This window comes from Cloeon dipterum, chromosome 2 (assembly GCF_949628265.1).
Source record: "Cloeon dipterum chromosome 2, ieCloDipt1.1, whole genome shotgun sequence".
Taxonomy (NCBI): Eukaryota; Metazoa; Arthropoda; class Insecta; order Ephemeroptera; family Baetidae; genus Cloeon; species Cloeon dipterum.
The window spans coordinates 23,622,706-23,894,241 of NC_088787.1; the positions used below are offsets into that span (position 1 = coordinate 23,622,706).

The window sequence follows — 271,536 nt, forward strand, 5'->3', positions numbered from 1 at the left end:
TGGGAACGATAAAAATGCGTGTTTTTCGTCAATGGATTCGCTTAAAACGAGAGATAAAGTGTCAATGGCAGCGATGGCTACTCGCCCGCGCGTGGTTTGTAATTGTATGCACAAAAGCAAAAGGTCGCGCCGAGTGCTGGCGTTTTGTTTGCTTTGTGAGCTCGCGGCGGTCGGTGGCGCGCGAGTGCTTGATATTTTATTAGGCCCATAATATTCGGAATGTGGCGGCGGCGAGCGTTAAACAGCGCTCGTTAAAAACGTATATCGTTGTTGCAACGCGCTTTACGACGACTTCCTTCTCCGCGACACTCGCACACATTATTCTTATTACACTCTCACTCACTCTCCACTTACGCCCATTGACGACACTTATTATTTGCGCACCAGATAGTATTATACTCGTTAACGGCAGGCAATTTTGCGCCTGAGGAGTTGCGAATTGAGCGCCGCGCCGAGTGTTAAGTGGATGGCGGCTAATAACAACTTCAGATTCATTGTCAGTTCGAATTTCCATGCTCAGGATGGCCCTATCAATGCGTGGAGATTTTTGCAATGTACGCAGGTGGAAGATGCTCTCAGGAATCTCCTGTGTGCAGTATGCGCGTGAGCTGTTGTTAATTAATTAATATTTTTAATAAATAAATATCTATCAATAGTATTCAAAAATTTCATTTGATTAGTTTTACTAAGTATATTAAACAGGTTGAACAATATTTTTCATTGTGAACATCATGAGACATTTCTTTTTCTATGAAATAAATTCAAGCACAGATCAAACTGATGAACTTAATAGCTTAATAAGTCAACTGGCCTCTGCTGGGCAGTCTCTAGCTGCCTTCCACTAATCGAATACCATCATGCCGGTATGGATTTGACAAGACAAGGATCCCTTCTTTGTAGAGGTCGTTAAGCATATATGTGGTACTTTCATCAAAATGTTAGTTTGAATAACCTAATACTTGCTCAAAATGGCAATGAAACAGGTCTTGCAATAAGACAAAGACAGTCCAAAAACGTGCTGGACTGATTGGCCACATATGAAAGTTGAATTTGTGAACCCCAATCGTTTCTCGTGAACATGAGTCATACAGTATGCATAACAAAGCAATTTCCTTTCAATTTTGTTTAATCATTGTAGGATTTTCAAAAAATATAAAATAAAATATTAACTTCCATATTTAGCTGGTTGACTAAATTTCCAGGAATATGTGTTTAAATTTTTCAAATAGCTTATTTAAATCTAGCAAAAATTCCTTTAGTTATTAAATTCAAAAATTATTTAATGAAACTTAAAGCCATGGAATAGATGTCCCTTGAAATCGATTTTCTTATGTGGTGTGGAAGATAGTGTGTTCAACGCAAGAATCCTCGAAAAACACACATATAGTGGGATGAAGAAATATTTCTGCTCGTCGTATCTTGCAGCATTTTTTTTACAAGCGGGCCGCGAGTCACGCGACCAAAATAAAGTGATAGCTCCGTATTACAAGGCTTATACTCGTCGTTGAATATGATTATGGAACGTGCGGCGTGTGTGTGCATACGAGGATTTGAAGCCACACACTCGCGCGCTGCCCTGGCCGCGGCCAGCATGTTTGAATAAAAAGAAGTTTTCTCCCTCCCTGCGCTGTTATCACCGGGCGAGAGCGATTTTGGAAACGGCCTTGCCACCCTCTCCGAAACATATAGCGTGCCGCGCCGAAATATAAACACGAAATTCATTCCGCGCACTAGACACAACAGCTTCCGATTCTTGTCCGACTAAAACGTTTCCGCCCGCGTATTTCTGGAGGATAATCACAGACGCGCGCACTTTTTCATCTTTTTTTTACAATCGTAAAGAGGTAGTGGAAAATTCTTTGCTGAAAATTGCGGTGGTGCGGTTCTTGTCCTTGTTTGACATTCAGCGGTTCTCTTATTCAAACACGCCTATGACCTCGGAAAATTTCACTACAAAACCACTGCTTTTTATGAATTGAATCCTATACATAAAAGTGCAATAAATCAATACTTTCTACTGTATATTTTATGGCCATTGTTTTTGAGAAGGACAAAATATTGCTGAATCAGCATTTAAAAATTTGCAACAGTATTTTATTTAAAAAAAAGTGTAATTATAAATGCTGTCGTGGCAGTTGATCAAATTTCCCAAAATTTTGAAAAATTCATATTTGTAAAAATTTTCGTCAAAATGAAATAGCCGAAGAGGAAAATTTTCAAAAAGGTTTAAACTATCAGGAAAACAACACGATTAGCTAACATTGAACTATATTGAAGAAAAAAAATATGATGGACTGCACACTTGTAAGCCGTATAAAAATATAAAGAAACATGTGACATAAAACTCTATGATGTAACTTATAAAAATTCGCAACCCTGAATTTCAACCATATTCGAAGCCATTTTCATTCAGATAAATTTTTCAAATTTATTCATGAAGTAGAAGAAAATTTGTATATGCATACCTAGATGAAGCCATTAACTGCTGCCCTATCAAATAAAGTTTTCATGGCAAATAGTGCACTGTAATAATTATATATAATAAAGTTTCATAGGGATCGGAAGTGATGGGTCGCAGTTTTGCCCCTTAAATGCGTATCCTAGGTCCACAGTGATTCGGGGTCGTTTGGTCGGAGACACGGACATCACCTTTAAGGTCGGCCAAGCGGCTGCAGAGCAGGTTATGAGCACTTTGCATCGCAAATCAGGTGACACCCATTTCCTATGCTGTGCGGCCTAATGGCGGCCGACCGGTGCGGGGGACTTTGAGCCGGAAATCATGGAAATCATTCGGCGCCATCTGAATACAATCAGGCTTGCTGCAGGTAGATAGGTTGGAGAGCTGGAGAGAGATAGCGCGTTAAATATTCATCGGAGATTATACCTGGCTGCCCTGCCGAAACCGATTGTTATTTGTTGGGCGATCAAAGCGCTTCCTTTGTTTGTATTTGGAGCGAGTGGATGCAGGCAACAACTCACATTATGGAAAATTGATCGCTCGCTCCGTGCAGCTCTGCTCACGTCAGAAAGCAAGAGCAATTTGCAATTACCGAGTATTGCGATTAAAGTCGAGGATTTCTCGCCAACGAGCAGCGCAGGTATCTCGCTCTCCGCTTTAATTAGTGCAATGGTAATCACAAACAATATTGAATGGCTCTCTCTCTCTCTCTCTCTCTCTCTCTCTCTCTCTCTCTCTCTCTCTCTCTCTCTCTCTCCCTCGCTGTGTGTTTGTGCCATTTGTAGCCAGCGCGGCCAACATGAAAAGCATTGCTGCCGTAATATTACATTAGTTCCGCGGCAATAGTCAGAAGCTGAACAAACAGACCGACAAGAGCTGCTCCATCATGTAATAACTGTATTTCGGGGGAGGGGGGGCAATGTTTACAAATAGCAGAGTGCCTTTGCTTTTTCCGTGTGTATATTCGTTTTTACCCACTCACTCGCTCTCCAAAGGATGCATCAATCAAAACAAAGCAAGAGACAAATTGCTTTTAGTATCAATACTGTCGTGAGAATAAGGGGAGAGTCGCCCAAAATCAATTGTGAAAAGACTTATTCATTCAGAACTGAAGAGGAATTTTTCATCAATCGAAAATATGAGGGGGTTCTAATTTATCAGAAATCATTGACAACTTATGATTAAGGTCACTGTTTTTTATTATAATTTTTTACTTCTGTCTCCTGTAGAGGATATTTACCTTCCTTAAAATTGTTGATTATTAGCGAGTTTCTATCTATCTTTTTGCTACCTAGTTTGCTTACAAACTTGATACATGAAATATATTTGCTGTAAAAATTATTTTCAATTGTTATTTTTCACAACAATTCACCATTGACTAACAATGTACGAAGAAAAGATTCTGTTTATGTCCACGCACTGCATATTTATACTGGTCCGACGGCTATGTCCACTTATCCTCCCAGGACTCCACCTGCAGAGCAGTACGTGCAGGGTTTAATCCATTTTGTCCCTGAGGTGAGCAGAGGAGGATATGCCGCCGCTCATTACTATCAGCCAGGGTGGCCTGTTAAAAGCCCAAGAAACGAATCTCCACCTTCAGGTTATTTTAACAACCGCTTTAATCGGAAGGAAAATTAGATGCGGTTTGTCGCAGGCATGGAAAGGAGTTTCTCAGACAAGACAGTGCGTCGTCGCTTCATGGTCAAGGTGTACTCGATGCTCAGCCTGCAGCTGATCGTACTGTTTGGCAGCTGCCTGGCCGTCAGGACGGTGCCGCACGTCGAGGAGTTCGTCAGAGCACACCCTGAGCTGATTTTGATCGGCTTTGTCTTACAGTTCACCCTGCTGCTGCTGATGTGCTGCAACCCAAACATGCTCCGCTCTCATCCTTTGAACCTTTTCATCCTGACCATTTTCACACTGAGTAACACGCTTTCCATCAGCGCAGTGTGCGTCATATTCAGGTTAATCAGACGAATTGAGTGCCAAAAAATATCCAAAATTTACCGAGAAGAATATCACATGAGTAACATTCATATAAGGTAAATATTTTCTTTATCGTATATCATACCAAGGATTCAATCTTACTCAAACTACAGATTTAACAAAGGGTCAAAGAAATAACGCCAAAAGGGATAAATAATTTATTTTTGCCTTCTTAGGGATTCCAACTGAAACAAAATAATGAAACTTTATGCGATGATTATTTTCTTGAATTACCTTTTGGTGCCATAAAAATTTACCATTTTAAACACCAAAAGAGATCAGGACGCCTTTTAAAACTAGGCACACAAATAAGTTGCTTTTGAAAAATAATTTTTGGTGACTTAATGGGCTAGTGAGACTATCAGAGTTTTTTACTTTACATTGCAAATTTCAGAACGGACACTCTGTTGTACACAATCGGAGCCACCCTAATGGTTTTCATGGTGCTAACGCTTTTCGCAGCGCAGACCTGCATTGACTTCACCGTGTGCGGAGGAATAATGCTGACTCTTACCTTCCTGCTATTGTTGCTCGGCCTAATAGCCATATATGTCCATCAGGACACCCTCTTGTAACCATAATTGCCAAGGCTCGAGTTCACAGTAGAGATTGTTGCTGTCCCTGTCGTTCTAGGTTGGTTTACCACGGTATCGGCGCCTTTCTATTCTGCGCCTACATCGTCTACGACACGCAGATGATCATGGGCGGACGCAGGTACGCCCTTTCTCCCGAGGACTACATCATGGCTACAATTATGCTCTACATGGACGTTGTCAATGTTTTTCTCAACATGCTTGGCATTATCAACTACAACGGATAATCTCCATCGAAACCTATATATTATTTTTTTCATTGCTCAATAGTCGATTATTTATTTTACGCAAAATTGGTCAACATTAAAAATGCGTGACTTTGACTTTGTCTGCTCACCTCAAAACATTATCACTTTTATATGGGTGTTTTTCTCTGTCTACAGTCTACAGCCTCCCCTCAAAATTCCTGTATATTCTCTGTTGAACTTCATACCAAGTTTCATATAGAAAGATTTTAAATTTCGCAAAAAGTCTAAGGCTACTACTTCCTTCTATTCTCATCAGATCGGTTTACATATCAGCAACTCAACTGGACGTCCTTTCCAAGTTTTACAAAGTCTGGCACTCGCGCAAACAGAAACTCACCACTGCGACGAGAGAATATTTTGCGGCGCCTTACTCGGAACTATGGTGATGCTGTAGATCAATTTCCGCTGGCACATGCAAATAAGAGGCGGCTGTTTTGGTGCCGGGAGCAGCGAATCAATTATTAGCAGTCTGATTTGATTGACTCGGTGATGGCAACAAATCGGCTCTTTCAGCAGCTGGTCACGCGACTGCCTTTTAATTGTTTCCAGCCGGGCAATTAATTCGAATTGCCTCGCATGTCTGCGGCCCATCTAGCAGAGGCAGAGGGGAAAAATCGAAAAATTCCACGAGTGCGATTCGGACGCAACAAAAATAATATAATTACTTTTGCACGGCTTGCGGCTGCCGCCACCGCCGCGTGATCCTCTTAAATGAGAACGAAAGCCGACTACACGTGAATTTAATCCACTTTTTAATCCAGCCAGCTCGCCGGGCGTGCAACTTTTTAATAAGCAAAGGCGATTATTCTAAATATATATGCGCTCGCGCGGGAGAAGAGCCGAGAGCATGAGAGAAGAGCCGGCGAACACCTCTTTCATTCCCAACTTCACGGGCTGGCTTTTTAATTTAAACAAACCCCTTTAACCTCTGTCTGACACGCCACTCTCAGCTTTGATTGAATTCCCGACGCCCAGACTGTTTTCGCTTTTGCAGCGAAAGCAATCGCTAAAACGTTTCTTTTGATCTTTTAATATAAAAATGTTCTGCAATTTTGTCGGCACCGGTGTCGCGCAGGTTGCATAATTTGGAATACTTTGCTGCTCAAGCGCAAGGAAAAGTAATACTATGTGTGCGAGTGAAATTTATTCAAAACAGGAAAATCAACCCCTGTGGCTTCTAGCTGCCGAGGGGGAAATATGCCTCGCCAGCAGCAGGCATTAAAGAAAATTGGACCGTCTTAAGTGTCTGGCTGGTTATATCTCACAATCGCAAAAGCTGACTAACTCACTTTGTGGAAAAGCCATCACCATCATTTGGCTGCGAGACCGAATTATTATACTCTCGTTTTGGTGCGGCGCAAAAAACGCAACCAGCAGATTTTCAATTAAATTAGCCAGCCGTCCGGGGACGTGACACAATATTGCGTTACACAGTGTGGCATACGAGCAGCTTGTTCTTCAATCAAATCTTGTACTCCAATTTTTTATTGCGTGCATGATTCAAATTTTAATCTTCCTGGCAATGCAATGAAAAAAATGTCGGAAATTCAAACAGGAAAGAAAGGGAAATAATTATGTATTTATTTCATAATTTTATAGAAGTAGAAAATAAACTCAAGAAGATTTCTAATTAAAAATCCATATAGTCATTATTTGAGGAATATGGATGTTCTGATGCTGACTTGCCATATATGGAATTAAAAATTAACCACAAAATGCTAAATATATCAATTGAAAAGATATTGAAGAAATTAGTATTGTGAGTTATGGGACTGCCTTAACGGATCGTAAACAATATCGTTTCAAATATTACTTGAAAAGTTGGTTGCAGTATCAAATGAAATTTAATTATTTCGCAGAGTACCTATCGCAACGTGTGCATTTGTTTAGCATGTTTAAGACCTGCCAAAGGTAAAAATCAAGGAAACTGCATCCTATTTTCACATAATCAACCATTAAGATTAGCTGGACCTAGAGAGCATGGTTTGGACAGGTAACATGAACATTCCGCACACTTCAACCTCGAATGTAAATAAACAGCTTTGCGAGTGTTTCACGCCCCTTTCCATTCACCCTTGATCTGCTGCAGCGGGCGTAATTTGCTTGCAAATGAGTATTTTTGCGAAATTCTGGCCGTCGGCAAACAAACGCAGAGGCATAATAATTTTCCGGTCGAACGGCGCCGAAAGCCAGTCGCCGCCTGCCATGCGAATGTGCGGCTATTTACGCAGCGCCGAACGTGCAAAACGGGTAAATGTCGCGCATTCATCGTTTGGCTCTTGTTCGTTCGTTGTGCAAGCAAACCTTTGAAATTTCCCAATTAATCAGCTCTGCAGCCAGCGAGCGCCGCTTTAATCCTCTTAAAACAGATTCGATTGAGTTTCCATTGTTCGCCACGTGGTTTTTAAAATTGTTTACTCGCTGGCTCATGCGGATTAAATTTTTGACGTTGATTTTGATAATTGTTGTTAAGTGTGGTTGATTATTGATTGTCTGCGAAAATATGCACGAGATACAAGATTGCGAAATTGAATTTTTTCTAAAATTAAGGGATAAAATATAATCTGGATGAAAAACCAATAATATGTATTTACCGAACTAAGTTTACGTGACAGTCTTACTAAGTTCTTATTATTTGGTCTGAGCAATTTTTTATTAAAAATCACTAATCAAAATGAATTTTATCCACCCAAAGTCATATTATTTGTAATGATATTTTTAAGGTGCCACAATATGATCAGTAAAAAAGAATATCTAAGGCAGACGGAGTAGTTATCAGTTATTGACAAAATTGTTTCGCTTGACGAGGTCCTACTATTAAGATTTTAGTTTCGGACATTTTCCTTTAAAAGCTACCAATCCTTATATTTATTGCTTTATTTCAGTGTCGGTCTCTGAAACCCTAAATGAACAAAACATAATTTTTAGCTCGTAGAGGAGAAGCTTGTCCCCACATAGACGAGCTCTTAAGGAGGCCGTTAAATTTTATTAAATCACGTTCTAATTAAAATCCAATTTACTCAGCGTTCTCACGCTCTGTGAAATTAAAATAACAATGAGTGCATTTTTCATTCGAAACGTGCTGTCATTACACCGCAACAGATATTTTTTCAAACTAGGCTATTGTTGCGAGCAGCGCGCCGCTTTTTGTTATCTCCCCCTCAGCTAATGTGCAATCCTTTGACAATGACGCACGCGTAATCTGTGCCGATATCATTACACTTGGAATAAAGACGCCTGCTGCTGCTGCTCTCGATATTCACTCGCTCACTGCAGCCACTAAATATCACTTAATTGAATCTGTATAGAGAGCTGCTTGTTCCCCTGGTCGGTTATCTCGGTGCAGAGGATGTGCTCGACGACAAGAAAAGAGTAGCGGCGCATCGTCAACACTGCCTGCCCCAGGGCTCATTCATACCCAGCGTGATTTATGCCTTCACGTGACGGCATCAGCGTGATAATCTATTTTGGGGGAAAACGACGAGTTTGTCACGCGGAAAATTGCAGAAGGCAGCTTGCCGCCGACGCCGGCCTTGCTCAGAAGGAATAATCGGGGTTTTCTACGGATTTCTAATCAAAATAGCAGAGGTTTAGTTTCAAAATTTAAGTTTATTATGATAACTTTAAGTTTATGATAACTTGAAAATAAGTAACAATAAATGTGAGAGTAAAAATTGGCTATGATGCCATTACTGAATTGAAAATAGTGGCATAAACTAAAAATCAATCGATTCAAATTTTTCGGAAACTAAAATAAACGGTGAAATAGCTATAATTTGTGTGGAATCTAATGAAGATGGGTGACTGCATGAATCAAGTTTAAATAATTAAATCTCACGATCTTGTGGCACCTTCTCGCCACTACTGTCCTACTACTTTGCATTTAACCTGTATCGCCAGGTGGCAGTACAAAGGTGTTCGACAATCAGTGCACCCTTACTGCACCTTCTCCCCCACTGCACCTTAAGCCTCGCACGACAGCAGTCGCAACACAATATTGTAGTGGCGAGAAGGCGCCACAATCTCAAACTGTAAATTCATTTATTATGGGCCCGCAGACCTCATCAGCATCACTTTTTACCTTCAAAACAAAATTCTTGCCACATGGTTAGCTGGCAAGGTAAGCTTAAAGGTAAAATCATTATGATGTCTGCGGGGCTGAAATAGCTGTTAATTATATACGAGAACGTGGGATTCAATTTTTCACTTCAGATTTAATTATATCTACCCACCCTGAATCAATTCCGTGCAAAGTAGACGAGCCAGCATCTCTAAAATTCATTGAAATCTCGAATCCAAGTTCTATAATGAAAATGTTCCAAATTTAGTGGCAAAAATGTTAGGATTAAACATTATGTCAGCAAACTGAATTATTTACATGCTGATGAACAGAACAAATACATATTAAATAATTGCAATAAATTTATACTTTAAAAAGCAATAAACAAGAGCAAACAAGATATACGTTCTTCAGGTTCTTCACCAAGAAGTTGTTTATGATACAAAAATTATTGTGATGTTTCAGGACTGATATTCTTTGGAAGAGCGTCACCAACGCCATTTTGTCCTATTTTTCATTCACTAAGTGATGTCTAAAAACAATCATTCCTAAGGTGTTTTCGAACAAGTGGAGCCAATCTTACTAACAGTGTGCAATATCCCATACTTAACGTATTTTCCGTTAGCCCTAAGTATTTGATGGGTGTAATAAATTTTGTGAACCAAACTATAGCTGCAATGAATTTTCCAAGGACTAATATCAATAAAGCTGAACGTGCGATAATTTTCCCATCCGATCTGATTGCTTACTTTGGAAGGTGTGCTTGATCGTTTCGTAAATACGCACGATCGCACTCCTGAAGTCGTCTGCCTTGGCTGCGCCGGCATACGGCGTTTATCAATCACGCGAAAACAACATTCTGCACGCAATTCGGCCAAAGTGCTTGTGCTGCTCCTCCAACCCACCGCCACCCCTTTGCTCCGCGCTGTGTGCGTGTTTCCACCTTTTCAGGACAGAGAAGAAGGGAACAAAAAGTTGTTCTCAAATTGCCGCCGGCTGCAGTCAAATTTTCTCGTTGCCTCAATTGGATAGGGAGAGACTGGAAGGAAAAATATCGAATTTTATCTGTGTAGGTTGTAGATAATTTTCAGAGAAAATGTCACTGACCAATTTGCAAAAGAGCTCTCTGAATTTCACCCGGTTCCAACGATTTAGAGTGCCAGACGATCCTGAGAGCTAAAATTTATTTTTCTTGCTGAGTTTTTGCACCGATCTTCGTCCCTGCATTTACATCTATTTCGCGAAATTCGGCGTGCAATTTCTGGAGGTAGTGCGGCTTAATGAGGTGCTTGACTGCACTCGAAAAATGGTGCGTGCACTTTCCTTGCTGACCGCTCGGGACCTTTTCGGCCGACTCTTCTGCTTTCATCGAAATAATAGCGGCAGTAATTTGTGGCACTTATGCCCAGAGGCACATCATCATCTTTTCAGCGCGGCTGGCCGGGTAATAGCGGCCGCGTGTTCTCTGCTCCTTCTTCCTCCCTTATCTGCTTCTAGGCCGCGCTTTTTTCCCCGCCTGCCACTTAAATCAAATGCATGCGCCGTCGAAAGAAAGATTTGCATGCAAACAAGCGCAATTATGCCATCAGCGCCTGAAATATTCATCATCTCTGCATTTTCCAGGGTGGTCATTCGCGGCCAGCGCCCTTATTCCGTCTTCCTGCTTTCTCTTTTATTGCTAAATGATCCAATCCTTCACCGGAAAAAGCTTCGCAGGCATTTTGAGATATTTCTATTTCCCCAGCTAGTACGTGTACAGTGCTGAATAAAAATCTTGCATTTTCTCTATTTTAAATAAAAGGAAAATGCAGCACTTTGCTGTCTCGAGTGGTTCAAATTAAAGAATTAAAATTTGTGCCAGTTGTTGTCAAGGGATTATCAAAGAAGTCAATTTGGAATGCATAGTTTAATTGTGCCTGAGTTTCCTTTTTCAAATTGCTGATATAGTATGCATAAAGGCTGCAGGTTAGTGATTCGTTTAGGAAGCATTAAATTTCGCTAATAATTTTGTCATGGGTTGCTGCAGGTAATAAAGCTAAAAATGTCTAATTTCTTCGAAATGATTTTCTATAAATTTTTAGTATCAATTTATAACACGTTTTTTGGAGTAATAGTAAACTAAATTTGATTGAATTTTGCTTTTCGGTGCAAAAGTGAGTCAGCCGCTGCAGATGAAAGTTCACCTTCAGTACGGCTAGTTTGTTCGCGTTCACATAGGTTTATTGTTGTTTTTCCGCTTGCTTTACGGTTAGTTAGGGGCAGGCTCTAGTGGTTTCGCGGTGGCGGCTCCCACCTTTAACCCAGCATGAGCCAACACGAGCAGCCACTTTCTCTCTTTCCCCGAGGACTCTGGGCCGCTTTTAGCTCCATTTGTGCACAGCGTGTGTGTGCGATTAAAATGCGCGCTCGCCGGCCAAAATAGTTTTCAGCCGAAGATTTAATGCTTCTCGCCACGCGAATAAACGCTCGCTTGGCTGATGATTTCGCACTCTGTTTTTCTTTGTCCGTTGCGCCTCACCTGCCCCTCAATCGCGCCCCCGTCTGTTTGTTCAATTAAAAGCTATGGTAATTTTTATTTATCCACCACGCCTGGCCATCACGCGAGCGCCCACGCTGCATGCGCTCTTCAAACAAAGCGGGGTAATCCATGCAAGGAATATCGTAAAGGTACACTTTAAACCAGGGAAGCCCACAATTGTAATGATATAACAACTTTGTACTTTTTGAACCGATTAAGAATTCTTAAACGATATTAAGGTTGCATATAAAAATTGTTGTAAAATATCTTCCAGCGTATCTTGTGTCTATGTTGTTAAAATGTTAAAAAAATCATATAAGTTTAATTAATTACTCTACAATTTTTATCAAAGAGATAACTGAGAAACCATAATGTTGCAATGCACATACCCTTTTTTCCTCTCACGGCCCAACAACAAAGCAATCTCAAATGGGTCTTGTCTGCGGTGCTGAGTCTTCTCAATCCACTCGTTGTTTGAAGTTGACAATATGAGCTTTCAGAGCAACCTTTCGCAGCCTGTGTCCATTTTTTGTCACTGTTAATTTTCTTTTAACCTTCCAACAATGGAATTTGGTTTGCATCTTTCAAATTAAAAGGAGAAGGAAATATTAGGAACATTTAATTTTGCAAAATTTGCTGTCTGCAACACAAGCCGTGATTTTCTTCTTCATATCTTTCTTATACTGCTTATTCTCTTCATCAGAAGAAAATGACGTGGGTCGCAAGAGCACGAGCAAACACAGATATCCCCTTTTTAGCCTATCAATGAGCTTAGGATGCATTAAATCTTTCGAAAAAGCAAACTAAACTAAATAAAGTGCGTAAACAAGCGTTGGCGGAAAAGATTTACAAGTATCACGTTTTGTTAGCTAACTTATTACATGTGATAGCGACATTAAACACGATCGCAGACGTGCACCGTAAGATTTAATGTGTTTGCGTTTGAGCAGGCCTGATTTGTGATTTATATTTCACTGCAGCGCATGAGCATCATCAGAATAAAAATAAACCCATGTGGATATCGCGTTCCGTCACTTAATTATGTGCGTTTTCGTTTTCATGGCGCGTGCATTATTTAAGGGCGAGGGTGCAGAGCCACCCCAGACGAATGAATCATAAGCCGGGCTTCTCCCCTGGATAATTGCAACTCGCTGAGCCCGAGGGACATTTTCCAAACCCAAACACAATTATGTGTCTTAATCCTCTAGAATCATTAAGAGAATTATACAAAAGAATCAAGAATAATATGGAAGAGCTTCCATGAAAAGTTTAAAAAATAGCAGTTCAATTATTATAGCCAGTGAAATTTAAACCTTTTTATAAAATGTTGTGACGTTGATCGTCAAGGGAGTCTCTGATGCATAATAGAGTTTTTGGGTCCAGTAAATTGTTTTCAATATGATAAATGCAATATTTGGCACACAGTGTGCACATAAGAGTTAAATTATTTAAATAAATCACGATTTTAGTTTAGGTTAAAGTTAAAGTTTTTATTATTTGGATTATTTGTTATTCCTGTAATATTACATAATTGAGCTACAGTCCTGAAATTGGAGCATCTCTCAAAAAGTTAATTGCTTCTTTCCACGAAACGGCTGTGCGGACTTCCTGACTACGACGCGATGGCGCGCATCACCAAGGGCCGCGTGCACCGCGGCGACAACCCTCTGCACCCGCGTTTGCAGCAGCCACCGACATGCACCGAGCTCGGCCAAAGTGCGTTCGACTATCGAGTTGTGGCGGAGTGGAATGCTGCATCACCCGCAAGTTTTATTAACATGAATTTATATCGACTAATTGTGAGAATAAACAAAAATTAATTATTATTATTATTATTTAACTGTCGTAAACACCTAATGATGCACAAAGAAATTACCACGCTAATGGGGTACGTTCTGGAAGTCGAATAATCGATGATGGGCACGTTGCAAAGTTATGCTAGGCGCATTGCGAAAGAAGGAGCCATTTTTCACATCAGTAGCGGCGAGAGTGAGCGAAAAGGGCAGTTTTCCGCGCGCACGAGCCGCGATAATGAAGGCGTTTGGATGCGCGGAGGGGTTAGTAATTAGGGTGCAGAGCGAGAAGGGCGTGTGTTTAACAAACGACCGCGCCGTATAAACTCTATCACTTTGCATGCATAAAAGTTGATATTAAAAATATGCGCGCGAGGCGAAATTCGTAAAAAATTAGCCTCACGTTGGCTGAATACGGAAAGACACGCCGCCTTTTGACACTAAAAGGCTGATTTTTTGCCACCCAACTTTCTCATTACAGCAAGAATTTTAATAAAGCCAGACAGGACCATCACTCAGGAGAAAAATTCGCACCCCGCGTGCAGCGACTTTAATTAAAATTAGCAAAAAATGCGGCCAACAGGGATGACACTCGGTTCGTCTTGGAGCAATCGCCGAGCCACGAATTTTTATCCAATTAACCAAGTTTTTGTTTGAACCAGGATATGAGCGAGGCGGAAGTTTCGAATTTTTAATGAGCGACACGTGAGAAGCTTTGTTTTCCGAACTTTATGTCGCAGAAATATAAGTTGGAGATGCTTAGCACATATTTTTCCTAGAAACCTAGCGGAAAATTATCAAACTTCAAATCTTAATGGCGTTTCATTAGAATCTCTAATTACCAATGACTTGACATGTGTCCTAAATGTGGGGAATTTGAGAGGTGACAAAAAGATCGGGATTTTAGGCCAAGAAGAGTTGCCTATATATTTCATCCAAAACAATTTTATCGATCAAGAAGCTTGATGTTAAGAGACATCTCTGATGGGAAATTTGTAGAGAGGACATATTAAAACACAGAGCGACTTTGTATGAGCACTTGAGCAGCCTGCAGAAGTACCAAAAAGAGTGAAGAAGTGACCAGCTCTACCCATAAATTCTGTTTTGTATTGAAATAGAATGATTTGAGGAAAAATAAAATTTAATGCAGTTTCCTTTTATTATTCGGACAAAATCCGGTTCGGATAAATTATATTCGGACTTATTCCATTTTTTGGGCAATCCAGACCGTTCAGACAAATTCTAAATAACTCATTTCAGATATTTTTTTCGGACAAGTACGTGGTACATAAAATTCTACAACGCTAGAACAATGTTTATTATTTTATAGCCAAAGAGGCCAAACAGTTTTTCATATTTTGTGGTTGATACGTATTCTTATATAAATTGCATTGTCCTCAACAACGTCAAAGTGTCCACCTGACGCTCAAATTGAACGGGAAATGAAAAAAATCTCCATATGGTAATATTTGTCATAACTTAATTGGTAGAAATCTAGCGAACAAGAAAAAAAGGCAGATTCTGTAACCCTAGGAGCAGTAGAGAATTTCTAACAAATTTAGCTACACTTATTTCATGCTTTTATTTCTCATTCTGGGTAAATAGATTAATGTTGCATGATTACACGAAACAATTTTTCAGTGATTATTTAGACATGTTTTCATATCAGTTTAAATTTACCAAATTTACATACTAAAAAAATGTATTTTACAGATATTCAGCAAAAGCTTTTTTGTAGGGAAAAGTACGGCTACAATTATTGCTCTCACATATACAGCAATATTGTCCGAGTAGTGCGGGATGGTGAGTGGCTGAATTGGCAGTGAGCGGAGAGAGGACACGGATCGTGGCCGAACACAAGAGTGTGCTTGAGCGATGTGTGTGTATGCAGCCGGATTAACATGCGAGCCCTGGTCGGTCTGGGTCGGTTGGTGGGTCGGGGGGAGCGGCTCGAGGGGCCCATCACATCAGGCAGCACGAGAGCAGCAGCTGAACAGACGCATCAATAGCCGCTGCCGCCGCCGCCACCGCGTCCCTGGGGCCGTGCGACTTTACTTATGTGCCCTTGCCCAGCCCCTCGCCAATCGCAACATATATAAATTCGGACACGGTCGACATTTCAATTTTTCCCGCAAGCGAAAACCTGCTCCCCGTGGGACAGAGACATTATTGTGTGATTGTTTCAATTGCTGCTCGGACGGTTTGCTTCCAGATTAATCTTCTCGATACGCTCCGTTGCTTGCCCCTCAGAACTACCCAGTGGATGAAATAAAAAGGAATAAAATGACAATGAATCATCACAAGTTATTTCATTGGGATAGTTTGGAAAATATTAAACAGTCATTAGAAATTAAATAAATCTTTTTTAAAAAAGATCGCACGAATGAAACTGATGAAATTACAAGAAACAATTATTGTTCTTTAAATTGACTCAAAATGTTGTGTTTTCAAGCTGGGATGGACAAACATTATCAATTTTTAAATTTTGTTTAACTATTTTGGTTTTTATTAATCGATCATATAATGTATTTTGGGAATCGTGAAGGCCCCTACAGTATCATAAAAAATCAAATCATTATAAATTTTTTAAATTCCCCATTTGTCTTAAAATGAAACCTTTTAGCAGTAAATTTTTTAAAAACGTATTAGCTTAAGGTGACCGCCACGTCAATCAAGGTGTAACAAAAAAATGTAGACTTAAAGAGATTAAAACGAACTTTTCAACTGCAAAAAGTTGCTTCCCATCTTTTAGAAAAGCAAGTTTGAGAGAATGGAGTTACATTCCACACTGCACTTGTTAATTTATTTACTTTTTGGTGGTTAAAAAAATGAAAGAATAAACACAGTTGGTTGTATTAGAGTCATTTATTCCTTTTCCGCGGCTGACTGGAACATTATTTCTCTTAATTTCCTGCTGGCAATAATTACCCGGCGCTGATAAATGAATCGGCGGGTCAGAAATTATTTATGACTTGCGTTGCTCTTTCTCGCTCGCTCTTTCTCTTTCCCCCAAAATGACTAATGACACTCTGGAGAGTTTTCGCGCTCATCTTCCTTTGTTTCGCCCGGCCACCCGCCCTTTCGACCTGTTTTTTCATATGAAACGTCGAGTTTCGCAGGTGAGCAGGTGGCCGGCCCGTTCCATCCATCACGCCAATTTCACCGCTTGTGACGTCAGACCTGCTCTTTTCCATCTTTCCTCACCGTCGATTAAGCGGAGAAATAACTGTCGATTTAAATGTACGAAATGAAAACATTTCTTGAGATATTCAATCCTTTTCTCTGCTAATTACCAGCTTTATAACTAAGGAAGTCTTTCTCAGCTAATAATATCATTATTCTGAATTTACATTTCATTTATATTTTCCATTTTGACATTTTGCACTTTTGTTCTTTTTAATGACTCATCATCTACAATATCGCGATATTATTTACGCATTAATAGCTCGACCGAAGAAAAATGAGCTAATTAAAAAGCTCTCCAGTCGAGCAAAATTCAAAGAAAGCACGGACAATTTACAAAAGTACTTTAATTCTCTTGACGTCAGCGGCTATTGTCGGTGTGGCTCTCATGTGTGAAAAGATAAGGGTGCGCCCCCGCTCTGCAGCCGGCTGATAGGGTTTAATTAAAATAGGCTAATTAATGATTGCGTGAGCCTGCTTTGTTGACCTTTTGTCACGCCAACGGCCTGCCGAACGACCACCCGGCCAGCGATACACTCCAGCATCATCCATCATTCGAAGTTAAATTTCACTAACCCGCTGAGGAAAACTTCCAAACTTAATAAGAGAGTAAAATATCCTTAATAATGAATTTATGAGTAGGGAAGTATCTGGGTTTTGTATCTGGGTTGAGAAATTTAAAATTAAAACAATTTTCGCATATGAAAAATTCCATTGAAACGCTGGAAACGAGCTAACTCTATAAAACAAGTTTTAAATATTCAGGAGCTATTCTGCGCAGAGAAATATGAGTGAGCTCCAGGCTAACAACAACATTTATTATTTCACGATTCCCCACATCCGCCGTTCAAGTGGCCGGTTCTCTCTCTTTTTTCACTCTCGACGTCACCGCCTTTATTCTGATAAAAAAATATTCGGGTGAAGAGGCACAAATCAGCAAGCGCAGCATCCATTTGAATGGCCGTCTCAAGTCGGATTTTCGATGCGAGAGATGCGGTTTGTTGTACCCTACCACTAAAGAAAGATCGAGTGCGTGCAGTTGGCTAAAGGGGTTTATTTTTTGTGCTGCGGATTGTGTTGAGAGACCGAGTAATGCGTGTGTGGACGAGCACTTGAATTATTGTTGCGCGCGCTGCTTTTGTGTTCAGAAAAGACCGAGAGCTACTTACTGCCCCGAAATCTCCTTTATGCCGGCAGCAGAAGAAGGGAGAGAAAATGCGAATTGCTTTCAAACAAATTGATTACACTTTTTTACCCTCACAATTAGACAAAAATCACTAATTTATAATTAAAGTCAATAGCTATAGCGAGCGAGAAAGGGTGACTTTTTGCCAAAACAGCTTTACTACTTCCTGCCAAGGGGAAATATTTTTTTTATCAAAATTAAAATCAGTATTTTTACTTATAAACTGCGCTTAAGCGCATTCCTGTTTATTAAATTCATTGTAATTGAAATGAAGATGACAGCAAATATCAAAAGGAAATTTAATGTGTTGAAAATAAACACACGGTTAATTGTCATTAAAATTTGCATTTCTTATCTTGAAAATTGAAGGCATTAAATATTTGAAATTTTGATTTCACTGTGAGTATCTGTAGTAAAAAACACTTTTTTGAACCGAAAAAGTTTGCTTTTCGCTCTCCTTGGCTTGCGCCTTGAAGACCTCGACTCTGAGAGGGTGGCATGCTTCTTCAGGTACGACCTGACCAACAGGGATGGACACGTCACCCTGGGGACAGGTGCTCAGGGCCACGATCAGGTCCATGTCGGCAACAAACTCTATGAAGTCACCCTGACGCGCCGGGCTTGGCTTGCAAAAATAGCGATTGTCCTCGCGCCTGAAACCAGTGCACATGAAAATGTTGAAGACATCATGCAGGTCCCTCTCCCCCAGACCGAACTTTTTAACGGCTTTTGTCAGGTTTTGATGGCACGTGTGCTTCACCTGCTCGCCGCTAATCAGTTTCACTGTGTACTGGTCACACCTGAAAAATGTCCATTTGACACCCTTAAATTTCATTATTTTGATGAAACTTTTAAAAATTGATCTTTTGAGTTATTTTGAAGCATCTTATTTATTTTAAATCAACATCACGGTTTTTATTATTGTGTATTATCTGAAATCGAGCCACATCATAATTTAAAAAAGGTAGCAGTATAAATAAAAAAAATAATGGGAGTCCTATCAGGAATTCAATTGTTTATTTTTTTTTAATTCCGAGTTATCGACTGATTTTAATTGATCGCTGTGTTTTTGCCCTTTGCGCTCGGGATAAAAATGTCAGCCCCAGTATGCATTATTCTTCACCTATATACTCATTGCTTGTTCACGTGTCCCATTATTATTATTGTTTATTCTTGCCAAAGTCATAAGATACAAAATATAAAAATAACAGCAAGAAATGGCATACAATGCTTGCAAATAGTTCAACTTTTTCAAATTATATTTAAAGGAGGTAACCGTCCAAAATTTTCTAAATAATCAAATTACCTCAAATATTGGAATTTCAATAACATTTTACCTGGTGCCAATTACGTCGTGGACACCAGCACCGTCCTCATCGACGCCATACTTGATAGAGTCGCCGACGATGGTCGCCATAGGGTTCAAGAAGGGCAGACAGCTCCAGAGGCGGTCACCTTCGGTCAAGTGAGCCGCATGCAGTTGGCGTGTTTTTCCTGAGTAAAAGCGCTCCTTTGGGTTGCGCTGATTCCACAGGTTCAAATCCCCGACCTGGGGGCCACTCGGCACGCTTATGCGGCATAGGTCATCTCGCTGCATGCACCACGCTCGCCCGTCCCTTGCTGGCACCGTCAGATCAAGCACCCTGACAACACCAGAATGATTTTCATGTTTTTTATGCGAACCATCAGTACCATAATTATATTACATTTTAATTTTAATAGAGGTCCAGATAAAAAGGTCCAGAGAGCTGGTGATTAAGTTGTTGACGTATGTAGTCACGAATAAAATAAATTATCACTCATCTTGAATTGTATCATTTTTATTCTACAACATGATGCTTACCGGACATTGGAGATCAATTGTTTTGGAAATTAATGCAAAATCCTTGTTGAATGTTTGTTATTAAATAACTGCAATGTTTTAAAACAACAAAAATATGTATTATAAAATAATAAAATGGAAAAAAATCATTACCTTTTGCCTTCTGCCGCAGCATTTCTCAAAATTTTGTAGCGTAAGAGGTCAACTTTAGTTGCCGCGCTAGCTTGGTAACAAACGCTGGGGCTCTTCTCTCCTTCCTGCTCACTCATCCTCTCTGGACTATACTGATCTTCTTTTTCATGGTGCACCATCCCACGGTCAGTCTAGCTATGTAATTTAGTTAATTGGGCTTTTGATATAACAGCTGGCTGTGTGGCTTAAGTGAAACAGCGGTCGTTGAGAGAGGTCAAATTGATCACATTTGGGATGCACAAGTGCACAAAAATTTTACATGTAACAATGATTTTTCTAGTTTTGTTTATTAAAAATGGAAAAAATTGAACTTCTGAAGCGCGAGTAGCAATAATTGACAGGAAGTCTCGTGAGCCACAGCTCGTGCAGTCACTCAAATCGCCAACTGCAAATTGGAATGGAGGAGCCATCTATTTGCTAGGTGTGATTTTAGTTAGTTTTAATAAAATTGCACATTTAGTTTTACTCTACATTAAAGCCCGTATATATTTCATTTTAAAACTCGGATTATCAAATTCTGACCGTTCACAAAGGCAAATTAATTCCTATAATATTTCATTTTTTAGTGTTTATAAGAAGAAATAACTACAAAAAACTTAATAATTTCAAACTAGGAAAATATATTTTACTTGGTACAATTTCAGGAACAAAATAGCAATTATAGTTGTTGGTTGACTAATATGCAGATCAAATTTATAAAAAAAAACCTAAGCAAAAGATTATACATTCAATATTTTATTTATTATTATATATTTTAAATGTTGCTTTATATTTATCTTATATGTAATGTAATTTTCTATTTTATAATAATTATACGTCAGAAACTGGGAAGAAAATCTGTGGCGTCCGCAAAAAATACATTTTTGTGCTGCAATATTCTAATGTCGAAAATATTGCTTACATGACACGGCTTCACTATTGTTTTTAATTTTAAACTTAGTTCCAATATTTCATAATGTTTAAAATGTTTGTTAGCTGACTAAAGCCTATCTTGCGAGATATATCATAACATGAAAAAGCGAAGGTTATAAAGTTCACGATGCGAGTCCGAGTAATATGAACATAAGCCATTCTTCAGGCAATACGAATATATATGCCTTAAAATTTATGTATCTCAATATTCAAATAATTACACAACATGCAACTACTTCGCACTGGCGGCATATTGCATCACAAGTTTTGTAGCATTTCTTGCGGCAGCTGTGTCCACATCGCATCTGCTTTGTGCATTGTTTATTGCACCTGATGGTCTCCACATCTTCGCCGCATAGCATTCCGACTCTATGTCCACAGGACCTCACCTTCGTGACCTAAAATCACAAAAAATGTCAGTATATCTGAAGAGCAAGTATTTCAAGACGCATACTATCTGCTCGCATGTGACATCTTGGTGGCTGCCATCCAGTCGATGGTAATGGCACTTTTTCAGGCAGACATGTCCGCAGTTAAGTCGCTTCCCACATGGCCTTCGGCACCTAGACAAGTGGGACGCGTGCATTTGATCCCTGCCATTGCATCTGTGGCCGCACTGCAAGACTTCCGAGCAATGCTCTGCTGGGGGCTCCTCCGTTTCCTCCTGCCTTGGCTCTGTTGGATTGTTGTTGCATTTGGGGCACATTTGGCCGAATTCGCTGCTTTGCTTCACTGCAAATTGGTTCTCTGGATGAACTGGACATCTGCAAACAGATTGCATTGCTGACAAACTGTTTCAGTTTTATTTTGTCTTTTCCAAAAACTAGATTCAGACAAGAAAAAAGGTTTAAAAGAATTTTATAAATCGTAGCAAGGAAACATACGACAAGCTTCTATGTCTTGGTTTGCTTTACAAACTTGTGATCTCAAAGTCTATTTTGCTATTAACTCTCTATTTTAGATTTTATATTTGAGTTAATTAATTATATAAAGGTTTAAAAATAAGTAAGATGTAGGGCGAGCAACCTGAGTGTGAGGCAGCGGTCAAGCGCACCCTGCTGTTTCAAACATTCCTTAATCGTATTCCAACTGCCGCATTTCTTGGATAACGTGTCCATGCTCCCAACGATGACGAGCACGTGCATGGCTTTGGACAAGGCTACGCTAATTCTGTTTGTTTTAGCTAAGAACCCGATATCGCCTTGGTGGTTGCTCCTGACGAGGGACAGCAGAACGACGTTGCACTCGCCTCCTTGGTAGTCGTCGACCGTGACAACCTTGATGTCAAGCAGTCTTCGCGAAATTGCGGAGTCTTCCTGCTTCATTAGCTTAAATTTGGCGGTTATATCGAGTATGGAGGGTATCAAAAGACAAAAAGATACCTTCTTTATCAGTGAAACCTGGTCGCTGTAGGTCGAAAGGATTGTGATGTCGTCTGATCTCAAGACCTTGTGCAACAGCAAATATTTGCTGAGGGAGACCACAAACTCTGCCTCATATGGATTTTTTCTGCTTAGGCTCGGGTTCTGTAGTGCAAATACTATTCATTAGTGATTGCTAAAAAAACAATCTTGAAAAAATTAAAATTACCCTAAATTCCCGGAGTTCGGTAAAGTTGTGCGAGACAAATGACACCCTCTTGGTAAAGCAGTGCAACTTTGGTAAGCCGAGCACACGTTCGCTGCTGGTCAGATCCTTGTAGATCAAGGGTGAAATCAGTTTGGTCATCTCGGTTGCCATCCTGTATTGCACGTTCAGCGTGCTGCATTTGCGATTGTTAAGCAGCATTCGTTCAAACAACGACGTGTCCAGTTTAAGAGCTTCTAGTTCGTTGTTTTCAAGTGTTGGTCGAAGCTGGTTTTCGTCCCCTATCATTGGAATAATTAAATAAATATTGGTTCTACTTCCTCTGCAGCTCATACCAATCAAAATGAGGTGCTGACACTTATTCGTCAAGCAAGCGATAACGTGTGCTTCAGTCACAGCTGCAGCGTCTTCAACGATGACTGTAAAAGTGTAAAGCTCTCATCAAATTTCGCCATGCGCTAGCATAAAAAATCTTTTCCTGAATAAAGCATTATTAAATTTTCCGAAAACATCAGTACTGTATAACTATTTTATATCTGATTTTGAAAAAAAAATTGCAATAAAAGTACTTGTTACATTTATATATTTACTAACCGACTTCACATGCCAAATCCGACCGCATTTTCGCTGCTATTGTAGTGGTTGTTCCAATTATGTCCTGTCTGCTGAGTTGGTTTAAGCGTTGGGGCATCGATCCTTTAAATCTATTAAAGTTAAAGGCATCGAGTTTCAGCTGCTTGGAATGTCCAATGCGCACCAGTTTCTTGGTAAACTTGAGCGCTTGCACCAGAAACTGATCAAGAGCAAAATTCGTGTTGCTGACAACCAAAATTGGCGTCTTCCTATTCTGCGCCTCCTTATTTTCGGTGAGGATTTTCGCAATCTTCAAACCAACGAGGGTTTTGCCGGTTCCAGGTGCACCCCGAATGAGCGCCAGCTCACTTGTCAGGGCGGCTTGCAAGGCTACCAGCTGATGATCATCTAGCCCAAGATGAGCCGCGGACGGCCAGGAGCGCAGTTTTAGCAGGTCAAATTTTAAATCTCCAGTGATGCCCTTCATTGACACCATTGATGCTTGACATCTCAGGTAAAGAGGTAGGCAATGCTCATCGGACACTCGGATGAAGTATTGTGGGAATGGGAAATCGTTGGTTTTGATTTCTTGAAGGGCTTTAAGCACCTAAACATAGATTTAATAACATTACAATATTATATATGTATATTAATAACATTTGACGGCAATATTTACGTGGTTATAATGCTCAAAAAAAGCTTTGGCTTCAATGCAAATATATTCATTAGCGAAGATATTCTCCTCGCACCTCTCGCTGAATTTGACGAGGACCTGCTGGCAATTTTTATTCCCACTACCGCTAATTGTTGCGAAGAGCAGAGTGTCGAAATTGTTGCAGGTGAAGCAGACCAGTGAGCCTTGCATTAGCAACTTGGAGTCTTCAAATTTGTTATCCTTATCTTCCGTGGCAAAACAGATTTGTACACCATTATGAGCGGCGGGCTGAAAATTAATTCGGCTGCAGATTTTTATTTCTGACGAAGCAAATTTTTCGCTTTTGTTGCTGCACTTGATATACTCTTGCACGCCTTTTCTCAGGGGGGAAACAAAGTCGTCTCTCAGCAGCCAAAATTGGGTGGAAAGGTAGTGCTCGACACTGTCGTAGCTCCCTTTGACAATATTCGGCTGCGGCTTGATTCTTTTGCCGAGCACCAATTCTCCATATGTCGGCTGAGTGCTGAACGTCCGGAAGGTGTTGAGGTCCTATTAGTCGAACAAAATTTGAAGATAATTAATTTTGGAAGTTGAAAACCTCGAGTGAATCTGCCTTTTAAGGCATATACCAACCATACAAATAAGGGTAAATTTTGATATAATTTTGTCAATTTGACAACAAAAATTCGTAGAAGAAATAGGTCCTGTACCATTATCTCTTACTGTTGCGTACTCTCACTGCCCCCAGGCCTTATTAATCGGTCAGGATGACAGGCAGAACATGCTTTTCACCTAAAATCGGAAATTTCAACACATCTGAAATTAATTTTGAGCAGCGAGGAGCCTTCTGTCATTTCCAAAAGACAAAAACATCACGTTTTGCTGAATATCTTTAAAAGCGCGTTCGTTAACTGGAGTGAGAGTTATAAGATAGCTTGCATCATCAGCACTGTTTTTTAACGCACTCATATTGGCGGCGCAAGCATAATGTTATATATTATGCCGCTGATGTCCTCTCACGTTCTCTTTTTGCAGCACGCGGAAAGTACTAACGATAAAATAATTGTGGATCCGCATGCAGGCAAAATACTTAATTAAAGCGTAGCCTTGAATCGACCACAAATTTTTTCCGGCATTCATATATAGCTGTCGCCTTATTGGGCATTGAGTCGATTTTTATTCATCAAAATAAAATGAAAATCCGCATTGTAAGTTTTAATTATTCTAACAATTTCCTGTCAGTATGTGCTCTATCAATTTCTATTTTTTAGCAATGTAAAAGACAGCTCTTTTTCAGCTTCAAGAAGAAGTTTCCCAGTTTTTCATTTCTCAAATAACAATAATACGAGATCTTCATGGTTGATAATAAGTAAACGGTAACGATTTTGAGATTACTAAATTTACCTGGATCCTTAGTTATCGGCCTTGCCAAATGCGGACAATGGACACGCGCGTACAGCACCAGAGACAGAATAACACCAAAAAGCAAAGTACCTATAGCGCAGCTCTGCCGCTGCTGCTGAAAAAGGTTTATCCCCACTTGTTGTTTAGCAACGTGCGCGCACTCGACTCCACTGACTTAATGGTATATATGGTATTATTTTACTGCGAAAATAGCAGTCGTGTGATATATCATGAAACGTAATAAAAAATTGTCGTGCCTGCTAATCTTCCAGAGATATAAAACTAGATAATACAGGTTTCACTTGTGTCAATACTGTACTTATCTGTGGTCACGTGAACTCAATTTTTAGATTGTGGGCAAGATTGGTTTATCCATCAATCTTATTTCTTATATTGTTGAAAAACACATATTTTAAAAATCATTATTTTGCTAATTAATTACGAGTCATTTCATACGTTAAAGCATTTTTCTTAAGTTAGGTTCATATCAGTCAATACCTTTTCAAAGTGGCCACAGAGAAGCTTGGACCGAATGTGAACATCTTTTCGCCTTTCCCGCATCGAGGTCTTTTATTGAAACACCAGACATTAGTCCCTATGAAGCCGCTGGAAAGGTGCGAGAGCCAGCAAGTAGAGAGTCGGCGCCGGTGCGCATCCCAGCCCATTGAACTTTTTGAGCATTTTAAGTTAATTAACTAACCACCTTTTACCATCTCTGACATTGGGCAGCCAGTTTTAGATCCCCGAAAAGGTCAAATGCCTCCCATTGCCTTGATACTACTGCATGAGAATGCCTAAACAATGCGATTCATCGGGGGCTGGCACCAATTAAAAATTATTTACATTGTTTGCATCAGTAACAACTCGAGCTCAAGGACTGCTCCGTCGCAAGTTTCCCTGCTCGTAAAAAGCACATGTGACGAGTTTTCAGTGCTTCGTTGATAGTTATAAGTTTGTGGCTTCGTGACGCGATTGCTCATGTAACTAATCTTTTTTTGGGGGATTTCCAGTTTAATTCCTCTTTCAAAATAAAAATTAAATTTAAAATGCAATAGATTTTCGCTTGAAGTTGGTTGCATTCTAGTTATTCATTTTCCTATCAAAAGAGCATACAAAATATTTAAATTTCAGCAAACTAGACAAAATTATTTTCATCCAATTGATAATTTTATCCAAATCCACAAATGAAAGTGCTTAAGTTTAACTCCTTGATTCATATTACAGTGATAGTTGGTGAATCCAAACAGAAAATATTTGCACTGACCCCCAGATTAATAAAATAGTCAATCTCGTATGTTCTGGATGGTGTCGGTGAAAAGCATGATGTTGACGAACAGGTAGGCGATCATGAGGTACATAAAGGCGGCGCAACTGACCATGTCATTGATCTCGAAGGGGTGAGCAGCGTCGTCGGCGATCAGCACCGACAGGCCCATAATGTTGAGCACGGCCAGCGCCGTCGACAGGCTGTAGATAAACATCTTGACGGCCGGCGTCGTGCCAATGATGGCCGTGATGAAGTTGAGATTGACCACCAGCAGGAAGGTGACCACGGTGGCGCCTGCCAGTAGAATCAGGTTAGGCTTGGAGGCAAGCGCGCCCTGATGCACACCCACCACCAGCGTGGCGCACAGCAGCAGGCCCACCGTGTACGCACCAGGGCGGCACACGGCGCACGAAGAGCTTACCTCCGCGGAGGTCGTCGCCAGCAGCAACGCCAGCGGCACCAGTGACAGAGAAGTGCTGCAAAAAAATCCAAAATTATATGGCGCACTGAGTGAAAAATCATGAATTAACTTTCTTAATATAATACACTGAATATTATTTTAGACCAAAGGCGCGCTACGCTAAAAATGATCATGGTTAGCAACTTAAAGGTACTCTACTTCCCATAATTCATTTTATACTGCATTTTCATTTAACATCTAAGATATTTTCCAAATTTGTGGCCTGAATATTTACAAATACATTCATTACTTGGCTCAAGACAAAATGATTGAATTATTTACTTTCTTAATATTAAAAATTAAATAGAATGGTTAAAATTATTTTCGTTTTGAGATTCGTGTAACGTCAACGCGAAAAAAGAATTAGTAAAAGCAATATTCAAAAAAATTAAAGCAGCAAAAAATTGATTTTGTAAAGAATATATTATTTAAATGGAGTAAATGTTGTGCACTAATGTTAACTAATTAGCCATAAATTTAAAGTTGCCAATTAATATTTGTAGTGTTTCTACTGTCTTTATGTGCATAAAAGTGTGTCGAAAAAATAAAGTAAATTTTCGATACATTACTACGCTATTTTACAAAAGCATGGTGTTGATTTTGAAAGCCACTGTAATTTAATTTTAAAAAAATTGCGATACCTCACAAAGATGTTTATTATGTTTAATTAAATATGCGAGACAAAAAAGGTTCATGAAACTACTGATACTATTTTTAATCTACTCGACTTACTGGAGATGCGGTCTGAGGAGGATGAACGCCACGAAGGAGCAAGTGATAAAGGCTTTGATCGCCAGGTCGACGTATTCGTCACGCAGCACGCTTGTAAGGTGCTGCGGGATAAACAACAAGATGAGGACCAGCACGACGGTGATGGCAATCATTATCATTGTTGGCCGGAACACGTTGTTTTTGTACACATTCTCCACTGCGGAAGCTACGAAAGTGTAAATTAAATTTACTTAGAGATTTGTCAGATTATCAATCCTAGAAGATTGCACCTGCAACGGTGGTCCATTCTTGCCACGATACAGACGAGTCGATCCTGCCCTCTAGATCCACCCTGGACATGCGAGGGAACTTGGGAAAGTCGTTGATGAATGACACACTTGATGAGCGGTTGATGGACATATTGAAAATAAACTCCTTTTCAACAATATAGCAAAAATATCAAAGACTATAGATTTTATTTTACAGAGGAAGGTAAAGATTACATTATCGCCAGTATAACTGTTGCAGTCAATTAAAGTTAATACCATTGTTTGATTAAATAGCTAATTAAAAAGGGTGAAACCCAACTATCAAATTTAAAGTGGAATGATAGAGGGCAACAATTAAAAATTATTTAAATTGTCGGATGCCTTAAACAATTTACCGATAAACAATTTGTTCAACAATTTGCAATAATAAAAAAATGAACTTCCTACAATACAAATTCAAATTTTGCCAATTTCCTCCAAAATTTACAGTGCTCGAACATATTTTCTTGGCATATTCCGATTCCTCTCGTCGAGATCTGTTCAACGGTGTATGCCACTTATTGGGGAAACTCTTGGTTTTTAAATTAAATCGGATTTCAAGTAAGGAGACAGCCATTGCCATTTGAAAAGCACGGTAACTTGCCAGCCAATTTTCTCAAAAAATTACAGCGCTCCTTAGGTCAATTTAGGCTTTAACTGAATCCTAAGGGACGAGTTTATGCATTGACAACAAGCATTTTCCAGGCTTTTCCAGTATCATTCCTCTTTAAAACAAGTTCTCCTTGTTGATTTTACCATTTATATCCTTTGACTGATTATAACTACTGTGGTTTGTGTTTTATACGTACTGAATAAAATTTTCCACGATGAAACAAACATTTTGAAATGTTATTACAGTTAAAATAATAAAAAAGTCTGGTTTCTCAAATTAAAACTCACAGATAAAGATAAAAATAGATTTAACTCACTATTATTTGATACAAAAAAATAAAAAAATCTAATTAAAATTTTAATTAAATTAGTAAGCAGCATCTATCAAATTTATTATTAGTATAGTAAATAATAAAAATAATTTCTTACAAAAATTTAGATCACATATATCTCCCCGTCTGCTTTCCATTCATTCATATTTTAGAGCACATGCATCACAGTTTTATCTATTCAATGGGCGTATGGCAGCGTATAAAATTACGGCGGCGTAGAAAAATCCGAACGGCCGCGTGTGGGTGTAGAGGGTGTAAATGCGGCTCATTCGCGTGTGTTCACCCGGTCGGTTCAAGCGTAGTTCGTCGAAAACTGCTTTTGACTATGTCGATTCGGCCGTTTCTTGGGGTGCTGCTGCTGGTCGGCCCGTGCCTCGGCTTCAGCTGCAACCGCAGTCCAAATGACAACTCAAAACCCGAGTTCCGGCTGCGCTATAAGCTTTTTTGCGAGATCGAGTATGATCCTCGTGTTAGACCAGTGGAAAATATTGATCACACCATCCGGGTCAACATGTCGCTCGACATGAAGTACATCAGTATCGTGAGTTTATTACCTGCAAATATAAACATTGCACTTATGTTTCGATATTTTTTCCTAGGATGAATACAGCAACCAGTTCTCGATTTCCGCCTGGGTAGTGACGGTGAGCTTTTTCACTTTTTGTTCCAGCAGATCTAATCTCGGCTTCTGAATCTTTTGTAGACTTGGTTCGACTCTGAGCTCAAGTGGAACCCAACCGATTATGGTATTGATCGCATCAGCGTTTCCAGCAGCTTGATTTGGGTGCCTGACTTATCGGTTTTCAAGTAAATGTGATATATTATATGAGAATATATTAAAACCTCTAGCTTTCGTTTGGAAAAATCAAAATTTCACCCATCAAAGACGTATTATTTCACAAATGTGGACAGCTTCGTTTAAGTATTTTTGCACCCAGTGAATTAATATTGGTTTTTAATTTATCAAATTTAATATTGAAATATCCGTTTGTTCACATTGCTCTTATTTACAGTGCGGACTCGAGTCAGTTCTTCATGCTTGACGGTGCGATGGACTGCGTGCTTATTTCCAGCGGAAAAGTGAGGTGCGCCCACGATCTTCGTGCTCCGATGTACTGCGACATGCAGCTCCAGAGGTGGCCGTTCGACACGCAAAATTGCAACCTCCTAGTTGGCTCATGGGCCTACAACGGCAACTCATTGGACGTGGCTATCATGGGGGTAAATGTTTCCTTTACTATTTAACCATATCGCTTTGCACGTTTAAGTATCTTTTTAAGGTTGTGTTCCCAAGCTCATTTAGCCCGACTTTGGTTCATTTCAATTTGATTTCACCTTGTAGAAAAATAATATTTACGGATTGGTGATCAGCCAAAAATTACTTCGATAAAGTATATTGAAGGATAAAGAATAATTGCATTAAATTAGCAGATTTTAAATGGCAAACTTGCTATTCCACAGAATCATTAACAAATGTAAAAAACTGTTCATTTACTGCGCCGTATTTTCTTCCAAATCAAAAAAGGTACTTTTGTTTACCTACTTATCAATATTGAGAAAATTAATTTTACGGGAATTTTTCTGACAGAGTAAAAGTCAATTTTTCACCTATCCATTCAGGAAAATAGTGAAAAAAATCTGTTACGAGCTTTATTGATCTTATTTTCAGCGAGGTATTAATACCTACGCATTCACGAAGAGCAACGAATGGGAAATGATTAGTTCAAAGAGCATAAGGAAGGCTTACACATTCAGCAACGTTTCTTACCCATACCTGCAATTCGATTTCGAGTTGAAGCGCCACGCTGCGTTGTTTGCGGCTTCCATAGTCGGTCCTGCCTTTGGTACGTCGGAAAATTTGCTGTTCGAAGTAGGCTGCAAAATTTTTTGTTTCTGTAGTCCTGGCTGGATTGGTGGTGATCAGCTTCCTGATGAATGGGTTGACCGTACGGTGCGTCGTCTGCTGCACCGCCATGCTGGGGAATGCTCTCTTTCTGCAATACGTTGGCTTCCACCTGCCTGCTGACGGCGACACCAGTCCGTACATAGGTGAGTGCACTTTCCAGGCTTGCTGATTTTCTTTGGGTAGATTTTTATTGAATCTAAAGCGACGCATGAGCACCATTATTTTTTATGGCTCAAAATCACTGAATGGGTGTTTTTGTTGCTTTTGAGCAATACAATATCCGGTTTTATTTTGATGAAATGTAATTTTATTTTATATATAATAATTTATAAAAAATATGGAAATTATATTAAGAGAAACTGTAAAATAAATAATGATTTGTTGTGGATTTCAGTGGCTTTTTACAGAGATTCATTGATCCTAACCTTGGCCGCGGTGGTGATTTCGACGCTTGTGGAGCACATGCGAGCCGCAGGCGACGGTGGCTTTGGTGACCTCTGCGGAGGCGAGGCACCCCAGTGGCTCGTGGGGGCGGCTTCCTTCGTCAGGGGGCGCGGGGGCCGGGCAGGGCAGCTGCTCCTCGGCGAGCATGACGCGGAAAAGCAGGCCGACGAAGACATGGAGGACGTGGTGAGTTTAATTTTCCAAATTGGTCAACAAAACAATTTTTCTTTTGAAAGTGAAATCTGACCAGTTGTATTGCATTTCGTTTGAGGTTACCGGTTGAATATCTTTTGACTGTTTTACGTTACTTTCAGTTGACGCCACGCGAATCAGAGAGGAGAGGCATTCCGCGGTGCAGCATGTTCGCCACTTTTATAGACCGCACCGCCTTCCTCGTCTTTAGTATCGTTTACAGTATCCTTCTGTTTGCCCTCGTGCCCTGATGCTTCAACAAATTTAATTTGTATAAAAATTTGGTTGAAAATATGTAGAAAACCAATAAATGAATAAAAGAGTGAAGTACACACGTAAAGCAGCATTTTTACTGAAGAGTCAAATCAAAACTGTTCAAAACATAAATTACATGGTGTGAGCGTTCGAGCTAGCACATTAAAAGAACTGATAATTACATGAAACACTAAAAAAAGTGTGAAATTTTGTCTCTCGTCTTGAGATCAGTTGTGTGAATTTTCGGTCTCATGGTGAGCCGAAATTTGTCATTAGCTTAGATGTAATTTTTAGATTTCAAGGTGAGATTTATTTTTACTTTTTTACTATTTGTTTTTTCATAGAAGCTAACAAATTTTGAGAGAAAACTTTAACTTTACCATTGAACCTTTTTTCTAAAGAAAAGATCTAATTTAACTGTCACTGCTCGTTATGTTACGTTATTTTGCACTGGTATTTTGTTATAAAGAAAACTGTCACTCGTTAGATGACATTTGGCTCATTGCAAAACTCGAGAGTTGATAATAGCTCGTCAGTCACATCAGAGAGGTGGGTGTATTTCATGCAAAATGCAGATTCAAATAACTCTGTCGCCGCACTTGCTAACGAAGAGGGCCTAACAGAAGAGATGTTAATATCCTTAAATCTAGCTTTGCTGCTGCTCTTGCACCTTGCCAACGCAAAGAGCGCGAACTGCAGCGTAGACCCAAACGCAGTAGCCGACCGCCGTCTGAGGGATACTCTCCTCTGCAATTACGATGCAAACGTCATCCCTCTCAACCCGCCAGAGATGAACAAAATCCGGGCGCAGATCAGTCTCTCCCTCAAGCACGTTGCAATGGTAAGGGGTGTTTCTTGCAGACATCAAATTTTTATGCTTGCAAAATAACGAGAAGCCTTATTTATAGAATGAGAAAAAGGGAACAATGACGATAACCGCGTGGGCCTCAACTGTGAGTACCTTTTTGATCTACGTATTATGTACTGCATAGTATTTTGCAATGAAAAATCAATTTTAAATTAGTCAGGGATGTGTCATACCTTAAAATAAAAGCTTTAAGTTTATTAAATACTTTTCCAGTTTAAAATTCTATTGAGAGCGAATTAGGAAAGCATCAAGGTTTTTAAGCATGCAGTCATCTCAATCACATATCTTTTTTTTAACGCGCTTACGACCTATTTACAGAATTGGTTCGACGGCCAACTCGCCTGGAACATGTCCGAATTTGGAGGACTGGATAGTGTGATCATTTCTAGCAAGTTAATCTGGACACCGGACCTGACCATCTATAAGTCGGTTATATGGGTTCATTTTATTATTAATACAAATTTCCACTCGCTCAGCTCTGATATGACGCAAGTGCATCTCAACCATGATCCTGTGAGCTGCTTCCTTGTACCAGAGGCTCACATCTTCTGCGCCTTTAACCTGAACACGCCCATCTACTGCCAAGCAGATCTGCGTCTCTGGCCCTACGACGTGCAGACCTGCATGCTGGAAATCGGCTCGTGGGCTTACAACGGGGAGCAACTACTCGTTGAAAAGGACGTGAGAAGAGATGTATATAAATATTTTTTCGTAGATAATAATTACAATTCCTAATTATTTTCAAGACAAGAAATTAAATGATGCGTCTTTCAACGGACCAAAATAATTAGATTAACATTCAATAGCGTACACTCCAATAAGGGGTGTTTGTATTTTTAAAGTTTTCTTTCGTAATTAAATTTTTCAGGAGCACACAATCTCGGATAAAATCTTTTTTGAAAACAAGCAATGGACCGTTATAGAAATCAAAGTGGAGAACGTGAACGACACTTTCCCGTATGTCTCCTGGACCTTTAAAATCCAGCGTCACGCAGGTCTTTTCGAAGCTGCGTTTGTTACACCTGCTTTTGGTAAAATTGAAGTTGGAACAATGATGGATTATCATATTTAATCAGGGATGTTCTTCCAGCCCTAGCAAGTTGCACGCTGCTTAGCTTCTGGGTAATATCACTAACCCACAGGCTGCTACTCTGTTTCCTGTCGCTGGTATGCAACGTCGCCTTCCTCATTAGCATTGTGGGCCAAATCCACGAGTACGGCGACGAGAAGCCCAAAATTGGTTAGCATCTTGAATTATTTAAAAAAAAAAACAGTTTTAGAGATTGTCAGAAGAATTAAATGCAGCCCCTCTGTGTGTTGCGAGCTATTTATTTTTCCATTTTTTTTTATAACAAAAATGTCACGCTTAGCCTGTAGCCGAAATTAGTAGAGCAGGACCTTTCTGAAGAAATATGGACAAAATACTCAGCTCGCTATATACACCGAAGAAGCTTCATTTAATTTTTCTGACAATAATGACAAACTCGCGTGCTTCTGCCTTCATTGGCATATATCAAGAAGTTTTGGAGATATTTAAAATACTCATATAATAATCGTATCCCTTTTATGGTGATGAAATGTTGTATTCAATCGCCTTTTATCAATTTTTATCTTAATATTCAATTTGCGCCTTATCATTTGCCTTTCGTTTGTAACTTAACAGTTTTACAGATTACATTATTATTTATAGTAAAAGAAACCCTTAGGATTGAAACAAAACAGTTTATATATATTTAAAAATGTAGAAAATAAGTAATCGACACATCAACATCACATGCACTTTTTTGCAGCTGTAGTGTACAGAGATTCAATTGTGTTCACGCTGGTCGCTCTGCTCTTCTGTGTTGCAATGCCGTGGATGGAGAATTCCGAGAGTCCCCAAATTCTTGTCACAATCGCGGACGCCATCAGGGAGAGAGGTGGGCGCCGCAGTCGTCTCTTGCTTGGCGTTGACTTTGAGCAAGATGACCTGGAGCAGAATGACTCGACGGTGAAAAACTTATTACCTAAATCTTTGAGTTGTGAAACGAAGTATGAAACAGGAATGTCAGCAGCAGTCCCGACCCAAGTGTGCTGTGTTTGCGCCGCTGTTGGACCGGATGGTGTTCGCGACTCTGTTTGTGCTCTACACATTGATGCTCCTATCTCTGCTACCCTGAATAAAAATTTTCACACTTGAAAAATGTATCAGGAAACATTAACATATAGCATAACCAAGGAATTTGCTAAATTCAAAACGAAAAACATTTATATAAAACGAGCAGGAAAGGAACTCTAAGCAAGTTTTTAAGGTTTAAAGTGAGTTTTTATAGGGACATATATAAATCGATGTATTGTCAGGGTTACACCCGACACTCCTTGGTGCTTCACGCCTATACGCAGGCCGCCCCTTGCCGGCTACCCTAATATATCAATTCTCCTTTAAGTACACCTGCTGGCCAATCAAGGCAAACCTCTAGTACCCGTTCTTTCATCTCCACCGTTACGCTTGGAGCATCCTAGTAAACATGTTCTACTTAAAAGATGAAGTTTCACGGCTACAATTTTGTTTTTTATTGTATCCACTACTGGCCAAACAAAATCGGACACTTTAAATGTAAAAGGATCCAACACTTGAGCCAAATTTATCGATGAACGCCTGCAAATGTAAGCGGTCAGCAGCCTGCATAGCTCTCAAGCGTCGCTAATTGCATACTTTTTCTTCTGACTTTTTGCTGATTTTTATTAGTTTCTTCTGCTGTGCTGTAAGTATAGGTGAACTGATGCCAGGAAACACGCGCGATTACATTGCAGGGAAGTTGCGCATATAGAGAAATTAGTACATTACGTTTACTCCAGCTCAGCAGATACATGTATGTCAGCTACATTTTTTTAAAATTGTGACTACCTCTTGATCTTTTGCCAGGCATAAATTCACAACCAGCTCCGCGACATTTGAAAGAAATGCACTTTCGTCAAACAGATTCCATTAAGAGAGCTTTCATTCATTAAAACTTTTTGGAACGGGTTTTCCGATTTCTGAATAAATTTTGATATTTTTTACTCTGTCCTCTACAATCTTAAAACTTACAGAGAGCGTCATCTGTGAAAAAATATATTAAATTTACTATTTGAATGCGTCTAAGTTATAAGTGTCTCGCGGGTGTGACCGACTACGACGCGATGTCACGCATCACCCTGGGGCGTGTTCACCGCGGCGATGACCCGCTTAACCCCCAACTGCAACAGCCGCCAGCCCTCACTGATCTCGGCAAAAATGTGTTCGACTATCGAGTCGTTATAATTACTGGAACGATATTCCACCTGTGATGAAGACATGTAGTGTGGCGCAGTTCATTCCGCTCTGCAAGGAACACGTGATTTCAAGTTTTTGAAGTGTTAGTCATGTGTTTTAATACTTGTCTGGGCCCACTCCGGCTCTAGACAGAGTTTTCGTAAGTTGTTTTCCAGAAGTGTAGCCTTTTCTCAAATGCTTTTTATAACTTTTTTATGACATGCTATAACATGAATGCATTTGACAAAATGTGTGTATAAACAATAATATGAAATATAAGTGCTGCTTGGTACCGATTTGTTAGCAATAGGATCAGAATTCCCATTCAATGCGATCTCAACAACGTTGTGGGTGGGAAAGGCAAAGCTCCTAATGCCATCAATAAGCCATTAGTGTGCACGGTGTCCTCGCTTTTACACCAATAAAATGAAACGTTTGAGTTTGCTTTGTGAGACTCTCAGCCCAATAAAATGCATCTCCCAGTCTCGATCAAATTATAAAGCACAACTTTGCAGTTAGATATTAATAGGCACCAATAATATCCACATCCACGAAATTTTCAGGGTTGAAATCCGGTCAGTAAGCCAGTGTATTCACTTAAAGACTTGCTACTGCAGGCACATCACATTTTCTATTAAGCGTTTGTTTCATTACAAATAAGTAAGCACTTCAAGAAAAGCTTCACTGTAACATTTTCACTTTATTTTGATATAAATCAAACAGATACACGGTTTAAACTGAGCTTATATTTGCTTTCGGACTTACAGTGAATCTGAAATTTCAGGATAACCGTTGTTATCTTTTACCAAAAATTCCCTTAAAAATTTGGGAATAGCAAAAAATTTCCGAGAAAATCGTTCAAAATTTTTCCATGCTTCTTATCAAGCAGCGATCATTGTTTTCCTACGGAAATTTTTATTTGTTTCGGCAACAGGGAAATTTTCCCCAACGATAGTATAACACAACTTCGATTTATCTAGTGTAATTTAGATGAATTGTTTGAAATAACTTTGAGTTACTAAATTTGCGCCTCCCATCCCATTGAGCATTTTGAGTTACTTAAATATTCACCTATTGCCTTCCCTTATAACTATAGGTAGCAAGAAAAAATCATAAATAAAATATTATTTTTTCACATTTAAATTTATATTTTAAATTCATCACATTTCGTGTTACAAAATCAAAGTGACACGATATATATATACAGTTTCGAATTTTGTAAAATATAAAATATAAAATCAAATAAAACGCAAATCAAGGTTGACAATTTCAACTCAAAATATTTGCCGTACGTGTCGAGAGAATCCAAGCAAGTAACCAACAACAAGCAAGACAGTACTTCTTTGATGAGCGAGTAAAAATTTTCCATTTAGAACCAAATATAAAAATTACAAATTAATTAATTCTTATAAATAAAAATTTCAATAAGCGTACAAGGTGTACAACACTGCAATCACTACACCTTTCAAGGTTTGCACAGTTTGGAAGCTTCTCTAAATAAAACAATAATGGTAACTTCAAAAAAGCAGACTCAAACATAACATATTTTTTTACTTTACTTTATCTGAAATAGTTTATATTTGCGTGTTTAATTTCAACAAAGTTTTTTGAAGGCAAGTAAATAGAGTTGCCCTGTCAGCCCATAATAAACTTAAATTTTGAAACTAAATAAACAAAATCATATAAAATGTGTACCTTTAACAGATATAGTGTTATAGATTATTATACTAAGCTAAAAGTTTCATTAAAGAAGTAAACTGTGTCTAACATTGACCACTACCTCAACAAAATACACTCGTGTTCGACATCCAAACGTGTATTTCGTCAATTCTTGCTGTTTTCTAAACATATTATGCCCGAGCAGCGAGCGTGACTGTATTTTTTTATCGCACGCGCGGGCGGTGCTGAACACAATAAAAGAAGCTCCCCCTCTTATTTGCTTCCTGATTGCCAGCTCGACCGCCGCGATTACAGTTTCAGACAGACCCCGTCGATCTGTGCCGATGCTATGAGGTCGACCGTGTTTCTGCTGCTCGCCCTTGCCGCCCTCGGGGCAACCCAAGAGCCCCAGAGGGGCTCCGTGTGGCCCAAGCCTCAGAGCACGGTTCGCTTCCACAACAATGGATTCGTCATTGTCTCCATCAACACGTTCAGGTTCAACGTGAGTTAAAAGCAAATTTTCATTGCTTAAGAAATACATACTGAAACAAATAATGCGACACAGATTTTTCACTCTTTTTTGGTCATCTATTTATAACTTTTGGCAATTTGTTATACCTTTGAAATTTATTTACTTGCCGTCAATGATACTTATTTTGATAAGATATATATATTGTAGAAAATTGACAAGACTCGGCTTCATATATTCCCTATTCATGAGAATCACTCACAAAAATAGCATGCGGCAAGACATTTTTATTTTCTATAACCTTTCCTAATTCACAAATTAAAACTTGACATTGTGAAAATTTTGTAAGATTAAGTCAGGTTTATCAACCAAATTAATAATTTAATTAATTTATTATTATTATTTAGTAGTAATAATTACTAGCACACTGCGCCAGTTAAATTTGGGCTGGTTGTCTGTTTAAATTTAAATTAAATTAAGATAGGCATTTAACAGATTTATCACTAGTTCAATATCGTTTGAATTGATCTTACGCTGACACATTTTGATTCGCACGTGTGCACCTGCGGGTCACGAGGAAGTCTCTGTGGAGCGAAAATGAGCTTAATGCAAATGAGCTACACAATATTTAAGCAACAGATACGCCCACACCTCAAAACATCCAACTGCCGTTATCTCTCCAAGTCACTCAGCATGCATTGCGAGATTCCGGTCCTGTTTGTGAATGGTATGGATGGGGGTCGTAATTTTATTTTTCTAGGTTGTAAATATTATTGAAGCTCTAGAATGTATTATTTTTAAATCGGAACGGAAAAATAAGTACTATGAAAAACACCCATTGCTCATATTTTTTAATTGTTTGAGGGTCATGGGTATTAAGCGGTTTTTTGCGGATGCAAATTTTTGCGGTTTTTGCAGCTGGTTGCTCCTGTATTTTTTATGCTCATGTAAAATTACGTTTAAAATGTTAAAAAAATCAAAAACTCATTTTTTTAATTTAATTTTTTAAATTTCCTCTATTTGTATTGATGAATTTCTCGATTGCAGGGCTCCTATGTAGCGAAACATGCACACTCGCTTGCGACACAAACATAACGAAATGTTTACACTATGTTTTTTTATTCATTATTTATTATTCTTGAAATTTTGTTGTATGAGACTCATTTGTAAATGCATGGACAGTAATGGAGGAGCTCCGATTTTTGCACCGCTGCAGTATAAAATTTGTTAGCATAAACAAATATCTTTAACTGCGGCACACCCCGAATCTACGCTGGAAGTTTATTATACAAATTCAACATGTAAATCTTTGGATTTCGAGTCAACACAAACCAAAAATCCGTTCCCTCCCCATAATATGTAGGGCATTTGTTCACATAGAGGTGCAAAAAACCAAAAAAAAAAAACGGGAGATATAAAGCCCTGAGTGTGAGACAGTTTTTACTATTATTTTCAAAATGATAGAATACACTAAATGGGTACTTATGAGTTTAAAGACATTTTGATTAAAAATTATTAAATTATTTTTTGCCTCAGTCTTTGCCTCCTTAAATAATTTAAACCCGTTTAAACCAAATTTATGCATAATAGGCACTTTAATTTGAGTACATTTATTTAGGGAGATCATTTTGCTTGCAAATAGTGGCTTAAAATACGTTGTATAAATGCGCAAATTCAATAAAAAAGGTTAATGCATTTCTTGAAATTTGGTAAAATAAATATTTCAAATCAAAACAACACGCTTCAGTGCCACGAGTCAGTCTCAGGCAGCTCTAATAGACAAAATAAACAACCTGACTCATGAAATAAGTGCGTGAAATTTTAGTGTGCATAGTTGCGTTTTATTTTTTGTATGGCTTGCTTTTTAAATTATATGACTGCATATATTTCATGAAATAAGGCGCACCTGGAACAACAAGTAAGGTTGATTAATTAAAAACTCTTTAAATCAACAAGGATAGTCTACTTTATATAATTCCTTTAAAATCCAAGAACTTTCCAATAATTAATAATATAGATATTGTTGGTTTCTGACAGACCTGCAAATAAATATTTCTTTTAAGAAACTATTTCAGTAGGACACATTGATGTTATCTTAACCCTTGCCGCATTAAAATTGTCCAATTGGTGTTGTCAGGTGACACGCAACAAGTGCGATATCCTGAGTGCCGCACTGACCAGGTACTACAAGTACCTGTCGCTGGAGCGCGAGGCAGGCTATAGTGAGCGCGTCAACTTCCGCGCGGGCAGCAATGAGGTACCCCTCGGCGAGCAACCGCTCTCCTCCAACTCCAGCTACCGTGGCCGCATCGACTCTCTTGAGGTTGATCTGATGGCCCGCTGCGAGGACACCCCGTACTTTGGCATGGATGAGCACTGTCCGATTGCGCTGCACGATATTCAGTCAAGTAAGACTGATTTTTCTTTGCATTGCAGACGAGCTGAGGGTTGACAGCCCCGACGTACCGCTCGGCGCCAAGCTGGTAGCTCATTCAATTTGGGGAATTTTGAGGGGACTCGAGACCTTTGTCCAGCTGGCTGCACCCTCCGCTGATGGCACAGCGGTGAGTTTTGTAACAATTCGATCAGTGAATTTTAACCGCCTTCAGCCATTTCCAAACAGTGTTAAAATAATTACAATTCATATTTACAAAAAAAAAAAAAAAATCCGTCAATCAGATAATATTAAAACCATTTTTAGTAATAAAAATTTTCATTAGTCAATTTTGAGGCATGCAAGGGATGCGTATAAATATTTAAATATAATTATCACTTTAGGAAAAAATTGAAAAATCATCTTTTTTATTATTATGTATTTTGCTTGTGATGCAAAAGACTGAGGAGGAACTTGTTCAGATAATTTGTATGGTAACCACAGAGTTTCCAAATAATTATCGTTGATGTTTTTTCGTCAGCAGATGAGATGTTTTTTAATATTGAGGAAAATTTTCACATTTCATTATTCAAATTATTAACCTTTCCAGCCCAAAAATCTTTTAATATATAAATTTGTTTGAACGCGATGTTTCCTCACGCCACACATTTCATTTTCATCTCTTCAATAATCTCTTTCAATATTTGTAATGCTTGAATGTGAATCAATGGTGTTGTGTGTGTTGCTCTTCATAGCTTCACATGAGCAGCTGCATGATCTCGGATTATCCGCGCTTTCCTCATCGCGGTCTGTTGGTCGACACGGCCCGCCACTTTATGCCGATTGAAACCCTACACAAAATCATCGATGGTATGGAGGCGAGTAAACTTAACACCTTCCACTGGCACATCGTCGACGACCAGTCCTTCCCTTATCAGAGCAAGCTATACCCGGAGCTAAGGTATCTTTTATTTATTTTGCTTTCTTCAATACACAAATCAAAAGAAAAATGTTCGCAAAATCAAGCTCAAATAGATATTTTCATCTAGTTTGCAATAGTTTGGTCAAAGATGTATGTGTCCTTTATAATATGATGAAAAAGAATTTATTCGACACAAAATGTGCACAACGAACAGAAAATATAAATGTTTATAAAAGTTCACTGTTCGTTTTTGCGTTGGCGGCTTGAGACAGAGTTAAATTCTTCATATCAGTCTAGGAAATTTATTATACACATTATATAATAATTTTTAGTTCAGCCTCTGTCGTGTGAATTTTGTTTCAGTGGAAACTGCTGGCTTTCAGATAAAACTAATTGATTTTTCAATATCAGTGTGACAAAATTTATCCAATTTAATAATTATTTGCTGAAAAGATTATTTCCACTATTTCCGAGTTTTTGTGTATATTGTTTCCCTTTTTATTTTATTAAAGGCATCTTTGATACGCGCTTATCAATTACTTTTAATTTTACAGCGACAAGGGAGCGTATAACCCACTTTCACACGTCTACACGCAGAACGATGTCAAGGCGTTAATTGAATACTGCAGACTCAGAGGCATCAGGGTCATCCCTGAATTCGACACGCCAGGTTATTTTCAAAATAATTTTGCATTTAACCAACTTACCCTTTGCTATATAGCTTACGGAACAAAGCGAATAAATATTTTTATTATATTTCTGTTAATCGTTTTTAGTTAGTTTAAAAATAATTATTGGGTAGGCATGAAAGCGAAATAAAAAATAATAGTTTTTCATTTTTGTTTAAATTATATATTCAAACCTTTTTCAGGTCACACGCTATCTTGGGGCAACTCACATCCCGAGTTGCTGACCAAATGCTACAACAGCAAAAGTCCGCTTGGACCAATGGATCCGACCAAAAAGTCCACGTACAGATTCATTCAGAACTTCTTCTCAGAAATTGCTGAGGTATTCCCTGACCGGTACTTCCACGTTGGCGGCGACGAAGTCTCTAAGGACTGCTGGTCATTTAAAAAAAAATCCCCCTAAAATTTAAATAGTGATTACAACTCCATTGCAGGAAAAGCAACCCTGATATCAACAATTGGATGAGGGAGAACAACATCAGCGGCTTGTACAACAAACTAGAGAGCTTCTACATCAACAAAGCTGTTCATCTCATCTACTCGCTCAACATGAGCACTATCGTTTGGCAGGAGGTGTTCGACAACGGCGACACCCAGTTGGACAATAACACGGTCGTACATATTTGGAAACTTGGCAGCTTTATGGAGGAATTGCGGAAGGTAGTAGCTTAAAAATACAATCTTTTACCCTTTCCATCTCTTGAAAATTTTTTGAGTAATTTATAATTAATTTACAACTTTAATTCGGTGAGGTTAATTTCGTGCTTTTCAAAGGTTTTAAAATCTCACCATTTAAAACCTTGAAATTTTTAATACAATGAAACCTTTGCCCAGACGACATCAGCTGGATACATGACCCTCCTATCGTCTTGCTGGTACCTGGACCATCTGAAGAGTGGTGGTGACTGGACCGAGATGTACCAGTGCGACCCGCATAATTTTGATGGCACCGAGGAGCAGAAAAGATTGATTCTTGGCGGCGAGGCATGCATGTGGTCTGAGTTCGTCGACTTCACGAACGTAGTGCCGAGGGTATTTCCGCGGGCCAGTGCAGTGGCTGAGAGACTGTGGAGCGACCGCTCGGTCAAGGATATTCGGGACGCCACCCAGCGGCTCGACGAGTTCAGGTGCCGCCTCCTCAGGAGGGGAGTGCACGCCCAGCCATCCAGGGGCCCAGGCTACTGCCCTGGGGAGATCTTTTAGCACAGACAATAATAATGTTCGTTCGTGTGCGTGATGGGCTGCGGTATTTTTTTCAAGTGTTTTTTGTTTTGATGCGGCATTAAAATACGACGCAAATATTATGCGATTGAATTAATTACTGACTTGTGTATTAGAAAAATATGTGAATGCATTTTTTATTTGTCCACGATGCATAAATCAAGGTATTTTTTATAACTAATCTGTTTTTTCAATTGAAATTTTCCACAAATTGCTTTTATATATATATAGCTTAAAACCTCTTTCGAGATGGGCGATCCCTTGATAGTGAATAACTCGCGAACACCCCATGCCCCAATAATTACGTCGCGAACGAATAACATGGGCGCACAAGCCTCATTGGAGGACGCCTAGTTCAGAAAAGGACCACCTCGAGTTACTGCCTCGGATCTTTTTATTGAAAAGCTAGATATTCATTCCGTTAAATAAATTCACGCGTGCTGAAAAAGTACAAATCAGCAAGTATATCGAGTCGAAAAGCTTTTGCAATCATCCTAATCCGAATGGACTCGTTATTGCGATGAAAGAGAAGAGTCAAATTTAAGCGCAAATCCGCTCGCACCCTAAAACATCACTCGGATTCTCAGATTGTAAGTGCACGCAAAGCAAAATATGCGCTCAACAATGTGAGCCAACGGCTTGGTATTCATAGGGCCGGACTGGCCTATTGGGCTTAGACGCCCGTTGCGCTCCCCGCCTTGGCGCCTACCAAAAAAGTTTCTGTTCGTGCACCCAAATCATTAAATAAGTTAAATTCAGCTTAATGCTCGTTAGTGTTATTAAAATGTTATATTTTACTTAGAGAAACGTCCAAATTAAAATTTCTTGACACCCCCCCCCCCCCCATAAAAGTATCCAAAAAGCCCGTGCGCCTCCTTGCGCCCGGCGCCTCCCTACCAAAATTTCGGAAACTTTCGCTTAGTCCGGAGTCCAGCACTGGTCACTCAGATCTGATGGGCTCTTTTAAACAGAACAAAATTCAAAAGAAATTCAATCTGGATGAGCATCACTTTGGGTTTTATAGATTCTTATACGTGCTAATTTTAGCTGCTCGTTTACCCTTAATTTTGTGAAAACCATTATCACTTGATTATCTTGAAATTTTATCTCTGCACTTGAAAGGAGTTAAAGAGTCGCATTTTGCTATTTATCAGCTCAGAAATGAGGTTGTTTTCACTCAATTCACGGATTTTAATTCAAATTACAATCACACTTTTATTAAGTTTTGGACAGTCAAAAATTTGGCCTAAACCAAATTTTCAAGTAAGCTACCACAACAATGGCATCATGCTTATACCAGCTAGTAGCTTCCGTTTCAAAGTGAGTAAAAAAACAATCAAATGTGTAAATTTGCGATTAGTGACAGCAGCACTTTTAGGTGTTGGTGAACACTTGTGACATTCTAGAAGCTGCTCTGAAAAGGTACCACACATACCTTTTACTTGAGCGCACGGCAGATTACTTGGGCCGATTAGATTACAAGTCGTCGGACAACTTCCGAGGAAACCTCACGATATTGGGCGTTGCTTTGATGGCACCGTGCGAGGACTCGCCCTATTTTGGCATGGATGAACACTGTAGAGAAACATATTTTTAATTATGCCTTAAGAACGACCATTTCTGTCTTCACAATGTGCAGTATTCCATTTCACTAACATCGCGTATATATTTGTGCTGAAATAGATTATGTTTCTCGTAATGGGGGGGGGGGGAACATCCAGAATATATACGATGGAATAAGTTTAGTGAACACATAAGTTAAAACTGTGGATAATATCTATTAATATTTTATCAAGAAGATATTCATTATTATGCAAATAAAATGTGTACATCTCATTGTCATTTACTTTTGAATTAATTATTTGTTTAACAACTTTTTGCATGCTAAAAATAATGTGACATCAAACCTTTTCTTAAGAAAAATACTAATCCATCTGAATACTCTCAGACCTATGATGTATTATCTGTTTGAAAATTTTTTAGACGAACTGAGAATTGACAGTGAAGATGTGCCAGAAGCTGGGAAGTTAGTGGCCAACTCAGTATGGGGCATATTGCGCGGACTGGAGACGTTTGTGCAGCTTGCTGTGCCCTCTGAAGGAGACGAGGCTGTGAGTATTAGAGTGCAAAAAATAGACTGCTAAAAATTAACCCTTTTCACGCCAGTAAATTGTGTATTTAGCATTTATTCGTTAGCAGCTGCTTGGTGTCAGACTTCCCTCGGTACTCTCATCGCGGACTGATGATCGACACCTCGCGGCACTTTCTCCCTCTGTTCACCCTGTTCACTCTGATTGACGGGATGGAAGCGAGTAAGCTGAACGTTTTGCATTGGCACATGACCGATGACGCCGCTTTTCCCTTCAGAAGTGCTCGCTTCCCTGAGTTCAGGTAAAATTCTCATTAATTTTAGTTCATATTATTTACTCAATAGATAATTTTTCAAAAAGTGAAAAGGGGTCCTTCCACCCTTATACGCACGTTTATACGCTGAGCGACGTAATATCTGTGGTCGAGTACTGCAAGCTGCGCGGGATCCGCGTAATTCCTGAGTTTGACACTCCAGGTTTGACTAAAATGGTCTTTTGAACCACATCATGATATTATCGTATTTAGAAATCTCCTGAAATAAAAAATAGATTATATACAGCTTTTAAGCACCAAATTTTTCGGCCAAGAAAAAAGAAAAATCACTAGGTCTAGATTTTTTTTGGTTGTTTCAAGCAAATTTAACCAACCTTTTGCACCAAAAAAGTTACATTTTTTCCCTTACTTGTCATCCCAAACCACAGCTCATCGTTTTGTAATTCATTCAGGTCATTGCCGATCCTGGGGACAATTATTCCCGCATCTTTTGACGAAGTGCTACGATGAAAACGGGGTGGCAGATGGCACATTAGGACCTATAGACCCCACAAGCCAGTTTTCTTACGACATTGTTAAAGGCTTGCTTGCCGAGGTTTCGCAGGTGTTCACTGATAGTCACATGCATTTGGGTGGGGATGACATACAGCTAGATTGCTGGTAAGAGAGTGGAAATCATTTTTTTTAAATTGATCTATGAAATAATTTAGTGTTGTACACGCCTTTGTGCGTTTAATAAAATTTTATTTATAAAAAAAACACAACAATTATAATTCTAAAAATCGATGATTATAGTGTAATACTTGATCATGAATAACTGCACTGAATTTTCGCTTTAGCAAAATCAAAATTTAGTAAAAACTGTCACTTTTCTGCACACAGGGAAAGCAATCCTGCCATAAACCAATATTTAGAGGAAAATGGACTAGCTGGTGATCACAGGATTTTAGAGGGTGTTTACATGGACCAAGTGGCATATTTCGTGACTGTTTCTCTGGAGCGACAGATTATTGTGTGGCAAGACTTGTTCGACAACGGAGCAGCGAGTCTCGACCTGGAAACGGTGGTGCAAGTCACGAAGGCTGAGGGGTTTCAAGAAAAGCTTCAAAATGTTGGTGAAAATGCTCACAGCAATTCTAACGGACTTTTTATCGTTATCGGTAAAACAATTTATAGATCACAGAAAAAGGTCACCTCGCTCTTCTCTCCGCCTGTTGGCAACTGGACCACCTGGAGTCCAAGTGGGAAGACATGTATGATTGCGAGCCTGGTTATTTTGTTGGTGAACAACCTGGAAGGGTGATCGGTGGAGAGGCAACCATGTGGACGCACTACGTTGACCACACAAATATCGTGTCGAGGGTTTTTCCGAGGGTGAGCGCGATGGCTGAACGACTCTGGAGCACATCACACTCTCTTGACGCGGTGGAGGCGACCGCGAGAATGGATCGATTTCGTTGTCTATTACTCAGGAGAGGTGTTGATGCTGAACCGTCTATTGGTCCTGGATTTTGTCTAGGCGAAACTTTCCATAATTAAAAAAAAAAATGTTGTGTGAAGATAATACAGTATTTATATTTCAAATTTGAAAAAAACATTCGTCTTGAATTTCATGGTATAGAAATTTAGTCATGTTTTTATTGTGAAACCGAAATAAATTATATTTCAAGCAGATCAAGTTTCAGATAAAAACAAACGACATCCTTATCAAAAGGTGCAAGCGTACTTTTTTCATAACACTAACGCCCAAGTGAAACCATTAGTTAATCTTATTCCTGATAAAGAGCTTAACTCAATCAGCATTCGTATAAAAGTGCGTGTTGGAGGCACCGCTAGAATTACTGTTGCAAAGATGAAGTTGGTGGTTTTGTGTTTGTTGCTCGCTGTTGGAGCGCTGGCTCAAGACGAGCCCCTCACAAGGGGAATTGGCAAGGAGTGGGGCCCTTGGGTTTGGCCCACCAGGGGTGAAATCTGGCCCAAGCCGAGGAGTACTGTCAACTACAACATTGATGGCTATATGGCTGTCAGAACCAACATTTTCCGATTCAACGTAAGCGTCAAAATTGTGCTTCAAATGATACATAATTTATACAGTCACGAATACAGAACTAACTAGAATTTGCTAAAAACAAGTCAACAAATACTGTATAGTGATCAAAATTTTAAATTCGTTTGCTGCTCAAAGTGGGGTGAACAAAGAAGTTCAAAAATGTAATAATAGTTTATGGATTTTTTAATAATTGTATTTAATGCCTTTTCTAGCTATATTAAATATGATTGTGAGGATTGTAAGAAAAATTTTCCAAACACAAAAATTAAAAAGTAAAATGTCGCTTGAAAATTACCTTTGCCGGATTTTGCAGTTTCAAATCGTTAAATTACAGACTTATGGTCAAAGTTCATAATAATGAACCCTTTGAATTAATTAAAAATAGCTCTCATTGCATGAATTTGTTTTTAAGGTACTGAGCAACACGTGCGACATATTGGACGATGCCTTGCTGCGATACTACAGGTACCTGGTGTTGGAGCGCGAGGCAGCGTGGTCGGACCGTGCCTACGAAAGAATGAAGTCCAACAAAATCCCCACTGGATTTGACAGCATCAACTCCAAGGCTACATTCCGAGGAAATTTGGACGTTCTTGATGTTGAGCTCACGTCCCCTTGCGAAAATTTGCCGTATCAAGGAATGGATGAGAGTTGTTAGTAGCTAAAAATAGCTTCAATTTTTTTTATTTCTCTGTTGCTGTGGGAACATTGCTCCTCTTATCCCTCGATAAGTAAAAATATGTTTGCCAAAAGATAAAATATTAGCATTGTTGTTTCAGATGAGCTCAAAATTGACACGCCAGATCTTCCAATGGCAGGAAGATTGATAAGTCAATCAATTTGGGGAATTTTGCGTGGATTAGAGTCCTTTGTCCAACTTGCCGCTCCTTCTCAAGACGGGTCAGCGGTGAGAGGCGAATTTCTTTCATGCCGATAAACCCATTGACTGGTATCTTTTAAATGCACAGCTGCACATGAACAGCAGCCACATCACAGACTTCCCGCGTTTCCAGTACCGTGGCTTGATGATTGACTCCGTGCGCCACTTCCTGCCCTTACCCACCATGTACAAGCTAATCGATGGTATGGAGGCGAGCAAACTCAACGTTATGCACTGGCACTTGGTCGACGACCAGGCCTTCCCCTACCAGAGCAATGTGTTCCCCGAGCTCAGGTTGGAGTGCAACAACTTTCACACAGCATAGTAATAAAACTGATACTTCATGCAGTGAACAAGGCGCTTACAACCCTTTCTCACACGTGTACACCCAAAACGACGTGAGGAGCGTCATTGAATACTGCCGACTGAGGGGCATCAGGGTGATCCCAGAGTTTGACTCCCCAGGACACACCAGATCTTGGGGAAACTCACACCCTGAGCTACTGGCCACGTGCTATGGCCCTGATGGGCAGCCTGACGGCAGCCTTGGGCCAATGGACCCATCCAAGGAATCGACCTTCGAATTCGTCAACACCCTCTTCGGCGAGGTTGCTGGCCTCTTCCCTGATGGCTACTTCCACCTCGGTGGAGATGAGGTCAACTATACTTGCTGGTGCGTGCCCGTGACTTGGCTCGCAGTCGTTTGTTAATGGGCAGGATTATTTGCGTCCAGGTCAACCAACCAGGCGATAAACGACTACATGGCCTCGATCGGCATTGCCGGTAACTACCAGCGACTGGAAGGCGTGTACGTCGACAGGGCGATTGAGATTGTGCGCAACCTGAACATGAAGCCTATGGTTTGGCAGGAGGTGTTCGACAACGGTGGCTCGTCCATCGACGCGCAGACAGTGGTGCATGTCTGGAAGGTGCAGGACTTCATGCAAGAACTGGCCACGGTGCGCCTGCCTCCCTCACCCCTCATTAACCACAAACTAATTGCTTAAATTGCAGGTTACAGGTGCTGGACACGTGGCTCTCCTCTCTTCATGCTGGTACCTGGACCATCTGGTGACAGGCGGAAACTGGAAGGAGCTGAATAACTGCGAGCCGCACGACTTCTCTGGTACGACTGCGCAGAAGGATCTGGTTCTGGGAGGAGAGGCGTGCATGTGGTCTGAGTACGTGGACACCAACAGCATCGAGTCCAGAGTGTATCCTAGGGCTAGCGCCATGGCCGAGCGGCTGTGGAGCGATGTAACCCAGACAAACACGGTTGAGGCCGCCAGACGGCTTGAGGAGTTCCGCTGCCGCCTTGTCAGGAGAGGCATCAGGGCGCAACCTGCTAACGGGCCTGGATACTGTCCTGGAGAAGTTTTCAATGCATAATTAAGAATTTGGACTGTAAAAATGATAAATAGAAATTTTTCGAAATTAAATGAGTTTGTGAGTTAAAATATAGTTCATGCCAGGTTTTTAAATAAATGCTAAGTATAATAATATACTTTCCTCAAAATTACCCAGTTTTACCAGTTTTGAGTTAGATGAATTAATACCTATTTCTAGGCGGTAGCTCACAATGAGACGCCAAGTTATTTGATAATACATTTATTAATTAAAAATATACATTCCTGAGCATCAAATCCACCCGTACTGCTAGTGATCAGAATTTAGGTTCAATCCATGCCTTGGGGGCTCGGGGGGAGTGCAACATTAATTATAACTCCTCGCGACGCCAAAGCAAACAATCTACAATGCACTTAATCGCGAGCACATGCCCACAATTAACACAGAAATGCCCATATTTTTAACATGTGTGTGTGTGTGTTTTCAGTAAGCTTGCCTCTATGTGTGTGTCTGTGTAGGTTTCTTCGTTGACAAATTTCATTTTGCTTTCTACCGTATTATTAATAATATGTTTACGCATCCATCATCTATTTATAGAATCCATGCCTAGGCTACTAAAAATCAATAAGATATAATCATTGTACTTGTATCAAAGAGGGGAATTCTCTAGATTCGTCGGAAGAACGCGAAAAGAGTAGTTTCTGCTCTTGTGGAAAAGAAATTATCTGCGCGGTTCGCCAGTTTTAGGTATTATTATTATTATTGTTGTTTATTCTCACAAATTGTCAGGTACATTCATGTTAAAGCAAGTCAATAAAAATATAAATAAGCATGTGAGAAAAGGCAGCACTCCTGGCAAACAACTTACGAAAGCCCTGTCCAGGAGGACAGAGCCGGAGTGGGCCCAGACTAGTATCGAAAACACATCACTAACACTTTAAAAACTCGAAATCACGTATTTCTTGCAGAGAGGAATAAACTGCGCCACACTACATGTCTTCATCACAGGTGGAAGATCGTTCCAAAATTTTACCACTCGATAGTCTAACACATTTTTACCGAGATCAGTGCGGGCTGGCGGCTGCTGTAGTCGAGGGTGCAGCGGGTCATCTCCGCGGTGGACTCGCCCCAGGGTGATGCGTGACATCGCGTTGTAGTCGGTCACGCCCGCGAGGCACTTCTTGAAGAAAATGAGATCATTGTAGACTAGTTGGGCTGGCACTGATAGGTATCTGCAATTTGGTGCAAGTATAAGTGGTGCATATTATTCTTGCCTTTTTATAAAGAATATTACCACACTTAGCAATTAAGAGAATAGAACTGTGAGGAAAAAATAAAACGCTCTCTTTAGCAGCAAATATATAAAAATTTGTTCCCACAACTTGGTAAGGAATCATTAGCGTGTGTGTATTTCGGTGTGATTTAGTGTGTAGTACATCTCTCTCATAAAATATAACCGGTTTGTTGTGTGGTAATGGGTATCGCACACAACAACGCAAAAAAACAACAATATTGAATGAGTAACAGTGCTTTAGACTGCGCCGGCGACGCCTCACCTCAGCGCCAACACAACAGCTAGTCTGCAGATCTGTCCGGCACTGACCAGACAGCAAGCCTGTTGAGGCTGCGGACACAGCGGTCGGGCCGGGCCCTGAGGCAAAGGTATCGCGCCCAGCGCACAAAAACGAATAGGTGCGGTGAAGGGGGCGAGCAAGCTGATAAAATATAGATAATAAACAACAACTTCCTTCCTTACGTGGCTAGCAAATGAATGTGGTAATGTGATGAAGTGTGTGTGATACTTTTTAGATTATATATTATATAATTTTATGTACTCGATTTTTCTGACATTTTTCCATTAGAGCTGTTCAGTATGTGAGCCATATTCTGTCAAAGCAACAAAGTTCTGTCCAGGGGTATATGGATTTTGATGAAATTTTTTTTTGCGTTAATTTTGCCCTAATTGACCGTTACACTCCTCACAACGTCCCTAAGTGCACTAAAGGGGTATAAGACCAATTCGATTTGTATGGAAACCAATACTTCTTGAACAATCAACAATGAGCAAACTAATTATTTTTATTTCTGTGACAGCAATCCCAGTAAGCTTGTCGCAACCTCCAATTCATAGACTTCGTAAGAGGCAAGTGAATATTTTGTAGATTTTGATGGTGCAACAGAGAGAATATATAAATGTGCTTTCAGCCCTGCGGATTTCGCAGCGATCAGCACTCTTATTAGCTTTGAAATCACCCGCGCCATCAACATTGGTCATGTGAAGAGGTTTAATGAAGCGCCAATTTGTGACGAAAATCGCAGTAAGAGCAATAACACAACCACGAGTAAACTACGAGACGGGGAAAGCCAGGTAAATGATCTCAATCTTTTTGTTCCTTCCTGATATCTTGCCCCTTTTCTTGTTAAATAATTGATCTCCTTAATCTGGTGTTCGATTTCTACTGTTTAGGCACTGCAGTCTTTTATTGTTAGAAACTTTTGCGATAAACTAGATTATTGATATTTTATATAATTCCTGATTTTTTTTGCGTATTTCTATAGAGAAATATAGTCAAATCCCAATTTATGTGCAAATTTGGTGGTTTTAAACAGCTTTTGACTGGTTGAAATGGATACATAGAGCCATCTTGTCAGCCCAAATATCACGTTTTTTTTTTGTCAAAATTTAGTACTTCTAACAAACAAAAGTACGTTTTTTTTGTCCAAATGTCAAGTGTGTGTTTTTGTCATATTTAAGAACAAGAAATATTAATTTCGTTTATTAAACACCTATTTGTGTACAACAGATTATATTATATAACAGAAAATTGTCATGTCAGTCATTTGGCAGGTAATTTTGCTGCCTGGGTCAGACTCATTTGGTTCTTGTCACAGCTTAAAAAGTGATAGAAATCCATGCTCTTATCACAAAGTTTACAAACACAGCCTGGAAGAGCTTCACTATGAAATTCTTTAATTTTACACAGCAGATAGTGAAAGCCGTGACAAGCATGCCGTGTTAGCGTGTGCCTGCTTGTGTAGCACACGGCTTTCCAACTCTGGTCAACCATCGCGGGCGTGTCGAAAAACCCCGGCTCAATCCGGAAAATCTTAAACCACTGGTTTTGAATAAATTTATTATAATTTGTGGTGTGAGGAAGAGCAAATCTATCAGCTAAGTCATCTACAAAGAAACTAGTGTCAGCCAGCTTGTAAGACAATCTCGATTTCATATACTTAGATAAGCCAAGTGCTCTCTTTAGAAATCTCGACTTTACTGATTCTAGCTTGGCAAAATCACTCAGTGTCAGGTGCGGCCAGATCACCTGCACACCATAGCTCGCGATAGGCGCGATTGCGAGATCAAAAAGCTTTAGGGCTGTGTTAACAGATGACTTTGAGAGGGAGGTCATTTTAGCCGTGGCAAAAATTGCTGCTCTAGATTTTTTCAAAATATGTTTCGAAAATGAGCGGCCGGAGGATTGGAGCGTGACTCCCAAATAGTTAAACTCAGAGACAAACTCAATTTTCTCATCATTTACGACAAAAGAGTCAAACTTCCCAAGCCTGCCACGCCCTCCATTTCTGAACTTCACGATTTTACATTTTTGAAAATTTAATTCTAATTTCCTCTCCATTAAATAGTCAATTAGTAGAAGTGTAAAGCGCTTAAGATCATCCAAATTTTTGGAAAGCAAGGAGCCGGTAGAGCGTATTCAAGAAAGGTTTTTCTGTTCCTGTCCTGACCTGTTCCGGGAAAAAAATTTCCTGTCCTGTCCTGTTCCTGTTCCAAAATTGGATTTCCGGTCCTGTCCTGTTACTGTTTTTTCCTGTTTTTTTTTTCTTAAATTTAATTCAAATTTACAAACGAAAAAGAATTGCAGAAAAACACTAAAAAATGTAATTTTTTTGATACAGTTGATTGTTTCCGTAAAACGCTTGTTTTTTCGAACACCACTGACTATAATTAAAGAGTTGTGCATTTTAATTAAAACTTTAGAGCAAAATTGTAAACGTCGTCATAATTTTTAGGTTTTTTTTTAAAAAAAATATTTATTTTAGAGCAGTTATTTGCGAGATTGGAGGTCGATTGGACGCGATTTTTCAGCGTTGAAATTTTTAGATGGCTGTCATATTTGCTCAAAGTGCTTGGTCTAATAGATGGTGAAATTCCAAATTTGAAGCTCGGGAATGGGGGCGTTCCCTATTTTTTCGGTATCTAAAAATTACCCAAAAAATAAATTCAGTTAATGAATTCCAAATTCCAAACTGCAACTCTTGACTGCGTTGAGTTATCACCTTGAAATTTTCACTGCCCAACCTAGTTTTTGATCCTGAACAACTTTTGCATTTACAAAAAATCCCTGGTCGAAGGTCAAGGTCACCTTTTGCGACCTTTTTTGAAAATTCAAAATTAAGGGATGATAGCCCCCTACGATTTTTTTGGGGTTCAGGGCTGAAATGTAGCCCGTGAAATTCTGCACAAGCACACCAAGTTTCATAGGTGCAATCGCGATAGTTTTGCTGCAATTCGAATTTGAAGTTAGAAAACCTGCTCGAGGCCGCTTTACCGCGCATGCACTCAGAGCGGCGAGTTTGCCTCTCGTTCGTTAAGTTGACGTTTTTCGCATTTCACTTTCTTAGAAACACCAATGGGGCCTAGGGTAGACCAAGGAAGTTTCAAATCGACCTTCAGGGTCCGTCCCTGACGTGACCCTGAGATAACAAATTTCCAATTTCATCGAACTTAGTGTCTTTTTATAGGTTTTCACCGATGTACAGCTCAAATATACAGCCAAAACTGTCGAATGACAATCCTGAAACCGGTTCTTGAAATAATTGTGGAAGCAATTAATCCAGACGTGATGTGAGAAATGGTCAAAATTTTGAAATCTTAATTTATAAAAAGATTCTTCTGTTTTGTACACATGAGGTTCATATTGAGTGTTAAAATTTAACGATCGTTTCTTTACAAAGTTGAAAAATGTGATTTAGCCCAATAAAAAATAAATCACATTTTTAAAAATCTTTACTTAAAAAACGAAGGAAACAAAAAAAATTTAAAAGTAGCTTTTTCGCTATATCCTTTAATAACATTTTTACATAGCATTAAGCATATAAGACCTTTATTATAAACACCATCAACACATATTATGAACTTCATGTGTGCAAAATAGAAGTATCTTTTCATAAATTTAAGATTTCAAAATTTTGAAAGAAAGTAAACATTGTAAGGCAGTATCAAAATGAAAAGTAATGCTGTCTATAAATGAGATATATTTGATATAAAATAGACCAAGAATGGAATTGTTTTGAAACAAAATTCTTGTCTTGTCCTGTTCCTGAAAAATATTTTCCTGTCCTGCCGGAATTCCAGGAAAAAGCAGGAATTCTTGTTTCCTGTTTCAGTTTCCTGTCTTGGAATACGCTCTACGTCAGAGGCCATTCCAAAGTTTCGTTTTTAAAAAAAAAATTAAGTGTATTTTTCTTTTCATGTTTTAAATATAGAAAGTATTATAACTTTCAGATAATATTTAATAGACTTAAATTGATCCATTGAAAATTAATAATTATAATCTGATCCACATATTTTACTCAGAGCATCAGCCTCAGCTGTTCACTTAACAAAACTAAAATATTTTAAGATAACCGTTAACTTTAATTCATCTCGGTCCAAGCAAGTTCGGTACAAGCTAGCTTCTTGCCTGCTTCAAGGAAAACAGTAGAAAATACGAAGTTATTATCATCCAGTTTTGCTACAGAAAGAGCAAAGTTAGTCATAAACTGTATTTTAGAGTGAGCATCAAGATCAAGTCACACGCCAATCTAATTTTATTCATATTTTCATCAGCGAGCACCTTGAATTGGTCCAAGTTCCAGGCGCCATCAATCCACCTGTCGCATTCAGGTAGAAATCTTCGCATAAATCTACGCTTGTGTGTCGATTCTTGCAATTAATCTTGCAGCTGTATGAAGAAAAGACTGAAAATCAGCTTCGTTGTTTTCCGTTCAGCAGGTCGAGTAAAAATATTAGTGACGAGTCTGTTTATGATATTTCCACTAAAATATACAAAATGAAAAACAAAATATCACAAGTGAATATAAAGGACATATTATGGAAACCTCGACAGTGCGTATCGAGTCATTTCGAAGAACAACCAGCCATGATGCCCAGCAGGTTCGACCACGTGAGTATAACAAAAGAGAATTTTGTGGCAAAAGTTCCGGGGGAAGTTGCTCTTCACAACTTAATTTGAGATAAATTATGAATAGTTAAAATATCACATAGGAAGTCAAAAGGATCTTGCTTTAACTCATAAATTTGATTTTAATTAACGTATTAATTATTGTTATGCAATTTTGATTATAAAGGTACGTGAGAAGTTTCTAAAACGGGAGTTTGAGTTATCTAAAACCACTGACGCAAACTCAAAATGCAAGTGAGTTCTTGAAAATTAAGACGCGTAACATTATAAAAAAATGAATGAATGAACTGAGAAAATGGCAAATAATTCAATAATTTTTCTAGGTTTTATTTGCGAATTTTACCCTTGTACGCATTTTTTATCTCCCTATTTGTGTTCCTATTAATATACATTGCTGGTGTGCATCGAGATTATAAGCAAGGTCATAGCTGTGGAGAGTTTGAATATAAAACATCAATATCAGGTAAATGATTATTGTGCTTCCCGTCCCAAGACACCCTCAATACGGGGCGGGACTCCCACATATGCTCTTTGGAAGCATGCAGTTAGCTCAATTTGCTTTCTTTCCTTACAATTAGCTGCAAGAATTACTTCGTCAATCGACACGAGCGTCGATGCGTGCGACGACTTCTACCAGTTTGCATGCGGAGGATGGATCGAAAAACACCCTGTTCCCCACGGCGCCTCGCACGTGGACCAGTTCCAACTCCTCAAAGACCAAAGCATGAATCAAATCAGAGGTTTTTAAACTCATATTGGCCGGTATTATTACGTGACACGCATTTCGATTAATGTAGAAATCCTCGAGGCTAACAGCTCACATTTGACGATGGTTCCTTTTATGCAGGCGAGAAGTTTGTACCGAAGTTGCTTGGATGAAGGTATCTCTTCTGCGTGACTTTAAATCTAAGACAATATTTGAATTTATTATTATTCTTAACATGAACGATAATAATGAATATCGAAATATGTTATTTCATTTCAACCAAACAATTAACTTAAAAGTATGGATACCAATTACAGATAATATGTATTTTCCTTAGAAAAAATAGAAAAGAAGGGCGTGGAGCCCATTCTGGAAGTTTTACGCTCTCTAGGGCTGCCGCAAGTGCCGACGTTGAAGAAACAAGAAAGATTTTCGTGGCAAAGTGCTCTAGTCAACGCAGAAAAAATGCTGGGCGATAGCATTTTCTTCTCATTAGACATCATCCAGCATCCATTAGACAACTCCAAACACGTCCTGCAGGTCTGAATATGGACCCCTTTTTAAAAATATATATATCCACCAATTGATATATATATATAAATGTTATAAAAGCATGACGGGATCAGTATAATTTAAAATATCTATTTTTGATTTGGTTACCTATTTAAATCCTATTTTTCATGAGCGGTATTTAGAAATTTAAGAAATATTGTCCCGATGTTGCTAAGTGAAACCAATTTTGTTTTTATCCCATGTTGTAATAAAAAATGGAATAACTCATCCAGTAAAATTTACACAAATGCGCATCATTTTATTTCATATTTGAAAGAATGCTATTTTCAGCGATTTTCCTTCTTCTACGAATTTTTTGTTGATTTTGCAGGTACATAAAGGGAGCTATAAGGAGTTTCCAGAGACCCAATGTCAGGGAGACAGACGAGATACTATGGAAGCTTTTATTGCTGATTTCATCAACATGTTCATCAAACACGTAATTTTTTTTTAAATGTCGCTAAAAGACCCAATCATTCTATGCTTGGTGTGAAATTCGTAGGTTCCAGGCGCGACTGTTGACGCGAAGCGAATGGCATGCGATATATATGCGTTTCACTCGAAACTGAGGAACATGACGACAAATGCGGGGCATTACCTGGAAATAACCGCGAGTGAATTGCAGGAGATCACCGACTCGCATATCAGAAAAAGCTCCACCAACAGGGTAACTTGACCATTTCCTCAATATGTACAAAGTTTATTCTCATCTCTCAACTTTTTCGAACTCAACCAGTTCAACTGGTCTTTGTACTTCAACCAAGTGCTCGATATCGACGAAAACGCCAGCCTTATGAGAAAAGAAAAGGACAGGCGGATCATAGTTAGAGATCAGCAATATTTCGTGCGGTGGTCCCGACTGCTTCAAACCAGCAGCCCTGAAGTGATCGGTGAGAGATATTTTGCAAATCGGCCTTACTTGGAAAAAGTTACCAAAAAGGCCAAAAAGTTAAAAATAGTGTCAATAAAAATAATAATACGTACCTCTAACAGTGATAATAAAATATTTTTTTTTTATTTTGACCCAATATTTAAAATTCAGAGATGTACATCTGGTGGAGAGTGTTTTCAGCCCTTGCCCCTTACACAACAAGAGAATTCCAAATGAGGCAGCAAAAACTCTGGCAGAAGGTCGGTGGCACCCGCATAATTACTCCAAGGTGGAAGGTTTGCGTGGAAATGGTCAACAAAGCGTACGGATTTATCGTTAACTTCGAATACGCTAAGATCCATCTCGACAAAGACCTGAGAGAACAGGTGAAAGAAAAATAATTATTCAATTATTGCTATTTACTGGCACATGAATTGAGTATAGCGTTGCTTAAAAAAATTATTTTTTATGATCATAGTAACTGACAGAAAAAGAGTATCTTTCTAATTTCCCAATAACGCATTCTTATTTTGTGTCGAATCTTATGATTTATTTCACATAAATTCGGATAATTATAACCATGCTCCAAAAGTCGAAAAAACGACCAATAATTATAATTCTACTTTCAGGCATTATGGATGTTTAGTGAAATTAAAAAGTACATCCAACGTTATCTGAATTGGATGTACTCAGTGACCAAGAAACAGGAAATAAAGAAAATTGAATCACTAAGAGCCAATGTGGTTAACCCCGATGAGCCGCTGTTCCCCAGCAAACTAGAGCAATTCTACTCCTTGGTAGGGCTGTGAAAATCAGACGATGATCGATTATTTTATTCTGTTCTTCCAACAATCGTTACGGGCCATCAAAGGAGCACTAATAATGCAATTTTAAGCCTTTTGAACCAAAGTTAAAATCTTCTAAACGCGTGTAAATCAACCAAACCAATATATATATATATATATATATATATATATATATATATATATATATATATATATATATATATATATATATATATATATTCGCGTTAGAAAATTTTGCTCAATGTTACAATTTCTAGCTCTCCAATTTTTCTGTTAAACTATTTTTCAAATTCGAAAACTGGGTTTTGTTGCAATTTTATAGACCTGTTGAAGCACAGATGGACATTCAAGAATTTTATTTCAAATAATTTCCTTTTTTGAAGTGCGTCTGCTTAAAATACATAAATTATACATACATACAACTGGGCATTTATATTTTTTTCATCAAATCAATCTGGGTATATGGGTAATCTTTATTTCTTAAAGTGCTGCATGAAGTTTTCCTCTGTTTTAAATTGCTATTTTATCGCAAATTTTTATCTAGATATTCGTTAATGGTTATATTGCTTCTTGTTTATTCAGATCAATTTCGTCGATGGTGATTTTTTTGAGTTGCATTTGAAGATTCTGGCCGCTTTGGAAGCATCAAAATTGAACTCACTGTATCTTACGCCGAAGAGAGATCCTACTTTAGTATATTACAGTGACCAGAGCAAGGCCAACGTCCATTACGATCCGGAAACCAATTCGATTTGTATGGAAACAATCAACAATGAGCAAATTAATTATTTTTATTTCTGTGACAGCAATCCCAGTAAGCTTGTTGCAACCTCCAATTCATAGACTTCGTAAGAGGCAAGTGAATATTTTGTAGATTTTGATGGTGCAACAGAGAGAATATATAAATGTGCTTTCAGCCCTGCGGATTTCGCAGCGATCAGCACTCTTATTAGCTTTGAAATCACCCGCGCCATCAACATTGGTCATGTGAAGAGGTTTAATGAAGCGTCAATTTGTGACGAAAATCGCAGTAAGAGCAATAACACAACCACGAGTAAACTACGAGACGGGGAAAGCCAGGTAAATGATCTCAATCTTTTTGTTCCTTCCTGATATCTTGCCCCTTTTCTTGTTAAATAATTGATCTCCTTAATCTGGTGTTCGATTTCTACTGTTTAGGCACTGCAGTCTTTTATTGTTAGAAACTTTTGCGATAAACTAGATTATTGATATTTTATATAATTCCTGATTTTTTTGCGTATTTCTATAGAGAAATATAGTCAAATCCCAATTTATGTGCAAATTTGGTGGTTTTAAACAGCTTTTGACTGGTTGAAATGGATACATAGAGCCATCTTGTCAGCCCAAATATCACGTTTTTTTTTTGTCAAAATTTAGTGCTTCTAACAAACAAAAGTACGTTTTTTTGTCCAAATGTCAAGTGTGTGTTTTTGTCATATTTAAGAAAAAGAAATGCAAAACAATAAGTTTTCTATATTTTTACGTCAAAACAGGAAAAATGGTAACATATGAAACGAAGAATAATATTTTCGTTCGAACGGATTTTGAAGATAAAAGCGGGTTTAGACTATTTTAAGTAATATGAATGGCCCAAGAGGCTAAAATTACATGATTTTTGCTCATTCGAAGGTCCGGCAACGATTGAAAGATCAGAACAAATAATCGATCGTCTAATTCAGAACCGCGCTGATAATAAAATAATTTGTTGTTAGGCAACGCAAGACGAATGGCTGGCCTACATCTTTGGGCTGCAGAATTCCTTTAAAGCGTACTACTATAATGATGTCCCTCGGCGCTGTGTGGAAGATTACTCAGAAGAGCAAATCTTTTTCCTTAGTTTCGCGAACGTAAGTTTTACATGATTCTAATGCTGCCTAATTTGAATTTGCAGTTGTTAAAGAATAATTGAGATTGCCAACTTTGCTAAATATTGCGTTTGTTGCAGATGTGGTGTTCAAACACGTCACCCACCTCTGTAAATAATTTGTTACCTGGCCGGTCAATGGTGCTGGGAACCCTGTCAAAAATGAACGAGTTTGCGGAAGCGTGGAGTTGTCCAAAAGGCTCCAAAATGAACCCCTGGTGATAGATATATCATTACTAATACAAAAATTACTTTTGAATCTAAACCGAAATTTTCCCTTTTGCTAAGCTGTTGCAATAAGAAATGAATATATAAATAAATAAACGCCGGGGTTTTAAATGTTATTTCTTTTGCATTTTCCATTAGGTAGCTCTTAGCACTTTAAATTTTAAGAAAATCGGCCTCAAAGTTAGCATTGTTTTAATTTCTTAAAGGAATTATGGAGTCGTGCATTTAAAACTTATAAAAAGCATTTTGCAGCTGCTTGAAATGAAATGCCATTTACCAAATGCACTTCAATGTGCTTTCTCTGAAAATCATCAATATTTGCCATAATTTCTCCCAACAGACGGCATGGAGAGTTTTGACAATCGTGTGATTGACGTGTGCTCAAAATTCACAATGCTCGACTGACAGTTAAAGCATTTTCCTCTACTCGTTTCTCTCCAGCGCAATAACCGAGAAGTGCCCATTCTCATGCAGAGCGAATGGATAATTTTATAATTATTATTGTAAGAAGATATAAATATACAAGCCTTGCAATCGCGAGCTTCTGTTTTAAATCCAGCAATACTATAAGAGCGACGCGTGGACAGTATCGTTCGATCGCCGTGTGTGTTCCTTATGGGAACTGGAGCTCCAGTTAAATACAAGACGTTAAACATAAAAAAATAAAAGGATTAACATAAAAAAATTCAAAATTAGAAATCACAGAGATTATATAGCTTGATATCAACTTATTATTTTTACTCAGCCGCATTAGTAATGGTCATATTCGCCTATGGGAAAGATGGCGGTTTTGCCAATGCAAATCTTCATCGCGCACCCCCCCGCGTCGACCACCCGGGTTTGGCGGTGATCGGGGCCGAATTGCCGATTTTTTTACATTGGAAGATAGGGACGCCTCCTACGTCGGGGGCCCCTGCGGGGCCCCCCCGGGCCCGGCGGGCGGCTCCTCCGGGGGTCCTCGGCCACTCGGGGGGCGGGTCCGGAAACCGTCTTCAGCCGGGTCGAAGCGCAAAAATCTTTGCACGCATCGCGTATTAGTATGGTAGAATATACGCATTATAGACGAATCCAACGTGGGGTCCTAGTCGACGTTCGGACGAGCGGTTGAATTTTGGAAATAATAAACCCAACTTTATGCCGATAAATTTCTTTCCAAAAGGCGAAAGTAGCGTAAAGAAATCATTTTGATACATAATTCATCTATTGGGCATTTAAAGTCTGCTTCGCCGCATAAACGCTCCGCCAAAATCGAGCGCCGCCTCACCGCGCTTCGCGAAATTGTCGACTGCCAAATCGTGCACCGCCGCACAAAACGCCTCAAAAACCCTCGCCGCCACACCGCGCTTCGCAAAATTGTTGTGTAGGAAGTATTAAACGATAACGTTTAAAAAAAAATCGTGAAAACCAAAAAAGTCACCGCCTTGCACCCGTGTTCAAATTGACGAATTCAGCGCTTAAAATGACCAAAAGTGTGTCAAAGTATCCGAAAGAAGCGACTAAACCGGCAGCCCTCATGTACATCGACCTGAGGAAGGTTGGTGGCGGGCGAGGGTTAAAAATCCACTCAAATTACCGCGAATTGAGCTCGAAAGTGCGAAAAAAGCACCAACACAAGCATCGAGAGCGATTTCAGGTCGTTTTACCCTGGAAAAGGTCGGCAGGGTATTTACCATGAAAGCCGAAACGATTATGTATCCTATGACGGTTCGTGGTCACAGATATCACGAGCGGTCGAAATTTGCGGAAAATAAAACCATTCTCGGCTGCAGAGCCGCCGCGACGGCCAAGTAAAAAACACGTAAAACCCGAATTTTATTTTTTCTATGGGCTCGAAAAATCTGAAAATTGGTACGCAGACCCGTGTCGGTCATCAGCGTTGGTTGAAACAAGTTACATTTCATTTGGGGTCTGCGTCTCGAAAAAATCGCCACTTTTTGTTTTCCCCTGTTATTCTTATGGGCGAAGTTGAAAAATACCGGGTTTTTTTAAGTTCAAAGCGATACCGATTTTCAAATTTTGATTTGATCGTGCCGTACTTGGTCTCAAACGATTGCCAGATACAGAGCGCTAAATCAGCATCGTACAGAATTTTTATTAATTGCTCCATTCGTGAGATTCGGCGGCCGAAAGTTGCAAGTTTAGGCGAAAACATGAATTACCGACTTCCTCAAAAATTCCAAAAATCAAACCTTAGTGTACGATTTTGATGAAACTCGCATAAAATGATCTTCATTCAATACCTAGCTCAGATGGCTAGGCGGCATATCCCAAAAAACCTCGGGTCACGTTAATTTTTTTAAATTTTAACTTTTTGGAACATTTTGCCGAAAGTATGCCGCCGCGTCCCGAAAAATCGTCGGATTTTAAAAAAATAGCACACGAGCACACCGGGACCGTGGAGGCGCATCGTCTGGTGTAGCAAAAATTGTCCGCCGGCCTACAAGGGCCTCGGCCAGGCCCCAAAAACTAAAATTTTAAAATTTCACAAACCGTGTTTTTCGACCTTTAAAAATTCATAGCTCTGGTCCTATTTGTCCTATAACCAATGTTTTCCATACTCGCCGCAAAATTCTGCGTCCGATAGACACCCTCGCCGCCCTCGACCAGCCCTTTTTTCCAAGCGGCCAAATGGATGAACTAAATTTAATTATTCAAATCAAACAATTTTTTGATGTTCCAACTTATTTTTTTAAAAAGCTCCAAAATTTAACGGTACAAATATTTTCAACAAGAATTAAATGACAAATAATTTCCTAAATTAAAAGCCAATTGAATATTTTTTATTTAATCGTACAAATAAACGGTCATATGTGTAAAAGGTCTGTTCACAAAGGACAAAGATGAGAGTTAAAAAGAGGATTTTTAGTCTGCGCGCGGTGTCTTTAGCGCGATTTTTAGTCTGGCTGCACATGCTGGCACGGGCCTGCATGGAATGCCTATGCTGCCAGTGCTTTTGCCTGCCTGTTATGGAGCGCGGGGTGGGCGACGGGCGGCGGAACTGGGACTGCTAGGATCACTGACTACACAAATAATTCCTGCTTCGCTGCGTGCTACTTTACTTCATTAATCTATATTGGGAGTTTGCGAACTGATTTGGAACTTGACTCCTTCCTCCTTCGTTTTTCTTAAGGAGAGTAAAGGTAGGAGATGCGAATAAACAGCTAGAGTCACCAAAAGAGGGGAAGGGGTGGGGATGAACAAAGTTTTTCTGTAATGATTGTATTGTCGCCGCGAATGGTCGTGCGTCCGTGTGAGGGTTTAAATACTGTTAAAAGGGTAAGTAGTGTTTTGACACCTTAATGATAATGAAACTGCTGCAGCGATTGTGAATTTAGCTCCTGCTCAAGGTGCGTCGCGAGGTGGTTGTAGGGCTGCCACTCTCCGGGTTTCGACCGGAGATCTCCGGGTTTGGGACTGAAAACTTTAACACGGGAGCATAGGGATCTCCGGGTTTGGGACTGAAAATTTAACACGGGGAGTATAGGGATCTCCGGGTTTTCGAGTCCAAAATCTCCGGGTTTTAGTTTTGGAAGTCTGGCACTCCTAGGTGGTTGTCGGGTTTTTGCTGTGCACTAAAGCTCTGGGAAGAATGCGTTTTTTTACGCTTGGGCCCTCCCGCGGCTGGTAGCTGCTGATTTCCTATGGTTGCAGTCGCTCTATCAATAATAATACAACACCTTGTGTTCAGTGAAAGCGCACATTATCGTTAGAATAGCATTTTGCTTGCGATGCGTTTCATTAAATTTTTCAGCTTGATTTTGATTACTAATTAAATAAGTGGCCCTCGATCGAGACTGCTTTCGCAACCCGTCTCTTTTGGTTCCTCTTGCAAGTGGCAAACCGTACAGGTTTAAATTCGTCCTGGTCCCAGCAAAATTGCGTTACTTTCAACAACCAAACGCGAATTTCCTTGTTGCAAGAAAAGGTCAACAATCAATTCGACAATGAAAATTTGGGTGCTTGTTGAACGTTGCGTTAGTTACAAGTTTAGACAGGCACATGCATGAGAGACACGCAGAAAGCATGCAACCGCGTGCCTGTATTAGAACTGCATTGAGCTCTAGTATCCCGGCTATGCAAGACTGGGTTGAGGGGAATGCGTACATACACATAGCAGGAGCTGGAGACAGCGCTCTTTGATGTTTAAGTTCGATTTTTTTTTTCATAAATTTTGTCGAAATGGTTCAAGAAGCATTTAATTATTTTAAAAAATGAGTCAAAAATTGTATATTGTAATAATTTATAAGTTGGAAAGTTTTATTTGTAAGGAGCCCGGCTGGATAAATTGCTGGCATGCTATGGCTTGTTTGAACCTAAACATAAAATAGTTTAGCCTAGCCCAGATATTATTTGTTTCCCTCAAGAATATCCCCGGAACCATCTTCCTTAAACCGGGAATATTTTTCTCAAACACTCTTGATTTGCAGTGTTCCCAGTCCCACCGAAAAAAAGTCAACCAAAAGGATTGGGTGCCCGCTTGCGGTCACCCGGCTACCCTCCGTGGGCACCCAGATGGGCACCCATTGGTTACATTGCATGTCCAACCCTTCGGGCAACCGCGGCTGGTCATGATCAAAATTTGGTCACCTAACGTGCACCCCATTCTTACGTAAAATTTCCTGCAACGAATTTGATGGCGTGCCAAAAGCAGCTAGTGGTTGCAATCACGTCCGCCGCAAACCTATTTTGGAACCAGCTAAAATGCGGCAGTTTTCAGCTTTTCTATGATTTTTACCGTCTGAAGGTAACACTCATTTCTAGAGGCTCGTCAGGATTTGATCTACTGGATACGAATTTAGTGAAATGAACGCCAATTTGCACCATCAGCTCAGTCATTCCACGTAACTTGCTGCCAGTGAAGGTGGGACTCAGGTTGTGTCTCATTTTGCGCCAATCGTCACCCTTGAGGCTCAACAGTGACCGCGCCAGTAGGTCGTCCACGCTGAAACTATTGTTCAGAATGTGTGTAGGTAATGGATAAAGTCTTTACTTCCTCCTGGCGAACGGTTGTCGGTCTGTAAAGTGGTCAAACTGCTTGACTGTTCACTTCACGTACCAGTTCCCAGTCCCACCGAAAAAAAGTCAACCAAAAGGATTGGGTGCCCGCTTGCGGTCACCCGGCTACCCTCCGTGGGCACCCAGATGGGCACCCATTGGTTACATTGCATGTCCAACCCTTCGGGCAACCGCGGCTGGTCATCATCAAAATTTGGTCACCTAACGTGCACCCCATTCTTACGTAAAATTTCACTTCCTAATTTGTTCATATAAAATAGTTCAATTTCTGTATGCGTGTGTGTGTAAATTAAATACAGAGATATGGGTATCCAAAAGCTAACCATTGGCTGCCCGCCTGCGGTGTCTCGTCTCTCGTCCTTAAATTCCGTGTCCTCTAATTAATAAAGAAACAAACTGTGGGCCGTCTTAAATCGATAATAAAAATATTTTGGCCCCTTAAAACTAAGAATTAAAAAAAGTCGGTCGACAGCCCGGTGGTCGGGATTTCCATGCGTAGCATGTTCGGAATTACCATCAAACATTCTCGCACCTTGGCCTTCCAAGTAACATGAAAAAATAGTTATTTTATCCTTCTTGCTTAACAGGGAAGTTGTGAAAAATCCCGGCGCCCGGCTGAGGTTTCCACCAGTGAGCCACCTTTTGGCAACCTTGTCATCTCGGGCTGTCAGGCGATAGGTCAATCATCTCAGGACTCTCTTAATTTTATTCATTAAAAAAGTTAAATTTCAGATTAGTTAAATATGAATGTCATCGAGGATACGCAAGCCCCGCAAGCTGTGGAAGTTAATCAAGAAAACCCAGTCCCAACGGTAGTGAAAAGCCTATACGACATATTTGAAGAAATCATTGCACCGCCGAACAGGTAAGATTTATTATTTTTAATATTTAAATTTTAATTGTTATTTATTTATGGGTGTCCTTGGTCAAATATAACATTTTATTTTTAACGGTGTTCTACTGGTAATAACAGCTGCTGCTATTATATGAGCGAGCACACTGACGTATTTGCATAAATAACATGCACATATATTTTTGTTTTCAGGATTACGCGCAAAGTGGTGTACGCCGTTGCCATACTAGGCTTGGCTACCCTTCCTGGCTTAACCCTTGTCCTAATATGTAAAGCAACAGAAAAAGCATTGCAAGTAAACGGAACAGACCACGATGTGTACTTCATAGTGGCCAATGCATTGCCATTGGTTTGTGGAGCCATCATTGTGTTACATTACTTATGCCGAGAAGATCCAGCAGTTGCACAGAACCAGCCAGTTCCCCGTACTTCAACTTCAAACCTATTTTACAAGTATGCATTGCTACTCTACGCACTAAGCCTCGTAGTGTTTTCGATTGATATTGTGTTTGCGCTGCGAGCATCAGTGGACACTACTTCAGAGATGATTTTGAAGGTGATATATTTAATTCAATTTTTAAATAACCATGTTTACTTTTCATATTTATGATGGACCAGTTTTTCGAAGCGACACGCGTTTCGGTTAATTTTTTACTAATGGCATCAAACATGTTACTCTCACAACAATTTTAATAAAGCGAGAGGTGTGTATTTTTTGTCTTTGAAAGTGAAATCGCTTTCTCATACCATAAATATACCCCGTCTGGCTGAAAATAGGACTTAAACTAACTTAAACCCCGTTCTAAGACAGCCCTCTGGTTATAGCTATAACGAGCAAATTTAATATTTTGATGAAATTTTTTGTTTTGTATAGGCTGCCATGGCAATACCTGCTATCCAGCATGCTGCCATTGTCAAAATCACTGGAAGACTGTACCAGGCAAATGAAAAAAAGTCCCTACCGTTTGATAGGGCAAGTGCTGTCGCGATGGACGCTTCTTTTTTGCTTTGCCTAGCTTGTACTAAAGACTACAACTCTGATAAACAACCTAATTGGCATCGGGTGATCTTGATAACCACAGGAATAGCTATAATGGCAATCCTTCCCTCACTAGTTATCTACTTGGCAGCGTATACAAAAGACAAAAAAGAACCAGAAAACACATTTACTTGCTGTACTTACAATTGCTTCTGGGATAGAGAGAAAACGTACAACGCTGTGTCGCTTGTTGTCAACACTGCGATTTTGATTGTACGAATAACTTTGTGGCAACTTGATCAACCAACATCGCTTTACTGGTTGAAAAACTGCTTTGAGATAGTACATAGCTTGGTGTGTATTGTGAAATTCGTCGCCGAAAATGAAGAAGTAAATATACTATATCTTATAACTGCGCGGTTTAACTTATTTATTGAACTCTTTTGTTGATGTTACAGCAACCCATGGTCGTGCCCAGTATTGTGGTCGAGCCACCGCCGCCACCGCCCAAATTTCACTGCAACACATCCACAAGGTACTCAGCCGCTAGGTCAACCAGCAGGCCAAGGTCGTCGTCAGAGGCTGCTGGGGCTGTCGAAATTTCTGACGGCAGCAAGATTATCTTCACCGCTGATGTGCCTGGCCCAGAGAGTCTGGTGGGTAAGAAAGATATGGCCAAGGTCGTCTCGCGTGTCGACGCATCCGAAAAAGAGGTGATATTATTTTTAACTGATTACATGGTTGTAAGGAAACAATAACATATATCTAAAGCAGAGGATGCATAATTATAGTAACTGTTACTTATAGTAGATAGCTGTTGTTGACGCGACAGCTAGGATATATGCGTTTTTTGTATTTTAAAAGAGTCAAAAAAAGGACTATTTGGAGTATTTGGTATAATTATGTAATTATGAATAATGCAGTAAAATTATGAATATATACATTCAACATTATAAGTAAGTAATATATGATACATACACTGGTCACGCCGATTGATCACGACTTCAATCTAAGAGTAAGAATATTTACAAAAATATGTTATACAACCTGCTGCTAAAAAATACTCATTTTGAACATAAAATAGGAATTAAACTTTTTTCATAGACTAAAATAAAACCATTAGACTTGTCTAAAATATATTTTGAATGACTATTTAATCATGCATATAATTAAACATAAATATATACATATGGGAAAACTACAGTTTTCGCCGCCAAGTTACAGTTTTCGCCACCCCTACTTTAACATGGGATTCTCCTAAGAACTGGCGAGATGTGTAACGCGGCAGAAACTGTAACTTTACCATATCCTTATTTGTATTTATACAAGGAGGCTAAAAAATATTACTTATTTTTTTTTGTTGATTTTAAAATTAATTAAATTTTGCTTCTGTTGCCACATGCATGACATTGTTTATAAATTTGAAGGTCGTCTCTTTATTTTATTTTTCACGTTTCATTAGTTCATTTTCAACCAGTAAAAATTGGACGCCATTATTGTGTAAGATTTAATTTTCAATTTCAGGTTGCCCTAAACCCAGTAAGAATTTTGAGGAATGAAGCCGAGGAGGAGCGTGCCGAGACAGCACGTCTGTCAAGTTTTGTGGGTGTGATTGCTGTCGGCGACCTGGTGAAGAGCACTCTGGGTCCCAAAGGCATGTACAAAATTCTAGTGGCCCACGGGCGCAGTGCCGGACAGGTGGAAATCACCAATGGTGGCTCTACAATCGTCAAGGCGATCGGGGTGGACAACCCTGCAGCTAAAATTCTCGTCGACATGTCCAGAGTGCAGGATGACGAGGTTGGTGACGGTACCACTTCTGCCATTGTTCTTGGTAAGCAGTTAACTTCCTAATTTTCTAAAAATGCTAGATTATAAACATGCTTGAAATCTGCAGCTGCTGAGCTTTTGAGAGAAGCTGAGAAACTGATTGAGCAGAAAATCCATCCTCAGATCATAATCGCTGGGTGGCGGAGAGCTTCTCATATTGCGCTAGCCTCATTGGAGAAAGCGTCCGTGGACAACAGGTGATTATCCTTGACATGTCTAAAAGCTTCAATCAAATTAACCTTAAAATATTAGTGGAGATCCAGAAAAGTTCCACAAAGATCTGTTGAACATCGCCAGGACCACCCTGAGCTCAAAGATCTTGTCCCAGAATAAGGAGTATTTTGCGAATCTGGCTGTTGAAGCCGTTTTGCGACTAAAGGGATCAGGTGACCTGAGTGCTATTCAGGTGATCAAGAAGCTGGGTGGCTGCATGGAAGACTCATTCCTTGACGACGGCTTCCTGCTGGACAAGAAGCCTGGTCTGCACCAGCCCAAGCGCATTGAGAAGGCCCGCATTCTTATTGCTAACACGGCAATGGACACCGATAAAATTAAGGTATCAACAGTCTGGTAGATATGATTCAGGAACTTGAAACAGCTTAAACAGATCTTTGTTATTTTAACTTGTAATCAAATCTTATGTTATTTAAAGAAAGGTTTGAAAAGGAAGAATTTTAATCAAGTGAAAACGTATTCAATGACGATGTTAAACAAAAACGGAGTTAAAAATATTTGGAATTCCTATGTTCAGTAAGAAAATGAAGCGTAATATCGTATTTGATATAATTTAGTTTTCTAAGTTGGATCAATATAGGTATTAATTATTTTATATTTCAGGTATTTGGATCTCGTGTCTGTGTTGATGCTGTTTCCAAAATCGCCGAGTTGGAGTTGGCTGAAAAAGAAAAGATGAAGGACAAGGTCAACAAAATCGTCAACCACAACATCAATGTGTTTATTAACAGGTAGCAAGCACAGCTCCTGTCTTGATATCCATAACTAACTTTGAACTCTGCAGACAACTGATCTACAACTACCCTGAGCAGCTGTTTGCCGACGCAGGTGTGATGGCCATCGAACATGCTGGTTTTGCTGGCATCGAGCGATTGGCTTTGGTCACAGGTGGTGGAATTGTTTCCACCTTTGATCATCCTGAGATGGCCAAATTGGGACATTGCGATCTTGTGGAGGAAGTAATGATTGGACAAGACACCCTGCTGCGCTTTGGAGGCGTACCTCTTGGTGAGGCGTGCACTGTCGTCATCAGGGGTGCCACTCAGCAGATTCTTGATGAAGCCGAGCGATCTCTGCATGATGCCTTCTGCGTCCTTGCCGCTACGGTCAGGGAGACCAGAACTGTTTATGGCGGTGGTAAGTACTTTGCCATTTAACATATTTACATTTATAAATGTGATACATAGTGATTTATTGCAAAATATGTTTTGGTTACGCGAGACGCATTTTCTTCCAAACTGACAGTTTCCCTTGTTTTTTTCTCAAAGCTATTTGATTGCTATTGTTTTGAGAATCTATTTCTTATTTTTTTTCTAGCTTTGAATTGTTTAATCATGAATAGGGGTTTACATAAGTTCACTGTAGACTACAAATTTTATTGATAGAATATACTGTTAAATTTTCAAATGGGTTCATAAAACAGTTATGATATAAGCTTGAAATTGGTATACCACAAGAACTATACTTAAATAGTAATACGATGGATGGCTAAAAGCCCCCAATAATTTTCTGTGTTCTGTGTTGCTTTGTGGGTTGAAATATTTGCCAGGTTGGTATATAAAACAATCTTGAGTATTTAGTCTAAAATACTATCACTTTTTGTTACACAGGTTGCAGCGAAATGCTCATGGCCAACGTGATCAACGATGAGGCAGCACGCATTCCAGGCAAGGAAGCCATGGCAATGGAGGCATTTTCCAGGGCACTCAGGCAGCTGCCCACTGCCATCGCTGACAACGCAGGATATGACTCAGCACAGCTGGTCAGCGAGCTCAGGGCTGCGCACAGCAAGGGTGAAAACACCACGGGACTCGGTAAGACTATTAAGGCTTGTTTTAACTCTCATTAATACCAAATTTATACACTTAGATATGGAACAGGGCATGGTAGGCTGCATGAAAGACCTTGGTATCACTGAGTCTTTTGTGGTGAAGCGGCAGGTGCTGTTGTCCGCCTCTGAGGCTGCTGAGATGATCCTGCGCGTGGACAACATCATCAAGGCTGCGCCAAGGAGGCGCGGGCCAGACAACCGACCTTGCTAGTTCTTCACAGGCGCGTATTCCACGAAGCTATATATACTTATCGTTTTTTGCACATTAACTGTCAAAGCATTTATGGAAATTTGGTTATTTTTTCGCTACTGAAGGCAATGTAACCAATTTTTGGCACATCAACTAAAATTAAAACAGGATGAGCAGTAATTTATCTCAATAATTTTACTAAAATCTTACTGCGGATGGAATGACCCTAATTTAAAATAAATTACCGAACAATTTTGAACTCTTAAGACCTATTTTATTTATAAGCTTTCTGGGTCCACAACTGGATCCTCCCGTGATCTCAGTTTAAGAAGGAAGCCTTTAATTGGTGCATTGTCCAATTTCTTGCGGTCCAACCTAATTGGGTACTGGTCAGACGTGTTCAGCTCCAATTTGAGAAAGGCTAGGGTATATGCCAAAGCGATTTTCACCTCTAGAAAACCAAACCGGTTACCTGCATGAGCAAAACAGATATTAAATTTCTTGACAAGCTTTTGTAGTCTCAAAATTAGCTATCAACATATTGAGGAGCTTTTTATTTCATTACAAGGGAAACAGTTTTAGATGGAAACAAACTTGGGAGCTCCCCCAATTATGTATCAGCCCTATAGCAATTTAAATCCTCTTTAAAGTCAAGTGTTGATACATTTTTACAACAATAAGTAACTTCTTAAAGTATACCGACCTATGCAGCTCCTAGGTCCTGAGCCGAAGGGCATGTAAGTAAAAGGTGGCACTTTGGCCTTACGTTCCTCACTGAAACGCTCAGGGATAAATTCCTCAGGGTCCTCATAATAGCGTTTGTCCACTTGGAACGAGTAGAAGGAAATTCCTACAATATCCCCATCCTTGAAAGTGATGCCAAATTCGGGCAAATGTAGGTCCTTTGGTGCACACTCGGTCACCAAAAGCCGCCACAGGGATCAAGTTGCACCTCTGCAACAATAGTTTTGATCTTTAAATGGCGATCGTCTCCTCGTAGACCCTAGATTTTTTACCTGCAATAACCATGTCAAAAGGTACTTCAGGCCCTGGATGGCGTCATGTGTCAGCTTTCCCCCCTCGTTTTGGCGAACGCTACATCTACTTCCAACCTTAGTTTTTTCTGCACATTCTCTTGCCCAGCTATTACAATGCAGAGATTATTGATGCTAATGCGGAAACCGTTTCAAATCCAGCCAGAAAGAAGGTGAAGGCTTGCACCAAGATGTCCAAATCAGACATAACTGTAACAATATTATGGATCTTTATTTATTGCATCAGGGTTTGAGGTATTTAATTCTGTGCTCTGTGCTTCACTATCCTTATGCATTTTTCAGTACTTAATTTCCACTAGTGCTTTTAAAAAATATTAACAAATATTAATATTATTTGAACGCATACAATTATTATAACTTGAATTAGGTAGTTGTCACACTTGTGTTTGAGTCTACAGGCTTGTTGGCGTCCTTGCACTTCTGGATTTGCGCCTTGCGTTCGTCAATCAACAGCTGGATCATATCTGGTCTGGGACTTATTGTTTTCCTCTCTGTAACGCCCTTACGCTTCCAGTACGAGTGACACCAGTAGCTGGCATAGGCTATATAAAGATCCACCAAGCCCGCAATTGCCCAAAGAATGAACAGAATCATCATGCAAATATAATAAGATGCTGAACCAGCAGGACCTAAAATGTTTAAATATATTTTTATGTTTGTAGCGATCAAATTTATACAAAAGCCACTTATATCAAGCTGCGCAACCACAAAAGAGTACAGTCTGAGCCACTTGAATGGTAATATCTTATCTGATAAAATTATAGGTGTGTATAGGGAAAAGTAAAATTATCCATCAACTTGTTTCCCCATAAGGATTTTTTTAAAGACAAGTCATGCACAGGAATTACGCAGTGGCATAATATTAAAATCCTAAATTTTGCCTTACATTTTAATTGCAAACTTTATAATTAATTATGCTGCAGTCAATATTTTTAACTATAAAAAATATATAAAATATTTCTTGCCTTCACTGTCTCAAACCCCTTTGATGTTTTTGTATGCCAGAAGAAATCTAAATTGAATGCTTGATATTTCTATCCCTTATATGCTTCTCTAGCAAAGTGCGCTGGCAGCAGCAGCAAAAATATATGCTCTTGAAATTATCTGAAGGCCACAATGCAGTGGAAGGGGGACAAAGAAAATAAATATTATGTGCGAGACCTCATCCTGTGGGCGCATCGCGCAAAAACCAGCTGCACTTTTAGCTAGATTTTGCTTCAAACCCAGTAGGGCGTGGGTGTATAAAAGTCAGGCAACATAAAACAAAATACACCTAATATATATTTTTGTAGCTTTCCAGCTCCAGTACAGTATATTTTTAGCCCAGTACAAAGCTTAAAAGGAATTGGGAAGGCTGAAGTGTTAAAAAGCGGGGTTTTGCTTGATGCGTGAGTCACCGCAGTGCCAGATAATACAAACTGACATCATCTTGTGAAAACTTCGCCGCGCCTGATAAACAACGCACCACAGATTTTCAAGTAATTAAGCTGGGTCCTTTTTGACAAATTGATGGAACTTAACAGTCCCTTAACAACCCGCTAAAATTTAAAGACATTACATGTAATCTTAAACAAATTCACGGCCAAAATGCTGTAATTAAATAAAAGATTTTTTGTAATGTGACGATATTTTATTTGTAAAAGCAAATCATAAGAAAAGTTCACACGAAGATATTTGTTTGTAATTTCATTTTATCTCTTTTTTGCAGGATGTCCTTGATTTTGACAATTATATCTGCTGCATTTGTGGCTATCGTTCTTGGGCTGCTCTACCTTTTGCTTGACCTCAGTGGAAGTCAGAAATATTGGGAGAAAAAGAAAGTCTACACCCTGAAAAATAAAACACCGATTTTGGGCCATTTTGGCCCTCTTGTGCTCAGGAAGAAATCATTCTCCCAGCTAATATACGTACAGTTTTCAAATGAAGATGAGCCAAAATAGAAACTTATTTAAATAAATTTCACTAGGATTTATACCAGGATATTAAGCAAGGTGTAAATTTTGGAGGCATGTCTCAATTTCAAAGACGTGGACTAGTTGTCAACAATCCGGAGTTGATAAGTGAAATCACCATTAAGCGAAGTTTGAAAATTTCATGAATAGGAGGCCTTTCGTGGATCAGAAGTAAGAATATTACTTACCATAAATGTTTTTATTTTTATTCAAAAGCTAAATTCTGTCTCGTTATAAATTTACTTATTGGACTCTCAAAATTTCCTATTTCAAGCATTTTTTTTATTTGAGTAAGCAAAAAAGAGTTTTTAAATATATGGAAATCAAGTTTTAGTTATCCCTTTGTGGCCACTAATTTTAGGACAGACCGATTTCTGGGCCGTTCTCTGCTTGGTCTGCAGGGCGAAGAGTAGCGTGATATGCGCCACAACCTGAGCCCCGCGTTCACCGGCTCCAAACTACGTGGGATGTTGAGCCTGATCGGATCCACCTGTGACAAGTTCAATAACTTTCTCGCGAAGCGTGCGGAACTGGTCGATGAGCCATTGGATATTTACAACTCTTCCCGTCGCCTGGCCGCGGACCTCAATGCAACCACTGCATTTGGCGCACCTTCTGACTCGATTTCTGACCCAGAATCAGAGTTCTACAAAAATGGCATCAAAATCATGGACTTCAGTGGCAAGAGGGCACCTATTATAATTGGATACTTGCTTTCGCCCCCGTGAGGATACAGGATTAGGGCAATGGGGGTGATTTCACTTTTCGTTTTTCTCTCAGGTAGATGAAATTTCTTGGAATTCCGTTCGTCCCACAAAGTTTGACAGACTTTTTCTCCAAGAAGATCTTCGACACAATCAGGTTCAGGGAAGAGAACAGTAAGTCCAGAGCCGACATGATTCAGCTGTTGCTTGATGCAAGATCAGATCAGAAAAAAGGTAATGAAATTATGCAGGCATAAAAAGCCAATCGCCTTCTCAGATGAAAGTTAATTGATTTTACTGGAAATTTGGGTGTTTTGAAAAATTGATCAACTTTTTAATTCATTTCAGACATCCCTAACATGGACATAGCCTCTCAAGCATTCACATTTTTCCTTGGAGGTTTTGACACAATGGCCACCGCCTTTTCCTTCACCACTCACTGCCTAGCTCTGCACCCTGACGTGCAACAAGTAAAGGTGAGAGAAGAAATTAGAGAAGTGATGGCCAAACACAATAACAAGATAGACTATGAAGCCACCAAAGAACTCAAGTACATGGAAATGGTCATCTCGGGTAAGTTTTTTTCTTTCAAAAATGTTTCTCAAATTTTAACAATGAAAATGATTTAGAGGGGCTTCGGCTGCATCCAGTTGCGCCTATGTCAGACCAAATTTGCGGCTCCAATGTAAGCTTTCCCGAGTTTGGCCTGACTATCGAGAAGGACTTCCCAGAACCATTCAAATTTGACCCTGAACGTTTCACCGAAGAAAACAAGAAAAACATCAAGCCATTCACGTATCTTGCCTTTGGTGAAGGACCTAGGAACTGCATTGGTATGAAAGCAAACCTTACTTAAATCAGCGCTTCTACTTAAATATTAAATTAGGAAAACGATTTGCTCTATTGGAGCTGAAAATTGGGTTGTCCAAGATTCTGAATGAGAACCAGCTAGAGGTTTGCGAGAAAACGAATGTAACGAACCCAATGGTTTACACCACAGCCTCCACTCTTGTGCAGCCAGAAGGAGGATTTTGGCTCAAAGTCAAGCCATTGAATGAAGAATAACAATAATCACTATTTTCACATCTAAATATTAGCTATTAATTTTTCATAAATGAATGTTAGCGCTGCTGAAATCATATGATCAATAAATAAAATAAATCAAGCTATAGAATCATCATAGACCTGTATTTTTCTTAAGATGAGTTAAACTTGCACATGTTTCTTTTTTTGCATAATTAAAAAGACAGTCACTGATTAATGTTTGACCATAGTTCCCAAAGTTGTCAAAAGCTTAGAAAAGCTTCCTGCACTTTCATGCGCTGCTCTTCATCTTTAACCAGAGGAAGAGCGCCTTCCAGCTGCTTAATGTGAAAGTCCCTGAGAAACTTGTTGCACTGCATTACGGAGCCACCAGTGTAAATAGTCTTCAGGGACACATTCGCACCTTCCAGTTGCGTTACCAAGGGCACTGCACTTGTCACTAGTTTGTGAGGACCGTGGCGCATCCTCACATAAGCTATCTGTAAGCAAACCACAATGTCGTGATTAGTTGTGGCAAACTATGAAGGCCATGGTGTACGAGGCACTTGCCTGTGTCCTTTCACTGCAATATTTAGCAAGGAAACCATTCTGGATAGCAGCCACACCAAAATTTCCATGCAGGAGCTCCACTTTCGTCATCAGTGCGGAATACAGCGCTTGGAGCTCTCATCCGCGGCTTACATTTGCTTTTTGACTCCACAGGAACCACTTCCAAGACTAGGTATCGGTTCTTAAATATCACCATGATGATAAGTTAATATAGTTTTTCTGAAAAGAGAGGGTAAAACTGATAACTGCTACTGGTTATTAATTTGTCAACATTAATAAACATAAGTTAGCTTTGCTGTGTAAATTAACATTAGAGTGGAATAAGTTCATTATTTTTGTCTTACGCCCTCCCAATTGGAGTTAGAAACCCACCTCTGTTATGGTTACTATATAATGATTCACGACAGGGGGGGGCGGAGTTAAAGGGCGGGGGGCCGAGGGGGGTCCGGGCCCCCGAGGATTTTGGCCGCCGGCCCATGGGACCCCCTGTTTGCAAGCGGCCTCCCTATGCTCCTGTGCAAAAAAATCGCCAAAATGGGGTGGATCGGGGTGAAGCCTGGGCGGTCGACAGAGGGTCACTTCCAAACGTGTTTACTGAAGAGAAACCGCGGATTCCTCCCATAGGTGAATTAAAAAAAACTCAGGTTGGAGTGCAACAACTTTCACACAGCATAGTAATAAAACTGATACTTCATGCAGTGAACAAGGCGCTTACAACCCTTTCTCACACGTGTACACCCAAAACGACGTGAGGAGCGTCATTGAATACTGCCGACTGAGGGGCATCAGGGTGATCCCAGAGTTTGACTCCCCAGGACACACCAGATCTTGGGGAAACTCACACCCTGAGCTACTGGCCACGTGCTATGGCCCTGATGGGCAGCCTTGGGCCAATGGACCCATCCAAGGAATCGACCTTCAAATTCGTCAACACCCTCTTCGGCGAGGTTGCTGGCCTCTTCCCTGATGGCTACTTCCACCTCGGTGGAGATGAGGTCAACTATACTTGCTGGTGCGTGCCCGTGACTTGGCTCGCAGTCGTTTGTTAATGGGCAGGATTATTTGCGTCCAGGTCAACCAACCAGGCGATAAACGACTACATGGCCTCGATCGGCATTGCCAGTAACTACCAGCGACTGGAAGGCGTGTACGTCGACAGGGCGATTGAGATTGTGCGCAACCTGAACATGAAGCCTATGGTTTGGCAGGAGGTGTTCGACAACGGTGGCTCGTCCATCGACGCGCAGACAGTGGTGCATGTCTGGAAGGTGCAGGACTTCATGCAAGAACTGGCCACGGTGCGCCTCCCTCACCCCTCATTAACCACAAACTAATTGCTTAAATTGCAGGTTACAGGTGCTGGACACGTGGCTCTCCTCTCTTCATGCTGGTACCTGGACCATCTGGTGACAGGCGGAAACTGGAAGGAGCTGTATAACTGCGAGCCGCACGACTTCTCTGGTACGACTGCGCAGAAGGATCTGGTTCTGGGAGGAGAGGCGTGCATGTGGTCTGAGTACGTGGACACCAACAGCATAGAGTCCAGGGTGTATCCGAGGGCTAGCGCCATGGCCGAGCGGCTGTGGAGCGATGTAACCCAGACAAACACGGTTGAGGCCGCCAGACGGCTTGAGGAGTTCCGCTGCCGCCTTGTCAGGAGAGGCATCAGGGCGCAACCTGCTAACGGGCCTGGATACTGTCCTGGAGAAGTTTTCAATGCATAATTAAGAATTTGGACTGTAAAAATGATGAATGGAAATTTTTTGAAATTAAATGAGTTTGAGAGTTAAAATATAGTTCAAGCCAAGTTTTTAAATAAATGCAAAGTATAAAAATATACTTTCCACAAAATTACCCAGTTTTACCAGTTTTGAGTGAGATGAATTAATACCCATTTCTAGGTGGTAGCTCACAATGAGACGCTAAGTTATTTGATAATACATTTATTAATTAAAAATATACATTCCTGAGCATCAAATCCACCCGTACTGCTAGTGATCAGAATTTAGGTTCAATCCATGCCTTGGGGGCTCGAGGGGAGTGCAACAGTAATTATGCCTCCTCGCGACGCCAAAGCAAACAATCTACAATGCACTTAATCGCGAGCACATGCCCACAATTAACACAGAAATGCCCATATTTTTAACATGTGTGTGTGTGTGTGTGTGTTCAGTAAACTTGCCTCTATGTGTGTGTCTGTGTAGGTTTCTTTGTTGACAAATTTCATTTTGCTTTCTACCGTATTATGAATAATATGTTTACGCATCCATAATTTATTTATAGAATCCATGCCTAGGCTACTAAAAATCAATAAGATAATTATAATCATTGTACTTGTATCAAAGAGGGGAATTCTGTAGATTTGTCGGAAGAACGCGAAAAGAGTAGTTTCTGCTCTTGTGGAAAGAAATTATCTGCGCGGTTCGCCAGTTTTAGGTATCTGCAATTTGGTACAAGTACAAGTGGTGCATATTATTCTTGCCTTTTTATAAAGAATATTACCACACTTAGCAATTAAGAGAATAGAACTGTGAGGAAAAAACAAAACGCTCTCTTTAGCAGCAAATATATAAAAATTTGTTCCCACAACTTGGTAAGGAATCATTAGCGTGTGTGTATTTCGGTGTGATTTAGTGTGTAGTACATCTCTCTCATAAAATATAACCGGTTTGTTGTGTGGTGATGGGTATCGCACACAACAACGCAAAAAATCAACAATATTGAATGAGTAACAGTGCTTTAGACTGCGCCGGCGACGCCTCACCTCAGCGCCAACACAACAGCTAGTCTGCAGATCTGTCCGGCACTGACCAGACAGCAAGCCTGTTGAGGCTGCGGACACAGCGGTCGGGCCGGGCCCTGAGGCAAAGGTATCGCGCCCAGCGTACAAAAACGAATAGGTGCGGAGAAGGGGGCGAGCAAGCTGACGAAATATAGATAATAAACAACAACTTCCTTCCTTACGTGGCTAGCAGTTGGTTAGTTAAGTGTGTGTGATACTATTTTTAGATTATATATAATTTTACGTACTCGATTTTTCTGACATTTTTCCATTAGAGCTGTTCAGTATGTATGTTTTTAGTGTGTTATCTTATTAATGCATCTGATAGAACAAGACAAGAAACTAGACGGACCTTGGTTTTTTTAATAATCGTCGTGAACATCTTCTTCCCCCTCTTGGCAAAAATAGTAGTGTCTGTGTGTTATTATTAATTTTTCCTCCTCTTGTGTGTGTTGTTGTTGTACAGAGTAAAAAAATTGATGCTCTCGTCGCTGCTATTTTCACTAAGCGCTCAGTCAGTCCGTGAATGAATCATTCTAGCAGTCATTAATTGTAAGGCACTCAATGGGTACATTACAAATGGCAGGATGAGAAGCCAAGTTTGCGACTGCCGGGCCAAAAGGCCGCGCGCGAATGCCGCGATCGCTCTAATGGTATAATAAGCGTACAAATACAACACTTTTATCAAACAACCGAGGCTCTTTCTCGGCGGGGAAAAAGCGCCTCTCAACTTGGTAAAATAAAGTTTAGCACCTTATGGTTATTACTCGCTAAAACTAAACTGCGACTTACGACCTAGATGAATAAATTGTTTTCTTTTCGCTTACTTTCGCGCATGACTTTTGTCAACAAACTGTTTTCTGTCAGGCGGCTTTTGGATGTTCCGCGCTACTTGCTGCTTGCATTGTTGGTAGGATGGTAGTGGTAGTAGTGGTGCTTTCCCTGCCAATCGTCGCTGTGTGTACATGTGTGTTCAGGTAGATCTTATTTGGCATTGAGAGATGATTGCGATGGATGATGCTGGGGGCAGAGATCTAGCCACCTTGAGCAACACACAAACCACACACAAAATAAGCATCATACTTCCTTTTTAATTGTAATAGATAAGTACTAGATGTTTGCATATGCAAATATCAAGACAATCCTAAATCTTATTAACATACAAAAACTGAAAAAACATGCAATAATATCCTGGTTAGTTTGATTTTGAAACACATGACCACTCTCCAATCTCTATAAGTTAGCATGGCAAAACTTGCTTATAACAGTGATTATCCAAATTGGTGAAAAAAGCTTTATGTTAAAATTTTGAATTTCAGTTGTGAAACCATCATATTAGATTTTCTAATATTTTTAATTAAGCTCCACAATAGATGTGCATCACAGCACACAACTCAAACTGGACGTAAATACAGCAATATTGAATTCAGCAGTTCTTTTGTACCTTTAGTTGCTGCATAGTGTGATATAAACATACTCTCAGGTTTCTTAACATTATAGAAACATTCACTTCTTGTTTATAAATTATTTCAACACTAGCAAAGTAGGAAAACATCAAATTCCATTTAATTTGAGTAAAAATTGTGTTTCTACACTGCGCATTAGTTCTAGAACAATTGATATAATAAATGCAATAGAGCTAATATGTCATGTGTGAAGCAGGCACCAACTCTATTGCGTGATAGTATTGGTTTTTGGTTTAACACGGCCTGCAGTGCATGGACGCCGACCCAAAATTTCATAATAACTATAATTTCACAATAAAAGTGTTGCCATGTAATAGATTAAGTTGGAGTTGTTGTTACTAGCGCTTTATTACTTTTCATTTTAAGAAATTGCTGGAAGTTTAAGCAATAGAAGCATTTTGTAACGAATCCAGGATTGGAAATAAAAAAGAAAACAAAAATAATAACAATTCCATATTTTATATGATCCTGAGATCTGAGTACACAACTCACTTGGAAGTCTTTAGGCCTTAGCCACGGGCCTCTGTTGCTGCTGCCCGCCCTTGCTGTTGTTGTACTTGCGGTAACCACCGCCCTGCTGGCCACCGCTGGGGCCGTACGAGCCGCCACCTTGCTGGTGGTGGCCATACCCGTTGCCGTAATAGTGCATGTTGGGGAAGTGACCGCCGCCACGGCCCATTGGCGCAGGGTACATGTATCCGCCGCCGCGGCCACCGCCAGAGGGCATCATGCTATCATAGCCACCGGCAGGGTAGAAGGGAGGAACCATGCTCGGGTGGAACGGACCGCCATACGCTGTGAAAGCAACTGTTTTGTCAACATCCAACAGTTGGGGCAAAAATCTCATAGTTAGTACTAGTGCATTGAAATAATAAAAAATATGCAAAAATTTAACAACTTAAGCCACAAAATGTAGTCTTAAATCATGGCAACAAGCAAGCCTGATGCTACAGATTCTAATCCATAGCAACCGCATGCTTTTCTAAAAACCAAATGCAAACTTAAAATTACGAAAAGCGTTTACTGTGGAATCTACCAAAATGTTAAGCGTCATTAACTTCCTGATAAACATGTTATCCTGATATTCGGGAAATATTTTGTATTTACAACCTGTAATTGCTACAACTAATTTTAACATCCAGCCATAATTTATAATAGAATAGCTTGTATTGGCATCAAGTTCGTTTCAGAATACACGTTGGGTTTCAAGTATTATTTACCACTGTTTATTTTTTGTTTCTATTTCCATGTAGCATTAAGTTAAAACTTATAAAAATTAATGAACTATAAAAATGTCTATAGAATAATTTACTTGCGGAAATGTGCGAGTATGCAATAATTATCAGCACAAAACCCTTGAATGTAATTGGAAAAGGATAGTAATACTTACAAGGCATCAATTTCTTCATTGGTCCACTTTCAACATCTCTCAATGACTTCTTTGTGTTGACAGTGACTCCGTTGATGTCATGCTTGGTGGCAACTGGAGCAGGATCCAATTATGTTAGTTCCATTGGTAAATCGTCCTGGCAAACTTACAAACAATCTTGTCCACAGCATCAGTGTCGTCAAAGTAGACGAAACAATACGGTCTTTTGGTGTTGGTCTCCTTGTTGACAGACCAATAGATCTTCTCAATGTTGCCAAACTGCTTGAAGTAGTCTTTGATTGCGTCTTCTGTGACGCTTTCCTCTTTCAGTCCTCCTACATACAAAGTCTTAGTCGTTGAAGCAATATCAGGTGATTGTTGCAGCTGTAAAATGGCATTAAAATAATGATAATTCAAAGCGTTTAGCCAGACTACATTTACGTAAGGATAATTGAATGGGAACATATTTTTTGTTCTCTAAAATATTACGCATTTCTAGAAGCATATGGATGCAAAAACACAAAAACGAGAAAAACATATTCCAAACATTTTATCGCATTATATTGATTTCCATGATGTGAGGATTGTGCAGTAAATACAATTCAACTCTACCTCTCCAATTAACTTGGTTTAAGTTAATGGAGAGTTACGACCATCTAAATAAGCAATACATGAACATAAGAGTTATAGTAAAATTATTGTAAAAATAAATTAGTTTGGCTGTATTGCTAAAAAATATGAGTAATGAGTATATAAGTAACAACAAAAATGTTTTTAAAATGGAAATTGTTACTAACTTTCACAATGATAACGTGGTCAATTTTTGATCATGGATGCACGGAGTATTCACTTTAAATTGTTTAATATTTTTAATTGACTCTTTCAACGTAGTGATGTCAACTCAAATAAGTTCAAAAATTACTTACTCCTTTGGGAATTGACCTCTTGGTGGTGATCTGTTTGGTATCCAGCTTATGCGGTCTTGCCAGTTGCGCCGCATCAACGCACTCCTTACTGGCAAATGTGATGAAGCCAAACCTTCGCGACCTGGCAACACACGCAACAAAAATGAGTACTTGAGTGGTCAGATAGGCAATAGCAACAATGGATGCTTACTCTTTGGTAGCAGGGTCTCGCGCGATCGAGACTTCCACGACCTCTCCATACTTAGTGAAGAGTTCGCGGATGTTGTCCTCAGTGGCTGAGGAAGGAAGGCTGGCGACGAAAAGTTTGCAGGACGCCTCTTCAATAGCCTCCTGCGAGACCGGCGCGTTCTGCCGTGGGTCACGCGGAGACCGCCGGTAACTCTGTTGACCGTGGTTTGTAGCTGTAACTGCTGCTGCCATGTTAGCTGTGTAATTTGTACTCTGTTAACAAACGAACCGTTGAAATTATACTAGGGTGTCAAAAGAAAAGACTTTTTAAAACTAACAAGCTGATTATTTCTAAGCAAAATATATTCATTGTTATTGGTTGCATTGTGTCCAAAATAAGTACATCATACATAAATAATGTTTGTTTTTTCTTTGCCTCAGGGGAACCTGAGGTGCACGGTTGCCATTTTTAAATGGTTTAACATTTAAATTTCTCGATTTATCATATGTATATAACGTTGCTACTTGTACTAATTTTAACAATTAAGTCCTCAGAGAGAATGAAAGCTTTCAGACAGCACTGGAGAGTTGGGCAAGCCGAAAACAAAAATAGCCCGGCTGCAGCGAATCGAGTCATGACAAAGAGTGGGGCGGGTCGCGGGTCGGAAACAAAATGCACTCGAAGTTGGCCATGCGGCCACATTCTAGTGGCCGCAATCGCTGGCTGAGAGCCTTCCTTTTGCCAAAATCAGTACGTTCGAAGACGTCGGTCTACCGACGCCTACAACCTGATGGATGAAAGGTCGATTTTTGGCCAGGACACATGAGATCTGGGTCGAAAATGTGCTGGGACAGACATGTGCTCTGCTGGCCGGATTATACACTTTTAAGGAGCAAACGCCACACAATTTCCGAGCTCATTTGATTAATGAATGGCTCAGGGTTCTTACCAAAATATGCGGTGGTTTGTTTTTGGCACGGGGATTGCTGTTTTACGACGAAAATGCTGCTTTTTCAGCACTACTCACGCCGGTTTCCTCTTGAAAATGATGTGGAGTGCGTGTGGACATGGAGCGCCAACGTGACGTAGCAGCCAACTTGACAGAATCAACGCGCGAATGAATGGCACAACGAATACAAAACCACGTACCGCTCAACTCATGCCAGTTATTTACCACCACCACCTATTAAAATATGTACATTTTAAAAGATGCCCTGAAAAAAATGGATATAAAAATTAAAATTGCCCAGAACCTTATTTTATACATAATTATCTTACAAAATCAAACCTATAGCATGAACTTGTGCACCAAAGGGTAGTAAGGAAGGCAAATGTTATACGTCATTGAAAAACTCAATGGTCTCAATGATTTTGCAAGAATTTGCAACACTTGCCGTCCGACTTCATATTAAAATGGCCAAAGAAAGTCGTTTTTATAAATATTTTTAAAGAATGAAGATTATACAGGACAGGTTGGTAATTACATAATATCTATCTTTTTTTGCTGCTGGTGCTGGTTTGTCAATATAATTCCCCTCTGTTTTCTACTCCCCTGATTTGTATCGCATAGACGCATAATATCGCATTATTTTGCTTCTGCATAGTGATGGGAATCTTTGAGAAAGTACCTATCGAGAACCGATAGGTAGTTTTTTTTCACTACCGAAAAAATATCGATAGGTTAACCGAAAAACTATCGATAGTCAATTAATCGATAGTTTTTAAAAAACCTTTGAAAATGCGTGTTTTTAATCCCGGAAGTAAAAAAACCGGTTAAATTTGGGCGCACCGGTTTCAGCTGGTAAAATAGGCGCGCCGGTTGCAGCTGGTAAAATGGGCGCACCAGTTGCAGCTGTTTAAATGGGTGTGCCGGTTGCAGCTGGTAAAATGGGCGTGCCGGCTGCAGCTGGTAAAATGGGCGTGCCGGTTGCAGTAAATTTAAAGTTCGCGCCTAAAATTGTGGAAAACTGTTTATTTCATTTATTTATTAAAGGTGGCAGCACTCGAGCACTCATGATTGCTCCCTCTACCCTTATTTAGAAAATAAACAAAACAACTATGACGTCATGCCATTTCTTTTGTCTTATTAATGATGACTTTTAATTGATCAATTACTTTCAATTTGTAATTATAGAGATAAATTGCTCAACAGGAAACTCATATAACAATATTAATTTACTTAATTTATAGTATGTATAATTGATCAGGATTTTAAGTGCATGCAATTAGCCGCCTTTCCAGAGTTGGTGTCACTTGTTTACCGCATTAGTGTCAACCACCTGTCTCGGCTGTCTCTAGCTGTGTTGTGATTGAGTTTATTATTGCTTGATTTGTTATTATTTATTTTGTTACTGTTGTGTTTGTTTTAAGTATGTGCAATGTGGGAGTGACGAGTGAGCGAACGACAGCTGTTAAAATGGGCGCGCCGGTTCCAGCTGTTGAAATGGGCGCGCCGGTAGCAGCTGGTAATATGGGCGGGCCAGTTCCAGCTGTTAAAATGGGCGGGCCAGTTCCAGCTGTTATAATGGGTGGGCCAGTTCCAGCTGATAAAATGGGCGGGCCAGTTCCACCTGTTAAAATGGGCGCGGCGGTTCCAGCTGATAAAATGGGCGCGCTGGTTGCAGCTGTTAAAATGGGTGTGGCGGCTCAAAAATCATGAGATATTTTTTCCGATAGGTTTTGACCAAAAATATCTAAAATCGATAGGTGATTGAGAAAAAATACCTATCGAAATATCGATATTTTCACCGAAAAATATCGATAGTTCAAACTATCGATAGGAAAATTCCCATCACTACTTCTGCATAGACACAGACCACAGACAGTGTTTGAGAATTACGTAGTCTAATACATAGTCGAAACTCGCATATGTACACCTAAATTGAGTGATTTTCAAGAAATCTAGTATTTTTCTTGGTAATTCTCATAGGTCAATATTATTACTATGGCTTCTGAAGATGTGAAAGCGTTTCTCTACGGCTGGTGCGGTAAGCGGAAAGTTACGCCGGAGTACGACGTCAGGCCTACCGGTTTGTATACAATAATATGATAGTAAATTTGAATCTGATTTTAACTTTATCGTAAAATCTACTCATAGGCCCTAAGCATAGGCAGCGATTCTTGTGTGAGGTGCGTGTGGAGGGCTTCGATTACGTGGGGGTGGGGAATTCTGGTAACAAGAAGGATTCTCAGTCCAATGCTGCGAAGGATTTGGTGCAGTACCTCATCCGCCAGAGCTTCCTCAAACCCGATGAAATTCCTGAAGGGGTTAGTTTGTTTTTATTATAAATCATCTAAGGATTACATATAGCTTTGAACACAAATAATTGAATACACAAATGTACACAGTTGTTCACTCTCGACAATCAAAATTTAACTTGCAGTGCATGGGTATTGGAGCCCCAATGCCGAGCGCCCCGGCACCGATGGGGCCTCCAGGGGGTGGCTTCTCGCGCCCAGTCTTCCAAGAGGGTATGGGCCCCAACGATCTTGGTGAGGCCTACCGGCCAATCAACCGAGAGCGTCCAGGCTTCAATTTTGAAGCTCAAAGACAGGCGGAGGCCAGAAGCGTGGAGGAGGCAGAGGATGTGGACATGAACGCCAGTATCCATGGCAACTGGACTGTCGAGAATGCCAAGTCTAAGCTGCATCAGTACATGCAGATGAATCGAATCCAGGCAGATTACAAATATAAAACAGTTGGGCCTGACCATAATAGGTGAAATTTTGTGATGATTTGATCAAAGGTTTTTTGCGCTACTTTGTCTTATCATCACTTAAATATATTTTGCGTTTTTATTCATTACTTAATCTTGTGAATAGAAATGCAGAAATGTTGAAAATCAATTTTTGACGTTTGAGATGTTTTGGGCTGTGTTTGGATGCGTGTGATCCCAAAAACAGTTTCTGTTTTGATGTTTTCTCGTGCTGGAAAAGTTTTGAATTAACTTTTCTTGCATGATGCTTTGTATAAAACCTGTTAAGAGAACGGAAAATGCTTAAATTTAATAAAAAAAAAAACTGCATAGATACATGTACTTTTAAATTTAAGCATTTTCCTGCAGGTATGAAATGGCCTAGTGAAAATCATGTCAGCTCAAAAACATCTCATCCTCTTGAAAGTAAATAATGCCAATCTTGCTCCAAGGAGAATTTTTCTAATCTCTCGTTTTAGGAGTTTCCTTGCTGAAATGGGATTCTATGTAAAGGAACTCGGCCGGCGTATGTTGAGAACTAAGATGTTAAAAGTGGAAATAATAACTCTTTGATCCCAACAGACATCAGCGCGCATGAAACGGGCTCAAACAAACAATCTGCGTCCAAGAGCTGCGCCCTCTCTTTGGTCAGGCAGTTGTTCCACTTGGGAGTGATTGAGCCCTTCAGTGGCACCCTCAAGAAGAACAAAGATGCTGATCAAATGAAGCCGTATCCAGTTGTTCTAGCCCCAGATCTCCAGACACAGATCTATGATACTCTCAACGACTTGGGAGTCGCGCCCATTTCAATAGTAAGTTCCGAAAGTTTGAGCGTAGGGGTAGGGCAATTATATTGGCTTTAGTTATTGATGTGTTTATTTTAACCCCTTGTTAAGTAAAGGGGCTCCCAAAAATTGCACCTCACTTAAAGTGGATGCGGGGTTAAATGTTTGGTGTCAGCAAAAATGCCCTCACTAGACGTTCATTGGACATTCATGCTCCCCAAGACAAGGAAGAACTCTGTGGGTGTTACAATTTGTGTTGTGATTTTCTGAATAGGCAAATCCTTGTCAGAAGTTACCTCATAAAATGTACTCACTTACGTTATACTTATTGACCATACAATTCTGACAGTTCTACAAAAAAGAATATGGAAACATCTTAATATTAAGAAGAGAAAAGTCATTATCAGATAATAAATAGTATTTAATTTAAAAATAAACTTCTAATTTATTTTGGAATTCATCGTCTGCCACCTGGTGGCAGTTACATGAACTATGAATCAATGTTCATAAAGGGTGTCTGATGATTGCAGCCAATGCAGCCTCCTGAAGTACCAGTGTCCCTTGTAAGTGCTCAACACTTGGATGACCTTTTTCCGCCAGCTAAAACGCAAGTAGCTGGCGTGGTCAGCTGGGCACCGCCAACATCAAACTGGAATCCATGGACTGGATGCAATTTCGAAGAAGAAGACCACTTTTTTAATGTAGGTGTACATTTTTCAATATTTTTTCATTATTCTTTCTCAAATCAAGAATCACTAAACGAAACGGTATTTGCTTCAGTGATAATGTACTTCACTTTTTGTCTTAGTCGCACTCAAATATATTTAATGGAATATAGCTAGTTCAAAGAATGTCTCTTACTTAAATGCATTGAAATCCTTTTGTGTTGAGACTGCCTTAGTTGCTTTTTATGCATTTACTCGCCTAATTTCAGATGTTAATCATACTTTTGAATAGGTTAACTTCTAAAAGACTTTCCTTGATCAAGTCTACTTATTTAGTTTCTTAATGATTCAGTCAAATTTTCCATGGAATCCTGGATAATATGTTATGTGAAAAGCAGCGTCAAAAGTTATATCTTTTGATCCATCAGGCTGACTTGGAGAGAGTGAGCGAAGACCTGGCGCAGACACACAGGGAAAAAGCGCAGATGGACAACGAGTTTCAATCAAGGCTGAAGGAGCGCGACGCTCTGCCAGTGTCTGCGCAGCGCCGGACAATCATGGAGGCTATCAACGACAACCCTGTTGTGATCGTGCGTGGAAATACTGGCTGCGGCAAGACCACACAAGTGTGCCAGTACATCCTGGATGACTATATCCAGTCGGGACAAGGTGCCCACTGCAACATTGTGGTCACTCAACCACGCCGCATTTCAGCTGTGTCCGTGGCCGACCGAGTTGCTTTTGAGCGTAACGAGCAGCTCGGCATGAGCACTGGCTATAGCGTCAGGTTTGAGTCCTGCCTGCCCAGGCCGTTTGGAAGCATCCTATTCTGCACTGTTGGTAATTAATGAAATTATAAATAATGTTTTCCTCAATTATTTATGATTTCCCTAAAATATAAGTATCAAGTTTTAGACAATATGATAATATTAATAGCAAATCATATAAAGATTAAACGATACAAAATAATTTTCTAGTTAACAGAAATGTTGGTCAGTGCATTCATTAACTTGTATGAGTTATTTTAAGCCAAACCATGAAAAAGATATTAATTGATTTTACCGGTCAATGGTACAAAGCTACGCTATTAAGGGCTCTAGGAAGTTTTGTATTTTTCGCATCAACCACTGGAGTAATTCTCACTGTTTTTCCTCTTTATTTTTTCTCAACAGGTGTGCTCCTAAGAAAGTTGGAGAACGGCCTGCGCGGCGTATCACATGTGATCGTTGATGAAATACATGAGCGAGACGTTAACTCCGACTTCATTCTCGTCATTCTGAGGGACATGGTGCACTCCTTTCCTGACTTGAGGATCATCCTTATGTCAGCTACAATTGACACTACTCTTTTCAGCAATTACTTCAACAACTGCCCTGTTGTGGAGGTACCAGGAAGGGCGTATCCTGTCCAAGGTAACTCTTCAAACAAATTGGACTCCACCATCAAACATGAAGCAGCTAACAGATTTTTTTCTGGTTGAAAGACTCACTATATTATTGTCCGAAAAACATTAAAAATTCATGGCGAGTTACAAATTATTTCAAAATTTTCACTGCCTCGTCGGCACCATTTTCGGGTGCAGCACCACATAATGAAAGTCTGATTTATTACCAACAAGGATGCTAATGTCATATATACATAGTGAAAATTTTTCTATTATATATATTAATGTTTGAATTCGGTTTGCTTTCTCTAGAGTACTTCTTGGAAGACACTGTGCGGATGCTGAACTTTGTACCTTCAGCTGAATCACGGCGGCGCAGCAAGGAGAAGGATAAGGAGGAGGGCATTGGCGAGGATGATGATGAGAACCTGAACAAGCGGGTATCTGACGAGTACTCAGTACTAGTGCGCAATTCAATGGCGCAGATGAATGAGAAGGAGATCAATTTTGAATTGATCGAGAACGTCTTGGACTACATCAAGGGGCTCAACATTCCTGGTGCAGTGCTTGTTTTTCTGCCAGGCTGGAATCTGATCTTCGCCTTGCTGCGCCACCTGCAGCGTCACCCGACTTATGGTGGCAGCAAGTACTGCATATTGCCTCTACACTCGCAGCTGCCCAGAGAGGATCAGAGGAGGGTCTTTGACTCAGTCCCTCCCGACGTCATGAAGGTTAGATAAAACAATCTGAAATAAAATGTTTATCTTGATTGTTTAATGGGAACTAAAGTCTTTCTTGTTGCACTAAAAATTTAAAGCTTTACTAATAATTGCTCTGCTAATTGCTTAATTCCTCCATCAGATTATTTTGTCTACTAACATTGCCGAGACATCCATCACGATCAATGATGTGGTCTTCGTGATCGACAGCTGCAAAGCCAAGATGAAGTTGTTCACATCTCACAACAACATGACCCACTATGCCACTGTCTGGGCTTCAAAGTCCAACTTAGAGCAACGCAAAGGACGTGCTGGTCGAGTCCGACCTGGGTTCTGCTTCCACCTTTGCAGCAGGGTGATTAAACTTTTTTAAACATTCATTTACAGTTTTTAATTGTAAATTTGGTTGTTAAAGGCGAGATTTGAAAAACTAGAGGAGCACATGACACCAGAAATGTTCAGGACACCTCTGCATGAACTTGCACTGTCCATCAAGCTCCTTAGACTAGGCAGCATCAGTCACTTCCTTAGCAAGGCTCTTGAGCCACCACCTTTGGACGCTGTCATAGAAGCTCAGGTTCTCCTCAAAGGTATAAATCATACTTTGGTGTTCTGTGTAAAATGAAGAAATATAAATAATTTTGCATCTCCAAGAAGTAAAAATTTGTACTTCATTCAATGACTTTCTCTTATGAATTAAATATTTTTCAGAAATGAAATGTTTGGACTCAAATAACGAACTGACTCCTCTTGGCAAGATTCTGGCTAAATTGCCAATCGAACCAAGGCTAGGAAAAATGCTTGTTCTTGGCTGCATGTTCAAGTGTGGTGATGCCCTGACCACAATTGCAGCCAATAGCTCCACATTCCCTGACGTGTTCAACATTGGTAAGTAGATAGTATTACAATTTTTTTTTCTGTATTGTCACGAAGGTGGTTCTATTTGTTTTGTCCAATTTTGAATCCTTTGGTGAGATATTATTTGAAATCAATCAAAAGAAGTCACAAAACTTCTCTCATTGGACTCTATTCTGTTTTAGGAGTGGACCAAAGACGGCTGACTTACCAGCAAAGGTCGTTCGCAGGCGTTCGCCACTCAGACCACATCGCCATGCTGAACGCCTTCCAGTGCTGGGAGGACGCGCGGATGAATGGCGAAGAGTCTGAGATGCGGTATTGCGACTCGAAAATGCTGTCTGTGCCCACCCTGCGCGTTACTTGGGAGGCGAAGAACCAGCTGCGTGACCTAATGAGCAGCATCGGCTTCCCAGAGGAGACGATGGTGCCGCAGATCTACAATTACACGGGTCCTGACTCAAAACTGGACATGGTGGTGGCTCTGCTCAGCATGGGCCTCTATCCTAACGTGTGCTTCCACAAGGACAAGCGCAAGGTTCTCACCACCGAGTCCAAGGCAGCGCTCATTCACAAGACTTCAGTCAACTGCCACAACGTTGGACAGGAGTTTCCATTCCCCTTCTTTGTGTTTGGTGAAAAGGTATGCCTACTTAATTTTGATACAATAAATTGTTACGTGTAAATTTAAGAGATGATCATACGTCATTTTAAATTTTAATTCATCATAAGATTTGTCATTTTTTGGTTATGGTATAAAATCAGAGTTTGAGATAGCATTTAATATTGTAACAAAAACTGGCAGGTCTTGTTACATATTAATTTTACTAATATTATATAACAGTTAGAGAACTATTATTTCTATTACGATACTTTCTATAACCATTCATTTCTATTACTCATGTGCGGTTTGGGAAATCTGGGATATTTGACAGAAATTTATTACAATACCCTTCTAATAATGAACACATCCGTTCAATTGGTTTATTCACATTTTGGTGCTTTATCCCTAAATAATCACTTTACAGGTTAAAACATCATGCATATTAAGGTTTTGAAGATTTCTAAAATGAAGTGTAACACTTAAAAAATAAAGTATTTTTCTCCTTACAGGTGCGCACTAGAGCTATTTCTTGCAAGCAGACGACCATGGTCAGTCCAGTCTATCTGCTGCTCTTCGCAGCACGTAAGGTTGAGTTTGTGGACAACGTAATCAGACTGGACAACTGGATTAACCTGGAGATGAAACCAGAAGTGGCCTCTGCAATCGTCGCTCTGCGTCCGTCGCTAGAAACACTGGTCATGAAGGCCGCCTCTTGTCCTGAGGGCGTGCTTGAATTGTCTCCGCAAGATGATAAGTTGATCAACACCATCAGGAACTTGTGTAAAATTAACTCCTGCCGCCATGAAATGGAACAAGTCTCTATGTCAGGGTAACTAGGATTTAAACTAATTTATTTTGGTGGTTAAGTTAATGTAAAATACAAGAATGAACTGTTGTTTTCAATTTCGATTGCAATTATTGTTAATATCAGGATCCCATGATTTTTGCAGATTTGTCTCAAAACGGCCTCCAAGAGGACACATTTTTGGCTTTGGTCAAGATGGACCTTCCGCTCCTAAAATGGCTAGGGGTGGTGGCAACTTTGACAGCAGAGGTGGTGGCTACTTTGACAGCAGAGGCGGTGGCTTCCAGAATCGTGAAGGTTACGGCGACCGTGGTAACTTCCGTGGAGGTTTCCGGGGTGGTTATCAAGGAGGTGGCTTCAGAGGAAGAGGTGGATTCAGAGGTTAGATAAGTAAAGTTTGAGCTATTATCATATTTTTTTCAGAACATATAAAAGTAGTCATTATTAATTTCAGAATTAAAATTCATTTGGCATGGTGTTATTATTTTCATTCAGCTGAAAACCTTACTGCGTAGTCTCTTAATTAAGATAAAATTTTGTTTGGTTGCAGGAGGTTTCCGGGGAGGATTTGGAGGTTATCAAGGATACAACGGACGAAGAGGTTCATACTAGAAAACTAAATTTACTATGAATATTGTATCACACTCAAATTCACAAATAAAAGTTAAAATGTAAATATCGAGCACAATCAGGCATTCCTTTGCCATAGTTTATATTCAAACACTATCCTTGGATAGGACTCTGGCTAACTGTTCAATGGCCGCGCACTGTCGATCAGCCATGGTTTTTATGTCCGTCCTGATTTTGGCTAGCATAGCGATTTTCATTTCCTCGTTTTTTCTATACGCCTGGTAAAACTGTTTAAACCATATGGGGTAATGTAGCTCCTCTTGGCTAGCGGTCGGATTAAGTGTACTGAGCACCGCAGTTGGCTCTGTTATGATCTTGATGGTCGGCTGGGTGGGTTCTGCTCTAGTAGGAGTGTGGCTCAGAGTAGGCATTTCATTGATTATACTCGCGTTGCTATTGTAGTACCTCCTTGGCTCGGGGTCGCGCACCTCGTCCCCAAGTATACTGCACATCACCTGAAGGTTAAGGAAAAGTTAATCAAGTTTTTATATCGTTGATATATTAATCAAAGTACGTCTAAGATACATTAAAATATTAAACTTAAAATTGAAGCAGTGAATATATTTCCCTTCTTCCCTTTTTTATGATGCAAAAAGAAATTATTAATTACATATGTCAAGATTGCAGCTTCATGCCCAATTTTTAATTTTTAGTAAAATAGTGAAACTTGCTGCCCACATCATCCATATCCACCTTCCATTAGCAAAATAATGGATACAATAATTATAACTATTCAACTACATAATATAACTTGATAATGAACTGTGAGATATCCAATGACTTTCACTTATGTTAAGGACAATAATTGTTTAAATAAATATACTTTTTTCTATCTATCTATTTCTATTCAGTTAAGCTGTAGAACACGCCTGGTAATCAAATACGCATATTTTTATGGCTCGCATAAATAATACTTCACGTCTTCTTTGAAGTATTGCGTACGTGCCTCATAGAATGCCCATTTCTTCTTGGACGCAGGGCCCCGGCTGCTGAACTCAACCTTCTTGAAAGTGTTCTTCAGACTGCGCCATTTGGCCATGCAGTTCTCACTGACGTGGACGCTGCCAAACTTCAGGTTCAGCCTTTGCGCGATCCCATCCCAGATCGTTCCCTTGTTGGTGTCCGGCTTTTCCAACTCTATCTGGTTTTCTTTGTACTCCTGAATGAGGGCATCTGTTTGCTCCTTGCTCCAGTTCACCTTTACTGTAATTGAATTCGCGGGGTTAAAAGTTTAAAGAGCCGAAAAGTGAAGGAAATTTAATGATCAAGTTCGAGAATGCACTCGGAGCAGAGCGGAGTCGGCCTCGAGCAGTCGCGAGTCGAAGAATACCTTCCGTGCGCGCCTTCTTGCTCTTCTCGGGCACGGCGTATTCGAAGCACGACTCGTCGGGTAGGATGACAACCACATTTTCCGGTGAGGGCAATCGCTTCCTTCTCGCCAGGAGCGTCGACCCTAAAGAATTGAGCGATTCGTTTACGTTGTTGGCCATTGTCTTTCAACCTTTCCTACTTTTCGAACAAGCTCATAGAACTTGTTGACACGCCCATTTTCCAAACCAATTACCCCTACTACCTCGTTTGGTGATGATGGCGCGAAAAGCATACACCCCAAGAAAAAAAATTAACCATGAAACGTAACAAACTATTGGCATCGTCGAATTCCATTCCTGACTCACATTATTTATTGTGCTTCAGGCTTCAGAAGATAGTTCGCGAGATTTAATATGATATAAATAAATTATTTATTGATAATATAGCCCTAAAATTATCATAATTAGGGGATCACGTAAAAATGAAATATGTGTATTATCAGACTGTCTCAGAAATAAATTGGTTGCAGTTTTTAATACTACATATTTTATGCATTTTATTATCCCTGATTGGGTTGTTTATTGGGGTCATCCGTTGATATTGTATATACATATTCTTGCTATGTCATTAACTGATAAAATAGGAATAACATGTTTTTGACGTTTTTTTTTTTAAATTGAAACCTATTATTATAATAACATATAAATTTTACCTCATCTTTTAATTTTTTAAATACATTATAACATGATAAATTTGCAGATTGTTTCAGAGCACATTTACCAGCAGAGCCTTTTTTAATTGTTATAAGAGCAAAAAAGGAAAAGTAGACCCGGGGTTTGTTTGAAATATCGAAAATACGCAAAAAGATAAATACTGTATAATGTTAAAAATATTTGGAAATATAGTGTGCCTAAGTTTAGTATTTTTCATGTTCCATTTATTTATATACTCGTCCCTTCGTCATTTCTTTGAAAACATATATTCCATAGGCTTGAAAATATTGCAGTGATAATATCTGTGGTAGCGCTGCCAAAGCTCTCTGTTTTAGCTGTCTCGTGTATTATAGGTATCTAAAGCAGAGCTACTTTAAAGCGACAGTTGGCGTAAACGTTAATACTTAAAGTAAGTGATAGAATTAATTTAATAATTTTCATTCTGCATAAGACGATTCTAAATTTGTACCCCTTTTTTAAAGGATGGAACCAAATAATCTTCTCGAATTATTTGAGTGTCCCGTTTGCGTGGACTACATCCTTCCGCCGATCAAGCAATGCCAAAACGGTCATTTGTTCTGCCTGCCCTGCAGTAATAAGATGAAAAACTGCCCCATCTGCCGAATCACCATCACCAACAATCGCAATCGCGCCATGGAGACCGTGAGCTTGTGTGTGCGACTTGAAAACTTCAAAATTTCTTATACATTATTTCATTACTTCAGGTAGCGAGATCGATGAATTTTCCGTGCAAGTACCAACACTTTGGCTGCAAGAAGAAAGTTAAATACGATGAGAAGCTTGAGCACGACAAGAGTTGCGCTTTCAATCCTTGTTACCCCTGCGTGGTAGCTCAATGCAACTGGCGTGGTCCCTACCATGAAGTGCCACTCCATCTTGAATCTGAGCATAAAATCATTACCAATCACTCTGAAGGAGCCATTTTATTTCCTGTAAAAGGCATTATAAACTGTCAGGGTGAGCATTTTTTGGAATTTCTAAGAATGCAATGGTTCACGCGAGTCTGCATTTTATTTACAGAAAGCAATAATGCCATTGGTTATTATTTTTAATGACATTAAATTGTAATTATTTTTATTTCAGTTAAATAGAAAAGTCCATTGAAATACTTTCGGCAGAGAAAGAAAAAAAAGTAACCAATTTAATGGGTGCGAATAGTTCAAATCAATCTGATTCATAGCAAGTTAGGGTAATTTCTGAATTGTATCACAATTATTTTCCGTGTTTACGTCTTGAGCTCTTATATCATATAACTCAAACTTAAACGCCACCACATGATTTCTCATTATTGTTGTTTTTTTCTTAACATATTGTGCAGTTTATGGAGACACTGCGCTACGATAAAAAAACCTGATTATTGAATTTCTGACAAATCTAAATTTAATTTTAACTTTATAATTAGCAAAATTAAAATTACACTGCTTTCAATATTTAATTCTTATTTAGGCTGTGACCAATGGATGATGTCGGCAAGTCGTCATGGTCGGTGCTTTGTGGTGGTCCTCTCTGAGTTGCCCCCAGATAAGCTCATCGCCTTAGTCTTCTTCGTTGGCAATCAACAGGAATCGGGAAGCTACCGCTGGGCATTGGAGGTGGGCGGCAGCAATAAGTCAATAAAAATAGAAAATATGAAGCCGACCTCAATCCTTGATATCAAGAAACTGAGCGTCAGCGGAAAAAATGCCTTCGCCTTCTCTAAGAGTGACGCAACACGTTTTTCCTCCAAAGGAACGCTCAGTTTGATGGTGTCCGTGACAAAAACGTCTGGTCCCAAATTTACAGCTAAAAATTCCTAAAGTGCAGAGGAGGATGTGTATGTGTTAGGGATGGAGTTGAGATTATAAAGTATTGTAAACCCCTCTGAAAAGTAGAATATCTTGGAAATATTTAATGATTTATAATTTGCAGTTAAATGTGTATGATTTAGTCATTAAATAATGTTGAGTCTTGAAAATAATGGCTGATTTTTTTATACCAAATGCTTCTGTTAAGATTCTAAGGCTTAATTAATAAACACAGTAAATCTACGTAGTTGATTTTTCATTGCAAAAATTGTCACAGTTCACAAGGATATAATTTTAGTTAATAAGAGTAAGATTTTGACCCGGCCTGAAGGTGCAGGTAATTAATGCTGGTAATTAAATCATAAATATATCTCCTATTATTGAAACTCACTTGCAAGCATAATTTCCCGCTAAACCAAAAGCAAATGTAGTTAATAATCTTTACAATCATTAGAGCAAAGCCCCAGATTAAAATATTTTTTCGCCATTCGTTTTTGTTCGAGACCATGACTTCAAAATCAAAATAAAAAAGAAATTATTTCCCCTCTCGCTTTTATGATTTGAAAAACCATGAAACAATATTATTGGTAAAGTACTTTATTGTGTAGTGATTGGTTCTGAGACTGCGCTGTTAACAATTTTACTTTGAAAATAAGTATTGCTGCAGTTTTAACACAGGACTCGAGTCTAAAGGAATGAGCTGTGCAGTGCTCGTATGGTCGCATTTGAATCAATTTGAACTGTGTGAAGGTAAAAATGAAATATAATAAGTTGCGTTTTTGTAATATGATATGTCTTATTGTCCCTCTTCAGAGTCCTAAGAGCGACGGGAAGGATGGATGCCAACGAAATTTTAGAGCAGTTAGAATGTATCGTATGCATGGACTACATGGTGCCGCCGATCAAACAATGCGAGAACAAGCACTCGACCTGCTCGCCTTGCAGGGCACAGTTGCCGACGTGCCCCTTATGTAGGGGCAAACTGACTGAGAAAAGAAACATCGACTTGGAGAAAGTGAGCAAATTAATAAGTTATAACCTGATATCGGTTTAAATCAACGACGGTTCCTAATTAATAGAAGGCAATATTGGTACAATTTCCGTGCAAGTTCAACATGAATGGATGCGATAAGATGTTGAGGCACGATGAAAAGCTCAAGCATGAAAAGAATTGTCCCAAGATGCCGGTTTATTCGTGTGCCACGGCGAACTGTAACTGGAGTGGGTCCATGGGCCGCTTGGCGGAACATATGAAGGAGAAGCATGCTGTCATGCATAGTAACCAGTGCGAGGGAGACATTTACTTCCGGGTTAGCGGAATATTGAACTTGGCAGGTATATATATATATAGGCGTCCTATATATTATCTATTGCCCAACTTTTTTCTGTATTTTCTCAGTATAACAAGATAAGAACGTTTTGTAAAGAAAGAAAAAAGGCCACATTTTAAATACAAAAACAGGAGAAAATAAAATCTTTAGGGATGGAATGATATTATTTTTCAAGATTTTACGGCCAGTATAATGAAATAAATAAATATTTTAATGAAAGTGAGAGCATGATAGATAAAAACGTTGTGATTAAATTAATTCAAAGTATTTTCATAGATATCAGTTATCCCTTCTACATTTGGTCATTGCTATTTAATCTAGTTTTACCCTTTCTATTTAAATAGGTTCTGATCAATGGATAATGACAGCAACTCGCCACGGTCGAGATTTTCTGATCATGATGTCACAACTGCCACCAGATAAAATAATCGCTTTTGTCCTGCTCGTTGGTTCGCCAAGTGATGCGAAGCGTTTCCGATGCAGAATAGCGCTTTGCAACTCAAACAAACGTGGAATTAAAAACGCAAAGTTGAGCTCGATTCTCGATATCCAAAAAGTTCGCCTAGATAAAAATATGCTAGTATTTTCAAAAGCTGACGCACAGAGTATTGCCAATGATGGAGCCATCCAGCTTCAAGTGTCTATCACTAAAAATTAAAACAACCTAAAACCGTTCAAATTAAAACAGCTTATTTCTAAGAAAATTTCAATAATATTATAAATGAGTGATAATTATTATTTGTTGAAGCAGGCGGCACAGCGAAAATACATTATTTTAAGGTAACCATAAAGTGTAATATATTTAGATTACCAATTCATTTAATTTAACGAGACTAAACTTAACGATAAAAGATTTTTAAGCTGTTATGTGCTTTCATGAACATAATAACCCGATTTATATGTGCCACCTCAGACGAGTCGGCTTTCTGAGCAGAACCCCTTAAGAGCAGCCTGCTACTCTCTATAATGCCTTGCCCGTATCGCTCCGTCTAGAGCCCCGTTTCAGTGAGTTTTCGAGTGCTTTGCATAACTTGGTACACGCTAAAAATTTTTATGATGCTGATGAGTATACGCTAAAAATTTTTATGATGCTGATGAGTATATGGGTTATGTTAAAAATTTATAAGTGCAGAGATACTTATGGAAATATGTTGTTATTTTGTTATTTGTATTTTTCTTGTGTGTATGACTGTATTTGCAAATGGATGCCTGCATTGTAGTGATGACTTCAACCTGATCTATTTTTGTAGTGACATGCCATAAGTTAAATAAAGATGAATTGAATTGAATTCTACAAGAATGTTAAGTTGTTTCACTTCATTAATTATATGTTAGGTTTCTTGAGCTCACAAAAACAAATTGATGCAGCAATTTTGTTATGCAGGTAAGATACTGCTGATGAGCCGAAACAGCTGGTTGAACAAGTGTACAGAATGGAATTGTGTTACATAATTATTCGTTTAATAATTTACCTTGTAGCAACATAACCTGGTTTGCAACCCCGTGCTGAGTAGAACAATTAATTACGTTTTTTTTTCTTATTGTTTCTTTCAATAAAATTACTCTCCATCAAGATCGTTTTACAATAGGAACAATATATATGCATTATAATTATTTTCCCATTAAAATTTGATTGAAAAACTTAAGATTAAATAATTCAAAATAATTGTTTATAGAAGCTATCTTATAAAAAATTAATAGCATGATGACAGTTGAAGTTGAAAGTCGTTAAGTTAACTCAAATAAACAAAAATACACTAATAGTAATTTGAAAAATAATAAATTATACTTAATATGTTACCCGCAGTGCATGCCTGCACGGCGGCACAGTATTTTTCTGTAGCAGGCGTTTCTCATGCATTATGCCCCAATGCCGCATTCCTAGTTCCAAGGATAATTGCAAGCTCGTCAATTCCTGCTTGGGCAATTGAAGGTTTATCAAGATGTTTAGTACTTTCGGTCAGTGACTAAAAGTTGTTGAAATGACAAGTCAACTGTTTTGTCTGCAATGCTTCGCGTGGATTATTTCGCAGTATTATAATGGTATCATGGGAAAAATCAATATAAGATTGAGGGATTTATTTAGGAATTCAGATTGGTAGTTTTACGACTTCTAGCCTTCAAACCCAGGGCTGTGTAGTGCCTGCAAATAGGTGGCACTTTCATTCCACCTTTTTCAACCTGTGCACCTTTCCTTAGTAGCACAGGATCAATACCATTTTTTGGTGCCTTTTTATGGTGGCTCGGTTTTTACGACAGTTCTTGAGCGCTAAATAGTGTACTTTCATGAACTATCATCTTTTTTGCAAATCAGATTCTGTAAACAATGGTTTCTCGAAACCTTGAACAAGTAAAACAGCAGTTCAGTCACAATGTTCAACGATCAAAAAACAAGACACAAGCTTGATTGCGTTTACAATGTAATACAATTAAAGCGATAACAAGTGTACCGCATTTGTGTATAGTTTAATCTAACTGATTAAAATTTTATTGGTGGTTCCTGAAATATTTTTTCAATTTGAATGAGGAGTATGTGTGGTTAATGGTATCAATTGACAAGTGATACGATTTTGATTTAAACTAATTTCTCTATCAGATTCTGTTACTATTGTGAAGTGAATCTATTACGTATTGAAGCCATTGCTTGTTTACTTTCCAATAGAGGGAACATTTCTGTTACGCACTAAACCCATAAAACTAATAATATTTTCTATTTTTCCCTAATGTATACTCGTCCAATGAGTATTGCAAGTTAAGTTGTGAAGATGAAATATACCTTTGCGAGAAATGGTCATTGAAATTAAGCCATGGCGTTTGATTTCTTGTTAGTTTAATGTGTCTAATCATTCATTAAATACAACATGAGTTTAATTTGATTTTGAATAAAGCTACAATGCTAATAAATATTCCAAGGGTCAACATGCATCAATCCTGGGGGCACTTTAGAATAAATACACAAAGTTCAGTAGTGCAATTGTAATTAAAACAGCCCTCTCAGTCGTCAAATTGACATCGCGTCTGGCAAAACATTGTCTGAGAGAAGAGTTGAAGAGCAATTCAAACCGACAAGGGTAGATATTGAATGCAGATCATGTTACTTTTATTGCACTGATTCCGCAAAGTCTCTATAAACAGACAAAGTTTCAAGTTTTTCTTTTTCAGACCGTTGCACACACACAAATAGAACACAGAATTGCGGAGAATGTTCGAAAATTAATATATAAATTGTACTTTTCAATACTACTTCGGTTACGTCAAAGAGAACAGTTTGAAGCCGTAGGAATGTTTGAATCAAGCCAAGGGGAAAGAAATAGATTTGATATGAAAATTCGATGCACAACAGCAGTTTGGAGGAATGTTAAAATTAAGGGAAAAGCTGCTTCCAGAGCCATAAGATAGGCCATGCTCCATACAGAGAAGATCGTTGTTCATCAAGAACAGAAAACATTTTGACACTTGCCAACTGCAGCAGCCAGTCTTCAACCAATCATTGTTTGCTTTAAATGCGCAGATCGTGGACCAGCAACTTTAATATAAGTCTGTCCAGTAGGTTAACAACAAATATGCCAAGACCAAAACTGGCCAAACACCAAGAGTAATAATTTTTAGGCCAAACTGTGCAAAGCAAAAGTGATCTTCATTTCAAGACCAATAAAAGCCTTAATCAAGATTGTTTAATTGTAGACCAAACAAATCTGATTTAAGTCTAGCAACGCAAAATGCAGATATTGAGAAATGTACACGTTTGTTTGTTAAAAAAAATGAATATGTAAGTCCAGCTTCTAAGAAACAATATCTCAAAATTTCTCATTGGTGGTTGCAACCAATTAGGGTCGGCAAGTAAATTTCTAACAATCAACATGACGCACACGCAAGTTTATCTCTCGACTAGAGCCCAAACGTAGTTATTCTTCCGATCAGTTAACATGCCTCGCAGCGTAATGATTTGTATATACATAGATATATAATTTACATAAGAAGTAATTTAAAACCGCCTCAAATTCCAACATACAATATTACACGAGTTCTTATCACAGAGGGTTGAACTAGTTCCAATCAAGACGTTTTCGTAAAATATCAAAAAGCAAAGAAAAATCTAAATGACGTTACTGTATGGGGGTCATTCTTGGGGCCACTTGCTCTCCTCAAGTATTCTATCGAAGCAGTCACGCATAAACACAAACTGGAACCAAAAGACAAATATTAGATGTTAAAATTTTATGAAAAGAACAGCTCTCATCTCTTCAAAATATATTGAAAAATCATTATTATAAGTGTCTTGTTAAAATTCATCCGCGGTAAGATTCTAATTGTTATATTTTTTTCATTTATAAATTCAATCGACAATTTCATATGAACATTGTCAACCTGTGGACAACTTATTGCCTTAATTTTATCTATTACTCATTGAAAAATTAAATAGAAAGGAAAAAGGAAAGATACTTACATAGGGGGTGAATATCTTGACCCAGCGTGGGTTCTTGTTCGGTTTTTGATACTGAAAGGCGAAGGCCATTCCTTCCTCCTCCAGGTCTGACTGCGTGATGTTGCTCCAAGGAAACTCTACAGTTTGACCCTGAAAATGTATATGAAAAAATTACAGATAAAGATTGACATTTACAAGCAACCACAACTCACAACTAGAGTGCCATCCTCTTTACAGGCGTGCAGTTTGAAGCAGTTGGTTGAGATGGCAGCCACAACGTGTCCCTCTTTCCTCGAGTCACAAGCGCAATGGGGAAACACTAATTCGCCGTAACCAGGTAGCTCTCTCGCCAGTTCTAGGTACTAAAATTAAAAAATTCACGTTTATTTTACAGAGGATAAATTTATAATTTTTAGAAAAGCGCACCTTGTGTTTTTTAGATGAGTCCTGGAGCGCTTTCAGCTGGTACAGTCTCTCATCGGCTCTGATATGTCCACGATTAACTTCGTCAATGGCCTTAAAACGAAAGAAATCAAATTTTAATGCGATGATGTGTAGATCAACTGCTTCATTTTCACTATCAGTTAGTTGGATATATTCATAGCAATAATCAGCAAAAACTCCTGAAGCGTCCGCTGCTCGCAGGGGTCGGCAGATTTTCCTAAAACTTTTAGAGCATGTAGCCCCATGCCTTGAATCACTGAAACGACAGATTTAAGGTTCAAAACCTCAGATGTGTGTTTGGCTACATTCCTCAAAGTTTCAGGCAATTCTGCTAACCCCTGCCAACTTGCGGAATTGATGTTTAAGAAATTTGAAAGTGATATATGAAAAAAGGAAAATTAAAATTGAAGTTTTTTAACAGGCACGGTAGACACTTACCTGCCAAAATATAAAAGTGGTAGCCTGGTCGTCAGACGAGAGAGCCAGTTCTTTATTAATTGAGAATAGCCACTTTCGTATCGCTAAACAAGTGGCAGTTGCAGTACTGTAGTTTTGAGTGTACAGATTGTGAGGAAATTCGTTGGGTTGCAGTTTTCGCTCTGTGAAGCCATAGTAAATGAACAAATGTTAATCAGCCTGTCCTTTTGTGCACTCACCAAAATTATATTCAACTATTTCAAACAGAGCAAAGAATTTGGCCACGTCTTTGCGCATTTTGATTTTCTCGACAACCGCAGCATAAACTTGATCTGTGGTAGCATTCTTTTTCACTGACACGGTGACAACCTCCCTGTCAGGTAGCAAGACCTTCAGGTCGATAGGAGATAAATTCGCCTTCAAATGAGTTTTAGTATTGGAAAGAGATCAGTTAAGGCTGGCATTACCTGATCTTCATCGGTGTCGGTAAGGAACTCTTGCATTATGTCACTCTCCGCAATCACTCGGACTGCGCATACCTTCTCCAAATACTGCTCAAGGCCCCGTCTCCTTGAGTCTAGCTGTTGTTCACTTAGCCTGTGCAACAAAGGAAAATTGGAAAAAAAACTCATTTCCAGATCATTTTTAACTAAATGGTAGCAACTAGCCAAAATAGATAATAAGAAAATTTTAATGGTTTTGATGATATTAATTTTTTTCAGTTGTACTTTTGCAACAGTATGGAATACAAAATTTCTGCTTCAATTATCCCAGAGCAATTTTCAGTCAGATATTAAATTTCATTACCCTCCAAGCATTTTAGCCCAGGCAGTAATAGGCTGATTTTGGTACTTACGTAAATGGCCATTTGCCTGGCAACTTGGGGTAGCTGAAGCCGACAAAGTCTTTTTTGAGATTTTCGTGTAGCTGCGAGAACTCTCGGTATCTGCGTGAGCACAAATGCCTGCCCGCCATGTAAATGTTGAACACCTGCAAAGCAGCCACACGCGTTTGTTATCAAAGAGCCACTCGTCGCGTTTATTGCAAACTTACGACGAATCTCTCGCCGCGCCTGTCAAGGTAGTGATAGTCTGGGATGGAAATTGGCAGCGACCGCTTTTCCGAGTAGTCAATAAAATTGTAGTTGATTGGGTCTTCGTTAGGTTCCAGTCTTTCAGCCTCCTGTGTATGGAGAGGCATTATTAGATAAAAGCTGTCGTTTGACGTTTAATTATCAGAAAATCGATTCCTAGGAACAATCTAGTTGATCTCTACATTGCAGTAGATCTCAGAAAACACGATTCATTTTAATTATAACTTTAAGTAGTACTTTACTAATTTAATTAAATAAAAATGGGAAAGAAGAAAACTATATAGGGCAAGCCGTTGTAAATTGTTAAATTCTTCTGTAAAAATAAATAAATTTAATTCCAGTTGGCTAATTGAGATTCTTTGTTTTTACTGAAGGAAGGAAAGAAGGAAGGAAGGAAGGAAGTAATCTTCATGAACAGTTGTTAGATATTACGCTGACCAACAACCTGGCTAAGGTCAATACTGACAAGCACCACTGTTGCTAGTGAAAATCCCATTTCTAATCCAGCGTTAAAAGGTTTAATTTTCTGCACTTTCTTTACTGAATATAAAGGATAAAGCAGAAATAACAGGAAATCAATCGGACCAAATTAATTGGAGACATTCATTCAATTCATACGAACCTGAGGAGTGACGGATATGACGGTCAGGGTGAGGGTGTCGCCGCCAGACTTGATCAGGTCAACTACCTGCTTGTGAGTAGCGCCCTCCACATTAACGCTATTCCTGAAAAGCGGAAAACAGTCCACGAATTAGTGTCGTGAGAAAATTGCCGCTTGCGTGGGAGATGAAATTAATTTAAAAGGAACCTTTGGTAGCGAGTGACTACGCACTCGACGCTCAGCATGATTCCGACTCAAAAAGTAGTGAGAGTGTTGCACGACAAAAGCGAATAACAACATGCGTTAGAAAGTATCGACGATTGCGAGAGCAACTCCCACTTCGATCCAGATCGCTTTGATTTGCTCCACTGGCCTTGATTGTCCCCTCAGGACGGTGCACACACTGCGATCATCAGGTCAAAAGTCAAAAGGGCACAAGTACGCAAGTGAAAACAATTAGTAAATTAATGGGTATTTTCGAACAGAGAAATTTCGTGCTAGCGGTTCATGATGCTGGAAAAATTAGGAATCTTCTTTCATCGCGTTGGCTGTTTTTAATGGATTTCTCATTGGTGCAGTATTTCAGTAAAGATAACCTGTGGCAGTTTCTCTAAAAAATAAGGAAAATGCAACCAGTGTAGCCAGCCGTCAACAGAAAATTAAATGTTTATAACAGCAAACATTTTTCGCCTTGCTAAGCAGCTTAATTATTGTTTAAAACGTTCACGTTTAAGGTTATAAAGCGGAAGTAGGAAATTGATTGTAATTTGCCACCGAAGCAGTGATTGGAAAGGACCTAAGTTTTCCTCCTGCCGTTAACACTTTAACATTTATAATTTGCGGTTCAAATGGAATGTAAATCCATACTTCATCCTTGGTGATATAATTATATCGCCTAATTATAAACGCCTCAATAGGTTTTGCGGTTTTAAGATGAGTGACATACGTGGCTTCTAACAACAAAGGGTTGTGTCCCACTGTGTAAAAAGATTTTCGTAAGACCCGCTGCTATAAAATAAACAGTATCATCTCGCGTGGAATTTCCTAATTTAACTGTTATTTTAAGAGGAAACGGGGAAACCCCTGAAAAATAACAGTTTAAACTGCAATAGTGTAGATAATTAATTTTCAAAAATTGGCAAACACTGGAAATACAAAGCCGGCCTAATAAAATTGAATTACTAGTATGGGGACCTCGCGTGATAGATGAATACGGAAAACTAGATCACCTGACTTTGATTTGTTCCGAAATTGATATATATAAGAACATTATTTTCCTCAGCTTAATATTATTATTTTTTGATCTTTTTATCCCTGTCCGAGGACCGGGAAGGGCGCGCACTGCACTAGCACGAATACTGAAACCCGGGTGCTAATAACACCGCGAACGGATAACATGGGCGCACCAGGCCGCTCAGCCCACTCAGGGGCCACTTGCATCCGCACCGAGGACTTTTTTTATACGCTAGACATTCGTCCCGTGAAGCCAAATCACGCATGCTGGAGAGGTGCTTTTATGAAAAAAATGACATTTTCTAGATAGAAAAACACAATGTTTCAGTATACAATGCTTCGATAATGACCATGTTCCATTAGTAATTTATTTTCGATAAAGTCTACAGGAACTTATATCGAAAAAAAATAAATCTAATTTTACACGCACAATCAATCTGTGAGTAAACTCTTTTGATATCAAACAAAAATGTATATTATTTTTCCCATGCCCTCTAAAGCAGGCCGATTGGGGCATAATATATTTTACTCTCTGGCGCTCAGCCCATCACTGATCACGTTGGCTAAAGGGCTGTGTGTGTGTGTGAGCGTGCCAGTCGAAGCGGACAGATCACGCGATGGTTAACTTTCAGTGAGAAGAAAGATGCAAACGAGCCGTGGGGAGCACTTTTGGGGCTACATAGCTTTTTTCGGCGGGCAGATCGATTTTTGCGCCGCGCAACAGAGCGCATGCTGACCCAGAGAGCCTTTCCAGCTGGCCGCCTTGACTTTCCTTTCCGCAGCTCCCGAAATACATTCAACTTTCGTTGGTCGTAGACGGAAAATAAAAACCGAACTCTCGCATTCAATCGCGGCGCTCCTTAAAGTCAAGAGGAATGAAGGAAGGGTTACGAGTACTTGCTAACCTTGGAGCCCGTCTCGCAACTCACTTGCACTTCGTCTGATTGCTGTTCGCGGAATGCGAGAAATAAAGAAGGGACCGAGAGTTTTGAATTGATCATCCATCAATTAAAATCAAATTAAATATCCCCATAAGAAAATGACATCATTTATAAACAATGTCAGCTAATTTGGAAGATTTTTCATTTTGGTGAAATCAGTTTTGCTGTCACTAAAATAATCTCCAGTCTTGGCAGGCTTGTCAGCAGGCGATGAGCGTGATTAGTCATATGACAAGACTCCCACTCCCCCCGCAGCCAGGGCCAAACCCCGCACGGCGCACCGGGGGTCCAATCGGGCCCAATTGATCGCTGCTCGCTCGATAACGTTTTAATTGCCGTCCCCCGGCGCGAGCGGGACGGCTGCCCGGGTCGCCGAATTACGGGGACGGTGGAGGGGGCGGGGTTCCGGGGGCGGCCGGGGCACTCACACTTCGAGGATGCGGTCGCCCTTGCGGACGCCGGCCTTTTCGGCGGCGCCGTTCTCCAGCACGGCGCTGACATGCTGCAGCGGGGCGTACAGCTCGCCGTTGATGCTGCGCAGTTGGCCGCCCTCGCTCACTTGGCCGCGCACGTTGAAGCCGAAGCCCGTCTCCGTCTTGTAAATGGTCACCACCCGGGGCCCACCGCACTGCCGGGGCCCCTTGGACGCCACCGGGGGTCCGCCGTCCGTCTCCGTTTCTGCCATGTTATTTACACCACTTACGGTCGGCGACGTTCGTACCGCACCGCACTCTTCTGCCTGCCTGCCCGCGACGCTGGCGCCACTCTGACTGCTCGCTGGTGGATTCTCGGGGAATCTGATTCATTTCTCGAGTGTAAGGGCCACTACTGAGCAGTGCTGCCACTCAATACGCGATTATGTTCTCTACTGGCGCCAACCCAAAGGGGGATTTTGGAACATTATTTCGACATTTTTGCAGCTAAAGGATGTTAACTAAGTTTTACCGTTTATTAATTTGAAATACCTTCCAGATAAATATTGTTTCTAATAAACATTTTTTGCTCTTTTTATCCCTGTCCGAGGGCCGGGAAGGGCGCGCACTGCACTAGCATGAATTCTGAAACCCGGGTCCCAATAACACCACGAACGGATAACATGGGCGCACCAGGCCGCACAGGGACCCAGCCCACTCAAGGGCCACTTGCCTCCGCACCGAGGACTTTTTTTTGAAACGCTAGACATTTGTCCCGTGAAGCCAAATCACGCATGCTGGAAAGGTGCAAACCAGCAAGTAGCGAGTCGACGCCGGTGCGCCTCCCAGCCCGTTGAGCAATTTGAGCATTTCGAGTCACTAAACTAACCACTTTTTGCCATCTCTGACATTGGGTAGCCAGTATTAGATCTCCGAACTGCTCAAAAAATACCTCCCATTGCTTTGACACTCCTGAGAATGTCTTAACAATGCGAGCCAACGGGCTGGTTTATCATTGTTAAATTTAAAATTATATGAATATAGCGAGATATTGTATTCATTCGAATATCTTTTAAATATTATAATTTAGTTTACTTTTTCTCCCCCGCTCGATATGCCGGATTTTTCAAGTTTTGGAATTAAGATATGTGCTCCTAATACATATGTATCGGAATATACAGATTTAACATAGCAACGGATGTTTCCTTTAAAATAGTCTTAACCTGAACATGTTAAGATTGAAGCTTCGCCAGGAGAGGGTCGATCGCTTTGGGTTTGCTGTTGTTAATGCAATTTGTTCAAAAGCACGGTTCATATTTAATTTATTTTCAGAGGCTATATAATATGTATTCTCATGCATGAGATTAGCCTCTGAGAGTAAGAGCAAGAACAATTTAAACTAATGTGCATTTTTAGGACTGGAAATATTGGAGAGCCTTAAAACATTAACCTGCTTGGAGTCGCAATGTTGCAAAATTCAATATACTCTGCATCTTTAAATCCTAATAAAATTTCCTTGTAGCTATATCAAATGTTGAGTTCTGTAAAAAAAAGTACGAAAGGTTACGTTTTTAAAATCTGTTCTACTGGATGTTGTGGAGTGTGGAGGTTCAACGACATAAATTGAACATAAACCATTCTTTCCCTTGTATATATTCAACATTTATTCTTTTTTTGTTTGAATTAATCGATTTATTCCATCTTGATATCAATTAATGAATTGCGCAGTGTGTATATTTCACCATTAATGGCAGCAAAATTTAAGATATAATTACTCATCTTTGTTATAATGCATTCCACCTCAAGGATACACAGCAACTTACACTGAACATAATAATTATTTTTTTCTGCTATTTATATTATACAATCTTTTTCTCCATAAATTACTCTACTCATTAACAACAAGAGCAACAACATCGTAAGTAGGATCGATCGGCTAAACGTGTGTTTTTTCACGCTCGACATTTAGAAAAATATATTTACAAAAGGTTATTGTGACAGCCATAATATTTTTCCAACAACTAAAGTCGATCTGGTCCGAACGAGAGAAGTTATTACAATAGCAACATGAACAAATAAAAAAGTAGACATGCATCGTTTGGGGTACATTGTATAATTTAAAAGTCTTAACGACGCGAATAAATTGCTTAACAGTGTCTTTTGAGCTTACGATTCTGTTGATTGAAACTTAAGTCCTTCATAACGCAATCTCATCTTGTGAATTGGACCACATTTTCTGAAACCCTGCCTGCAGAAACCCACTGGGTTAATTTTCTCTATAATTACTTGAATCAATGTTTGATATCATATTATAATTTCATTATTCTGATCAAATCAATCCCGAACTTCATCTCTCCGCTCAGATACATAGGAAACCATCAACACATTGTTTTCCGTCTATATATTTGCGCACGGTCAAGTGCATTTTGATTATTTTTGGTATCACATACGACATTTCACCACAGGTATATAAGGGTTTGAGTGAAAAGTGACAGGCGAAAAATTTACTTTCTACGATCAACCGCGGTACACTCAGCATAGTCCATAGTAGGGTAACACGTTTTTGTCACCTCGCATGAGCTACACACTTCTTCAAGCTGCAACACTAGCACCGCTGGCACCCAGAAAAAAATCGGCTAAAGACAGCAGCCGCCACTCTTCGCAGCTTCTTTTTTCAAACCGCTCTTCTTGACCACTTCTCCTCTGGCTGCCTGGGGCACAACTGTCACATTTCCCACGAAGAAGGGCTGAAGGATCTTTTTGAAGATCCGAGTCACGCAGAAGCGTGTATATTTTAAAACAAGCTTATTAAATGTGCTGCCCTAGTATGGTATTTTCTTCGTGAAGTTTCCTCATTTTAAGTACTGGCGCTTTTGCTTGCTTGATGTACGTTGGTAACAGGTGATCGGTCCTACCAGCTATCGAAAAATTATTCGCGACCATTCATATTGGCAGAAACCGTGAAACACTCTGGCTAAATGGAGGCAAAATTGCCCTCACATCCAGCTGGAAAGCAATTTCGTGATACCAGGATTTCCGAGGTCTCCGCGGTTATTTGGGTAACATTCCGGAGGATATGAAACGTGCGTTGATACGATGAATTCGCGAGGGAGGTTTGAGGCTTGGTCGCGATTTTAGACAGGTTATTGTCTCGCTGGGTTGACAGCGGAGGGCCAGCTTATGCTTTGACGTCGGTGGCTGAGTTGCAGCCGCAGATAGCCGCGAATAGTCTGGCGACGAAGCCTCTTGCTCTCGTGTGCCACGGCCCTGTCCGCTTCACTCGCCGTGAACCTGAAATCCCCAATTCACGCGATTAGTCGCTGAGTACGCTGGGCCTCGCATTCCAACTTACCACCACTTTCCATCTCTTGCCGCTCCACCTGAAAAATCAAAAAAGGATGGTCAGGTGGTAGTGCGAAAAGCTTTTACAACTTGTGTATACAAAGTGTATGTGTTAGTGAGAGGAATACTAGAGAATTTAAGTTGATTTTGACTTTACTTAACTCTCTAGATGATAGTCGACAGCTGATATAAAACCATGCTGAATTATAAGTGATATAGCTGAATCGATTGAAATATCGACTTGTTTTGAACATAAAATTAGACTATATAGCGAAAGGGAATACATAGCTTCTGTTATGCAATTTATTTTTATGATCTTTAGGTCTGATGTTCCTGCTAAAATGCTGGTTTGGGACACATTTTCAGCTCTTATGGCTATTTACTTGTTCTTTAATTAGATATTTTAGTCGTATGATAGATTTGAGAGTAATATTATTAGTTATGGATGACCGAGGCCCTGTCTGTTAATTAATGTTGCAAAGCTTTAGATTGCTCTACATTTCGACCTTAATAAACCAATTATGTATAGAAATATCATATTCCGTTAATGGTTACCAGAGTAAATAAATAAGATAACAATTTGTGTAAGTTAAAATTAAACTTTGGAATTATTTAAAAAGTAATGTAGTATAATGCAATCTGAAATGACAGTTTGTTGAAAAATTCAAATCAATTTTTCTAACGTATGGTGCAACTGATTTAAATGCAAATTGGACCAACACGTGTGTGCGCCTTTTGCATCGGTATATAGATTATGTATAGTGGGGTGAAAGCTGTATGTATATGCACGTACAGCTCGATATTGTGCCCGTGCGAGGGGGAGCAAGGGCAAGCTGGCCACTGAAAAGTGCACATATACACACACGGGGGACGAAGCCAAAGAGTCGAATCAATAATCCCTCTCGGCTGCTCCAGCGAGCTCATCATCCACTAGCCAGCAGCATGCTTGTCTCTCACAGCAATTCTGCTCCAATTGCTAGTAATTTGATGCAAATCGAATTGCCCTCACTCGATATGTGTCTCGACTATTTCTCTATATACGCGCCCCTTTCAATGAAGTCGTTCTTTCGTCTGCTTTTTACAGCTCTCGTGTAGATTTGTAAGACTTGGTTTTCAGTATGTTTTGAAAATGAAATCAGGTAAATCCAATTCTATTCATGTAAATAATAAATGACTGATTTTAATTTTAATAGGATCCTAAAAAATAAATCGAGCTGATTTTTTTAATCGGCTGATTTAAAAAAGCTTTTTTTTAGGGCGAATAAATGCTGTGTTGAATATGTGTGATCTTGCTTTTCATTACATACATTTTAGGTGTTAGAGCATTGCTGTGAGAGGAATGAATGGAACAACTGTAAATTTTCAAATTTCTTCTCTGATTAATTTTTACAAAACTTTTCTTTTGCTAAATTTATCACTTAGTGGATATAAATCATGAAATGGTAAAAATTGCTCTGGTGGTTATTGTCCGCAAAAAAGGGTGCAAAAAATTATGTCCAACGCCCCCCCAGGGTGTGTCAAGTGTATGGTGTTGAAGAGGAGCGCCGAGGGGTGTCTATGAAAGTCGGTTATACCTTTGCTTGGTGCGCCCTCCTGGTGGCCTCCTCTTTGGCCTTCTCAAGCACGTCGGCAACGAACTTGGACGCGGCTTCCATCAGCTGAGGGTCGCTCTTGAACGCGGCCACGCGCTCCTCGTGTGTCATCTCGGCGCTGCCGCACGCCGCTGCGCCGCCGGGCACCGTAAGCGTCACACTCATCGTGCCATCTGCAACACGGTCATAATTGACAAAATCAATATAAGACCATATGCAAATCCGAGAAAGACTAATTTCTTTGATTTGGTACCGGACATGAAGGATTGCCCGTGACCGAAAATTTGTAGGGTTGACATGAAGAACCAGCATTCGTTTTGGAATGAACACAACTCTGTAGGCTCAATAAATCTTACTGATGCTATTAAAAGCGAGCAAGCCCACCTTGAAAATATTTCCCACTATTCCCAATATTTCCTGCGTATGGAGAAAGAGAAAAATATTTTCCATAGAGCAAAGGCTAAAAATAGCACGAAGCTGTGACGAAATCGGAGCATTTGTAATAAGGTGTACAACGACATGACTGTTGCACTGGGTGTTGCGTGTTAATGAGTGGCGAGAATTGCGCGTGTATACGTGGTACTAATGAAAAGGTACACACAGCAGAGCGAGGACCGACGCATTCGCGCTCCACAGTCGCTGTATGTGTCGCTAATTACTTGTGCGCGCTAGCAGCACGATTTGGGTCTGCATGTGCTGTGTGTCGCGAAAGCACAACCGCGGAAAAGTTGAAACCAAAGCTTAATCAGCAACACGCACACTGCGCCAAACTTAATTCGCTGTGGACATGCGAGAGATATAAACCAAACACTGAATTCGAAACTGGCTTGTTTGCAATCTTCGTTTCGTAGGTAGAAAATGAAATCATGTGGTGTGCAAATGCGTTCAAAGATGTGTCATTATTTGTTCTGTTGAGAAACTATGTATGTAAAAGATTGTGACAATTGGCACGAAATTTTCTTCAGTAATGTGTCAAAAGCCGCCACTTGAATGTATGAAATCATGGTAATTTGTATATCTGCCCACTTCATCTTATCTTTTTAGCCTCTTTGTCTTGATAATGCCAGAGTTTAGTCATAAAGAAAGACGGAACCCAGTTCGGTAGAGAACAAGTGTGATTCAATTCAAGTAAATATTAAAAAATTACCTTGAAAGATAATGATAACATTCGATTATTTGACGAATTGCGATTTCTTGACGCCACATCTCTGGTTAAGACACTTCACTATTTACCAATTAAAATACTTTCGATAAAAAGGTTTTCTTTCGTTATATCCAATAACGTAAATAACGTCTATAGATTTTTAGATAAAAAGCCGATCAGCGTTAAAATTATCAATTTTACACTATGTTTTTGAAAACGATCGATGTTTCAGTATTGCTACAAGCTTAGAGACGACACGTTAAATACTTGGAGAAGAATTGAATGCGATACCTTTTTTCACATTTTGGTTGCAAAAAAGACCGAGAGCACAATTGAATTCCTGATCCATTCTCCAATTTAGGTTCATGTGATGAGAGTGCGCTAGTTCCTTTGTCCTGATATAGACTTCCAAATGCATTTGCCTCTGGCGTTAGCTTTTATGAGACACACACGTCACGTTGACTTCCAGCGAAAAGCCTCAAAGAGAATAACTCATTATGCCCTTACATCTTGTTTGCAAATAATTGAGAGCAGCGAGCAGGAAAGTTTCGGAGCAAAAGGACATTTCGCCTGAGCAGAGAGGCAAGGAAGTTTGCCTTCGCTATTCTGGGGTGCTGCAGAATTTCCATTTCAAAGCGAAGCAATTTCCCTTCACGAGCTTCAAGCAATTTGTCTTTTCCTCCTTGCTGCTGCGGACGCCGGAGTAAAAATATTTTCCCTCCGTCAAAATTCAGCATAATTCACTAAAAAACGCCACACTCTGGTAAACGCCCCTGAACTCGTTATAAAACACAAACTTTGAAGAGGGTTCGAAATATATGTGCTTATATATCATCAATGATTTACTTGATTTCTTCCCCAGCACGTCGCAAAATGCAGAAATTTGCTTTGTTAAATTGAGTAAAAAAAATCAAATAAGTCAAATCTTTCAAAATATGACTATGTATTTTTTACGATAATTTTTTATGGACGAAAATCCCGAATTGAGATTATGTTCAATTATAGGTTGTTAAGATTTCTATAGTATAGGGCGTGGCGTGCATTTATAAATTTGCAAGTCGAAATGTAAATTTCACGCGTTTTCGCCTAATTGTCAGTTAGAAGCAAACAATGCAACACTATAAAAAAACATTAATTTATTATTTTATTCATTCAATATTTTTTGGTGATTAATAAATATGTCCAGGAAAGAGAATCAATATCAAATATTTGCAGTTGTAAAAATATATGAACTCACTGAAATTCACTCAAGAGCATGAAATAAAGAGCGAATCGCATTTGCAAGATTGGCAAAAATGATCGATTGAGCAAACTTGTGCGGTATCAAGCACAAACAATTTCCCACCACACGCCGCAGGATCATGTGCAAAGGTGTTTACGTATACCTGGCCGCTCGCTTTCAATCTATCTTAAAAGCTCTGCCACTGGGGAAAACGAGAAGCAGACGTGCGGAGATAAATCGAGCGGATTGCCCACTTTTGATTCTAGGCATTTTTGTGTCAATTTGGTCTATTAGCCTAATCATTTATTAAAATAAAATTGAAATACACGCACTTAGGGGGAAAGGCATATTCGTGTTCTACATCAGAAACAATTCTGGAGACAATAAAAATCTAAAATAAAGAATCATTATTAAATTCTAGAATATATTTCCTGGAAGCGCGTACATGAGCATTAACCCCAACTGTGATCCATTATTTAACTAAATTTGAACTAATAATTCCATGATTTTCAGTCACGAAGGGAAATCATCAAGTTTTATTAAACACAAATCGTGTACCACAAATCGTTAACTATAATATCATTTGTTTACATAAATAGGTTTAGCAGACTTAGCCGCTTCTGTCAAACTAGTTTGGTTACTATCGCAGCTTAGGAAGTGGAAAAAATTCATATCTTAACCACAAAGATTGCAAACGCAGGGAAAGAGCATATTTTATTGCAATAGCCGTGCCAAAGATTAGTAGTTCAAACGGTTATCATAGAAAAATCAATAAAATTATCTGTAAACTGTGTTATTTATAAAATTATGACAAATATATCTCTGATTTATTCAGCTATGATCCGAAAGTGAGTGTGCCATTCTTGATAATTTTTAATTGATTTGCAACCTCAGCGGCTGCGCTAAAATTGTAATAGGAAATATTGCCGTTTGATTTGATCCATTTTTTTCAGCGCTAATTTAATAACAGACGATTCGTTTGAATTCCACGACGATCAAGTATTTTATTTACACACTTGTGAGGTCTTTCAAAAGGATAACTTTTGGTGCGCCCAATATGGCTTCCCCTCATCAAAATCCGCCTCCTTAGCTAATACCTTCGCAAGTTGAAAACTAATTAAAGCGATTTCGAGCCGAATCGGAATTTGAGCGTTATTTGCACAGGTGCGGATGCTGGGTCGCGTCGCGAAAGATTCAAGGGAGAGAAAGACTCCTCTTCGGTCGGTGCGTTTCCACTCGGCGAGAGAGCTCTATTGATCTGCAAAGTCGCGTGTATGTGTGTGCGAGAGTTCAGTTGCACTTGGCAAAAAGTAGCTAGCCTGCCTCCTTGGCGTGCGAGTAATAATTATCCACCAAAGCAGCAGCACGGGCTGCAGGTTGACAGGATACGGGATGCTGCGTCATTGCGAAACACCTTCTCCTGAGCAGTACAAATGGAGGAACACGAAGAGAGGCCTGGTAATGAGCTATGGGCATCGCCATCTGCAGACTCATTACGCGCGGGCGAGCAATAATGAGCCATAAAATGGGAATGGTCAGTCTGATGAGCAGTTTTGTCACTCGTTCTTGCATCAGGATTTTTCCAAGGAAAGAGTAGAGCGAAACATTTTAGCTTTCGATTGGGATTCTTGTTCTAAATATTTTTTTCAGAATGTGAACTAATAACTAAATTGTAACAGCTGATGACTTTCCATAGCTAAGAATTAACAGTCACAATGTTACTGTTGAAGTGAATTAGAAAATATAATATTTATGCTCCATTAGAGCATTATTCACAGCGTAACGAGCTCAATGCCGTGATTGGAAACTCAGCCACATCAAATAAATTAGATAGAATTGCACCCTATCTCACTGGGTTTTCATTTCCCAGTTTGCCAGGTCAATAAACAAAATCGTTGGCAGAGGCAAATTACAGATTGTAAAAAGGGTAATGGATTCGAACATTTATGCGCGCGCGTGTGTGTATGCACTGCTGATCGGACGAGATTTCCATGCAAATCGCAGCAATAAAATATTCATTTATCCGTTCCGACTCGAAACAAGGGGATAAAGGAGAGAGAGAGAGAGAGAGAGAGAGAGAGAGAGAGAGAGAGAGAGAGAGAGAGAGAGAGAGAGAATCGGTTTGTCTCAGTGAAATCCCTTCAATCCCCTGCTTTGCTTGATCCTCTCAGCCAAACGCGCGTCCTCCGCGGATTTGCTCATTGTCTGCGGCAGGCACTGCTACACTACGTAGTATACCGCATGCAAATATACATGGGTGCCAAACATGGCACATCCTCTGCGGCAGCCATCGTCGCTTTTGCTTATTATTATTTTATCCCTGGCTGCATTTGAGTAAATTCAACAAGAACTAACACCAATCTATAAACTATGGGCCAAAATGTTTAAAAAATATAAGAAAAACTTCAAACTTTACTTAACTAGATAACTGGGAGAACTAATTGCGAGAAATCTGTGCTGCTCTCTTTAATTCCCTATGTTAGCTAAAGAAAGGTGAAAAATTCAAAAATTAACTGCCCAGCAAATGCCCACAGCCAAAAAGCTAGAATTAGAAACGTCTTAGTTAACATCCCCAATTGCAAAAAGAGACGTGTTTTTGCTAGCGCTATATGTAGGTGTGCAATCTCTTTATACTACGACCGAATAATTTGATATAGATCGATCGTGGCCGATCAAATATTTGGCTGAAGCTGTGGAGGAAGCCGCGGGCGGCGGACTGGACGAAAAATGAGGTTCACTGGCCCCGGCGGCCGCTCGCTAGCAAGCCAGCCAGCTTCCTGATTTAATCTCATTTGTAATAACTGCGAGGCAGCCGGCGACCGGCTCAAAACTTTGCCAAGGCTCGGTCAGCATCGAGATGCAAAGTCATTCCAGCTCTTGCGGCCGCCGGCGGTGTAGCATAGAAATATTATATAGATTTGTGTCTACGACCGCAGGAAAATGTAATGAATCGTGCAAAAGGCACTTTTTTAGAAGCACGACAACGCCCATGTTCCTATTAGGTCGATGAAAAGTGCTCTAATTAAAAAAATACTGCATCTATGGCGGTTGCGTGCTGAGCCATAAAATAATGTTTTGTGTTTGTGTTTAGAGGGATATTTCATCAATTCGTTTAAGCTTTTAAATTCAAAAGCGAATTCTCAAAGGATAATGAAAGGCATTAACAGGGTAATATTTTAAATACTCTCCAAATGAATCTGTATACCCTCTCTCATTGTTGATTTTTTCGATTTAAATTTACCACTAATAATGAGAAAGCCATTTATGCAAGAATATGAATTGGAGTGCGAGTGCGAGTGATCAAGCTAAGCGAGTTGAAGATTTTAAATTTATGAAAGAATTGAGATAATTTTTCTGTTACCGTTATGCGTTGAAAATGAATCCTCCAGAGAAACTGTTCCCGTAATATCGATCTCATTACAAAAACACACATGTATATTGCATTCGCGTTTAGTCGCCCACCATGGGATTTGTCAAACACGAAATTCAGATTTGGCAGCCACACCCGATTCCTCCTTTTATCTTTCATATAAAAGGCGTTTAATTTTCCCCGTTAAACTCTTTATTGAAATCGGATTGCATGCTCGCTCTATTGAACAACGCTTTAGAAACGTAAATTTTGATTTATAAAGACAAACACGGCGGCTCTTTTTTCCATTCAGTTTGATACCACATTTTCCTTCTCGGAAAAATACCCTTTTCCACCCGTTTAGCTACAACTCGTGGAGCACAGGTGTGAGAAACAAAGGCGAACGGTTCGTCCCTTTGAGCTGCAAGGTGTGACTGAAAGGTGCAGCAGGTCGAGCGAAAAGTTCGCTGCCGCAAAGAGCCTTTTTATGCTGTCAGCTAGGCGGCCGCCCGCCAGTCCACCCGGGCAACAGGTTTGCAGGCTGAGCTCATTCAACAGGTCCAGTGCTCTATTTTTACACTACTTTTTCAAAAACTAAATCAAAATCGTGCCTCTTTCAACAAGTGTGTAAGGAGAGTATGATAAGATGGATTTTTTTTTGACAAACCCATGATCAAATCCTTTAAAAGATTACATAAATCGATTGTAATAATTAATACCACTTTGCACTGCAAAAATTAATATTATACAGGATATGGTATTTAAGTTTTTGTCAAGGCAACCTAGTTGAGACTTTCCATTCTTTTTAAATCAAAACTTAGAATTTATTGTTTTTACTGTGTCCTAATTCTGCGGTCAAATCAATGTAATGATTTATAACAAGATTTTTCAACGGGCGCATAGGGATGAATACGGTCTGATTTATCAGTTTTACGCAAGCTTTTTCTCATCTTAGTTGCATACTGTCTGACTATGTTACTACTTGAACTAATTTGTGATGAGAATAAACAGCTATAACAAAAAACCCGGCAGTGAAGTCAATTTTGAGTAAACGTCAAGGTCCCTGGTCATCATCCTGATCAGTCTAAAAGGCCTCCTGGTGGGTGGTGACTACGTGGGATCAAGATTGTAGTGAGGACCGGCGCCCTGAACTCGCCTTCGGAGACGAACCCGGCCAATCTGATTTGTCCAGGTGCCAAACTTGGCCTTTTTTGTGGGCCCGTTGGGTCATGTGTAAATTTTTAAACAAAGTATAAATACTCAGATAATTAAAAAGGTAATCATTATATCCGAGAGTTGCATTTTTCGATTTACCTTTACTTGCTAGTAAAATAATCTGAAAGCAAATTTTCTTGGCCTTAAATTTTTACATTCTATCTGCTTTCGGTTTTAGGAATTTGGATTCATATCCATACACCATGTTTTAAAACCACGAACTACAACCAATTACTTCTTTTAAATGAATCTCCCTGTTTAGAGAGTTAATGATATATGGATTTTTTTCGATTTCGCTACCTGCCATGACTGTTCTGCAGTGCAGTTTCTTTCGTTGTGCAAGGCGTATGTGATTTTATGTTTTACGAGTATTTTTTGTTGTTCAGTTTAGTCATTTCGGCTTAGCTCTCCTGCGTAGATAATTTCTTAAATGCTCAAGCTCACCCACAGATATAGATTAAAATAAGCAAGCAAGTATTGAGAATTTTGGCTAAGGTTAAATTGGTTGTAAGAAGCGGGTTGCCAAGATTAAAGGTTTTCAACGACCATTGATTGATTCAGGTAATTCTCTTCAGGTAATAACGTATTATGAATTTTATTCAAGGCCCGCGAGGCCAAAACTGCGAACTGTACAGCACAAAAAGGTTTTTCACAATTTTCTTTTGAAAAATTCAATTTTATGTCATTCATTCCTTCTAATGTTTACCTCTGGGAGCTACCAGATTGTAAAATATTTTTGAAATAATGTTTCTATTTCAACAGTTGTATTACGTAAAATATAAATTCCTTCTCGAATGTCGAACGCATACGGTCAATAGATTTCTCTACGGTCCATAAGCTATGCAATAGAAATAAATCTAGGCGCAAACAAGGCGCGCGATTTCGCTCGCTTGAGCTGACAGGCGCGCGCCGCACTTCTGCGTCAACACCTCGCTTCCATTGTCCTACGAAAATCGTGTTAAATTCATGCATGAGATGTAAATTGAATCGGATAATTGTCCTCCCATCCCATTCGTAGCAGCAAGCCTAATGTGACTTTCAAATCAAGACAAAAGGATGCTTGATGTGACATATTTTGCCTTTGTGGAGCAAGTGACGATTGGCAAATTGCATCTAATGAAACTGCTAGAATCGCAAATGAGAGGCATAACTAGCTATCTATTCTTAGCTGAAGATTTAAATACAAAATAAAAATATTTCTTCCAGTTAGGGACGAACGGAGAGTGAATGTCGACTGTTTTTATCGGGAAATTTTACCATGAAAATTGGTTTTAGGTCAGACTTAAAATCTTTCAAATTAATTTTAATGGATTGTTGTGTAAGTATAATTGGAAAAATTATCTGTGTATGACTTGGGCAAAAAATTAAGTTTACGAGGAAATTAAAATAACATGACTTGAAACAAAAAACATGAATTTAAAACGCAGCGCGTCTTGTATTTCCAAGCACCATATATAAGAGTCACAAGTTAAAATAGGACTCTACATTATTGCCAAAATGAGCAGTCTAAATTCTGCAAATTAGGCTGTAACTACCGTCAAAAGAGATCAAAAGGTGTCTTCTTGTTCTTCTCCGCCCAATTAAGGTAAGTGATTCTATTTGGGCTTCAGAAGAAAACATTGGAATCGGCTCAGACAGTTGGCCCTCTCGTTCTCGGCGGGCGGGCGGCTGCGCGAGCGAGCGAGCGAGCTTGGGGCTGAAAGTAGCCTGAGAGAGGGTTGTAACGCGGACGGCGGGGGTACAGGAACTTTAAGCGTCGTTATGGCAACGTGACGTCAGATTCGCTCCAGCTCCACCGACCGACTGACTCGCCGAAACGAATGCCGACCGACGAAACCAATCTCCCTTGCTGCTCTCACCAAATTATATTCATAAACAAAACGACCGCACTTCTTCATACTCGTCAGAACGCAAATAAAGTTATGAAAGGGTGAAGCACGAGTGTCTGCCACTAAATCCACTTTCCTTTGATTTGCCACCACCGTTTGTTTCACGGCGAGTCCTTAATTAACCCAAACAGGCTGCAGCAGTTTGATTGGAAAAAACTTTCTCTTTTCATCGATTTTTGTTAGTATTAAATCTTTGTTTTTCTGGTGTATGCGCTATTAAAAAGTGTGACATATAATACGGTTTCAATACAGGAAATATTATAGACTCATCTGCTAATAAAAAGTTTTCAAAGAAAAGATAAATTAATTACATGATTTTAAAAAAGTATATCGACATAGACTCGCTCTATTTTCAGGAGTTTCAATGAGCCGGGCTGTTTTAACTCTCTCATTCTGGTTCATTTCATCGATATTTAATGATTAAAATGACATTTTTGTGATTGGATCACAAATTCTGAAATGTCTCGCAAGGAGGAAATCACAACAATTTTTTACTCGTGTTTGATTTTATGATTTGCTTGATTGGTTTTCTCTTCGCTGAAGAGCAAACAAGAGACTTTTGCGTGCCATGGACTCGTATATTTTCTCCGTAATGAGTTTTTATGTCCCTTTGTCTCTAAAAAGAAATATCTACTTTTCATTCCAATATCTCGCAAATTGTATTCGGTATTACCAGAGAAACAATGAATTTCACCGGCAGTATTCATTTCTTGTTTATTTGTTCTGTTCTGGGTGTCACTGTGAATTCCATCCACCAAATAGGCTAGGTTTCCCTATGTGAAACTCGTCAAACGTGAGATTGGCTCAGCATTAAATGCTTCGATATGAAATAGTACATATTTTCAGAGATTAACGCACCATATATATGCAACCTGCGAGAAGCCATTTATTCCGTACACATTTGTATGCTCTGCAGATTCCTATAGCGAACCATTGGGCGAAACGAGTTAAGCTGCTCTCTCTAGTTCTATGGTGTATAAAATCTGAACTGAATTCGCTCGAGGCGAAACGTGCAACTCTCCAAATTGACCGCCGAGAAAAGGAAATTGGATTTGGAGGTGCGGTGTATATATGCGATTGCTGAATTCAATTGTTGGCAAGTAGCAAACTGGATACCGACGTTTGGTTACGATTCTCAGAGCGAAAAATCCCAAGCTGTCATTGAAAATTTTCATATTATCTCCATTACCAAAACGGCTCTCAAAAATGTGATTGGGTATGAGCTACTTATTAATGCAACAATAATTGTTTGATATTTATTAAGTCAGGAAGCATTTATTTGTTCAAGTAAAATTGTTGAACCAAATCAACAAATACATTAATTTTATTAGAGTTTAAAATGGCAGCAATTTTCACTTTTTTAAGGGACTTCAACCGCACGAGACGATAATATTTCGGAGAGGATTACATAAATTTTATTTGGACAGTTTAAATTAGAATCAAATTTAATATTGTATTCATTCCAGATCAGCAGGCTTAACGTTTCCCTAAACATCCAAAAGAAATAAAAACATTACTCAATTTGAAACGCAGAGAAAAGTCAGTCGGCCAGAAAACCTTATTTATTTCAGTATTTGTTTGAATATATGCACTCAAATTCTTGTTCATACACATATTAGGTTACATGAAAAATTCTAACAAAAAGCAAATCGTAAAGATGTCGAGAGTAAAATTCTGTAATTTTAGTGGCATAGCTCAAGAAAAATTATGCTTTGATTGATAGATAGGTCTCTTATCTTATCAAACTTTCAGCAAAATGAGTAATCTGGAATTCCGTGTATCACTCATTGTCAGTAGTCATTCTCTTATTGCTACAGCTCGATTTCCAAATTAGGAGAAAATGTGGCGATCATGCATGAGAGTAAAAACGGTATTTCACTTCTAAAAAGACTGTACATAGCCTCTGTTTTCCCTTTTTATGGTTTTCCTCGTTTTCGTCCTCCTCTAACTCACGTGTTATTTGTTTACAATTTTACAGCATACGCGTGCAATGGTAGCTTTTACGACGGTCATATATATTCGTGCATGCGCAATTTTTGGCATATTTGCGTCGTTCGTCTGAGAGCCAGGTGCCTCACCTAGACCAGCAGCTAAAGGGGCCGACTTTTATGGCCAATACTATGTGATTTTCAGACATCAACACAACATGTTTCCTTTATCCCAACCGAAAGATTCAAATATAAGGTAAGCATTTTGACGACTCATTCATTTTTTAAGGTATATTTATTCAATGCTAAATAATTATTTACGCACTTTCGCGCTGTTGAGCAGACGGCACTGCATGTGATTGAATAAGTCATAATGAGAATGATTGGCTCACTGAACTGAATATCAGATGAGCTGAACTCAATATCTGATCCATGATTTCCCCGAATAACTTTGTGATTTTTTGATAAAAGAGATACTATTGATTTTCTCTGGCGAAAAGGCGGCGAAATATCGGTGTTAATGGAGTTTGATGGTGGAAAACGGGGTCAGCGACCGTTGAGGCCGGCGGGCGGCGGCGGCGAATCCTCCTGGACATAATAATGATCTGCGCGCATCGCATATTTATGAATACACGTGCTTGCTTGATAAAGGCGAAGGCACTGGGCGCTGATTCCGAGCCAGGCGGCCAGGCCGGGCGGGCGGGCGGACAGGCGCGGCCGCTGAATTGAAATGAGTAATTGCGCCAGCCGCACACGTGACCTGAACTGGAATGAACAATACCAATCGCGCTCATTCCTCAAATCGAAAGTTGTCGCTAAATGAATAAATGAATCTGGGCTGAGTTTTACGAGGGAAAATATAACATGCGCAGCTGTTGCTGGGAATAAAAGCCAAAAGCAAAATGTGCCACAAATAGGCATTGCAGGAGAGAGAAATGAATTTATAGAGGAATCTAAAGAAAATTATTTATGCAGGTCTTCACTCCCTGCGCTTTTGATTGGTCGTTGAAAAATTAAAAATTGTACGTGAGCTTCATAGCTTTCTGTAGAATATTATGGAATCAATAGCTGTGACGTCTGTCATGTTTCTGTCAACACAACTCCAGAACAACTGCATTGATAGACCACAGCAGAATTTTTGCTGATCTTAAATCCGTGATATAGACCAAATCAAGTCATATTTATGTTATACACTCTCCTATTCAGCTCAAACCGTAACAGTCTCGAAAAGTCGTCAGAAAATGAATGACGCAAATTCCCAGCTTGGACTGACACTGAGACGTCAGCGGTGGTCCTTACGTCAGGGTGGCGCTAATAGGGTTGGTTTTTCGTTTTGCATACACACGCGTGAGTGGTGCTGTAGGACGGGCTGGCGGTCTTCGCCAAAAGAGGTTCTAAAGACGAGTGTAGTTGCACTCTTGGTTGAATCGATAAAATCTGCCAGGAGGGAAAATGAGTGCACGCGGCGGCTCCGCGAGAGCGAGAGAGAACACACGCACAAAGCGGCGCACGTAGATTGCATCTTTTCTCTCTGTCCTCGGTGCAGACTTTTCGCCAAAATCGATTTCGAGGGTCTTTCAATGACAGACACTCAGATTTACCTTCGAGAGGGCGAACATACGGCTCTCGTTAATAGGCTCCGCGCCATCTGCAACAAGTTGTCGCGACTCCCCGATTGCTGAGGAAGCAAGGAAATATCTGGACTAGATCTAGATCGATTCGTTTCTTGGGAGAGTATTTCAAGAGAGCAGCAAATTTTAATTAATATACATACAGACTTTAGGATTATAAATATTAAAAGAAACTAATTCAAGTACAAAAATATATCTCTTTCAAAACTCAACAATACTTGGCCACATTTACTTGACGCACTTTAAATACTACAAAATTATCGGAATAACATATAAAGTGCTTAAGTTTGTTGAATATTTTTTGAATGTTGAAATGAAACGTACGTATTATTAACCCACATTTGATTAAAATGAAAATTAGTTGGGCTATAATCAAGACGGTTCAGTTTTTAATAAGGTAGGTACGTTAAAGCAGCTTTTAAAATCTTATTTAAAGTTGAATTTACTGTCGCTTTAACCCCTTTCTTTTTTAAATATGTTTTTATTTGATATTCAACATTACTTTCAATTTACATACACTTTACTATTTTTATATACATTTAAATCAGATGATGAAAAATGAATTCGAAGACTCCGTAATGCCACTTTTTTCTTGATGACAAATTATATGCATGCTGCCTTATCAACAGATAGAGATAAAAACAAGTTAAAGTCTGCAAGCTCGCTGCTCAGTCTGACTGATTAGAGTTTTAATAAGAATTCATTCTCCAAGGAATTTCCTCGTTTGACCATTAAAGGAGCGCGTTAGTTTTTATCTCGACAGGCCGTCATTAGCGAGCTGGACCGCTACTCTTGCATTGTCCTGATATACGCACACGTGAAATTTAAAACGTATTGAAAATAATCAAAGAACTGACACATTAAGATATGCTCACCTATTCAGCAGAAATATATCTTGTACATCCACACGGACACGATCAGCCAGCTAGTGGTTTTTATATTTTGGTATCCTGTGGCGAAGTCGGCAGAGGCTTGCGACCTGCGAGATGAACAGTCGGCCAGGCAAGGAGAGACTGTAAGTCCCCGCGAGCACCAAAATCTAGCTCCGCCGCCGACGCATGCGCCGCCTTATACAATCGAAGAGATCTCGATTCGACCTGAAAATAATTCTGCAGCTATAAACGAGCAAATAGTGCGATTTATTTACTTCAGGAAGCACACACTTACAATTAGAAAATATTTATATCCTATACTGTTGGTTGGCCAACATTTAGCTTCAAATTCATGTTTTACTCGAAGATTCATCAAAGGAAAAAATTAAACTTTGAAACATAAAATTGTATATGAGCGAGAACTTTTGCTTCAAAGCAAAATGAAATTTTTCCTGCGGATTTTTTGGGAAAGTTGAAACGAAAAATAATAGAATACGCATTGACAATTTTTGGAAAATTTATTTATACCATAGTAGGAAACTCACAACACAAATCAACAAAATAGTCAGAGAAACATCTCTGCTGAGGAGATCACATAATTAAAAACCAAGCAACAAATGAGTCCAGCTAGCACATATCGAGGTTTTGGAACATGAACAAGCCACAACACTATTGCTGGCATAAAGGAGTGGTTAAAAGTTTAGAAATTTCAGTGCTTCGAGGGCACTTTCCACCTTGGCTTGCGGCACATTGACCAGTATTATTACTGTTGGGCCAAAAATGGCCATATTTATTTAGAGGGCAGTTGGGCAAAGATCAAGAGAAATCTCTGCAAAGGGAATTTTTAAACTCCTAATTCAGTAAAAGCTTGCAATGAGTGGAGTGTTTTCTGGCTTTAGGGTAACCGCATTCAGATCAGAACAAAAACCATATAATAAATTCTGAATTACACTGTGCCATCTGTATTTTCGCACCAAAGAGAAACGCTCCTTTTATTTTATCACGTTGAACCCCCCTCTTTTTGTCCTCTTAACAGCATCAGATGCACAAATTGCCAAATCCGAAGCGGAGACAGGAAAACCAGAGTGCAGGAAAGGCATGGTGGTGTGAAGAATGCGCTGTTGTCTCTAGCTGCTGCGGCCCTTCTTAAACCGCTGCCTGGCCTGCGCCTTTGAGTACCTGGCGTGGCCACCACCTTTCTCAGGCATCATTTCTTCCTCAGGCTCGTCCTCCTGCTCTGACTGGCCACTCAGATCAGCTGGGGGCTCGATCAGCGACTTTCTTTGGCACTTGACATAGTAGCGGAAACCTCGCGCAAGTCCATAGCCAACCATGGCGATTCCCATCGTTGTTAGAACCATCAGAATTGGATGCTGAGGACATTGACAACAATGAGAAATATTCACAGCTAACTATGTTTAATGCGGATTTTTCTAAATGACATTTAACTTATGTTTGCAAGGTTAATGTTACTTACGGAAGTTATTACTTAACATACGTCATTTAAATATATTTTCTATTTTCATTCAATAAATTCAACGAATGATAAATTTGGAAATTGTAAGATAGATCTAGAGAAATCAGCCATGTAATTTTGAGGCGGCTGGCTCAATGATTCAATGGCCTCTGTCAATATTATGTCCGGTGGCTGGGCCAGCACGAGCAATTATTCCTACGGCCGAAAACGTGAAATTTGATAGTGCTTTTTGGCATTTTCATTCTCCGGCACTGAACGCTTTTATTGACTTTTAACCTGGCGGCTGGCGCAACTTCCCTGAAGTCACGCCAGCTAACCACGCGACCAAAATTTAGCTGGCAGGTGCATGGAAATTTGGAACAAATAAAAATGTAACATTCTGCGTATTTCTGGAATTAACAATTTATATAATTATTGTTAGAATTAAATTATTTTTTAAGTATTTCTGGTACTGAAGGTCCTTCAAATACATAGATTTCACTATCTATTTCTTGCAAATTTCCGCGGTTTTGCGATTTTCAATTTTGTGGCAGCAAGTAGTGTGGTAGAGTTTTCGTATTTCATGAATTTAAGTTGTTGCAATTTCATTTAAGAAAGTTTTGAGGCGGTTGCTAGTTGAAAATTTATTCCTACGCAAAGAAAAGACTCACCGAGAGGGAGGGTTTCATGGTAGCGATTTGATCAGCAATCACAATTATGACGCCCAGGATGATACCGATTCCAGCACCAAGCCAAGGAATTTGGTCATCAGCTAAAAAAATTGAAACTGTTTTAATAATCAGTTATTTATGACAACATTGGATAGAATTAATTACGGGCCCAATGATTTGATAGGCTTCCTGTTCAAAAATTAATTGGGGATTTTTTTACTAGCGAGAAAAATTAACATAAGTTAGTTTCACTAAAATAGCCCTCACGACTTTCATAAATCTGCCAATGGGAAACTACAAAATGATTTTAATATGAAGGGAAAAACAAAACTTAGAGAAATTCTCGAAATTTATTAAATATTAGCTCTATCCTTGATGTTGATTTTGAAACAGTTAGGAGCATATTGAGGTGCATGTAAAATTTGCTTTTGATTAAACATCATGAAGAGATGTGACGTTAGTCCGACTATTTTAATAAATGACTAGATGATCTAAAAATGTATCAGTATTGCCAGTAACTGATTTAAAAAGAGCAGCAAGGAGCATTGGGTAACCTTTTTTGTCCTTCTGGCACTCAAGCGTTGTCCTGGCGATAGCATTCAATATGCTGGAGTCGTCAGGCTGCAGCAGAAGGGCTTGACGATACGATTGCAGTGCGTCAAGAAAGTGAAAGGTGGCAAATTGCACCTCCGCCTTCCGAAAGTAACCCTGAATAACAGACAGACATGTTACTTATTTTTATAATTCTATTATTTATGCTTACTTTAGCCCAACCAGGATTAAGTTTGATGGTCTCATTGGCGTCTTGCAACGCCAGAAAAAACTGCTTCATCTTGAGGAAGGCCAGCGAACGGTTGCTATAAAGGGAGAAGTTTTTGGGGTCGATTGCAAGAGCGTGGGTGTAGTGCAAAACAGCCTCCTCAAACTTTTCTTCCTTGACGCATGCATTGCCCTGTTCCTTCAGCTCTTGCACGTTCACCTGGACACGTGAGAAGGTCTTAAGCGTAACGCAATTATTAACTACATGATTTATCTGTGTTTCTCACCTCGCTCATTTTTCCGCTGAAGATGCTTTCACAGTCGCAGGCAGCACCGCTTTCCCAGCATCATGTTTAATAAAACTTTTTGTTTTGAACCTGCAACCAGCGGTCGAACTTGTGAGAGGATGAGGGAGGACCGAGTCATCGATCACGGTCACAGATAGAAAATCAAGCAAGAGCAGCTGGCCGGCCGCAGCGGAGAACAACAAAAACACAAATTAATAATCCAATCAGAGGCCCGCAACAAAAACTCAACTATAATGATTGGAGGAAGTGCTGCTGGCTACGACCTCTTTTGCTTGTTTTCACAAACTCAAAATGAGCAATATGGTTCGACAGCACAATCATCCCGATCGTGAGAGGCTGATTGGTGCTAACCAGTGCCATCTAGTTCTAGGGAATATAAACTTCTAGATTTCCGCTCCTTTGTGTTTGTTTGTTTGATGTTAGATTCTGGTCTTGTTTGCGTCGAAGTTCGAAGTCACGCTTTCGCTGTACACAAACAAAATTTATTTGTTTGAAACAATTGGTTTCGCCTGCTGAAAATCAGTGGCTGCACGGTAATTTTAAAACTTCAAATTTTATAAGCCATGAGTGAAAAAACTTTTCAACCACCACTTAACACAACTTCTCGTTATTTTCCTCGTAAGAATGTCATAAAATTGAATCGATGTATGATAAGTGGTGGTCTCAGGTCAAATAGTGATGCACTTCTTGAGCTCTCGTTCATACACAGATTCGGCGTCAAGTTGACCCATAGACGATTTTTCTTGTTTTTTGTGTATCTATTTGTTTTTCCTGTGATTTTTGCAGTTAAAGTGGTTAGAAGCTCTTGCAAACCTATGTCATTTTTCTTATACAAATCGAAATATTATGTAATTCTACTTTTGTATATATACATACATAATATTATATATTGTAATTCTAAATTTAATTGGCACTTGCTTTTTTCAGACATGTCATCAAGAAAAGCTAGTGCTTACGAAGTGAGGGATGAAGGCCCTGGATATGTTGGCATCATTTTCTGTCCAGAATGGTACAACTTTCAGCGATTTCAATTGTTTTGTTCCTCCTAATTTACGTAACTTTAAAAATTGCAGCAACAACATGCTGTACCCAAGAGAAGATAAGGAGAATAAGATTCTGCTCTATGGGGTACTCAAAATATTTATTTTATGTCTGAATTGTATCTAAACATTGTATTTTTGCTTTGTTCAATCCAGTGCCGCAACTGTGACTACAAAAGCATTGCTAGCCGCAGCTGCATTTACGTCAACAAATTGACACATGATATTGAGTAAGTTTCAATTCATTATTAATCATGAGCTTTTATATTGACTCTGCAATGCCACAGTGAAATCAAGCTGATAAACCCTGACGTGATCTCTGACCCGACTCTGCCACAAACTGAGGAACACCCATGCCCAAAATGCGCTGAAACCGAAGCTGTTTTCTTCCAATCCCAAACAAGAAGGGCTGAAGTGAGTTTTATTTTATTTACAACAGGATTTAAAACATACTTTTAATAAAACCTTTTTGACAGGACGAGATGAGATTGTACTACGTGTGCAAAAACAGAAAATGCTTGAACCGTTGGACAGAATAGGTAATAGGCACACCCAGCTATCATAGAATTAAGAATCATTCCTGTAGATGCATTTAAGTACAATACGTTTTATTTTATATTCCATTACTTCACATAATTACCTCAATCCGCTAATGGAATTTTGATTACGGCCATTAGTATAGTGAACACTTTTGGAAGTATAGTTTTGTCTTGTCAGTGGAATTGATTCCGTTGCTAATGATCTTATTGCGTTTATCCACTACTTGATCTAATAAAATAGGAATAAAACTCGCATAATATGTCATATTTGTTATATTACAAAAATTTATTACCTTGAACAAAAATTGCTACAAACTCGAAATCTCACAGAAAGTTCGTTGATTAAATATTTCAGAATCTCTATAAAGTTACATTCGACAACTTGAAATTGTTTGTCATAACACCGGTTACAAAATATTTCTAAGGAATGTGTTTGCGAATAATCGCAACTGAGAAATTGGGATGGGGACTCACTCGCCAGACCAGGAAAAGCAAGGTGTGTGTATGGCACTACTCTTGTGATATGTCATTCAAAAAAGCGTCAACTGCGCGCTTGGAAAGGAGCAACAAACACTTCTTTGCAATGCCAAAATCCCAAAATTCAAACGGAGATTGTCGACGGGGACAGTTTCAACTCGGCTTTGTACTAAAAAGTATTGCCTAGGGGATGTTTGTGAGTGCTGGACTAGCGCTGAAAACGCGTCGGTATACGATCACAATTATTGCGTGGAATATTCAACTAGACTATCGGAACTGTGACACGCTTGAATGTGATAGTAACATAATATATTATCATCTATCTAAGATAACTCTCAATTCACTTATCACAACATTTATAGAGGAGGTGTCGTAAAATCAAGAGATATATCAAAACCCACCCTTTTGAAATCAATAAAAAATAATTTCAGTCAACGCTCTTGCTAAAAAGCAAGTTTTTTTTGGTGAATGGAATAATTCAATATCAAGAGGAATTCCCTAAAATTATCTCTCAGAATTCCTCCCTCGCGTCCTATGTAGACAAGATGAAAACCTGAGTGAAATAACTATAAAATGAACTGACAATGAGGTGTCTTGGTATGGGTATTGTCTCTGACATTTGTCACCTCAGCGTTGAGCAGACTAAAAGGTGGCTCCGCAGCCAGCGTACACCCTTGGACAGAATTTAGCGGCGAGCAGTCCATACGGCTGGCGCGAGCCCACTTGCACTGGCGTCGTGGCACTGAACTTGTTCCACACATGGATGGCCTTGCTCTTGGAGAGACGCCGCATTGTGTCATTGCTGGACGATATGTTGAAGTACAGCCGCCACTGGCGCCAAGGAATCGGGTAGAAATCCAAGGGGGGCATCACCTTGAAGAAATTAATGCAAATTTAATACATTATTAAAATTTTTACAACTTTGTTCATAAAATAGAACTACACTGAAGGAACCAGATCTGCAGGATGAGAGCTTTAAAGCAACTGGTCCTACAACCTGCTTAAAATACTCTTTTCTAGTTTATTCTTCCAGCGAACAACATTAATTAATTATGGCTTTACTTTGTATTTATACATATTTTAGTTAATATGCAGTGAATGTAAAATTTTTGATAAACTTTTCACGTATTTCGAAAGCGGCCGCAGTTGTTATTTACCTCGTCCACCTTGTCAAACAATGTATATACTCTGCAGACACCCGCTGAGGGGTTTGCTTCACCTGCCGTGGGAAAGGAAATAAATTCTTACTTTATACATCCCACTGTTTTCTTGTTTTGCTGGTTTTGCTAAATAATTGAACACCAAACTTAATTCATGGACTGTTCAAAACACGTCAAATACTTCACACGATAATTTTCGATGTCTAGGTAGTCTTTTTTAATGTGATATATAAATTTCGCATGAGTGCAAACGTTTGCCTTAATTTTTAAACCAGGTATTAAGTCCTTAAGAAAATCAACCCGCCTAATCACTGGTAACAACTATCGCCACAAGGCAGCGTTCTCAGTTTTATGAAATTTGGTTCTAAGCAATAAATTTTGGTCTTCTGAACTCGATAACCCAACGACAATTCAGGCTTATCCAAAAAACCACCTTTCGGCCTTATGATTTCGGGTCGCTGAGACACCACTAGAAAATAAAAGACTAATTGTTGCAACAGTAGCATAGTTGAGAGAAATTAAATTCACAAATCAAATAGCTTATCATCCTCTTTAGTCTCTAAATGGGAGGCAGCAAGTTATTTTTTGCCACATGGTATCTATCAAAGCTGCTGATGTTTATATTTTCACAATTCTAACGCCCTTGCAATAAAAGAAGTTGTGTCTCTGCTCTTCCTCAAATGTTCTGTGTCTATTCTTTTTGCATTTAGCTTCAACCGAACAAAGGGGAAAAATTAATTATTGAAAAATCTGCGAGCGCCCTTACCTGGAAGCGACCTTTGCACCTGTCAAAGGTCATCTCCTGGGTATTTTCAGTGCCACAAAGTTTCTGCACAGTGCGGGTAATGACGCCAGGGCCATTGGCGCCCCAGTCGTCGCCACGGAAGTGGTCCCTGATTTCACGAACGCACTCCATCGCCAGGGTAGAGTGACGCTCCAGATTGAGCACGCCGGCCGCGATGTCCTCGCTGGATTCGGCACCCGCAAAATTGGTCAGTGCGGATAGCGATCGCAGCAGGATTATATCCAGATCCATGTAAGTTCCACCGTATTTCCACAGGGTGTAGTACCTGCGTGGACATATTGAAATTTGATAAAAAAAAAAACTCTGATATACAAGGAAAGTAATATTATAAAATAATTAGCTTAATGTTTTATTTCAGTTTAAACCCTTTAACGTGGGGTATATATTTTACCTGAAGGCGTCACTGGTGTGCGACTGCTCAAAGCTGCTGGCCCGGAGGGCACCCGACCTGAACCACTGCTCTAGAGGCCCGCCCTTAAAGTAGTCTACAAGGTTGAAGTAGAGCACGTGAACATTTCTGTAGCCATCCATCAGATTGGCCACGGATGGGTTCTGTCGGCGCACATCCAACTCAGGGGGTGGCGATAGCAGCAGCAGGTAGACGTCGGCTTCAGGGTGCAGCAGCGCCGCGGACTCGACGGCACACGCTTGCCGAGCATTAACTAGTCCATTGCAAGAGGTCTCGACAAAGAAATAGGCCGCTCTGCCAGGGTCCCGTTGGTCCAGGAATATGGTCGCCTCAGGTAGTTGTCTCTCAACCGATCTAAAACGAAGGTATTGAATAAAATTAATATTTATATTGCTTCTATTGCAATAGCTTGATTCGCTTGATTTCCTAATCGATGACTGGAGGGAATGTCTCAAAGGTGTCTCAAAGGATATCTGTACAAAATAAAAACTAATCTAAATATCTGATGATAATTGTCTCTTCAAGAATGGAATTTTTTGTAATAAATTTCTTAATCTTTTTATTTTTTTTTTAAATGGCTTCTCCCATACGAAATTAACAAAAATTCTTCTTAACAAATTTGCATTTATTAGCATTCTGTACTTTATATAGCTCAGACAGAATCAGCCGTCCAGTTTGAAACTCTAATGTTATGTCCTTTCTCAAAATATTAAATTAAAAAGCAACTTTGTTTAGTTTAATATTTGAATAATTTAATGGCAATCACTTATGATATGGATCCTTTATGTAAACACATTATTAATTTACTATTTTCGCTCCAGTTTTTTATATTCTTTATTTCCATAAAGAAATTTCTTTCCAAAATAAATTAGATCACAAAAGAATTTAGAAAATATATAAATTTATAAATGGCACGGCAATAGTTGAAAATTTATTAACTTTATTTTTTCTCTTGAGATGTCGAGATCCTTTAGTATTTTGGACGCACATGCATTAGGCGTATTAAGATTAGATTGTTTTTATTATTTTATAATGCAATATGAAACATTAAAAAGATAGTGAAAGCTCAGCAATTCCCAACACCAAGCAGCACTGGAGCAGAATTAAAATTTTTTAATACAATATTTCACAGTGTATGCGAGTTTTATGTACACTCCAAAAACAGTCTAGTCAAGTTACAATCTCAAATAATTGTAACATTTAAAAAAGGATAAATGAACTAAAATTATGTATATGCGTTAAAATTTTTACTTGTTCTGATCTTAAATCTCTCTATACGTTTTGGGACCGTCATATATTTGTTTTAAAAGGAGTGAAAAGGGGAAACTTTTCTTGTGCTCTCTCTCTCTCTCTCTCTCTCTCTCTCTCTCTCTCTCTCTCTCTCTCTCTCATTAGCATTTATTAAGTTGAAGGTTCCTATCAACTCTGCGTCTCTATATAGTTACAACTGAAGCAGCATCTTTGTTTTTCATCATTCAGCGTCAAAAGCGTTTCGCACGACCTCCGTTATATACAGAGTTCAGTTAGCAACAGCAAAAAAATTATTAACCAAGTATATATGCAAAAACTGCTTTCAGGTTCAGTGTTAATGCCAGTGTAGTAATCTTTCGCCAAACCTGCATTTGAATGAAAAAGTGCAAGAATTTTTAAAGGAACAGTTTTTCAAGTGTTTTATTTCTCGCCCTCTTTTTAATTCTTGTTGTTAAATTATGTAAATTTATCAGGATATGGCAATTTATGTGGTAGAGCTGCACTACTGAGAACCATGATAAAAATTAATTGGAAGATTAAACCACCTACTTATTCTTTTTAAATTAGATAGATTGAAAAATGATGATTGCCCGACTGAACAGAATATCGATAGTTATACGAGTTATACCTTATTGTTAGTAAAATCGAGACAGTCTATTTTTGCTAAATTTTAAGTGGTACAATAACACCGTGAACAAGGATTTCTCTCCTGCGTTTGTAATCTATGTAATAAATTAATCTCATTCTCCGTGCCACTTCCTGACCTGTAGTTAAAATCAGTTAAATGAATAAGACATATATACTTATACATTCCTTCAGATGATTTTGTGCCCTAATATTAAGATTTCATCTCTTAAATTTTAAATGAGCGAACGCACATTCCGAATTTTGACATTTCGTGCGTGCTTTTGCTGAAGTCGTTGGATGTATTAAAATGCACATTTTAATTTATCATCGGGATTGATGTTATAGGGTCAAATAATACACCCTACATGATATTTCTATACGCATTAACTGACATTCCGATTAAAAAAATGAACAAAATTACGAAACTGACCGATTTGCCGCGTGCCGATCGCACCTCTGTCCATAGCCATCTCCGAAGAGCCTCTTGAGGAAGATTCGCACGCCAATGCCAAGGGGTTGTTTCTGGGGGGCGTTGCCGTTTTCGGGCAGCACGGCGCTCTGCGGCCCTTGCACCAGCAGATTCGTGCCCAGAAGCAGCAGCAGGCACAGGGCGAGCAGCGCCAACAAGTGGCGCCGGCTGACCACCGCCAAACCCCGACTGCCCTTCATCCCCTCGGGGGGTGAGGAAAACGCAGCTCCATCGTGCCTTCCCCCTCGCCCTTTCGCGCTCTCGGGGGAAAATCTCGACCAGCCGCAGCTGAAAAATACGAAAAATTTCACTGAAACAAAGGGTTGCAACCCTCGTCGTCGGAAGAATCCACCCCCAGGGACGCCGAGACTGTTCATAGTCCGAACTTATTGCCCGGACGCACCTGCCCTGCGAGAAACTCACCTATTTTTGGCGGTGGTTGGCCGAATTTTGAGCGAGTCAGCGTCTGCCGATGCACCCCTTGGCGGCGCGAGGCACAGACTGAATCGCCTGGCCAAACACACACGGAACGGCGGAATGCTGCTACTGCCGCTCGTCGGCGCAGACGCACGACTATTCAAATAATTGCATCGCGAGGGTCCCTGTTTGCACCTCCTGAGGCACCTGAGGTAGGTACGCGAGCACGAGCGTGAGAATTGGATGAGTAAGCTATATTACTGCGTCGAACGATAGTGCTCCTTCAGCTGAACTGATTTCGATTTAAATTTAAATTTCGGAGTCGTTTTGCGTTCTAAGGAGAAAAATCCCAAAAAGTGTGACAGTTTTTCACTATAAAAACATATTATACTCATCATAAGAACTTTATCTTATAGCGTATTGTTGATTTGTTTGTTGTATTTGTTCTGTATTATTTCATTGTTGCCGTGTAAGAATTGCAAATCGTCATTGTTGTTTTCTAATTGTTAACGCGAATATTCAAATTGTATCATTCTTCAACTGGCAATTCAGTGAAACGGACGTTTAATAATTCGCGGACCCAAGAATTTGGGGTAAGTGCCGTTAACGATAAAAATATTAATGTAATTGTAATCAAATCAACAATACGCTATATTCTTTTATTTTTTAAATAAATTTACATCATGTATATCTCATCCAATATCAGTTGATTTTTATTGTTGTTTATTCTTTCCAAAGTCATAACATAAGACACAAAATATAAAAATTACAGCAAGAAATGGCATACATGTTTTATCAATTTTCGTTTCTGGATAATCCTGATTTTTATTTGCAATTTCAAAATTTGTCTAAACTTTAATAGTGCATGCTGTATATTCATCCTTATATCTTTTTTACTTCGTGGGAGTGCTTCCATTTCCATTATCGGCACTTCCGTTTGCTCGTGCAGCCGGCTTGTTCTTTGTCTGGCAAACGGTGTGTTATTTCGCATAAAAAGTAAAAAAGATGAGCAAAATATTTTTGAATTTGATGTATCCTCGTATGAAAACTAAACCCCGAAAATACTAAATTCAGAATTTAAACCTCAATAATCTGCTATTGGCTAAAAGAGATTGAGACGCGGTTGAGTTATATCATAACCAAAAAAAATTGAAAATTGAGCTAAACTGTATAATATATAGAGTTCATTTTAAGTGTTTTTATGGATGAAAATACGTTCAAACAATGATCTGCTTCATTTAATATTTAATTTTTCTCATTCACCTTTTTTCGTTTAAAAATATGGCAATTTCTCTTTTCAATTATTGCTACTTTAGACATATTTTTTTGAAACCACGCCAGTAACTGTAACTCTTTAAAATAGCATAAAAATTTTCTTCATTATTTACGTTTAGGGAAAAAAATATCCACCTGCTAGCTAAAAATCATGCCAGAAACTCACCTCTCGAGTAGCGTTAACGAGCATTTTACCAAATCGCGTGTGGTAGATAATTTGCGCGTTTGAGTCACGCAGCTGCTTTATAATTACTCTCTCAATTTTTGCGCTCACCGCGTTATGTATAGGGGAAAATGGAATAAATATCGAATTGCACTGCCTTTACTTGTGTGGTTTCACCTACAGATAGGGGTGTTTGGTTGGCCATTAGCTCCAATAAGGCGCGTGTGTTTCACCAGAGAAAAATGACACTAATGATCGGAAATGAATGTTGCTTTTTTCATAGCGTGCGCACCTTGCCGGCACATGTACGACGCATATATGTTGTCTTATCGGACGTCGTTCCGCCACATGGGGAATAAAAAAATAAACCTTCGCCGTGCGCGCAGAGGAAGGTTGAAATAATATACATATTATAGCTGGCGGCGTGTCGGCTGTTGTGCTTCACTGCACTCTTGTGTTGCAACAACACATACGCCCTGACCTTTACTGAGCAACCTGAAAAACAATCGACGAAGAAGAATTCATTACATAATAGGACTACGAGAGTCGGCCTTTATTGACATAAATTTTAACTTCTCATATTCTTTTTTCAGCTGAAATTCTTCACTTTTGATTTTTTTCGATTGATATACATATTTTAAGTATTTAATGCGTAAATCAATTTCTATTTACCACTGTTGGGCAGTGAGCGCTATTCTTAATTTCTTAGATATTCTGTCATTTATCATCATCATTATCATTATAAAAGGTAAATGTTGGCAGTAAAAAGTTGAAACAAACAAGATAAATAAATGATATATATGTTGATATTGTATTAGAAATAATTTTCAACCAATTGATTCACAATATCATTCAAGAGTTGAAATATATTTTTACTTATATTAATCCACATAATAAATACTCTTTTTAAACCCTCGAAACCAAAATTTAATTTCTTAAACTTCAATTTTGTTAACGTGAGCGATAGTATGAAAGAATTGAAAACCTCGTGCGTTAGAAAAGGTTTAATTGGGTTCAGCCTTTCAAACCGGATGCTACCAGAGTTTTGAATGGGCAAATTTGATATTTAGAGCGTCAAAATATTTCAAGTTTAGCCTTAAAAAATATTCAAAATATTTAGAATTCATGTGAATGTATTTAGCAAACTAATAATTTTGTATTATAAGTTTTTTATTAATTTTTATAGAAAAAGAGCAGTTGTTATTTTTTTTCCAAGCTCTGGTACAATTAAAGCAATTTTAAAACCTGCTGTAATTCATAGAAGTAAACAAAAGTGATATGAGTTTTAATAGAATCTGCTATGGCCATCTTTCAAAGTTTGGAGAATCCTTACAAAGAAAATTATTTCACTGGCGCGGAGACGAAAACAAGCCTCCCACTTAACAAAAGCAGACGCGTGCGCAGCTAAATCAAAGTAAATTCTTTAAGGCTGATCAGTCCAAGTTGAGCACTTGAAACGGCTTATTGAATTCGAGCTAGCACTGAGTAAATTGGTCAATCAAGTGGCCACATACAATCAAGAGACAAATCAAGGATGGACCAAGGATGACGCGACGCGCGCTAGGAACAACATCATAAAATGATCGCTGCTAGGTATTGTATTTATTGAGTGCCTCACGAGGAATTTTCCCAAACTACAACACTTTTTTTAACTAAATTTCAGAAAATTTCTCGAGAGAACGATTTAAATCAAATTTCCCTCATAAAAAGGGAAGTGTGTCTTATCGCTTATTTGATAACACTGTTTATCAGGACTATAATAAATTTTTTCCCTTAATGTTTGAGGATTATAATTTACAATTTATTCGAGGTTCGTCAAACACGGGTGGCTTATTTAGAAAATTTTAAAAGCGTCAGATTCTCTAAAAATCTAGAGGTTCAGAAACATTCCGACGGGCAGCTATATAGAGGCTAGAGTTCAGTTCGGCTGAGGGTCAAATAATGGTCTGAATGGGACATGCGTGTAGCACGAGGGGAATAAAGCAATTGACGATGACAGAAGAAAGACCCGGCAGCGGATCTGCTTAACAAACCGTCAATTAAAGCTACTATCAAGCGGCTCTAGTGGATATATTTTGTTCGTTGTGTAAAATGATTAACCGTTGCACTGCTCTGGCAGCTCATGATCTTCATTTTTTGCAACAATATGGGCAATGTCGTTGGTGTGCGTTGATCGAAACTCTTATCACAATCGCCCTTTGCACTGTTTCGCAGTAAAAGTTTATTATTTATAATAAACTTTTACTGATTTTTTATTTATTATAAACATTTGTGATAAAATATATCAAAGAGAATTTCATTTTACGAGTGCACTGTTATTCCCTTTCTTGAGGCATTCTTGAAACACGAAAGGATTTATCTTGGCCGTTTATCTACGACACTATAATAGATGTCGGGGAACTACTGAGAAATTCGTTAGGTTTTCTTTGTCAAAAAGTAAATAATATCACCTGTAATACAGTAAGGATAATTTGCGGTAAGGCCAGAAAAACTAATTTTTATGTAATTTTGGCATAGTAACGGTTTTATAACAATTATAAAACATAGAAGAATTTTCGGCTCAAATTTGATTACTTTAATTTAAAAATTGCTGCTTTATATAAATCCAGCGCAAACTTGACAATAAATTTGGCCCATAAAAATCTTGGTCATATTGAACAGGAAAAACAGTGGTATTCTGCATAAAACATAAATTACATTAAATTCATCGCAGCTTTTAAAGTAACGGAGGTAATCTGTGATTATAATGCCCTTGAGTCTATTGGCATTCACACAGTGACATGCAGTCAAATTATGCCAAGAAAAATAATTTAGTTACAGAAAATCTTAATAACGTATATATGTGAGAAAATTGTAAACATTTCTATTTATTGGCCACAAATATGGAAAATAATTGCTCTCATTATTAACGCTTGGAAGCAGTTTTTTCTAATTTATTTGACGTTTTCTCTCCTTGAGCAACCGTAAAACGCTTGCCTGTGCAAACATCTCGCATAAAAGAGGGAAGCTAACCTGAGCCAGTCTTTAAAATAAATAACGCTGCAGAGTCGCTTCCCACACGTAAAATATATTTGATCAGTGCACTCGTTCGGCACATTCCTCTCCATCATATTCATTATCTTTTTTCAAAAAAAACTTTTTGTAGGAAGCCGATAGTTAATAATATATGTTTGCTATGATGATTGGATAGGAATGCATTTTAACTGATGTGTTTGTGAAAAGATTAAACGGTTCAAACATGAGCGTAAATCAGCTATAAAATCATTATTCATTTTAAATATAATTGAGATATTTTTGTCAGCAAATTTAGAAACCCGTGCGTCAAACATATCTAAATTTAGGATCATGACAGCACACACTTTTACCGAAAACTTGTTTCATATTTTTGTTCGTAGAAACTGTTTTTCCATTGCTGGTTGATGTTATTCCTTAGTGTGCTTAAAATATTGTACTCTGCCAGACAAAAAACTATTTAAATTTTGAAATAGGTGACCACTCGAGGTTGTTTTCATATTGAAAATAAATTAAAGAAGGCTCCATCCTCGTTGTTTGATGGCGTCGAAACTGGTCGAGAATTAAAACGAAGCATTAAAAAACAACGAGGATAAAGCCTGGTTTCATTTATTTTCAAAAGAAACTATTTATTTTCTTTTCGTCTCAAATCAAACTGCAGCTCACTTTGCAGCGCTCTTGCTTCTAACAGCGGCGACCTCGCTCTTTGCTCTTGTGCTGCTCGCGTATCAAAATGCAGCTTTATTTCCACTCGCGCAGCGAGAGATAGGCGATGGTCAGCCTTTGTCATTTTGCTGGTGATAACAACAAAGCTGCTCTCTTATGTCAGTGCATCTGCCACAGTCAACGAGAGTGCATTCGTTTTTCTTCACTCCTGTCAAACGGTTTGTCAAATGAACTTTTTTCGTCTCCGACTTCAAACTTAAATGTTAGAGGTCAATAAATTTCCTATTAGTTTTTTTCTACTCGAACAATTTTTGACCAAAAGAGGATATCCGTCTTTTCTTCTCAAAGGAAATGATTAAATGTTATTTATCTTTATTGTTGTCTAGCCCAAACATAAAATTAAGAAAAAATATTTAAAAATTGTTATAAGTTGTGTACATTTTATTGGAAAAAAATTTAGGAAGAAAATTTTGCACACATGCTTTCCCAGGCAATGACCCACGCTAATTGCTTAATCTGTTTTGATGTTTATCTGTTATCTGATGTTTCTGATATAAAGCGTTATTGCTGATTTGGTTGACACACTATGATATTGTTTTCTCTGATATTTTGTATTTTATTAATATGTTTTTCTTGCTAGAAAAATATGATTTTGTTCTACTGCATTGATCAAGTATAGAACTGCTGTCAGGATTTTACCATATTACGATCAATAATATTGTTGCCGATGCAATCGATGTAAAATGATTGGGCGGCCAAAGGGTAGAGGGGAGGGAGATTCCCAGGTATAAAACCACCACTCACGGGGAAGATTCTCTTTGTGGATCGGATTCTCCTGCCGGCGGCGGACCGGCCAAGATGGGCTTCTCTTTCTCTCCCCCGCTCATCCCTTGGGTAGCCACTGCGTTGAATGTCCATCGTTGTCCACGGTAGTAAACTACCACCTCTTTTATTCGGACGGGCTAATGAAAGCCGTCAATCCCTATCTAATATTTTTGCTTAGGGAAAGGGCCCAAAACTCGTGAGAGACCACCGACGTCACGGCAGGGTGCTGAGCACTTACACACCCCTAGCGGCCCCTGCCCGAAGTTGCTGACGGAAAAATATAGCAATCGCAAAATATTTTGAAAGTTTAATTTCCCTTGATTTAATTGTCTTGCTTTTTTTTAATAAAAGCATGTCAGAAAAACATCTTAAAGTTCAAAATACCTCTCATCTTTAACATTTGGCCATTTTAGATAGCTAGCGAGCTAATTAGAAAATTATAATTGATGATATTCATGCTTTTGAATAAAATTTTTGTTTATATAAGAGGAAATATATTGCAAATAAATATTATCTTTTGGAATGATCATTTTTACTGTAGATAATATCGTCGTATCAAGTAAAAATTTGTGTTTGTTCCAAGCAAACTATATGCTGACGTAACTTTTTAACCCTAGACCTGCAATTTTGTGGACTGATAAAAAATTGCTATTATATAGGAGGCGCAGAGAACGTCGCAGATCGCTCCTGCTGGAGATGGCAGCGCGAGGCGAGTGGGCCGTGCGCGCCGCAGAAGAGAAGACCGGCATTGGAAAACTCGCAATGCACGTGTTGGCCGTTGCCGCCACCTTCGCCCTAATCCCTTTCCTTCTCATCTCGGCAATAGGTGAAGTAGAATCCACTATATTTTTAAAATAATGAATTGACAAATTCAATTTTGAAGACATTAATCGGAGTGAAATTCCTTCTGCTTTCGATGCGTCAATATCGCAGTGCCAAAGCGTTGGCACAAACACGAGCTGGTCCTTTTCTGGACTGGGCTTCCTCCAATGAGGTCCGTGCGCCCATGTTATTCGTTCGCGATGTTACTGGGACGCAAGTTTTCGCTTTCTCAAAAGACGTGAACCGATAAAAAATCCAGTTACAATTCTTGTTTTTTCTCTCTTAAGCCAGCTTTTAAAATATATTCTTTCTCCCTGATGCAAAATTATTAGTATTTTGGGATTAAAATTTTGGTTCGCTTGGATTTGCAGGCGTGGCCGTGTTCCGTAGACTGCTGCGCTGGCTGATGGCTCAGTTCTTCCCTGATCTGGAGATGGACCTCAGCCCGTCAGTTCGCGCGGCCTCAGACACCATGCGCAACCAGGCCATGGTGGCGGTGCTCGCACACTTCAGAGGCGCCTGCGACCTTGACTTCGCCAAAGGGAAGATTCTGGTAAAAATTTTCTGTCGCAGTTTAAGATGATGAATCACTTTTTAAATATTTCAGGAGGAAGTAGTTGAACGCAGGGACAAAGATGGCAAGCAGCTCTTTCCCAAATTGAAGACAGTGCTGACGATCAAGTGGCACATGTACATGTGGCTTCACAAACCCGAAGCGTTTCACATCGACAACCATGTCGTGCTTGGCAGCAGACACTTTAGAGGACGACCTCTGTCGGAAGGAAACATCCAGGTAGTGAAAATACCTGATTTAAACTTCCAAAAAAGTAGATTGTCGTTCAGATTTAATTCTTTTTTTACGTGGATTTTACTTGAAAGCCTAAATAAGTCGTGAATGTTTATATTATAAATTCCACATCCAGTTTTAAAATCACAGCCACATGCCAGAATTAAAAAAAGCAAAAATTACAGTCTCTGGTATCACAATTTATCAATCTAGAGTTTCAACACAAAAGTGAATTCTGTTTTGCTTAGAATTTCAATGCTGCAGATATTAAATCTCTCTGATGATCAAAAGTTCATTAAAAATTCGTATATATGTTATTTTTCAACCCTGGAATCATTCCAATGTCAATTATGCAATTATCTCTCACTTATCGCAGCGAGTGAATCACGCATTTGGCTGCAGCTGCGCAGCTATTGTGTAACAAGCACAACATGCGTACCTTATCAATGAAATCGGAGTTTAGGGGGTTAAACCGTATGGTTCACAGGATTACGTGAGTGACATCGTGTCAAAGGGCATGCCGCCGAACGCACCACCGTGGCAGGTGGTGCTGATTCCTGTGTCTGGCGGTGCTAACTCACCGTCGTTTTATGCGCTACTGCGGCTGCACCACCTTCTGGCCAACGAGAACGCCGCCTTACGTGACCTGCTGGCCGGCGACTGGGGCTGGGGCGACCGACCCGTCGTGCCCCGCGCGCACGCCACTGCATCCATTTTTAACGCGACAGCCACCTCGCTCCGCTCCGCATGGCAAGTGAGTCTATCAAACAGCACTGCTATTGATTTTTAATATTCCGTGTGCACTCTGCTTTTGCATGTTTCATTATGAGCGAGGGCTTTCAATGTCCTACAGGCAGTATTCACAAGCAAGGGAAAATATTGGGATGTTATGGGCTGCTGAGAAAATTGAATGAATCCTTTTGTAGTTAATGAAAGTTTTTTAGGTGAATAAAATGTATGCAAAACATTTTGATCAATGGAATCTATTTTTTACAAGGAAGCCATTGTTTTCATAATGAAAAACTTGTAAAAGCACGTTAATGCAAAGAGTAATAAGAGCATTTTCAAAAAAGCAGTTCTTTGCGGATTTTTAAAATTTTGTATCGACAAATTTTTCCCTAGATTTTGAAGTAATAAATAAAATATTTGTGAACCTTTTTCGTAGCGAATGCGTGCGGAAAAAGATCCCGTGGCGGGAAACAAGTCACTGCACATGCCGCTATTGGATACATTAGCTGTAGTGTTGCTCATCATAGTCACCGATTCAGTTTATGCTGTACTGAAGACCGAGCCATGGATTAACCTTCACCAGCCAAAAGTTTGGCTCCATTCACTCAGGGTGCAGGCGGACAGGAGGGATCTAACCCTCAGAAAATTTTTAAGTGAGTTTTTTTAATTAATTAAATTATAAATAGATGATTTAAGGGTCAAATCATATAATATACCCTTTGGATATAAAAAATAATAAACCTATTTTAGTCCCATACCACGCACAATGGAATTTTCTATCGCTTCAATAGGTAAAATATTATTGAATGACACACTTAATTATTCAAGATATTCCAAAATAATTAATAAATCATCGTCTTCTTTCAGATTTGACATTTCAAGCGTGTTTCCCGACGCACTTGTTGGTCGTCGGTGTTCGTCTCCTGTTTGCATCAGTCCGACTGTTCCTCCAGGGTCCACTTTTACTGCTTCAACTCTTTCGAGACCAAAAATCGAATGTCTTTGGCGATTTCATCAGGGAGGCTCTGTTCTGGATGAGGGTAGCCTTTGAGGCACCGCTCGTTGTTCTGAAGGAGCTTTTCGCCAACGTGCGGAAGCCAGCACGGGCTCACCAGTCCCTCTGCGGTCGAAAATTGGTCTCCTGGTCTGAGCCGGTGTCGTATCAACTGGTATGTGTTTTGTACTTTGAGCCAGGATTAGATTTTTTAATACTTTAAAGTGTATGTTTCCATATAATTATATTTTTTTAACCAAATAAATAAATAATACATTTTGTAATAATTTAAGTGAGAAATCTAAAAGTCTTCCTGTATATGTAATTTTTATTTCATGCTTTGAGGCATGACATTAAAACTTAAATCTTGATTGATGGAAAGACAAAACTTATTTAATTTACCTCAAAAGCTATTAAAAAATCTGATTTTTTTTAAATTAAAAAAGGGAGGAAATAATCGTTTTTTGCAGGATTATTTAGCATAAAAAACTGCTTTGAAATTGATGTGGAACACACATATTGAATTTATTAAATTTTGATTTCCAAAGGTGGAACGGGTCGCCCTGGCATCAGACAGTACGCCCGCCGAGGTCCTCTTGGCATCGGCGGTGAATGCTCTGCGTGATTACTTCCACCGTCAAGGCTTGATGGCGCCCTGTACCAGCGTGCAGCCACCTGGCGCGTCAGGGGTTTTCGTCTTACCACCGCCGTTAGCTGCACAGAGCGGACTCACGTCTCTAAGGGAGGTCAAGCGCCACGTAGAGGCCACCAGACGACAGCCTGCGCTTGTGATCGCCAGTGCATGGTTCAAAAAGTACCTGACTACCTTTATGCCCTCGCCATTGGTAAGTTAAAATAACATGACTTTTGCAGTTTTGAATCTATACATTATTTTGGCAAAGAAAGAGAACTAAGAACAATTTGATATCCTGAAAGATTCATTTTTTAATACGAGATCAAAATATTATTGCCTTCCTGCAAATTCTGGAATAATTCAAAATTCTTAAACTCGATCATGTTACGTTGTTCGTGTTTATTTATTATTAAGTATGTATTTTCCCTTGCACAGGTTACGGTGGCTTTGAATTGTTTGACTAGAAGGTACGCTGCCACCATCATGACATGCGCCCCCGAAGTCTTGCGCTCAGGACAAGCCAGCCTTTGGGGCTATAGAATGGATAACGTCTTGTTGTGGCGGCCGCCGCAAGCAAACATAAGTAAATGTCGCGCAAATATCAAGGAACTTATGATCTCAGCGGGTAAAATGATGATGAATGCAGTATTTTATTTCTAATGTTTCTTTTTGGAAAGTATAAACCATTTTGAACGAATGGCTAAGATTGCATGAGTTTATGTCACCCTTCACAAATTTTCCACTTTCCATTTGTTTCAACATTCATGCATCCTAAATTTCTATTTTTGATAATTTTGCTTTTGACAGGCGTTTCTCTGTGCGTGGTGCGTTCGGGTGAAAGTGTGCGCCTGGCCATGATGGCCGACCAGGGCACGTGGCCGCACCAGGCTGCCCTGCCGGCATCGTTCCTCGCACACCTCAAGGAGATGGCCGCGTCGCTGCGCGTGCAGTCGCGAAACTCGACGCCCAGGAACTCGCCACCGCCCGCGCCCGCTACCATTCCCGCCCTGCTTCGCCTCGAGGAGGAAAGCTTGGTCGACTGATCCCCTCTCACTACCCTAGTGCAATATCAGCGCTTTACACCCCTTCGTGATTGCGATTCAGAGTCAAGAGAATTTGGTGTTTTTGTCCTATATGAGCTTCCATGAGAATTTATTCTTGGTTTTTTGAGAATCCGCCTTTTAGGGGACTGCACGATTTTTGTTTTTTTGGTTAGAGAAGACTAACTGGAGTGATTTCAAATTTCACAAATAAAAATGAAGATATGATCAGAATTTCTTGGAAATAAAAATTGCTTCTTGGAGTACTTAATTAAACAATATACATTTTTTTAGCTTGTTTCGCTGCTTTTTGAAACAAAACTTAATCAATACTGTTATGAGTTACCCAAAAGGCGGAGATTATAATTTAATCACCTCTCACCTTCTTGTTAAGTTCCTATTATTGTACTATTTTTCTTTGATAAAACGGTTTTTATAGAATATTGGGGAGTGATTTTTAATTCAAGAAAAACCTTTGTCGGCGTTATTATTATCTGGCATCTGATTCAAACACTAGAAAGTGGTAATATTTTCTACTTATTTTCTATTGGGAGACGATCGAAGCATCAAAAGGTGCTTTTTCAAACGTTGTTTTGGTCTCAAGCGCAAATAATAGAAGTCAAAAAGCAAACACCTCAATAAAGACGCTAGCTCTACAATAAAAGTGCAAAAAGGTCAAAGTCCTCTCACAAAATAAGTTAATATGTTTGTTTTTAAGGATATAAGATTTTTCTTTGCACTGCATAAAGTTATTGACTAGAATAAGCAAACACACCGCGGTATTGAAACTATTTATTAAAAGATATTATATCTGAGCATATTTCAAATTTGATGACAATAAATAATGGTATTTGATATAATCTTAATTCTATAGTGAAAATATAAATCATAATACTGAAGATTCCAAACCATTTCTGACCAAATGATGACACTTCGTAGAAATAAAAAACTGAACTGCATAATCATTATAACAAAAAAGAGTGTAACCAAATCCGAATGATAAATAGAGAGAGCATCAGCCACAAAAAACATCAATGCTGTATTTACTGTACTATGATTATTTCTTACGCGGCGTATATGACCTGTCATTTTTATGAATACACATTAAGCGTCGGAGTGAAAAAGCATTCCTGGAAATTTCCGACTGAATTGTAATGTAAAAATTTAGCATCAAGCAAATGAAATACAAACAAATATTTCAAACAGGAGTGGAGAAGGAAGGAGACCAGTATTCTATCAAACTCTTTGGAGAGCGGTCGCGTGCAGTGAAAACACATCTCTTTTGGTTTTTAAAGTTTTAAAGGTATTGTATTTTTTATATTTAAAACAATATCAAGATTTACAAAGTGTTTTTAGAGTTTGATTCATATCTTACATCATATCTGGTGGATGGCGATGGTTTGCATCCACATACTTATCTTATAAGACTACACATCTCACTTTTCTAATAAAAATTAAATAGGTTGAAGTTCATTGTAGAGGGAAAAAAGAAAAAATCATATTTCATCCTTGTTGAAATTATAGAAGTAAGCACCAGATTTTAATAACTGTTGGTCTTTTGGAAGTTATACCTATTTTTACGAAACTGCTTGAGGAATAAAACTTCTAACATCGACAATTTTTTTTATAAATCTGATGAGATTTTGACCAAAGAAATCAATCTTAATCTCAGTTACACCTACCACACTGTTTTTGGCATTTGTTCTTTTTGCTGAAGAGCAGAGAAGAATTTACCCAACAATTTTTAATTATAGTTAGGTTATATTTAGCTGATTTTTTTTGCAAGAAGCCGTTTAATGTTTGGGACGAACGTTAAAAGCTGCGTCCACACGCGCGCGCAATTATACAAATTGTATGTTGCTGCCAACCCTTTGGCGCGCGGCATTGGCAATCGGTGGGTGTCGGCGACCTGCCTCACCGTGGGCGGGCGCATGCGTGACCCACTCCGGCGAGGGGTTGGCGGGGCGCGAAAGTGGCGCAGTCCGAGGGAGTGGGTCGTGGGCGCCGAGCAGTGAATCGCCGCCGGCGTCACCAGCAGCCCCATCAGCACGGTAAGACAGACGTCGGTCCCGCAGCAGCAATAATAATTCTTTTGTTGTGGCCACTGAGCGGCCGGTCAATCGGCTGCTAAAAATACTGACACACCCGGCCTTGTCCTTGCCCCGCTGGGCTGCCGTGTCTCGAATTCCCTTTCTCCGTCCCGTCGACGGCGGCCGCTGCTCCAGAGCGTTCAGAGGATGGAGATGCCGCGGGAAGATCGGCCAAATTTTCAGGCCTAATTGGGCCACGCTGGCCGCGCGCCCACTAATCTCAAAATCTGTTTCATTATAGACCGCGCGCGCACTGCGACTCTGTCATATTATATTTTTGAAGAGGCGCGGAAAGCACTGAATTAGTACTGCCAGAAATATGTGTGTGTGCGCGCTTGACTGACGAGAACTGTGTCACTTGAGGATTAGGCAAGGCGAGACTCGTGTTAATTGGTTTCAGAGTAGAATCATTTGCACTATTTCGCCTGAATGACCGTAATGGGTATTTTTTTAACATGATTTTCTTGTCTCTACAGTTCGTGCCAAAAGGTATATGTCAAAGCCTCTTTGAAACATAAAATTCACTGTTTGCAAAACATCACGGGAAGTAAATAAATTATAAAGTTTATTTTGTACAGAGATTACAAACGCATCATTTATCTGATTGCCACTTACATTTTTCATTTTCATTTTTAGATAACATAATTATATATATTTGTGTAACATGAATTAAATGGGTAAACATAAATTATGTTTGTTTATAAAAAACAAGCACGCGTGATTTTCATAAATAATTTTTTGCTGAAAATTTTTTCTTGATCAGACTGTGATCACAGTGTTCTTTGATCATAATAAAATATTTCATAATTAATATTTTTGGTTACTCTCACAATCAGTCAAAATATTTCGGCTTTGAAACCTATACTGCTTTTGAAAAAAAATGTTTTTGCAATAGTCTCGCGGGTTCAGAGGTGTGCTTTAATCATACATATTTCACCATTCAAGCATTGAACGCCTAATGATATGCCAGCATGGAACAATCAGAGAGCTAAAATATTTATTTAAAATAATAAACAAATATCACTAATAAACATGATTTAAATTATTAAATAATAATATTAAAATAAGATTATTCAAATAAAATTTCAAAAGGAGAAAAACATTATGCAGTATATTTGAAAGAAATTGCTGAGAAAGAAATTGAAAGAAATTTTAAGAACCAACTTAAATGCACGATATAAATTAATTTGAATATCATAAAATTAAGTAAAATGGCATTAAGTTGTAATAAAATACTAGAAGCCACGCTAATCTCATTCTTGACATTAGCATATTCGGAGAAGGAATGCTATTATCAAAGTGGGGCAAGTCGACCGCGCTAGCGCGCGCGTGTGTTGCGCAAAAGGGGATGCAGTATAATGCACTTGATCCATTCATGCTACTAGTTATGTTCCTGTATTTTTCCATGAGGGCCTGCGTGTGGGGCAGAGCATCGAATTCCGGGTTCTGGAATATTCTACATCTGGGGAGACGCTCACCTCAGGTAGCAACACGCGTCAAAAGTCACTTGTTAACTGTGCAGTTCATTTGGTCAGAAACACTCTGGGCTGGAAAATGTTTGGCGGAAAAAATTCATACCTCTCCATGCCTCCTTACTGGTAAATACGTAGAATTTAATTGACCAGCAACGAAAGAAGCAATTTATTTGCAACAAATCATAGCAATATTTCGCTGTGAAGTATTTTTTAAGTTAAACAAGATTATCTATGCACTTGTTTCTTTTTAAGATGGCATCAAAAGCAACCGGCTTTTTAATTATTCAGAATACTTTAAAATCATGAGAGTATCAGGTAAATCTATAGTTAATTATTTAGAGCATGCCAATAATGTTGAATGATCTTGAATTAGCTCGAAACGAATTGATTCAAAATAATACTGCGCACGCTGCCCCAATTTAAGGGTAAACAAACAGCAGCTGCTCATCTATTTTCCGCGAGTGCAAAGGAATATTGAATAATATCGGACTTGTGTCGAGCCGGACTAATTTTAACAGCAAGCGCGCTTGGTAAGAGAGAGCCCAGCGAGAGTGCAATGATTTTTCTACTGCTCCGCCGTGTCTATTACTATACACTATATAGCCGTACATATTTCCGCGAATTGGGCCAAGTATACGCTCGCGGACGCCAGCTCACTCTCGACTCATTCCAGATTTGATGACAAAATGCTCGTATTCCATTTCCTCTCGATAATTAGATGTACTAGAGTAATTGGCAAACAAAAGCGAACGACTGTCTTCTGCAATTATCAGCGGCTCGCCAAGGTTTTCGCCTCCTTGTTTACCACACACATAAATGTTTGCGCGTTTGCTCTCGTTATGACTCTGCGCTGACTGTTGCTGTATGTGACTTTTAATTATTGAGAGTTCGCCGACAACTCACGGCTGTCACTCACGTCACTTGAAAGAAAAAAAGGAAATCAGAGCTGATCGATTATTTTATCCTCTGTTAATTGGGAACAACAGCAGTCGCACTCGAGAAAAACAGAACCTGAGATTTCTTTAGACAAGATTTTTAGAGTGATAATAATTTTGATGTTGGAGGAAATAATTTACAGTAGCAGATGATTAGAAAATAGCATGTGGAGCAGACTTTACTATTTTTTTGCGGGAAGAGTGAGGAAAAAACGAACTCTGTTGTTTTAAAGATTTGACGAAATCAATTTACTTTATGAATATTTTCATTCCCTACACAAATCACACAAAAACAGCGTTGATGTAAATATATTTACTGCATGTGTCTATTCAATGTTTTAATTTTTTTTATTTTTTCCATTGAATTAAACAACAACAATTTCATAGGCTTTTTTGTACTTCATTTTCATAAGTTTAACGTGTATCTAAGAAAAACTCTCAAAATTTAAGGCATTCTACAGCTTTGCGCGAAAATATTGAACTTCCTCAAGATAGACATAAAGTCAAAGGTAAGATGCACTAGAACTATAATATTGATATCAAGTCCGTATAACTTGGATTATATCCAAAACAATTAGTTTATCCCCAGCTTGTTCAGTCCAGCTTAATCGCTTGGATCAAAATTGCGACAGAGTCAAGGCCTGTTGAAATAAAGTCATGCGCAGGTCAATCACAAGAAGTCGCGCGATATTTTTCTCAACGCACTTCGCGAATGATGTTTGTTGCTTGCGTTGTTACCTTGGCACCGGGAGTGGATAAAGAGCGATCGAAGCAATAGTAATTGTTATGTGAGAGAGTGCGACAAGTCAATGTGCGCATCTTGGCACGGCCAGACGCTCTACACGTGTGCGCCAAAACACACACATGAACGTGACATACTTCTTGCAATCAAAATAACGTGAAAATGAACGTAAATGCTACATGTTGTTACCATTGTAAATGCAGCAACTAACTGCGTTCAAATTTTGACAGTTAAGCGTATTGCAACACTGGGAATTACGGTTGCTATATGAAAATATTGCTTAGTGCGGGCTGACATTGCGTATAATTGATAAGGAATGTCTCATAAAGATTGACTGCATTTTTACCCCCGCGCTGTAAAACATTGTTAGTTATAGCCTAGCCTTTTTGCACGTTACCATTTATTTGGAAATCGAGGACGAGACGAAATATATTGTGTATGAAGGGATACCATAATAAGAAATGGAGGTCATAGTGCTGCTAAGAGGAAGCTCAACAAGTCACAACAGATTTACAGCTCAAAAATCCCAATTAATTTCTCATGCCAATCGAAAGTTTGATATGAGCTAAATAAATTCTTAATTCAATCATAGACTTTGTTCCTTATCTCGATTATAAGTAAACTAAAAAAGGTGAATCACTTCAATAAATTAATAAATCGTAATTGAAATTAACTCGTGCCATTTCACTGATAAGAAGTACCAAGCAGGAAACCGGCTTTCCTCTGGCCTCGTCTCCAATCATTAAAACTATTAACACGCTGATAATCTCGCGGGATGGATGAAATTGTAAAGTTCTTTCACCTCGGTCTTAATCATCACTTTTACCCTCGTACGCGCGAACCGCCGTCACGCTTGCAGTGCGAAAGTGAGAATGGAATAAGTAGCTTCCGCGCACAATATATCGCGCGGGAGGTGACACGAGAGAGCAAAGCCGCAGTCTTAGTCTCTGTGAGTGCTCATTGCTGATTGTCAACTCCGCTCAGCCGGCAAAATGCGGAAATCCAAGTATTTAAATTCCAATCCATTTATACATTTTAAACAGATTATAAAAAAATATCAAATAGTTACGCTTACAACGCGTTTAAAAAAATTTTCAGTCAAGACACAAAATAATCTAATTTACAGGGTACAAAATAATGTTTCTTACTTGTGCGTTTTGTTCGTTGCAGGCACTGTGCTTACATGTACGGCTCAACGCCTACCATCGTAGTAACTCCCAGCTGCAATGCTCCTCTGGTCGGATGGAGCACGGACGGCTCGCCCGTGGCACAGCAGTTACCTGCCGCGGTCCGATCTGCCACCTTCAAACACTCGCCAAGGTGTGTTGTGTGCTAGTGTCTTGTCAAATTGCTGCTCTACATTTCGCACTTTCACTGCCTTCGCAATATTAAATAGATGCTTGAGGTAGTTCGGTGGCCTCAAAAGGCGTTTTAGACCAACGAATTGTGACTGCTTCTTAGCTGATGCCATGCTTTTTACAGTTGTATGTTGAACATGATATACAAATAAGAGTAGTCACCATAGAGGCAACGAATTTTTTAAATATGGGTACTAAACTGAAATAATACATGTCTGTGAAATAAGTTGAATCTTTTAATAGCTCAATCTCTTCTTTAAAATTTTAATACGTGATAAATATACTTCGTTCCGTGTTGAAATCTGTTGCTCAGCAATTGAGTGAAAAATATTTTTAAAAGCGGAATTTCTTTTGCACATGCAGCGTTTCCAGCAATTACGTGTTTTCTGAGTGCTTAATAATTGTCAGGGCTTTTACCTGACAATCGTAACATCATCGGTTAAAATCCCTGAAAGTGATACAAAACTTATTAAGAAAATAGTTTTAAAGGATTAAAAGATATCGATTTTCTACAGCGATTTAAAAAAATGGAAAACATTAAAATCTATTATTTTCTATTTTATTAGTACTAAAATTTGTGGCCATGCATGACCATTGAAAATTTGCAAACTTTATATTTCATTCAACTTAAAGTAAATGTAACTCTTATTCCAGGAAAATTAGCCTCAAATAAGTTGCAAAATACTCGCTTTCCAAGAAAGATATGAAAATAGCACAGGCTGATAGCACATTGGTTTAAAATTACAAAACTAAACCATCTTTCTTAAGAAATAATTTTCACGTGATGTTGGTTGCATTCTTGATCGGAAAATACGGGAAAAATAATAAAAAGATCTTATCTCCGTTGAGTTCAGAGTTTTAATTTACTTGAATACATTTTATGAGATTAAAAAAATTATTTTTACAAAAAACACGCGCACATATTTTGTAACGTTAATATATTATTATTATTTTTCTGCAACAAAATTATTTAATAGAGTATAAATTTGTACTTTCACCCCATAGATTATGGCGAGCTGGATTCTCCGAAACTGGTTAAAAGTTCACACTTGAATGGTTCACTTAAATTAATGAAACTAATCCAAACCACAATGTTTGATGATGGAATTTCTTTAATTTACATTACATCTACATTATTTCAATACCAATATTAAGATACAGCACGTATTTCGACTGTAACGTAGATAGAAATTGATTTGGAAGCTAAAAATAATTATTGATTTCAGTGCGGAAAGCGTAAATATAGAGGTATGCTCCACCGGTGACGAGCAACAAGACGAGCGGGATGGCCCCACGGACGGTGGTTGGGGCTGGGTGGTGGTGGTGTGCTCGCTGGCGCTGTCGCTCATTCTCGACGGCATCAGTTACAGTTTCGGCCTCATCTACAAGGAGCTGCTGAAGGAGTTCCACGAAAGCAAGAGCAAGACGTCGTGGGTGAATGCGCTATTCTTGGCGGTGCCGCTGCTCTCAGGGCCTCTGGCTAGCAACCTGGTCGAGCGCTTTGGCTGCCGCTCGATGACCATTCTCGGTGGAGTCCTTGGCGCCGCCGGCTTCGTCCTCAGCGCCGTCGTTGGTGAGCGAAACTTACTCTTTCGCCCGATCGATAGAATCGAGCTGCACACTTTTCTCGACGGGGCATATTTTGTTTGTCAGAAAAGCAAACACAAGTGATGGTGCGAGGATGTTCAGCTTCAAAGCTGTTCTAGAGAACAATCCATACTTGAGCTGACAGCTTGAAGCTTGCCTCTGCGACATGAGAGCAAGTTAAAGGATGTATATTGTGATATGCGTATAGAAAGAAAGTAAAAACGGTGCGCGAGACAGCAAGGAGAGAATACATATAAAAATACAGCAGGGCGGGCAAAAATAGAGGGAAGGAGTTATTTCACTGTTTTCTTTCATCGCTTTCATCATCTGTAATTTATATGTATTGCAAAAAAGCATTTATCTTATTTTTGGGGAGGCCATAAGACATTATAATTTATAACTTTTTTTAGCGATATAAGGTTCAGATGTTTTATGGTGCTTTTTTAATAGTTCTGACCCAAAAGAATCAGATCAGAGTTAATGTTCCAATGGATATTTCATGCTCTTGCGCGTTGATATAAAAAATGTATACCTTTTTAATTAGTAACAGCTGTATCTCACTAATTCAAATTTGAAACTAATAGCACGCATTTACACTGATTCCTGTTCTAAATGAAATCACTAAAGCAAAATGAAATAAGACAGTGAAAATATAATTGCTGGATTTTTATTCAGATTTAAAATTTCAAATTGAATTTTTGAGGCTTTGATAAAGTCGATAGTTTAAAATGATACCAGTATAACTGAACTTATGTGTCTAAAAAATTACGAACCGAGGGTACAAGTTAACATTCGAAAGTATAAAAATCCAATTTTAAAGTAATGGACACCTAACAGATTGCGAAAAACTAAATAAAACACCCAAATGAAATCCAAAGATTAAAATCCTATTCGAGGGTTAAAAATTAATTGTTTAAACCTTGATATTAAAATATAACGATGTTTTTTTTTACATTTGCGGCAAGGAAACAAAAATTTCCACGCGAGGCTATAAGTATTGCGATTCATTTGTGTGTGACAGTAAGTTTCTTTTAACGGTTTTAACGTATGAAAATATTGAAGCAAAAGTCAAGAAATTGAGAAAATTTGGACCTCCTATATTTTCGCTAATAAATTATGAATCAACTAGTATTCCTATTTCTACAGGGAGCTCAATAGAAGTACTATTATTGACATACGGCGTCATCACGGGTCTAGGCATGGCGTTGTGCTACGTGACAGCTGTGGTCGGCGTCGCCTACTGGTTCGACAAGAAGCTGTCCCTGGCCAACGGGCTTGGGGTGTGCGGCACCGGCATCGGCACCTTCATCATGGCGCCAGTCACGCAACTGCTCATTGAGACCTACAACTGGCGTGGCGCCACGGTTTTGCTCGGTAGGAAATCACTAAGGACCAAATTCATTCTCGTTAAAACTGCTAATTGCTTTCCAGGCGGCGTTTTTCTGCAAATGTGCGTTTGCGGTGCGTTAATGCGTGAGCCACAGTACATCCTGAAACAGAGAAAGAATCAGCGAAACAACGACAACAACAACTCGTGCGAGACATTGCGCGTGCAGGAGCCTGAGAAGGTCAGACGCAGTTTGACTCCAGCACCTCTTGAAGGGCAGCTTGTGCAACATAGGTGAGCCTTAAATCCAGAGAACGATTCTTTGACTAAAAATGCCACGTTCATTCTTGTTTTATTAATTTTTTCAAATTTACCTGACGTTGTTTCATGGTTCATGGATTAAAATTTCAAAACTCCGTCAATATAACTTGAGTGTTAAATCTAAGAAAAAAAAACCATAGTGAAATAGTAACTCTCTCCATAGACACTCGTTGACCTACCGCGGTGCTATGGTGTGTCTGCAGCCAAGGAGAGAATTCAGCGAAGACAACCGCGCCACCTCTTGCCCTGACCTTCTACTGCAGGTGAAGCTTCCTTCTAGGGCTCCGGTCCAGCGGCCGCACTACTGGCTCGATGCCGGACTCTTCTTGGAGCCGGCCTTTTTGCTCCTCTCCGTCAGCACCCTGCTACTCTTCATGAGTTTCATCGTGCCGTACCTTTACCTCGCGGAGCACCTTCTTCGGAAGGGCTACACAGATGTGAGCACAATTATTTAACATTTTCTCTCTGGCACATTTTTTACACTGCTTTTTTGGTTTGCTAAGAAATAAATTTTTAATCCTTGTCAGGGACATTTTAAGAGAGTAAAATTTAAATAATTGTTCCTGCTGCAGAATGAAGCTGCTTTCCTGATCTCAGTGATCGGCGTGCCCAACACCCTGGCCATGGTGTTCCTGGGCTGGGCCGGCGACAAGCCATGGCTGCCAGTGAGCAAAACATACGCCGTCTGCTTGATCGTCTGCGGCATCTCAATATTTGTGATGCCACTGGTTGTATGCTCATACGCGGGGCTGATGACGGCAGTCATCTTTTTTGGCCTCTCCTTCGCCGCCAACTACTCCTTTACTCCCGTCCTCCTCGTCCAACTGGTCGCCATGGAACGCTTCTCGGCCGCGTACGGCCTCATGCTGCTTGTGCAGGGTGCTGGGAATTTGATAGGTCCACCATTAGCAGGTCCGATTTAAATTACAGTAAATTTTTTCCCTCTATAACCAAAAATACTATTATCTATTAATATTTCATATATATATTAACAAGTTACAAATATTTTTAGCCCAAAAATTCAAACTTAGAGGTTCCAAGTTTCTTTCTACCCTATAATGCAATAGTTTAAATATATTACAATTTAGTTTAATTTTTGTAATTTTCAAGGTATGATCTCCGACTTGACTGGAAATTGGGACCTGGCGTTTTACCTTGCTGGTGTTTTGACTGTGATAGCTGGCTTTCTCACCTTCCTCATCCCTCTCTACAGCAAACCATTACCAAGCAGAAAAAAATCGTCAGGAGCAACGCAAGTGTGAGAGGATAACAAAAACTGAACCCGACATTGTTAATAATGTAAACACACATACTATTTCTCGAGATTTTTTTACATAACTAATGAAGACTGAGCTGTGATCGATTGCAGTGATATTAGGACTTAACTATACTCTTATTGTTATTATACAAGAAACTACCCTAGTATTATGCAACTGGATACGCAGCACTATCAGTATTTTTAAGCCTCATCAATGTTAATATACTATAAAAGTATAAAACCATAAGTGCAACTTTTGTGTATTTTTCAGCAGTACTCACGTGCGCTTCTCATTATGTTTGTTTTGTTTGATAAAAATGACTGTAAATTAAGATAGTAACAATAAAAATTCTGTCGCTGAAAAACCGTTAATTTCATTAACCCAATATGAGAAAATTACGATTGACAAGAAACTGATCAGTACAACACACATACATAATTTTATTTTGGAATAATTGTGATGTGATTATTTAGCCCCTATGCCAAAAATAGCAATAACTTCAATTACTCATTCTCAATTAGTTTCATTAATTTGTGAAAGAGGATTAATTATGCTTCATTTATCGCTATTTCGATTAAATTTCAACATGTCAAAGGTTTCATAGCATTTTTTCATAAATTATAGATATACAGTGACAAAATAAAATTCAATCAAAGTTGGTATTCGACAATTTAACAAAATTGAAAAAAGTTTAACAGCATGCTTTTTCTGGTATACACAGCTTCACAATAAATTCATTTCCTCGATTTTTTCTATACGGAATGTATATTTAGTATTATATAATTGCAGTGCTCAACTACTGAGAAAAACGTCATACACGCAATATAAACGGGAGAGTTTCCCGGCACGCTCTTGGATGAGAAAGGGTAGAGCAACTCTTCCCGGAAAAACACACATCCGGACCATTTGAGCAAAGAAACCATATTTAAGAAAAGACAAAACCATGGCAACTGCAGACAAAACATTTTGAAACTTTTATGTCTCACTAGGTTGGTGCACATAAAAAGAAGGCTTATTTGTAAACGATTTTTATCCGTTCATATGAACAGCCAACATGGAGTTGGAAATATCGGCGCGTCTGCTAAAACTTACAGGGCTACTAGAGTTTGAAATGCCTGGATTGAGAGCGAGGCTTTTTAACTGGGGCTCCCGACTGCGGACTCTTATTATGTGCTTAGTTTATGCTCTGGGGATTATAGAAGCGATGCACGTTGAAAATATTACCTTGATCCACACCTTGGTGGCCAGTCAGAGGGCAATGATGGCAATTCTGATCATAACTTACTTCTTCATCTTCCACAAGAAATTATCAAAAGTGAAAAGAATTATGCGCATGTTTGAGGGTGAGTGTTAGAATAAAATTATATGCTCTTTACAAGTTTTTACTTTTTGATTTTTCAGAGTTTCCTAAATTTTCCAACGATGAGACAAATTTGTATGCACAGCACAACTTGATCGATGCTAAAAATATGATGCGCAAAAAAACCTTGATATATTTTTTGATCCAGTCACCTTTTCCTCTTTTCTACACCTTCTTCAAGATAGCTGAGTACCCTTTATATTTGCATTTCTCCATTTTCTTAAAACTAACTCAATTTCAGCTTATATAGTACAGTCAAGTTTCACTATGTGGACATGACGAATGAAAATATTCAAATCCTTTTGACAGCTCTTGCTGGTTACTGGTGGTTCATCGTTCAGCCATGGCAGAAAATACTCTTTAGCGTTTTACATTGTGAGTTTCCATTAAAAGTGATAATTTAAATTAAGCCCTCTTTTTTGTACCTCTCAGCGTTTGCATTTTGGCAATTTACGTTTGTACTCTCTGCTGCTGACTCTTTCATCAATTGCTGCATTTTTGCGACGTCTGAGCACATCAAATTTCTGGCAGAAACTGTGTCCGAAGCTCTTAAGCCGGCACCGTACTCAACAAATATGACCCTTGAATTTCGTGAATGGCTCTGCTATCATCGGCATACAAGAAGGTTAAAATATTGTTAATATTTTCTTAAGGGATAATGGCAACTCTCATTTCAGATTAGTCGAATTGATCAGTGATACGTTTGCGATGCAGTTGAGCATTATAATACTTTATTACATTTCAAACATTTCAATAATGGTCTATTTTTTCGTGTTGGTAGGAGGCTTAACTTTTCACAACTTTCCCCATGCATGATAAAGATAAATTAAAATCATTCCAGGGGTGGGACATAACGATTTTGCCGTTTCTGGTGTTTTACTTGATTCAGCCTTATTTTTACTGCAGAGCGGGAGAGAAGCTTAAAAAAGAGGTAAAGAACTCACTTTTCGTGATGTCGTGATTTCTTGAAATGAACCTTTCAGAGCTCATTGTTGGCTGAAAATGTTAAGCGTGAAATTCTGCGTCAGATAATCACCGGTGAATTGAAGCACGGAACGATGACCAACGCCATCGAGGATTTGATTGAAGATTGCGGACCAAAAAACTACCCCTGTATGCAGCCAATAGGATTTGGATCCTTGTCGAAAGTTCTTTTTGCTAAAGTAATAGTATTTTAGCTGTGAGATAATATACCAATTATTTTAATAAACATAATATTTCAGCTGCTGTACACAAGCAATTATTGGCTATTTGCTCTCATGCAATGGAAACCGATCAACAATAATTAAACTTGTGAAGTAAAATAACAAATATTCGCAGTTCGGAAATTATCATTTTTCTTTAACAAAAATATAATTTTGTTTTCCCCAAGACGTTTTCTCACTTCCTTCCAGTGTTTTGTAACCTTTTCTCTTCATGAAGTCCTTCAGCGCTTGCCGGCCTTCAACGATCTTGTTGAACTCGACCGAAACCACCTTTGGACCAGTAATATATTTAAAAGTTTTCAACAATTGACGTTTAAATTACCGTGATATCTATTTGGCCAAAAGGAATGGTCCTGAGTACATCTAGTTCGCTACCCTCGACGTCTAAACTGAGGAAATCCACGTTGGTTCTGTTTAATGCCGCGAGAAGGCTAAACAAGGGCACGCACTGGACGTCAACCAAACCGGGCCTACGTGCCCCTGGGGCACCCTGGATGCGACCAAGACTCAGCTTCTGCTCGAACGAAACCTGAGAGAGAAATAGAGGTTCAAACAGGTGAATTGCAAATGGAATTTATCAATGCTTCAATAAAACCACACTTTTTATTCAACGTCTCTGAAAACATTTTTTAATGTATTAAAAAAAATATAAAAAGAAATTTATAAAATCGGGATTGTACTCGCGTAGGAATTGGCATTTTTGTTTATTTATAGCTTGATTGTCAATGTGATCGAGGAAGTCTCTTATCAACGCTTGATTGTTTTTCTAATACCATGTAAATCAAAGTGAGAATGAAACACGGTAAAAATAAAAAATATATATTTTAAAAACAGAACACCTCTTGAATAGAGCATTCAAAGGCTGTACTTATTTTTTTCTCAAAAGAAATGTATGACAAAAAAAAATCAAAAACGCCGTTGTTATTAACACATAATATATACAATTCATTTATTTGTCTGCATGGGGCAAAATAGGCCTGCAGAAATATAATAAAGATCATTTTGAAACTATTCATATGCAACTATGTTATAACCCAGGCATGTTCCATGTTGCCTATCCTAAAAAAATTAATGCTGACGTACCATAATCGGCTTCTGTAGAAAACTGAGACACACGGGTGCGAGCCACGATCTGCGGTTTTTGCCTAGCAGGTCGAGGAAGTTGAGCGGATCAGGCTCAATCAGAATACCGGTCCACTCGTTGTACCTTTCGAGTAGCAAGGTGCTGGACATCACTTCTCCGTCCAGAGCACCCGCCTCTATGAAAAAGCCTTTCGTCTAAATGGCAGTCTAAGTCACTGAATTTTCAATTTGTCGCAAGATTACCATATTTCCAAGAAGTCCACTCACAGTCTGCGCGAGTCCTTCCGAGGGGTCGGTGACGTTTGGTCTGTCCAGATAGTATTCTGGGTTATTGTTGTTCGGAGGGACTAAAAGTCTCTCTCGCACGTGTTGGATGAGCTCATCCTCGTCCTGATCAAGCTCATTAATGTGAGCAGCTGCGAATGGAAATAATTAATTTGAATTCGTTATAAAAAAAATAAAAACACACTTTCTTTTGGGAAGTATGTGTACCACTTTGCCACTTCTGTTATAAATCGTTATTATTACATTTCCTCTATTTATCATTTGTCTCAACCTGAAGGCACGTTTGCGGTTATATACGCCATAGCTTGCTCGTAAACGAGGTCTCGTGCGTCTGACTCGAACCTGGATATTGACTCGCGCAATACAAGCGCGTGGAAAATGCAGAAGACTCCAAAAATTAGTCCACTGAAGATCAGTTTCCGCGATGAGGAGCCAGCCGGCCTAGAATAGAGCACCAATCAGCTTGCGATAATTGAGAAATGTATTGAAATTCACCCGCAGTCGTCAGCTATGTTGGTCATGATCATTATTTGACTAAAATTGCAAAACTGTGGAGCAGCGCCACGCGACCGGAAATGAAACGTAGATATGTAGGCCATTTCTATGCAGCGAAACTGTAAAATAATCATTTTTAAGTTTCGAAATTAAATCAAAAAGAAAAATTTTGCCTAACGTGTTTCAAAGTGAATTTATTCAATTTTCTATCTAGTCTAATTTCAAATCAAACCATTTTGTGGCTGGTACTGTATTTTTATTAGATTTTTAACATGTTTGTCTCAAACATTCACGACGACACTTTCATAGAAGTTTGTTGTTTATTTTTATTGAGTTATATTTGCAGTCAGCAGGTTTAAATAACATTCTTTGGCACACAAGGTGTTACATTTTCGGCAGCCCACTGTCGTCTTTGATGAACAAATAATCCTCGTCGGACCAAAGATCGATAGTTTTGTTCACCGTGTACAGCGTGTAGCCTTTGCCTTCAACAAAATTTCTCATCGTTTCCTTCCGCGTTCGTCCGTGGGCGAATTTGACAGAAATCGCCTAAATGTTCATTATTAATAGATGAATCCTGAATATGAATTTGAGACTGACCGCAATAAAAACAGAATCAAATGAAATTGTCTCAAGGACGGGCAGCTCGTCTCCATTTAAGTCCAAACGCAGCAAGTCCACCACGGTCGAGTTCAAGGCTATTAATAGTGAAGCAAGAGGTAGGCAGTGCACGTCCACGGTACCCTCGCCCCGCTTCAAGCCGCTAACGCTTACCTTTGTCTATGAAAATTCATGTGCTTGATTATTTCCAGAATACTATCGAAAAAAATTACATTGAAAATAAGCTTGTTAAGGCAAAGATTGAATTCAAATTAGTTGAAGAATACAAGGTATGATACAGATAAATTTTACTATCCCTTCAGACTGTTTGCGAGTTTTTGTTAATCCCCATATAAGTATCAAAAATTTCATTTTAATGTTTTAAAATCAAATTTTTACGCCACGTACTGTCACATGCACGTGAAAATGTAAAATGAATAATATATGAAAATATCGTTTGAAAGCGAGTAAATTGTGTTTTATATTTTATTCCTTACAAGAATCGGAGTATTTTCTGTGCTAAGGCAGACAGGTGCGAGCCAGCACTTGCGGTTTGTGGCCAGCATTTTTTGGAAGTTTGATGGGTCCGGCTCGATCAAGAGTCCATCCCACTTCTTGTTCCGCTCTAACTCGAGAGTGACAGACATTTCCTCGCCGTCCAGAGCTCTGCTTTCCACAAAGAATCCACTCGTCTATATCGAATTTCAAAGGAATTTCAAAAAATTATCCTCTTTTGCAGAGATCATCGAATTTAATACCTTATTTTCAAAAATTTTCAAAAGTGTTTTGACGAGTGTCGAGTTGGTAGGTTTGTCGCTTTTTCTAAGATTGTATGCCACGCTCCGGTCAGAGGGAGGCACGAGGGACCGTTGTCGCACGTGCCTTATTAGAGACGGGTCGTTCTGATCGAGATCGTTCAAGGTGTCAACTAATGACGAAGATTTTAAAATGATCGAGTTGAGAATAAATGAAGAATTAATTACTCTCAACTGGGAGATAAGAGTACCACTGGCGAACGGCTGCAAATTTAGCTTGAATTAAGACCCAACTGCTAGAACGCTTTTAAATTTCATTTTACCCTGAGGGAGGTTTGAAGTGAGATAAGTCATAACCTGATGTTGGGCTGCGTTTAGGACGCGCAGCTTCGCGTCCGCCAGGTCGCTTTCCAACTGCGTGAGTTGCCAGACGGAGGTGGCAGCCAGGAGACAGCAGGCAGCCAACAACCACTTGTCACATCGCACTCTTGAGAGATTAAGTGAAATTTTGAAAATAATTTATTTAAGGGTTGACCGGGTTGACAAACCTCGATAGTGCTTTCAACGGAGCCGGCATTGTGCGGCGGAGTCTGTTCGCTAGCGTCATTGTCTGATGTAGCAAAAACAGAGCAACGGCACGAGGGGACTCACACAGCTTCCGGTCGACGTCACGGGAAAGGAGAAAACGTGATGAACGCGACTGTCACTTTCCGTGAATTTGCTCTATTTGATTTAATCAGTATATTGATCAGAATGCAGTATTTTTGGTGGTAGCTGGGTTCGAGGCTTATGAATTCTTCGTGCATTCTTAACATATTATGTTTCAAACACAACGAACGCAATCTGAATTCATTTATCTTTTCCATAAAAATATAGGCACCAGATAAAACGTAAATTGGAACCTTTTGTTAATCTTAAAATACAAACACATGTACGTGAAATAGAAAGACTGACAATATATTGTGAACAGTAGAAATTTCCCCACACGCGTTGCGCAAACTCATCCTCTGTTACAACAACAATAATTTCAAAGTTATACGGGTGGGCGCAGGATATTGATTAAACCTAATTTTTGTTGCTCCTATTGCAAGAAAAATTACTATCTATCTTTTACTTTATTCCTTTGTACTTCCCCACTATCGTCCCTACAGAAGTTTCCTACAGCAAACCCCTCACGACGTAAAGCAGAACGATGACCTTAATTACTATAAGAAAGAAGATGATCCGATGAACTAATAATGATATGAAATAAATTATTTGAATGAATTATTTTAATAAAAGTGATATAAAAATCAAATCTAAAAACCTAATTTGGGCATCTGCACTGCTAAGAAGGGCATGAAAGACCGACAAAACTGGGTCTTTTGGTCTGGAAAAAAATGTCGCTGACAATCTGCTTATTTTGATTACTCGGCGTCTAATTCCAGAGGTTTGAATATACAACTAATATTACATGTCACAAAATAAAACTAAATGCATCGTTAGTGAGTTAATAAATTAAACATTTCCCCCCATTTTTCTAATACAGAACGATTACATAGTTTCAACTTCATAATATCGCTGACAAGCTGACTGTAAAAATATGTACCAACGATAACTATGACACAATTAATTAACGATATTGATAAAAGAGTTACTAATTATTACAAAATATGTAGAAATTTTGTGATGAAACAAGTCAATCCAGACATTTTCAGCAATAACTGTTTTATTAGGACATAACTTCCTCACACCATAAACGCATTTTACTTTATTCAGTCTTATTTTTATTTCGAACGGATCAGGCGTGTTTAAATTGTGAGCTGAATACGTTGAGCCCTCTAATTAATTAGGTGAGACACTATGCATATTTTTGACACATATGACGTATTACAACTCTTCGCAGCGGATTGATATAGGGTATAAATAAAATTTATTTTCATTTTTGGCTTTAGTAGCGAAGTTGGCGGGTGTTGAGTTTAATAGTCTCAACAGCTATGTCCTACAAAGATCAATTATCAAAACATGATCGGAATTTTTCTGAATTTAGAAATTTGATTGCGCTAGAAAGTATTTTCCGGTATTTTCATACAAGTTTTTGATACGTTTGTTTTGACTTAACACAGCAGTGTATTTTATTGTTTTATTCGATAGAAACAAGGATATTTAGAGGTTAAATTAAACACTGCTCTTTTTAACTTTGGAGAGTTTGTTTATGAATGAGGGGACTCGAGCGCATTAAAACCAAAACTCAGTCAAATATTTTTCTCAGCACACTGAACTGACTGATTTTATCTTCCGTTTAATATTTTGTAATTTAATTTATTCATTTGGATGTGTGGGGTAAAAATGTATCCTGCTGGTCTGCAATGCATACAAATTTGAATTTTATTATTTAGAGAACGCAACTTTAATTTAGCACCCGGAATTTGCAGAAATCTCCATCCTTTGCTGTGCTTACAGTACAAATAGTAAAATGATGTGCAGCCCACAAGACACGCCACACGCCGGAATGAACACTCAGGGTAGCGCTAAGATCGTACTTGAGTTGAGCGTCGAGGAAAACGGTGCCATAGCCTGCCGGACTGCACCATATAATGATGAATGCTGTGAGAATGGCGAAAATAACGCTATTGATGGTAATTTCAAGTCTGATGCCTTGCCTTGCAATAATGAAAATTATTATTACAGGATTTTCGGACTTTGCGGTGCGTCAGCGATTCAAAACAAGAGTATACTCCATACTGACCTCCCAGCTTTTTATACTGATCAGTATCTGCTTGGCTGTCAATGAAATTCTGCACTCATATCGGCTTGATGCGGAGCTAGCCATCAAAACGATCGTATTCATCAGCTTTATTCAGGTGCTCATGGTAGTTGTGGTCTACTGCAATAGGGGCAAATGGCTACGAGTATTTCCAGCCAACTTCTTGGTCCTTACCGCTTTCACCTTAGTAAATGCGGTTTCCATATCCGTGGCGGACAACGCCTTCAGGTAAATATGAGGAGAAAAAAATATAAAAAATTCCTCTTCTTGGATTTTTATTCTTAATTTATATTGGACAAAATTTCCTTGTTGCAAAAATTCAATTGGTCAAATCATTTAATGTTTTCCATGTGACGCTGCTCATTTCGTGTAAACGTTTTAAATTAAAATTACTTAAACTCTTTAATTTTATTTCATAATGAATCAACACCACTTTAAATGTCATGCTATTTTTACCAATGAAAATATGTATTCTGTGTTAGAACTCGGAACATCACGACAGCAAATCTTTTTTTATATTATCCTCTCTGTATTTTAATATCATTCAGTTTTGTAATTGGCAAATTACTCCAAAGAAAATAAATTCATGTGTGATTTTTTTACGCAGGTGTAACGTGCTACTATATTCGATCGAGGTGATCTCCTTAGCCTTCCTGGTGCTGGCCATTTTTGCAGCACAAAAGTGGATTAAATACTCTTGGAGTCGAGCATTACTGTTGGCAACCGTAATTCTGCTACCAGCACTAACGCTAATCGAGTATTTCACACAAGATGCTTCAACTCCCAGGTACTTAAATCAGGCTACATTATTAAAAGTTACCTAATATCCTTTTTTAGCATGCTTGAACTGGGAATTGTCATCGCCTTAATTACTCTATGTTTTTTCATCATCCTTGACTTGAACTCAATTACGACTGGCAGGAGAGCAAAGTTCTTTTTGATAACTGACATTTTCCCAAAAGATTACGTTTTAGGCGTGTTGGTTTTATACATGGACCTGGCTGGATTAATACTGGTGATTGCCGTTACTTTATTTTCCTCCTTTGACTAAACGATCGATATTGTGTAAAGTATTGGCTTAATCTAAAATTCACTGAGGTGAACAAAAAATGCTTAAGGACCAAGAAAATTCAGTTGCGGCTTCCACCATAAGTCTGTTAACGAACAATAAGATGAGTGAATCTGCTATCAGATAGAGAGCAAGGTCCGCCATTCTGAAATTACTTATATTTAAAGCGTAACATTGACCACTTTTTTAATATAATTAATAAAAAACTGTTATTTTTTGTATTGTTTTTGTATCCAAGTAAACTTGAATAAAATGAAATTAGAAAACCTTATTTTTGCCTTGTATCATTTTGTGATTGGCTAAAACTAAATCAAATTATAAAATAAATAACCAATTGACAAATCATGCTGGAGTAAGTCAGATAAGTTAACTCAATGATTAATTGATATTATTCCTAGCGATCTCTAAAATCCCCGCACAAAGGTCAGTAAATGTATGCGTCACTTAGCGACAGTCAGAGATTTTGATTTAAAGTATTCCGCTGCGTGTTGTGTGTTTAATAGCGATAACTCTTTGACCTGAGGCTGGCCACCGCAAGCAGAAATAAGCGTTGCTTCAGTTTAGAATGCTTCTTCAAGTGAGTGGGACGCGAAAAATGACCAGTCATGAAAAGTAACGCAGTTTTGCTTGCATATCTTTGCTTTTTCTGTGTTTCGAGCGGACATAAAAAGAGCTCCGGAAAGTAAGTGTGGTAAAATAGGCTTTAACAGATTCAGTTTTTATTAATGATCACTAAATAGTAATTTAAATTTATTTCATTAATTCAATTGAAATCAATTTTTATCACTTTATAGTTAAAATTGCTGATTTAATCATGTTTAACATTGTCTCGCTCATTATAGTTATCCAGCATTTCATTATATTAAACAGCTTCATTCAAATCTAAATAAACACTTAAAGCGTTATTTTTTTCCCACTTTTCTTTGTCTGTGTGGGAAATAGGACGAAGTAATAACTTTTGGTTTTAGTGAAGTAAACGAGGTGGTGAAAGGCCCTCGTGTGGAGGTGCTGGGCGAAGTCCTGCGTGAGCGGCTGCACACCCTGCTGGGTAGGAACGCCAGCTTGGACCTGGTCTTCCTGATCGACGCGTCGTCCAGCGTCGGGCCCAACAACTTCGCCAGCGAGCTGCGTCTGGTACGCAAAATGTTGGCTGGTCTGCAGGTGTCAGCCTTGAGGACCAGGGTGGCAGTGGTCACCTTCGCCTCAGAGGCGGTCACTCACGTCGACTCGGTCAGCGAAACGCCCGGCTTTGACGCAGGCTTCAGGCAAAAGTGCTACATCCTGGAGAAGGCATTGCCGTCCATCCAGTATAGCGGCGGGGGCACCTTTACCCTTGGCGCATTCAAAGAAGCTCAGGTGCCAGCGAAATTTGTTTTTCCAATGAGTCATTTCAAATTTTTATCAAAGAAATGCACACGAAAAAGGAGACAAATTTAAAATAAAACTTTTTTTCCTCGTGATTTGTTGTTCATCTCTACACTTTTATTGAAAATTTAACATATCCTTGTAACTCAGCGCATCTTGAAGCGGTCTCGTCAGGGTGCTGCCAGGGCGGTGTTCCTACTGACTGACGGCTACTCAAATAATGGCGACCCACGTAGTGCCGCCGCCACTATCAGGGAAGAGTTTAGTGCAGAAATATTCACATTTGGCGTGCGGAACGGCAACACGCAGGAGCTGCTGGCGATGGCCACCTCGCAGAATCACACCTACGTGCTGTCCAGTTTTGAGCAGTTCGCCGCCCTCGCCAGGAGGGCCCTACACCAAGGTAAAAACCAAAATTGTAAGAGTAAAATGCATATTTTGGATAATAATTGATTCCATTAAAATATTACTATCAATATTTTTTTAAACTCAAATCTTCCATTTGGAAGAATCGGATATTATGCACGAGTGAGTCAAAATAAATGTTTTTAAATATATAGCTTACAATTAGAGTTGTACAAAATAACCTCCATGTACTGAGATAGATATACAAATTGGACATCTGATGCAAACAAATCGTAATTGAATTAAATAAATATTATTAGTGAGGATAAACATGAAAAAATTATATATTAATAATAACTCCACAACCTTGCCCCAAGCCCTCTATATAAATACCTAAAATATTCTGTGTTTAAAATAATGCACTAAAATCCAGCATTATAATACCTAATCTTGCCTATAAAAACACTTTAATATTTTGGGCTAGATCTTAGACCAGCAGACGCATTTGAGATGCAAGATGATGCGAGCTGCTCTGCCCTTTGCGAGGGTGGCTCGTGCTGCGACCCCAGTGCCCACTGTGCGTGCAACATCGCGACAGGACGGTCTACATGCCTTTGTCCTCCAGGCCACTATGGCACAGGTCGGAAAGGAGATTGCCACAGTAAGTGATTGGCGTATATTTTGCTACCGAAATTGAAGTCAAGGATATTTTAGAATGTCCACCGGGCACATTCGGAGCGCCAGAGCGCCTGGAGCGCGGAGATGACGTCCAAGTGTCTCTTCACTGTTCTCCCTGTCCGGACCCAAATCAAGAATCGGACGAAGGCGCCACAAACATCGACGACTGCAGGTGCAAGAATGGATTTACATCAACGCCGTCAAATCACTGCCAGGGTAAGAGAAACGTTAAAAAATTCAATTGCTTATGGGAGAAGCCATTGTAAAATCAATTAATATTTTTTTACTGAAAGTTTCCGAGTGTCCTGAGATGCTGGCTCCCAAGTTTGGCAGCTTCGTGCGCGACTGTCCACGTGTGTTCAACGCAGCGTGCGGTGTTTCGTGCAAGACGGGCCACCAGCTAGTTGGCTCGAGCATCAGGCTGTGCCAGTCGAACGGTACGTGGTCCGGCAGGCCAGCTCAGTGCAGGAAGAAGCGGTGTCCCGAGCTCAGGGCGCCGCAGAACGGCTGGATCCGATGTGATGGCGCTGCCGAGGTCGACGCCAAGTGCGAGATTGGTTGCGAGCAGGGATTTTCGGTGCTCGGCTCTCGTGTCCGCAACTGCCTTGCCATAGGAATGTGGGACGGATTGCCCACCACCTGCAGAGGTGCAAAAAAGATAAACAAATAGAAGAAAATGCTTCTAAAATTTACATATAATTTGTAAAAGTATATCCAAAGTATGTTAGGACTTCTAAAATGTTTTGTGAATTTCATGGATTATCAAAAGTTGGCTGTGTGTTGGTAATGAAATTTAAGATGAGAGGAAAAAATTACTAAAAATTACCCAGCTTACAATAGAGTCATATCTTGCTGATTCCTACTAGAGATTTTATTCGATAATCACTTGATGAACTTAATTAAATTTTACAGACATAAGTAGGACAAGTCAAAGTTTTGAAATTGCCCCATTTATTCAATTAAAACGAACATTTATTAATAATTTATTAAAAAGAATTTGGTTTACAGTATTTCCCTATGAAGCGACCAAACGTCTTCTATATTGCATCTCTATAATTTCGGTGGCTTTTGAAATCGTTAGGACTATTCAGTGATACTTAAAATTATATTGCCCTTTAATATCTATCTCATTTTTCCAGAGGTGAAGTGTCCGCCGCTGGACCTGCCGAAAACGGTGAGCGTAAGCCCGATAAACTGCACCGTAGGGAAGCAGAAAATTGGCCAAGTATGCAAGATTTCATGCACGCAACCGGGATATCAGTTGCGGGGAGCTGCGCGCCGCAAATGCGGCGAATTTGGACGATGGAGCGGATCCAGGATTAGATGCATTGGTGAGTGTTTCAGGCCACAAAAGTTATTGATCATTTTTAAGTCTTATTCCAGATATTCAACCTCCAACGATTGACTGTCCAACTGAGCAGTTCGAGTTTCATACCGACCCTGACGTCGATTACGCCACCGTCAGTCTCTCCTTGCCAGATATTGAAGGTTTCAATTTAGTTATAGCTGAAGCTGCATTTTTATCATTAAAATTTCCTTCAACATTTTGTCTTAAATAAACGTAAAATTAAAAAAAAGGAACTCTAAACTTGCAGACAATTCCAACGACCGTGTGCGCATCCATTTTACACCCACGGTTCACCTCCACAGCGGTCAGATCCCATTGGGTGTCAACCCGATTTCCATTCAAGCCACAGACCTAGCAGGCAACTTCGCCACTTGCTCTTTTAATATTACAATTTTAGGTACGAAACATAGAAACCTTTTCAATCTATTCTACTCTTCTGTAGTTGTTACAAAAAATCAATTATTTTTTCAACCTTTTTTTTATGATTCAAAACCTCAACCATTTTACCAAAGACAATAATTTCTAGACAAGCAGGCACCAAAGGTGGACACCTGCGACTCACCGGAACCTTTCCTCATCCCGTCGCACATCCACGCAGTCGATATCACTTGGGTGGCGCCGCACTTCAGCGACAACTCCGGCCTAGACATAAAGGTAAACTAACCGCTCAACTATTATGTCATGCCGGTTGCCTAACTCTTGTTCAACTCTAATTGTAAGCAAACTCTGTTCTTCTTTTGCAGGTTTTCGCGAGCCACGAAAGCGGCTCGCTGTTCACGCCAGGACAACACAATGTCAACTATGTCGCTTACGATGCTGCTGGCAATAATGCTTCTTGCGACATTAGCATCACCGTTCAGAGTAAAGTTCCCCTTACAATAACGTAAAACATTTGGGAATTGAGAAGTAAAAATGAAACAAATGTATTATGCGATCTTTAGCTCACCTTTTCCAACTAAAGCAATTGCATATATTTAATTTTAATGTCTAATTAACATAATTTAAGAGCATTTATTTTTATCAGTGACATGATATACATTATAATGTAAAGGAACGGAGTGCGACGGTCCACTTAATGGAGACAAAGTGTGCAACGGATCCATTTGCACGCTGACCTGCGATGAAGGATACGACATAGCGATTTCAACGAACGATTTTTGCAAGAGCATCGCCAATGGCTCGTACCCCGACTGTACAAGTAAGCCAAATTATGCTTTGATAGTCTCCACGGGCTAACTCGCTGGTGACCGCAGTTATCGATTTGCCTGACAGCATAGAGCAGGATTTTGGCATCGACTCTGAGGAGTGCGACGAAGAGCAGTCAAACGATCTCAACGACTTGGTATATAAAATTTCTCATAATCTAGCACTGCGATGTGAGTGACTTTATCATCAGTTGGCAGGTGCCGTCAGAATGGCTTGCGGAGATGACCGCTGCTACTTAGAAAAAGTATCTATGTGCGCGGACGCCGAAACTGACATTAAGGACATCGAGGAGCAAGAATCTAATTTCATTTCGGCCAGAGTTCGACGTCAAGCGAGACACGCAAGAGTATTAAGAGAATTTTACATTATATTAACTCTAAATCTGAAAATTTCAGAAGAGTAAGAAAGGCTCCTACGAGTTCACGATATCTGGCAACCACACTTATGAGTTTAGATTGAAAATAGTTGGTAGGACCTTGTGAGGTGTTTTTAAAATACTTTTTGTTTTAAAATTAATTTAAAGGTAAGCCAAAGACAAACACAAAGAGCGGAGACCTGAGGGCAACACTAAGCACGGTGAGGGCTGTTTTGACCTCAGGTACTGTCACCACGAGTCAAAGACTTCCCGTGCTGGATTTTAAGTTTTCTGAGGCACGAGTCAAATGTCCAAAAGGGAGCGTTCTGCGCACGAATGACCTCTGCGGTGACTAACAATAACGTTCAATAATTGTTTTTTGGGCAGAGGTTTGAGTAATTGTTTGTCTTAAATTAGTTCTGTGTCCAAGGGGAACTTACCTACCGTCAGGGAGAAAAGAGTGCGTCCTGTGTCCTGTGGCTACATTTCAATCTCGACCAGGAGAAGAAAAATGTGAGCCATGCCCAAAGGGTACAAGCACCTTGACTACGTCTTTAGCCACAAAGAAACAACACTGCATTGGTATGTTTAGTGTGAAATCGATACTAAAAACTATTGAGATTCAAGGGAATTTGAAAGCTAGTGAATACATTTTTCCAATAATATATAACTATTGTAATTTTGAGGATTTGTTATTTTTTCAGACTGAAATCTATACGTCCGGTAACTTTAAAAAATCTGAATATGAAAATGATTTTCAGATGTTTGTCCACCTGGGTTGTGGTCAAAGAACGGACTGGCGCCGTGTCTTCGCTGCCCAATAGGTTCTTTCCAGCCGGATGCTAACCAGCAAGGTTGCATACCATGTCCTGAAGGTTTCTCAACCCCTCACAAAGGTGCTACCTCGATCAATTCTTGCAAAGGTATAAAAATCGACGCATAAATCCATAGTATCACTAACCAATAAGCATTATAATTTAATTAAAGAAATATTTTGATATGACAATTAAAACGTTAACCAAAAAAGACCTAACATAAGACAAATTTTCGTTTAAAAATAAACATCTTTCACTATACATATAGTTTTTTCACTTGAATTAAGCATATGCAGCGTTATTGTTAATGATATAGCCATAGCAATGCACTAGACATCTCAAGCCCGCACACAAACATATCTTTTGAAATATTAATAAGAACTCATCTGGAGGTATTCATGATGTGTTTCAGCGTTATGCCCAGAAAACGCGATCTCGCGAAATGGGCTGGTGCCTTGTTTAGCGTGTCCAGAGGGCTACACGCAGATGCTGCGTGGCCAGCGGATCTGCGAGCATTCATCGTGCCTGGAAAGCAGGTGCCTCCTCGGACCGATTTTCGCGACGCACCCTTGCGTCAGGCAGCGACCCTGTGGCGGCCTGGCAACCTGCGTGCCCGTTCCGCTGACGGCCCACTCTTACGAATGCAGATGCCCTGCTGGCTGGAAGGGTAATTTCTGCGACCAGCTCGATGAGAACCCTTGTGCCAGCGACCCTTGCACAAACGGGGCCACCTGCGTCAGAAATGGCGCTAACTTCACTTGCATCTGTCCAGCAGGCTTTGCTGGCGATTACTGCGAGGTATGGATAATATTCATGTGTGGATTAAAAGAATTTGTGGCGAACATTATTCACTTTCAGTTTACGTGCCCACAAATTGCAATAGAATTTCTTATTAGAAAAGTTTAAATTTAAAATTTCTAAGCGGACTCTATTTTTTGGATTTAATAAAAAATATAGAAATATTTCTGGTATTCTTGACATCTACTACAATGACACATCTCCCTAACTTTAAAAGGGGTTTGAGAGATAAAAATGAGTTCAAACCAACTGCGCTTTTAAAAATAATTAAAATCAACTGTTTTAAGTTGCTATATAAAGTAAGGATTTAATAAAAAAATAAATATATTTATTTTTTGCCCAGGAGGACCTGAACGAGTGTGAATTCTTACCTTGCGAGAACATGGCCGTTTGCCTCGATTTACCGGGCACCTTTTCCTGCGTCTGTGTGCCAGGGTACTCTGGCAAAAGGTGCGAGCAACTGGAATCCGCTTGCCAGGCGTTCCAGCCGTGCTTAGCGGAGGGAGTTTGCACGGACGATGTGAAGAAGGGTGGGTTTATGTGCAAATGCCCTGAGGGTAGGAAGGGAACACGTTGTGAAGAAGTCACCGACCCTTGCTCGCAAATTAAGTGCCATAATGGAGGCACTTGCCTACCTGAGCCGAACAGTGAAGTTGGAGTTTCTCTGAATGCAAGGTGATTTGTGCTCTTATATTCAACTGCTTTGCTATTTCTTATCTAAAACTGAGCATTTTTTTTAGTTGAGGTATGTAAAATCATTCAAGTACTTAAAATAACTCATGAAAACACATTTCACACGATTTTCTATCTATTTTTACTCTTTACAATTTCCGTGTGTTTCCTCTAGTAATTCTTTACAAAAATTATTTTAAACTTTCAAGTTGTGCATGTTTGGACCCGTATTTTGGCGAATTTTGCGAAGAGAGTTATGGCGCGTGCAAATCCTTTCCCTGCGTGAACGGCGGGATATGTAGACTGGTGCAGGCAGCACCTGGCTATAAGTGCGAGTGCCCTGAAAATTTCGCTGGTGACAATTGTTCAGTGGGTAAGCGTCAGTTTCCCTTTCACTAACAGAAATATAGTCCTCATTTTGCGCAGCTCTTCTTGAGGATGGTGTTCTTCAGTTCCGCGACTCTGGCAACCTTCGTGATTATGTGCTCAAGGAAAATGCAATCAACGTCTCGCTGACAGAGGTTTGTTCACGACTGCGAACATAACTTTTGTGTTCAGGCCAGACGTACGTTTTTCAGTTCACATTGTGCTCTTGGCTGAGAACCAGGGACACTATCAACTATGGCACACCACTTTCCTATGCAACGCAGGTGCAGGACAACACTCTAGCCCTCACAGATTACTCTGGGTCAGATTTTCACGGTGTGTTGTTAGACTTCAATTTAAAATACTCTCCACAGATTTGTTGTTTACATCAACGGCGAGCGTGTGGTAACTGATGTTTCGGCTAATGACGGTTTGTGGCATCTTGTGTGCCTGCTTTGGAGCTCTCAGGAAGGCTCCTGGCTGCTCTACAAGGACGGAGTCAGGGCAGAGGGTGGACGAGGATTGGCCACTAAAACGTCTATACCCGGTACAAGACGTTATAAATGCCCGTTAATAAATATTTACAACGAAAAAGATAAAATATTTTTTGATCCAAAATAAAATATTCTCCGTGTTAGATTTTTCAATGCCCAATAATTTATTAACTTAATACTAATGGGGAATCTGATGCAACTTTTAGGTGGAGGCACGCTGGTTTTGGGCCAGGAGCAGGATTCTCCAGGCGGAAGTTTTAACGCCGAACAGAGCTTTCTTGGGCGGTTGGGCCCCGTAGCAATGTGGCCTACGCTATTGTCCGACGATCAGTTGGCTACCATCTACGACAACTGTAGTTCTGGGGGCAGTGGGGCAAAGCTCGAGTTCAGCCTGGCAGCATCATCAGCACCAGCTCTATGGTCGTGGCGAGAAACTCTCGCCGGAATCAAGGGAAATTTACAGGTTTTTTTAATTTTACTTATCTTATGTACAATAAAGCTCATCAGACATAAATATATATAAATGATAATCTACTAAGCAGAATCACGAAAACTTGATATTCATCCTGTAATATACCTCTGTTCTTCAATTTAAGTTGGAGCCACCTGCATTTTGCTCCGGGTGCCCAGATGAGTTGACTTTGGTCAACGGCCGAGTCGTGGCGGAGGGGACGGAGCCAGGGACAGTGGCAACATTCATTTGCAACCAGGGATATCGATTAAGTGGCGCTTCCTCGGCTGTCTGCAATAAGCGTGGCACGTGGCAACTCACGAATGGTCACGCACCGACTTGCTTTAGTAAAAAAATAATTTTAATCCAGAACGAGCATACTGATCAAACTTTATCCGCGGCATTTTGAAAAGGAGTCCAGTGCGGAGATCCAGGCCATTTAGAGAATGGCTTGGTTCTAGGTGACAACTTTGACTTTGGAGCTACCCTCTTTTACGAGTGTTTTCCCGGTTTTGAAATGATTCAGGGTGACGAGAGGAGAGAATGTCTTCAACACGGCAGATGGAGTGGTGACCAACCTATCTGCAAGGGTATAAGGGGAACGTCCTAGTTTACAGTCCAATCATAACACAAAATCTATTTCAAGAAATTCGCTGCATTTTGCCTGAAATCAAGTACGCCATACTGCACCACTTTGGCTCTGAAGAGGAATCAGTGGGGAACCAAACAGAATACTCTGTTGGAGAGCAAGTTGAAGTGGAGCTTTTATAGGATTAAATGTGGCAAAATATTTAATGATTTATAATTGCAGGTGTCCTGCGAGGGCTCGAGAACGCTAAAGGGAACCAACCTGCTCACGTGCCTCGAATTTGGCCAGTGGGATCACGAGGCACCGCTTTGTCTTTCTCCGTGTGACGAGCCGCCAAGTGAGATCGATAACTCGAAGCCAGTGCTGGTGCTGGGCTCCAAAGCTAGGTACCAGTGCTTGCCTGGCTTCGCAATAGTCGGAAACCCTCTGGCAAGGAAATTTTTGAGCTTTTGTAATTGCAACTGACAGAGTTTTTCCTGAAGGTCGAATGCAGAGAAAAATGGGGGGCATTGCCAGTATGCGACCAGGTAAAGAGAAATCAGCGGTGCGATGCGGCACCAAGCGTGGAAAATGGTCTGCTCGTGTCCTTGATCGGTGGATCTGCCACTTTCATCTGCAATGACGGTTACAAAATGATAGGCCAGGATTCAGTCAGGTTATTGAAAATTTATTCTTAATGATTCACGCTCACAAAAGTGAACCATTGGACCTATTCAAAAAAATAATGCTAATAATGTAACTTTTAAAACGATAATGAACTATGCGGATTAAAAATGATTAAATTCAGCATTCGTGCTAGTGCAGTGAGCGCCCTTCCCGGTCCTCCAGTCCTCAGACAGGGATAAAAAGAGCAAAAAAAAATTTAAAAATTAATTATGTGTATTTTATATACCAGACTGTATTTTCGTTTCATTTTCTTGTTTGTAAAAATATTAAAATAGGTTTTTGTCTTAGGTTTTCATGTACTTAAAATGCTAAATTTCTCTAAAGTTGCGCACCGTTGATGTTGAATAAATTTTCTGATTTTGTTATTGCATTGATAGATGCATGGAGGGTGAGTGGACGCCTGAGACACCCAAATGCCTGTTGTCAGGGTGTCCTCGGTTGCCTCCGCTGGACATGGGCAGAATCACAGTCAAGAGTCACGAAAAGGGTGGACTGGTTGAATACGTGTGTGAAAAAGGCTTTCAGCTGGTCGGGCCAAGGGTACGAAAGTGTAAAGACCAAAGCTGGTCCGGATTCACTCCTTACTGCAAACCAGCTGTCACTTGACCTCTCCCAGAATAAAGTTTAAATAATTCTAAATAAAATAAAATTTTATTTTTAAAAATCTGTCTGTGGTGTATCTAATCTACCGTAGCGGGAATGAATCTTATAGACAAAAGAAATTCATAAATTGAAATTTCGCATCATTTTTAATTTGTGATGTGCAGTATTCATAACATTATTCGATTATTTAAAGGAGCAAACAAGATAAAATAACAGTAATTTCAAATGAATCACTTTTGCGTCAGACTGAATTAGCATTGATAACCGTAACGGCAGACGACAATGGTGCAAACGTGACGTAACTAGTGCCATACATTAACTACAAATAGATTGTTTAGAAATCAAGGTAAAAACATAGTGTACCCGCTCGACACTACCGTCAAGTCGGTTGCCTAACTTACTCTGGCCAAGGTTAGCAATGACAATGAGATCATCCATAACATATTCGCCAGCAATGCTCGCCAATCACGAATGACAACACGTTCCCAAATCATTAAAATTCAAATAATTTTATTTTAACTTTAGATAAATAGCTATTATAAATAACATAAGAGGAGGAGTTTAAATTGAGCTCATGGAAACAGCACCTGTGTATCATCCAAACCTCTCCCAATGACTCTAATCTACTCAAAATTTATATTCATAAGTGCTAATTCAGAGAACCTGATTAACCCAATTGAAAATCGGTGATGGCTTCTTCTAAAAACGCGTTTTTGAATTGAAAATTTATGCAATTTTATTACAACGAATAATTACAGAATGAATTTATGAAGAAGGTTAATTTATGACACTATTTTTTGATTCTTATCTAACGAAAGGAGAGATAAACACTCTGATGTGGATCGATGCGACTATGTGGTTTGATCCACTTTTAACCAAAACCAAGAGGAAATTAATAGACTTTAAACTGTTCTGAAGAAGTCAGCATAATAAATGAAGTTCCTGACGACCATGTAGAGTGTGATCAGGGTTCCGACAATGAAACATATTCCTCTCGCAGGTTGGGGCACAGGATAGTATGCGTACACGGCGGTGTGGACGTATCTGACGAAGGTGTAAAGCCACATCAAAACGTGGCACTCAACTATGTCCGGCGATGTGCTGATCCACATTAGAGAAATGATCAGGAACATTGGAATGTTCTCCAAATCGTTCAAGTGAGCCCTAAAATATAAATAAAAACGCAACATTTGTATAGATATATCTTCCACGCTTTACCTTTTGACTCTAGCGACAGCAGGGTCCTCTTCGGTATTTAGAGTCATGTTTCTTTTGGCATCTTCTTCATTTACAGTGACCTGTGCTCACCAAGCAATGTTAAAATTCTTAAATTCGTATAGCTGTATAGGATTACCTTCTTCTTCATGCGAACAAATCCGGTAGAAAAGGCAACAATGAACATTTTGATGGCCAAAAGACCAGCGCAGTACGCGTAAACCGCGTTCCGTTGCTGCGCTGCCTCGATAACGTTCAATCGTGGATCCATTGTGACGATAGAATGAATCTGGTCTAACGTTGGCGTCGTTCCACGCTGCTAGGAAATCACTGCTTGCTTGCGCTTTTTAGTGTGCTTTTAATATGCTACGCCAAGAACCCACTTGATATAGAGAGACTTTATCTCTTTGGAGATTAACGCATTTCATCAACTGCATACGAAAATTGACGCAGACGCGCGGAACAATCGCAGGAAATGCGATGTCATTGAGAAAATTTGCAATGAGGACATTGATATTTTTAACAAATCAATTTAGGTTATTCTGTACTGTAAAATTTAATAACCATTTCGCTCTGCTGCACCTGTCAAAAATAGGATGGTATTATTTTTATTATCAAGAGCTTGTAAAATTAATCGTTGAATTCAACCGTAAAATTGTTAAATTATCTGTAAACATTAAGATTTGGTCACAGTAACTAAGACACAATTTAATCACGCAAAACTTGAATATTAAAGTATTAAATAGAGTTATCTTGCTATATTAAATAGCATCAGTGTATTTGTTGTAATAAGTTGTATTGCTTTGCAAAAATAAATAAATAAATAAATATATATATATATATATATATATATATATATATATATATATATATATATATATATTAGCTAGCCACATTGTCACTCTTGATAATTAAAACCTAGATACATAATCTTTGAATTGCCAACCTTAGCGTTAAAATAGACTCAAAAAGTGAAATTTTTCATCAAAAGTGGCAATCGATTGATGAGCTTGTCTATGTAACGTTCAAGCATATACTTGAACTTTCTTACTGCATTATAGTTTTAAGATTAATCTAGCATCTACTACGAAAAGAGATAATTTAGTTTTTAGCAAAATCACACACGTTTACACACCTCATCCTTTTATCTTTCAGATGAGAGATTGCGGATCAATGCTTCAATGTTTCACAGATTAAAATGATCGTGTGACATATCATTCCAGTGTAAGAACGTCAATTACAAAAATTTATTTTTATCAATTACATTTAAAAGAAATCAGCATAGTAAATGAAGTTTCTGATGATCATGTAAAGCGTAATCAAAACTCCGGTAATGAAGCAGATTCCCCTAGCAGGCTGGGGCACAGGATAGTACGCGTACACGGCGGTGTGAACGTATCTGACGAAGGTGTATAGCCACATCAAGACATGGCACTCAACTATGTCCGGCGCTGTGTTGACCCACATTAAGGAAATAATTAGGAAGATTGGAATATTTTCCAAATCATTTAGGTGAGCCCTAATTTGAATGGAAAGTCTAAATAAGCAGGTATAAATAAAGGCAACAAAAATTCAAACCTTTTCACTCTAGCAACGGCTGGGTGCTCTTCGTTGCTTAGATCCGTAACCTTCAAAATTTTGGCATCCTCGGGATTGATGACAACCTTGAAAAATAATTTTCTTTAATATTTTTAATTTAATAAAAGATAGTACTATACAACTATTATAGCATTTTTATGGGTTCAAAAAATTTAATGTGAATTTGAAATAAACCTTCTCTTTCTCGCGGACAAATCCAGTGGAAAAGGCAACGATGAACATTTTAATGGCGAGCAACCCAGCATTGTATGCGTAAACCGAATTACGCTGCGCCTGTTCCAAGATTTCTTCCATGGCTTCACTGCAGAATGTCCAAAATTGCACTATATTGATCACTGCAAGCTTTCGTAGCGGCTGATTGTACTAAAGCCCAGTTTACGATAGCATTCTGAGATAAGAAAATGCTAAGCATCAATTCGTTGTCTGTTGCGTAAAATATAGACAAGGTTATAGCCACATTAAATACCAAGGGTAGTGCTTTTTGTTCTTAGAAAGTTTTTATTGAAAAAATTCTACCAAAAGTGTCTGAGGACTCGAACCGACATGTAAAAAGTGATGGCAAGTCCAACTCCAAAGGAGATTGCTCTTGCTGGCTGGGGCTTGGGTCTAACAGCATAGACAACGGTGTGGGCAATCCTCGCCAAGGTGAATCCCCAGAAGAGGATAAAAGCCAACCCATAGCTCGGGTTGGTCAGGATGTACAAAAAGGAGACGATTAGGAAAGATGGAATGTTCTCCAAATCATTCAAATGAGCTCTGTTTGTTGAAATTTTAATTTTATAACTTCAAAATCCTATTGAATAATTACAAACCTTCGCACTCTCTCAACATCAGGATCGTTCAACACCACCTTTCCTTTGGAAATTTTCGCATCTTCAGTGTTTGCGTACACCTTCAGTGGATTTAAATAACATTATTGTTTCTTCTTCTGTTATCAAATAAGGGCTACAACCTTTTTGGAAATTCGTGTTTTGGAGGTCAAGGTGGTGACCCAAAACATTTTGATGATCAAGGTGACTGCGTTAATGGCGTACAACGCAAGCAGAGCGTTGTCCGCATTGTCCTTGCTTTGTTCGAAAACCATGCTGTTTTGGCCAGGCAGTGCAACGGGTCGACTAAAATTTTAGCTGTCACCCTAGCTGCGCTATCTCGTTTTTTATCAGTAGTAAAGAAGATAATGGAAAGTCCACAAACGAAAATCCAGCATAATTAGAGGGTACATGGGTCCAAAGAAACATTAGTTTTCAGTTGTAGCCAGGTTTGGGGAATTTTATTTCGGAGAGCAAAAGTGGATGAGAACCTTCCCGGCCATGTAGCAGGTGATACCGAGGCCGACGCCGAAAGAAAGTGCTCGAGCTGGCTGCGGCACAGGTTTGATAGCATAGACCAGGGTGTGGATGACCCTGGCGCCTGTGTAGGTCCAGAAAAGCGTCTTTGCTACCTCGGGCTCAGGTTCGGTAAGCAGATAAAGGAACGAGATGCACAAAAAGGAAGGAATATTTTCCAAATCATTCAAATGCGCCCTGTTTTGGATCAGAGTCAATAATGAATTTGAGTTTAAAATAAACGCAAATTAAACCTTCTTCTCCTCTCAATTTTATCGTCGGTTCCCAACGAACCATTCAAAGCTTTCGCGTCTTCAATGCTGGGAAATTTCTGAAAAGTGATCGTAATCAATAAGTTAATAGTCATTTGATGTGCAACATACCCTTGTAGCAAATCGAGCCCTAGCGGTGAGTGCCGTCACGCCAAACATTTTGAATACCAGAATCGAGGCATTTTTCGCGTAAAGTGCCAACAGTTCGTTGTTCCGGCTGAATTCAAAGCTCTCACTCATTTTGCTGGTTGTCTACGCAGGCTAATGATTCCAATGGAAGCAAAAATCTTTCAAAAGTTTCAACCTCGGATTGGTAAAAACAACTTTTAGCGCTGATAAGGATTAAATTTTTCTTACGCGATTACGTAGTTTGTCAAGTTTAAGAACGACTTTTTAATTTCACTTCCCGCTCGTCTAATTTCTATATTAATTAAAGCATGATTAGAATAATGAAGTTTTATTTAAAAGTCGGTTTGCAATTGAACAGGAATATAGCTCCTCTCAGCCATATTTCTTAATTTAAACTCTAAGAAATTCATGTCATTCATATGTTTTTAAATTAGTTTGTCTGTTTCTATTTTTCCACTAAAAACATTTTATTTTTCTTTCAACTTACTCATTGTTATATGGCAAATATGTTTTTGTTTCTAGTTGAAAAAACAATGCTCACATAATGGTTTTCGAAATGTCCTTGAAAACGCTTCTAAATAAGAAACAAAGTGATTTGAACTCCGTTAGATCAATCACGTCTAAATGGACTTCTTTTCATTCTTGCACGTCTAGTAATGACTAAATTGTAGTGCTAAGAAGTTGTTGCTGCTTCACTTTGTTTTTACATGCGTTTAATCCAGCGCGCCGAGAGTTCACTGCGCTCTGATTGATGCGGAAAATAATAGGCATAAAGACAGGAAATTTGCATTCTGCCGAGAAATAAATTTAACGCCAGGCCTGTTATTACTCTGCAGTGCTGGAGAGAGAGGATCCGAGAACTCGAAATGATACACGGTCAGCCCGTGATTTGCATACAAAACGCGTCCGAGAAAAATGATTCGCTCCTGTTGTGCGTTGCGTCTGTTCTATTCTATAACGGAGACGAACATTACTCATTGTTCTCTCGTTTTGAAAGTCGAATTTGGCGAGTGAGGAGGAAATGGCACTCTCGCTTCTGCTCGCTCTACTGATTTAATTAAAATGTGTTCTCACGAGAAATGACTTATTATGCACCACTTATATATAAATTTCAAGAGCTGTATGTGCTACAAACATGCTTCATATTGGCTGGCCCTGAGTTGAGGAAATTTAAAAAATGATCAGAATGGAGTATATTCTTGTTTATTCTCATCATGTCATAATACAAATTCAGTACAAATATAGTACATGTCAAAGTCACAAATTAACGATGAGTAAAAGGCAACAAAGCTAGCGATTAAACAGACCGAATTCATTGCAATGCGCGCGGAGTATTTTGTTTTTATATCTTTGGTGATAATTATACTCTCTAGTTTTACAGATAACTATTTTTGTTTTAATACAACAATGCTTGACCAGAAAGATTGGGCCAAAGCGAATCCAGAACATCAAAATTCAACAAATTAATAATTGCTCCCGTGTGCTATTAGGAGTTACATTTTGACACCATCCTGAGACCGTCTTCTTGAGCAACAATACCTAACAGAGCATTTGCCAATACATAATAAGAAAGTGTTTCCTCGTGATACTGCTAAAATTGCTCCATATGAATAAAATTAAAGTTGTCAATTGGACCCCGTTACTAAGAGGAACGTTTGGTAGTTTTGGCTTAGTATTTAAAACAACTGTAGGTGCTGGGGGATAATGAAATTAGGGGATAATTTTCAAGTCCAGCTCTGCAATTCATTATTTTTTCATGCAATATATTTGTCAGATAGTGATATTTATTTTGATTAGTTAACCTTCTCCAAAATTAAGTGTCGTCTCAAATTACTTACATTTTTGTCTTTTCTTAATTGCACTTGCTCACTTGCTCATACCTTCTAACACCGTATTTTTCATTTCGATGACGGTTATTCAAATAGGTTAAAAATAATGCATTATAAAAATAAATAAGTAAATTTCCTTTCTAGCGTGTCTCCAAGCAACACGATCAAAGGACGTTATTTTTTAGCCTTCAAAACTTAATTTAGAGCAGCAAGTATTGTAAAATGTGAAAGATCAGATTCACAAATTATTTTTTAAATAAAAGAGGCGATGCACGCAAACGGCAAACAAATGCATGTCAAGGTGAAATGAAATTTTTGAAAACAGATAATATAATATATGCTATTGATATTAGTCATAAGGTATCTTGATTTTTCTTAAATAAAAATTATATAGTTATAAAAATCGATTGAAATAAAAAATTGTTCAAATTCATTTCATTCATTCGAAATTCTTTGTTTGTGTTTACCGAACTGTCAAAACTGGGCACGGAAGTGCAGCTGCTTTGGTGTGTCGGCGGTACGCGGCGTGGCTGTGCACCAGCGGCAGCGCGAGTGCATTCGCATTGGAGGCAGTCAGCTTGGCTGGCGGTGAGCATGGGCAGCGTGCGAGCGGCGTTGTCAGGCCCTGAACCAGCCAACAGCCCGCAAGGCAGCAGAGCTCGTTCATTTTTTATGCCGTAGTGCCACTCACTCAATCGCTTTGATATCGCGGCGGCCGCGGCGGCGGGCGAGTCACGTGACCCGGCTGCGCACGCTCATTATCGACCTCGCGCTCCTACCTGCGTGCTGCGACTGCTGCGAGTGCTGATCTCCTCAGGTAACCCCAGACGCATTCCAGTCGTCGGTTGCCAGCCGATTCCTCCGCCCTGAGCCATGCAGGTGAGTCCACGGGGTTGCGCCCCACGCGTCGGCCGGGGCGCCGGGGGGTGCTAGTTCGCGATTTTCCGAGAACCGCACCGGCCGCGGATGGAGATAAGATTAAAGCTCATCTCACGTCAGGTGCAGAATACCTGATTTAGTTTCTTGATCGGTTTTGTTTACCCACGCAAAATATTGTGAACATTTTTTGCTTTAAATTGTTTTAAGCCCTGCGTTCCTACAACAAAAGATTAATTTTTACAAAATCCAAATTTTATTTTAAACATTTAAAACTATTAAGTCATATACCACGCAGAAACTAACTGGCAAGTTTTGCAAATGCTCGGACAACTCTTGGCTTTAGTTGAATCAAATAATTGTGACACTTGAAGCTTTAACCAATTTTTAAATTGTAGTAAGTAAATATTATCCATTTAGGAAATTTGTGTGTTATATAATTAACACATAATAATAATTATAATAATTATATTTTAAGTAGAGTTTACTTAACAATTTTACGAAAAATAGTTAATTTTCAAAAAGCATTATTTGTCTTTTTAATTTCAAAATTAAACTCTTTATCGATTTTTGTTGTTTGTTTTAGATTTAATTTTAGTACATCAGAAAAAATACTCAAATCTGCCGCAAATTGAATCAAGAATAAATTTATTATTTAATGACAGTGACAGTTCATGATGTGTTAGCTGCTTGCGCAAGAAATTAAAAAACTCATATTTAAAAAATCCATATTGAGGAATCGTTCAATATGTGCAACGAGAGTTTATCGCACTTCAAAAAGGGCTTATTCATTCTCTTTTTTGCTAAAAGAAGGAAGGGGCTCGTAGAAAGAATCAATGGGAGATATGACCCAAAGAGCTTTGATCAAAATTTACGAAGGTCCATAGCAGGCACAACTGAAATATGAAATCTCTCTCTCTCTCTCGATTATATTATGTCTCTTGCGCGCTCTCTCATACAGCACACACGTACCAATCGATTTCCCTCTCTCGGAATGCCAAGTCACGAATGCTCGAAATCATTAATAAACACACGGAGAGTGCAATAGCAATAGCGGAGAAAGGAAAAATTTGTGATGTTAACGGCAGCACCGAAAAGAGCAATTTTAGGAACGGGAACAAACGCATATTATTCTTATTTCTTTCCAAATGGGGCAGGTAAATCGGGGCTTAGGAACAGTCTGTTTCTCAAACCGACGCAATCATAAACTCCCAAAAACTAAATTAAATGTGATCTCATTAAATTACTCTTCATGAGTTGAATTTATAATTATGGCCGGTTGACTTGAAATTACATCAACCAGATATCCGGAAAGCCCGGCTGTGTCTGACACGAGAGAGTACAAGGCAAGAGTACGCGTCAAAGTGAGTTCAAAGCACTGTTTTCCCCAGCGAAACGCAGGTTTTCGCGTGCTAATGCGGGAAACGGACCTGCACATCAACACACATACACGGCCAAAATGAAGACGCGAGAGTCGTGTGTGAAACAATTTGCGAGAGCGTGATATCCGAATTGGTGTTGCCCCGGGAGGTCACAATCAAACTACAACAACATGTAAAGTACATAGGAACGGAATTAACTGTAAATGGAGCGAGAGAGCTATCACACTAAAATGCCTATTTCCGCGTACCGAGTGTAGGTACAATGTTGTGTCGTTGAGCATAAATATTTCTGCGCGCAATATTAAAATTTATTAAAAATTAATTTCTTTTAAAAGAGAATATTTAGGTTACAAATTAAATCCTGAGAAACATTTTAAATTCTTGGATAGATTAATGGTAATAGGAACAGCTTTGAAAATAACGAGAACAACGACAAAAGTAGGATAAATAAGTATGTTCAAAGTAAAAAGCAGAAGAAAAATTTTGCAGTGATATACTGCCGGAAAGCAATAAAATTTTATTCTTTTCTCCGGCTTATTGGCGGTGCTCAAAAACGTGTCATCGATAAAGGCTTTCCGTCGCGAAAAGATAACCAATCGGCAACAATAACGACTGTGATTGTCTTTCTCTTGTGATCTTTTTTCGCGATTAAGCCGAGATTGCGTTTAATTTTTCCATGGGAACGTGGTGTGCGCGGAGCAGGCGAACAGATTGCGATTGTATTCAGATACAAAACGTGCATATCGATTTCTTTGTGTGTGAGTCAGTGACTTGTCTGCAACAATAGGGTTGCCATCTGGTCCAGATTAGCCGCATAAATTGGTAGATATCAACGATTTTTTACATCAATTTTACCATATGAGCCCCCAAGATTTTCATTTTGAATTATTCTTCTTATTTTTTATTTGATTTTGAAAATGGCAATAAATACATCAACTTTTCATTTTGTAGTTGGCAGACCGTTGCTAAATAGGCTAAACCTTTTAATCTGTTCCACATTTTGTGATTTTTCTATTGAGGCTGTAGTGTGTCAAGTGGTCGGATTAGTTGCAATTTTTGTTATTATCCGCCTGGCCATCAGTTTCAATGACACTACAAAAGTCATTTTCTCTATGATGTAACAATTTTGACATCAACATTGAATCTCGATAATGTAATTTGACCTGTTATTGGAGTTATGAAATGAAAGTAGTATTTTCTGTAATGTTTATGTACCTTTTATGATTTATACTTTAGTGTATAGACATCAGGAATTTGAGTTAGTTCTCTTTTTAAAGTAGCATTGTTTTAAGTTATAAATATTATTATAGAACCTTTAATTAGCACACCTCGTGGGCTATGAGCCTACTGGGTCCCAGTATCACTGCTGAGCGGTTAACATGGCGTCGCAGAGGAGCTTGGGCCCAATGTGAACATGTTTTCGCCTATCCTCACACCGGGGTCATTTGTTTAAAACTCCAGACATGCCCCTAAAGCCCCTGGAATGGCAAGTTTAGTGTCTAAATGGTGCGCTTCCCAACCCGTTGAGCTATTTGATCAGCATTTTGAGTCACTAGCTATGTACTAAATAATAATTACCCTTTGCCATCTCTGACATTGGGCAGCCAGTAAATGCTCAGATAATTTTCCGAGAATAGATATTGTATAGTCTTTTAGCGAAGGATGGCAACCCTGGTAACTGGCCGTACTGGATGTTGTTGCGCGAGCCGGTCCCACGTCTCTTTCACTGCTGACTCAGCCGATGGTGCGTGCCTTCGAGTTTAATATTTCATCGGCATGCGCCTCTTGAATATGAAGAGCCGGGGTGGAAATTGGCGGCTTGACACAAATTTTCTCCTCGCGCTGACGGCATAGGAACAGTATCTTCTGCGCGGCACGATTAGCCTGAAAGAGATCTGGACCGAAATGGAATCTCACGATCAATTTCTTTCTGCTTGCCCGCCGTCTTTTGTGTTGCGCACGGCTAATCCGGCGGCAAATCTGCGCCTCGAATGCACGATCGCGGGCAAAAAGCAAGCGGTCCATTATGCTCTCCAGCTCCACTCAAACTTGCGGCCACTGATGCATAAAGATCAAAGGTGCTTTCTTTGCTGTTTTCTCTCTGTCCCAGTGCAAAAAAATCGCTTAATACTTCAACTTTTTTCGAAACAATAACACATAAGGATTATACAAAATATAAATCATTCATATTAAACAAAATTGTTTTAAGTAAATTATTAAATTTTTATTTAAAATATTACATTTTTTATTCAATTTATAGTTATATATTTCATTTAAATAAGTAATTTTTATGTTTTTCAGTACAAAACATTTGTCTGCTGTTGTAATAATGCTAACTTTTTAAAAGAGCAAATATGACAAATATTTTTGTACTAAAAATATAAAATGCAATAAGTGATAATTGAATCACCGAAGTGTCATAATGAAAGCAATGTATATTAAGACCAAACGCGAAGATTTCAACCGATATAGTAATTTTTCATTTAAGAATAAGCGCATGTTATGTGAAAAACTGGCAACAATGATTCGTATTAAACACGATAAGAAATTGAATGAGACGAATACTACGTTCAAAAGTTTTTTAGTCGGATTGCATTTCTGTCGGACGGAGTTCATGCACCGCTGCGATATCCTTGACACACAAATGAACGGGAAATAAATAAAGAGAGTTGAAGTCAGTCGAGCGTTTTCGCCGCTGTCGTCGTCTTTTGAATCCATTGAACCAACAATTGATAAACGCGAATCGTAATCGACCAGCAAACAATTCGCAAGCAATGAATGAATCCTCGCATTTGCCATTCAAACACGATAAAATAATATTTGAGAATGCGTGGAGGTGAGGGCAGCAAAAAGCCGGCGGCGCCCGAGTTCATTCACTCTCTGAAGCTGCTTGTGTGTCGTTTGTTGGCAGCAGAACGCGAACGCTGAGCAGAGGAGAAGACGCTGACTCACTTTAGCCGGAGGCAGACGCGGGGGCGGCATGACCTATTATGCAGCCCTGCACGGACCCCCTTGAGAAATATTATGAAGTCGGCGAGGAAATCGGAAAGTAAGTTGAATGTAGAATCTTTAAAAAAAACTAATTCAAAAATAAATGGTCCATCTCAATTCGCTGGGCAATCTTAATCTACAAATAAAATCTTCACACCTCTGAAAAACATTTTTGCTCAGATTATATTAATTATTGAAATTAATCGTCACTATTATCATTATTTTCCTTCAGAATCAGCAAATTAATGAGCTGAAGCCACATTTATAGCTATCAGACACCATTTGACCTCAAAATTAAATATATTTGTAATTTAAGCAGGATTTCTCAAACTTAGAATTCGTATTTGCAGTGGACAGTCAGCGGTGGTGCGACGAACGGTGGAGAAGGCAACGGGACGCACGTTTGCGGCCAAACTGGTGCGGAGGCGGCGGAAAGGAGCGGGCGACGAGCGACGGGAGGCGGCTGTTCTCGCCTCTTTGCGCCACCCAAATGTCGTCGGATTGCATGAAACCTTCCAGCAGGCGCAGCATTTTGTCCTCATCCTCGAATTGTAAGTCTACATGGAATATTTTACTTTAAATAACGTGCTACATTTCAACTTAATTTGCAATGAAAAGAAAAAAGATTTGATAGTCCAGCTCGCATAATTGGAGCTAAAATTTTTTAATAAAAAAGACTGATTTCTATCTTTTACATTTTAGTGGTATCAAAATCACACTACAGCCAATAAAAACGGCAAAAAGTAACTTGTCAAAACTGCATAGTTATGTTAGTAAAATATTGAAGCTGCGCATTTTCAGATGTTCAAAAATATGAAAAAATATATTATTTTCATGCTAACTTTTATGACAGTAAATCTGTAAGTTAAATTAGCAATTTTTTTATGAAAAATACAAACACGAAATTAAATAAAAAAGGTCTGTCGCTAACTTAATTAACTTAAATTAAATATATTCACGTAACGAGAACAAATTGATTGCAAATGAAGGAATTGAAATCAAACTGACTTTAGCTAATCGTAAGAAATTAAAGCTTCAATAATTTTTCTCAGATTATATGAATAAGGGATAATTCCTCAAAAGCCAATTAGTATATGGAATTAAATGCAAAAGGAATAATAATACATGTCCTTTTGATTTCGACTTGAAACAAAGTGCGAGTCAAGTGCTGCTGTTGGGACCCGTGAGATTGTGTATTAGACCATTTGACACGCAATTTGTAATGCACGGTGCGAATTCGAGCAGCGTGCGAAAGGCAGCGGAGCATAGAGCGCTCAAAATTAATTGTGTGTGTTTGCGAGTGCAGAGTGGCTGGGAGTGAGCTGGAGGAGGTGTTGGTCGCTAGAGGCGGAAATCTGCCTGAGGCGCAGAGCCGAGACGTTGTCCGCCAGGTGCTGCAAGGACTGCACTACATGCACTCGCAGGGCATTGCCCATCTCGACCTGAAGGTACTAACAAATTTTATTGAAGAAACGTAAAACGTTAAAAACAGGCTGAGGTGCAAAAGGTCTTTTTAGAAATAATGATATTATTATTATTATTATTATTATTATTATTATTGTGAAGGCTATAATCAAACTGTAAAAATATTCTCACTTAATAAATATAGTTTACTAATAAAAAAATTCTGTGCTCCGTGATATTTGATCAACTTTAACAATAACATATTTTGCAGCCTGAGAACGTGATGGTGTCCGGTCAGCAGCCACCCTGGACTGTCAAACTGATTGATTTTGGACTGTCTAGAGAGGTGTCTGGCGGAACAGAACGAGCTTTGCAAGGGACGCCAGAGTTCCTGGCACCGGAAGCGGTCAATTTCGAGCCTTTGTCACTCGCCACCGACATTTGGTCTGTGGGAGTCATCACATATCTTTTGTAAGAGCGTTGTTTTCGTCCTTGGCTTGGCTTGGTGCTCATAAAAAGGTTTTGTTTTAGGCTGACCGGTGTCTCGCCTTTTTTGGGCGAAGACAAGCAGTCGACCTTTTGTAATATTGTGGCGGGCGATTTCGACCTGAGTCAGGAGAGATTTGAAAACGTATCCAATTTAGCCATCCAGTTTATAACCCGCATTTTGGTGCAAGACGCAAGGTGAAACTTCGATGATTGAAATGTTTGTAGCGTTAAATAACAATTTTTACCCCTCTTCGCAGGAAGCGTCCAAGTGCATTGCAGTGTTTAGAGGACCCCTGGTTGAAAACCGAAGTCAATTTGGATGAAACCGTCGAAAATATTGTCGTTGATAAGAAGAATAAATTTTTTGGAAGTCATTGGAAGGTAAATTTTTAAACTACATACCATGAACTACAAATTATAACAGCCATAGATAAAATTTATTTTCCAAAATTTTTTAAAAAAAATGTAGTTTAAATTGTTGGTTTGTGTACTATGATGTGGATTCAAATGTTAATTCAAATTCTATAAAGTGTTTGAATATTTCCAAAGCATTTTGAGTCTAATTAATATTGATGCAATTTTTTGAAAAGTTAAAAAGGAGCACTTCTGTTCTCGTATTTATGAGCAAATATTGCGCTAATTTATTTTAATATTTTTTAAATAAAGAAACTAAATTTAATTATTTAAAGAAAATATTTAAATTTTTCATTTATAATTAATTACATAATAAAAATTAATTTTTGCAGACTTTGTACCATGTGATATCAGCATCGCGTTATCTGCAGAGCACCTTGTCTAAAATGGAGGTGACAGCGGAGGAGAAGTTCGTGCAAGAGGAGATAGTGTGCGAGAAGAACAAGGGCCAAGTTGTGATGCTCGAATTGGTGCCGAACCTGATCTGTGATTTAGTGGTGAACGATTTGCACCCGGATGCTTCTCTTAATGGCAGTGCCGACAAGCTGGGTGAGCGGGAGGAGACAGAACTGACGGGTCACGTGTCCACCGAGTTCTCCTCCATGCCCAACACGCTGACCAGTAGTGACAGTGAACAGTGCCAAAGCCTGGACAGCAAGGAAACCACCGACCTGGACAGCCCTGATCCCAGGTCGGACGCCGCACGCCAGAGTGGACAAGAGATTGCGTCCTTAATTGACATTTTAAGGAAAAAGGTAAGAAGTATGTTTTTACTATCTGGATTAGCTCCCTCTCCAACAAACTAAGTTTTAAGCCGGAATTTTATTGCTTGCGCTGAAATGGTCTTAATATTTGAACCTCATATACTGCTAAAATAAAAGAAGCACAACTGTACAGAATTGAAAAAAACATTATATTTTTAAATAGGCATACTACAAAAACATGAAACATTTATTAAATTTTGAGATATTTGAAATCTCGAAATGTGCGTAAATCAAAGATACAAAAGTAAATACTTAAAAAATGACACTCAGTAAAATATGAAAAACAGTCTAATTTTGCTCGACTCTGTGTGCATTAAAAAATGATTAATAATAAGGTGATGGCTATCTAAAAAGCTTGCATCTTGTACTGGACCTGTTTCAGCCCTTTTTTTGCATACTTTCCATTGCTATTTTTTTCAGCAGTACTTTACTCGTACCCAAAAAATCCATGCACACACTGTTCTGAAAGAAAACATCGTGATAATTGCTGAGAAAAATAAAATGAGAGCAATCTGAGGAAATCTCATGTATTCGCGCCACGCACCTTCCCAGTGACAAAACTTTCGTTTGACAAAAATTCACAAGCCTGAAAATTCGTCATCTTCTGGAGCTATTTTACAAAGTGCTTGTCAAAGAGGATTAATGCAACTATACACTGACATCTTAGAATATTTTGTAAAATATAATAATTACCTTTTTGAAATCAGAAAATAGAAAAAATATACGAAAAGAGAATTCAATTAAATTAATGAAAATATCACAATGGCTCATTCTTAAAACCAGAATTTTGCTCTTGACAATGAGTTTTATTCTTCCTCACGAAAACAAAGAATTTCATAGCTCACCTTTAAGCATTGAGATTTTATACGTCCATGTTTGGATGTCGTGCTTTGGTTTCCAAACATTCGTCGAGCCGAGAAAAGCGGCGTGAGTTGCCCAACGGGTTGTACATAAAAACGGTGTACAAAGCAGATGATCCCTAATAAGGAGCGGAGATTCCAGTCCCTAACCCAGCAACTGTCTGTTTGGCTTGATTCGTAGAGCAGGCAAGACAAGATAAATCAATGTCAAGTGCACGCCTCCGCTCGTTTCATTTACAAAAAGCAATACACCACGTCAAACTAGTTTCATCCGCCAATGAATCTTTCCAACTTTGGTTTCTCCTCTATCTTACCTTTCTTTGGACGAGGAAACCATTTTGGCACGGAGCAAAATGTTAAAAATTCGCCCGAAATAGAATGGCAAATTAGCATCCATTCCTGCCTCTCGTCGAGATCAAGTTCCACTGGCGTTGGTTGGTTGTTAAGTGGGGTCTGCTGAATTATAAAACCGAGCTTGCTCTCTCGTGCACTGTGCAGCAGGGTTGTCTGCGCATTTCCCCGGCCTAACATGTGTGCAGAACACACACGAGAAATGTTGATAGATGTCTTTTTCCGTCCGTGTGTGCGGAAGAGAGAAAAGAGGCTCTCACGATAGATTGTGCCTGCGTGGTTGGAAAACTAATTTCCCAGAAATCGCGCTTGCCCCCGGCTTGAACAAAGTGGTATTCGCAGTAATATTTTTCTATTTTAAGCCGTAAATTACTCGAGAAAGCACGAAACGTCTACCAAAGTGCGTCTCACATAATATCGCATGAAAAACTATTTGCTTACAATCTCTGAATAATTTCATTTTCACTTTGTCTATAGCTTTGACTAACTGTCAAAAAATCTAATTTGCAAAAACGAGAAGAAAAATTTAACTTATTATGAAATTTATTTAATTCTTATTAGAAATTCAAAACTTTTGTTTTGCTTCAGTTCAATCTTGAAATATCATATATATATCATACCTAAAAATGATATTGAATATAAATTGCGATATTGCAATGCGATATGAATGTTAAAAAGGAGCAAATGCCTGTCCCATACTCAATGTGCTTGGCATTTACGTACACGTTTTCTCGGCCGAATCATTTACTACCAAAAAAGAGGTCAATGCAAGTTGCACACACGCGGAGAAAAAAATCATGTAAAGACTCACGCATCGGTGTGGATGGGGTGGCAGTAGGGGTTTGGAACGCGGATCGATGCGCGCACACGCCGGCCGGTCGCTTCCACCCTCGGCCACCAGGGGTGGTTATCCTCGCGCCCCTCGGGCCCCCGTGCGTCCCGCAAACGCGAGAAAGTTTTCTCGCAGATGGTGGTGCAGTAGCTCGTCGTGGTCGGCATGCACTCGCAGGGCAACCCTTAGCCAGCAGCAGCATCGGCAGCCACCCTCGGCTCGGCCGAGGCCTCCCCCAAGATGGTCGAACTAGCGTCTGACGTGCTCAGCCAGCAGGTAGCTTTCCCTCTCGTCACCCCAATCACCTCCTGCCCCACAAATTTTGTAAAACTTTCGGATCGCAGAGGTTGAAACTCACCTTGGTGCCTCGATAATTTATTGGCAATTTGAAAATTTAAAATTAGATGAGGGGATATCCTATTTGGGACTAGATTTTTACATTGTGAGGATAGGAAATGAGAAATGAAAGGTATATAGATGAAAAAGAAAGGGAAAGAAAAAAGAAAGGGAAATTTTATAATTAAATTATTTATATGTTGTATATAGACTAATTGATTTGTCTTTGATATACTCTCAAAAGGGTAATTTTGTATTCACATGTATATAAAAAAATCAAAATGCTCGTGAAACATTTTTGTGTTCAGGTTTTCAGTTGTGACTTTCTCCGCTCGAGAACGATCGATAAGGAAATAAAAATTGAATTAATGTTGCAAAATCGGTTAAATATATCGTTGATATAGGGATAATCCAACTATTGTAGACTGGAGTGCACTCTATGTCTGTTATTATGCAGCCGGCACGCGTCTCGTGCATAACGTGCTGCCTAACCTCGAGACCTCTCTCTCCTGCTGCTAATCAAGCACGGGTGCGTGCTGCTTAAATCCAGTTTGTTTATTTACCTTTTCGCCGCGTGTTGAACGACTCTTTTCCAGCCACCTTTTCCTGTTGCCGGCCGAAAATATTGCAGAAGAATCGATTTTGGGCTTGTAAAAATTCTATGAAAATGCACACCGGAAGACGCTCGCGTCGTAAATAACCGCTCTTCTGAGTGCTCGCTTAGGGATGTGAAAAATGAACTTTAAATTTTTTTGGGAATTAAGACTCACAGCCTTGCACGAACGGTATGCTTGGAATCTGGATCAAGGGTAGCATTATTATTATTATGAGTTGTTTGTTTCCTTGAAAGAAATTTCAATTCTGGTGTACATAAGCCATAAACAGAAACTCCTCGAGCTTGTCGATTTTCTTCAAACTTCCACCGACTATCTTTCACGCCCCAAACGCTCATTAAAAGCTGGCGTGTCGCGTGCACGTCTCATTGGCATATCATTTTCCGGCTGCTGACGGAAAAGATAACTTTCTGCGTTAATATTAAGCTAATAGAGAATATATTATATCGCTATAATATTCCACATTAAACACCTCCGAATAAATTTGGGGTAATATTATCATTGTAAACCAGCATCAGTAATCCATCCCGTTCTCAATAATATATCACGTTAATATTTTTGTTAACCAGGACTCTGTGACGCAAGAGGAGACAGACGACGAGGCGATGAACACGGTCATCACGGAAGTGACAGAGGTGAGCGACCCTGACCAGACGCCCGACCTGGGCAGCAAGGAGAACCTGGAGGGCCTGCTTGGCGGCACGGAACTCGAAGCAGGCGACTCGAGGGGTGAGACGCCCATTTTTTGGGCAGCTCGCCAAGGAAATGCGGAGGCGGTGAGGCTGCTCGCGTCCGCTGGAGCCAAGATCGGCGCCCAGAACAAGGTCAGCCTGCAATGAAAATTCGTACTCATTTTTTTCTCACAACTCAAAAGCCAATTAGTTTGTACAATTTTTGTTGGTTGCGACTCTTCTATGTGATTTTGATAGAAAATAAATATTGAGGTATTGCTACCAAACAGAACTGAATATTAAAATCTCATTTTTCTTATTTTAATAATAATTATTGCTATGTATTTCACAAATTCAGAAATAAATTTAGGTGCAAGGCCAGAATGATCATACACATATATGTAGACTTTTAATTCAAGGCTTTGAAAGAGAATTACAAAGCCAGAAATAGAGCACTAAAAGGTGGAGGATTTCAACCCACGAAATTTGTAATGCGAGCTGAAGAGGGGAAAATTGAGTCGTTCTTTTGGATCCGGCAATTTATCCAGCTGCCTGGCAACCCCAATTTCGCTCCCCATTGGCCGAGATAAATCGCAGCCCCGGCGCACACTGGCTGCCCGCGGAATTTCCTCTTCTGGCAGCGAAACAAAGCGCTTATTTATGTGTCCGCCGTTTAAAGTGAAATTATTGCCGCAGCCTCACTTGGCCACACGAGCTGCATCCATGCCAAAGTGGGAGGGTTTCATTTTCCTATTCCGACTAACGTAATTTCTCGGATCTCCACATTATTACGAGTGTTCAATCAGCAGGAACGAGTTCTTGGAACAGTAGCGTTTCGATGCCAAAAGAGTTTTCTGATGGTCAGAAACGTGGGGTGCACTTTGGAAGACATTCCAGGACATTTTTTTTTAATTTTGTTATCCATTTTGAATAACTTTGTTTATTAAAATGAATTTAAATACTTTTTTGTTCTAGTTATAAGACTCGGATTCTAACCGACCTAACCTGCAAACTGTATGCAAATGGAGAAGTTTAAAATGATAACTAAATCTTGCATATAGAAAATGTATTTTACAGTAAAATTAAAATGAGAACTAACCCCAAAATCAAATTTACCTTTTCTTCCAAATTATTGCAGCTGGGAGAAACGTGTCTGCACGTGGCATGTCGTTACGGACACGCGTCAGTAGTTGGTGCCCTGTGCTTGCTGCCTTTGGACCTGGATCATCGAGATCTGGTAAATTCAAAAACAACAAATGATGTAAGTTAGTTATTGATCCAATTTCAACTTCAACAGGAGGGAGAAACAGCGCTACACGCGGCGAGCGCACGTGGACACAGCGAATGTGTGCGTCGGCTGGTGGATGCGGGCGCGAGTCTCGATGTGCAGGACAAAAGGCACAAAGCGACGCCACTGATGCTGGCAATGCGGCGCCACCACTCAAGGGTGGCACTGCTTTTGCTCCACGCCGGCGCCGACCTCGAGACTCCAGACTGGGTGAGTTGCAATACCAAGGCTGAAATTAACGCAAATTAGAGGCTCTAATTGAGATTAAAGGACGTTGTGATATATGATAAATATGAGAAACGGGCTCTGTTGCAACATGAACGAGCTAGAAAATTACAGACTATGATAAAATCCTCAAATTAAAAACATCAACCGAGATAGGTTATTTATAAATGGATTCGAACAAATAATCTGACTTCTAATTTTTCTCAGAAACTTTGTTTTTCCTTATTTAGTCTTATATAAAAGGATTAATTTTTGCTTATCAGCAGGCACCAGAAAATCTCCTATTTAAAAAAAATTCGTAATATTTTCTCATGTTACATGTATGCTGAGGGAAATGGTTGAAGTAAATTCCTCAAATCTTTCGAATGCCTTTTATTAATGCCTCAAATTTGGACTGTAAATATATGAATATTCAATAAGTATAAAATATTATATAACATGCATTAAAATAGTATATAACTAAAATCGTCAAGATAAATATCACACTCATTACTCCAATTAACAATTACTTGTTACATCACAATTCATGTCGGAGTACTTTCAATGCACTTTAAATTATGTCTCCTCGATACTGAAGCAAAAGCACGCACAGAAATATCCTTCTTTGAGCTCTTGATGTTGCTCATCTTATTTAGCTTAAATTATTTTTATTTGATCTACAATCAATAGCGTTTCCACCGCTTTCTATCACACATCACACGACTATTACTAATCAAACAAAAACCGCTTATTCTTAGGTTGGTGATACGCCGCTACACGTCGCGGCCTATGAAGGGCTTTTGTCGGTGGCGCAAACTTTGTGTGCCTACGGATGCAAGGTGGACCTGCCAAACGAGGCTGGCCTAATGCCATTACACGTTGCCGCAAGGAGAGGCCATACCGAAATTGTCAGGCAAGTATTTTTTTCTGGCTGGAAGCCACAACAATTACAATTCACAATTTACTTCGACAGCTTCCATCCATATTTAGAGCAAATTTGTATGTTTACCTCAAAACATTGCCTGTCTGGAAAGAACTAAAGAAAATCAATGATTATATAAGTTTAAAAAATATGAATTTAATTTAAGTATTTTTTACATCACAATAATTACCAAAATACAAGTTATAATAGATTGAATTAAAATTACATTTTTAATTAAAGGTGTCTGTGTTTATCTGGCTGCGACGTGGAGAGGCGCAATTCAGACGGAATAAAAGCTGAAATCACAGCACTGAAGCACGGCCACCAAGAGGCGGCAGAGTTGCTAGCGCGGTTGAGCAACGTGAGTAACGAAATTTTTAATTTCTTCTTCGTATCGACTTTAGAGCTTGGTGCATATTCATTAAAATTTAATTGCTCATGGCGTGCAAAGAGAGTGGAATTTGAATTTTATCTGCAGCTTTTCATTGGCGTCATCCATCAAAGGGGCCAAATGAATTGCCTGCTCGCTGTTTTTCTCCGATCACATTGCGCTAAAGCAGTCCACGAATAATTCATAGGCGCGGCAGCGGGACGAGTTCATCCGCCAATTAGTGCCTGGCACCCATCCAATCAGCAGACTGACGGTCAAACTGCTCGGCCACTCCGGTGTTGGAAAAACCACCTTGCTCGACACGCTTGGCGCCGGACTTCTTGCTTCCTTCTTCAGGAGGAGCAAAACGCCCGCAGCTTCAATTTCTGGTTTGAAAAAAATTCAATGTTCTGTCTCAAATACAAAATAGATTCCCAATATAAAAGGTTAAATTTGTATTGTGTAGTTTCCTTTTTGACCTACTGGGTTTCACGCAGAACCAAAAAGAATGTTCTTAAACGATTTTTACTTCAAATCTGATACAAATGCGTACTTTTCATAGCATCTTATGAATTAGACCATGTTAAAATCATGCAGGATTCACTGAAAATTGAAGAACAAGTAGTATAATTAGGGGTTTTATTCCTGAAAAAACCATACCCTGCTTTATCCCGTCAGTCACCATTCGCAATCAATCGCCATTCATACAAAATAGGAAACAAATTGCAGGTCCTAGTTCACCAAATAAAACGCAAATCGAGATGGATGTCACGGCGAGCACAAAGCCCGAAGAGCTAACTTTCGACACCAAAGCCTCCCTCGACGGCACAAGAGGCGTCGACATCAGAAATGTGAGTTCATGGGAACATCTTTCACCACTAATATAAATTTATGGTCGGCGGGGGACGCCTGATTTATTAGCCATTGTTTTGGATTTGCCTAATTTTCCAACGTGAAAATGCATTTGTTTCAGCTGTCAGTGGCTGGCGTCGGCGAGCTGAGCGCATGGGAATTATCTGGTCAAGAAGCGTATCTGTCGTCGCACCACATCTTCCTGGGCTCGCCTCACACGGCTCTGCACTTGGTCGTTTGCAGTCTGGACGACCCACCCGCCACCAGGTTGCAGCAGTGCCTCTTCTGGCTCTCTTTCCTTAAAGCCAGGATTGCCACTCAAGACCCAATCAAAAATGGTGGAGCTCCCCGGTAAGCTACGACCATCATGCATTCTTTCATTAATAATGATCCAATTCCATTATTAACTTTTATTTTATAGCTAATAACATGGTATTGATAAAGTATAGATTTTAAAGGATTTATGATAATATGATACTTTGACTAAGAGACGTTAATTTATTTATTAATTACTTATACGACTAAATATAATTTAGTTTTACAATTATTATTTTACGAACAACGCCACCTAAAATAAATATAAAGATAAAATGTAAAAAACGTATGCATGTAATTACAAAATTGTTTTAATTATTTTAACAATTTTTTCTATACTAGTCATAATGTTTAAATTAAAAAATATTTTTTTATTATTTTACAATTAAATCAGCAACTTTGCAAAGTGTGAAAGACTCTCTGATTATATATAACAATTTTGCCCACCAGCGGTCACAATTTACGTATAAAAACGAGCTCAACGCGCTAACCATACAAAAAAAGGTTCAGAATGCTGCACAAAAACAGCCGCCCTAATTTTCTCTCTACCTGACCCTCCGCAGATGGCCCATCAGGGTGGTGTTGGTGCTTACGCACGCGGACAGCGCGCGTTGTCCGAAGGCGCAGAGTGGCGAGTTTGTGAGCAGCGAGGCTCAGTGGCTGTTGTCGCAGCTAGAAGGGCACGCCGCCCCCGCCCTCTGCCTTCACCCCGTACCCCTGGTAATCGATGCCCATGTGGCCGGCTCGCCCGGCCTCAGGGCGCTTAAGGCCATTCTCAACGACACTCGGCATCAGCTGCTGCAGGTTTGAAATTGAATTTGGTAGAATTACGGTGGCATGCGCGAGTTTAAAAGTGAAATATTAATTCGAAATTAAGGGTCATCAATTAAAAAAGTGGTGCTTGCTGGGAATGCTGTTTTTTAGCGCGGAGATACTTCCTCTCTGCATTAAAACGCAAAGCTAAATTAACTTACTAACTATTAACAACTTGAGCATGCATTTTACATCCTTTCTGTTCCTTTTTTATTTTCGTTTAATTACGCGCTGAGTTATTTTTCAGGACATTGTGTGCACGCCGCATGGAATTTGTGATAGCATTAGCAACTACTTGTTCTCACTGGTAATTTTTCCTTGTTTTTTCCCTCCTCGATCGAAACTTCAGACTGTCTTATGTTTTTCTCATTTGAGTGTTTGCATCGTAAACTGACCGTGTGAATGTGGTTGTGGTCACGAGTTAAGATTTTTAATTCTCTCTTCCTCTCACTTTCTGTGGAGACATTTAATCAAATGTGTTGGTGCTTTTCTGCATGTTATTCAGGCTCAGCCGCTTTCAGTCGAGTCAAAAAAATTAAATCGACCCGGCGACGGCCAGTGCACTCGAGCAGGGTCGGCAGAGTATACGCCAGTTAGTGAGTCAGACAGGGATTACGTAGATGATGAACTTGAGTTAAGTGCACGACATAAAATCTATTTGACAACAAAAACAACTGCTTCCTTTTAGTCAGTCGCTTAATAGTTGCCCACCAAATACACACATTATTACATGTGACAAGACATTGATTTCTTTTTACCATTATGTTTTACCTAAACTATATAGATTCTTGTTTTTTAACAGTAGGTGGAAAACTACCAATCAGAGTTTTATTCTTCCAATTAGCCACTTTGTTGTACATAATCTTTTCCTTTTCGGTGTATTGTTTCCTTTCTGTGTTTATGTAACGTATTTTGATTCGTTTCCTTTGAGTGTTTTCCATTGAACATATTTTTCACACAACTCGAGAAGCTATCGGGCAACAAAGCTAATAAGCTTGGTGCGAATTGCAGTTGGTGCCTAGAACTTCAGGCCTTTTAGACGCCACGCTCAAGTGGCTACAGGGGTGGCGCAGGGCGCACAGCGGTCTGCCGGTGGCACAGTGGGCCGGTTTTATTCAACTCGTGCGTGCTAACGTCAACCCTTTGACTGGTGAAGAGCATCTTAAAGAGCTGTTACACCAGCTCTGCTACATGGGAGAAGTAAGAGCAAAATTAAATATAATTTTTATTTTGACTGCCAAAGAAGCATTTATCACATTTTGTTCCCGATAGACTAAAAATTTCATGAATTTTCGGATTTTGTGTTGCTGAGTGTTGCGGTTGCACCATTTTGTTTGTCCATATTTCTTCAAACTGTTATATAATTAAAAAGGAAACTCCAGCACTTATTACCAATTTTGAAAGTGATTTTAATGATTTTTCATTTTAAATAAACTATAAGAACGTCATATAAGTTGCAAAAAGTCAATTTTTAATCGTAAAATAGAATATAAATTTAAAGTTTTTGTCGCAACTTTACTTTTAATTTCTATTAGAACTCATTGATGACTGCAGAAGGAATTAAGTATATTTTTTTATTTTAAGCAGTAGATCAATGAAATTTAATTTTTTTTAACATTTTATATGTTGCAAATAATTTTGTTGTAGGTTTCATTAAATTTTAAGATCACAAATTTTGATTTCTTTAGGCTTTGTGGTTGAGAGAATCGGGCCTGGTATTCCTGTGTGTGCGGTGGCTTGGCAATGAACTTCTGGGCCAATTGCTGTCGCCCGAATTCATGGCAGCCGCAAGGGTTACTGGTTGTTACACCCCTTTAGACTTCAACTCGGCCTTCCCGCAACCCGCCGACCCTAACCTGGTGCTCCATGTGCTTGAGGCGCTCGACTGTTGCGTCCAGGTAAGCAACGGAGACTTAAACTCTCGCAATAGGTCTAAAATCTGTATAAATTTTGTTTTTGATGAATTTTAAATCAAATTAGAATCATGGATCCTCGCTGTGTAAATTTTAAATTTGATTAAAAACTAATAATGATTCGAGGTTATGATAAACCTGATTGAAATTAAATTAATTATAAAAGACTTTGTGAAATATGAGCTCAAGTATCTCATTCATGATTCATGATGACTTAAACAACGCAAACAATTTCAGTGTGACAATGATGGTGAAATTGAGTATGAATTCCCGTGCCTCAACTTCATGGAGACGATCGATGGGCTATGGGATCCAGCGGATCCCAGGTATGTGGACGGCGTATACTGCGGTCACCGGTTTCGCGCACCAGCCGGAACCTCGCCCTACCTTCTTGCCAGCATCTTCCCCCGCATCCAGGTGCAACTGCGCAGGGCCACCCAAGGCGCTGGTGACCCTGACATGGACCTCTATCAGTGGCTGCACGGCTCAAAACTATGTTCAGGCCTGCTGGAGAGCTTGGTAACCCTGGAGCGGGGCGGCCACGTCGAGATCAAGGTCAGAGGACCGTCCCACATGAAGAGCAACTGCTTCTACTTCCTCGAAGAGATCCTCGTGTTGTTTGAACAGGTCTGTACGAGTAATTGGTAGATATTTTAATTGATATTTACCACATTCACAGACCACTTGAATTTTCCTTCTTAACAATGCAATTAATAATCTGGTAACCCTTTTTGATCGTTTTGCCTCTTTTGAGATGGGTGACCCCCTAGTAGCGAAAAACTCGGGAAAACTCCGTGTCCCAATAATATCATGAACATAAAACATGGGCGCACGGGCCTCATTTGAGGAAGCCCACTTTCCAGAAAACTGCCACCGCACCAGGATTATTTATTGAAATGCTAGACATTCGTCCCCTGAAATTAATTCGCGCGCAAGCTGGAAAGGTGCAAACCAGCAAGTTAGCGGATCGGATAGCATTCGCAACCCTCCCAAATCCGAAAGGAAACATAATTGCAATGCTAGAGAATTAAATGTAGGCTCAAATCAGCCCGCACTCGTTCCCCCAAACATCGCATTAATCACATTGGAAGTGTACACTTCAACAGTGCGAGCCAATGGCTTGGTATATTTTATTTTGTTTATGGTTGTGTTTATTTATTTCTTAAAAATTAAAATAACAATTTTATGATACCCTGATGATTTCGTTTCAGGTAATGATTTCGGTGAGCCCGGGACTAAACCTGGAGCACCGCGTGATCAGTGCGTCCCAATTGAAGTTACACGCGGTCAGGCCGGCCAATTGGACGTCAGAGGCCGTGCTGGAGGCAGCGCTCGACTCGGACAACGCGCCTCTGCAAGCGCAGCTGCGCAACGCGGCCACTAACGCGCAGGAGATTCTGCTGGACGTACTGGCGTTCGGGGCCTCGCAAGTGATGTCGTCGCTGGTGCTGGGTACTGACCTGCCCATCGCCTTCCTGGGGCTCAGCGCCCGCCAGGCCCTGAGCAGAGCGCTTGACCCGCAGGACGCCATGGGTCGCGACTGGTGCCTGCTCTCCGTCAAGCTCGGCCTCGGAGAGCGTCTGGCCGCTTTCGAGGGCGCCTCTGCCTCTACTAGTCCCACCCTCAAGTTGCTCGATGAGTGGGGTAGAGACAAGGGAGCCACCATAGGTGAGGACAATTACTTTTTTGCCTTTTTTTGGTATTGATTTTATTATAAATTCATTTAAGCTGATAAGGACTAGGAAAATAAAGCTAATAAGAATAAATCATAAAAAAATGCCAGTTATAAACACTCAGAGCTCCAAAATTGTTGGATGAGTATTCTTGATCGGGAAAACTACGACATTTATTGTCAACACTATGTTGTTTTCAAATCCCTAAAGCTTTTTGGTAATTGCGTATATATAGGTAAACAAATATCTCCAATATTTTTAATTCCATGAAAAACATTTTACAGGCATTCAACCACTAGATAAAACTAGATCCAAAATTTGAACTATAATTTTTCCAGGATGGTAAAAAAGGGGCAAACTTTTTCTAAAAAGGCTTTTTACCTTATATAATATTTTATTTTTTGAAAAATTCACGTCATCATTTGACAGCTACGAGGATCATGAATAACCAAATTGTAAAATCCAATTAGATTCTCCTTTTAGTCCACATGCCATGAAAAATTTTCTATTCCATCCAATTTCATTATTCCTTAATAGATTTTATTTTTTTAAAATTAACTGCAGATTTTACTTTCTTGAATATGAGCATGCTAAAAAATTGTTCTTATTTTGAAGACATTTTCTGTACCTTTAGGTGTGCTGATCAAAAAGCTAAAGGAGTTGGGCCGAGAAGACGTGTCCCAGCACCTTCTGAGGTTGGCCCCTCTGTACAGGGTGCTGCCGTCCGATGAGAGCTGGTCGGACGAAATCGACTCCAATCCAGACGAAATCCTGGACACGAGCAGCTCAAATTTGTCCCGGTGACCGGCAGGTTGAATCATCTGAATTTGACTCGATACTTACAACAGATCTAATAATCTAAACTTGGCAAAGGAAGCGTTTCCTCTCAGCGTACAGAGGAGCCGCAGGAATTTTGCTGCGACAAGGGTTGAGGGTTGGCTGAAAAGCGAAAGTGGAGTGGAATCCACTGGGGATTGCATTGAGGAAAGCAAAAAGCACACTTGAGAAATAATATTCCATCCAAAAGGAGTCTTGTTTTGGCTGCTTGAGATGTACTCTCTCCTGACTTTTGCGGTGTGTGCATTCGATATTTTTGGCGAATGCGGCGATGTTGAGATTTGATAAAACACACAATGAAACTGTCCTTCTGTGATGCTTTGCGTGTCAATAAACTATTCAAATTATTGGTTTTTGCTTTTGGAAAAGAAAAGTGAGCCTCTGTCAATTGAGATATTGTTAAATAAACGCCTAAAATTTTATCTTTGCAGCGCAGGGAATCGTAAACTCGCGATGATCTCAACTCACAAACACACACACACACACACACTTTAAGGAGCTTTTATTCGTAAACATTAAGACAGCTCAAGTATTGTACTGATTTCGCATCGAGTCTTTTGAAATGTCCAAATTTCATCAAGTATGCATAAAAAACGTGCATTAAAGCTGAGTGTTTTATAATGTATTCAGAGCGCGCGCGTACACACACGTAATAAACAAACCTGCATAATATGTTCAGAAACTCGTTGATGGCGAGCATTAAAAAAGGTGAACTTTGCATAAAATATGATTTGCTCTCGTTGTTCACAATATAGACAAGCTGCGAGTGTGCGCAGAGTTGGAAATGGAATTTGTGCTCTCTTTGTCTCGTCATAAACAACACACGTGTTATGCGCTTTTGATGTGAAAATGTTTTTTGAAACCTAATCCATTATTCATGTACGGGGGCAAACACCAGACTAACGCTCGCGTTTTGTTCTCAATGTCAAGTGCTGCCGAATCATATTCCCAATATTGCAGGCCTATCAGAGCGTTTGTACAGCTTTCCTAATTCTACACTACTCACTCTTTTGTATGTACAACGTTTCATTTCGCGATATTTGAATGTGCTAACTTGTATAACATTGGTGTGAGCGGACATATTGAGGTTTGTTACACACAAAAGAGAAAAATACAATGAGGCTTAAATCTATGTACTTGAGATATTGACGATTTATACATTTTTATTGTTATTGTTGCTGCACGAATGCTTCGCACAAATAAAATACGAATATATGAATAAGCACATACGTAAGTTTCGCTTAATACAACCTTTTAATGCAAATTTTATCAAAAAAAGGCTAAAGCCGACATCATTGCGTATATTACACTGATTGTTTCTCTCGCATGGGCTTCATTAAATTTACGCAACATTGCAATGTACCAATGCTATTTCAGCAAGCATAAAATACATTTCCGCTGTAAATATGTGGAATATTGCACAATAAATATTGCGTTTCTTTTATTATTGGTTTTCTATCAATTTTACCTCTTTTATTCCACTATATATTGCGAGAATTTATTTTATACTTCTTGAAATAGCATAGGTACATTACAACATTTAATAGGAAAAATATTTTCAGGCAATAGGTACTGTCCTAAAATATCCAGAAGTCTATCTTTGGTTCAATTAGAGATGTTAATTTCACATATTATTGATCTGTCTTGTTTTGCGGTTCTGAAACCCGCTAATAGAATAGAGGAAGAAGCAAATTTTTCTCAGTGTGCCTAATCTTCTGAAGCTCTGTAATACAACTCAGAATTTCCTAAGAAAACGCCGCTTCTTGTTGCGGTGGTCCTTGAGCACAAAGTACACGCGTGTGGCTCACATCTCACATCTGTTATCCCGCTCATAGGAAAAGGGTTTTATTCTCATTACAAGCCTCCAGCGGAGCTCAAGGGTTGGAGTCGTAAATCTCGACGAGTGCATACGCATCTGGGAGGAGATAGCGGTTCATCTGCAGCCGCGTAGCTCTTCTCATTTGGTTCGCGGCGGCACACACTTATCGCCGCTGTATTTTCTCATTACGCCGCTATCTAAATAAAATTATTGCGCGCTTGTGTGTCTGGCTACTATTGCCCTTAGCACCCCTCGCATGCCGTGGGGGTGCGTCGGGGAGATATAATTATACCGCTAGCGCACACATCCATCCTCGCGCGGAAGCTGAGGGGTAAAGATGTAAAGGTAAGTGGCGCGGAAAGCTGCTGGAAAAATGGCATTTCGGATGACTTCGTTAAATATTTACAATGCATGCATGAATAGGGAAATCACACTTCAGTTGTTGCGCCTTGAAATTGTAACCTTTATTGCTGAGTTTCCCTTTTTGCTGCTTCAAATGAAAGACACGAAAAAGATTCAAAATAACTCGCAATTTTCTCCTCTCATCTAATTAAATATAAATAAAAAGATAAATTGGCTACTTTTCGCCCTGATTATTAGAGTTGGAAGGTAATATTGCTGAGAGAAAAAAAGCTATTTTATTTTTTTAGCTAAATTACCAGGAGAAAGAGGTGGAGCGAATAGTCATTCCATTTCACTGAGCCAGCTTTTTTCTTCACAGAAAGAAGCTGTGTGTCGCTACTAATTCCATATATTAGCAAAACTGTAATAAAATCATTCCTTTTTCTTTGCTTAATCCTAGAGCATATTTTCACTTTTCACATTTAAAAAGTATGCATATATTTTGAATGTCGTCTCTGTTATACTTGTATATTCCATCTTATTTTAAAGATTATAAAAAAGGAAAAAGTTTCCAACTTCTCATCGTTCTTTATGAGGCACATGCCGACGTATATTTAACTTTTGTATCACTTCTATATTTCCTGCTTATCTTTCATGGCCATTGTGGCTAGCGCATTTTTCCACTAAAGAGAATATGCTTAGCATGCATGAATTATATAAAATACATTAACATATAAATTATTCGTACAACATAATGCATACAACAGGAGCCACCACGTTGGGTAAAAATATAGTTAAGCTTAGAAGAAAACAGAAAAAATATGCTGCCAAGAGTAATTTCGCTAAAATGTATACTTCATAATCGGCCTGAACCAAAACACCTCTGAGAAGTTCTGCTATTTGTCGAGCCAAGATCGATTTGTGGACTAAGGCGAAGGTATAAATTACCCAGTCTGACGGCAAGCACTGCCTTTTGAGGTTTTAAATTGGCTGACTGAGGGAGCGCGGTCACAGCTTGAATTTAATGAAAGCAACAACAAACAGAGAGCAGGAGCAAAAGGCACCCCTTTCGCATTCTTGGTGCGCAAATGGCTGGCCGGGGTGCGAATTCCGGCCCAGCCTCCTGGCTTGTGAGCGCTATACTTTTCGATTTGTGCGCCCGCGAATAAATCTGCCAGACGCAGAGTGTGAAAATGTAGAGACGCACCCAGCAGATAAGGGGACGCGGACACAGCCGCCGGTCCTTTTTTCAGATTGCAACTGACCGCAACGAAACGAGCACATCCCTGTCCTCGTGTGTGCACACCCTAAACTAAAAATAAAATATAGAAAATGGGAAGGAGAAAACGTGATAACTATACCAAATATTCTGCTGGAGTTGGAAATAGAAACCAATGCGTAGTCCGTGTTCATGAAAAAAAATTAAAGAGATAAATCTTTTTGCCTTAAATAAATCTCTAATAGAGATTTGTTTTCAATGTCGAATGACGCAATGCTCGTGAATATATCTATTAAAATTGTTGGAGGAGATTTTCTTATAAAGCATTTAATAATTTCACCCCCATTTAAATTCCTTGTTGAAATTTAATGAGATAGAATAATTTAAAAAAGCTAAAAATTATATATTTCATCTATAATTACTAATGGGATCGTATTACCGTTATTTCGCTTGACTTAAGAACAATAAAAGATGTTAGAATAAGCTAACAAAATCATTAAATCACATAGAGTAATTTTTTCCAACCGTGAAGGACCAGGCCTTTGTTAGGGTTGTTTGTTTGCTCTCCCTTTGCTGTAGCACATTTAAATTTTTCCTCTATAGAAAATAAATGAAAAATGAAAATTCATAGGCGTACAACATTAAAATTATTAAAGTGTGCAGCCTTAAGGTGTCTGAAATTTTCAACACTTCGGACAGTTTGCGTTGTCATGAGCTACGCACTAGTAGAGTAATGATGAACTGTTAAGTGAGCCAAACACGTCGATATTTTACTCACAATATCAACGGTTAATATATGATGTATTTTTTAATAAAACCATAATGGAAACAAGCGATTTTTAATTAATTGATTTGAAAAATTATGAAATACTTAACTAAAAAAAGCATTTCATCAATGATTAAAACAATTTAAATCTATTTGAGTTTAGCTAAATAATTAGTAATGAATCGTTTTTTATAAAGTATATATTCGCGAACGTTAAAATTCCAGCCAATTCAGACGAATTATCGGCTCATGCTCGGTCAGCTGCTAATCGCAGCTATTTTATAACAAAAAGACTTTGGTAACGCGAAAAATTTATTGAATTCGTATGCAATCAATGAATCAAAGAAATCAAATTCTTCAAATGACTTTCTTGCACTGCAGAAAACATGTTTAAAAGTCAGCGGTTTGTTTCGTATATCTCTTGTGTATTCGCTGCACTATCTAAGGAAGGATGAATGGTGGCTCCTCTTATCATAGCTTATGCGGGCTGGCTGTTAAAACTGTTTTGCTTAGTGCAGCACTGCATTGAAAGTCGAGTGTTTGCTTTTTATTAGCGCGTCAGAAGGGAGTGTGTGTTTTGTGTTTTCAGCACGTGAGTTTTAAAAGGGAAAGCTTGTTAGCATAAATCTTTTTCTGTTTCCACTTACCTTCTCCCTGCTGACGGAGCTGATGATTGAAAACAAAATAAATCAGCATAGTATCGGCCGTATCGGGGTATAACTATTAATTTTGTATGCAAAACTCTCATTTATCTATTTACTTATTTTTGCTACATTGGCTACTAGCAAGAATAATATAAACAAGTATATTTAATGAATTTTATGTTTATAAGCCGTATCACGATGACTCGCGTCACTTTAAAAAAAATACATTCCGTGTAAGCTAAAAGCTATTGGTATTTGAATGTTCAGTTGGTATGCAAAATTTAGGGGCTTCATATCAATTCAGACAATTATGTATCAAAAGGTAAAATAAAGGTGCATTAGACTTGCATCAAATATTGTTTTTCATTTTATCACATATGATCGCATTGATTGTTTAATCAGAAATCCTATTTGTCACTTTTAAAAAGAAAGATGTAATCAACAGATTGTATCCAAGAGATATGAAGTGAGAAACGATATACTTAAATAATTGTCGATGACACATGCTTGACTTTTAAGTATCAATTTTTAGATTACAAAATAATGTGACTGCGTGAAATGAACTTGATAATAATATAACTGCATTTAATTTGAAACTCCAAGATCAAACTCCACTTGATTATGAGAGAGACAAAAAACTGGTATAAAAGTATTACATTAAAATTTTGATTAATCTTTAGTAAAAAGTAGTTCGGGGATCAAATACTGGATGCCCAATGTCTGAGATGGCGCAGAAGGTGGTTAGTTAAGTGACGCGAAATGTTCAAAAAGCTCAACGGGTTGGGAGGCGCACCGGCGCCGACTCGCCACTGGTTTTTGCACCTTTCCAGCGGCTTTAGGGACAAATTTCTGGCGTTTTAGTAAGAGACTTCAGTGCGGGGAGGCGAAAAGATGGCCAAATTGGGATTAAGCTCCTCTGCAGCCACTCGGACTCCATGTTCTATATATATATGTTATCCACTCGGCGGTGTTAGTGAGCCCACGCAATGTACTGACAATGAACAGTTTAAAAAAAACACCACCATTTTTTATCGAGCGCCTGATTAAAATACAATTTCTCGATCTTAAAATGCTTAAACAATATTCTTAATACTTTCATACGTCACTAATAACATTTATTTTGTTCATTCTACCGGTTCCATAGTCTTACACAAAAATTTAAACTCGCGTAATACAACATTGGTTAAGTAATGAATTAATTAATTTTGTGAATGTTCTCAAATTATTGATTAATTTTGTTTTTCAGAACCACCAGAAATTTTTAAAAATACTTGGAGTGCCTATTTCTGTTCTTGATGAACAAATTAAGAATTATATGTTTTGCTCTTTTAAGCACAGTCCAGTTTTTAATGAAAGCAAGTCGTTTACAGCTGACAGCATACGTGGTGCGAGCGACAGACATTAAACGCACAAAAGAGGGCCATGAATGGTTGTGGCGTGGCGTTTGGTCGCACCCCAGCAACTCGCAAAGCATGGCTGAGCGCACAAATCATTATCAGATTTGTCCGATTTTTATGCTAATATTTGTCGGCGTGCGCGCGGGCGTAAACATGGCGGATGCCGCCGCGGCAGATGAGCTTTTTAATCAATCACACATGCACACACTCGACCGATCGAATTATTATTTCTCACCCGACGCATATTTGTCAATCAAAAACGGAACGTGTATGCTGATGGTTTATCGCTAATTTTTCCGTCCCTCGTCGCGCCTATTTCCATACCAACGCGCGTAATCAAACAAAGCTGAATGTTTTTATTCTTTGTTTCTCTGGCACACAAACTCGTGTTTAATTATCTTTTGTGCGCGTGTTCATTTTTGCGTTGTAATCCTACCGTGCGAAACCGCGGACGGAGCGCGAAATGCCTCTGCTCTCGTGACGTGCGATTACATCGATTCAAATTGACAACGAATTAATTTAGCGGGCTTTATCATTCATCTGCTAATTTTGTGATGTCAGCGATTGTTTAAAAACACATTTAGTGAAATTTTTATTCATGCTATCGATTTTGCATTAGCTACTTTCATGCACGAGGAACAACTTTAAGCACTTATTGTTAGCAAGATGCGTTAGCAACTCCGTTAATTGCTCTTGACTCTTGTAACCGCTTGTAACGTTCCATCCCAACTAACATTAAAAAAAATGTTTAAAACAGATCCTATCCCAAGATTGAATCTTTTTCTTAATACATACACTAACTGGTATAAAAATTACGCATTGATGGACCAATAAACTGTCAGACAATTCCGAGTGTTTATATATTTATAGTGCTTCACAGGTTAAATGTTTTTGGGCTATGAAAGATGTTTTAGATGATATCATTTGTGCCTGTCTGAAATATAACATACTTTTCTGTTCAAACTCTGAAATCAACAAGGATGAAGTCTTTTTATTCATATTCCTACCAAGAATAGAACCAACGTCGAGAGGAAATTAATTGTTTCTCAAGATTTTAAGTATTTATCTAGAGATGCAAAATTCTATACGGAAAAAAATAGTATCAAGAACACCATCTAGTCATCGGCAAAAATTACACATTTTTTTTGGCAGAAGATTATGTGTCCTTCCCATCAAAGCTCTATTCATCTTGCGGCCGTAAAAGACAACTGAGGGTGCATAAAAAATTATTACTCCCGCTCTGTAATGTAATGAGGATGAGCACCGTATCCATTGTTGCTTGCAGAAAAGCGCTGTCTACGCAGCGGAATGCAATATTGCAGTGCACGATATTGTTCTTCCAGGACTGCTCGAAATAATATTGATCAGTAGCAATAAAAATAACTACGCGGAGCCATCTGCGCGAAAATATGAAATTCCTGCTCTCTCATCGTAATAATAATAAAAAACGTCCGTTTAGTAATTTCGCGCAGCAGCCGCTACGCTATACAGAGTCTGGCTTGATCTTCCGAGCAAGAAATACTTTTGAATATTATCCCCCGAGGATGTTTGACAATGCCGCGGCACATGATTGCACACGCGTTTCGGGGGGCGTAGTAATTCCACCCCAATTCATTCGGCTTTATTGCGTAAAAAAGCAGTGAACTAGAGGGTGCATCTTTTTTATTCACCCTCGTCTGCATTCTCTCCTCTCTCTGCGTCGAGTGCACATGACGCGTGCTTTTTATATATTGTGAAATATGGCATGAATTGCAGCATGAAGCCGAGAGCGCACTTCATTTAAGATGCAAGCGACTGCTAAATATTTGATGTACTTTGATTCTCCGCTAGATTAAGAGGCAAATGACGCGTGAAAATAAGCTCTAGCGAACGCAGAGAGTTCAGCAAAGTCATTATTGTTGCTAATTAAATATTGTGTTATTTGTTTTGATGCAGTGAATTTTTATCTGCGTTTTGGTCACAACTGCACGTTGAATTGATTTCTGTACTTTTTAGTCTCGGTGCTTTCCTGTTGTAATTAGAACCTTGTTGTAAAATGCAAAATTCACGAGTCGTGACAAATAATATACCTCATTCGTATCGCCCTGCAATAAAAAGTTCGTTCCCTTCAAGGAAAAAAGTTTACAATCTTTTTAAATTATCAGCATGCGGGTGAAATTATTTCCAGAAAACAAAATCGAGGAACTTTTTCTTCAGTTCGCACACCAATAGCAAAATGTTGTTGAAAGTCGAAACATACAAACTGTCAAATTGTGGCAAAATGTATCGCACAAGAAACGTTTTTCTTAACCAACTGACCATAATGAGGAACCAAAAGTGAGTCTAAATCTCGAAAAAAATGTCTTCAATCAAACTCTCTTAATTCTTCATTATATGCTTAGCAATAATTTTACTGCAAAATGGCCTGAGTTCACTAGAATTGAGTATAGTTTGGCAACTTCGAGAGGGGAGGGGGGGCGTAATGGTCTTATTATTAATTGGACTAATCCAATATTTATAATGCGTTGCTGCTGCATGGTTCTGCAATCTCATTATATTTCGGTGGGGTCGCAGGATTACGTGTGGTGATATTTGCGAAACGCATACAATCGTAGTTGATGTCTCTGAGGGCGGGTTTATTTCTTTATATCCTTGTATAACGCACCCGGCGAATAAAAGCATACAACAAGCTATCAAATTTAAATGGACCCTCATCCGTCTAAATTATTCACAGCGTTATCATCATCAACGGTGCCAGCGGCGGACAATTGCCGCGAGGAAGCGCCACCGCGTGTAATATCCATTATATCTTGCTTAAATTAGCTTTTTAATTCGCATCGTATAATAAAACTAGCCGGAGGCTGTCTGAAAAACATAGCAAGAAGCTCTTGTCCATACTATATTGTTCCCTCTTATTTTATGCCTAATTTAAAAATAATCGATATCTATCCCAATATTGGAATTTGATTTATTTTACATGCGATTATCTACGTCTCCGTGTAAAGATTTATTATAAATGATGGAAATTTCAAAATCAATAATTGCTTGGCAATTTTTTCGAGTCATTGCAACACTTTGAAGAGGGTGTCAGCAAACGCACAACTACCACAATATTGGAAGTGAATTTTTTGCCTGGGTAAGCTTTTTTTATTCGTCTACAACGATTATTAACATGATAATGCTTTCGTAATCGTTTTTTTGTCTGATGGATTTTTTCTTGCATTTGTTGCGTAAAAACATATTATTGGTGATTATTGGTATAATGAACACACAACTTTGCGAAATTCAGAAGAATAAATTGTATTTACTCTCATCAATACAGATTTTATGTCTGTGGGAAGAAGAAAATTCCTTTTGCAGTCGGGGAGTAAATCTTGCCATCACAGTACTGGAAATCTTTTAGTTTTTGCAAACATTTGTTACCTAGAATAATAGAAAACAAAGTGTATCAGGTAAAGTGCGACGATAAATAAAAATTAAATACTATCAGTGAACTCCTTGAACTTGGGACACATCTAGAAAATTGAAAGTTATTTTTTGTGGTTGGTATGAACTTTCTTTCAATACCCATATAAGTTCACTTTGAATCATTTGTGTGAACATTAAAGGAATCAGACTCTGCGTTCCGGATGAACAGGTAGCATATTCAAAATTGTCCTCCAAAACTATTTTATTTTATTATTATTAATATTATTCCAGGAGCTAATTAACACTCTCAAATTACTATCTGTAAACTTATATCCCTTATCAGCGGAGAGGAACGGATTGAGAAAGTAGGCAATCACAGTTTGCCATTCTTTAACTGTCGTCAAAGAGGACAAGTGTTCACTGATCGTGTCAGCTTCAAGAATGTTGTTGCTTATCTGTAAACTTGAGTTAATACAGTATTTAAATACAAATTTCCCCGGTACTTACAATGAAAGATAACTCTTTGAAAACGCATTGTGCGAATTGCTGGAAAAAAGGGAAATTTAAATTTATTAGTCGCATGTAAAACTGAACAAGTTTACCGCTGCGTCACAAATGGTTGAGACTGAAATGCAAAAGGCTTTTATATGTAGTTTATAAGAAACGCGTGATTTCAACTCACGATAAGCCTTGCTTTTGGGATCAATGAAATTTTTGAGTGTCTGGTCCTGCAGATTGTTCAGTTGGTATGAATTCATCCAGAGCAATAATTTGGGTGACGCTTTGCAGGCGGTTGGAATTTTGCTGGTAGGGAGCAATGACCCCAGTGGATTAGAGCAACATGTTTCGGGCAGAGTCTGCATCCAAGATTTTTATTTGAAGAGTATTTGCAGAGATTAAATCGCGCAAAATTGACATACCGAGAAATCAAGTTTTTTGCAGTCAGTAGTGGAGTCCGACTGTCCTTTTACGGACGCTAAGAGCTTTAAACAGTTAAAATGTATCAAGTTTCTTTTTCTATATATCGAATCTTACCAGAAGAGGAATGAGTGCCGAAGAGAACATTTTGTTCAGAAATGTCAATTTGATTTAAAAGGAAACCTGTCCTGGGCTTTTATGAACTTTTTTATCTGACCCTGTTCCCCCCATGTTTTGGAGGTGATAAGCGTCCTCCATGAAATTTACCTGACAATGAGCATGACAGCATGTTGATTAGTTTCGTCACTTCAACTTTGGCAGACAAAGAGCACTATGCGCATCAATTTAATCTTCCTTACACTTGTACTGTTCGCCCTGACTGGTAAGATTTCATCGCTGAATATTGGAAAAAGTATTAATTTTTAGATCAGATGCCCGGCGCATTAAGGAGAGGGTCAACGACATAATCGGTGAACACAGAAAAATCGGAGCTTACAACACCATGACTTCACCGAAAGTCCGCTGGCCTTCTAAAACTCTAATTTACAAATTCGATGAAGGAAACACGCACAGTGAGAATTTTAACGATATTTTTTATCAATTCCATTTTAAAATTTAAACTAAACGATCGATTCCTAAAAGTATATTAATGAGAAGTTATTGAAACTGATTTAAAAAGACAAGTTCAAACACTTCCCAAATTAACTCAAGCATAAACATTCCAGCTGCGGACGAACGAAAGTACTATCTAATTGCGATGGAAATCATTGCGAACGCTACTTGCATCAAGTTCAAAGAGCAAACTACAGAGACTGGTTACGTAAACCTGGTAAACAGCAACCCTAAGGGGTGCTACTCAGTCGCTGGCTACCAAGGTACCAAGCAGGCTCTCAACATCGGCTGGTGTTTGAAAAGGGTTTGCTCCTCAATTTGAAAATGCATACAAAATTTTATTGTCTGTTTGCAGACCTACTCGGTAGTGCACGAGTTCATGCACGCTCTCGGCTTCCACCATGAACAAACCAGGTGCGTGTTATAGTACAGAAACCAAAGACTCGATAAAGCTCTTATTTTCAGGTATGACAGAGATCTATACGTGGACGTGCAATGGAACAACATCAAAGAGTCAGTGCAATCCAACTATTGGAAATACCCGCGAACCTACGCCTTCCCCAAATGGAGCTATGACTTGGAAAGCGTCCTCCAGTACCCAATCGAGGACACTCCACCATCGATGCTCCTCAGGGTAATTGTGTTATTTTGTCACAAAGCTCTAGAGTTTCACCTACGTTTACTGTTAATTCTCATCATAAATAAATACAGAAAGTTGAACTACTTATTTAACTGTTTTTAGTCTTCGGAGGATGAATCAAAGGATATCGGTCAGCGACAACGCCTCAGGCCGTCAGACATTCTGCGCATGAGGGCCGCTTACAGTTGCGATTCTGCCGGTTCTGAGACCCGATCAATGGATCTCACCGAAGAGCAACTTCGAGTTGCTCAGTATATTGCTTACTAAATTTCAAATTTTCTCAAAATAATCACAACAATTAATTAACAACATGTAAACCAAATAAAATTATTTTGAGCTGAGAATTCTCGTTTAAAATTATATCTCTGAAAAATGTAATTCAACCTCCTCATCATCCTCCATTATTCTTTCTCCTCTCTCTAAATTTTCTCTTGGGCTATATGATAATTAAAAATCTATTTGGATTACAATAAGATAGTGATGCAGATGCTCAACTCCATTTCACATTTACACACTTGAATAGGCACCAGCAACAATTAAACTATCATTTTGTATACGATTTCCCCATTTTCATAAATAAATTCATGTTTTTTTCCCAGACGAACGATGTTTTTTTATGAAGACTTTTTTGGTTTTAAGCAAGAGCCAAAACATTAAAAGTTATTGTGATCAATTAAAATAGAACCGCACGCTTTTGCAATGTAAAAATGTTTAAAATATTTATGGTATGGGCTCACTTCGGCTTTGTCCGCAATGGCAGGGTCTTAGTAACTTGTTTTCCTGAAGTGAAACCCTTTCTCACATGATTTATATTTGTATTTGACTTGTGATAACATTAATATATTATGACAAAGTGTGAGAATAAATAAATAAATAGTTAATATAAAGATGTTTTATTGAAAATTTGCAGTGCCTTACCAAAATTCCTAGACATAAGAATATTCCTCTAGTCAAAATTTATCCATCGCTTAATTTCGAAGAAACCACCGCTTCAAAATAAAATATTAAGCAAGGAAGCTTATGAAAAGCACTCAAACGTTTTATTCATCTTTGTTTATAAATAAGTTTATATAGATATACTTTGATATTGTTGCTGTAACTCGATCAAAAAGACTATGCAGTGACAACAAGGATTTTCTGGGGTTTTGTAAGGTCATTCGTAAGAATGCGTAATTCAATTAATAAAATATCAAGTTAGATCGCAATTACCATGGAAAATTAAACAAACATACACACGATCGAAAAACTCCTTCTATCCTCAAATGATTGAAGTCTTTGGTTGTATTATCATAAAAAATAACAGATTTGGCCTCACTTCGGATTTGTCCTCCTGGACAGAATATAAGTCAACTTGTTACCTGAATTGCTAACCTCTATCACATGCTTTGATTTGGACATTGGAACCTGTGATACATTCAGGTAATTACGAATAACGTTGAGAGTGAACATCGATTGAGTTAATTCAAATTTGACGTGCATCCTTTTCAATAATTTACCAATTATCTTTCGTGATGTATGTGTTTTTCATTTTAGTGGAGCTTTAATTAGAATTAAGAATTAATGAAAATGTGGCGCCTTCTCGCCACTACAGTCATCATATGCCGCGAAAAAAATTTTACTGAAGGTTATTATCAATTTTTGAAAAAATCTTCAATCGGTCGTAAAAAAGTGCATACAAATATATCAGGTGTCAATATACATTTTCATTAGAAGGACATCAGTATGCAATTATAATAATTGAACCTCTGTGTCCCACGTCGCACACCATTTTGACCAATGAGCATGAAGCATGTTGTTGCTGAGCAATTTTAATTTCTGTTCGAGCAGTTATCATACACCAACATAAAAGTTAAATATTTCCAAGAACCTTACAAAGGTAAATTTCACTTTGTTGTAAAATGTGCTCGAAAAATTTCTTGAAACAGGATGTTGTTTTTTTATCAAAAAAGATAGTGCCGCAGCAGGTATTTTTCTTCCAAAAACTTACCGTGTAATTAACTCTGAAAATGAGGACATCAGCGCAATAAAGATATTAGCGAAACACCTTGTTGAGCCACGTCAATTTTCTAGTGAATTTTAAATTATGTTCTTACACCAAAATTCACGTTAAGAGTTCTAAAAGTATTGCGTACAGTCAAATTGATTGCTTGTCGTTAAAATGCACGAAAGAAAATGTCTTGAGCCCACATTTTTGCTTTTTGCTACGAAAAGATAACGGCACAGCGTTATATCTTTCAATAGAACTGAACATTGCGATATAAAAAGAATATGATCATATAGAATATTATATACTGTATAAAAACGCCCAAAAATCTATTCTTAAGAATTTCCCCACACAAATTAATACATGTATATATAAAACGATCTTGAATTTCCCTCCTCATCAACTCTCTGCTGGATATGGTTAATTACAGCACGCTATACGAAGTTGTGTTGAACTCCGCATTTCGTAGTGAGACCAAAAATATTATATCTGCTGTTATTTGCATTGCTATAAACGCCCCAAATATTAATAATTTTACTCTGAGATAGTTTGTAATAAACTTTGAACTGAATTTTGATTAAAAATTGTTTTATTTTTAGAATTGACAAATTTTAATTCGTCCTAAGAATGATTAAAAATAGCAAATACTTTGTACTATTTGTCAGAAAGCCATTGGAAAAGGCGATCCGACAGTCAGTGCAAGTCAGCCCCTTTTTTGTGACAAGACAACGCAGCAAATTACGTAGTGCAATGACCATGCGGAAACGCTTTCTCCTTGTCATATGGTTTCTGTGAGATAAATTTCCCTTTTCACGAGAACGGCAAAAAAGAAAGATCAGAGAAAAGAAAGTCAGCCTCTTCCAAGTTCTCAAGCGGAATAAAATGTCAGGATTATGTTCCACGCTGATGCTTGGATAACATTTAGCTTTCCAACACAGCGAAAACGTTTTACTGTGGAAAAAAGCGTTATTCCTCGTCTTGAAATCCATTGGAGATCCTTTGATCATACAATAGATTTTTATTAAATGCATAGAAAATTACCTAAACCCCTAAAAGCTAAGTATTCTCTTCCAAACCCTGTTGCGTACGAAAAGTTTGTAAACAATTTTCCTTTCAAAAGGCAGTCTGTTGATCCTAAATTATATTTCACATCAGCCATGCTCAATAAAAATTGGTCTAATACTATAATTGCAAGAATCGTGCTACGTTAATGGGAAATGCGGATGGCTTGAAAATTTTATGAATTGCGCATATATACAAACCTGAGTGCACGTGCCTGCAGGTATATAATGCACACACGCAATACACTAACACGCAAGTGCTCCTGCGGGATCTGTACATTAAAAAAACACCAAATGCACAGTCTTCTCCTCGATGGCAGTATCATCGAGCTTATAAACCTTTTGTTTCTGAAATCTACTACAAATATATTTAAAAAAAAATTAAATCACAAAACCCAAATCGCAGCTTCGTACACATTGAAATTAAAAATACTTATATGTGAATAAGAAATTATCCTATTATCTTCTATTATTGTAGTAACTCTTTTACAGCTTTACAATATTGGCACTTCCAAATCCCTTTTCTTTTTCTCTGGGACATTACCTAAAACTTCATCAAATGCAGTATTAGTCAGCATTTTACGGCTGTGCAGTAGTGGATATAATTAATTTTACTTAACTATCTTTTTATGCGTGTATTTCCATAGACCTTCGATATTGTTCCAGCGTATTCGTATTTTTCAAGAAAACAATAAAAAAAATTTGAAGGAAATTTACGGAAATTTAACCGGAAAGCACTTAAAATGTGATATCTGAACATGTGAGTCGGGCGTGCAACGTATAATTATTATAACATACTATCTTTTGAAATGCAGACAAGAAAATAAATTTTCAACAATGACTTGTCGACATATCATATCACACTTGAAATTAAAAGAACAACCAAAATGCGTATTCACAAAAAATCCTTTTGAGTTGGGAAATTTTTGAATCAATGCAGGTGCCTTTTCAAAAATTTAAATTAGATGCGTTGCAAGGCGTATTATTTTATATTTTCATATTTTGGAAAAACCTATTTGTTGTTGTATGTTTTAATTTATTATTTATTTGTATTTTATCTCATGAAATAGACTGAACTCACCGAAATTGGTTGAGACAAATTAAATAACTCTGAAATCAACGAGAATGAAGTCTTTACCTCTAAAATATGTTTCTCTGTAGTCAATTCTTGAATCTCAGGCCAAAAATGGTTATACCTTATTTCAATACCCCTAGCATCATTGTATTTTCAAGAAATATGTAAGTAAGTTTGTGACCAGTGCATTTTAAAAGGAAAATTTTGTGTTGCTGATAAGAATGGCGGAGGCAATATGGAAAAAAATTAATATGTAATTAAATATGAAAAAATGTCTCTAAGCTCTGTTGTCCATAAAAGCAGCAAAATATAAAAATATATAATCCTCTCTTTTTTGAGTAAAAGAATAGAACTTTAATACATTTATCTTGACTTGCGATAGTTTATATTTTCCACGAGCAATGGCAAACAGTGTCAAATCCTTATCGATCAGCGGTTCAATTTTTTTACGCTTTCGATGTGATGCGACCATTCTCCCTTGTTCCGTGAGCTACGCAATAAAAAACGAGAGAGACAAATTCCGCGGAATTGACAGCGGCAGGCTAGCGTGAGCGGATGCATTGTTTTATCTGGCGGCAAACACAATTTATTATTTCGCACTGAGGGGGTGTGTGCAAATCCCGTTTCCAGCTCTTACATAAAAACTCAAAATATCATATCCTCAAGAGTTTGGATATCTTTTTTATCTCTGCCTTTAATTTCCAACGAGATGAAAATATAATAATAAAAATATGAGAATAAGGTAGTGACAAAATTAACTTTTATATTATTGCATATAGTGTGATGTGACGAGTTAACCGATTGTGATAATTGATAATACCGAAGTATCAGATATAAAATTTATTAGTGAAGTGGTATGCAGCCAAATTGAGTAAAAAGCTTCTTTCTAATGATTTTACAAGGGCTACTCCAACAAGTAAAAAAATCAGGCATGGAAGGCTAACAAATTGAAAAATTTTAAAGGGTTTATAAAATTAATTGCTTCATCATTTTACCACTTTAAGCACTCCCATATTGCTATGGGGATTCAACTTTTAAAAGTTTTTCTGTGTCATTATGCGTTTATAGCATTATAAATTTTTGACGTCAGAACTAAAATGTACCGCTGAATGATCGCTTTACGAACTTATTATTTTTTTTTCTCTTTATCGAAGTTGATATACGTTGATCATAATATATTTTTATAGATTTTATTTTTAGGCTGATGGTGACCAAAGCAATTCTTTGCATCGCGCACTGCCATTTCGAAAATAAAACAGTACACATGTATTGTGTTTGCTGCTCGTGAGGGGTGAAATATGTATAATGCTGCTCCCTTGCTCGTCCGTTTGGCACTGGAATATACACGTTTTTTCCGTACACACACATCCCGGTGCCATCCACGAGCATCATTTGATAAATAAATAACTGTAGAGCAAGTAGTGAGACTTTCAGAACAAAGTAAAATCCAGTTGTTTAATGCAGGTTTTAATTTAGTGTTCATTCATTCACTGCATGATTTATCTGTTTTATTTATGAATTTTGTTTCTAGTTAAGGTCAGTTAAATATCACTTTTTTTATTTAACAAAGCCGGAAACAAAGCCTAAAACGGCTTTGATTATTTTGCTGTTTGATGGCTATTTTTATTTTCACTTACAGTGTAAAGATAAAATCATGTTCGTTAAATATTATTTTATTTTAAAACAGTTAAATTTTGAAATAAAAAATTCCAAAATGAATTGAGTAAATCTTATAAGATTTCTGACAATTTTTAATCAATTGTCTGGAAAAGAGGAAAGATTTATGGATTCCTGATCAAGATTTTGGACTTACCGATCTGTTGCTTTTTCATGCATCTTCGTAATACAGAAAAATCGTCCCTTCATGACCTCTAACCGCGACGCGAATATTTCCACGTTGGTGGCCAAGCCGCGCCAGCGACAGAAGCAGCCGCGTGATAGATGTAGCAAAAAAGTCTTTTTATGCCAATAAACGCGCGTTCGTACTGATACATAATACGGGAGTAGCGCAGGCATTTCCCGTCACACATTCTGCGCTGTGCACGTCTACTTGACGTTTATCGATACGTCCGCGTGTGCACTGGTTCCAATGAAATCCAGTTACTTTTTCCACGCCACTAGTCACTCACATATGCATTTATTGACGTTGATTGAATCCCGCATTCTTTTCCTTTTTCGCGTCGAAGTCTCACTAAGGGGTGGAATCTAAAGTTGAATTTCAAATAGTTGCATCTGCTATTTTCCATCTATGAGGCATCACCATTAAACACTTCCTTTACCATCATAATTCTTTTTATCAAAATGCCACTCACATTGATAAAAACTAAAGAAATAGTGAAAGCAGATCCAGGAATTGACATTTCCGCCATTCTGATTGTTGGGGTTCTCTTCCATTGAGCAACCTTTAATCAGGATATCAGTTAGACCCAAATTGCGCACGCAACGGTGGTCATTATAAAAGGATCGGCTCATCCTTGGCGGCGTCTGCTGTTATTGGGCGCATATAAGTCTTATAGCTGATTGTAACCATGCCTATCTCTCAAGAGAAACCACGGCTAAAAAATTGAACAGACACGGAGTTAAAGCTGTTTTAAACTCACGACTTCTCATCAGCAGTGAACCCCAGCTGAAAAAAATCAGAACGTTTTAAACCCTCGTCAATTTGAAATTTAAATTAGTGATAATTTGTAACTTGTCCTTCTTTTTTAAAATAAGAAACAAAACTAACTAAGATGATTTCATTAAACTCCAATTGAATCTGCACCCATGTGTTAGGAATTCGCATTCCTGCTTAATGAAAAGCATTTGGCTCAAAATTTCTATGGGTGGCTAACGAATGCGTTCGCTTTTAAGCGCGTGTCCTCTGGTCCAACTGCCGGCGCACAAATGCAAATTCCGCGCAGCTGGCGATGATATATTATAATAAACGGCAAATATGTGCCTGCAAAGTTGTTTGACAACGTGCTATATTGGAAAGCGTCGTGTGTTCTGGCACATCTCCTGCCCGCCGCCGACTCACATAATATTGGAAAATGGACGCGTTTTATGCTCTGACTGGGCTGGGGAGCGGAGAAGAGGGTCATGGAGCAATTCCAAGTGTGGAGTCAGCACGATCGGAAAACAAAGAGGTGGCAAGCACCACTGTTGCCCGCCTGGCGCTCGAATAAAGTGACAGGTTACCCTCCCAGTGCCGAATTGAGGTGTGTGTCAAACATGGATTTAACTCCACATTGTGAATAAATCCGTAGCATTCCACGACTAGTATGTCTTCCCACTGCTCATTTTGATAATTTTGAACACTTTAAATTGTTGAATTTTAGGTTGCTCATTCCAATTTGTTTATTATTATTTTAGACAGAGATTTTATCATATAAATAATGATCTCTAGTCTTCAATTCATCAAATTTATATTTATACCTCCCGCCGGTGCGAACGGGAAAGGCTTTTGCATTAAACAGTTGCTGCACTTAACATTCGAGAAATTTATTTTAAGAAAAAGAAAAACTCACCAACGATTAACCTGCGTGTGTATTTCTCTATTTTTCTTGTTATTTAAAAAAATTATTTTGACGTAAATAAGCTCTTTGAAGCTTAGACATGGCTACCCAAATAATAATAAGTATACTTGTCTGGCTCTCTCTTTCTCTCGCATTCGACAGCGATCGGTTTGTCCTCCTCACATTTCGGACTGGAATTCACGCAAACACGCGGAGAGCAGCAAAAGTGTTTTTATGCGTGGCAGCAATCAAAACAAGGCGCGTTACTTAAAAGCGGAAAAGCGCACCATAGGAACGAATTTTATTATTTGCTAAGAGCGGCGTTTTATTTTCTGCTGACAAATGCTCTCGCGGCGAACGCAGAATTACAGCTGCCCCTGCTTCCCTCCTGGCAGGGAATATATTTTCCGCATGATTCATAATTCAATATGAATGGCAAAATGAGAAATTCGTTCAATTTTTCGTCTGGAAAACTAGGATGGAGCGGCGAAGGGCTCTTTTGGTAAACAAACGGAGATGTTTTTGTCAAAAAAGAGAGAAAAAATGACAGGAGAGGAGGAGCTGTTAAACGAGATGGCACAAATTGATTGATTTTCTCAGAAGTTCTTTTTTGGGGAGAGAAATTGCAAGGGCTGCTGTTGAGTAAAATCTTTTAAATGGCACCTTTTCTTAATATATTCTCAGAGAGACAACTGGTTTGTTTTGTTGCAAGTGGTAGCACACTTTGGTTGGTGAAGTTGGTCGCCTCGCTCTTTTTATTTGATAGCTCCAAGTGACCCTTTTACTTATTCCACTTTGATGGCAATCTTGCGAGACTCGCAGCCATCTCCGACAGTGCTAAGCAACAACGTCCTCTCCACGTCGCCGATTTGAAAGCATCGTCCGCATCAGCGTGGGCGGGGTCGAGCGGGGCAATTATGCCGAGGACAAAGTGCACAATGCAAGCTCGTCAAACGCCCGAGCGACGCGGATAGCTGGAGAGTCAAAGGTCGATTCCGTCCATATCAGACTAACAGCGCGCTCCACTTGCTGCGGTCCACCAGGGAATTCGCTGACTTCCCACGTTCCTAATCGAATCAACCTTTTCGAGCATTTTTTTTATTTTTTTATTTTGTTCTATTTGATTGCAAGAAAAATCGATCTGACGAGTTTTGTCGGTTTAGATGTCTATTTCGGTACACAAAGATCTACGTTTGTTTGTCTGCGTAGCGAAACAATCCGTCGGAAGCGGCAAACATGCACGCGCGAGCGGACAAATGACTCCCTGTGCGGCAATTCAGTCAACAATGCGGACCGACCCAACCCAGCACTGACCGAGGACAGGTACACGAGTATCAATGGTCGAGTGCCTGTGCTGGCGGCTGGGCTGGGCCATCTGGATGACGAGCACTTTCCATTGCGTCTATTATGCATTCACCGTATATATACATACAGACCAACGCAATACAAACAGACGTGCTCTGTTCCGTCAGCTCCGTTAGTTTTTGACTATTTTTGGTCGTGGAAAGTGATCTGCTTGTGCGTTATAAGAATACAAAAAAATCAAGTGTAATTGGGATATTTGATGAATAAATCTATGGTTATAAGTCAATTATAGGCAGCTTTTAAAAAAGAAATACAACTTTCAGAACTTGATTCTGTTTTAAATATTTCTCACAAATACAAATATAAAATTAGAGCATTCAGGTATTTTTTCTTACTAAAATTAAGACACTTCCCCAAACTTCTTTAATATAAATTGATAAAATAAAAACACTTCATATTGTACAGTGAAGCAGATTCGCCACCCAAAATTGTTCATGCATGAATGAAACAGCTCAAAGACCTCTAGCAAATTACCATTTGTGCTCTCATTTTGCGAAATTGGCTCAGTTGGACTTCCCGGCTCGCAATATTCATCCCCACTAATTCGGTAAAATACATAGCATGTACGCGTTCCGCCTCTGCTGTTGTCGAGTCTGCTTATTCTGAAGCTAGTGGTGACAGAAAACGGTCCCGTTTGAATTTAATGCGCGCCACGTTTTCACTACCTAATTAATTTTACTGCAAGATACAATGTAGTAAGGGAAAGAGCAACAGCTAAATGTTCCCGTTAACTTGACACAATGAAATTTTAGCATGTTTAATATCACATGACAATCTGCAGAGAAGAATTTCGTCGCGTCAGGAATGGATTTGACATCAAACAATACGCTATTTGATGTTTCTTCATCCACTGTTGTTTGATTCGTATCTTTTCCATCCTTGGAACACTCGTTTTGTGTGGGAGTTGAGTGATTGACATCGCCATTATTTTCGTGTCGCACGCTCGACACTTGACACCAAGCTGAGCTCGAACGTACCGCGTTCCAAGCTCTCGAAATCATCTCGTGCGTGAGAAATGTCTCTCAGCTAGAATATTTCACACGTATATACCCTCTCTGTCCAAGTGCTGCTATAAAGAGAGAGTCTGGAACGCTCTCTTGCATTGTGTCTAAAAGGGGCATTTGAATTCCCGCGGATACAATGGACGCGTGAAAGGCAGATATTGCACACTTTTAATATCAAATACCTCCCATTGTCCGCTTTTATTTCCAATTCAAGTGGAAATATCTATTTTTTCCGCTTGCCCTCACAGTTGAAACACGACCAAATGAATCTCTTTGCATATTTTGTACGAATATGGCTAAAAGTCACAAATCTCTCTCCTGTGGGATTTCTCTCCCAAACTAAAATTGTAAATCTCAAAAATTATATTTTTATCTTATCTTTTATTAAATTAATAATTATGATTTTACACACGGCTTTATAATTATATTTCCTACACGTCACATAAGGCATGCAGGTTGCATACTTAAAAGGACTGATCTTTTTATCTTATGTGATAAGTGATATATTTTATTTCGCTCGTCATCTATGTTGATGGAGGTTATCGTTATGCTATTTACAACACACAGAAAAAAAACCGTTTGTAAATGATCCCGAACATTTTACTCATGCGTAGTGCAAATATCTCAAATTAAATTCAAAATTAATTCTATTGCGGATCTGAAGGGTATTTATATCCCATAATCCTTCACATCCAAATGAACTTGAGCTCTCGTTCATCTACAAATTTGGTGACAAATTGTTCCATACATACAGAACATAATTTGGAAGCACTAGTCATTGTCAGGCAGTTGCTAATAATGTTGAAGAATGTCGAGCAAAGGGGGATCATAAAACGGAATTTCAATTGAACATCAAAAGCAATTTTCAATTTAATTAATACAGCCACAACTTTTTCTTTTCAGATTAAATAAATTACTGAACAATTTGCAAGTCATAAAAATAATTGGATCGTTTTTGAAAAACATTAGTAGTTTTTTATAATTAATATCAACTAAATAATTAGGCTTTGTCTTTCCATTTGCTTTCCTTTCACTGTGAAAAGTCGAGTTGAACACGCCGATTGTTCATGAAATATGATCATTATCAGGTCAGTGTCGAGATGTAGCTCTGCCATACTGCCCTCGAAGGATGCATATCAAAATGTAGCTGTATCACGCCATCAAAGGGTTGCATCCTCTTAAAAAATCTAAAAAAGTCCTTTTTAATTATTTTCCAGCATTCGATTCAAATTCTTGTTAAAATAAAAATATTTATAAAAAGTCTCGAATCGTCAACTTAATCATCATCTCACAGACGGTTTTTCAAGTTGGACTTGTTTTGTCGGCAGATAATGTAGAGGCCAATAAGTGAGAGAAGAGATATAATGCATTTTATTTAATAACATCTAATTTTTATGAATTGTTTTTCCCGTGGAAGGTTTGATCAAAATTTTTAAGTCAATATCTCTTCACCATCCTGTCACATCACGTAGTCTGTAAATTGAGTCCGTATTTTTCTTCGCGGAGTATCTTGATCAAATGCAGGAAGAAGTGGCAGTGCGCAGCAAACCTCTCTGCTCTCCTAATATGCCGGCTCCTTCAGCAGAAGCGGCCTTGTTCACGTCTTTGATCCTCGCGGCAAGCAGGGAGAATAAGTCGGCCCATCGGGAATTGAGAGCGCGAGGCTGGCCTTGCAAGTAAGTTTGCCTGCCTGCTGCTGATGCACCCCTAAGATGGGTGCATTCCAAGGACGACCTAGAATGTAATAACAGCTGACGGAACAAAAATGTATAACAGCTTCTCAACGGAAATATAAATCGCCATCGGCAAATAAAGTAAATGGCGTGTCTGGCTCAGCGCAATGAACGCCAGAGACAGGCTATTTTAATTTGATTGCCGAGGGACGTGAATCGAAACACAAAATAGCAGTAAGCAATAATTCGATTGATTGAATCGAAGGAAAAGAAATTTATGTACCTAGCTAACCTACAAGCAGTAATTAATATTCCTAAAGAAGATATTTTAAATAAAAAATTCAAATTCTTTGGAAAATTTAGCTAGCAATCTCTCTCTGCTTCGATCACCAAGAGTAAAATTATAAAAAAATAAAGACAATAAATAACATCATTGCTTGCATTTTCAACTTAAATTTCAGTTGACAAAAACGATTATTGGCCTAATTTAGCTTGTAGTAAGACCAGAAAGATTAAATCACGTTTAACTCTCGCTGTAAGTAGAAGTGCTGGAAATCAGGACTCCAACTTCTTGTAATTCGAATCGCAAATGCTGACATAGCTAGTTTGGAGGAAACCTTAGAAGGAAACTGCTGTATATATATTCTCGCACGAGCGCACATACCTTGGCAAAGTTTGCTGTAGGCGCGCTCTGGATAAATAACTTGGCTCGAGCGGCGGCTGCGATGAGTGACGCTGTGTACAAACATAGTTTATTATTCTAATTTGCGCGACTTTGCGCGCGCGTGGCAAAGAGATACGCGCGAGCCGAGATGGAACGAAAGATGCTGCGAGGAAACGCCGCTGAGCAATTCGAAGAGCATTGTTGTTGTTGTTGTTTCTCAGAACATCACTTGCTTGCTGAGTTAAAACTATTTATCTTCCACCAAGTCGCTGAAACTTGTCGCCTTGCATTCCTTTATCTCGTACAATTAAATCTGTTTGATATGCCTAATTGAATCCGATTTAAACATTCAGTTGGGAAATAATAAAGTCTATATCGTGAGATTATGTTTGCTGTCGTTTTAGCTCTTAAATGTTATATACGCTATTTACCCCATTCATTATTGCGGAAACTTCAATATAGATTGAAAATATTCAAATAGAAACAGTTAATTCATAATAAAAATATACATTTCATATTTTTTGCTGAACGTTTTGTCTATGGGAAAAGAAATGGCTTGACTATGCAATATATAAAAAAATCAAGCAATGGACTATAAATTATGGCTATTTAGATTACAATTTATTATTATAAATTATTTTAAAACCTTTGGAAAACTTAAAACTATTTTTTGTTGCTTGAATGTTCTCTAAAATATTAATACTGGGCAAAAGAGCTAATAAAAATAGCTAAAGTCTCACAGAAGGTATCAATTATTTATAGGTTGATTTGATGATTACAGCAGATATGACCAATTTTTATTTATCTAACGGTCAAAATTTATGATCATTAATTTTATGCTTTCACGTTGGTTTGAAGCTCCGTAAAAAATTGTCGACTGCTTAAAATTGCGCTGATTCATTACGTAATTTATTTCACAGTTAGTTCACCTCTCTGTCAATTTTAATCAATAGAAATCCCTTGACATTTTCAACTGTCACTATGCTCGTCCTCAATAAAGAAATTTTTCGATATGCATTTTTATATGAGCAGTGACAATGATTCTGTGGCGGTCCCCGCCACTTCCTGCAAGTCCAGAATTATTTTAAAAATGAATGATGAAATGCTATAGTTTTATTTGATTTCAAAGTCAGCTGCTGTCGTGCGGCAAAACAACACTGCTGGCGCAGCTTGTTCATTAGGGAAAAGTGCCGTTGGTGAAGGGGGCCAACTCGAGAGATAAAGGCGTTGTAATGGACGCCCGGCCGACGGGCAGGTCATCGCGCAACACATGCTTTCTCGGCTTCCCGGCTCCTCAGACCAGACAGATAAGCCCGCGAGAAAATCCAATTGTACATCACTCGCATCATAATCCCCCGGCTGGCCAACCCTTTTCGCCATTTGTGAAACGAGTAAAAGCATCGTGCTGAGCTCCTCGCTGTCAAATGGCACCAGGGAGTTTAAGAACCTGCTGCCGTCGAGGCCAGATTATGCCTCCAGAACCGCATCACTGTCGAAATTTAGCAAAGTTTACGATTTAAATTGACAACCCCAACCCTGTGAATGAACTGAGGCGGAAAAATGTGTTTTGGCGATGAGAGTTTTCCCGTTTACGCGCCGGCGAGAAACTGTAAGGTTTAATGTCCCGCCTGCTCTTGACAGTTTCCATAGCTAAAAAGCAAATAATAGAGAGCTTTGGCTATTTCCGCGCAGCTACAACGCTGCTCGTCTCCATGGAAACCGTCTTTCCAATGTACAAAAAACACACTTAAGTAAATAATGCTGAAATAATTGCAGTTTTGAAGCTTACTCGAACTAAAAATAAGCAGCTCATGTTTTTTTGTATGAATATACACAGTAAAAGAACCGTGAAAGCTTTTGTATTAAGTATTTGACAAGCTTAAATATTATCTTTTATAAATACAAATACTATCAGCAAAATAATTTTCTTCCAATTAGTAGCACATTTGAGCTCTCAGTTTAAAATTGTACTGGACATTTGAAATTCAAAGATAGATTTCGTCTGTATAATAATAGTTAAAAATATACATAATATCTCATCCCCGATCAAAACTAACAATAAGTGAACAAAAATTAATTGCGTTTCATGTTTGGCAACGTTTTAAGAGTATAAAAGTTGGGCCCAATCTCCTTTGCGGCCACTAGGGCCACTCATGCACCATGTTATCCGCTCAGCGGTGTTAATGGGAGCTACCTGGGACCCAGTGAGCTCATAACCCAAGGGGAGCAGGTTGTAAAAAAATGCGATTAAATGCAGCTTTCTAAATGGATTATGAGCCATATTTTACCATATTTCTACTATAATTTCCTGCTCACAACTAGTTAACGGAATCGGGTTGCTGCTTCGATTCATGAGTTTCACTTCCCGTCGAATTTTACCAGCAAAATTATATTAACTTTGAGCACATATCATTGTCATACCAACAAGTACATACAATACCAATTACTTTAATTAAAAAAAATCCCGCAACATGAAATTTGAACGCCCCACCTTGAATAAAGGCTTTTCCCATTGCACCTACAAGTCCCTCCCACTACTGAATTATTTTGCGGCACACTCGACAAAGAGAGCAGAGAGCTCGCATTGATAGTCCATTTTTATTCTCCAACACACTCGGGCACAATGAAAATACCCTTAGTTTTCGCGGTAAAACAAACTAAACCTTTCAAGCAGAAAAACTCAATCAAAACTTGCAGCTCCTCTGTCTTTTACCAGTGGCTTTTTGCCAATCTGACAGTACAACCGAATGCGCCAAAATGGACTTCACCGTGAATTTAATTATTATTTTTAATCATTCTTTTTTTAAACCGTAAAATCTTATCCAGAAACTGTCATCGACCTGTTGCATGCACCCATTCAGCACTCTTTTAGATGAGCTCAGTATGACCAATGGAATGTCACGTTGTAGTCCAAAACCAAATCTTTTGGCCTGGGGAAATTCGTACAAAATAAACACGCTGCAGTCTAAGGACATGAAGAACTTCATCGACATAACATCAAAGGCCTACAGTGCGTGAGACCATACATTTAAAAGCAAATTGACTACAGAAAGTCTGCACTAATTACAGAAAAAGAAGTTTGTTCTGCTGGCGTAAGAAAATCTGAACATAATTCTCTATATGATTTTTTATTATATCTTTATTGCAGGCATTCATGAGATGCGTTTTCATCAAGAACAGTTTCTTTGTAAGCCTTATTCAGAATATACCTATATAGGTACATAACAGTTAATCCTAGAATTTAGGTGATGGAACTATCAACATCCCTAACTTGTCATCTTATCTTGTGGGCATCGCTCCGAACTCAACGTGGAAAACTATGATGAGTAAAATTTTGGATCCTCTCAATCCAGAGAAAGCAAACTCCTATTCGTTCAATGATAGTAGGTCTTTGAATATCGCTCATATGCAAATGTATTTTACGGTCTTGCAGTCGTAGAAAATGATTACGAATACATCGACTGTGGCTCACCAACGGGAAACATCACCCTCTTGCCACTGATGATGATGCAACTGCTGCAAAGCGAGTTGATTTGGGTGCGTTAATTAATAACAATTTTGTATTTACTTAAGATCTCTGGTTTTTCATGACCGCATTCGCCTTTTTGTTTCAGATGTGCCCAATGCAAAATTTGTATACTTCTAGTAAGTGCGATATTGTATAATATTGACATTTTGAATTCTGATATTTAATTTAAATCCACAGAAAACAAGTGTGAATCTTTGATGAACAATTTTCAGTATTGTGACGACAAAATATTCTCGTCCACGGCAAAAGGAGTCTTTTACTTCTCTGTATAAGTCCACTTCAGTAAAAACCGGAAAAAATTAGATAATAATACCTGGATTTTTATTTTATGTGAGATAATATCAAGCACAGAGCACGGTAAATTTTTGCTCATATATATTCAGAACATAATATTATGTTTGTTCTGACGAACAGATTGTTTTGCAAAAGTGACACAAGGTTTACGTGACACTGAGGTTATCCAAAAATGCTCACTTAAAGCTATGCATAGTAAATGGATAGTAAACAAATATTCGTTAATTAAAATATATCTAATCAAATAAAACGCCACAAATATTGTCATTTTGTTTAAGCAACCTTAAAAATAATTTAATTAAATTATGTAAATTTTACGGTGAGAATAAACAATAAACAAATTAGAACCGGTAAATTCAAGATTTTTGAAGAGAGCGCTTTGCCTCTCTCAACTTGTATGAACTGGTCGACATATTTTGTTGACAATATTGAAGAGATATTTTTTTTAACTAAATGTCTCCGTATTACGGTAAATTCTTTTAAAACTAGTTATATATTATTCAAGGTTTCGATTGTTGCCGAAATTCTATGACACGCAGGCAATGGTTGACCAAAAATAGACGTTAGCATATTTATGCTACGGCAAACGCTTGACACGGGTTCCACTGTTTAATTTGCAAAAACAAAAGTCTCTGCCTAGTTGTGAGTGTAACTTTTGTGGTACAAAGATAATAAGCTTCTAACATTTTGTCATCTGTGGTAAAAATAAAGTCAGTCTGTCGTAAGCTTTTAAGATTGCAATGCTAAAAAATAGTTCATACGAGGAGGTTAATCAGAAGACAACAGAAATGAACGGGAAAATTGCACAGTTTGCGGTTGTGAAAAACCTCCGCCTTAATACACAAAAAACAAAGATACTTCAGCTTCAGACGCATACAGCACAAATTCGGCATCTAGTGAAACCTTCCGTGTGGCTAAATTCCGACGAAATTCAAGCGACAGAAAGTGGAAAGATCCTCGTGTAATTGTGTCTGACACCATGAGCTGGCAAGAGCAATGTGAACGAATTTGCAGTAAGTTGAGAAGCGTTACTAACCATTTTATAAAAATGAGGCTTCGAGTAAATCAAGAAACCCTGCGTCAAATATAATTTGCCTATGCCCAAAGCCAAATGTTATATACGATAATTATTTGCGGTGACTCTCCCTACTTGCAAAGGGTTGCTGCAGCACAGAAGAGGATAGTATGGGCAATGGCAGAAAAAAGATCCTAGAATGGGACTGAACACGTATCTTGTAGACCTCTCTTAAGTAAGTTTGAAATTCTCCCTGTCTTTTGCCTTTACGTATTAGAGTGCGTTAAGTTTGCAAGGCGCACCCTGAAAAGTTTCCAGCAAACAGAGAAGTGTCTGATCTCTCTGTGAGGTGAACAAGAAAAAATCACCAAGTGAATTAAAATGACCTGCTTCATGTGCCAATAGTGAGTTTGAAGCTAACGATGCAGAGCCTAGCAGTTAAGCATTCCAAGAATATACAATCATCTCCCGCAGGAAGTGAAAGATATCTCGGATTATAAACGATTCGTAAAAGTGGTGAAAAAATATTGTGCAATTACAAATTTTATGACTTTAATGAGAATATGACGTGTGAGTGGAAAGACGTGTGTTTGTAAATGTGTATAGTAGTGTGATTACGTATTTTAAAATTGATCTTGACAACTATTCAAAAGTCATTGTAAATTGTATTCCGACTTAATGAATAAAGGAAATTTGAAATTCAAATTGTGAACCAATCAATGACTGAAAAATGGTACACAAAATCTGTGTTAAATAAATTGATATATTATTTAATATAGCTGTAACAACAGCTGGGCACCTGATGGGTGTGGAATCGTAAAAAATAATGAAAAAATTCCTATTATTTTCTGATTTTACGTGTGAGCCAACATCCATTACTCAAATTAACTATAACTTGTTACATAGCAATTATTCTAGTGCTGTTTATAATTTATTAAGAGCATTTCTGTGTTAATTTCGATTAAACATTCAAACATGTATGCAACGTTAATTTTATTTTACACAATCCACAAATCACATTGAGAAATTAGAAAATGGTAAGCCGCTGAGTTCTTCCATTAATACGGCCAAAATCTGGTTCTTCATAGTCGTCATAGCACCCATAGGCCGAAAAGATACGATCAATATCGGAGGCAGACATGTTTGTCGCTCGACCAACCTCATACTCATCGGTGACACTCGCTTTGGGCTGAAAACCCCATAATTGTAGTGTTAAGGAGACTCTGTTTTGTTTGATCATAAATATTGAAATGCGAGTGTGTTAATAAAAAAATAAATATCTAATGAGAAATATTTCCCTTTAATAAATTGTTATAAATACCGTCAAAACCATAGAGGGCCGTCCTCCTTTGCCAAAAGCATCCAAAGTGTACATCATGACACTACCAAAGTCAAAATTGTACTGCGGAAAGGCGTAAGTGCGGGGCAGCTTATCGAAATTTGATTTAAATGTAGCATCTATGTTGTCCCACTGGACCTCGACGTAAAGGTCGCGGTCATACCTACTCTGTTCGTGCTCAAAGCCGAGAGCGTGCATAATTTCGTGAATCGTAGTGGTTGTCTGCAAAAGTAGAGGCAAAATCAATTTTTAGTTTGAAACGTGGTTGCATTCTGCTTACATCATCCAAACAGCCATCGAGGCTGTTCACGTTCACAACTCTTGCTCCACCAGAACCGTAGCCTAGTTCAGCGAAGCAGCCACTTTGTAATTGCTGAAACGATAGGTAATCGTTGTCTCCGTCCACCGCTGCACTAAACGTAAGACACGTCTCTGCGGAAATTTCATCCATCGCCTCTATGATGATGCCCTCTTGATCGGCAGCTGACATTTATTTCTTTTTTAATTGTTAAAAATATGATTTTATTTTGTGAGGAGCCTGTTAATGGTAGCTCAAATCTTTTCTAGAATTGGTAAAAAATTATATTTGAACCAGAAATTATGAAAGCAACAAAGTTTTCGTTTGGGGTCCGAAATTTTGCTGAATTATTATTAGCCATATTTAAATTTAAAACTCAAAATGCTTACTAAACTCGCTTGTGGCTTCGAATTTGTAAGGAATTTCGGTGCTTGGCCAACGTTGCTTCGGCGAGACGAGAGTGTAGTATCCGTTGACAGAGTTTCCCCCAGGTCTAGTTTCTCTGACTATGTCATGGGGGTTGATGTGGCTTACCGCTGGAACATAATGATCATTTGCCCATTTTTCCTTTCTTCCCGTAGCAGAGGTGCCTGATTTTGCAGCCATGCCCGCATCTTGCGGTGCACATGCCACCAACGAAAAATAAAAGAAAATGGAAAGGAAAACAGCAAAGGGCTTCATGTTTCCTGCAATCAAGTTCAGAGTTGACTGCAATGTTGGTTTCATTTAGGCTGCTCTTTTGGGCAATATACTGTCAACTTATGGTGTGTTTTTCCCCTACCCATTTTAAAGTTTGATAAGCTTTGACCAATGAGAGTTTCTCTTCGAGCAAAAAACAGCAAAATTCCAAGCGGTTTAAATTTTATTTTTTTAGCATCACACTAGGAATATGTAATATTTAATAAGTTTTAAGTGGAGATCAGAAATTGTTTAAAATTAAATTTTGTAATTTTCACATTAATGTGAAAATTAGGAGAGTAAATTTAAATGTTTCTCAAGTTGCATTATTTCTTTTTACATTCGAAATTGAACAAAATATGCGATGGTATAAAAAGAAAATAATATATAGCATTTGGGTGATATATAACTGTCAGATTCTCGTCCTAGATATAGCCTTTTTTCCCTTATAAAATCTTTTTTATCCCTGATCGAGGACTGGGAAGGGCGCGCACTGTACTAGTAGCGTGAATGCTGAAACCTGGGTACCAGTAACACCGCGAACGGATAACATGGGCGCACCAGGCCGCACAGGGACCCAGTCCACTGAAAGGGCCACTTGCCTCCGAACCGAGGACCTTTTGAAACGCTAAGACATTCGTCCCGTGATGCCAAATCATGCATGCTGGAAAGGTGCAAACCAGCAAGTAGCGAGTGTGCCTTAGAGCTAAGCAGCAGGTATGGAGGCTTTCCAGGCGGTCATCCATCCAGCAACCACCTACAACGCATGCTCTTAACTTCGGTGACCTAACGAGAACCGGTGTGCCCAGCATGCTACGCCCTAATAGACAATCGTTAGTAAAATACACATCGTGCCGAGCAAAATCAACAAAGGTGTCAGGGGGTTGATTACGGCACCGTTTTTTAGCTCGACTTTGAAACACTGTACAATGCTTGCCTTATGCCCAGCGTTGCCATTTTCTCTCAAGGTTGTGTTGCCGTAATCCGCCCCCTCGAGTTAACCTGACGAGAATACGATTTTGGTTACCGATATATGAACGATGTTTACTATTTGGGCGCCCAAATGGGAGAGCGAAGGGAGGAGCCTGAGACATAAAACTACCCCGCACGGAGTGACGCTCTCTCTCAGTCCTGGATCCCGAGGCAGAGACGACCCTGATTCTCCTAACGTAGGCCGTGTCCGACGCAGGCTCTTGCTCTCTTCCCCTCGCTCAGCCCTAGGGTTAGCCGCTCTGTAGTACTTGCGACAACGTCCCACATTAATAAATAGCCACAGGAATGGTACTCAAAGACACAACCCTTCTTTAGTTTATCGACGGGCTAAATAAGCCGTCAACCCCCTTAGAAGCTTGGCTAAGAGAATAGGCTCACGACTCGTAAAGAAACAGCGCCGCTGACAAAAGGGCACTTTGGAATTTCCTCATTTCCTCTCATCAGCCGTTAAAAACAATAGACTGCGCTCTCAAGTTGCTTCACTCATCTACATTGACTCTAATAAAAAAATCAAAATTGATAAAAGTTATAAGTAAAAGTAATAACAAATGTTCCCTTCAATCGCATATGTACTATAGTGCTATTCAATTTCTTGCTATTTAAATATTTTTATTTTAAACTTATCAGTTTTAACTGGTATAACAAAAATACAATTATTATTCTGATTGGATAAAATTTTATTTTCTCTCGTGTTTCAGACGTTAGTTTCTGCCGTTTTCACACATAAGGGAAAAAGAAAATTCCTTTAGCAGTATTGGAATACACTTTTCCATCACAGTACTGGAAATTCTTCATCGTAACGCTGCACTTGTTTGCTGTAAAAACGTCAGTCAAAATAATTTTTAGTCAATTTACTGCTTATAGCATACTAGTTGTGTAAAGATTTTGTTTGGGACACATCTGCAAGCGTTTTAGCAATGCTAGTTTAGAGAGTAAACCTTTTCTTCTTGTAATCATATTACCCAGACGAACTCGCTTTGCAGCATTTGGGTCATGATGAGTGGCAGCATGTTGACTGTTTCAGATGGACAGATGACCTTTTCAAAGTTGTCCTCGACGACTAAAATTTATTTGTGAAAATCAAGAAGATTCCCTTTTATTTAACGAAGTTTACTGTCAGTGAACAAATAAGCAGTACTGCTTGAGGGGTCCATTGGCTCGAGAGTCGAGGTAACGATGTTTTTCCAAGTGTCGTTCGGTGCATTTGTCTCTAAGAAGTTTCTCAAACTTTCTATATCAATGTAGCCGGTTGTATTCTTAAAGACGAAGATGATGATGATACGAATGATGAAGAGAGAAAATTAACACGGTGAAATATATAGAAAAATTAAATGCACTCACCACAAAATTATTGGCTTTAAAAAGGCAGTTCATGAAGATCTAGATTGAAAATTGTTAGTACATACATTGTTAGTACTGACTTTTTATTATAAATATTAACTTAAAGAGAAAGGAACCAGAAATAATAACTATAATCTACTGTCATATTCTTAACACTCACGGCGGGTGCGCAAATCGTGGAAGCTGCAAATAAAGCACGAAAATATAGCTATTATTTGATATAGCTTACACATACTGAATGATTTCGATTTTTCATCTATGAAGTTTTTAATGTCCTTGGACTGCAGACTGTTTAATTTGTAGCTGTTGGCCCAGTCCAGCAGAGCTGAAGTGGACTTACATTCTTTAAAGCCGCTTAGTTTGCTTGAAGGAAAGAGGTCACCGTACGGCTGGTTGCAACAAGTTTTCGGCAAACTCTGGTGCTTTCAAATGAGAACTTTCTGAGGACAATTGCAAAAGCAAAATTATTACCTTAAAATCAAGAGACGCGCAGTCAGTTGTCGAATCGTTTTGAGCTTTAGCCAGACTTAGCACGGTGATCAAAATCTAAATATTGGTTTCTCGTTTAAAAGGAAGTGGGCATTTGTGTGCTACTTTCATATACCAGAAAGAGATTGTTCATATTGCGAGCTGTCTGCGAAACGGAGGGTGATACGGAATTGAGCTGTGAGGCAGAAGTGGAACCCTTTTTATATGCAAGTGGGAGTAATTTCTTATCAGACAGGTCACGATCAGAGTTGTCACTCACGACAGTTGCTTGAAAAAGTAGCTCAAAGAATTTACTATCAGAAACCTCTGCTGTTGAAAGCATGTTCTTCATAAAAAAGAAAATTTGTAAAACACAATCATGGGAAATGTGGAACTTTAAAAAATATAGCTTTTAATTTTTCCATTTTTAGTTGAAAATTCTTAAATTTGGAAACAATAGAAAGCCACACGTACGTCAAATAATCACACGTGGAACAATTGTTTGCCAAAAAATCTGGTTGTTAACCGTTTAATTACTAATACTAATGTGATTATAGATGAGGATTCATAATATTTTGTTTAATTTTTTTAAGCTCCTTTTATACCTGTGGTAAATTATTCGAAAGGTTGATTGTTACGGCAAGAAGTTAGTTCTATAGTCAAGGCACTTTTTTCTTTCTGGAGTATATTTCTTGGAAGATGCAAATTAAATCAATGCAAATCAATTGCAACTGTAACTATGTGTTTAAACTAATTGAACAAATTCCACACCTCCATGGAGGAGGAAATTTTTTTAGGCTGCACGGTCATGCAGTGAAAATTAAAATAAAAATAGCAAGGAGATCGAGATCAATAACAAGAACTAATTGAAGCGCTGATTTGTGTTGCAGTTTCGCAAACCTGACAAATAAAATATTCGAGCAGTCGGAGCAGTTCTTTTTATTTTTACACCGCGTTTAAAGTTACTGAAAAGTATTTTCTTATAGATAAAGAATCAAAGGGTCGGCCGGAGATGAATTTTCTCAATTCAGTTTACAATTAGTAAAACGAAGTTATAAAATAATTCTTAATCATCTAGGTATTCACCAATTTTCGTGTGAACGAATGAAATTGGAATATTAGTAGCTTCTCGATTTGAGATTAAATAAAATGTGTTTATTAACAGTGTGATTGTTTGTTTCGTCTCATATAGGGACATAAAAATCAAGTTGAGATAATTTTTGCAGGTGCGTAAGCCACCTTTCGGGCCTCAGAAACATAATTACTGTACCCTCATTTCCGCTGCCAACAATTTTCTCTCTTCCAAGGTGAGCTGAAAAGGCTGAAATTGACAGCAATTATTCAAAACACAAGAGAGATAAAAAAATGTTTTTCCATAGTGCTCGCACAACAAAAATACCTATACCGTCATTGACGTCATTATTTCCTGTAAGTGTGTTAGTGAGTTTTCAAGCTGCTCTTTATAAATAAGAGAGAGTTCTTTAAAATATGTTTTTAAATCGAAAAATCAAAAATATTGCATTCAACTCTACTGTACGTATTGACTATGATTCAGAAGCGGAGTAAAACTTGAAAGAATAAAATCAATTTTAGATCAATTATAGAGGCTCTGTTTCAGCCTAATTGTTGTAGGACCGGCAAATGACCACAAATCAAGTAATTAAAATCCACTTTGAACCAAACTTGTAACCATGTAAAACCATCTTTAACTGCCATATCCTTCCAAAATCGTATTAATGTGTCTTAATAGAAAGACAGTCTAAAACATCTAAATCTGCCAAGGAAGCGCTTATAGGTGCATATATTTCTTCGCGTGTGTGGAAATCTTTCTCATGATTTCTTTCTAGCAGAATTTTATAGTCCTATAAGTTTAATTGATCAGTTTTTGAATCAAAAATTAAATTTTTCCTCAGTTAAATCATTTTTTGTGTAAATTTTTGAGCCTGTAGAGCTGTTCTCGTTTTGTTCTTAATATTTATATACATGCTGCTTTATATAACTCAAATATTGTACGACATAGTTGGGCTAAAAGAGCAATGTCTCGAAAAACAGTCTAAATCTTCGGCCTAAGAACCATATAATTCGCACGAAAAAGTCTAAAAATGATCGGATATTTCCACAAAAAATACGTTTAAAATTCACAGCCAGCCGATATTCATGGAATAGTGCCTATAAGAATGTTATTAAAACAAATTGAGAAATATTCCTTTGGAAGTGGAAAATTTGCTTGTATTGTCAGATATGTATTAGAGGGCCACGGGTGAAAATAAAATCAAAATTTTTCTAGCCAATTCTATTTTAACCTTACAAATTTTATCAAACGATGCGCTCAAAAGAAATTGTGTTTGGCAAAGGCCGACTCTTCCAAATCGATGCCCATCCTGCCAACACCACCACTCTCGCCGTTGAAGTCACATTTGTATGCAGATCGCATCCTCAAAATGTCTGATCTGGTCATCTTTTTCGCATTGCCGATTTCAGACTTGTTGATGGTTTCGTTCTGGAACTGCGTTTCATATGAAACTTGTGATTAATACCATATTCAATTCCAGTGTAGAAAGAGAAAATTATGAAAAATAACTAACCGTTAGAAGCATAGTTGGACGGCCCCCTTTTCCAAAAGCAGTGAGATAATATTGCATGACGCTAAAAAGGTCGTAAGGGTATCTTGGGTACGCCTTAGTGCGAGGATACTTGTCAAAGTTATTTTCGTTGCCAGCCTGAATGTTTTCCCATTGAACTTCAAGATATATATCTCTGTCATATCTGAATCAACATACAAACCACACTTTTTATAATTTTAAGTTGCGAATAATGTTTCCGCAGTACCTTTGTTGTTCGTGGTCGAATCCCAGGACATGCATCATCTCGTGGATAATAAACGACGTCTGAAATTGTTGCAATTAATTCTAGATTTGATTATATTTCTGTAAAACTCACGTCTGGGTAGCAATCTTTGGCAAGATTCAAAGTCACACTGCTTCCTGTATACCCATATCCAGCCCAGCAGCCCTCCTGAGAATTTTGGATGGTGACATATGCTACATCAGCATCGGTTTTTGCTCGGAATTTTATGCACGTTGCGTTCATTATTTCTCCCAAACCAGTCTCGATATTCTTCTTCTGTGCATCAGCTGATGACTCAGTTTTTGAAAAACAAATTTATAATTGGAACTCAAGATTTAATTATTACTGAAACTGTCGGTGCTTTTGTATTGCCAGGGAACGACGCCGCCCGGCCACTTTTTTTTGGGCGATACCACAGCGTAATGGTTTGTAATTTTTTCGCCGTTGGGACCACGCTTGTCATTTGGAGTTATGGAAGCCAGTGGTCGTTTCCTACCGGAACGCAGTTCCATACCATCGTCTGTACAAAGTTTCCCTTAGTAAGATCGAAATATATTATTAATTTTTACCAATTGGATTTGAAACAATGACGTTGACCAGAGCTAGCAGCACTATTGCACCGGACGATATCATTTTAGTCTCTGTTTAAAAGAACTATAGCGTTGCACGCAGGTTGCTCGCCAGTTTTGTTGATTTCTTGACGGGAAGTGGGGGAAATAAAGTGATAAATATATATTTACAGCATGATTCATGTACTGGACCTTGTCTGATATTGTCTTCCAGTTCATGGGTCCTTTTTAGATTAATGTGGAATCTCGATTGGAGTAATTTTTTATGTTTTTTAAGTTCTACGCTTTATTGTAATTATAATTTTACCAGCACATTGGCTCCCATAATTAAGGCATTCTCAGGAGTGTCAAAGCAATGGGAGATATTGAGCAGTTCGGGGATCTAATACTGGCTGCCCAATTTCAGAGATGGCAAAAAGTGGTTAGTATATAGTGACTCAAAATGCTCAAATAGCTCTACGGACTGGGAGGTGCACAGGCACTACTTGCGACTCGCCACTTGCTGGTTTGCGCACCTTTCCAGCGGCTTTATGGACAAATTTCTGGCATTTCAATTAAAGACCTCGGTGTGGGGAGGCGAAAAGATGGCCTCGATTGGGCCCAAGCTCCTTTGTGGTTACTTGGGCCACTCAGGCCCCATGTTATCCGCTCGGCGGTGTTATTGGGACCTGGGACCCAAGTGAGCTCATAGCCCACGAGAAGTGCTGTTCAGAGAGGTTCTAAAAAACATAAAATAAATAAAATTGGCAATTTAGTTTCAAAATTAAGTTTATTATGGGCTGACAGGGCAACTCTACCCCAAATCAGCACACATCCATAAAGTAATGAGGCAATTTACTTCGGTATTTGAATTTAATTTTAACTGGCAACTTCATGACCCCATAGCAAAACTCATACTTTTATTTTATGGCTATGCTAAGTGTATGATGCAATATAAAGAAAGAATCAATCTGCATAATTCAAATTTCTGCTCGTGACTTTATTATTTAAACTTCAGCGTTAAAAGAAAAAATTGTTTTTAGCGAATTTGGACTCTTCAAATTTATAATCCAACCGTCCGATGCCACCGCTTTCACCGTTGAAGTCGCATTTATAGGCTGATCGCATTCTTAGGATGTCAGATCTAGACATTGAATTTGCGTTGCCTACGCTGTTTTCGTCAATGGAGGAATCCTGGAAATGAAGTTTAAATAGAAAACGTTTAAGTTGAAACAAAAGAAGAAACTACTGTTAAGATCATGGTGGGTCGGCCGCCAACTCCAAATGCTGTTAGGAAATACTGCATCACACTAGAAAGGTCGTAAGGGTATCTTGGGTATGCTTTTGTGCGAGGGTATTTTTGGAAGTTGTGCTCCTGACCAGCTTGGATGTTCTCCCATTGGACCTCTAGGTACATGTCTCGGTCGTATCTAAAGAGTATTATTGCTATCCAAGTTATTTTGTTTCTAAACGTTACCAAAATGCAAAACCTAGTTTGCTCATGATCGAAGCCCAATACGTGCATCATTTCATGGATCAAGGTCGACGTCTAAAAATAGCAATTTAGACTTGCATTGATACCGGGTAAAAGATTTGTACATCTCCGTAGCAATCACTGGCCAGGTTCACGACGACTTTGTCGCCGGTATAGCCGTATCCACCATAGCAGCCAGTGTCGTTGTTTCGGATAGTCACAAAGGCTGTGTCAGCATCGGTTTTTGCCCGGAATTTTAGGCACGTGGCGTTCATCATTTGTTGCAGACCTGTCACAATTATTCCCTTCTGACTATCAGCTATAATGATTTAAAAATTGCATTATTTTATATAGTACGAAATATTAGTTCTCACTGAAATCGTTTCCAGTTTCATATTGCCAAGGAACAACCCCAAGAGGCCATTTTCGTTTGGGAGCAACAACGGCATAATGTCCAGAGATCGAGCTGCCATCAGGTTGACGCTTATCATCTGGAGAGATGGACGACAGTGGTTTTAGGTAAGGTCGTCCCTCAAAACCGTCTAAACAAGGTTGTTTTTGAATAAAATAAAATATTGCGTAGTTCGCTAGCTGTCACCAATCGGAGAAGAAATGACGGAGCTCACCAAGGCGAGCAGGGCAAACGCGAGCGTGGGTGTCATTTCTTGAAGTGTGTAAAAGCCCTGGTGGATTTTTGTTTTGTACGAAACATAGGTGGGGTGGGGACAACAAGTGAAGGAGTTGGAGATTGTGACTTTTTAAAGATAATTTTACTGTTTTTCTTGCCTTTTCATTTGAGCATTACATATTTCCCTTCTAATTGATTTTGTGCAGGTAGTAAATTAAATATACGTTGGCTCTGATACTTATGACAAATTGTGTTGAGTGCGACATAAATTGAGTGGGTCGTCGGTAAAGCGAATGAAACATGCCACGCAGACATCACATACATATTATATATTAATTTAGAAGTGCTGATTTTTTTCTTAATTATTCCACCTTCCCAGAATGAGCTACCAATAGTTTTTGCGTTTTTTGAAGGGAGTTGAACAATACCCGTAAAGTTGAGTAAGCAGCAAGCGCAGGCAACGCACGGGCAGCATTAAAGACGCGTTGAAGACCAGTTTATGGTGTAGTTTGCGTCAACAAAAGCTGAGGTGTTTGCTCGCGCGATGATGGGCATCGTTGGCCCAAACTAATGAGCCGACATCTGATTCTGATCCGCCTCAGCTTTATGACGCACATGCGTATAAATTATCTCATTTTACAGCAGCAGCAGCAGTCGTTAATTACCGCAGAGACACTCCGCACCATTGTAATTATTTTCGCGGGTCTTAAGTTTCTCTCGTGTTCCCGCAAGCGAGAACGTGGATGTCTCCATTTGTTTGGAAGGTGAATTCTAAGTCTCTCTGCAGTGTGATCATTTACAACCTTCCGCTCGAGAAACTGTCATATTAAACCTGGCCTGAATGAGGAAAATTATTTGTTCTCTCGGTTAAATTTTTTTAGACCAGGTTCAAAACAGAATAGCATATATATAAAAGAGTTATATTATGGAAACAAAATATTTTTATATAGAATATTTATCTGAACAAATCTGTTAAATGCACTGCCTGAAGAGATTTCGACCGTGGATTAAATAAATTTCCCCAATCTATTTAGCGCAAAATCGTAAAAAATATAAAAAATATTTTAAAATACATTTTGAGAAGTTAGTTCACCTGAATTTTTATGAGTATTGAATTAGGTGTGCTTCTTTATCATTTTTTAGAACGCTGGCTTTCAGTCTGCTTTGAATTTTTTGTGTTAAAATCAAGAAAAGCACTAACATTCTACTTTTGCCAAAGCTATGAACTGGCTGAATAATATTGAGCTTTTTATGCTTTTTATCTCAACTCTTTCCATCCTTTTATTGTCAGAGTAGCGGATGAGCTGAATGTGCTCAAACGCCGCAAGCCAGAATAAAAATATAAACACGCGTGTTTTGAGTCACATCATTCTCTATTCTCTGGTTTGTTAGTCAAATGAAAAACAGAGACTTGAAATATGAACCCAAATCGACAAAGGGTGCCCGTTTCGGGCCGTAATTACGCAAAAGTGGTGCTGGTGGCTTTTGCGGTTCTTTTTCTTTGCCTCGGCTCGTTTCCGTAGAGCGTTGTCGTGTGCGCCAACTTTTGCCTCCTGACTGCGAAAGAAGAATAGCAAGTGTGTGAGTAAAATAAAGCTACAAGCCCACGCGAGAAAAAAAGGCGAAGTGCTGCTCGTCAGATGAAAATAACAATACTCCACCCCTTTCGTTGCCATTAGAGAAAGTAGCAGGACAAATTTATTATGATCCAATTGAAAGCTCTCCCTCTCCGCAGCTTAAATTTTGATGTGAAAGCACCTGATCTCTTATGGAAGAGACCAGGCAAAATGTGTGTAATCTTTAAAATACTATGAATGCAATATTGTTTATTTTTTATGCAAATATAAACAAATTAGAAAAAAATTTATTGTGAAACTCTTCCCCCACAGAAGGAGAAATTTTAATTGTCATCTAACCTGATCAATCACTCAATTTTCAACAGAAGCTAAATAAATGAAATATATATTTTCCAGCAATTTAGTTTTGTCGTACAGAATATGTGTGCTATCTGCTTTCCGTCAAGCAATTGAGTGGGGCAGTATGGGTAGGGGAAACGCCCTGAAATACGTGACCGTCCCACTTCAGGTCTGATTATATTGAACAACATTCAACAGCCATCTATGGACATTGCTCGGAAATGTTTGACCATTAAGTTAACATTTTGGCTCTTTGAAATTAATTCATTTTTAAAATGGAAAACAACCAGTAATGAAGATTTTCGATGAAATCTAGGATTTGCTAATCACGTAATTTAACAGTAGTTAATAATTAATTAAGCGAGTTTCAACTTGAATATATTTATACCAAAATCACATATGCTATTTTTTCTCGCATAAAATGAAAGAACCATGAGTCTTTAAAAATTTTAAAAAATCATTATATATATTCTTTTTATAAGGAACATAATATGCCGACACGGCGTATTGATTTTTTCGTGTTTTCTATACTTCCTAAAAAGGCGTACACTATCATTTTGGCTCTTTAATTGCAGTGATGCTTTTTATAATATTTCAAGCTGAGTTGAATAGATATATTGACATAATGACTTCTGCATAAAAAAGCAAAATTGGTTCCTGCCCGACCTCTAACGACAGTCAGGTGAGCGTGGGTTTCCACGAATGCTAAAATTCAAATGAAAAGCAGGAAGATACCGTCTGCACCCCTCATTCTGAGGCAAAAAAAAAAGCTTTTCCAAGGTCTTTTTCACTTTTGCTTTTTTGGAAGGTGGGTGGTGATGTCTTTTCCCGCTAGCAAGCATAATTCAATTTAACCCTTAGGCACATGCAACTCAGGGTGCGTTGCTGTAGTCCCAGCGGTGCGGCCGACTTTCTTTAATATATCTAAGTGACGCTACAAATCTAAAAAGGAGAGGAAATTTGGCCATTAGCCGCCGGTGTTGCGTGGGCTGCTCGATTTTTACCCTCGATGAATTTTTCATTTCGCACGTTTTCGGGACGTTAATCGCAAACAAAACCGGTCCTATTGGTTTGTGTGCCACGAGCACGGACCGAGGCGCCGGGAACAACGCACACATTTCGTAGGCGGGAGAGATCACGGCGGCCGGCGGTGGCGAACGGGGAAAGTGAAATAACAGCACTTGAGGGAGCCGGAATGTGCAATCAAAGCACACTCGGCAGGAAAACTGCGTGCGAATGCAAACCATCAAGGAGAATCAATTCGCCACCGCCTCTCGGGACGCTTGTAAATTCTGCTAAAGAAGTTTGGCCGTGATGTAAAAGGATTCGTAAATTTTAAATATGCTCTACTGCCGCAGAAATAGCATCCCGTCCCCCGGGCGGAATTCAAAAATAAAGTGGGGAAAGAAACTTTTCTTTGGGAAATTTCAAAGGGCTTTAAAAGCTTTCTGCTGTGGATTTGAAACTTTTAATGCTAAACTTGAATGACCACGCATATCCTTACATCCTACTCTCGCCAGTTTGCCAAAAGGATTTATGCAGGCTATTTCTCTTGAGGGAATTTCCGCCCAATCTGAGATCACTTTTGATACAAATCTTAAACTAAAACATGCCTCTAAAAGGACAATTGTATTTTTTTACCCATTAATCTTTAGCAGCAACGTTATTCCATGGTGAAAATACGATGAATTTTGGTAATTCTGCAATGTTTGCCTCGATTTTACTTTTTCAAAAAGTGTGCTAAATGTTGGCATATCTTTCTGCTTATCTCTTGTACCAACGTTTAATTGCTATTCAATATAGACTGCTCTAAAAACATGTTTCTAAACTGATTTCTGTTCATCAAGTCTGATGCTCCTCAGCCTCAAGACAAACAAGAGTATTGTGCATTGGCGCCCTCAAGGAGTAGAACTTTGTTGATTGGAACGATTTCTCACTCAAGCGAGACGCACCTGCACTCTCAACCGTTTCGGTCTCATTGGCCCCTGTGTGCAGCACCGGCGATAGATATTGATCCAATTGAGGTCATACGTGGATGGTGTGCGCCGCGGAGCAAACAAATGGCTCTCACAGATCTAACTTGCTATTACCCTAACTGGCCGTTCGCAACTGACGCCAGGTACACAGAGCAACAGCGCCGAGTCAGCACATCGCCGGGAACAGAACTGCTGCTTTTACGGCTGGGTTGCCGTTCGGAGCGCAACAAACACAAAACACTGCTCGTCAAACCAAAGTACTTTCTGTAAACACACATTGCTGGGACGAACCAGAAAGCGGTCGCAAATATTCTCAGGTTAAATTTTGCTTAGATTTCTTCTGGATTTTCGTTTATTTCACTAGATACTTAATTAATTTCAATATGAGAGTAAGGTTAATAAAGCCATAAGTCCGTAAAAAATCATTGTTGGCAGCAGTTAAACGAAAGCCTGTTTCATTGTGAGAACCTAGCACTAGGAAATGCTGCTTTTGGTTGACGTCAGCATTGAAAGAAGACCTTGGTTATTCAGCTGCCCAGATGGTTTACGGAGAAGGTATTCGCCTGCCAGGAGAGTTTTTCGTCGAACCTGTGCATCAGATGACACCAACAGAAATGCTCCTGCGACTCCAAAGTCATATGGCAGCCATTATATTGTGATAACGAATTGTTTATATGAATTAATACTAAATTCACCCCCCCATTTTCCGTATGCTGCCAATTTTCATAAGCCAGATGGTTTAAAATTAGGTTTTTGCCGATTTACCATTAATTCAAATAATAGACAATGCAATGTCACAATGTGATGGATAAAATGACTCTAGGCTATATTTTGAGTCTAAAATTCGATACACCTCTTACAAATACTAATTTTAATTACCATTTTTTAAGAAAAATTTAAACTTTAGAGAATATTGTGATTAATAGAGGATGGCCATGCATAACAATTCAGCAGTATTGGTGTTTATGAACTTATACTATTATATTTCGGTGCTCCAAACTCCAAATTTATGAGTCTCGCAATACGCGCTTTCTCCCTGTTGTACGAATCACTGCTGAGAATCGTGTAATATCCGCATATAGGGAACTGTTCATCTATAACCCTACTCGTATACTCCATTCTGGCATACAAAAGCATTGATCGCGTTGCAAAGCTTTGCTGTGGTTTTCACATTCCAGAACTCTGCATTGATAAGAGACGGTTATCTGAGCACACAAACCAAGGTACTTGCATTAAGAACATGTTTGATGTTTCCGCGCGATCGTATTACGGAGAACTGAAACATTGATATCAAGTGCCTGTTCAATATAATTTACTATTAGCAGCTGCATTTATTCACAAATGTGTTTTAAAATCAGCTCTTTTTGAAGTTCGCCTTTTGGCATATAATTCAAAAATTAAAAAAGAAACATTATTTTTGTTCATTATATTTTGGAATAAAATGTAATTAGTTTCTCGTGTTATATAATTTTGAAAGCAGGTGTACATGTTTTTATGTGAAGCAGTTCAACACTTGTCATGCACGATGAAAAAAATAAGCGAAATACCTGTCAAAGAGTCGTATTTAACATTAAAATTAATTGGGCTTCCATCCACCAAAGTAAATTTCTGTGAACAAAACACTTCACAAAAAAACTCATTCGTTTGAAGCTATATTTTGAAACATGCATGACATCAAGTTTCATAAATACACGACCTGAACCAACAATAGCGACGTTAAATTTCCACCCTTCGCTCATTTTTGCCGCAGCTCTTTTGCTTGATAAATATGGAAATTTAACACAAGTATTTTCTTCACAACGCAATATTTACGTTTGAAAGTTCAATACAGATTTCAATGGAAAACATGTTAAAATTAAATGAAGAAAATTTTCCATTAGTCGGTCAGGAAGTGAAATTTTTTTGCAATGAGATCAATAGCTTATTGGAGCACTAGTTTGAATTGCCTTTTCGACTAATTCCAAGCCTAATCAGCAAACCTAGGAAATAAATATTGTTTCTAAATTAAAATGAGAGCCCTCGTGTTTTTTCTTGCATTTCTCTAAAAAAACACAAACTGACTTCATCGTCCCACCACCTCATATAAGACAAAAGCACAGAAAAAGATTATTATTACTTTTACCGAGAGTTAAATAGCGACTTTTTATATTAATAAAGCAGATACACCCCATTGCATGTGGTTTGATATACTAGTTCTTTTTAATTTAGATAAACAAGAGAAAAATAACATGCGTGATTAATTGAATTCGATCGAATTTAAACCTGTTCGGATATTGATAATACCCTGACATAGATATCAGGGTATTACCATATTCTCATGACAAACCCAATGGAATATTATGGAAGGAATGTCAAATCTTGCATTTTGATTTTTAATGAAAAATTCCTCGCTCGATAAATCTCAGCACGAAAAGGCTAATAATTCAGCTAAATTTGCAATTAGTTTCGCCCTTCTAAGGGCGACGCAACACTGTCCCAGCAGGACTTCAATCTACGAGATTAGATAGATATATATTGTGCTTGTAATGAGAGGAGCGCGCGTCTAATTAATTTTGAGAGCCAAACATCTCTTTGACTCACACTCGACGACGTGTTCGCACACATATTCTCAAAAAGGGCCTAAGGAGTATTTTCGACTCGAACCCTCGCCCATCTGAGAGCAAACTTCTTATTTGCTGACGAAATAATTTCCCGCCGGCTGCTTTCTATCTCTACCAAATCTGATTTAATAAAGTGGAAGGGTCATCTGAGAATTCCGACCTCGGCTCCTCACACATGCCCAGCATAGCTACCAAAAACTTTCTCAAGAGTTGCATCATTCAAACGTTGAAGCATTTGTTTCACTATGTACATGTTCTTGACTTATGCGAAGGATTCGAATCAGGATCAATGAACTGAATAAACTTTGCTCCTGGAAATGAAATTTATCCCTATAATAAACCAAACTGTGATGTGGCTCGAGTTTATTTTTAGGCTCTATTTAAAGGGAAATAATTGAGAAAAATGCACCCTCAGTCTTTCCTTCTACTCGTGACTAGATGCTGCGCTTAAAAAATTGCTGTTCGACACACTGCAGCAGCGGCCGCCGTTTTCTTATTTGCTCCCTTTTCGCGCTCCAGTGGGGCGTCGCGTGCTCGCTATTAGCTGCTGATTGTTTTGTGAAGCGACGCACAAGTGATACGATTATTCACTAAGGCAAGCGTACACAACAGCCGACGAGGATAAATTTGCACATGGCAGCAGCCCTCGCTGATTTTTCCTCCAGCGCGCATATAATTTTCCCTGCGGCCGTGAGTGCCTGATTAAGGGGCCTTTGTTCAGCCTTTTAGCCCATAGCGTTCATTTGCTTTTCCAAGAAGTTAAAAAAATAATTTGAACGGGAGATGAAAATGAGATTCCTGACAGAGCTGCTCACTATCAGCCCTAGATATAATTGAAAATGCCGTCTAATTAAAAACTGTGTTCTTCATAGAATTTCCTACTAACTTTTGTAATATTTTTGGGCCCTGAGGATAGCAGTGCCACTGCTGGTGATAAATCTTCATAAATCTATTAAGGAGATTACTTTTCAGCTGAGATCAAAAACAAATTTTGCGCAATTCGGTCGAGTGCGTGGAGCAGTGACACATTGTTGCTGGAGACGCATAGTGTCGGTGCCATTTCGGCCCATAAATAAGTGTGCTGGAAGGAGGGAAAAATGAACTTTGGGATACGAATTTGCAACAGGGGTGCGATAAATTACGTCGCAGAAAATTCGCCCCACAAGTGGTGTTATGATTTATTATTTATATCGCAGGCGCGTGTGTGCATGCTGCAGTGTGAAAAATAAAGGCCGCCCCTTTGGCCTGCTTAGCATAATGGTTTTTTATGTGAAGGCCTAACCGACCGAGCACCGCACGCGCTATAGAGACAGGGAACAATCAAATTTCTCATGTCTCCAGCTCCTAGCCTTCTATCACGGCTATTTCGCGATTCGAGCAAGCAATAACGCCGATATTGCCACTGCCGAGCAAAGCCAATACTTTTCAGCTTTCCCATTTTTTTTTTAACTTGTGCTCACTGTCAGAACTTCTCGAGGGTTCTGAGCTCACCGGGTCCCAGGTCCTAATAACACCGCCGAGCGGATAACATGGAACAAGTGGTCCGAGTGGCCGCAGAGGAGCTTGGGCCCAATATGGCCATCTTTTCGCCTTCCCGCACCGAGGTCTTTTATTAAAACACCAGACATTTGTCCCTAAAGCCGCTGGAAAGGTGCGCAAACCAGCAAGTGGCGAGTCGGTGCCGATGCGCCTCCCAGCCCGTTGAGCTATTTGAGCATTTCGCGTCACTTTAACTAACCACTTACCTTACCTTTTGCCATCTCTGACACTGGGAAGCCAGCATTAGATCCCCGAAATGATAAAATATCTCTCATTGCTTTAAAACTCATGAGAATGCTGGTTTGCTAGTTATTTTAAATTCTGCTTAAATAAGCGGTATTTTTTATAATTATATTAAGTGCAGCTTGATCACTGTTTATGAGAAAATATTTATTTCAATAGAGACAATGTTTTGTGGAAGAATTATTTGCATACCAACTATTGTATTTTATCCAGTATCCGTTATGGCATGTGAGAAAGAATTAAAATAAATTTAACGCACTATGAATAATTAAATTTCTAATATTTCGCTTCGTGTATTTTTAATTTCCTTTTAGTACTGCGAAAATGCAATACACAGGATTTAATTTTAATAGTTGGTATCGTTGGTATTAATCTCGCGCAACGCAGAGTCATTATGAGAGCCAATTCAATAATCAGCGATTCAATTCATTCAAGAGGAATTTCACGATGCTTGACGTTTCTTCGAATTTTGTCATTCGTCACATCTCTCTGCACGCATCCGTAGCCAATTATGAGCAAATTATGCAGTGCACACAAATTTACGGCAAGTGAAACGGGCGGGAAAGCCGGAATCGCTCGAGTGTAATCGATTTCGGCGCGGAATTAATTATACACAGAGCGAATCTCGCGAGCGAGCGAATTAACGCGCGGAAAACAAAGTCTCTGGCTCAGTCGGCGGGAAAAAGGCAATTCCGGGACGCTCGGCTGCCTTTCCCGCCAAAACAGAAAGGACTCATTGCTCTGAGACGGGGTGGAATGGAAATTAATTAACCGAAATGGCAATTAGCCAAAGCGAGCGAGCGTCCGTCGTCGCCCCTTCATTTGTTTTCATTTGCGACGCTAATCCATCATCCGGACCGATTTTTTACTCGATTTCGGCAAACAAATTGCCTCGCTCGACCAGCTGCAGTTGCGCGAAATGTGCTCCCATTAGCTTTCATTACGTAAATCCACCTGCACTCTCCATACTCTGGGGATTGCCCTTTGTTGTTAGTACTCATCATACGCATTTAACACTAACTAGTGTACCTGCAGTCCTTTTTATTTTTCAACATCAGTGATAATTCAAAATTAATCAAATTTTTCTGTTTTAATCCCACCTTATATGGTCCATTAAATTTCATGATTTGGGCATGCCTCATATCTATTGTTTTCCACAATATTGTGCGCCTAGTTTGACATTAAAAAAGTACCCAAAAATATCCTGTGCATAGATTCACGTTCTATCTTAGAGCTTGTCACTTAATATGCCATAGTATGTACGCACCTAACAATATTCCTAGATAGATCTTTAGAAGTGTATGTGCTAAGCCAATTAGTGCAAAATGATTATTTTTTTTAATTTATCAATTTTTCCTAGTCTTATCAAAACTGTTCGTATTTTAAAATTGATCTTGACAACTTTTCAAAAGTCATTGTTATTATTCCAACTTAATGAATAAAAGAAAATTGAATTTGAAAATTTGAGGGATTCATTTAAATGGACTGAAATGTTTAGCAAGATTTTAATTGATTTGCTACATTTACAGATTGAATAGATTTTAAATAAATTAATTGTATTCTGTTTCAAGAGGGCCAATTTGCCTCATTAGTTTAACATTCATATTTTGTATACTTGCTTAGTAAATGAATAAAATCAGTTACATTAAAATAAAATAAGGTATAATCATCCAATATGCAAAATCATTTGAACTTGTATTAAACTCAACTACAATTACTAAGTAGCTTAAATTAAATGGATCTATAGTCTTATTTTAAGTTATGGAATGACTAATTGTGAGAAAAAACATCAATTGGACTGCTCGGTATCGAATTAAGTGCTATTTATATTTATGTTCGGTGGTTCGGTGCTAAACGTATTAAGAAGGGTAGAAATCCCAGTTACTGCAATGTTTGAAAAATGATTGTCTCACCACATTTTTGGTACAGATTTATGAATATTAGAGCAAATCACATCACGTTCTTTTAGTTCTCCCAGTCCAGCAAGAAGCATCGCATCTCTACCTAACATGGTCTTCCAATTTCAAATTCTCCATTTTTCATGGCATTTCTTCTTTTTAATGTTCATCTCGTTTCGTATGTTGTATCGATTCAATTTCTGTAGGAAAAACTCTTTCCATTTTTTATTTTTACAATCAGAAATCCCGCTCTAAATGGAAACTCTATTTTAATATTGCACGCGATAAAAGCAGATTTGGTGCAACCGCGTAAGACGAGCTGGGCGGACGACAAGTTTTCAATATCTGCTTCTGCGAACGGTTCAATCTCTCGGTCGGGCTTGTGCAGTGTATATAAAAAGGGCTTCCAAGATCATAAAGCAGCAGCTATGAGCGAATACCCTTGAGAACGTAAACTGCTTTTTCGAGCGGAGAGACACACACCAGACTATTGATTTGTGCACATAGAGGCCGGTAAACCAATTTTTGTATTTTGCAAAAGGGAAATATTTCTGTCGCTGCCAAGCAGGAAAACAAACCGGCAACTTTCGTTTGTGTTTTATTATTGGCTCTATTTTGAGAACGAGGAAAGGAAGGAATCGAAACAAATGAAAGAGGAAGGGAAAATTCGGCGCAAAGGTGTTTAACGTTATCCCCGACGCTTCTTGATTTATTCGCCTCAACTTTTTGTTTGGCTTGTTTTGCGACAAAAGCTATTAAACTTGTTGGGCGCGCGGCATCGAGCAGGCAGGCTGCGGCTTGCAGCAAGACAGGCGGCAAAAAGCGGCTCTGTTGCCGCTGATAGTGCGCCTTGATGAATGCTACTGCTTCTTCCTTCTTTCTTCCGACTCGCGCGAATTAATGCGCACGCAACTTTTTTCGGCTCCTTTGCCACGCACCACCAACTTTGCTCCACCGTTTATGATCGTGTAAATAATTCAGCGGCACCAGGCAAATGCCACCTTTTTTCGCTTTCAATATTAATGACTCCGACTCTGCCGATGTAATTCTGAGACTGCAACTTTTTAATTGGTTCGACTTTGCAAAGGAAGGAGAGTGGGACATTGAGATCAGGATGAAATGGAACTTTTTTTTTCTGGAAATCTGTTAGGTTCTTTTTCGAGCAAAAATATGAACCTTTAACCCTTTAATGTGCTTCCGGCTCATTGATTGTACGAATGGCTCTTGACTTTTGGCAATATTCCTACATGAAAAAGAGCTTGATAAATGAAGAACGTACGTGTCAGAAGCAGAAGAGAAATTCACAAAAAATTATCTTCTCATTCATTCCCATTCGAGTGGTATATTAAATTTGATATTACTCGATAGGAAACTAAATTTAAATATAAGGGTATTAATAATTTTTTAAAGCAACTGGAACTTTTTCAAAAGTCGCACAAACTGCAAATATTTTTTTATCAGATTCCTTACTCCCACATTATGTCAGTTAAAAAAAGAATCGAGGGTCATAGACAAGCACTACAATAAACCTTTATTCAGTCCCTGTCTCTCTGGCTAATAATTTTTTTCCTCCCACGAAAAATCCATTGTTCGGCCACCCACTGCAATATCTGGCGCGTTTTCCCCATACTCGGTACGCAAGTGGGAGTTTGCCCGGTTGTCATCTACCACGAGCGACGCAAAAAGTAGCCAATCTTGAAAATGTCGTTAGCTGCGCACTCTGATTGCCTTGCAACTTCTTCTGCCTCCGCCGCTCTTCTTACATGCTGAACGCGCGCAGAAATAATGTCCAATACATGAGAGGAACAAAAAAGTGGGCGACGAACAAAGCACGGATTGCAGGATAATGATAGCTTTTTTGCTGCCTCTCTCGCTGGTAAAAAAAGGAGCAAGCGGAATTTATTCCCTTTGTTTGCTTGCGATTCTTTTGTCCGGTTCGCGAGTGTATTGGAAAATATATATGAATTTGCCAGCATATTGATTTATGCTCTGACGAGGGATTCTGAGAAAGTTATAAAAGAGCTTGCTTTGCTTTCCTCTGAGTTTGGTCGTAAATTTAAGCATATCAGAGTCAGAAGAAAATTGCACCAATGCAGGAATTTTAACCTTAAAGGCTTGCACTTCACATGCATCAATAATTTAAGATATTATATTTTTTAATTTTACATACACCCACAGTTTTCTAATGGTAGTATTGGTGGAAGATCATTTAATTTTATTGATTGAATTGCAGCTCCTTCTTGCAATTCCGCGATTTGACGAACAGAATTTTTACTCTTTGATAAAGATGACATTTTAAGCTCATGATTTTGCCATGTCTTTGTCGTATTGGGTGAATACTCCCAAATACTGCTCACAGATAGTCTGGGAACTACCTTTTAGGGGCTTCTCTGATTTAAAAAGAAATGGTTACTGTTTTAAAAGTCACGACTTTTAATCTTGACTTTTAATCTTAAATTTGTTTATTTAATGGGACTTTTCGAAAGGAATCCAATGCACATATTATCTTTAGAATGATGCTACGAAAAAATGAGATAATTTGCTCTCCAAATATCCAAAAGTAAAATAAGCAAAATTGAAAAATGTGACAGGAAAATGGTTTTGTAGATACATGAACTTGTGTGAATTTCCTAATTAAATTGAGCTAAAACCATCGAGTAGTCCATGTCTTTCGCTCATACATGTTTTCAATATGCGCGTGCAGCACTTTTATATTTCTATGTAAGTATATTTACTGCATTATTAATTGTTGTGTAACAAAATGTTTTTGACATTCACAGTTTATAGTATATTCCCATAGTTTAAGGTTCATTAGCTTTTATTGAAGCGAGCTGATGGCTTGTCTGTCCCATCAGTGCATTTCCATCTGCATTTAAAACGACATAATCAGCGAGTTGAAGTGAAGCCTGCCGTCAGGCTGGCGATGCGACAATTTAGAGAGGGGCAACAACAAAGAAGAGTTGAGCGCTATTAGAGCGGCAGGAAGAGAGCCGGCTGTCTGCTAATAGTTAATTCCGGGGCCGGTTGCGTTTTCAGACTAGCTGAATGCCATCTAATTAATTTGCTCTCCAGCTGGCCGCTCTCGGTTGGTCGGTCGGCGGATTGTGTTCAGTGACCGCGACAATCTAATCGCGATTATATTCATTACTCCCTCTCTCCCACTCGGTACTCGCTGGATTCCCAAAGCGTCAGACTTGTTGATGAGAGACTCCACTTGCTCTGACTGCTCGATGAGAGCCGCTCCGGAATTATTCAGTCAGCCCGACGGTGCAGTGTCCGCCTCCTTCTCCTCCCACGCGATCGCACCGTTTTGCCGGAGAAGAGCGGAACGTGGACAGTTGCTGACATTGCATTCTCATTGCAGCCAATTACTGCTCAAAAGTTTGCTTATTTGTGTCAGTGCAGGGTAAATGTAGCGCAACTTTGCTTTGATTGTCTCATTTGTGAAAATATTCGAGGACAAACTGTTAGACGGAGTAAGAACTTCACATTATCTATTATTTTTTCCCTTTCAATTATAGAATGTAGTGATTCTGTATAGAGAATATTTTGGTCGTACGAATTGTATATGTTTACAATACTTATATAGCATGTTGCCAGGGTTTTATCTAACGAGAATACGATCAATATTATTTGTAACGAGGTAATCAAAATTTAAAATATTTGGGCGCCCAAAGGGGAGAGTAGAGGGAGAGTCTCAGGTGATAAAACCACCCCTCACGGAGGGGAGCGCGCGCACACACACACACTCGGGACGTGACTCTCCTGCTGGCGGCGGACCAGCCAAGTCGGGCCACCTCTCGCTATCTTCCCCTGCTCATCTCTTGGGTAGCCGCTCTATACAACTTGCGTCGACGTTCGGTAGAATAAATAACCACAGGTACGGTTCTCAAAGACAAAACCCTGCTTTACTTTACGGACGCACTGACTAACTAAGCCGTCAACCCCGCTCTATAATTATGGCTAAGAGAATAAAGCTCATGACTCGTGAGGAATCGGCGCTGCTGACACAAGTGTTTTACTTTGAAATATTTTTATTATTGTTTGGTGTTCATGCTTTTTATGCAGCAATTATTTAAGACATTTCTAATTTACTTACAGCTATCATGGTTCATTGCACTTGAAAAAAATATATTTTAAAATAAAATAGCCCTTTCTCGCAGAAAGTTTAACTCGGTTTCAAAACCATTAAATTTTAGACCTTTTTGAATTTAGTTCCAACTATTTTAAGAGGCAACGGTTGCCCTTAGAAATCCAAACGAACCTAATCTTGATCCATAATCAGTCATTTCATGTGCTCAAGTTTGTTGGCTCTATGCGCATTAGATGAAGAACTTAATTCAAAGAGCAAAAATGTAACGTTCTCAGATAATTAGCGCTTTGATCCTTAGCTGGGAACGCCGCTTCGATTCCAACTTCTTGGCGCAAAGTTAGTTTTCCCTCTCTTGGGTGGTTTGCCGACTTGTTTTGCTCGGCCGAATTATGTGAGCGGGCTTTTGATATATATTCCCAAGTTTTGCCTCGCTGAAATCCAATTAAAGTTGCTCTCGCGCGGTGTGCACCACGAAGAATGCCATCAACGCCTGCAGAGAGCGTGGTTAGGCTGCCGGTGCATTGCGTCCGCCCGACCGGTTGCATAGCTCGGGCTTCGTTAGTCCCGGCCTTTATTATTTGCCTGCGCGAAACGGTGAAACGCGTGTGACGGTCCAGTAGAGCGTTTCTAACATAGGAGCAACCGCCTTGTTTGCACTGAAACTACTAGTGAACATTTTACAATCGTTTGCGGCTTTCCATTGTGTCGACTAAAAGCCATCAACAAATCAGCCACTTTGTCGTCACAAGAAAATTGATGGATTGTTTGCTCTGGGAACGGTATCTTCGTAAAAGGATTTGAAAGCATGAATAAAATGATAGAGAAAAATGAGGGAGATGGGATTTGAATCTTTTAAATATCTCTCAGGATGATGACCTATTTATTTGACAAATCTTTTATATAGTCAAATGAGTCATCAAATAAACGAGACCCTTATAGGTAAAGACCACTCCAACTTTCAAAAACTAAAAAATGGCAAAGGAGCGGGTTAATTTGCTTAATAAACCCTTGCGGACATTATTAATGAAGCATTGAAGTATATACACCATGGAAAACATTTATTGCCAACGCAAAAACCTATTTTTAAGGATTTGGTCTGTTTTTACATTTAGAAAAGTATAGATATTTTAAATTGGATGTTTTTCTTTTGTTTTCAAAAATTATATTGCGCTGAAATAGACGTTCCCATTTAAAATTTAAATAAGATGGCTATTTTCAAGCTACAATTTTTTAATTTGTATTATATTAAACAGTGTTTAAAAAGTCCACTTCCAATAAAACCGATTGCGGTGATTTCCTTGTCTAGCCGGATGTCACGGGTCATGAGTGCTCCAGATTTCTAGCTAAATTGGTTAGTTTTACCGATGTTACCTCATAATATCGATCCAATCCACTTCCAACTCCGATCCAGGAAAGTTTAAAGAGAGCTTGAAATGAACCCTCTTACCTATAACGAAGTTGTTTTGAGTTTTTTTCTTCTTTTCAAGTTGTGTGCGTCATTTGAAACTTTTCCAAATTGTTCACCAGCGCGTCTCGGACAAAAAATGAGAGACTAGGGAGGCTTCTGCCCCGCGCCAGCTAATGCACTTTTTGTCTGCACATTTAATTAAGGCGGCAATTTATTTGGAGTGGCGGTTTTTTCGCTCTCGTAAATAAATAACACGGGGCTGCGGTGGCGGCGGCGGCAACATTGATCGCGAAACCTCGGCGGGCGTTGGCGCGGCAATCACTCTCTGTCTCGCGGCATTTGCATAAGCCGCCCGAGCACATTGAGAAATAACAAAGAAAGAAGGAGAGAAGAAGCGGGAAATAAATGTAAATGCGCGCCGTCACGCCGGCTGCTGATGCACACTAGACGAGATGGAGCCGGGGTAATAACATCTTGTGTGAATAGCCAAGAAGAGAGCAGCGCGGCAAAGAACTCGTCGCACACGAATTCTAAACAATCCTCAACAGCGCAGTATAAGCAACGAGACGCCGACTGATGATTTTTCCCTCGTTCTCGCTGCTAGTGGCACTTTTGAGACCTGCCGACACGTTTTGATTATATTCAACTTGCTTGAAGAAATTGTCTCTCTTTACTTGTGACTTTTCGCTCCGTCTGTAGCCGAATCGAGCAGGCTGTTTTACACCCTTCTAACTCAGATAAAAAGATTTCTGGATTCTTCCTCATTTAAGCTTTTTCTTATCATTTTTTCTCGATTCTAAATTTTTAATGGAAAATTGAATTTCTTAGAAATTTACTGGAATATTGATACTACTTGATGAACGCTTCCATCAGCCAGAATCTCGGTACCTCTGGAAATTCCCGAAATAGAGCAAAATCTAAATCAGACATGTTTGCACAAAGTGTTGAGGGTCGAGCCCTAGCCTCAACAAAATAACAGAATTATGCACAAAAGTTAGCTGGCAACCAGCTGCTTGAATAATTCACAAGCACATTGCTGTGCTAGAACTACATCAAAGTCTCACCGATTGCATGTCGTTTTAATTCAGAGGGCGTGTGCGTGCGTTGTTTGCGTTGTCTGTGGCAGGAGATGAAAACTTTTGTGGATTACTCACTCGGCAGTAAAAAAATAAATAATGCAGGTTATTAAAGATGAAAGTAGCTGCAAGTGTTCTCGAAACTTTATGACAAGTAGTCGAGGCTGTGGCTGCGATGCAGGCTTCGCGACAAAGAAGCAAGATGCACAACTTTTGTATGTGCACAAGCACAGCAGGTCTGTTTGCCCTGACGAGATGGCTCGAGTTTTGTCAGCAGCACAAAAAGTCAGAGTTTCAACGACTCTCTGGTGCAGAGGAAATATTAATTAGCAAGAGACTCTTCTTGTTGTTCTTCTTCTTCGCTGGCAGTTGTTTCCTTGCTCGTCATCAATTTAGCATACTTGCCGTAGAAAATAAGATTACCTGCTCTTCCTCTTAATGAGCAATGGAGTGAAAACTTTCTAAATGGAAACTTACGTACAACGACCAGATACAAGCAATTTAAACGTTTCCCTGCAAAAAGAAAAAATGATTTTGTTTCTAGCAAAATTTAAAACAGCTAATTACAGAAACATATTTTTCAATATGACAAGGAAAAAATTATTTTGCCTATTTTTGAAAATAGTGAAGCTTGAAAATTGAGTTAGACATATTATATACATGTAAAATGTATTTATGAGAACTACGGTTTAAGACATACTTGAATATTGATTTTGTTCGAAGAGCAGAGAAGCTATATTCCATCTGAGCACAGGACGTCGTCATGAGGTTTTATCAGTGCAAAATACTGGAAGCAAACTTTTCAAATTCAGCAAAACTTTCTGCGTAAGGCCTATCTCAGTCGTATAATTTTCCTCTCTAGCGAATCCGATTTTTGCACTCCTCCCGTGCATTCCTCAAGAAGCGCAGCGATGTTTGCTAATTGAGATAATGAAAGGCGAAACGCGTCCGCCACCGGTTCTCAAAATAAATATGCATGCATGGATGAGTGTAGCGCTCGCGGCCCACTTGATATTCCACTTAGCGTGTCTACTGGAGCACAGGGAACGTGCAAAATCTGCACTCGCGAATAAGCGAGCGAGCGAGCAAGAAGAGAGTTATCTCGTTTTAACGACGACAATCTTCGTCTTGCTCTCTCACTCTCTCTCTCTCTTTCTCCTCCTACTTGCTCTCGTTATAATTTATAAACGCTCTCTCGCGGGCCGTTTCGCTCGCTGTTTTTCTCCAGATATATAGAAAGTCACGCCGGCTTGATTTCCTCTTCAGCCGCCGCAGTATATTCCGGCTCAATGGTCAAATGGTGCTTCAAAGGGTAATTGGCAGGGCGCCGTACAAAGAAATGACTGCATCCACGCTTACTGACTGAGTTATTAAGCCCCCAGAATAAGAAATGCGCGAGTGGGAGAGTGAAGATCACTTTGAATAAGGTTGCCAACTGTGTAAGAAACTAACAAAGAACAGCCTTGTTGGAAATTGAGAGAAAAATCCAATGAATTATTTTTATACATCGAACATGGAAAGAACGGCATAGAAAATCACATTGTAAGATGAATCTTTTTTGCACTTGCATGAGTCTCATTCAGTCATTCTCTAATGAAAATGTTACAAACACAATGATTGGACAAAAGTTAATGAGTGATTTGGTAAAATTGTCAAATAAAATTACCGAGGCCATGCAATTCAATCGTAAAGGTGCTGGCTACAATAGTGGCGCTGAAGTACAACTTTATATGAAACCTTAAAAAGTTTCATATAACATGGCTGTCAGCGTGGATTTAGTCCGTCTTAATTCATAATCTCACAAACAATATAGCGAAAGGAGTACTTTATGGAATCCTTATAGAGACTTACTTCATGGCACTATTCTCAGTGTGCGGGAACGTTAACCAACTAACAGGAAGGCCTTTGGCTTTTCTATGTTTGTTGAGGTGTTGGTTGGCCGCTGTTAGAGTGGTAATCCACAAACTTGTATTCACAAATGAAATTATATTCATATTTGCCTTTTTTTAACATCTCGCAAAGCTAACTCCATATGATACAAGAAGATTACAACGAGCTCCAAAAGTGTACTTTTATTGTATGACATAACCCAATCAAATCAATGATGCAATTCATGACTCAGTTCTGGCTTTTTGATCCACCTAATCCTTTTCTAAACTTATCAAACGCTGGCGAAGCAGCTCGGCTCGATTTCTATTAAAAGCAATAAATCTTCGGGCCGTATGCCATAAAGCTACGCGGCAACCATACTTTTGACACATTAGCCGCGGCGCAGGCGAAAAGTTTCCTCCAGTAATTTATTCCAATTTATTCTGGCCCTCGGCCTTCCCTTTTCAGGGCAAGGGCAAAAAAAACGACGAGTGTAAGAGAGAGGGCGGGAGCTCTAAATAACAGCAAGGTGAAGCTCTTTTTATCTCTCGCCTGGTAATATAAATAAATACGTTTATATATCGCCGTGTGGCACACACACACCACCGCTACGAACAATACCCGAGCTCATTTTGTTTAGGAATAAATGCTTGAGTAATCAAAGCGGTGGTAAACTCGTCCTTTTGTGCTCAACCGCGGCGAAATTTTCGCGCAGCCTAATGGGATTCTTATCGCCTGCCTTTCTGCCCGCGTCTCTGTTTGTGTATGTGTGTTTCCGCAGGCACATCCTTTTGAATCGCTTTTGAGTGCGTGAAAATATACGCGGTGGCAGATGAAATTTGTGCGTGCGTCGGTTTGTTTCTGCCGTCACACACCCTTTTCACGAGCCGAAAAAAGTGTTTCCTGATGTCGAGTGATATGTATGAGAATCAAGATACCATACATTTTTTATTTTACCCACACTTTTCTTCATGACAAAGAAATAATTGATTATAAATAAAATAGCAATGGAAAATTCAAAATCATGATTGTGCATAGAATAGCAGAAATTGCCATCTTTTAGTGATATCAGCTTCAAATCATTAATAGTAATAATTTTAACATAGCTTTTTTGGTGGCAATGAAATCACTTTTCAACAATTTTGATAAAGAAACGCAGAAAAAAATATAATTTTATTGATGAATCGCGCGCGAGGATAAAATTCCGGCGTTACAACGACCAGAAATAAATTTACGAATTTATTTGACAGAAGAAGGGATAACAAGTAAAAAAAAAATTGGTTTGACCTCGCTTTTCAGCATTAATGTCAGACAGATTATCGTCGTCGATGGAATTAATATTTAAATTATAATGATGAGTCGGAGGATTAAATTGGCATGGGATTAAGTAAACCCAACGGGTTTTACGGGAAAATTTTAGACAACTTTGAAACTTTAGCATCTCATCTCCCTGCGGTGCAATTTCAAAAGGTGTACTTAGCATTCCTCTCGCAGAGCCCGATCAAACTGCTAATGCCAAATTTGATGGTTAATTCACGGGTGAATGACTTGCTTTTCAATAAAAAAACCGGTGCGAGGGCAGTAATACAAACTGGTCCTTTTCTGGACTGGGCTTCCTCCAATGAGGCCCGTAAGCCCATATTATTAATTCGTCCGTGATGTTGCTGGGACGTGGATTTCTCGCGAGTTGTTTGCTATTGCCCATCTCGAATGCGGTCTACCGATTAAAAATAGCAAAATATAATCTTCAAATGTATGAAAGAGCCGCCACTCAATTTTATTATATCTACAATATCTATTACTATTTATTTTTTTAACTTCTGCTCTTAAATTTCCGTGGTCTATGAGTTCACCGGGTCCCAATCCCATCACCCGAGCGGATAAAATCGGGCCTGATTGGCCACACAGGACCTTGGGCCCAATATGTCAATTTTCGCCCCCTCGAACCTTTTATATATGTAAATATTAGGCAACCCGATATAATAAAAGTTTCAACCTGTGACTCTTATTAATCATACATAATGCGAGCTTCCTTTGTTCGTTTCACATTGTGATCCTTGCGAAAATCTCAGAGCGAGTGCGTTAATTTGCGGGTGGGCGAAGAAAAGGCGAACAGGAGAGAACGGAGCAGTTAAGGCCTGCGTCAGGTGATCTAGTGCAACACGGCGCTTCCGTCCCCGGTGTGCGTTGGCATGCAAAATTCAGCATCCGCCGGGCTGCCCGCCCGGAGAAAAGAGGGAACAGGACAAGTTCCATTTCACACACCCATGCGCTTTTTATTATTATCACTGCGCCCGCTGCTCAGCCGCTCGTATTTTAATACACACACACGCCCGCGCGTCGCGCAAGAGCACACAATGGAATGAATAAAATATCAAGTTATTATACACCTGTATCAACACGTCGCCGCGCAAGGAGAATAAAAGACGACGACGACGACGCCTACTTCGCCTTTTGTTTGAATATTGCGTAGTGAAATATGTATAAATTTTGCCTCCTCGCGAGACTATAATAATGAGTTCAAAAGCCGAACAAGCACATACGCGCATTTTCACTTTCTTGCTCTCAATACACGTACTGAACGGTGCGTTTATTAAATTCCGACTTTGCACTCTCTTCTTTATAGAGAATGAGAGACAGAAAGTAATCCTGTTGTGAACGTTCTTCCAGCCTGACGCAGAAGCTTTGCTACTCACTGGGAAAAATGGAGCGAATACCTCAGCAAATAGCACTTTTTGAAAGCATTTTCTGCAGGGCCGGGCCTTCCATATTTTAACAACTACAAAAAAGTTTCCTTTGTGATACATTAAGAATTTTCATTACTACGTACGAACGGTGATACGGTTCAATAATTTATTCCCTGGTTTCTTTTCGCTGGAAAATATGGATGCTTTGAACAGGCTTCAGAATATAATGATTTTTGAACCACTTCTCAGCACATCTGTGGACTTTCAGCTCGCCAGATTCCAATAACACCACCGAGCGGATAACATGGGTCCTGAGTGGCCGCAGAGGAGCTTGTGCCCAATTTGGCCTGTGATGCCTTCTAGCCACTACTGTCCAAATAACTATAGTTTGCATTTAACCTGTATCGCCAGGTGGCAGTATATAAAGGTGTGCGACAAGTAGTGCACCCCCACTGCATCTACAACCTCGCATGACAGCAGTCGAAACAAAATGTTCCCTCTCTGGCTAGGATGATATTTCGGGCGAGAAAATTCCATAACAAAAATTTCATATCAGACCCGCACTACATACGGAGTAGGCTGTCATTATTATTTTGAATGTGATGCTTTCATTATACAATTGTTTATGGAATTGTGATTTTTAATTATTCATGTAATTTCACTGTCTTAACTTTGCTACTTTCTATCACGAGGCCTGAATAAATAAGACGAGTTTCACTACTAAAAGACGCATTTCTGTCACCGCTTCACGTAACCCTCAACCCATCTTTTCGCCTCCTCGCACTGAGGTCTCTTATTAAAACACCAGACATTTGTCCCTAAAGCCGCTGGAAAGGTGCAAAAACCAGCAAGTGGCGAGTCGGGTAGCCAGTATTAGATTAAGGAGAGTAGTATCTACTCTCGTTATATTGGATCCCCGAACTGCTCAAATATCTCCCACTGCTTCGACACTCATGAGAATGCCTTAACAATGCGAACTAATGGGCTGGTATTATTTTCTATAGAATGCATTTTGATTAAAGACTGGAACTTACTTTAAAAAATGTAATATTGAAGGTGTAAATTAGTTTTAATTTTAAATAGAGCTTTAAATTGACAATTTCCTATAGCTGCCAATTACATATATATATATATATATATGTATCTAACTTAATGGGGTAAAGCTGATTCTGAGTCCGAAATAAAACACATGATATTGTATCTGAGAAAAAATTATCTTATGACTTTGAACTGTTCAGTTCAATTTTATTTGCTAGCGTGCTGTGGAGAGCAGCAGATCTGCCAGAAACCCATTTTATCGGCTGCAGATTAGGGATGGCATCGGTCGTTTTGTTCTGAGGAGCAGTGCTTTTGATCCTTAATCACCTTGTTGGCACGGGCCGGCCGATCCGTCTTTATATCTTGCACGCCTTTTGTCACTTTTCTTGTTATTTGCGCGGGAATGGGCTCTCTTTATCCCCCAGGCTACGTGACCCAATCATCCATGTTGCCTGCCCTTGGCCAGATACAAAAAATTTTTATATTCCCATCGCTGCAAGGAGATGCTCTCATTTCTGAATTATGCAGCACGCGTTGCTCTTAAATTCTCTATTTCTTATGGCACGTGCGGCCTGTTGCATTTCCAATGGTCCGAAACTTTCTGGATCCTATTTAGTTCGGACAACACGTGATACACATTTTATCGAGAAAGAAAAAGTACAACACTTGGATGCTCTCGTCACTCTTCGAAGTGAATTTGAAGAATTTTACACCTCTTGAAAGAAGTATGGCGCGCTGAAAGCAGCCTTAAACCGGCTTTGTGAGGAGCTGCTGCTCCAGAGTTTCTAATTTCATGTGCACTTAAAACTTTGCCAGGTCTGCGCGGCGCGAGTGTATGATGCTAAATCCAATAAACGTCACACACCAAGCACTCTTTTCCTGCTCTTTAAAAACTTCTCGAAAACGTTTTCGCAAGCGTTGGAACAAGCGAGACGCCGCAAATGCAAACCTGAGGGGAATTGCTGGCCTGTTTGATTCTCTTAGTGCGCGGGAATTAATGAAATTAAGTCTGGCTGGTGCGGCGAAAATCGACATCGCACTGAATAATTCCTGCGCCTGCTCTCCGGCGGCGTTGGGAAAAATTCGACTGCGATTCAGACTAAATTTACTGGCTCGAGTCGCTCCAGGCGTCGGGCCATTTTCGACAAAAGCTCTCGTAAGACCCTCGACTTTTGTATTCAGAAGGCGATCACAAACTTTATTTATTAGAGACTCGGCGCGTCCTAAAAGTTTCCCTTTCAATTTTACAGTGGCACACTTGCTATAACAAACTCGGGCGATCCGTCATTTCGCTGCGAGCTTGAAGTTCGCTTGATGCGTGGCCCATGTGATCTGGCAAAATTAATTTGATTTTCGTACACGTTCTCGATGCCGGTGAAATTAATGAAAAAAGAATCGGAAAACTCAAAATAACATCCTCGCCCGCTCTTTGTACTATACATATAGGCATCCGTTGCTTCAGGGAATGGTTGGTGAGTTGGCTGCGATTTTGATGAGATAATCTGATAATTTGATGATTTGATTCAAATAACAAAAATCCCCAAAATTTTGATTTGAGAAAGTAGATAATAGAGAATTTTTTATCATGTTAATCTACTAAAAATAAATGCAAACATCGTCAGCTTATTTGTGATGCTAATTAAACACTTAAGTGGTTCACTTCACCACTCTATAAGAGAAATTGTGAAATCGCCTGCCAAGTGCACTTCACCAGTTAATTCATGCTGTGGTTTAAAATCAGATATTCTAATCCAGTTTCAATAATTTTAAACAAACTATAATGTGAGTTTCGAGTAAGACTAATTAACTTTAAATATTCGAACATATTAGCTATGGAAGGTCTTCTAATTGTAAACGTTATAATGTTCCATTTTAAGATATTATCGAAATACAGAATTACGAATGACAATAGGGTTGAGATTTTTAGTCTTTACATATTTATTTATTTATTTATTATTATTCATTTTATTGGACACCATCGGTGTACAACTAAAGTCAATTACAAATTTATTTATTATAACGGAATGCTTGTGATAAAGTTTAAGGTTTTTTGACACAGTCTAGTAAATGGTACATACTAGAAAGCAAAGAATCACAATAAATACATTTACAATTAGCGGTGACGTCGAGATGAAAACATTTATGTGAACAGACGAGGAAATGATAGCCATGAAAAGAATATCTAGTTAACATAGCCCTGTCTTTACAATTTGTATTAGTCCAATCCAAATTACACATAGCAGGGGTTTCAAAAAATTTTGGGTCAATAGATTGTCGTTTAACATTCATATTATTCAAAAACTTCTCATAGGCAATTGTAGAGGG

At 39.0% G+C, this 271,536-nt stretch overlaps 40 protein-coding genes, 4 long non-coding RNA genes, 1 other non-coding gene and 1 pseudogene across 62 annotated transcripts; 23 read left to right on the plus strand and 23 right to left on the minus strand.

The window, feature by feature from the left end:
• Positions 1-3,904: 3,904 nt before the first annotated feature.
• On the plus strand, positions 3,905-5,291 carry LOC135937523 (protein lifeguard 4-like). The gene is made up of 4 exons (XM_065480675.1): positions 3,905-4,061; positions 4,116-4,425; positions 4,842-5,018; positions 5,081-5,291. Exons 1-4 carry the CDS (start codon positions 3,905-3,907, stop codon positions 5,265-5,267), a joined length of 831 nt encoding a protein of 276 aa, XP_065336747.1. The 3' UTR covers positions 5,268-5,291.
• Positions 5,292-17,639: 12,348 nt separating this feature from the next.
• Positions 17,640-20,176, minus strand: LOC135936020 (uncharacterized). 3 transcript variants are annotated; one of them, XM_065478693.1, is made up of 5 exons: positions 20,004-20,138; positions 19,872-19,939; positions 19,735-19,776; positions 19,366-19,671; positions 17,640-18,828 (listed from the first exon to the last, which is right to left on the minus strand). In XM_065478693.1, coding segments are annotated over exons 3-5 (714 nt in total). In that variant the 5' UTR covers positions 19,737-19,776; positions 19,872-19,939; positions 20,004-20,138; the 3' UTR covers positions 17,640-18,422. The 3 variants fall into 3 exon arrangements, with proteins under 3 accessions (XP_065334765.1, XP_065334764.1, XP_065334763.1); XM_065478692.1 differs by having other exon boundaries at positions 19,735-19,939; XM_065478691.1 differs by lacking the exons at positions 19,735-19,776; positions 19,872-19,939 and having other exon boundaries at positions 20,004-20,176.
• Positions 20,177-20,642: 466 nt separating this feature from the next.
• On the minus strand, positions 20,643-25,190 carry LOC135936019 (NFX1-type zinc finger-containing protein 1-like). 2 transcript variants are annotated; one of them, XM_065478689.1, is made up of 10 exons: positions 25,174-25,190; positions 24,480-24,561; positions 23,791-24,318; positions 23,136-23,721; positions 22,877-22,960; positions 22,545-22,822; positions 22,337-22,480; positions 21,981-22,282; positions 21,409-21,718; positions 20,643-21,352 (listed from the first exon to the last, which is right to left on the minus strand). In XM_065478689.1, exons 2-10 carry the CDS (start codon positions 24,480-24,482, stop codon positions 21,164-21,166), a joined length of 2,424 nt encoding a protein of 807 aa, XP_065334761.1. In that variant the 5' UTR covers positions 24,483-24,561; positions 25,174-25,190; the 3' UTR covers positions 20,643-21,163. The 2 variants fall into 2 exon arrangements, with proteins under 2 accessions (XP_065334761.1, XP_065334762.1); XM_065478690.1 differs by lacking the exon at positions 25,174-25,190 and having other exon boundaries at positions 24,480-24,562.
• A 1,266-nt stretch (positions 25,191-26,456) lies between these two features.
• LOC135937525 (uncharacterized) lies at positions 26,457-28,041 on the minus strand. The gene is made up of 3 exons (XM_065480676.1): positions 27,902-28,041; positions 27,633-27,837; positions 26,457-26,916 (listed from the first exon to the last, which is right to left on the minus strand). Exons 1-3 carry the CDS (start codon positions 28,029-28,031, stop codon positions 26,457-26,459), a joined length of 795 nt encoding a protein of 264 aa, XP_065336748.1. The 5' UTR covers positions 28,032-28,041.
• A 1,074-nt stretch (positions 28,042-29,115) lies between these two features.
• On the plus strand, positions 29,116-31,745 carry LOC135935902 (neuronal acetylcholine receptor subunit alpha-5-like). Its single transcript, XM_065478527.1, has 8 exons — positions 29,116-29,404; positions 29,463-29,507; positions 29,567-29,670; positions 29,877-30,084; positions 30,533-30,707; positions 30,763-30,912; positions 31,164-31,399; positions 31,528-31,745. Exons 1-8 carry the CDS (start codon positions 29,189-29,191, stop codon positions 31,654-31,656), a joined length of 1,263 nt encoding a protein of 420 aa, XP_065334599.1. The 5' UTR covers positions 29,116-29,188; the 3' UTR covers positions 31,657-31,745.
• Positions 31,746-32,244: 499 nt separating this feature from the next.
• LOC135935706 (neuronal acetylcholine receptor subunit alpha-5-like) lies at positions 32,245-34,690 on the plus strand. The gene is made up of 8 exons (XM_065478233.1): positions 32,245-32,501; positions 32,569-32,613; positions 32,847-32,953; positions 33,005-33,221; positions 33,397-33,559; positions 33,619-33,768; positions 34,319-34,518; positions 34,571-34,690. Exons 1-8 carry the CDS (start codon positions 32,289-32,291, stop codon positions 34,685-34,687), a joined length of 1,212 nt encoding a protein of 403 aa, XP_065334305.1. The 5' UTR covers positions 32,245-32,288; the 3' UTR covers positions 34,688-34,690.
• Positions 34,691-37,736: 3,046 nt separating this feature from the next.
• LOC135936687 (beta-hexosaminidase subunit beta-like) lies at positions 37,737-43,317 on the plus strand. The gene is made up of 8 exons (XM_065479600.1): positions 37,737-37,963; positions 40,068-40,308; positions 40,367-40,494; positions 41,060-41,265; positions 41,781-41,896; positions 42,098-42,293; positions 42,350-42,575; positions 42,750-43,317. Exons 1-8 carry the CDS (start codon positions 37,811-37,813, stop codon positions 43,116-43,118), a joined length of 1,635 nt encoding a protein of 544 aa, XP_065335672.1. The 5' UTR covers positions 37,737-37,810; the 3' UTR covers positions 43,119-43,317.
• Positions 43,318-44,297: 980 nt separating this feature from the next.
• LOC135936494 (beta-hexosaminidase subunit alpha-like) lies at positions 44,298-47,172 on the plus strand. Of its 2 annotated transcripts, none has more exons than XM_065479324.1 (8): positions 44,298-44,456; positions 44,515-44,713; positions 45,120-45,247; positions 45,319-45,527; positions 45,587-45,702; positions 45,953-46,160; positions 46,383-46,611; positions 46,677-47,172. In XM_065479324.1, the coding sequence occupies exons 1-8, from the start codon at positions 44,298-44,300 to the stop codon at positions 47,037-47,039; spliced, it is 1,611 nt and encodes a 536-aa protein (XP_065335396.1). In that variant the 3' UTR covers positions 47,040-47,172. The 2 variants fall into 2 exon arrangements, with proteins under 2 accessions (XP_065335396.1, XP_065335397.1); XM_065479325.1 differs by having other exon boundaries at positions 46,383-46,615; positions 46,677-46,905.
• Positions 47,173-47,352: 180 nt separating this feature from the next.
• Positions 47,353-49,949, plus strand: LOC135936493 (beta-hexosaminidase subunit beta-like). Its single transcript, XM_065479323.1, has 7 exons — positions 47,353-47,550; positions 47,963-48,203; positions 48,330-48,457; positions 48,519-48,724; positions 48,780-49,103; positions 49,164-49,389; positions 49,445-49,949. The coding sequence occupies exons 1-7, from the start codon at positions 47,353-47,355 to the stop codon at positions 49,817-49,819; spliced, it is 1,698 nt and encodes a 565-aa protein (XP_065335395.1). The 3' UTR covers positions 49,820-49,949.
• Positions 49,950-50,330: 381 nt separating this feature from the next.
• Positions 50,331-51,116, plus strand: LOC135937018 (uncharacterized). Its single transcript, XR_010574421.1, has 2 exons — positions 50,331-50,524; positions 51,006-51,116. It is a non-coding gene; the product is annotated as an uncharacterized LOC135937018 (long non-coding RNA).
• A 7,217-nt stretch (positions 51,117-58,333) lies between these two features.
• On the plus strand, positions 58,334-61,119 carry LOC135934992 (neprilysin-11-like). Its single transcript, XM_065477019.1, has 6 exons — positions 58,334-58,495; positions 58,739-58,906; positions 59,498-59,669; positions 59,722-59,995; positions 60,649-60,783; positions 60,882-61,119. Exons 1-4 carry the CDS (start codon positions 58,343-58,345, stop codon positions 59,787-59,789), a joined length of 561 nt encoding a protein of 186 aa, XP_065333091.1. The 5' UTR covers positions 58,334-58,342; the 3' UTR covers positions 59,790-59,995; positions 60,649-60,783; positions 60,882-61,119.
• Positions 61,120-67,975: 6,856 nt separating this feature from the next.
• Positions 67,976-72,043, plus strand: LOC135936609 (T-complex protein 1 subunit beta-like). Its single transcript, XM_065479489.1, has 9 exons — positions 67,976-68,266; positions 68,335-68,589; positions 69,401-69,710; positions 69,774-69,903; positions 69,959-70,262; positions 70,544-70,671; positions 70,725-71,077; positions 71,551-71,754; positions 71,810-72,043. Exons 1-9 carry the CDS (start codon positions 67,991-67,993, stop codon positions 71,980-71,982), a joined length of 2,133 nt encoding a protein of 710 aa, XP_065335561.1. The 5' UTR covers positions 67,976-67,990; the 3' UTR covers positions 71,983-72,043.
• A 41-nt stretch (positions 72,044-72,084) lies between these two features.
• Positions 72,085-74,198, minus strand: LOC135936611 (uncharacterized). Of its 2 annotated transcripts, XR_010574345.1 has the most exons (4): positions 73,397-74,198; positions 72,978-73,205; positions 72,665-72,915; positions 72,085-72,433 (listed from the first exon to the last, which is right to left on the minus strand). It is a non-coding gene; the product is annotated as an uncharacterized LOC135936611 (long non-coding RNA). The 2 variants fall into 2 exon arrangements; XR_010574344.1 differs by lacking the exon at positions 73,397-74,198 and having other exon boundaries at positions 72,090-72,433; positions 72,978-73,350.
• A 160-nt stretch (positions 74,199-74,358) lies between these two features.
• On the plus strand, positions 74,359-76,852 carry LOC135936610 (cytochrome P450 9e2-like; annotated as a pseudogene).
• Positions 76,853-76,958: 106 nt separating this feature from the next.
• LOC135937526 (ribonuclease P/MRP protein subunit POP5-like) lies at positions 76,959-77,355 on the minus strand. The gene is made up of 2 exons (XM_065480677.1): positions 77,266-77,355; positions 76,959-77,195 (listed from the first exon to the last, which is right to left on the minus strand). Exons 1-2 carry the CDS (start codon positions 77,353-77,355, stop codon positions 76,959-76,961), a joined length of 327 nt encoding a protein of 108 aa, XP_065336749.1.
• Positions 77,356-77,799: 444 nt separating this feature from the next.
• Positions 77,800-79,062, plus strand: LOC135937527 (beta-hexosaminidase subunit beta-like). The gene is given in 5 exon segments (XM_065480678.1): positions 77,800-77,839; positions 77,910-78,132; positions 78,134-78,277; positions 78,338-78,563; positions 78,615-79,062. Coding segments are annotated over 5 exon segments (1,008 nt in total). The 3' UTR covers positions 78,990-79,062.
• Positions 79,063-79,192: 130 nt separating this feature from the next.
• On the minus strand, positions 79,193-85,088 carry LOC135938061 (heterogeneous nuclear ribonucleoprotein A1-like). 2 transcript variants are annotated; one of them, XM_065481566.1, is made up of 7 exons: positions 84,927-85,088; positions 83,999-84,249; positions 83,809-83,929; positions 83,053-83,266; positions 82,904-82,996; positions 82,006-82,308; positions 79,193-81,089 (listed from the first exon to the last, which is right to left on the minus strand). In XM_065481566.1, exons 2-6 carry the CDS (start codon positions 84,226-84,228, stop codon positions 82,016-82,018), a joined length of 951 nt encoding a protein of 316 aa, XP_065337638.1. In that variant the 5' UTR covers positions 84,229-84,249; positions 84,927-85,088; the 3' UTR covers positions 79,193-81,089; positions 82,006-82,015. The 2 variants fall into 2 exon arrangements, with proteins under 2 accessions (XP_065337638.1, XP_065337637.1); XM_065481565.1 differs by having other exon boundaries at positions 82,006-82,320.
• A 1,695-nt stretch (positions 85,089-86,783) lies between these two features.
• On the plus strand, positions 86,784-94,177 carry mle (maleless). Of its 3 annotated transcripts, XM_065481562.1 has the most exons (16): positions 86,784-87,006; positions 87,075-87,244; positions 87,361-87,695; positions 88,152-88,198; positions 88,255-88,484; positions 88,988-89,158; positions 89,551-89,962; positions 90,295-90,534; positions 90,819-91,237; positions 91,368-91,580; positions 91,641-91,815; positions 91,937-92,113; positions 92,266-92,723; positions 93,194-93,513; positions 93,635-93,870; positions 94,040-94,177. In XM_065481562.1, exons 1-16 carry the CDS (start codon positions 86,922-86,924, stop codon positions 94,099-94,101), a joined length of 3,750 nt encoding a protein of 1,249 aa, XP_065337634.1. In that variant the 5' UTR covers positions 86,784-86,921; the 3' UTR covers positions 94,102-94,177. The 3 variants fall into 3 exon arrangements, with proteins under 3 accessions (XP_065337634.1, XP_065337636.1, XP_065337635.1); XM_065481564.1 differs by lacking the exons at positions 86,784-87,006; positions 87,075-87,244 and adding an exon at positions 88,042-88,098 and having other exon boundaries at positions 87,624-87,695; XM_065481563.1 differs by lacking the exons at positions 86,784-87,006; positions 87,075-87,244; positions 87,361-87,695 and adding an exon at positions 87,708-88,098.
• LOC135938227 (U4atac minor spliceosomal RNA) lies at positions 88,576-88,690 on the minus strand. Its single transcript, XR_010574641.1, has one exon. It is a non-coding gene; the product is annotated as a U4atac minor spliceosomal RNA (small nuclear RNA).
• Positions 94,086-95,651, minus strand: LOC135938062 (uncharacterized). Its single transcript, XM_065481567.1, has 3 exons — positions 95,450-95,651; positions 95,066-95,322; positions 94,086-94,574 (listed from the first exon to the last, which is right to left on the minus strand). The coding sequence occupies exons 1-3, from the start codon at positions 95,607-95,609 to the stop codon at positions 94,206-94,208; spliced, it is 786 nt and encodes a 261-aa protein (XP_065337639.1). The 5' UTR covers positions 95,610-95,651; the 3' UTR covers positions 94,086-94,205.
• On the plus strand, positions 95,642-98,185 carry LOC135938064 (E3 ubiquitin-protein ligase sina-like). Its single transcript, XM_065481568.1, has 4 exons — positions 95,642-96,552; positions 96,626-96,806; positions 96,869-97,121; positions 97,611-98,185. The coding sequence occupies exons 2-4, from the start codon at positions 96,627-96,629 to the stop codon at positions 97,958-97,960; spliced, it is 783 nt and encodes a 260-aa protein (XP_065337640.1). The 5' UTR covers positions 95,642-96,552; position 96,626; the 3' UTR covers positions 97,961-98,185.
• Positions 98,186-98,751: 566 nt separating this feature from the next.
• On the plus strand, positions 98,752-99,966 carry LOC135938065 (E3 ubiquitin-protein ligase SIAH1A-like). The gene is made up of 3 exons (XM_065481569.1): positions 98,752-98,963; positions 99,028-99,283; positions 99,624-99,966. Exons 1-3 carry the CDS (start codon positions 98,784-98,786, stop codon positions 99,935-99,937), a joined length of 750 nt encoding a protein of 249 aa, XP_065337641.1. The 5' UTR covers positions 98,752-98,783; the 3' UTR covers positions 99,938-99,966.
• A 2,126-nt stretch (positions 99,967-102,092) lies between these two features.
• On the minus strand, positions 102,093-109,204 carry Snx27 (sorting nexin 27). 2 transcript variants are annotated; one of them, XM_065478375.1, is made up of 11 exons: positions 108,863-109,204; positions 106,282-106,384; positions 105,620-105,748; positions 105,423-105,556; positions 105,034-105,163; positions 104,806-104,983; positions 104,588-104,748; positions 104,132-104,221; positions 103,918-104,067; positions 103,727-103,855; positions 102,093-103,462 (listed from the first exon to the last, which is right to left on the minus strand). In XM_065478375.1, the coding sequence occupies exons 1-11, from the start codon at positions 109,117-109,119 to the stop codon at positions 103,400-103,402; spliced, it is 1,524 nt and encodes a 507-aa protein (XP_065334447.1). In that variant the 5' UTR covers positions 109,120-109,204; the 3' UTR covers positions 102,093-103,399. The 2 variants fall into 2 exon arrangements, with proteins under 2 accessions (XP_065334447.1, XP_065334448.1); XM_065478376.1 differs by lacking the exon at positions 108,863-109,204 and adding an exon at positions 106,468-107,477.
• A 1,278-nt stretch (positions 109,205-110,482) lies between these two features.
• On the minus strand, positions 110,483-127,185 carry LOC135936246 (uncharacterized). The gene is made up of 4 exons (XM_065479001.1): positions 127,035-127,185; positions 113,764-113,954; positions 112,200-112,227; positions 110,483-112,138 (listed from the first exon to the last, which is right to left on the minus strand). Exons 2-4 carry the CDS (start codon positions 113,944-113,946, stop codon positions 112,026-112,028), a joined length of 324 nt encoding a protein of 107 aa, XP_065335073.1. The 5' UTR covers positions 113,947-113,954; positions 127,035-127,185; the 3' UTR covers positions 110,483-112,025.
• Positions 127,186-127,530: 345 nt separating this feature from the next.
• On the minus strand, positions 127,531-130,361 carry LOC135938082 (uncharacterized). Of its 2 annotated transcripts, none has more exons than XM_065481594.1 (5): positions 130,205-130,361; positions 129,922-130,155; positions 129,713-129,866; positions 129,159-129,259; positions 127,531-128,404 (listed from the first exon to the last, which is right to left on the minus strand). In XM_065481594.1, the coding sequence occupies exons 1-5, from the start codon at positions 130,211-130,213 to the stop codon at positions 128,159-128,161; spliced, it is 744 nt and encodes a 247-aa protein (XP_065337666.1). In that variant the 5' UTR covers positions 130,214-130,361; the 3' UTR covers positions 127,531-128,158. The 2 variants fall into 2 exon arrangements, with proteins under 2 accessions (XP_065337666.1, XP_065337667.1); XM_065481595.1 differs by having other exon boundaries at positions 129,922-130,137; positions 130,205-130,358.
• Positions 130,362-130,599: 238 nt separating this feature from the next.
• LOC135938083 (DNA-directed RNA polymerase II subunit RPB9-like) lies at positions 130,600-132,064 on the plus strand. Its single transcript, XM_065481597.1, has 6 exons — positions 130,600-130,758; positions 131,153-131,234; positions 131,299-131,353; positions 131,422-131,495; positions 131,553-131,679; positions 131,742-132,064. Exons 2-6 carry the CDS (start codon positions 131,155-131,157, stop codon positions 131,802-131,804), a joined length of 399 nt encoding a protein of 132 aa, XP_065337669.1. The 5' UTR covers positions 130,600-130,758; positions 131,153-131,154; the 3' UTR covers positions 131,805-132,064.
• A 2-nt stretch (positions 132,065-132,066) lies between these two features.
• On the minus strand, positions 132,067-137,703 carry LOC135938081 (lactosylceramide 4-alpha-galactosyltransferase-like). The gene is made up of 5 exons (XM_065481593.1): positions 137,426-137,703; positions 136,964-137,290; positions 134,638-135,009; positions 134,208-134,511; positions 132,067-133,154 (listed from the first exon to the last, which is right to left on the minus strand). The coding sequence occupies exons 2-5, from the start codon at positions 137,200-137,202 to the stop codon at positions 132,924-132,926; spliced, it is 1,146 nt and encodes a 381-aa protein (XP_065337665.1). The 5' UTR covers positions 137,203-137,290; positions 137,426-137,703; the 3' UTR covers positions 132,067-132,923.
• Positions 137,704-140,294: 2,591 nt separating this feature from the next.
• LOC135938079 (uncharacterized) lies at positions 140,295-148,807 on the plus strand. 3 transcript variants are annotated; one of them, XM_065481589.1, is made up of 10 exons: positions 140,295-140,450; positions 144,020-144,186; positions 144,554-144,735; positions 144,790-144,975; positions 145,457-145,723; positions 146,135-146,351; positions 146,566-146,867; positions 147,241-147,537; positions 147,762-147,951; positions 148,134-148,807. In XM_065481589.1, exons 1-10 carry the CDS (start codon positions 140,437-140,439, stop codon positions 148,367-148,369), a joined length of 2,058 nt encoding a protein of 685 aa, XP_065337661.1. In that variant the 5' UTR covers positions 140,295-140,436; the 3' UTR covers positions 148,370-148,807. The 3 variants fall into 3 exon arrangements, with proteins under 3 accessions (XP_065337661.1, XP_065337659.1, XP_065337660.1); XM_065481587.1 differs by lacking the exon at positions 140,295-140,450 and adding an exon at positions 142,607-142,753; XM_065481588.1 differs by lacking the exon at positions 140,295-140,450 and adding an exon at positions 142,616-142,753 and having other exon boundaries at positions 147,762-147,909.
• A 1,375-nt stretch (positions 148,808-150,182) lies between these two features.
• Positions 150,183-159,713, plus strand: LOC135938080 (monocarboxylate transporter 12-like). 2 transcript variants are annotated; one of them, XM_065481590.1, is made up of 8 exons: positions 150,183-150,417; positions 154,779-154,928; positions 156,193-156,539; positions 157,700-157,927; positions 157,985-158,174; positions 158,365-158,638; positions 158,774-159,113; positions 159,312-159,713. In XM_065481590.1, the coding sequence occupies exons 1-8, from the start codon at positions 150,221-150,223 to the stop codon at positions 159,461-159,463; spliced, it is 1,878 nt and encodes a 625-aa protein (XP_065337662.1). In that variant the 5' UTR covers positions 150,183-150,220; the 3' UTR covers positions 159,464-159,713. The 2 variants fall into 2 exon arrangements, with proteins under 2 accessions (XP_065337662.1, XP_065337664.1); XM_065481592.1 differs by lacking the exon at positions 150,183-150,417 and adding an exon at positions 154,450-154,614.
• Positions 159,714-161,783: 2,070 nt separating this feature from the next.
• Positions 161,784-162,511, plus strand: LOC135935838 (uncharacterized). The gene is made up of 4 exons (XR_010574253.1): positions 161,784-161,983; positions 162,044-162,113; positions 162,193-162,305; positions 162,371-162,511. It is a non-coding gene; the product is annotated as an uncharacterized LOC135935838 (long non-coding RNA).
• Positions 162,000-163,948, minus strand: LOC135935837 (protein Star-like). Its single transcript, XM_065478402.1, has 7 exons — positions 163,889-163,948; positions 163,665-163,834; positions 163,578-163,613; positions 163,352-163,524; positions 163,109-163,303; positions 162,348-162,554; positions 162,000-162,295 (listed from the first exon to the last, which is right to left on the minus strand). Exons 1-7 carry the CDS (start codon positions 163,918-163,920, stop codon positions 162,152-162,154), a joined length of 957 nt encoding a protein of 318 aa, XP_065334474.1. The 5' UTR covers positions 163,921-163,948; the 3' UTR covers positions 162,000-162,151.
• A 187-nt stretch (positions 163,949-164,135) lies between these two features.
• On the minus strand, positions 164,136-165,875 carry LOC135936149 (protein Star-like). Its single transcript, XM_065478860.1, has 7 exons — positions 165,792-165,875; positions 165,567-165,730; positions 165,472-165,507; positions 165,247-165,416; positions 164,986-165,180; positions 164,489-164,668; positions 164,136-164,437 (listed from the first exon to the last, which is right to left on the minus strand). Exons 1-7 carry the CDS (start codon positions 165,848-165,850, stop codon positions 164,273-164,275), a joined length of 969 nt encoding a protein of 322 aa, XP_065334932.1. The 5' UTR covers positions 165,851-165,875; the 3' UTR covers positions 164,136-164,272.
• A 2,145-nt stretch (positions 165,876-168,020) lies between these two features.
• LOC135937036 (uncharacterized) lies at positions 168,021-169,329 on the plus strand. Its single transcript, XR_010574427.1, has 3 exons — positions 168,021-168,217; positions 168,597-168,776; positions 168,827-169,329. It is a non-coding gene; the product is annotated as an uncharacterized LOC135937036 (long non-coding RNA).
• A 277-nt stretch (positions 169,330-169,606) lies between these two features.
• On the plus strand, positions 169,607-179,870 carry LOC135935877 (sushi, von Willebrand factor type A, EGF and pentraxin domain-containing protein 1-like). Of its 2 annotated transcripts, none has more exons than XM_065478461.1 (31): positions 169,607-169,740; positions 170,027-170,414; positions 170,574-170,826; positions 171,253-171,429; positions 171,483-171,662; positions 171,740-172,093; positions 172,586-172,777; positions 172,830-172,934; positions 173,042-173,191; positions 173,321-173,448; positions 173,538-173,655; positions 173,846-173,992; positions 174,048-174,136; positions 174,191-174,346; positions 174,396-174,468; positions 174,524-174,703; positions 174,773-174,937; positions 175,117-175,278; positions 175,583-175,968; positions 176,312-176,643; positions 176,850-177,013; positions 177,067-177,161; positions 177,219-177,328; positions 177,381-177,553; positions 177,707-177,963; positions 178,097-178,298; positions 178,365-178,541; positions 178,598-178,707; positions 178,763-178,969; positions 179,023-179,195; positions 179,584-179,870. In XM_065478461.1, the coding sequence occupies exons 1-31, from the start codon at positions 169,664-169,666 to the stop codon at positions 179,810-179,812; spliced, it is 5,709 nt and encodes a 1,902-aa protein (XP_065334533.1). In that variant the 5' UTR covers positions 169,607-169,663; the 3' UTR covers positions 179,813-179,870. The 2 variants fall into 2 exon arrangements, with proteins under 2 accessions (XP_065334533.1, XP_065334534.1); XM_065478462.1 differs by having other exon boundaries at positions 174,399-174,468.
• A 649-nt stretch (positions 179,871-180,519) lies between these two features.
• LOC135935878 (microsomal glutathione S-transferase 1-like) lies at positions 180,520-181,379 on the minus strand. Its single transcript, XM_065478463.1, has 3 exons — positions 181,164-181,379; positions 181,028-181,107; positions 180,520-180,973 (listed from the first exon to the last, which is right to left on the minus strand). Exons 1-3 carry the CDS (start codon positions 181,293-181,295, stop codon positions 180,712-180,714), a joined length of 474 nt encoding a protein of 157 aa, XP_065334535.1. The 5' UTR covers positions 181,296-181,379; the 3' UTR covers positions 180,520-180,711.
• Positions 181,380-182,231: 852 nt separating this feature from the next.
• On the minus strand, positions 182,232-183,037 carry LOC135937273 (microsomal glutathione S-transferase 1-like). Its single transcript, XM_065480395.1, has 3 exons — positions 182,798-183,037; positions 182,603-182,688; positions 182,232-182,543 (listed from the first exon to the last, which is right to left on the minus strand). The coding sequence occupies exons 1-3, from the start codon at positions 182,915-182,917 to the stop codon at positions 182,291-182,293; spliced, it is 459 nt and encodes a 152-aa protein (XP_065336467.1). The 5' UTR covers positions 182,918-183,037; the 3' UTR covers positions 182,232-182,290.
• A 44-nt stretch (positions 183,038-183,081) lies between these two features.
• Positions 183,082-183,804, minus strand: LOC135937275 (microsomal glutathione S-transferase 1-like). The gene is made up of 3 exons (XM_065480397.1): positions 183,576-183,804; positions 183,436-183,515; positions 183,082-183,379 (listed from the first exon to the last, which is right to left on the minus strand). The coding sequence occupies exons 1-3, from the start codon at positions 183,705-183,707 to the stop codon at positions 183,136-183,138; spliced, it is 456 nt and encodes a 151-aa protein (XP_065336469.1). The 5' UTR covers positions 183,708-183,804; the 3' UTR covers positions 183,082-183,135.
• A 60-nt stretch (positions 183,805-183,864) lies between these two features.
• LOC135937274 (microsomal glutathione S-transferase 1-like) lies at positions 183,865-184,499 on the minus strand. Its single transcript, XM_065480396.1, has 3 exons — positions 184,332-184,499; positions 184,203-184,279; positions 183,865-184,146 (listed from the first exon to the last, which is right to left on the minus strand). The coding sequence occupies exons 1-3, from the start codon at positions 184,458-184,460 to the stop codon at positions 183,894-183,896; spliced, it is 459 nt and encodes a 152-aa protein (XP_065336468.1). The 5' UTR covers positions 184,461-184,499; the 3' UTR covers positions 183,865-183,893.
• A 2,248-nt stretch (positions 184,500-186,747) lies between these two features.
• LOC135935251 (death-associated protein kinase 1-like) lies at positions 186,748-208,574 on the plus strand. Of its 3 annotated transcripts, none has more exons than XM_065477436.1 (23): positions 186,748-187,057; positions 191,348-191,485; positions 191,778-191,978; positions 192,734-192,875; positions 193,103-193,302; positions 193,363-193,515; positions 193,578-193,701; positions 194,067-194,489; positions 198,061-198,315; positions 199,301-199,399; positions 199,460-199,660; positions 200,413-200,567; positions 200,817-200,937; positions 201,155-201,335; positions 201,676-201,797; positions 201,920-202,149; positions 202,677-202,917; positions 203,174-203,233; positions 203,938-204,126; positions 204,615-204,824; positions 205,077-205,466; positions 206,051-206,507; positions 207,147-208,574. In XM_065477436.1, the coding sequence occupies exons 2-23, from the start codon at positions 191,427-191,429 to the stop codon at positions 207,314-207,316; spliced, it is 4,383 nt and encodes a 1,460-aa protein (XP_065333508.1). In that variant the 5' UTR covers positions 186,748-187,057; positions 191,348-191,426; the 3' UTR covers positions 207,317-208,574. The 3 variants fall into 3 exon arrangements, with proteins under 3 accessions (XP_065333508.1, XP_065333506.1, XP_065333509.1); XM_065477434.1 differs by having other exon boundaries at positions 191,351-191,485; XM_065477437.1 differs by lacking the exon at positions 203,174-203,233 and having other exon boundaries at positions 191,351-191,485.
• Positions 208,575-216,790: 8,216 nt separating this feature from the next.
• LOC135936087 (uncharacterized) lies at positions 216,791-218,028 on the minus strand. The gene is made up of 9 exons (XM_065478768.1): positions 217,959-218,028; positions 217,844-217,906; positions 217,606-217,780; positions 217,526-217,548; positions 217,431-217,469; positions 217,240-217,378; positions 217,083-217,180; positions 217,000-217,030; positions 216,791-216,938 (listed from the first exon to the last, which is right to left on the minus strand). Exons 1-9 carry the CDS (start codon positions 217,986-217,988, stop codon positions 216,841-216,843), a joined length of 696 nt encoding a protein of 231 aa, XP_065334840.1. The 5' UTR covers positions 217,989-218,028; the 3' UTR covers positions 216,791-216,840.
• A 29-nt stretch (positions 218,029-218,057) lies between these two features.
• Positions 218,058-219,866, plus strand: LOC135936086 (astacin-like metalloprotease toxin 3). The gene is made up of 6 exons (XM_065478767.1): positions 218,058-218,223; positions 218,273-218,413; positions 218,567-218,757; positions 218,809-218,867; positions 218,919-219,087; positions 219,196-219,866. The coding sequence occupies exons 1-6, from the start codon at positions 218,175-218,177 to the stop codon at positions 219,358-219,360; spliced, it is 774 nt and encodes a 257-aa protein (XP_065334839.1). The 5' UTR covers positions 218,058-218,174; the 3' UTR covers positions 219,361-219,866.
• Positions 219,867-233,990: 14,124 nt separating this feature from the next.
• Positions 233,991-235,255, plus strand: LOC135936744 (uncharacterized). The gene is made up of 9 exons (XM_065479680.1): positions 233,991-234,063; positions 234,114-234,185; positions 234,243-234,426; positions 234,486-234,508; positions 234,565-234,603; positions 234,655-234,799; positions 234,850-234,953; positions 235,031-235,061; positions 235,123-235,255. The coding sequence occupies exons 1-9, from the start codon at positions 234,040-234,042 to the stop codon at positions 235,215-235,217; spliced, it is 717 nt and encodes a 238-aa protein (XP_065335752.1). The 5' UTR covers positions 233,991-234,039; the 3' UTR covers positions 235,218-235,255.
• A 1,975-nt stretch (positions 235,256-237,230) lies between these two features.
• LOC135936496 (zinc metalloproteinase nas-13-like) lies at positions 237,231-238,603 on the minus strand. The gene is made up of 4 exons (XM_065479327.1): positions 238,281-238,603; positions 237,874-238,076; positions 237,576-237,815; positions 237,231-237,443 (listed from the first exon to the last, which is right to left on the minus strand). Exons 1-4 carry the CDS (start codon positions 238,570-238,572, stop codon positions 237,282-237,284), a joined length of 897 nt encoding a protein of 298 aa, XP_065335399.1. The 5' UTR covers positions 238,573-238,603; the 3' UTR covers positions 237,231-237,281.
• Positions 238,604-240,221: 1,618 nt separating this feature from the next.
• On the minus strand, positions 240,222-241,550 carry LOC135936337 (uncharacterized). 2 transcript variants are annotated; one of them, XM_065479110.1, is made up of 9 exons: positions 241,508-241,550; positions 241,375-241,449; positions 241,139-241,319; positions 241,064-241,086; positions 240,904-240,942; positions 240,677-240,818; positions 240,525-240,622; positions 240,432-240,462; positions 240,222-240,377 (listed from the first exon to the last, which is right to left on the minus strand). In XM_065479110.1, exons 1-9 carry the CDS (start codon positions 241,523-241,525, stop codon positions 240,280-240,282), a joined length of 705 nt encoding a protein of 234 aa, XP_065335182.1. In that variant the 5' UTR covers positions 241,526-241,550; the 3' UTR covers positions 240,222-240,279. The 2 variants fall into 2 exon arrangements, with proteins under 2 accessions (XP_065335182.1, XP_065335183.1); XM_065479111.1 differs by having other exon boundaries at positions 240,311-240,377; positions 240,432-240,482.
• Positions 241,551-243,700: 2,150 nt separating this feature from the next.
• Positions 243,701-244,862, minus strand: LOC135937528 (zinc metalloproteinase nas-1-like). Its single transcript, XM_065480681.1, has 6 exons — positions 244,788-244,862; positions 244,565-244,738; positions 244,312-244,505; positions 244,201-244,259; positions 243,957-244,137; positions 243,701-243,877 (listed from the first exon to the last, which is right to left on the minus strand). The coding sequence occupies exons 1-6, from the start codon at positions 244,849-244,851 to the stop codon at positions 243,701-243,703; spliced, it is 849 nt and encodes a 282-aa protein (XP_065336753.1). The 5' UTR covers positions 244,852-244,862.
• An 872-nt stretch (positions 244,863-245,734) lies between these two features.
• Positions 245,735-246,896, minus strand: LOC135936181 (zinc metalloproteinase nas-1-like). The gene is made up of 6 exons (XM_065478906.1): positions 246,839-246,896; positions 246,615-246,782; positions 246,366-246,559; positions 246,257-246,315; positions 246,016-246,196; positions 245,735-245,960 (listed from the first exon to the last, which is right to left on the minus strand). The coding sequence occupies exons 3-6, from the start codon at positions 246,516-246,518 to the stop codon at positions 245,787-245,789; spliced, it is 567 nt and encodes a 188-aa protein (XP_065334978.1). The 5' UTR covers positions 246,519-246,559; positions 246,615-246,782; positions 246,839-246,896; the 3' UTR covers positions 245,735-245,786.
• Between the last annotated feature and the right edge of the window lie 24,640 nt (positions 246,897-271,536).

Bases quoted from the DNA above. Each gene is read 5' to 3' on its own strand.
- LOC135937523 (XM_065480675.1), top strand. From the start codon at position 3,905: ATGTCCACTTATCCTCCCAGGACTCCACCTGCAGAGCAGTACGTGCAG. The intron at 4,062-4,115 runs GTTATTTTAACA...GGTTTGTCGCAG, and splicing joins AAACGAATCTCCACCTTCAG to GCATGGAAAGGAGTTTCTCA. The intron at 5,019-5,080 runs GTAACCATAATT...CTGTCGTTCTAG, and splicing joins GTCCATCAGGACACCCTCTT to GTTGGTTTACCACGGTATCG.
- LOC135936020 (XM_065478691.1), bottom strand. From the start codon at position 20,161: ATGGTGCACCATGAAAAAGAAGATCAGTATAGTCCAGAGAGGATGAGT. The intron at 19,672-20,003 runs GTAATGATTTTT...TGGTGTTGTCAG, and splicing joins GCTGCGGCAGAAGGCAAAAG to GGTGCTTGATCTGACGGTGC. The intron at 18,829-19,365 runs GTAAAATGTTAT...GACATTTTTCAG, and splicing joins CACGACGTAATTGGCACCAG to GTGTGACCAGTACACAGTGA.
- LOC135936019 (XM_065478689.1), bottom strand. The intron at 22,481-22,544 runs GTAATTTTAATT...TTTGCACTACAG, and splicing joins CCGAACTCCGGGAATTTAGG to AACCCGAGCCTAAGCAGAAA. The intron at 21,353-21,408 runs GTATGCGTCTTG...TTGTGATTTTAG, and splicing joins ATGTCACATGCGAGCAGATA to GTCACGAAGGTGAGGTCCTG.
- LOC135937525 (XM_065480676.1), bottom strand. From the start codon at position 28,031: ATGTCCATCAACCGCTCATCAAGTGTGTCATTCATCAACGACTTTCCC. The intron at 27,838-27,901 runs GTGCAATCTTCT...ACACTTTCGTAG, and splicing joins AGAATGGACCACCGTTGCAG to CTTCCGCAGTGGAGAATGTG. The intron at 26,917-27,632 runs GTAAGTCGAGTA...ATTTTTTTGCAG, and splicing joins CTCCTCAGACCGCATCTCCA to CACTTCTCTGTCACTGGTGC.
- LOC135935902 (XM_065478527.1), top strand. From the start codon at position 29,189: ATGTCGATTCGGCCGTTTCTTGGGGTGCTGCTGCTGGTCGGCCCGTGC. The intron at 30,708-30,762 runs GTACGTCGGAAA...TTGTTTCTGTAG, and splicing joins CATAGTCGGTCCTGCCTTTG to TCCTGGCTGGATTGGTGGTG. The intron at 31,400-31,527 runs GTGAGTTTAATT...CGTTACTTTCAG, and splicing joins ACGAAGACATGGAGGACGTG to TTGACGCCACGCGAATCAGA.
- LOC135935706 (XM_065478233.1), top strand. From the start codon at position 32,289: ATGTTAATATCCTTAAATCTAGCTTTGCTGCTGCTCTTGCACCTTGCC. The intron at 33,222-33,396 runs GTATATAAATAT...TAAATTTTTCAG, and splicing joins AAAAGGACGTGAGAAGAGAT to GAGCACACAATCTCGGATAA. The intron at 34,519-34,570 runs GTGAAAAACTTA...AGTATGAAACAG, and splicing joins TGGAGCAGAATGACTCGACG to GAATGTCAGCAGCAGTCCCG.
- LOC135936687 (XM_065479600.1), top strand. From the start codon at position 37,811: ATGAGGTCGACCGTGTTTCTGCTGCTCGCCCTTGCCGCCCTCGGGGCA. The intron at 37,964-40,067 runs GTGAGTTAAAAG...TGGTGTTGTCAG, and splicing joins TCAACACGTTCAGGTTCAAC to GTGACACGCAACAAGTGCGA. The intron at 41,897-42,097 runs GTTATTTTCAAA...AACCTTTTTCAG, and splicing joins CCCTGAATTCGACACGCCAG to GTCACACGCTATCTTGGGGC.
- LOC135936494 (XM_065479324.1), top strand. From the start codon at position 44,298: ATGAGGTTGTTTTCACTCAATTCACGGATTTTAATTCAAATTACAATC. The intron at 45,248-45,318 runs GTGAGTATTAGA...TTGTGTATTTAG, and splicing joins CCTCTGAAGGAGACGAGGCT to CATTTATTCGTTAGCAGCTG. The intron at 46,612-46,676 runs GTTGGTGAAAAT...AACAATTTATAG, and splicing joins TTCAAGAAAAGCTTCAAAAT to ATCACAGAAAAAGGTCACCT.
- LOC135936493 (XM_065479323.1), top strand. From the start codon at position 47,353: ATGAAGTTGGTGGTTTTGTGTTTGTTGCTCGCTGTTGGAGCGCTGGCT. The intron at 48,204-48,329 runs GTTAGTAGCTAA...TTGTTGTTTCAG, and splicing joins TCAAGGAATGGATGAGAGTT to ATGAGCTCAAAATTGACACG. The intron at 49,104-49,163 runs GTGCGTGCCCGT...ATTTGCGTCCAG, and splicing joins GAGGTCAACTATACTTGCTG to GTCAACCAACCAGGCGATAA.
- LOC135934992 (XM_065477019.1), top strand. From the start codon at position 58,343: ATGAGGCAGCAAAAACTCTGGCAGAAGGTCGGTGGCACCCGCATAATT. The intron at 58,496-58,738 runs GTGAAAGAAAAA...TTCTACTTTCAG, and splicing joins ACAAAGACCTGAGAGAACAG to GCATTATGGATGTTTAGTGA. The intron at 58,907-59,497 runs GTAGGGCTGTGA...TTGTTTATTCAG, and splicing joins TAGAGCAATTCTACTCCTTG to ATCAATTTCGTCGATGGTGA.
- LOC135936609 (XM_065479489.1), top strand. From the start codon at position 67,991: ATGGCAATCCTTCCCTCACTAGTTATCTACTTGGCAGCGTATACAAAA. The intron at 69,711-69,773 runs GTAAGCAGTTAA...TGAAATCTGCAG, and splicing joins CACTTCTGCCATTGTTCTTG to CTGCTGAGCTTTTGAGAGAA. The intron at 71,078-71,550 runs GTAAGTACTTTG...TTTGTTACACAG, and splicing joins CAGAACTGTTTATGGCGGTG to GTTGCAGCGAAATGCTCATG.
- LOC135937526 (XM_065480677.1), bottom strand. From the start codon at position 77,355: ATGACGAAAGTGGAGCTCCTGCATGGAAATTTTGGTGTGGCTGCTATC. The intron at 77,196-77,265 runs GCAAGTGCCTCG...GTTTGCTTACAG, and splicing joins ATTGCAGTGAAAGGACACAG to ATAGCTTATGTGAGGATGCG.
- LOC135938061 (XM_065481565.1), bottom strand. From the start codon at position 84,228: ATGGCAGCAGCAGTTACAGCTACAAACCACGGTCAACAGAGTTACCGG. The intron at 83,267-83,808 runs GTAAGTAATTTT...GCCATTTTACAG, and splicing joins AGAGGTCAATTCCCAAAGGA to CTGCAACAATCACCTGATAT. The intron at 82,997-83,052 runs GTAAGTTTGCCA...ATCCTGCTCCAG, and splicing joins TGCTGTGGACAAGATTGTTT to TTGCCACCAAGCATGACATC.
- mle (XM_065481562.1), top strand. From the start codon at position 86,922: ATGGCTTCTGAAGATGTGAAAGCGTTTCTCTACGGCTGGTGCGGTAAG. The intron at 89,963-90,294 runs GTAATTAATGAA...TTTTCTCAACAG, and splicing joins CATCCTATTCTGCACTGTTG to GTGTGCTCCTAAGAAAGTTG. The intron at 91,238-91,367 runs GTTAGATAAAAC...TTCCTCCATCAG, and splicing joins TCCCTCCCGACGTCATGAAG to ATTATTTTGTCTACTAACAT.
- LOC135938062 (XM_065481567.1), bottom strand. From the start codon at position 95,609: ATGGCCAACAACGTAAACGAATCGCTCAATTCTTTAGGGTCGACGCTC. The intron at 95,323-95,449 runs GTATTCTTCGAC...ATTCAATTACAG, and splicing joins CAAGAAGGCGCGCACGGAAG to TAAAGGTGAACTGGAGCAAG. The intron at 94,575-95,065 runs GCACGTACGCAA...CTTAACCTTCAG, and splicing joins AGAAATGGGCATTCTATGAG to GTGATGTGCAGTATACTTGG.
- LOC135938064 (XM_065481568.1), top strand. From the start codon at position 96,627: ATGGAACCAAATAATCTTCTCGAATTATTTGAGTGTCCCGTTTGCGTG. The intron at 96,807-96,868 runs GTGAGCTTGTGT...TCATTACTTCAG, and splicing joins GCAATCGCGCCATGGAGACC to GTAGCGAGATCGATGAATTT. The intron at 97,122-97,610 runs GTGAGCATTTTT...ATTCTTATTTAG, and splicing joins AGGCATTATAAACTGTCAGG to GCTGTGACCAATGGATGATG.
- LOC135938065 (XM_065481569.1), top strand. From the start codon at position 98,784: ATGGATGCCAACGAAATTTTAGAGCAGTTAGAATGTATCGTATGCATG. The intron at 98,964-99,027 runs GTGAGCAAATTA...CCTAATTAATAG, and splicing joins GAAACATCGACTTGGAGAAA to AAGGCAATATTGGTACAATT. The intron at 99,284-99,623 runs GTATATATATAT...CTATTTAAATAG, and splicing joins CGGAATATTGAACTTGGCAG to GTTCTGATCAATGGATAATG.
- Snx27 (XM_065478375.1), bottom strand. From the start codon at position 109,119: ATGGCAGAAACGGAGACGGACGGCGGACCCCCGGTGGCGTCCAAGGGG. The intron at 104,222-104,587 runs GTAAGTGTCTAC...TTTCGTTTTAAG, and splicing joins CCACTTTTATATTTTGGCAG to GCCATTGACGAAGTTAATCG. The intron at 103,463-103,726 runs GTAAGTATCTTT...TTTTGGTTCCAG, and splicing joins TCAAGATATTCACCCCCTAT to TTTGTGTTTATGCGTGACTG.
- LOC135936246 (XM_065479001.1), bottom strand. From the start codon at position 113,946: ATGAGTGTGACGCTTACGGTGCCCGGCGGCGCAGCGGCGTGCGGCAGC. The intron at 112,228-113,763 runs GTATAACCGACT...TTGATTTTTCAG, and splicing joins GGAGGGCGCACCAAGCAAAG to GTGGAGCGGCAAGAGATGGA. The intron at 112,139-112,199 runs GTAAGTTGGAAT...TGGGGATTTCAG, and splicing joins GCAAGAGATGGAAAGTGGTG to GTTCACGGCGAGTGAAGCGG.
- LOC135938082 (XM_065481594.1), bottom strand. The intron at 129,867-129,921 runs GTAAGCATAAAT...TCTGTTATTCAG, and splicing joins TTAATCCTGGTTGGGCTAAA to GGTTACTTTCGGAAGGCGGA. The intron at 129,260-129,712 runs GTTACCCAATGC...CAATTTTTTTAG, and splicing joins GTGCCAGAAGGACAAAAAAG to CTGATGACCAAATTCCTTGG.
- LOC135938083 (XM_065481597.1), top strand. From the start codon at position 131,155: ATGTCATCAAGAAAAGCTAGTGCTTACGAAGTGAGGGATGAAGGCCCT. The intron at 131,235-131,298 runs GTACAACTTTCA...TAAAAATTGCAG, and splicing joins ATCATTTTCTGTCCAGAATG to CAACAACATGCTGTACCCAA. The intron at 131,496-131,552 runs GTAAGTTTCAAT...GCAATGCCACAG, and splicing joins AAATTGACACATGATATTGA to TGAAATCAAGCTGATAAACC.
- LOC135938081 (XM_065481593.1), bottom strand. From the start codon at position 137,202: ATGAAGGGCAGTCGGGGTTTGGCGGTGGTCAGCCGGCGCCACTTGTTG. The intron at 135,010-136,963 runs GTCAGTTTCGTA...CCTTCGTTTTAG, and splicing joins GATCGGCACGCGGCAAATCG to ATCGGTTGAGAGACAACTAC. The intron at 134,512-134,637 runs GTAAAATATATA...ATGTCCACGCAG, and splicing joins CACACCAGTGACGCCTTCAG to GTACTACACCCTGTGGAAAT.
- LOC135938079 (XM_065481587.1), top strand. From the start codon at position 142,692: ATGTCAGTGCATCTGCCACAGTCAACGAGAGTGCATTCGTTTTTCTTC. The intron at 142,754-144,019 runs GTTTGTCAAATG...GCTATTATATAG, and splicing joins TTCTTCACTCCTGTCAAACG to GAGGCGCAGAGAACGTCGCA. The intron at 146,868-147,240 runs GTATGTGTTTTG...TGATTTCCAAAG, and splicing joins AGCCGGTGTCGTATCAACTG to GTGGAACGGGTCGCCCTGGC.
- LOC135938080 (XM_065481590.1), top strand. From the start codon at position 150,221: ATGTTGCTGCCAACCCTTTGGCGCGCGGCATTGGCAATCGGTGGGTGT. The intron at 154,929-156,192 runs GTGTGTTGTGTG...TATTGATTTCAG, and splicing joins ACCTTCAAACACTCGCCAAG to TGCGGAAAGCGTAAATATAG. The intron at 158,175-158,364 runs GTGAGCCTTAAA...CTCTCTCCATAG, and splicing joins GGGCAGCTTGTGCAACATAG to ACACTCGTTGACCTACCGCG.
- LOC135935837 (XM_065478402.1), bottom strand. From the start codon at position 163,920: ATGATCATGACCAACATAGCTGACGACTGCGG. The intron at 163,614-163,664 runs GTTGAGACAAAT...GATTTATAACAG, and splicing joins AACCGCAAACGTGCCTTCAG to AAGTGGCAAAGTGGTACACA. The intron at 162,555-163,108 runs GTACGTCAGCAT...TTTCTCTCTCAG, and splicing joins TTCTACAGAAGCCGATTATG to GTTTCGTTCGAGCAGAAGCT.
- LOC135936149 (XM_065478860.1), bottom strand. From the start codon at position 165,850: ATGACGCTAGCGAACAGACTCCGCCGCACAATGCCGGCTCCGTTGAAA. The intron at 165,508-165,566 runs GTAAAATGAAAT...CTAAATTTGCAG, and splicing joins CACTTCAAACCTCCCTCAGG to CCGTTCGCCAGTGGTACTCT. The intron at 165,417-165,471 runs GTAATTAATTCT...CTTCGTCATTAG, and splicing joins CTCTTATCTCCCAGTTGAGA to TTGACACCTTGAACGATCTC.
- LOC135935877 (XM_065478461.1), top strand. From the start codon at position 169,664: ATGAAAAGTAACGCAGTTTTGCTTGCATATCTTTGCTTTTTCTGTGTT. The intron at 173,449-173,537 runs GTAAACTAACCG...CTTCTTTTGCAG, and splicing joins ACTCCGGCCTAGACATAAAG to GTTTTCGCGAGCCACGAAAG. The intron at 175,969-176,311 runs GTATGGATAATA...TTTTTTGCCCAG, and splicing joins TTGCTGGCGATTACTGCGAG to GAGGACCTGAACGAGTGTGA.
- LOC135935878 (XM_065478463.1), bottom strand. From the start codon at position 181,295: ATGGATCCACGATTGAACGTTATCGAGGCAGCGCAGCAACGGAACGCG. The intron at 181,108-181,163 runs GTAATCCTATAC...TGGTGAGCACAG, and splicing joins TTGTTCGCATGAAGAAGAAG to GTCACTGTAAATGAAGAAGA. The intron at 180,974-181,027 runs GTAAAGCGTGGA...TTTATATTTTAG, and splicing joins GCTGTCGCTAGAGTCAAAAG to GGCTCACTTGAACGATTTGG.
- LOC135937273 (XM_065480395.1), bottom strand. From the start codon at position 182,917: ATGGAAGAAATCTTGGAACAGGCGCAGCGTAATTCGGTTTACGCATAC. The intron at 182,689-182,797 runs GTTTATTTCAAA...TTATTTTTCAAG, and splicing joins TTGTCCGCGAGAAAGAGAAG to GTTGTCATCAATCCCGAGGA. The intron at 182,544-182,602 runs GTTTGAATTTTT...CATTCAAATTAG, and splicing joins GCCGTTGCTAGAGTGAAAAG to GGCTCACCTAAATGATTTGG.
- LOC135937275 (XM_065480397.1), bottom strand. From the start codon at position 183,707: ATGGTTTTCGAACAAAGCAAGGACAATGCGGACAACGCTCTGCTTGCG. The intron at 183,516-183,575 runs GTTGTAGCCCTT...AATCCACTGAAG, and splicing joins AAACACGAATTTCCAAAAAG to GTGTACGCAAACACTGAAGA. The intron at 183,380-183,435 runs GTTTGTAATTAT...TTCAACAAACAG, and splicing joins GATGTTGAGAGAGTGCGAAG to AGCTCATTTGAATGATTTGG.
- LOC135937274 (XM_065480396.1), bottom strand. From the start codon at position 184,460: ATGAGTGAGAGCTTTGAATTCAGCCGGAACAACGAACTGTTGGCACTT. The intron at 184,280-184,331 runs GTATGTTGCACA...ATCACTTTTCAG, and splicing joins GGGCTCGATTTGCTACAAGG to AAATTTCCCAGCATTGAAGA. The intron at 184,147-184,202 runs GTTTAATTTGCG...GATCCAAAACAG, and splicing joins AAAATTGAGAGGAGAAGAAG to GGCGCATTTGAATGATTTGG.
- LOC135935251 (XM_065477436.1), top strand. From the start codon at position 191,427: ATGCAGCCCTGCACGGACCCCCTTGAGAAATATTATGAAGTCGGCGAG. The intron at 193,702-194,066 runs GTAAATTTTTAA...TAATTTTTGCAG, and splicing joins TTTTTGGAAGTCATTGGAAG to ACTTTGTACCATGTGATATC. The intron at 198,316-199,300 runs GTCAGCCTGCAA...AAATTATTGCAG, and splicing joins AGATCGGCGCCCAGAACAAG to CTGGGAGAAACGTGTCTGCA.
- LOC135936087 (XM_065478768.1), bottom strand. From the start codon at position 217,988: ATGTTCTCTTCGGCACTCATTCCTCTTCTG. The intron at 217,907-217,958 runs GTAAGATTCGAT...AACTGTTTAAAG, and splicing joins CGGCACTCATTCCTCTTCTG to CTCTTAGCGTCCGTAAAAGG. The intron at 217,549-217,605 runs GTGAGTTGAAAT...TTTGCATTTCAG, and splicing joins TCCCAAAAGCAAGGCTTATC to TCTCAACCATTTGTGACGCA.
- LOC135936086 (XM_065478767.1), top strand. From the start codon at position 218,175: ATGCGCATCAATTTAATCTTCCTTACACTTGTACTGTTCGCCCTGACT. The intron at 218,224-218,272 runs GTAAGATTTCAT...TTTTTAGATCAG, and splicing joins TGTACTGTTCGCCCTGACTG to ATGCCCGGCGCATTAAGGAG. The intron at 219,088-219,195 runs GTAATTGTGTTA...AACTGTTTTTAG, and splicing joins CACCATCGATGCTCCTCAGG to TCTTCGGAGGATGAATCAAA.
- LOC135936744 (XM_065479680.1), top strand. From the start codon at position 234,040: ATGAAAATACCCTTAGTTTTCGCG. The intron at 234,064-234,113 runs GTAAAACAAACT...CAAAACTTGCAG, and splicing joins AAATACCCTTAGTTTTCGCG to CTCCTCTGTCTTTTACCAGT. The intron at 234,800-234,849 runs GTAGGTCTTTGA...ACGGTCTTGCAG, and splicing joins CTCCTATTCGTTCAATGATA to TCGTAGAAAATGATTACGAA.
- LOC135936496 (XM_065479327.1), bottom strand. From the start codon at position 238,572: ATGAAGCCCTTTGCTGTTTTCCTTTCCATTTTCTTTTATTTTTCGTTG. The intron at 238,077-238,280 runs GTAAGCATTTTG...AATAAATGTCAG, and splicing joins CGAAGCCACAAGCGAGTTTA to CTGCCGATCAAGAGGGCATC. The intron at 237,816-237,873 runs GTAAGCAGAATG...CTACTTTTGCAG, and splicing joins TCGATGGCTGTTTGGATGAT to ACAACCACTACGATTCACGA.
- LOC135936337 (XM_065479110.1), bottom strand. The intron at 241,320-241,374 runs GTAATAATTTTG...TGAAAGCACCAG, and splicing joins GCGCGTCTCTTGATTTTAAG to AGTTTGCCGAAAACTTGTTG. The intron at 241,087-241,138 runs GTATGTGTAAGC...CTTTATTTGCAG, and splicing joins TGAAAAATCGAAATCATTCA to CTTCCACGATTTGCGCACCC.
- LOC135937528 (XM_065480681.1), bottom strand. From the start codon at position 244,851: ATGATATCGTCCGGTGCAATAGTGCTGCTAGCTCTGGTCAACGTCATT. The intron at 244,260-244,311 runs GTGAGTTTTACA...CAACAATTTCAG, and splicing joins CCAAAGATTGCTACCCAGAC to ACGTCGTTTATTATCCACGA. The intron at 244,138-244,200 runs GTACTGCGGAAA...ATGTTGATTCAG, and splicing joins TTCGACCACGAACAACAAAG to ATATGACAGAGATATATATC.
- LOC135936181 (XM_065478906.1), bottom strand. From the start codon at position 246,518: ATGATGAACGCCACGTGCCTAAAATTCCGGGCAAAAACCGATGCTGAC. The intron at 246,316-246,365 runs GTACAAATCTTT...TGCTATTTTTAG, and splicing joins CCAGTGATTGCTACGGAGAT to ACGTCGACCTTGATCCATGA. The intron at 246,197-246,256 runs GTTTTGCATTTT...AATACTCTTTAG, and splicing joins TTCGATCATGAGCAAACTAG to ATACGACCGAGACATGTACC.